Source organism: Antechinus flavipes, chromosome 1 (genome assembly GCF_016432865.1).
Source record: "Antechinus flavipes isolate AdamAnt ecotype Samford, QLD, Australia chromosome 1, AdamAnt_v2, whole genome shotgun sequence".
Lineage (NCBI taxonomy): Eukaryota > Metazoa > Chordata > Mammalia > Dasyuromorphia > Dasyuridae > Antechinus > Antechinus flavipes.
Genome location: NC_067398.1, coordinates 156,234,406 through 156,471,023, shown reverse-complemented (window position 1 = coordinate 156,471,023; position 236,618 = coordinate 156,234,406). Strand labels below are relative to the sequence as shown.

The window sequence follows — 236,618 nt, the reverse complement described above, 5'->3', positions numbered from 1 at the left end:
CTGCTTGGTCTTATGCTCCTATCACACCATTTCTATTGTGTCTACTTATTGGCATTTTGCATAATTAATATTGGGGGGCAAGTAGGGTAAGACAGGGTTGGGTCCACACACCTGTGTGAGGCAATCTCCACATTCTCTGATAGACTTTGTTTTTACAATTTGAAAAGCAGATTTATAATTACTCATTTCTTACAGTCCTCCAGTCTGGCTTTTTCATGTATTTCTACTAAGGAGACAATTACAATTTCTGAATTTCTCTTGTCAGGAGTGGCCATCAGATATTTGACAATAGCAAAATTCTTGGATTTCTAGAAGCTTTAACCTGAAGTCCTTAGCACCTGGCTTAATACTCCAAGGTAGAAAAATGAAAATACTGTGCTTATTCTTCTCCGTTTATTAGTGGAATTTGTTTCAATCCATCTTTACCTGGGAGAGATTTGAATATGTTCGTAGGTAGTAGGAAAAGAGCAAATGTTAAAGATGAGAGATGCTCAAGATGAGTCTCTGAGGATAAGAACGGTGTGAGTTCACATAGAGTGGTAATAAGTTACAAGAGCAAGTCTAGACAGGTAATATAATAGATTTTAAGGAGTGGAATGGAGAATACAACGAAACTCATGATGGATGACCCAGATTTTCTCATTAAGGGGGTGACAAGGTCCTTGACCAAGAGAAAGGATTGTAATTTTGGAGAGAGTAAAATGTAAGTTAGAATGGACAGGCTCCAGAAGTTAGACCGAGCGAGAATTCCCTTTGTCCTGTACACCACGTTTAACTGCTCTTTGCTTGATGATTTCCAGTGAAGAGGAACGCTGGTTGCTTCCAGCTTTAAATCTTTGAAAAATTGATTATTAGGAAGACTCAATTGGCCTATTTGCCATTTCCATCTCTTGCTCTACTTCTGCCCTCTAGTGTTAAAGATAACAAGTGAAAATGGTCTTTCATGAGCTAGCCTTTGAAGACATCTATATGTGGGCTCCAGATTAAAAAACAACCCCAGCTTCTTCAACTTTCCATCAATGACATGGATTCAAGACTCTTCACCATCCTAGTTGTCACCTCCATAAATGCTCCAGTTTACAATGTATTGCTTCAAATATGGCACCTAGAATTGAACACAATGCTTCAGATATAGTGTGATGTTGTGGAATTAGAATTGACATGACTTAACAACTGAATATGGAAGATGATGGGAAGGGAGAGTCAGGGCATTATTTTATTATCTTCCTAATCTGGTCTTCTGCTTCTAGATTTCTCTCTCCATTGATTCCTCCACAGTGTTGATAGTCCTAAAACATCTGACCACAAGTCATATCCTTCCCACCCCCTAAAATATATATATTTCCCAATAGGGGAAATGGGGACTGAGGTTTTTAACCTGGCATCTAGAATTCATGGGATTTGTGAACTTGGATGGAAAAAAAAATTACATCTTTATTTCCACTGACCTGTAACTCAAATTTTGTATTTTCTCCAATTATTCTCTGAGCCTATAAGAGGCTCAGAGGTTTCACTGGACTGTTCAAAGGAATGCATGACAAGAAAAGCACCCATGGAATCAGTGATTGTTTTGTTTGATTAAATCACCTGAACTTGACATGTTAGTGATGTCATTTATATAATCCCCTTCTTTAGTCATCTTTATACATATTATCTAATTTAAAATCATTGCATTTCTTTGGGGGTGGCAAATAGAGTTAATGACCACTTTGAGAGATAAGAATACTAGCCTAAGTGGCAAAGTCAACATTAGAAACTATGCTCTCTTAAAATCTCAAACTGACATTTATTTTGCAGGTTATTGACCCTAGAATTTCCCACGATTATATCAAAATTGGAAACCGAATTCATCTCCTCCAGCAAAGTGATTCCTCTTCCTAACAATCCATTTTTGGTCTTTTCTTTCATTCTATTTTTAGGATGGTTAGGTCATCTTTATCTCTTTTCTTCAGTCATCAGATCTTATCTGCTTCATAAACACGTCATGCTTTTCTTTCATTTTTGTCTGATGGTTCTAATCCAAGCCTGTGCTGTTTAGTTTGTTCTTAATCGTATCCAACTCTTCATCACTTCATCTGCGGTCATCTTTGCAAAGGTACTGGAATAGTTTGCCATTTTTTTCTCCAGCTCATTTTACAGATGAGGAAACTGAGGCAAACAGGGTGAAGTGACTTGTCTAAGATCATACAGCTATCTGAGTATCTGAGGCTGAATTTGACTCAGGAAGATGAAGCTTCCCGATTCCAAAACTGATACTCTGTCCGCTAAATCACTCAGCTGCTACCATTGTATTAGCCCCTTTTCATTTGTTGATCAGTTCAATAAATATGGAAGGAATTACTCTAGATCATGGAGATAAATCTTCAGCATTTCCTATGTTCATTATTAATTTAAAATATCAAAAAACTCATTAGGTACAATTCACTTAGTGCTTTGGGCAGGTATAAAGCTGAATAAGATATGCTCTGTTGCCCTTAAAAAGCTTAAAATCATATAGATAAACCTAAAACATTCCATGACTAATGGCTTTCCATCATCTCTTTTAGAATCTGTCAAGAAATTCTTCATCTCAACACTTTCCACCCTGCCTCCATTTTCCCACTTCTCTGGGGATTGGCAAATGATCAGTGCCTTTTTAACAGAAATATTCAAAGTACTTTATCTTTAGACTAAATTTCCAAAACTGCCCTGGTAAAGAGGAAGAGGAAGTTGTGAGGAAAAGAATTCTGCCTGTATCCTGAAAAAACTCTCCCTTCTCTTTATCTGAGCAGCAATTTCAGGATATAGGCAGAATGATTAAAATGATAGCAGCCTTTGGAATGAAGATACAGAAAATTATCTGGAGGTTTCACGACTTATTAAGAGCTGAAAGATGAACTGACTTTTTCATCAGGGATATATGATCCTAAGTGACAGCCACATAAGTAAATGAATTGGGTAGGTAGAATTGAAATAATAAATCAAGGAATCTGGATATATTTATAATATATCAAAAAATCTGGCTATGCTGGCTTAAAATGAAGGAGTATTTTTGAAATTGGCTATGAAGGGTTCTGCCACTGATTGTAGAATGATCATTGTGCTTTTTGAAAAACCTCAAAAAAATTGAGAAGCAGCAAACTGGCCCCACCTTTCTTCCTGCTTCCTAATCCTTCCAAACAGTGAATTATTTTGACTTAAGCAACAAACAAATGCTGGGTAAAATAAGGCCAAACAAGAGGGGTCTGTGTGTTCAGCTGCTACAATTAAGATCATTAATGTGAGTTGCAGGAGCATTGAAGATATTTGAGCAAAAACATTTTTGGAAGTTGTACACTTAAACATTTAATCCATTATGTAACATATGCATTTATATTCACATAAATTATTCATTTTAAAGCTGTTATCAATATAAAAGTATCAGTGTTTAGATAGTGATCCTTCATGATTTCAGAGAAGTCGGTGTCACTATGGGGCAGCTATATGGCAAAATGGACAGAGTGATGGGCTTGGTGTTGGGAAAACCCGAGTCTTAGACTCTAGCTGTGTGACCCTGGGCAAGTCACCTAATGAGTTTGCTTTAATTCACTGGAGAAGGAAATGGCAAACCAGTCCTGTATTTTTTTTTTCTGTCAAGGCAATTGGGGTTGGTACTTGGCCTAGGATCACACAACTAGCAAGTGTTAATTTCCAAGGCCGCATTTGAACTCAAGTCCTAACACCAGAGCTGATGCTCTGTCCACTGCAATATCTAGCTGCCCTCTCAGTTCAGCATCTTTGCCAAGAAAACCCCATGGTCTCTATGGGGATTCTGGGGTCACAGAACTGGCCATGACAGTAGAGGTAGGTACTTAAGATTCAGTGGCTGGTAGGATAAAGTATCTTTGATGTCCCTAGTCCTGATGTTTCCTGGCCATAGGCAGATTTTTTAATCTCATATTAACCTCATATCTGGCTTCTATCTGGAAAAATTGAGGCACTCATCTAGGGAACTGAACCACAAACTCTCCTTTTTATCTGAAGGATTCGGATAATGATTTGTGCAGCATTTCTGTTTGGTTTTAGCCATCTGGATAATTATCCCTAATTCTGCCAGATTGTTATTAGAAAGACAGAGATAAGAGGAAAGCTTATATAGCTATTGCCATGTGCCAGACTGACAGGCTGAGAAAAGGGGGCAGGAGAGAGGGTGGGAGAAGAGACACAGAGACAGACAGATTATGATATAAGGGAAAGTACTGAAACAGAAGTCAAGAGTCCTGGGTTCAAATTGTAATTTCTCCACTTAGTAGCTATATGGGCACCTGAATTTGAATCCTTGTCTGTAAAAATGGGGAAAACAATCCTTGCATAACTTCTCTCAGATGGTGGTTTTGTGATATCATACATGAAAAGTTTAAAAAAATTTTTATGAAGTGCCATGTATGGAGGTCTCAGGAGTCAAAATGCCAAAAGATAGCCCTGACTCCTGTAGACTTCAGGTCAGGACAAGGATTATGTTATAGTAATATGTGTGCTGTTCCATGGTACTCGACAAGCTGAGTCACAGTAATTACTAAGAGGGGAATTAGTGACAGCATTGCAAGTGTGGTAGAAATTTGTGGGTAACGGCTTCCTTAGGAAATGTGAACTACTATGTATGACTGACGTGGATATTTTGGAGTGAAGCAAAGTATCAGATTTCCCAATCATGGCGAGAGTTTATATGACACATGTATACACACACACATCCCTAGGCTGAGGCTGGGATCAGAAGGGGAACCAAGTTGTATAAGGGGCAGGTGGTAGGGGGTCTTCCCCTCTCCCAAAACAGGATAGATCAGAAATGGAGGTCAAAAACCTCCCTCTTGCCCCTGGAAACAAAAAACAAAAAATGCTTTTGTATTTATTACTGCAGCTTTACTTTCTGGATTAATCCTCTACCTAAATTTTCTATTTCCACCCCTATAATTATTAACTTTGAAACCCTCCTCAATGGATGCTTTAGTTTTTATCTTTAAATGAAAACATGTGGCACTCTCCGTAAATTGAACACTTGGCCCATTTAGAAATTTTTTTTCCCATCAAAAGCCCCATGAAGTTATCATAGAGAGATATGTAGCATACTCTCTTGATCACAAAAGTATCCATAGCAGTCAAATTAATATAATCAGGCACATTCAGAATAGGTTTATAAAGTCTAGTTTAATTAAAATCTTTTGAGGGTGGGGAAAAAAGGTAAATACATGTGCACAGGAACCTAGGCAATGCTAGAAAAACATGTTAGTTGAGAACACAATAGGAGTACCACAAATGATCACTGGCTCAAACTAAGTCCATCAGCACAGTTTTTTTTATTTCTGTTTGGCTCAAGTGGCTGTTACATAACCATATGGCTCTGAAGTTCACCTTCACCCTGCTTCCTCACAATACCTCAGGCCAACGGGTACTTTCACCACAATCTCAAAAGAAAACATAAGTCTTGCCTTCTATCCCTTTGGCCATACAGAATCATCATTCCTACATTTAAATGTGTGACTCCAGGTCTAAGATTTTTACACAATTCCACTCACTGTTATTAACACGCCTGTACTGAAGCAAGACTGGTGTGGCTAAGATGAGATGTGTGAAAACAGCCTCAAAGCAGTGGTCCCACATTGATGATAAGTGTAAAAAAAGCATATTCAGAAATAAGCTTCTCAGTGATTATATATATCTCTATATACTATATTTGCTACTAGAGATTAGCCTGACATAAAAGCAGCATGGCAGCTTCACATTTCAAATTAAAGGCTAGCAAAAAATTGGACCTGGGTTTTCAGGCTTAACTTTCCAAAAAAAAAAAAAAAAAGTCTAGTGATTTTATAGATTGAGATTAAACTCACACCAACAATCACATATCATTTTCTCTCTATGGTTTATATAGCACATTAGAATTGCCATAGGTTTATGAAGCCAAAGCCCACATTCTTAGCTCTCCTTTGCTTTGAACAGGATGATTCCCCCCTCCCCCCAACCCTTTTCCAACTTCTCTCCAGTTTTCAAAAAAAACATACTTTTTATTGCACATCTCTCACAGACTTGTGTGTGTGTGTATATATATTTTTAAATATGCTACACTTCAAAAGAAGGACTATGGCACTTTACTGAGAACATGTTTAACAAAAGATTATCAAACCACAGATTGAAAATGATTAAAAATATCCCCCCACCCCAAGTCAATATGTTATACTGATGAGCTAACACACAGGTTTAAAGAATCCACAGAACCAATAGCAAATATTTCAGGAGCCTTATAGTTCACTCAGCATCACGGTAATACCTTACAAATTTGCCTGATGTTGAGATTTAGGCTAAATAAATAGGACTCTTCCGGTGCAATAGTCTAAGCACCTTACATTTCAATATGAGATGGTCGGCTGAAATGTGTTATGAATATTGCAACTATCTTTTTAATTTTGTTATAACTGCTAGAAAAATGGAAGAGCTGAGAAATAAACAGTTAACATCTGCATTTTCTTCCCTGCATAGTCTCCATCTTGAGTGGTTTTAAAAGAGCTATTCAGAATAACCTGAGTCCAAGCCAAACAATTTTCGGGAAGCTTTTTGATGGAAGGAGATGCATGGTGGTGGATGGATGGATGCTGGTTTTTCTGTTCTTCAGTCTAGTAGAGCCGTCAAAGTCTGATGTCACCTTTACCCACCAAGTAGATTCCCTTCCCGTTATACAGTCAGTTTCAGCATGTGGGATGTTTTTCAGTGGTTTTGTTTTCTTGGTACTTTGTTAAAAAAAAAAAAATCCTGTAAAGTTCAACTAATGGAATGAAAATGTTTTGGAGGGCTCTGGACACAAATGTTTACAACTTATAATTGACGGGAAAAGAATAATTGTACAGATAGCAGCATTTTTACAGCCAAGGCAACAGTCACATAGATGGACTATGATGATGACATGATGTAAAGAGAGGAGACTTTTTGGTTCTTGAAGTTATTTAACTCTATAGAAATTAACTGGACTTTAAAGACATTGAGATTATCTTGGGAGTTGAAATGAAAGAGGAAAAAATGGGTGTGGGAACCTTTTGTTGATGAATAAAGAAAAGATCTTTGCCTAATGAATAAAACTGCAATACTTTGCCCTAAAAGCAATAACTGAATAATGAAGCTGGGTTATGTGCCTACATAGAAACTTTAAGGAAGAGCATCAATACAAGACTGGATCCCAGTTCCACTATGAATCTTTAACCCTAAGATTATATATGGTAACGGATACAGTCAACGATTCCAAGCTATTAGTGTAGACAACAAAAAATGAGAGGGAATCCTTTCTTCAAAAAAAAAAAAAGCTGAATCACCAAGTTTAACCCCACCTCTCCCTTTTTATCTGAGTCACAGGATTTATAATCAAGTTACTTTGGCCTTTGGTCAAAGTGGGAAATAGTGGTTAGAACAGAAGACCTGAATAATCTTCCTTTCTCAGCTTCAGAGCTGACTTCTGTCACGGTTAGCTCCCGGTGGCTCCTGGAGTTAAGTCAGGCTAACTTGCAGCCAAGCAGTAGCTGTTCCTGGCATTATGGCAAGTGTGCACTCACAAGTGATTGCAATCACTGGGTGAAAGGCAAGAAGAGCCCAGGAGTGATTAGACACCTTGTAAAATGGGCTGCTTAAGGAAACCTTAGAAAGCCTAAGTTTTGGAGCACTTCTAAAAGTTCAAAAGATTTAAATCTCCCAGTTGGTTGATTCAATGCTCTACCCCTCAGATGAGTCTGGAAACTTACTGAGAATAGGCTGGAAGAAGAGCAGAGAGTGAGATGAGTTACAGGAAATAGGATGAAACCTTCACAGAACTCATTCCCACCGGAGATTAGAATTAAGATGAAACTTGTGAATTTATCCTATTTCCTGTGAAGCCTGTGAAATCAGACAGAGGTTCTAAAGCTAAAGGCACAATGTTCCACAGTGTGGAAGACTCTTCCCTACCCCCAAAAGCCCTTCTCTGTTTTCAGAGTACTACATCAGCTTTTTGATGATTTTTGTACTTTACTTCAGTGATCTTTGCAGCGTCATCTTTTTAGATGATTAGAAAACAATTCCACTTGGAAATTTCAGTAATTTGGTTTGTTGTTTGAGGTGATCATCATTTTTCATTCGATTCACTATATACTGAGTCTCCTACCTGCCCTCTTTTCTAATCAATTATTTTGGGAGCTCTTGATTAAAATAATCATAGATCTAGAGCTGGAAAGGATCTTAAATACCATTTACTCTAATCTCCCCAATTTGCAAATGAGAAAACTGATGTCTACCATCAATTGGGTGTAAGTTGTCCAAGGTCACAAAGGTAGCTTGACTAAAGAGCCAATGCTCTTTTATTAATTTTATTTTATTTTTATTTACTATTTATTTTTTTTTTTTACTTTTTGCTGAGGCAATTGGGGTTAAGTGACTTGCCCTCCTGACTTCAGGGCTGGTGCTCTATCACCTGCCTGGCTGCCCCTCTATTATTCATTTTTAATGTTGGATGACTATAACCATAATTTGTCACTTATTGTCCACAGTCTTCTGGTGAAGTTTATCTTGGCAATTAGAAATGTTCAGACCATCATGGCACCTGTACTCAAAGCATTTTGTGTCTAATAGAATGGAAGATCTTTACAAGCAAAAAGTTTTCTTTTTTTTGACTTTGTGCATGGCACACAATAGCAGCTTAATGCTTAAAATAAGTTGAATTGATGCAATAAGTTAGAACTTCAAGAATCAAGGGTCACCTTCACAACATGAAGAGGAATTGGAGGAGGAATACCTGTCCCCCCAAAAAGTCATGAATTTTTCTAAAGATTCTTATACAAGATATCCAAAGAAACACATGTGAATTGGGTTTACTGAGCAGAATGGAAAACAATTCTGCTAAGCAGACTACTAGGGCTACAAAATTGTTTCCATCCAAGTCAATGCTTGCAACTGCAGTGTTGTGAGAAAGCAAAAATAAGAACATGTCCCTGTTGGTCTCTTTGAAGGTTTCCTTGGGATTTGGCAGTCAATTTGATTTCACTGATACATATTTTTAGCTACTTTCTGAAACGTTAGAAAAAGTAACAGTATCAATTAATTTCACAAAAATCCTTCCCCTCCTCCCCCAAACTTTGGCCAATTGATGAATATGAAGAGCATAAATGAAGACGTCATGCTTGCAAATTGAGTAGTTTTGCGAAGAAATATAATGAATATGGTTTAAAAGTTAAGAGTTCGGAATGGCAAAACAATAAAGTTGTCAACATAGATGTGCTTTCTGGTCCCCAAGGCACTTTCCAAGCTTGGCAGAAGTTTTCCAAATACAGGAAGGAATTTTCTTGAATTTGTCCATGTATCCTGCACATGGAGTGGATATGCAGAGGGTGATTTCGGATCCACTAATTTTAAAAAATTCTAACTTCTGGGGAAGAATTTCTCCATTGCAGTCATTCCATCTTCTTTAAGTCTGCCCTCTAGAGGAGTTCCTCTGCCTAGAAAAACTAAAATCACATGACTAGCTCTTTTTTCTTGATAAAAAAAATGTCAGTTGTGGTAACTGTATTGCTGTTGTTGCTGCTGGATTTGGAAATACAGCTGACGGCAACGTGGTGAACAAACAGTGGGAAAATATCTCCCCACAAATGCTGAGAATTTGGCAGGGCTTCTTCGTTAAGCATTTGAATGGGCCACAGCTGGCCCTAGGACATCATCTCTGGAATGAGGAAAGGGAATGAGTTTCCCTTTGGCAGTTGAACGACGCCAGGTCCTAACACTTGCAAAAAAACACATGATCTGTATTTGAACTGGAAACTGGGACAATCTCAGGACTTGCTAGCCCCACAGGCTAGCCTAGTTGACCATGTTCAGGAAAGAAAAGCGTTTATTTCCACTATTTAAAGGGAGCCACCACCTAACCCCTCCTCTGACACTTCTTCTAGACGTGGAGGTGACCCTGTATTCTTTCTCCATGAGTAAGCCATGGCAAGTCCTTTAATGGAACCCTGGTGACAGACTGGTCCATCACGGACCAGCCTAGCTAGTTCCAGAAAGTCTGGATGCTGAGGGCTAAGAGAAGTGGTCTTATTAATCACTAATATTGCAGACTGAAGTGTAAAGAAATGTCAGTGTCCGTGGGGCAAGGGGCTGACAGGAATGTAATTCGGAACCTTCATAGTGTTGAAAAGACCAAAGATAGTAACTTCATAACCACTGGATGATAAGACTTTAACCTTTATCTAGTTTTCTGTAATCCCAGACTGACTTTTTGTTCACCTAATCCAAGAAGGTGCTTCATCTTGAGTGATCTCCGTGTGGGGGAGTTTACAAAGGGCTGCACCCCCTAAGTCAGTATCCTTCCAGGCCCTCTGTATGGTACCCAAGGAGGGTGAGTGGCTTGACCCAGTAACAATATCCTGTTTCCCCTTTAACATTTGTTTTTCCACTGCAGGGACTGAGTATAGCTTCATTTTACCCAGCAAAGTGTTCAATACCAGGCAGTTAGCTGTATTTGAAGTCCCTCCACCCCACAAAACTCATTCTGATGGATGTTCTTTTTATAAAGGCCCTAAACTTGTGGTAGAAGACAGTCTCAAAACACAGAAGGGAGAAGCCTTTTGACATTCCCAATCTAGTTTCCTTTCTCATCCTGTCCAGAATAAAGATTGCTGGCTTTATTATCTCAGAACCCTTCAGGGGCTCCGGGGGAAGATGCAATCTAACAATGACAGCATTTGTCAGCTATTTAACATGGTTTATATGCTATTTACATGCTTCTAACCTCCCTCCCCCACCTTGCCCTGTTGGTGGCTTGTGTCCAGCTTCTCTGAAATGGACTGTTTCTTCCTGTTGGTTCCTCAGAGATCTGGGAGAATGAAGGATGGCTTCAGTAGAAACAGGCCTCTCATGACACACGGGTGGTCACCGTCAGTGAAAACAGGAAAGTGGGTCCTTTTCCAAAGTTAATCAGGAAAGAACAGGCTCCGATCTCTCTCTCTGTCTCTTTGTCAAATTAAAGGAGGCAGATCAGGTTTTTCCCTTCTTCAATTTCTTCTTGTACTTTGTCACTGGACGTGGCGATCTCGGCTTGTGCTGAGAAGACGGCACAAATGAATGTCAGGACAGTACCACCAATGGCCGTGTAGAAAGCCCAGCCTAAGGAGCATTCTCCTAGTTTATAGGCAGATGCATAATGTCCACAGTAGTTTATTGCCTTCTGGGAACCCCAACCAGCAGGGTAGAGTATCAATCCTAGAATAAGGAACAGACCTAAAGGAAGGAAAAAATAAACAAGAATACGATTAGGTGCTGACAGTGGAAGGGAAGGCTGTTCAGAGCTATCGAAACATGATTATTCAAGTGTTCCCACCAATGATGGTGGACAACCACAGAGGATCCTTACAACTGATGGTGGTATTTGTGCAGCAGACAGCTAGACTCAGACTTCTAACGGATTGTGGGTTTTGAGCAGCTCCCAGAGACCAGCCTGATGTGGTCTAGTTCGGTTCCCTCCCATTATGACTGGAAGGTTATTTGGCTACACTATTACCCTTTTCACCATTACCCATTCATTACTCGGGCCTGTGGACATCCTAACAGAGCAGATGGAAATTGCAGAGATTCTCTTGGGGACCTAAGTAGTCTCCTTCCAACGTTAGGGTACCCCGGGGGGTTCAGTTGAACAGCTTGCAGCACTTAACTGCTAGTTACCCAAACAAAAGAGAAAGGTGCAATGGCTCCCTTTTCTGTAGCACATCGAGTCATGAAGTCCCAGATTCAGAATTTGTTTTGGACATTTGTCTTAGGGGGGTTAAAAAGTTTATTCATTCGATAAACACTTAAGTACCTACTATATGCTAGGACTGTAATGAGAGCTTGGGGGATACAGAGATTCAAAAGACAGTTCCTGCCCTCAAGGAGCTTACAATCTAGTGAAGGAGACAATCTGTAAAACAAGTTATATGCAGAATAAATAGGAAATAATTAACAGGGAAGCACTGGAATTAAGAAGGCACTGGGGAAGGCTTCCTGTAGGAGGTGAAATTTTTACTGGAACTTAAAGGAAGCCAGGGAGGCCAGTAGTCAGAGACTTTATTGTATTTAGACCTACCAGAGATGTCAGAGACCACAGAATGCAACTAATTTTCCAGCTTACTCTGCTGAGGCACTGAAATGTTAATGTCTGCCCAAGATCACATAGCTAGTAATTATGTGAGGGAGGATTTGAATTCAGGTCTTTCTAACTCCAAGTCTAGCACTATTTACCATGCCATCCACTTATTCTGTATTGGATTATAAGGTTTCTAAAACCCCTTTTAGATCCTAATCATTGCACTCAAATTTACAAAGGATTCTGTTCACACCAGCCCTTCAAGGCTGGTAGTACAAATGTGGTTAACCCCATTTTATGGATGAGAAAAGCCTTAGAATTTCTCTGCTTCAAGTCAATAAGATGCTGCCTCTGTGGGACATTCATTAACAACTGCAAGCCAGTGTTCAGACAGATTTTTGCATCCTTTGCCTACACAATAAAAAAACAAACTGCAAATTCCGTGTGGTGGTGCTTCTCTGGGTGCCGAGGTTGAACAGAGCATAAAATATAGCTTCGTGTTATGAAGAGAAGAGAGAAACTTGTTTTCATCCTGCTGAGCACACCAGCCATGACAGCAGAATAAACACTCATCTCCCCTAGTCATCAATTTGAGTATTCATTGTACAAACCAAATCATTACTGAGGAACTATTTTTTTTCCCTGTAGGTTCAAAGAGACAGAACAAGTCCCAGTTTTTAGCTGAGAAGCTAATTTTTTTAAAATGGTGGAAAGGAAAGAAACATTTATATAGCACCTACTACATGCCAGACACTATTCTATGGACTGAAATTATTTTATTTTTCATTTATGGAATAAACAAGCATTTTTATAACATATTAATTAAAAGATGAAACTGAGAAAAGAAAAACACATGAAACTGCAAATCAATTATTTACAACTTGCTATTCTTTCCATGTAATTTTTTTTTCTTTTTTCCCTTCTTCCCCTCCCACCCTAGAGATACATATAAGGGTGTGTGTGTGTGTGTGTGTGTGTGTGTGTGTGTGTGTATATGTCCTGATCTATATCTGGCCACTAGACTCAGATGACTCTGGAAAAGAAAGTGAAAGAGGTGACCTTCCACAGCCCTCCCACACAATTCCTCATTTGCATGTCATGGAATCACCTCCCTGGTGTCACGGTTTTGTTCGTGAACCAAGTATGAATCACACATACAGACACGTGTATATATGCATAAACATATATATGTGCATATATAAAATAATATAAATTTGTATATTATGTACGTAAAATGATCACATATACAAACTTATTTTATACATTACATATATTTCTAATTCTTTTTCTGTATGCAGATAGCATCTTTCTTCAAATGTTCTTCATAATTAATTTGGATATTTATAAGTCAAAATGACTTAGTCACTCAAAGTTATTCTTCAAATAATATTACTGGTTCTGCATACAATGTGCTCTTTCTTCTGCTCATTTTGCTCTTCATTATTTCATGCAAGTCTTTGTTTTTCCTGAGATCACAGAGCACATCATTTCTTATAGGTAAGTACTTTTTACAAATATTAACTATGATTCTCACACCAACCTTGTAAGATAGGTGCTATTATTATCCCCAATTTATAGATGAGAAAACTGGGACAACCCAAGGGTAAGTCACACAGCTAGTAAGTGTCTGAAGCAAGGTTTGAACTTAGATCTGGATTCAGGGCCCAGTGTTTTATTCAATCTTGCCACCAACTGCCTTTTTTTTTTTTTTTTTTTTTAAAATCAAGATATACTAATGGGAAACAGAACTCAGTCTGCTATCTCTTATCTAACAAAACACTTATTGTAGAGTGGATACATTAAATTCTTACTATATAGAAAGTAAATTTGGTCAATGGAAGGGAATTGATCTAATCTTTGAAGAGGGACTTACTTGGGCATATTATGTTCTTGCAGAGTTTTCTCTTGGCAAGGGGGCATGAGTAAGGATCATGCCTTCTATATTTTTTTTCAGCCCAGAAGGGACTCAGGTTCTTTGGTCAAGTAAAGACAAAATAAGGCCTTTCCTCTACAAGCTATACTCAAGTATTCTTATTTCTCTTTTCATATTTCTAACCTGTAACAACATCCTGGAGTTAGAAATAAGCTCCTGCAGGAGAAATCTTGACATAAATTTTTTTCTGCTCCTATGTCTTTGTCAATTTTCTCACTTGGACTGAAAAGCTTTTGATTCATTTAGCACATACAGATTTGCAGTTTGTTATACAGAGGAAATGTGAATGTAAAGCATTTCATGGTAACTCCTATTCCATGGAGTTCTTAACTGAATTCACAATTGTATTGTGTTTGTAGCTGATGCTAGAACCCCACCCTAGCCCTCAGCTTTTCACTTATAATATTAAGCACTTATATAATACTTTATTAAGTACTATAAGTATATTAAGTATTACATAGTACTTTACATAGTATATTATTATGTAGCATAAGTATATAAGTATTATATAGTACCTTAGATAGGCAGGTAGTTTGCACAGTGATTAGAGTGCTAAGTATGAAGACAGGGAGATTTGAATTTAGATCCAGAGTCGTACACTTATATTAGCTGCATGATGCTGGGCAAGTCACTTTACCTCAGTTTCTTCATCTATAAAAGGGATAATTATAGCAATTATAGCAATCTCCCATGGTTGTCGTGAGAATCAAGTGAGATAATATTTGGGAAGCAGCTGGCGCATAATAGGAACTATATATATGTTTGCTTACTTTAAGATTTATTATATATGTTAACTTGTTTAATCCTCCCAACAGTCCTCTGAAGTAGGAACTATTATTAGCCCCATTTTATACAGTAAGGAAACTGAAACAGAGACTTTCCAAGATCTTATAGCTAAGCAAGTGCAGGATCTGAACTCAAGCCTTCCTAATTCCAAATCCAGCACTCTATCCACTGTGCCACCTAGATGCCTTGAGCTGGGAGAGATTGCTTGCTGCCTTCCTAGCTCCTAGGGCATTTGGGTGAGTTAATCTCTCAGCAGCATCATGCATCACAGTCAAGGTAATGGAAGTAGGTTACATTGAGTTCATTCTCCTAACTATATATGTTAATGGGATGGAGGGAAAAGACCGAGGATTTTTCAGCTCACGAACATGGGCTCTATTCCCACCTTAATTAGTACCTGTGTATTAGCTTACTTGGACAAGTCAGCCTTCTGAGGCTGCCTCATCTTAAAATGAGAGAGTTCTAGGTCCCTTCCCTCTAGGACTGACTCTAGGATGAGATCTGGAGTCAAGAGATCTGGATTTTTATGTATGATGTATGTATTTTCTCAGGTAATTGGGGTTAAATGACTTGCCTAAGGTCACACAGCTAGGAAGTGTTAAGTGTCTGAGATCAGATTGGATTCTCCTCCTGAATTTAGGGCTCGTGTTCCACCCACTGCACCACCTAGCTCCATGTTTGACAAAATATTTCATCAATTTGAGTTTAGGTTTTTGGGGCTTTTTTTGGGGGGAGGGGCGGTTATTTATTTATTTTGTCTGTGATATGAGACAGAGGCAGCTAGATGGTGAGGAACACAGTGCACAGAGTCCTGGGCCTGGAGTTAAGAAGATTCATCTTCCTGAGTTTAAATCTGACCTCAGACACTTCCCAGCTGGGTGGTTCTGGGCAAGTCACAGCCTCAGTTTCCTTATCTGTAAAATGAGCTAGAGAAAGAAATATCAAATTGCTCCAGTATCTTTGCCAAGAAAATCCAAATAGGGTCATGAGGAGTTAGATACAACTCGAAGCAATTGCTCAACAATGAGACAGTTGGATTAGTTGATCTTTAGTTTCTTGTAGTTCTTAAAGTCTACAAACTGGTACCTGCTACAGGATGGATCCATAAGACTTTCTAGGGTTATTTCAATTGATCAAAAGTCTAAAGCCTAAGGTTCTCTTATGCACAATCACAAATTATACCACCCCAAAAAGGGCTGTGATATAGAAATGAATTGTATCCAATTCTCTCTTAGAATGGAGCCCTATGAGTCATTTATGCTGAGGATTCAGGAAATGGATAAGGACAGTAAAGATGAACCAGGGAGGCATGAAAATGTGAGACATATGGCAGAGAAAGAATCGAGGTTATAGCATCAGACTGTTGGAAATGAAAGATTGTGGATTACTGTACAATTCCTAAGATTCACCTTGGAAAACCCCAAGGGTTGTTATTCATTCTCCAGCATTCTTGTCACTGCCAGTTGCCATGGCCTTCTGAATGGCTATCTTCCTCCTACCCAATGGATCAAGAGGACTTGGTTTGGTCTATGCAGAAAGTCAAAGCATCTCTCAGAAATGCACAGGATTCTGGGGTGTATCCCCAAAGTCAAGCCAAAGGACAGAGTCCACCACAGAAGTACTCATGTGTAAAATGAAATTCATCCCTAGGGTAAGCTGAGGCCAGACTGTAAAACATCAGAATGATGGAAATCTCATTAAACATTAATTTGTCAGACTGTTCTTCAGAAACCTAGCAGCCTGACATATGAACAAACCAGCTGTGTTCTCTTTTAATGTTTACATGTAAGCATATGAACCAAACGGCCTCTGTTCTTCCAAATTATATAGGTCCCTAAAATCCAACCTCTGCAATTTACAGATGTGGGAACTGAGTCCTAGAGAATTCAAATGATTTGCCCATGGACACATCAGACCCATTATTCCATTATTTTTGTGTTAAAGGCTTTGAAAAGCTGGTTGACTAATTTGGGAAAATAAGGATGCCTTTATTGGGGAAAATCACATAAACGACTTTGGGTGTTATTTTTAACAACTGGAAATTGGGGGCAGATCGAGGGAAAAGAGATTTTCTTTGTTGTTTTCATGAACCCATTTGGGTTTTTTGGGGGGCAAAGATACTTTTAGTAGTTTGCCATTTCCTTCTACAACTCGTTTTATAGATGGGAATCTGAGGCCACAGAGTAAAGTGACATGATTAGGGTCACCCAGCTAGTAACTGTCTGAGGCCAGATTTGAACTCATAAAGATGACTTCAAGTAGGCTTCATTCACTGTACCACCAGTTGCCCCATATGGTTTTCAGTGGGCTAAAAGACTAGAAACTTAGGGTTCTCACACACCAAATCACACATTCCACATTCCTGGGAGCAAAGGCTCAGAGATAGAAAATGAGGAAAATTTTTTCAGAATAGGAAATAATCATTTTACCAAAATCAGATTGTTTACTGTCTTGGGGAAGAGGGAAATAAGGAAGAAAGGGGGAAAAAAAAGGGAGAAAAATCATATCATCTCACAAAAATGAGTGTTGAAAAGCAATATTTTTTATGTATTTGGAAAAATAAAATATTATTGAAAAATTTTTTAAAAAAGGAAATAATCCAGTTTGTCTACAGTATAGAGTACAAGAAGGAAATCAACTTGAGTTTAGGCTAGAAATACACCTTTTAAATGGAAGGATGAGTAATTCTTTGTAGGAACCAAAATTAGTAACCAAGTGGCTTTTCTCAGCCAGTCTGGCCTAATATTTTACCCAATGCCCTCAAGCCCTACCAGAAGACTTGTACTTTCTAAAAATTGCATCAATTTTCAGCTCCAGGTACAGAACTGGGGGACAGTGAAGCTGGCTTTGAGGAAGAATTGTATCATAATAAGGCCTTCTGGCTTTCCCTAGGGATGCTCCGTCGCCCTGGGGCACCACATGTGCCCCATATCACCAATTGTAATATGAAAAGAGGAAGCAGGCCTTGTCTTTTCCCCTGAGATTCATGCATTCTGGGGAATGCTCTAAACCCAGAAATAGACACACAACCTTACTATGAATCCTTGACCTGGCCCAGGCCCCAATCCTTCAGAAAGACCAAATCCCACCATGTCTTTAAGTGTGAATTGTGGCTTTGATTAAAAATTAATTCTGCACTTAATTTGCCTCACATGGTTTAAACAAGCCCAGCAAAAAGATGGATGTGTTTTAATATTTGCCAGAAGCACAGGCATGGAGCTACAATCCTTGTGCCTGTTCCATGCTTAGGAGGGTGGCAATGTCAAGGGCCTTTAGGATTGGAGCACGGCTACCTAGTGACTTCTGGATATGGATTAGGCTAACAAGGAATTTGTCTCCCACCCTCCTCCCACTCCAAGAACTCTTTACTGACGGCTTACTCTGATGGGATGTACTGGACACTGCCAATTTCCTGGGAATGCTGTCTCCATCCTACTAAAGCAAAGTTTAAGGCAGCAGTGTTGTTGAATAATTTCAGTTGATTCTTAGTGACCCTTTTTGGAGTTTTTTGGGTAAAGATATTAGAATGATTTGCCATTTCCTCCTCCAGCCCATTTTACAGATGAGGAACTAAGGTGAGCATCATAAAGCGACTTGCCCAGGATCATACAGGTAATACATGTCTACGGGCAGATTTGAATTCAGGTCTTCCTGACTCCAGCCCCTGAGCTCTGTCTACTGCTGGTCTCAATTCATGATGAAAGAAGGCAGATTTCTTCTATATTATGATTTGGTGCCTCCAAGCCTATTTAAAGCCTCCTTCTAGATTTTTACAAGCCCATAAGAGAGTGCATATGAGAACGAAGGAAAAAAGACATAACCTAAAAACCAGCAAGGGAACATGTGCAGTTGTGAATGGAGAGTTAAGACGAAAGTATCCTGGGCAAACAGCCCAAGCAAACAGTATGAGTGCCTTGTCGGGGGCCTGCAGGGGCTGGGCTACTTTGGTTTTCACTGGTGACCACTGTCCACACTGGAACAATTCCTGTTTGTAGGAATCGTGGAGGGCCCCACAGACCAAGAAGGGTCATTCCTTTAAGGTCCTTGGCTGGAATTGTCAGCCAAGGTCAAGAAGAACTGGCAGGGTCCAAGATCCAATCCAAACACTTCATTTTGTAGAGGAGGAAATAGGCTTCCAGCACCAGTATCAAATGACTCCCCTCCCTACTGAGGGCAGGGACTGCCTTTTGTCTTTTCCATCTTTACCTCCAACCATCTTGATCTATCTCTGGCCACTGGACCCAGATGCTCTGGAGGGGAAAGTGAGGCAGGTGACCTTGCCCAACCTCCTTCATTTAAATCCAATTCCCTTGCATGTCACAGCATCTCCTCCCCAACATCATGGTCCTCTCAAGCACTAAGGACCAACAGCAACAATAACCAAGATTCCCAGGGCTTAGCACAGTGCTTGGGCCCAGAGACACTTAACAAATCCTACTGGCTGACAGACTGACCAAGGTTTCAAGTAAGTAAATAGTAGATCCAAACCAAGAAAACACCAAACTTCTGACTAGGAAGGCAAACACAATATTTAGCTTTTAGCAGACTTCAGAGAATTACAAGGAAACAATTTGCACCTTCCCACTGGAACATTTGGCTTTGCCTTCTCACTAAGTGTTTCCCTTTCTTTCCCAAGGCAAGCAAGGATTTACAGAAAGGTTCAGTGCCTCAGGTAACCTTCTCAGCAGGAAAACTGCTATGTAGGTGATTCAGAAACAGCTCTGATTTTCAATGAAATAAATGCCTGTAATTTCTAGTAGGCGGAACCCACATGTATTTTTCTTTCTTTTTAAAATTTCCTTTTAATTTATAGAATAAAACAAGCATAATACAGTACAATAAAATGATTGCACATGAAACTGCAAATCTACTATGTATAACTTGCTATTTCTTTCAAAAATACAACAAAATTACCTTGTACATTTTTCTTCCTTCTTTCCTTCCCTCACTATAAAGATGACTACTAGTAGGCACAAATATTTATATATATGCTATATATATGTTTGTATATATATACACATATATATATGCAAAATTATTCTGTATATAATTCTACTCAGTTTCTTTCTTTTTTTTTAGGTAATATTGTCATCTTTATTATATTTGCTCACCCAATCCAAGAGCATTTAATATTTTTCCAGTTGGTTAGATTAGACTTAATTTGTGTGGGAAGTATTTTGTAGTTTTGCTCATAAAGTTTCTGATTCATTAGTTTCTAGATTCTCTGGATGCGAATAGAATCTTCATATGTCCTTTCCAGTTATTTTATATAATATTATGATCATAGTTTATATAATTTATAATTATTGTTAATTTGGGTATTTATAATATTTAAAATAATAATCACTCAAAATTTTTTCTAAAAAAACCATTGCTGTTACTCTATATGATGTTCTTTGGTTCTGTTCATTTTGCTCTTTATTTCATGCAAGTCTTTCCATGTTTTTTTTCAAATCCTTGAGCTTATCATCGCTTTCTCTTTTTTGGAAGGAGGTGAGGCAATTAGGATTAAGTGACTTGCCCAGGAACACTCAGCTAGTAAGTATTGAGTATCTAAGGTCAGATTTGAACTCAGGTCTTCCTGATTTCAGGGTTGGTACTCTATCCACTTTATCATCCATCTGCCCTGAGCTTACCATTTCTTACAGCATAATAGTATTCCATTACAATCTTATACCAGAACTTGTTCAGTCATTCTCTAATTGACAGCCATCCCTGCAGTTTGCAGTTCTTTGCCAAGCTAAAAAAAAAAAAAAGCTGCTACAAACATATAGATTCTTTTCCTTTTTTCCTAAATGATCTTTGGAAATAGGCTAAGTAGTGATATTTTTCAGTGATAGAAAGAAGATCCATTGGTCTGATCTTGGAAACCAGTTCCCAATCCTCCCTGCACTGCTCTTGGTCAGAAGCAGCTACATGGCTCTGGAAGAACCTCAAATGGCATACCCAGTGTCACAAATATATTGTTCTATCACATCTGTCCCATGACATTGGGACAGATTCCTGACAGATCTCAAACAGACTTTAAATTACTGGTCAAATAGCAAGAAGGAAAATTTTCAGAAATACCACAAAATAAAGCAGAAAATTAGCTAAACACTTCCATAAAGCTGGCATAGTCCAGTAGTCTAATATCCTGTCATAATTTCTAGGTTCCAATTAGGGAAGAGGGAGCATAAAATAATGACTGTGATCTCATTTGGGCTTTTCTTGGCAAAGATTTTGGGGCAGTTTCCACTTTATTTTCCAGCTTATTTTACAGATGAAACAACTGAGGCAAGCAAGCTGGAGTGACTTGCCCAGAATCACACTAGTTGTGTCTTAGATAGGATTTGAATTCTCCAGGCCCTGAACTCTATCCAATGTACTAACTAGCTGCCCTTGTTTGTTTTTAAATTTCACCTAAATTTCTCCACATCCTCTTTTCCCAGAGAGCCTTGTAACAGATAATTTTTTATGTCATTGGGAAATGCAAATTCTTTGATGAGGTCAATCTCAAACTTTGAAAGTGTGGGAAGTAGTGGGAAGAGTGCTGAATTTGGAATTAGACCCTTTCCAACTCTTAACATCTTATGGTCCAATTTTAGGAAGAATCATCTATGTGGAAATAGAAAGGATTTAGATTTCACAACCAGTCTACATCGCCAATCAGTGTTACTCTATTTCTGGGCAGTTTTGTTGGTTTCAGCAACTTTTTTTGGCCTAAATGAGTAGTCTGGCTTCAGATGATTTTTTTATAGCACTGTTGAAAAACTTATGAAATTGATAATTCTGTACTAAGCCACCTTTCAATTGACAAAGGCATTTTCTTAGCTAGCTTTTACATGATGGAAGAATGAGAAGAGGCAAAGAGGAGACAGGTGCTCTTGAGAGGTTGGATTTTTGACCTTCTCCTCCAGCTTTGGACTTGGAATCTCCAGATCTGAGGAACAACTCCTGCCATCCAAACAATATTTTAAATTTATGTTTCTTATGGTAAATGTATTGTGCTAGGTCCTAGAATGTTTCCTGCACTCTTGGAAACAAAGAGGCAGTGAGTGTAGTGAACTAGAAAGCACCAGGCTAAGGGGCAAGAAAAAGATTCTAATCTACTTTAGTTCTCACCATGAACTTGGATGTGATCTTGGGCAAGATCCTGGAACTGCTCTTCAGCATCCTCATCTGTAAAATGAGGTGGTTTTGAATGATACTATATCTAAAGTTCTAAATTCAATGACTGGTAGTCTCAGATGATACTATATCTAAGATTCTAAATTCAATGGCTGATGGTTTTGGATGATACTCTAAGGTTCTAAATTTAATGACTGGTGGTTTTGGATGATACTATGTCTAAAGTTCTAAATTCAATGACTGGTGGTTTCGGATGAAATTATATCTAAAGTTCTAAATTCTATGCCAGTTCTAAAATTCTGTGACTTCATTTTTCAGTCATGTCTGACTCTTCACAGCCTCGCTTGGGTAATTCTCTGGAGTGGTTTGCCATTTCCTTTTCTAACTCATTTTCCAGAAGAGAAAATAGGTAAACAGGTTAAGTGATTTGTCCAGGGTTATACCAATGATAAATACCTGAGGTCAGATTTGAACTCATGAAAAAGTTTCCTGACTTCAGGCGTGGCACATATAAATACAGAATGCAATAGAAGAAAGGTTGAAAACACTTGTGTGATCCTAGGCAAGCCACTCTCTATGTCTCAGTTTCTTCATCTGTAAAATGGGGATAATAATATCATCTTCTTCCAGGATGGAGTAAGATAATGTCTGTAAAACACTTTGCAAAACTTAAATCGCTATATAAATTCTTGCTACTTTTTTATTCACAAAATTCTATGACTTTAGGAAAAGGAGCTCTTTTAGCTAGGGAGTTCAGGGAAGGCTTTTTAAGGGGGAATAGTATTTGAGTGGAGACTTACAAGATGAGTTCTATTTCCACCAAAGGATGCAGAGATGGAGGAAGGGGGTGGAGTCCAAATATAGTGAAAAGCAAAAGTGCAGAGATAGAAACTAAGGACTGTGGTCATGGGGTATCAGATAATCCAGTTTGTTAGAGCCTTCAGGATTCAGTCTGGAAATCTGGGTTAAAACAATATTACTGAGGACTTTCTGTGCTAGAATCTTAATAGTTAAGTGAGAAGTCATTAGCAATGGAGTAAATATGATAAAATCTGAAACTCAGAATGTTAAATTAGCTCACTGTGTGTAGGACAGATTGAAGCAGAAAGTGACCAAAGGTAGGGAGACTCGTTTAGAAATTATTACCATAGAGATGTGGAGCAATAAGGTGTCAGTGGGATGAAAAGGAAGGAATGAGAAAGGCAGCTTAGATCTTGATTAGTTTGTCTGTCAATAAACATCCATGAAATGCCTCCTATGTGCCAGGCACTTTGCTAAGCACTAAGGATACAAAAAGAGGGAAAAGACAGATCCTGCCCTCAAGGAGCTTATGATATAATAATGAGGGAGACAACAAACAAACAAATAACGTAAAACAAGATATCTATACCATATTTCTCTCTCTGTCTGTCTGTCTCTCTCTCTCTCCATACACACAGACACATATACATACAAGTGTATACTTGTGTGTGTGTGTGAGAATGAAAAATAGTAACTAACAGAAGGAAGGCACTAGAATTAAGAAAGATTGGGAAAGGCTTCCAAAAAAAGATGAGATTTAAGCTGGGACCTGAAATAAGCCAGGGAGGTCAGTAGATGGCACAAAGGAAAGAGAATATTCCAGCATGAGGGACAGCCAAAAAAAATACCCAGAGCCAAGAGATAAAATATTTTGTTTATGGAACAGCCAGGAAGCCAGTCTCACCAGACAAAAGAGTCCATGTCAGGGAGTAAGGTATAAGAAAACTGGAAAGCTAGGAGGGGGCTGATTAGGAAGGGCTTTGAATGTCAAACAGAGAATTTTGTACTTGATTTGGAGGTGATAGATGCCTGTGTAATTGTCTTAACCTGGAGTGTCTGACATTTATTGAGTGGGGAGAACACATGATCAGACCCTTGTTTTTGGTCAATCATTTTTGTGGCTGAATAGAGGGTAGATTTGGGGCAAGCAGACCCACTACCTGCAATATTGCAGGTGTGAGGTGATGAGTGCCTGCATCAGGATGGTGGCAGCATTAGGGGAGAGAAGTAATATTTGCAACGTGTTGCAAAGGTGAATTTCACAGACTTTGGCAACAGATTGGATGTGAATTTTAAGAGATAATAGTGAGGAAATGAATATGACATTTAGGTTGCAAATCTGCAGGGCTGAGAGGATGGTATTACCCTTGCAGGAATAGGGAAGTTAGTAGGGGGAAGGCTTACGGGGAAAGATAATGAGTTCAGTTTATGATGAGATTATGATGTTTACTGGACATTTAGTTCAAGATATCTGAAAGGTAAATGGAGATTCAAGATGGGTGGGAAGCAGAGGTCGGGGCAGAATAGGAAGATCTGAGAATCATTAGCACAGGGATAGTAATTAAATGCATAGGAACTGAATGAAATCACCAAATGAAATAGTATGGAGAGAGAAGAAAAGGAAGCTCATGGTTAGAGGTTTTCATCTGGATGAGGATCCAGCAAAAAAGAGAGAAGGAGCCGTCATTGAAGTAGGAAAAGAACCAAGAGAAAGTAATATCTCTACAATGATGAGAATATCAAGGAGAAGAGGATGATTAGGAGTGTCAAGGATTTCAGAGAGATCCAAAAGGATGATAAGTTTGTGAACATGGGTATCCAGAAATATTCAACAGAAATAGGTGTGGCAAGATTATATGATGATCAGTTCTGATGGAGGTGACTCTTTTCAACAGTGAGATGATTTAGTCTCGTTCCAACGGTCTTGTGATAGAGCCATCAGCATCCAGAGAAAGGGCTATGAGGACTGAGTGTGGATTGAAACATAGTATTTTCATCTTTGTTGTTGTTTGCTTACATTTTGTTTTTTTTTTTCATTTTTCCCTTTTTGACCTGATTTTTCTTGGGCAAACTGATAACTGTGGAAATAAATATAGAAGAACTGCACAGGTTTAACATATTGTTTCTAGGGCAGGGGTTGGGGGGAAAGGAGGGAGAAAAAATTTGGAATACAAAATTTTGCATGAGTGAATGTTTAAAATTATTTATGCATATTTTTATTAATATTTTATTTTATTTAATAATAACTTTATATTGACAGAATCCATGCCAGGGTAATTTTTTTTACAACATTATCCCTTGCACTCATTTCTGTTCCGATTTTTCCCCTCCCTCCGTCCACCCCCTCCCATAGATGGCAAGCAGTCCTATATATGTTAGATATGTTTATGCATATGTTTTGAAAATAAAAAGCTTTCATAAAAAAAAAAAAAGAGTGAACAGAGTACTAGTGCTGGAGTCAAGAGGACCTGCATTCAAATCCAGTCTCAGACACACTACCTGTGTGAGCTTAGGCAAATCACTCTATCTTGATTACCTCCAAAAAAGCAAGCAAGAGAGAGAATTTAGGGCTGAGGTAGCCTTAGTAAATTCCCTACTGAACACATTGAATCATATTAGAGGTAAAATTAAATCCAGGTCTGCTCCAAAGGCTGAGCCATAACTGACTTCGTCTCTTTACAAGCCATTAGGATATGAGTGATTCATGGCCAACTCAGGCCTCCTAGAGCTTCACCAGACCCAAATTACCTCTATCCCAGGTTTAATCCATCCTTCTGCAGCTGTCCTAGAATGAGATCTGACTCTTGCGCTTGGGGAAATGAATGCTCATTTGCTTTGCTACATCTTCATCAAAGAGTGACTTGTCAATGGGTGACCCATCACCCTGCACAGAAATATTTGGCTTCAAATTGGGAGAGGAAAGCAGGGAGTAACAGCAGCCAGCAACTGGAGTGAAGCCTCCCCACCATCATGGAGAAAAGCCACAAATGATTCCAGGGCTGCTCGTCTTTTATGCCGTTTGTTTTGGCGAAATGATTATGATGAGGAAAGTGTCGATTGTCAACCTGACATCATGGCTCTAGCTTCTATTTTTTTTTCCTTCCCTGAATCTGAATCATGTCCTACAGCTCATTTTTTCCCAACAGAAACAGCCTCTTGTCAGCACCCAGGAGATCTGTCTTTTAACAAAAGATTCACCCTTTTAAGTAGTCTCTGCCTTCGTTGAGAAATATAGGGGAAAAAAGAGGGAATTCCGAGCAAACTGGTTATGAACTTTAAATGCCAGACAATGGGGGTTACAGGCCAAAGATCAGACCTGCCAAGATGCACTGTGATAGATGCTACAGTGAGCTTGTTCCATTGGTGACCCTGCTGAGGGAAAAACCCTCCCTGTGTGGGTCAGCTCGACATGGAACACTGAAGTCATGATACCCTTCACCACTTCTTTTCTACTGAACCCTCTCCGCCGCTATGATGTCTCTTAAAGGACTCAGCCTTCTCAATCCTGATTTTGGCCCTTAATTAGGTTGCTGTGCAATGTATTCCATGGAATCCATTGGAGAAGAACAGATTCACAACTGCTCTTAGGGTTTCCCATCCCCAAGTGTCAGGATCCTTAACTAGGGGCTGCCATTCAGTCACTAGCAGATTCAGGAAGTACTCCTCTTCCTCTTCTTCTTTCTACTCCTCTTCCTCTTCCTCTTTCTCCTGAGATTCAATGGCCGCAGGCACTGAGCAAAGATCCAAGGACCATGACTCTATTCCAACTCTGCAGCCCAAAAAACTATGACCACTAAACTATCAGAAATTTTTTAGGTCCTATTTCTCCCTACTGTCCTAGAATCATATTAAGACAAATAAACATTTTAAATCCAAGGAGTGGGTAGGGAATTCATCAAAACCGTATAATGTTAGCACTGTATCAATCCTTCATTTATTCTTTTCTTGAACAATAATTTATCTAGTGTTTAAAAAAAGGCAATGTCTTTTCTTGGTACTGAAAGGAAAGGGAGAAAAACAAAAGATCTAGAATATGAAGGAAATAATGAAAAGAGGCAGGGATGAAGGGAGAAGGCACTTCTAGACCTCCAAATATATTAAAAAGCAGCACTTATAAAAACCATTTGATACTGGTTAAAAAATAAAGAAGCAGATTAATGGAGTAAATAGACATGGGAATACAAACCCAAATAAGATATTGGTCTCCAAATGCAAGAATTTGGAAAATACGAAGGATGAGTAGGAATGTATACAGGTAAATAGAGAACTAATTAGGACATGCTATGGGTACAAAAGCAGGAGCAGATCTGATCAGGGAAAGGTCACATGGTACAGTTTTTTTGTTTTTTTGCTGAGGCATTGGGATTAAGTGACTTGCCCAGGGTCACACAGCTAGGAAGTGTTAAGTGTCTGAGAACAGGTTTGAACTCAGGTCCTCCTGATTTCAGGGCTGGTGCTGTACCCACTGCATTACCTAGCTGCCTCCACATGGTGCAGTTCTTAACATTTTTGGTGTATCATGGATCTTTGGTAGTTTGGTGGACTCTATCACTCTTTCTCAGAATATTGTTTTTAAATGTATAAAATAAACATACCATTAAAAAAGAAACCTTTTACATTGAGATACAGTTATCAAAATATTATAATATAAATTCACGGATTATAGTTTAAGAACTGCTGACTGAAGGGAATGCAGAATTTACAGTGGAGTTTTTACCTGAACTTTTATCTTAAGTTGTCGTTCACTCATTCATCATGTTTGACTCTTTGTGACCCTATTTGGGATTATCTTGGTAAAGATATCGGACTGGTTTGCCATTTCATTCTCTAGCTCATTTTACAGATGAGGAAATTGAGGTAAACAGGATTAAATGATTTGCTTACATAGTGAGCCACTGAAAAATATTTACAAGATGGATAGGATGATGAGATAGTTTGAAAGAATGTAACACGAGATTTTTTTAAAGAACTTATGATGAAAAATGATTATCTACCTCCAGAGAGGGGAAAAAAACTAAGTTAAAATGTACATCAAACCATACTTTAAACTTTTTAAATTTTTTTCTTGAGGGTTTTGTTTTAATAACATGGCTAATAATATTTTTAAAGTGACTTGCCCAGGATCACACAGCTAGTAAATATCTGGGACTGGATCTAAACTCGTGAATATGAATATGAATTTTCCTCATTCCAAGCCCCACAAGCCCACTCTGTTCTCTGCTCTGACTAACTGCCTCTCACACTATACAGATGAGATGAAAAAAGAAAAAAAAAGATCCAAATTAGTTAAGGGATTTGTGGTCACATGGTTAATTCAAGGTGATTCTAGAGCCCAAACCTTTTGATCATCAGTCCCGGGGTCTTTCTAGCATAGCACATTTAAGTCCTTCCAAGTTCTACCAGCAGTTTTAGAGAATGGGCATTTAATAAAATTCCTTAGTATTAAACATTCTCTAAAGACAACTAACTTGGAGATAGGAGAATTCATCCATGTAAATTATAAGGAAGTTGGTTCAGTCTCTTAGTTAACTTAAGTAGACGAATACTACATACTCCTTGGTCTGCTGCCTACCAATGAGTCAATAAGCCACAGTTTTGTCTAAGTTAGATAAAATTCAGAGGATGTTTCATAACCCTCTTTGATGGGAAGGTGCTGGCCCTTGCTAAAGACACCATGCATTTGATTGCTAGCTCTCCCAAGTAGCCAGCTGCTGCTTTTGTCCTGTGTCAGTGCTGAAAGGCAACAGATAGCATTAGCAAGACCAGTGTAAAATCACTTTAAAAAGTATAAAAGGATTTGTTCTTTAATCAACTAGGAAATAGCCGACCAAGTTGTAATATATGATTGTGATGGAATATTACTGTACTATAAGAAATGATGAGCTCAGTGATTGTAGAAAAACATGGAAAGACTTCAAGGAAATAATGAACAGTGAAATGAACAGAACCAAGAGAAGATTGGAGGAAAAACAGCAATATTGTTTTAAGAATGACTCTGAGTGAATAAGTAATTTTGACAATTTATAATAGTTAATTGTATATAGTTAATAGTTAATATAATAGTTAATAAATTAACTATAAAGAATACATAAAGAAAGACACTGTCTCCAAAGAAAGAACTGATAAATAGAAGTTTGTACAAATTAATTTTATACACACACACACACACACACACACACACACACACACAACTTGTGTCTAATGGTAGACATCTCTAGGTGGGGGAGAGGAGGAAGGATAGTGAAACAAGGGAGAAAAAAAGAAATTTATAGGATAATTTTGTTGTATACTTGAAAGGAATAGTAAGTTGTGTATAGTAAATTTGCAGTTTCATGTGTGATCATCTTTTTATTGTACTATGTTATAAAAATGCTTGTTTTGTTCCATAAATATGTATTAAAATCATAAAATAAAAGGGAGGGAAGAGCAAGGTTGCATAGTTTGGTAGACTGGCTTGTAAAGCCCCATTCAACCAATTCTCTTTAAAGCAGAAGAATCCAGCAAGCCCCTGGACACTTATACTGGATAAGATGGATAAGCCTTTTGGTGGTCACCCATGGCTTGAACAGAAGCATCATTCAATTGTACAGGGCGGAGGCAGCTGTGTGTTGTCCTGGCTTACAGAATAATGAGCAAACAAGTCAAGTCTCTGGACATGTGGTTCCTTAATAGACATCTGCATAGTTCCTCCCTTTCCATCTCGTGGCATTATTCAATTAAATCTCAAACATTGACTACACATATTGTACTGACAGCAGTTTGCCAGTGAAACTTTCTGGAAAAGACAATCTAAAAATAATAATAGATCCATGTACATATATATTACTCTCATTTGATCTCAACAAAACCCCCCTGAAGAAGGTGCTTTTGCTACCTACATTTTACAGATGGATAAACTGAGATTCAGATCATTCAAATGATTTGCTAGGGTCTCACAGCCTGCAGGTAAGTACTAGGATTTTATTCTCATTTTAAAGAAGAATAAATTGACTCTCAGACTAACAGTGATTGCCTAAGATCAAGTAGCTAGTAGGTATTAGTGGTGAGATCTGACTTCATACCAATTCAGTATTCTATCCCCTATGCTGCCTTTTCCCCCAATGAACCCTCATTTGCTTCATTACGTGAAATGGAAGAACTCCATTGCTAGCCATCACAATAATTAGCTTTCTCATCAGCTTATGAGCATTCTGGCAAATATGAGATATAATATCACTGTAAAATAACTATGAGAAAGGGTCAAAGAATCTGAACAGGAAATTTTCAGAAGAAGAAATCAACGCTATCAAAGGCTGTAAAAAACACATTAATAATTAATATTATCAATTTTTATTATTAATTAATCATTAATAATTAGAGAAATGTTGCCCAAAAGTGTGGTTATAAGGAGATTAGGGAAGATATTGAATGGCTTAGTGAAACCCACCCCCGTTTCCAAAAAGCCTATTTAAAATCTATTCATTCTCCAATAAGTGAGTATGTGTTTGAAGTGGCATCTATATTTATGAAGGACACTCTCTTTTCATTAGGAAGTACTTTCACCCTATCAATGCATTGTTTCAGGACAGTATGAATAGAAGAAAGAGCAGGAAATAGCAACCTTTGATTCTTAGAAACATATAAGCTTCTTGAGGTCTGAGATACTTTTTCATATTATCTTTGAATTCTCAACACCTAGCATATTGCCTTGCCCATAGCAAGTCCTTCTTAAAACGTGAATTAAATGACTATTTGTCAGGTAGGCAGCTACAGGGTATAGTGGATAGAGCACTAGCCTTGAAGTCAGGAAGACCTGAGTTCAAATGTGACCCCAGACACTTACTAGCTGGGTGACCCTGTGAAAAATCACTTAACACTGATTACCTTCCTCCAATAAATAAAATAAATATAAGGTAAAAAAAAATAGGGATACGTGAAAGCTAACATCTGTGAAAGGTTTCACATAGAAAGTGAGCAGAATTTTAAAGAAAATGGAATTTTTTTATTTCAACAGCATTTTTTTTCCATTACATATAAAGATAGTTTTTGACATGGAAATGAGATTCTAAAAGGTAGAGATGAGGAGAAAGAAGGGAATCCCAGGCCATTTCAGGTCTGGGGAAACAGTCCATGCAGACTTACAATGACATGAACTATGGAGTATAGGAAAGTGCAAGAAGAGCATTTCACTCAAAAGTGAAAAGGGGAGATATATGCTAATTTATTGCAAATTATAAATTTACCAGAACAACTCAAATCTTACGTTTTTGTTTTGGTTCTTATTCAATATATATGGTAGAGTCCAGAGACTGGATGAAAAGCCTAGTCTTATGACTAACCTATATTGTAGAAAACCAGAAACTAGGTGAGAATTGGGGACAGGAATCAAATTTAAAGAATCCCTAGAAATGAAGATGGTGTTGATGTTAATGAACCACAGGTGATCGTGGAATCCTCTCCTTGAAGGTATCCAGATCTCAGGTACCAATGGCACTTTCAGCACAGTGCTTACTAATATCACCATCTGCAATAAATGAGCTCAGCCAAAATGATGTGGAGAGAGAACTGATGGATCTTTGAATGACTTATGGTCTGACAGGAAATTCAGAGAGCTCCTAAAAACAAACTAGGAGATATAAACTACTAGGCCAAGGAAAAAAGTTGCTCACATTTCTTTTTTGTTCTTTTTTTTGTTCATTTGGAACTGGGTTCATGTCTAGGAATAATGTAAAACATAAATCCACCCATGGGAATAGCACTGAAAATGAGTCCACTACTCCAAGTCATCAGATTTTCCACAGAGAAATAAATTTCTCTTTTCTAGGATAAGCCATCAATAAGCCCACTGGACAAAATCCAGCCTCCTAAGAATGATCTCTCAAACAGCACCCTATTTGTGGCATTACATCACCCCATAAGTTTGCCAAGGGACCTCCTTTCTTTCAATGAACTCAGAATTCTACCTCTTTCAGAAAGAATTAACTGAAGCAAAATCGTATGTCTCAACCAAATGAATAGTTTTTTTTTAAAAGTATCATCATCATCATCACACAAAAAAGGCACATTTACAAGAGTTTACAATTAATAAACTATTTTCCTCTCAAACAATACAAGTTTATGCTGTACTCTTTGCCATTCCAGAAGACTCCTGCTACTGCTTGAATCAAGCATGTGTATGTTACCTAAGAGGGCAATTAAGTGGTACAGGGAATAGAGTTAGAAATGTGTCAGGTGGAGGGAGGGAGGGGAAAAATTGGAACAGAAGTGAGTGCAAGGAATAATGCTGTAAAAAATTACCCTGGCATGGGTTCTGTCAATAAAAAGTTATTAAAAAAAAAAAGAAATATGTCAGAAAGGCTCATCTGCCTGAGTTCAAATTTGCCCATAGACACTTACTAGCTGGGTGACCCTGAGCAAGTCAGTTAACCACTGTTTGCCTTAGTTTCCCCATCTGTAAAATGGCAATAATAACAACACCTTCCTTCCAGAGTTGTTGTGAGAACTAAATGAGATATCATTTGTGAAAGCACTGCACTGGGAATATATATATATATATATATACATACACCTATATATATTTATAATATATATATAGCATATGTATTATAAATATATGTATACACACATATATTTTTTAATATATATATAAAAGAACAGCATTATATATACCATATAAACACTACAGAAATGCTTATTCCCATCTCTTCCCACATCAAAGTAATCAAAGATTCAGCTTGGGGGACAGATGGCAAAGATGGAGGGAGAGATTATCTAATATGTATTTGTCCATATCTATATAATTATTTCAGACTGCAAACTCCTTGAATAAAGAGACTATTTCTGTGAAACTGATTTTTTTCTTCCATTCATTCTGTTCTTTTGGTTAGAAGTCGTGTTGTGCTCTGTTCTGGACACTGCAATTGAGAAAGGAAATCAATAAGTTTGCCCAAAGGAAGACGGCCAGGTTGACGAGGAGATAGGAGACCACGTGATATGATAATCATTTGAAGATATCCGGTATATGTCTCTCAGAGAAGATATATAGTATGAGGGCATTTGGATAGTCAAAGTCAAGTATGAAAAAAAGCACAACATGCAGATGAAGTGCTAAGACTTATTCTGCTAGGCTCTGAGAGTTAAGACCAGGAACAATGAATGGAAGTTACCTAGAGAGGTAGATTTAGGTTCAACGTAAATAGAAGTTATTAGCAAGAAGAATGATGCTAATGGGAAATGAGCTATCTCAGAATCTAGTCACTAGAATTCTCAAGTGGAATGAATCGTAGAAGGGATTCTTTTTTCAGGTATAGGTTCGACTAGGTGTCCCTTCTATCCTGAGATCCTGTGCTTCGGCTTAAGTGTCATGTTTCCGCTTTAAAATAAAAGAGAATATTAGGAATCATGGGACTAAAGGGATCTTTTCTTAGGATGATAAGTAGGAGCTATTTAAAACCAAGAGCAAGGATTATCTTTAACAGGAAATAAACTAGAAGTCTTTCTAGCAAGATCAAGGATGAAGCAAGGATGACCATAATCATCATTACTATTCAATATTGTACTGGAGGTTCTAACTGTAGTAATGTCAAGAAAAAGACCTAGGCAAAGAGGAAACAAAAAAAAAAAACACCTTTTGAAGATGTGATAAGATGTTTTTAGTTTTCAACTCAAAAACTAGTCAGAACAATGAACAACTTTAGCAAAATTGAAGTATACAAAATGAATTCATACAAATCATCAATTAATTGTAATTAATAATGATTAATTATTATATATTACCCTCAAAATCTAGCAGGAATTCCATTTACAATAACTACATATAGTATAAAATACATAGGAATCTACCTGCCAAAAAACATACAGGAATTATGTGAACACAATTATAAAACACTCTTCACACAAATATAGAAAGGAAGGAAGGAAGAAAATTATTTATGGGACCCTATTATCTTACAATGAAAAGAACAATATGCGAGGCGGTGTCAGAGGACCCAGGTTCAAATCTTGTCTCTGATGTTTATTACAGGTGTGACTTTGGGCACATCAAGGAATTTGTATCTTAAATCCCTTTCAGTTCTAAATCTATGAAATTCTTGATTTATATGAAACCTAGGAAAATTACAAACCTATGTCCTACTTTATTAAGTGTGCAAGGATAAAATTATCCCTGAATCATAGATTTTGAGCAAGAAGAACTCTTACAAGGCACCGAGGCTAACTCTCCTAAATGAGGAAATGGAACTCAGAAGGTAAAGCAAGGTATTTCAGATCCCACACCAGGAGGATTCAAACCCAGAGTCTCTGGTTTCAGGCTTGAAAAGACAGCAATTCTATTGTGGCAATACCTTAAATATGAGGATAATTTAAGAGCAAGTGCTAATCTAAACTGAATGTAGCCTACAAAACTTATTAGGAAATATTTATTATTATTTTTTCCCAAATTTGGGCCATTCTGATATTCATTTCATAAAGGAGTGCTCTTGTCTGCTGAAGTGTTTGAATGTAGATAATGCCAAATAGTTCATGGTCCCAATCTAGTTCCAGTTTTTAAGATTTGGTCAGCATGTCTCTAGAGACCTTAACTCTATAGTGAACTAATGTAGACAAATCAGTATGAAATATCTTGGATGCAGAATTATTTCTTAGCTACAAAGTGAATTATTTAGATTCACATTTAGATTCACGGACACCTCCTCATACTGATTCATAAATTAGTTTTATATTGGTTTTATTTTCTTAATGTATGTCAAATACATTTCATTTCTAGAAGAATAGAACTGGCTGCCTTGGGAGGGACTGGGTATACTGGGAAGAGTATTGACCCCAGAGGAATGGAAGGATGAGAACAATTTGTTCCAATAGCCATGAAGGCCACTGATGCTAGCTCTGATGCTGGCAAGCATTTAGAGCTTGGTCAGACATTAAAGCCACCAAGATCATCCACTGCATCCTAAGCCATTGTTGATCCTCCTGATTTTTCTCTTGCCACTGGACTTTTGCAATTCTGCCTCACTTAAATCTCAGTTTATGCACAAGTTAAGATATTACCATGATGTCATTGGTCTTTTTCAAAACCTCAGACACTTCTTGCTTTTGAGACCTTGAATAAATCACTTAGTTTCTTCATCTGTAGAATGGCAGAGGCGGGGAAGGAGGGTATTGGACTAATTGTTTTCTGAGGTTCCTTCAAGTTACAAATCTATGACTCCATGCTCCAATAAGTGGGTTCCTCCTTATAAAAAATCTTCAAAAAAAGGGTTAAATGACAACATATGGGGGATGTTAGTGCTTGGGGGGATAGTTCTTGTTATAGAATAGGCTGAGCTAGAATGGGCTCTGAGATGCTCTCCAATTCTATGACTCTGCAGTGTATGCTCTAAATGATTACTTACAGTAGTCTCCCTGCAGAAATTTTGGTAAATAATCAAAATAGCCTTATAAGCAGAGCTGTGTTATTCCCCACACAGGCAGGTTTTTTAAAATATTGGTTTAAATGATATTCAGGCATCGACCACTGCTGCCTTAGGCTCTTCAAACAAAATATTCTGAAATGTTAGAGTAAATATTCACAGCCATGCTTGGGAGATTATTTGTTAATGGGATGTGTATATGGATCACCCATGGACCAGTGATAATTTGATGCCTGTAATTAGGTGGTTACCATGACAATCTACCCTTCATGAATTATTTGCATATCAATTGCCGTGTTTGAATTTTAAGATAGTATATAATTTACTTCTAGACCTTCCAAATGATTCTTCAAAAATAGATCCCATGCTCAAATTAATGCCTGCCTGATCCACTTGCTTTTAAGCAGTAATTAGTTATCTTATAATAAGGGTGGCTTTCTATGTTTCTCTGAAATAGATGATGAATTTTTATTTCTTAAGGGTGTAGCTTGCACAACGCAGATTCCCTATTATTAATGTACTAGAGCTGAGAAAGTCAAGAAATTACCATTCTAATAGTTTCTGGTATAATGCTCTATACATGGTTGATATTCAAAAATATATATAATTTAATTCTAGTCTTGCTCTTTTATAATTCTGAAATTTTCATCCAAGTCCCCTGTGAGTTACTGAAGGTTGGCATTTTGAATATTCTTGATTTCGTTCTGATTTACAATTGTTAATCTTCACTTCTAATGAATGAAGGTTATTGATTGTCAGCTTTAGCTAGCAGACAGTCTAGAAAATGAGGTCTCTCTTCAGTGACCTGTTAAAAATCCAAGAATAATGACCTCTGCTTTTACTCCTAAATTTTCTACAGTTAATATTTTTAGTTTCTTTAGCCTCAAATCTTCCACAAAATCCTGCTCTAATGATTTGCAGATATGCATGCAGATGCCCCTGAGGTTGCAAAGAATGAACTGGTGAAGTTCAAGTTCTCATAGATTCTACTGTGCTTGGATGGCATCTAGTTTAGCCCTGGCAAAAGACTGAGTATGCTCTCTGATGAATAATCTAGGTACAAAGGAACTCAAACACAAGTTGGCTGGTCCTTGGGTGGGGAGGATTTTGGCCATGGCAACCTATAAAACAAAGAAAAACAAAAAATGGTCCTTGGTCTCAGGCAACCCCTTTTCCTTCTGTGGTGACCCAAAAGGGGTATGGTAGTGGAAAAGAAGGCAAAGAAGAATAAAAATGATGTCATTTTAAAACCATGTATAAAGATTAACTTAATAGCATTAACTTAACTCTACATAAAGTTGTAAATTGAGACTGGGAGGGACCTAAGTAATCATCTGGTACAATCTCCTGATTTTACAGAGAAAGAAACTGAGGTCCAAAGTAATGTCTGTGAAAGAACTTTAATGGCCAAAGAATTAATCTCCAGTTTTGGAACTATAATTATTCTTATGATAAACGAAACCAAATAATCAAAGGAGATTGCACCTAAAAGGAGGGATGGCTCACATGTACAAAAGAAAACAAGAAGCATCATTTCATGAGATGTCTTGACTCAGGTCAGCTAGATGGAGCAATGAAAGGAGTGCTTGACTTGGAGCTTGAAGACCTGAGTTCAAATCCATCCTCAGACAATGACTAGCTCTATAACCCTGAGCAAGTCTTTTCATCTCAGTTTCCTCATCTATAAAATGAACTAGAAAAGAAAAGGGCAAATCATTCTAGTGTCTTTGCCAAGAAAAGTCCAAAAGATGTCACAAGAAGGACTGAACAATAAAAAGTCCCTTCTAGGTCTATATTTATGATACTAAGCCACCCTCTCTGAGCTTCCTCAAATGTAAATTGAAGGGGTTAGATTATATGGTCCCGAAGGTCTCTTCCAACTCTAAAATCACTTATCTACTCCAAGCTTCCTCATCTATAAAATGGGGATAATAATTCTCTAGACTGCCTCCCAAGGTTTTTGTGTCAGAAATATTTTGTAAACTGTCCCCTTTGTATCTGCTTCTCTTCCTGACTTCAGCTCCATTGGAACAAGATGCTTCTCTAGGACAAGTTCATCACTTCTAGTCTTATCACCATGCTAACTCAAACTTTCACTGACACTATCTCTCCTCTCAGTTTGGAACGCTGGAAGGGGAGTATCAAACTCCTCCCCGATGCCTTCTTTTATAGAAGGCCGAAACTGAACTTAGCTCACTCCATTTCTGCATCTTCTGCTCTTTCCGGTTTCTGTTTCCACAGAATAAGATGTGCCTTAGGGATACCCTTTGGTGTCCTCCTCCCACAACCCACCACTTTTCTGCTTCTTTTTATGAGCTATCTTCTTCCTATCCTTGCTCTATTAGGTTGTAAGAAGCTCTTTGAGGGCAGGGATGGTCTTTCTTTTTATGAATTGCATCCTCACTACTTAGCAAAGTGCCTGACACACAGTAGGTACTTAATAAATGTTTATAGGATTGAATAAGCCATAAAGTGCTTGGCAAAGTGAGCTGTTAATATTACTGTCCAGAAAATGGCCCTGGAGATCTCACACAAATCATTCAGATCTTGAAAAGGAAAGATTTTTGAAAGGCAGAGTGTTATGAACTACCTTATCTAACCAAATGTTATTTTAAAAATAGCAAATGTTTTTTTTTCTTTTTTATATTTTTCCCCTTTTGATCTGATTTTTCTTGTGCAGCATGATAAATATGGAAATATGTTTAGAAGAATTGCACATGTGTAACCTATATTGGATTACTTGCTATCTAGGGGAAGGGAAAGATGGGGTGGTAAGGAGAAAAACTGGAACATAAGGTTTTGCAAGAATGAATGTTGAAAACTAAAAATGCATGTTTCTTGAAAAAGTAAAAGCTACTTTTCAACAATGAGGTGATTCAAGGCAATTCCAATAGACTTGTGTTGGAGAGAGCAATCTGCAGCCAGAGAGAGGTCTCTGGGGATTGAAAATGAATCACAACATAGTATTTTCACATTTTTTGTTGTTGTTTGCTTGCTTGTTTTTTCTTTATCATTTTTTCTTCCTATTTCAATCTGATTTTTCTTGTGCATCATGTTTAGAAGAATTGCACATATTTAACCTATACTGGATTGCTTGCTGTCTAGGACAGGGGGAAAGAAGGGAGGGAGGGAGAGAGGAAGGAAAATATGGAACACAAGGTTTTACAGGGTTGAATGCTAAAAACTATCTTTGCATTATTTTGAAAATTAAAAATCTATTATTATTTTAAAAATAAAAAAGATAAAAAGCCATTGTTTTAAAAAAAAATAGGCTCACCTGCAAAAACAAACAAATAAATAAATAACGTTAATTCTAAGGATCCTTCCATGAGGAATGTGAGAAACTTGGGAAAATCAAAATGTCATCTGTAACCCAGCTTGCTCAGGAAAGTTTCTAGAATAATCTAAAGCTACTAGCTATTCTTTCAGCCATATATGTGGGTGGAGGGAGGGGGAGAACAACAGTTAAATGACTGCTCTTTAACTGGTTTTGATTGGGTGCACTCCCAAGTTTAGCTAAGACTTGCTGGACACCACTAATTTCTTAGTTATTTGCTTACTGTCTATTGAATACAAACTTTTTGAAGTCTAGAACTGTTTCACTTTTGTCTATTTCTATTGCCTAGCACAGTGTTTGGTACATAACAGGTGCTTAATCAATGCTTAATGTGCACTAAAAGACTACCATGTTTAGGCTTTCAAGACAAATGCTAGTGTCTGCGTTAATTTAGGAACTAAGAGCTTCATCTGTATTATTTTTACTGAGATATGTTTGAATTAGCCACACTTTAGGATTTCCCCAAGTTTCCTTTTGGGAAACGGATTCTTTCATAACCAATTTACTTCCTTTAACCAAGCATCAAGATGCTAGATAATGATTTCTATTAATATACTCGTGCCCAGCTTTTCTGGATGACAAAAATTATAGAGGCCTATTTATTATACAGGTCTATTGAATCATTAAATTTAATCATGAAACTCTTACTTAGTTATTAAAAAATTAACTCTTGTATGGTCTTGAAATATGAAAAAGCTTTTTTTTTAAAAGAAAAGGGAAAAAAAACAAAATTATCATGCTTGCCAAGCTAAGAATGAATAGTCTAGGTGTAGGGGTCCTCAAGCTACGGCCCGCGGGCCAGATGCGGCAGTTGAGGACGTTTATCCCCCTCACTCAGGGCTATGAAGTTTCTTTATTTAAAGGCCCACAAAACAAAGTTTTTGTTTTTACTATATAGTCTGGCCCTCCAACAGTCTGAGGGACAGTGAACTGGCCCCCTATTTAAAAAGTTTGAGGTTTCTGAAAGCTCCCTTGCTCTGGTAACAACCCTTTCACACACCAATTGTTTTCATGTCTTCCAGATCCAGGACTGACAAGGGGGGAAAACTCCAAAGAACACACGTCACAGCTGCACTAAGTCATCAGCTAAACTTGTGCTGCTGTTAACCAGATGCAGACCAGCCACACAGCTGGCAGAGGGGAAAGAACCAGCAAATGCACTGAAGAAGTAAGTCAGTGGTCAGAGGCAGCTGGCTTCAGACACCCATGGGCAGATTTCACAGCAACAGGGCCAGGAACCAGAGCCAAAAGCTTTACTTGAAACTGGGTGGATCTATCTGCATGTCAGAGATACAGAGAAAGCATCCAGGCCTCCCTGAAATCTTGTTTCCACAAGAAAAGTAGTTCCCTGATCAGTTAGTTCACTCTTTTATATACTCTCTCCTCCCAGAGGCACAACTGGGCTAGACAGACAGAACGGGGATAGATTTCTCTCCAACATTTCAGAGCCGAGATGAAGTGGTCCCAAGAGAGGTGCTCTGGCTGAACAGGAATCTCTGCCTCCCGCCAATTTTAAAATTTGAAATATTCTTTTGGGGAGGAGGGACTATTTAAGAAAGAAGAAAGACCAAAAAAAGGGAAATCTTTTAGGAAAGTTAGAATTTAGAACATAGTTTTCAGGTGGATAAGACCCTCAGGTAGCATGTCCCTCCCCTTTCACACCATACCCATCTGTCAAAGGCTGAAAAGATCTTAAAAAAAAAAAAAAGCCACATTCTTCCATTAGACTTCTCCCACCTGATCTTGCTCTTGGTGTTTTAAAACAATGCCCATGTAAGGAATGCTATAATTGGAAGTCTCATTCAACTAAAAAGGACTCAGTTGTGTGCTCTTAGAAGGAGCTGTCTGGACTGTCTGAATAAAGGACATCTTAAATACAGTTTGACAAGTTCCATAAAAATCCCTTACATACAGGGCAAATCCTGGAGAGTATAAAGATGAACCATAGACTAATACAAGTGGAAGGAACCACAGAAATCATCTAGTCTTGCAACTGAGGAAACTGAGACCAAGAAAGGGGAAGTGACTTTCATAAGCTGACACATAACATAAAGGGCAGAGTCAGGACATGAATCCAGATTTCTTCTCTCCCTGTCTGGCTCTTTTTCTGTTTCCTATAGTTTAGGAGATGGAGAAGAAGTGAAAAGAAATAAACACAAAGCTCAATTTTTAAAAAAGCTAACAGCTATCTTAGACTATAAAATCTCCTTGATGGCAAGGACATGTACTCCTCTTTGCAGACACTTAATAAATGAGTTTTAATGAAAAATTAATTTTTAGATTCCTAAATTCTTTTTTCCTCCCAGCAGATTGTGGAGAAGGAAAGATGGACAGTGTGAATAAAGTCTCAAATAAGGACTTCTTTCCAGTTCCAACTAAAATCTAACCTTTAGAAGGTTTTCTCAATCCATTTGCTTCTAATGTCTTTTGTCTGTTCATTATTCCTATTTACTATGTACATTGGGAATTATTTCCTATTTTCCCTATTTGTTTGTTATTGTCTCCTCCATTATATCGTGAGCTCCTTGAGGACAGGAATAGTCTTTTGTCCCAATGCTTAGGAAAGGGCCTGACATTCCTTAATGACTAACTGACGGGGCTGATCTCTGAGTCAAAGTGAAGTGATCATACCATCAGGTGAAAGGGTTATATAACTAAAGAAAGTTAGACTTTGAGATTCCTGGGGATTTTAACTCATCAAGCTACCTGACATTGAGAGGCTGGTTCTCTATCTTGAATAGCATCTACCCAAGAGTCCTGACTGTAAAAATGAACTCATGGAAGTGTTGGCCCAAATATAATCTCTCATTACAAATAGCCAGAGAACTAGAGGCTGGTGCATCTGAATCTTACCCATAAGAACTCCTAGGTATATAGATCAACTTGCCCACTTCCCCATCATACCTGGCAGATTGGTAATATTTATAATAGAGGGGAAGATCATTAAAAAATCTATGTAAGCATATCCTCCAGGGAAAAAGGTAAGTGGAGTATGCCTTCCTAATCTCAAGAGCTCTTTAATTGGGCAAAACAAGCCAGTCAAGGGGAAACTAGTGAAGATAATTTACTAAGACTTACTATGAAACCTTTGATAAGATTTAACATTAAGATCTGTTGTGTATGTTTTTTTTGGGGGGGGAGAGAAAGGGGAACACAAGTAACAGGAAACCTGTGCCTAGGAAATGTTTTTATTGTGGGTAGAAAACTAGTTTAAAAACATAAAACCAAGTAGGGATAAATGGATTTGTCTCTGGCCAGAAAAGTATGAGTAGAGGATTCCCCAGGAATGTTATTTAACATTTAATAAATTATTTGGCAAAGGGAGTACTAAGTGAAATCTTCTAGGTTGAAGATGATACTGCACATGTCCACATAATGGAATGCCAGGCTAAGCAGGATATATTTATAGGATGACCTCACAAAGGTGTAGAAGAACTAAGTTGAAAAGATCTTTCCAGACTCAGAATTTCAGAAAATACTTCTAGTATTTTCATTTTTATAAATGAGCAAATTGAGGTTAAAAAAGTCTAAGTTAGTAGCAAAAAACTAATTAAAATCTAGATCTTCCTGATTATCAATCCACTTTGTCACCCATTGTATCCTTTAAGGAAATATGTATTATAGAGAGTTGACTCTATCTGGGAGGACAGAGAATAGGGGCTGTAGACCCGGGGTATAAATTACTTTTGTACTGGGAGGGTGAATCAGTAGCTCCCTGCTTCTCCCCATTCCCCCCAAAACCTCTGGAAGAGTAAAAGAGAATTGTCCTTTTAACTATTATCTGAAAAGTTAGTTCTTTTGAGAACATTTCAAGTTTTGGCTGTTTGGAAAGCAGGAAAATTATGAACTTTCCACACTGATCACTGACAATGAAGTCTGGAAACTAAGAGGAGTAGACCAGAGTTTAGACATGGATTTCATTACTGATTGTCAGTAATTCTCTTTAGGACGTTAGGAAAGTCCCTCAGACTCTGAGGGACTTAAAGTTTCCTGTCCATGTCAAAATGAAGATGGTCATCTCTCACCTATCTATTTCCCAATGTAATGGTAGGGAATCTAAGGAAGGAATTCAATTAAATTCGATTCATTTATGTAGTACTTCCTGTGTACACAGAATGATGGCAGATAGAAGATGAAAGAGGAACAATAAAATGAGGAAATTAAGATATTAAAAAGTGAGATAATGAATTTGCAAATTTTTTTGGAAACAAGTTCTTAGTCTCTCTCCTATCAAGTAGCTATTTTGAAAATAGAAGATCATTCACTCTTCTTCAAGGAGAAGCATTAGCACAAGGAACCAGGATGCCAGTCACCTCATCTTTTGTGATTCAATTTCCTCAACTGTAAGATGTGAAAAACACATTACCTACTTCATGTGGAAGCAGGTTGTGACAAAAACACGTTGGAAACCATACACACTGATACACAAATATGAGTTCCTATTGTGATTTGTTGTGACTTTCTCATTGCAGAGCTTCATGGCTCTGGAAGGGGCCTTGCCTAACTTGAAATAGCGCAAGCTATAATGAACAATGGACCCATGGACCTTGACTTCTGCTCCTTGAAAACTGAGTGACGTAAATAGTTCAGGAAAGATCTCCAAGGTAAATTACAGTAAAGGTGGGGCTCCTTCGGACAGGGTTTATGGTCCATAACTGACTGAAATCCCAGTGGCTAGCAGGAAGCTGGAGGTGGTGGGCTGGTACACCTCAGCGATCAGGAGAGATGGCTATTGATTCCCTCAAGTCCATTGTGGTATCTGGGAAACAGGAATAGGCAAGTGCTACAGAAAATCATGTTCTCCAAATAGAAAGGAAAAAAGGGAATCTTTCCTTTCTCTAGAGCTGCTCCTTGATTTCTTTCAAGTCTTGGGCCCAGGGGCCAGTGGTGGTTGTCATGGTGGGGTTGGGGGCCAGGGCTTTAGAACCTCCTCTGCAAACTTGCTTTAGTATATCCTACTGGCACGGTGAATTACTAGGGGCTGCCTGCTCTTCCTTGAGGACTGTAGACAATACAGTTGATTATAACTTGGGAGACTGGAAAATATCTTGGATATAACTATTAAAAACATTCTTTGTACTTTTCTCAAAAGCCAGACAAAATCCCATTTTTAAGATCTACCTACATGAGATGTCTTAATGTTCAACTTTTTTTTTTCCTTAAAAAAGAAAAAGAGTGCTGCCAAGAAAACAGAATATTAGTTCTTCCAGTCCACAGGAGTCTGAGTGGACAGCTTGTCCTTCTTTGGAACTGAAATTCAAGTATTCTCAGACCCCAGATCCCCAGAGTGAAGTTTGGGAAAGTCTGGAAACAATGGGAGGTTTCTTACCCACTCCTGGCTTTCTCTCCTGTGATCATTACAATGCCCTCTAACTGTCCTTTTCTGCTCATTTCTAAAAAAACATCACAGTGAGAATTCTGGTGAAATTAGATGAGTTACCTTTCACTTTCTGTGTCTAATATTCTGTCAGGCTCCAGGAGGCTGACAATTTAAAACAGAATACAATTAATATAGAACAGCTGAGGCTAGTTCTTTCTTCCAGCTAAAATGATTTGGTGACTTGAAGAGAGAGTTTGAGGAGAGAGGGAGAACATGGGGAGGAGTAAAATGGTAAGAATGGACTTAGGGACTCTTAATGAACTCCAAGCACTTCAGGTTCTTATTTAGAATAAAATCCTGTGGCTGAGATCTGCTCTCACCATAATCCTTCTCCATAGGACAGGCTGCCATGGAGTGTATGCTTTCAATTTAATGGGAAAAGTAATAAAAAAGAAGTGGTAACTCAAACAGAAAGCTAACAATTTATAACTCCCTAGGACGGGCTAATGCCGGAGTTTGGCTAAAGCCAAAAAAGAACGAGAGGCTGCCTTTGTGTCGGCCGAAGATGACAGAAACAGGAAATACAGGAAACTTGGGCCAGCTCGGCTCGCCGGTTCACCTCCGTTGGACTTGTGCCCCTTAACTGAAAAGATAACTGAGCGAGGTCTAGAAAAGCTCAGAAGTTTGACAGGCTGACTTGAGAATGAATGAACGAGCTCCCCCTGCACACCTTTCCCTCAGCGGGTCCCATTCCCTTCTGGTTCCTTCGGCACCTACCTGCAATTCCTTGTAGCAGCCCACAGACATTAAAAATACTTTTCTTCATGATACTCTGCACACACATGGTGAAGACAGATATGAACGCCACGGTGCAGAGAATAAAGATCCCAACGGCCAGAAAGATAGCGGTGGCTTGCCAGAAGCCACTGGCGATCTCGTTGAAGTTCTCGGCGTAGGGACCGCAGAGGGTGTTGCGGTTGGAGTGATGGATGTGGGAGATGCGGATACAGCGCGTGTAGATGCCCAAGGTGGGGTGGTAAGGCTGCTGAGAGCCCCCGGTCCTGTTGTCCACGTCCACATTGCTGGAGGGCTTGGCAGTGCCAATCAGCCAGTCTGCACTCAGGAAAGCGATGAGCTCCGCGAAAGCCACCACGATGCTTAAAAGAGTCCACAGCATGGAGCGACAGGTGACAATGACATGACACATTTTGAGGTCCAAGGCAGTGGACAGTCAGAAATCCAAAGGGTAAACACACGGTGGGCGCTCACAGCCGCCCCAAGCCGCGGGAAGGAAGGCAGAAGGAGACCGCGGGGCTCCTTTCCAGGCAGCTTTGCAGTCACTGAGGTCCACGCAGTCCTGGGAAGAAGTTGGGTGATTCAGTCATTGACTTCCAGCATGCTCAGCCCCTCCTCTCTTTCCCCTCCCCTGACAGCTCCGGCTGCTCTGTTAGCATTCATACTGGCACATGATGACGGGCGGTTAGTCTTCTGGGGGGGAGCTCCCGAGCACTGCCTCCTGCTCTGACATCACACACCTATAGGAGAGAAAGGACGAGGGAGGGGTTAACGGTGAGCACTCCCCGCTCCTGCCCCACCCCCAGCTCTGCCGAAAGCAAAACTTCTCATCTTGCCCAACAGGCTCTTAAAAGCAACATGTGAGAATGTAAAACAGAGGCTCTCGAGTCCACAGTGCAGGAACATTCCCAGGCTGGAGAGTCAGATGGTGACTACTGGCGGCTGGCCCACAGAGCTCGGGGCCGTCCCCTCCCACCCAGGGAGCAGCTGTCAGAGCTTAGGAAAGGTACTTCTCCGCTAATGGACAAGTCCTGCGGATTATTTACGGCTGTCACGAGATAACCGGCTAGCGACTGTTCTGCTAGTCCCCAACTCACACAGGTAGTAAAGCTAAAACGCCTGCCGGGGCTGGGGAATTGAACCCAGTTTTCCTGTCACTGTCCCAACCTGTGTGAAATAGTCCTTTCTCGCAGCAATCCCAGTTTGTGTTTCCCTCACTCTCAGGAGCACATTAATAGCCAGCTAGTTCCCATGTGCAATCTGAAGAGTGGGGAGTCTAACAGGTAGCACGACCCGAGAGGGCTCAAATTGGGCGCCTCCCATAAAATTCAGAGGGCTTCCTCAATTTAACTTAGGATGACTTGGTTGAAACTATTAACCACAGCCAACGTTTCAAGTAAGAAAAACAAAGTAATAAGAGCCATGGCTCTAGGGCACTGGAATTTCTATCTGAGCATGGCTTGGAGGGAAAACAGTTTCAAAGAACTTCTGCATTTAACAGCCTTTCCCCCTTCCTCTTTCCCCATTCAAAGGCAATGAGATGATACATGGGATAAAACACTGAACCTGGAATCAGGGGAAGATTTGTGTTCAGATGTGATCTCAGAATCTTCCTAGCTGTATGACACTGGGCAAATTACACAACCTGTTTATCTCAGTTTCCCCATCTTAAAATGACCATAATAAGTACCTTCCTCTCAGGGTGGTTGTGAAGATAAAAGGAGATGATATTTACGATGCCCTGTAAACCTTAAAATGTTACATAAATATTAGCTATTATTGTTATTTTTATTATTTATAAGAATCTTTATGGACAGATTTGGTTTCAAAGAAAAAAAAGCAGCCTGGCAAAGCTTTAATATTCACTTTGCTAAAGGCAAGCAGCAGCCTCCAGCGACTGTTACTGAGGTCAACCATAAAAAGCACCATCTAATTAGTCAATTTTAATACCTTGGAAGAAGAATCACTAGGAATAAGCAGGTTACTCAGATACCAAGATGGGAAAGGGAAAATCAGAAAGTACAATTTGCTATGTTTGAGACTGAGTGTGAAAGGGAACAAACTATTCCATGAAGATGGACTGCATAATAGAAATAGGCTCGCTGGTGATTATTTAGTATTTACCATAGCACGCCCACAGCATGTTTTAGCCAAAAAATTAAGTCACACTGACTCACAGGTCTTATAAGAGCTAATGACTCATCCAGCTTTAGGAAAGGATTTGAAATAGAGGCATCCCTTTCTAAGGACCATTAATTAAAGATTGCTATCATGGAGTCAACTTGTTGACAACAGAAACTTGTTTAAGGACCACAGCAGAATGAAAGTCTTGAATTGTTCCAATTCATTGCCATGTGCAAATGGCCATTCCTCTGCTCAGAGGGCTTAGTTCACCACAGGTCGAGGGCTAAAAACTCCCATTGTTTCCATTTCACAGAGAACTTATTCTCTGACAACCCCCTCCCCCGAAATAGCTTCATTTCAAGAAGACTTTACTCTAACAACCAAAGCCTCCGATAGAGGTGACCTAGCTCTAAACAAGTACCAAGAACTCTGATTTTCATGCCCATTCTTTTCCTTAGTTGGGTTAGCAGTCCTTCTGCCTCCCAGGGTCAAGATAAATTGAGGATCTTGCATCTGACCTATCAACACAAGGACCTATTCTGAATGATCAGAGCTTGTCAACGGAGGTCATGTCAGCTCCATGGGAACCATAGAGAAACCCTGAGCATGTGCAGGGTCCTTGCTGTGGGGGAGGCAAGCAGGGAAGAATAAATGAATCAGAATATCTGAGTTGGAAAAATGCTTTTGTAAGCAACCCAACAAACAATCCAATCAGAATCAATTAAACGCTTGTCACTGGTTTCAAAGAGGAGTCTTAGAATATCAGACCTGGAAATGACCTCAAAGATCAACTGGTTCATTCTGTTTGTTTTTTAAAACTGGTTCCAACCCCTCATTTTACATCAGCTTGGTATAATGAGTAGTGTAAACTATTTAGACTTGGGTTGGAAATTCTGCTTCATACTTAATAGCCCTGGGCCCCCAAGCAAGTCATTCAATTGATTTTGTTCCAATAAAAATTGTGTTAATCATAATAACTACCAGGTTTCTGTGAATATCCATCAGACCTAGGTATGTAAAGTACTTTGCAAAGTTTAAAATATTTTATATATGTTGGTTATTAATTGTAGAAGACCGCAGATATTGGGCAACTCTGAGAAAAATAAACTTGAAGCAAAGATACTTATAACAGGGTGTTAACTCAGTGTGATTGATGAGATAATGGCTCTCTAGTTCACATATACTCAGTATGGTGATGTAATGGTTCTCTAGGTCACACATACTCAGTGTGCTGTAATGATGTAATCATACTGAAGTATTTAAGGGCTGAGAGGACTGGAGAGAGGCATTCCATCTTTGACCATCCTCCTGGTGGCTCTCCTGCCTCCTGCACTCCTCCACTAAGACCAAGGCTGGTCCCGAGATCCTCCAGAGAGCTAGCCTAGACATGACAATTAGTATTATACTTTCCCTCTACTAATTTTTTCCTATTGATCCAGTATTTAGCTTTCTTTGTATATATTTATTTGCATGCTGTCTTTCCTGTTAGGCTGCAAGCTCCTTGAGGTCAGAGATTTTTGTATCCCCAGCATTTAGTACACTGCTTGGCACATAGTAGGTATTTAATAAATGGTTACTGAATTGAATTAATATTATTGTTATAATTATTATAGAGTAGCAAAATGAGGCTTAGAGAAAGAACTGATGCCAAAAGGACATATGATCTTATCCACTTTTGGAGCTAGAAGAGATAATAGAGACCATCTTGTTTAACCTCTTTATTTTACAGATGAGTAAACTGAGGCCCGGAGAAATTAAGTGATTTGCCAAAAGTCACAAAGATAATAAGTGACAGTATGGAAGACCTAAGACTAAGCTAGAATCCTTAATGATAGTTCATGGCCTTTAAAAAAAATAATTCTATTCAATTAGCAATCATTTATTTTCTTTTCCTTTTGACTTCTTCCTAGTAAGAGCGGATGGGTGGGAATAAATAAATATATATTGTCAAGGGAAACAATTCTTATGTCAGTCACATCCCAAAATTCATGTCTCCCACTAATACCCTTTTTCCTATGACACAAGTCATGAGTTTAATATCCCCCTACATGCCCCTTATGGATCTCCATGCTGCAATTCATGATATATTCTTTTCCCAAGAAATGGGAGTACTTCTCAAATTCCTTCCCATTCATAGCTGCATGGGGCTGTGCTGGGCATTATGCAAAAGAGATCAAACATTCCATGGATTCTCAACCTGGACCACACAGACACCCATCTCAAGGATCCTTATGGGGAAAATCAAATTTTAAATTTCACTAACCTGTAATAAATTTAAGATTTTCTTCAATTATTTAAAAATATTATTCTAAGAAAGAAACTATTAGTCTGCCAATGTCTACCATGGGCCAGGCACTGTTAAGCACTTTTTACAAATATTCTCTCACTTGATTTTTACCACAACCCTGGGAGAGGTAAATGATATTATTATTCCATCTTACAGTTAAGGAAACTGAGGCAAAACAGAAGTTTGCCCAGACTCAAAAAGCTACTAAGTATCAGAAAATAAATATGAATTCTAGTTTTCCTGACTCTAGGCCCAACGCTCTTAACTCCTGTGCCAACAACTGTCTCCGGTGCCCCTCAAAAAATCTATGACATAGATAGAAAGTTAAGGACCCCTGCCTTACACCTTACACATTTTTTTTAAAGCTCAAATGGATGACCTTAGCACAAAGAACAGCTGGGCAACAGAGGACTAGTGATAACAAAAAGATAGAAATTAATTGAAAAGCAAAAGCTATTTGAGAACAGAGTAAGATGCTGTATGATATAATGTAAGAGATGATGTCGGGGTGATGAAGGTGTCCCTGTTTGGTGGTGGTAGAGGAATTTAATACATTTTAAATCACTACTACAATGCATGGCGCCTTCTTGGTCTCTGTAATTTCTCCTCCCTTCCAATAAAGGCACATAAAAAAGCTATTCCTGAAAGATCCATCAGTTAGCAGTGGGGGAGAAGTGTGTGAGGGCAAGGGGATAGGGAGTTAAATGGATAACGAAGACTCTGTTTGGAATAGCCACTTGAGAAAGGATAGGAGGGCTATGAAGATAATAGCAATTCCACAGCAAGCCTAGCGAGTGGGCTTTCTGATTTCATCTGTGTATTCTCTTGGGGGTATCACTTCTAAGTAGTCCTGCTATCATTTTCAAATATTAATATTTGGATTATCATTTGTCATCATTCTCGAATGACCCTGCTAAGGTAACATGGTAAGCCTGAAGGAATTGAACATTTACTAATTAATAGCTCAAAATCATGAAGGTAAAAGGAGACAGGGATAGGGAAGGCATTGATAGGCTAAAAAAAAAAAAAAAAATGCAAGGCACTTATACAGTTTTCCAATGAAGCTAAAACCAACTTAAGTCCTCTGTCCAGACCATTTCTAAGCTATCTCCTGGGATCTGATTCCTGTAAGTCTTTTTTCTAGAACTGAAAAGTGATCCCTCCATGCAAATAATTTAATCTCCTCCTTCTTTAATTTCTTCATCTATAAAATGGAAATAATAATAATGGCATGTAATTCCCGAGATTGTTGTCAGGCTGAAACATTTGTAAAGTGCTCTATAAGCCTTAAACTGCTACATAAATGTTAGCTATGATGGATCATGGTGATGATCTGATGATTCACTTTTCTAGACTTTTGACCCACCTCTACTGATTCAGCTGGGGCTTGTGTTCTAATATCAGACTAAAGTTGAGAAAACTTCTTTTCCAAAAGTCAGGAATGCAAATGAGTTGCAACATCTGAGTAGAAAGGATGAAGAAATCTTGGCAGGAAGGGTATTGTGGGGAAGAGATTACATTCATGCTTAGTGGCCATTGCCACCAATTTCCTCATCAGTAAAAAAGGGGATGATTAGATATGTAATAAATACTCCTTTTCTTAGAGCTGTGACAAGGCAAGTTCTTTGGCAACCTTAAAGTATGTCTGCCACGTAAATTATTAAGATTTACTGCAAAAGAATCAGCTCCAAATCCAACACAGAAGAGAAAATAAAATGCCCAAAGTTTCTAAAGTTTGCGAGAAAATGATTCCTTGTTTTGCTTTGTTTTCTCAATAGTGTTTTATTTTCCTAAACATATATAAAAATAGTTTTGCACATTCATTTTTGTAAGATTTTGTCTTCCAAATTTTTCTCCCTCCCTCTTTTATCTCACTCCTCCACAAGACAGCAAGTAATCTGATATAGATTAAACATGTGCAATTCTTTTAAACATATTTCCATATTTGTCATGTTGTCTTGCTTTCTTTTTTTGGCTGAATAACTCATGTATTCTCAATGCAATGATTTCCATCCATTTGTACACCAGTTGGGCCTGAGTAAGGATGAGATGCTTTTTCTCCTTTCCCTCTTTGGAAAGAGGAGAGCCAAGGTTCTCTGACAATTCTGTGTGCTAAAAGACATAGCAGCAGCCTCGAGTTCCTATAATCTTGGATACAAGGAAATCCAACCAGACCCTAACTGAAGCTGGATTCCAAGAAGTGTCCAAATGCAGGCAGGTGAGAAGAATCTGAAAACCTGCTGACAGTTTTCTACAGCAGTTCTGTATTCTATAAAATGTGCTGTATTGAGCCTGTGACCATATGAAAGGGAAGAAGGTACTTGCCGAGACAACATATGCATCAAAGGGGAAATAAATACTCCCTCATTAACCACAATGAGCGAAAACTGGTAGAGGAGGAACCTCTTAATACAGACATCTTCAGCTATTAACTGTAATTCCTGGTTACCAAAGCAGTTCATTCAATAAAGCTAACTATGCATTCCTGCTTCCCTTAAAAGCTTCCTTGCATTCTTCATGGGTAACTAAATAAATATTTCCCCCCCAGAACCCTTGACAGTACTTCTAACACTATCTGGAGGAAAATGACTAATTGAAAATATACTGTTCCTCTTTTCTTCTATTCCCTTCTACACATATCACTGCCACCTCTTCCATGAGGCTTTCCTGGTCCTCCCTGCTCTTAGGACTCCTCAGTTTTCTTGGTAATGGGGTATATTCATATTCAATTCTCCTTTCTTTTCCTCCTTGCCCAACCAATAGAGTTGTAAGCTTCTGGATAACTTTTGGCTTTGTATTATTAAAATCCACTTTGAACATACTTTGTTATTCTTCAGGCATTTCACTCGGGTCCAACTCTTCATGGAGCCATTTGCGTTTATTTGTTTCTTGGCAAAGATATTGGAATGATTTGCTGTTTCCTTTTCCAGCTCATTTTCCAGATGAGAAAACTGAGTGTCTTACCAAAGGTCACACAGCTAATATAGGTGTCTGAAGCTAGATTTGAATTCAGGAAGATGAAGCTTCCTGACTCCAGGCCCAGTACTTATCCACTGTGCTACCTGGCTGCCCTTGAATATATCAGGCACTTAGTAGATAGTGAATGTTTTCAGAGTATACCTTCAAGAGGGAGTGTGATGGATAGATAGGAAGTGGGTTTTGTTCTCAGTGAAATCAACGTTTGAATCACATTACATTTGTGACACATACAGATTGTGTGTGTATCCTTGGGCAAGTCACTCTCCCTCCCCTTTGTTACCCTACTCCTTAATCCCATAAGCTGCTTGCTAAGAATAAGAATACTAAGGCAGCTGCTGATCTGCATTGATTGAGAGAACACCTCACCAGGGACCTCCTTATATACATGAAATCTCAAAACAAACAAACAAACAAACAAACAAAAAACCCTACCAAAAAACTAAAAATTAAATTTTAATTAAATTAAACTACAAATAAAAACAAATGCTAAAACCAAATTAAGATGCATCCTCTCAAGGAACCCAAAATCTAGGGAGAACCTTTAACAACACAATGGTACTGTAAAGCTGATTTTCATATTTGGTTTACAGAAATCAGTCCTTTTGACTCATTCAATATCTATCAAATACCTACTATGTATTGGGTAGGCCCAGGGATAAAAAAGACAAAACCAGTCACTGGTACATTATAGTACAGTAAAACAGGTACAGTAATAAATAAATAGAAAATATATGTAAAGTAAATATAAAGTAATATATTTATTATATATTAATAATATATTAATTATTATTACTTTATATGAGAGAAAGGCCCCACCAAAAGAGGGAGATCAGATAGGGGTTCACTTAGGAGGTGGTACCTCCCAAGCCTGGAAATCAGATTCTAAGAGGTAGAAATGGGGAAAGAGCATATTTCCCAGGCAGAGTAATATGAATTTAAATATCATGTTGTTTTTGGTAGTGTTCATTTTCAGTTATGTACAGTCCTTTAGGGGGACCCCATTTGGGGTTTTCTTTGCAAGGGAATCATCCTTACAAGGATGATTCCTGAACTCACAGGAAGTGATGAAATACACTGAAAGGACACAGAGAAAGAGAGAAGAAGGTCTGAGAAGCCTTGGATATGCCCACAGACATAAAACAAGTCAAGAATGATAATCCATAAAAACAACTGAGAACTGACTGGGTAAATAAGAGGAGAACAGGGAAAAACAGAACCCCAAAGAAAAAGAAGGGAAGATCAACAGTGATAAATGCTAGAGGAACATTACAGAAGATGAAGACTAAGAAAGTCATATGATTTGGTAATTAACTGTTCATAGGTCACTATGATAAGAACAGTTTCAGTTACATGATAAAATCAAACTGTAAAGGGTGGATTAGTGAGGGGGAAAAAAGGAAGCAGAAGAAACTAGTACAGAAATATTTTTCTGTGAATTTGCCTTTGTTGGATGGTAGCAAAAAGTAAAAGTTAAGGATGGAAGAAGACCTAAACTAGTTGGTTTGATTGTTGTTCAGTCATGTCTAACTTTGGAGTGTTTGCCCATTTCTTTTACCAGCTCATTTCTCAGATGATGAAACCGAGTGCCTTGCCCTTCTTCCCATAGATAGTAAGTGTCTGAGGCCAGATTTGAACTCAGGAATATGAGCTTTCCTGACTCCAGAGTGGATACTCTAAACATGCACCACCTAGCTACCTTCCAGGTAGCAAACTCCTTAAGGAAGGAGCTGAGAAGAAAGATTGATTAAGGAGGAACCTCCTAGAGGTGATGGGCAGAAATAGGATTAAGGACTCAAGTAAAGAAGCGGAAGGAGCAGCCAGCTGGTACAATGGTTAGAGTAGAGGGTCTGGAGACAGGAAGATCTGAGTTCAAATGCAGCCTCAGATGCTTACTAGCTAGGGGACCAGACACTTAACTATTTGCCTCAGTTTCCTCATTTGTCAAATAAGCTGAAAAAGGAAATGGCAAAGCATTCCAGTATCTTAGCCAAAGAAAACCTCAAATATGGCCATGAAGAGTTGGATATGGCTGAAAAACAACTGAGCAGAAGTCACAAAGACACTGGACTTGACAAAGGGAAGGAGCCATCTCTTCACTTAGATACATTGCATTGCATTTGGAGTCAGTGGGTCTAAGTTCATATTCTTGCTCAGCTACTTATGTAGCCTGTGTGATCTTGGGCAAGTTTTTAAGATTCAATTTTCTCATTAGTAAAAAAATAAATGGGTTGAATTTTAATTCTTTAATAATCTTTCCATCTCATAATCCTATGATTTTGTGAATGTTCTGTATGGAGCCCAATGCTGAAAAGGAAATATGGAAACTCTTAGCAGGACTGAATCACCATTTGTATTGTAGATCAATAGGAAACATATGTTAAAATGATTATTTGGGTTTCATTAGGAGGGTATAAATGATAGCACCAAAACAGAACCATACTTTCAGGAACATAGGAACAAAGTTCATATTTATTCAGAAGGGAGGTGTTTTGACGACTAGCGATAATATATTTGACTTTATTCTAGATTATGAAATGGTCTCACAAGCATTAGTCATTTCATTTGATTCTCACAACAACTCTGTAAAATGAACAGGACAAATTTCATCGTTTTCATTTTCCAGATGATAAAAATGAAATTCACAGGGGTTAAATGGACAAATTGTAGAAGGCCTTAAACATCAGGATAAGGTGTTTGTCTTTTAAGCTATGGAAAGTTGTGAGTCACTGAAGGGAAACCTGGGAATAACAAAGCTTATTTTGGAAACTGAAGAATGGATCAGAAAAACCATCATATATATATATATATATGGAGAGAGAAAGAGAGAGAGAGACAGAGATAGAGGGAGAAAGAGAGACAGAGAGACAGAAAGAGAGAGACAGAGAGAGACAGAGACAGAGAGACAGAGAGAAAAAGAGAGACAGACAGACAGAGAGAGAGACAGAGATAGATAGATAGATAGATAGATACATAGAGAATATAGAGATAGACATAATAGATATAGAAAGTCCAAATAGATATTAGTATGATAATCTGGGCCAGAAGTAATGTAAGTGGTAAAGTAAGTATAGCAGAGGGGACAGATGAGAGGTCTAATCAACAGTGTTTGACAACTGCCTGGATATTCAAAGGAGGGAACCAGAAGAAAGAATAAAAAATGAAGAAGTGCCCAAAACAGAGCCTTGGGGGGTATTTATGCTTATGAGAAAGAGGAACGGAGATGAATTTGAGAAGTGGGAATAAGACCCAAAGGAGGAGAACCAGGAAAAAGCAGGGCCACAAAAGCCAAGAAAGGAAAGTATCCAAGAAGAAGGGGAGCTGAGTGTCCAATGCTGTAGAAAGGTTGGGGAGTGAGGAAAGACCCTTGGATTTGGTAAGGAAGGTTATGCCAGTTCTTTGGGAGAGCAAGGGAGTAGAGAGACAGAGATAGACATTCTTTTGACAGCTATTGAATGACAATTTAAGAGGGTTGAAAAATCAAGAAAAGGTTTTTTACAATAATAAGAAAAACAAATTATTACTGGATATGGGAAATCTGACCGTGTTCAAAGCCAATAAAGAAAGAGCATTTTCTTTTGTTATTTTAATGTGGGGAATGACCAATGAGAGCTCAGTCCTTAAAGAAAATTCAAATTTATTTTGGGAAAATCTAGGCTGCCCTCTTAGCTTATAGAACAAAAAAAGGGGATGCTCTGTTCTCATCCAACTTAAGTCTTGAATTGTTTCAAGTGATGAGATCTGGGACAACAAGTCTATAAGTGATGGGATGAAAGAGCAGATTTGAGGAGGGGTACTCCTCCACCAAAGAGGAATAATCTTCATTACCTAGTTGAGGCTCTTCTTAGCCAAAGATAGATTTCCCCTGATTATAGTCATTTATTTATTTCAGAAAGTGTAATATCAGCTAAAACAACCTTTCAGAATGCATTAACTTCTTCATTAACATGAAGGTGGTACATTTTGATTAGATAACATAACACATTTGTTAGTCGCCTATTTTATGCAATATGCTATGTTATAAAAATAAGAGATGGTTCCGCCCCCCCACCATTATCAAGTTTATAGTTTGATATTGTTGTTGAATTATTTTATCAATTATCAATTTATTAATTTGTGTACAACTTTCTATGACTCTCTATGGAGTTTTCTAGGCATTGATTTGCCATTTCCTTCTCTGATCCATTTTACAGATGAGGAAACTGAGGCAGAGAGGTTAAGTGACTTCTTCAGGGTCACACAGTTAATCTGTCTGAAGCCAGATTTGAACTCAGGTCCTCCTGATTCCAGGTCTGACACTCTATCTGCTGTTACACCTATAGCACAGTAGGAAGACTAACTTCATAAACGTTAATATTAAAATATTTTGATGTGATGATTGCATGAGTGCAAAATGCTGTATGTAGATAGACAGGCAGGCAGGCAGACAGACAGACAGACAGACAGATAGGTAGACAGATAGTTGTTTGCATATTATTTCCCCCATTAGAATGTTGGCTCCCTGAAGGCAGGATCTGTTTTGGCCTTTCCCTGTAGGGCTCCTAGATGCTTGTTGACTTGACTTGTGGACCATGAGATAAGATAAGCGAAAGATAGATTTAATCAGGCTTCCATGGAGAAGGTAGCATCTGAACAGGGCTTAGGAAGCTATATGAATGTATCAATGGAGATGGGAAAGGGACAGGCATTCTGAGGAAACAGAAATAATGTGGGCAATGGAAAGAAGGTGAGAAAAGTCAGAAATGAATTTGTGCGATAGCTTGGAAAAAATTACAGCTGGCCTTTTGTACCATAGACCTTGCAGATACTTCTAAGTAGAGGAATGTTGTAGACATAGGTCCAGGCACAGAGGGCTGATATTCTTTCTTTTCCCCCAGGGGCCAACAGGATATATTGATGCTCCACATTGAATGGCAAATTGTCTAAACAAAATTGTGCTTCGGGTCTTTAGTTAATCCAAAACTACAAATCTTAATCTGTCACAGCTGAAAGTTTGCATCAGTTCCTAATCCTATTCTATATGACATTATCATAAATAAACAGGAGGCTTTAACTATATAAGGTGCAGTTTGGCAGAAAGAGCAATGGTTTCAGATGTGAACAACTTGGCCCCTAATGTTGCCTCTGGCACCAATTGGCAGGGTGACAGGACTCTTAGCTCTCCTCTCTGCAAAATGAGGGGTTTAAGCTAGATTCTTCTGAAGCTCTGTCTTTTTCATTTCTCAAATTCAAGTCCTTCACTGTAAAATAGTAAAGAAGGTCTAAAATGGATCTTGTTTATTGTTATGGAACCTAATAGAAACTCTGTTCTTATATGGGGAGAGTTAAAAACAAGGAAGGCAGCTGAGAGGAAAAGGTTGAAAACAAAAATGCCATAAAGCAGCCTCTTCCACTGGCACATTCAGGTCTCTACAGATTCCTTTCTTATGAGTTCACAAATCTGAGATGTCAGGGGCTTTGACCAAACTGCCTCCTGTTCTGTTAACTCAACTCTGGGAATAAATAACCTTTAGAGAAGAGGCTTCTGGCTTAGTTAAGTGAACAGCTGAACAGAAGCTCCCAGAGGCTGAGGGAATACCCACTTTTCACAATGAAAGCAACTGCAAACATAAGAAAGACCCTATTTGAGCTCAGCTCTTGCTTTTACCCTTTCTCCTTCTGTAGCTGGCAAAAAGAAAACCAACTCTTAGTCACAAGACATTTGTTTTAAAGGGACATAGTCTTTTCTCCACAGTTTGAGAATTCCCTGAAGAAGGGAAATGGAAAAGGCTGCTTATTTTGATTATGAATAGCTCACGCAGAAAAAAAAAAAAAAAAAAGGAACCATACATATATTTGCAGGCTCCACAATCAACTAGAATAAAGAAGATATCCTTGTTTTATCCTTTGACCTCTGAGCACTGGGGTTTCTGTCTTCAAGGAGGTTACAAATCAAAGGTGAACAAAAGATAAAACACATACAAATAGGTAACAATACAAAACAGAATGCGTTAAAGACAACTAAGATACACAGAAGTGCTATAAGAAAAGAGAGATCATCCCACTTAAAAAAAAGCCCTTTTTAGAACTCTGTGTGAGACTCTCACCCCCATATGGCACTAAATACAAAGAAGGAAGTAGTCATATACTTCCTCTCTCCCCTCAAACCACAACATTCTCAAGAAAGAAACATGAAGGCAATGTTGGAGGATGTACTTAGTCACTGAAAGAAGGAAAATACAAATATACTCTTTCATTCCAATGATCAGAGAAATTCTGCCTGAGGAGGAACAAGATTGACCTCTATGACTTTATCAAGTTATTCTTGACCATTGACTTTGCTAGGAAGAAGCACCTCCTTGGTATTCATTGTGGGTATCAAGGCCAGTGAACAACAGATTAAGCAGTTAGTCAAGAAGCTTTTTAACATTTTGATGACTATTCAAGGTCAATATACTGATGGAGTCTGAGGAAAGATCTACATCTGACTTGTCTCAGACTATGATGCTATGAATGTTGACAGTAAAACTGGAATCGTCTGAACTACATCCAACTGGACAGCTCCATATACAGCAACATTTTCCAGGGTAGTGTGTTAAACAAACAAACAACAGCAACAACAAAAACAACAGAAAAAAGGGTAATACCTACATTAATATAACCCAAAAGAAAAATAAAACAAAATTGAATCCTATGTCAGTATAATGACCAATTTGGGTTCCAGAGAAGAAATAAGGAAATGCACCTCTCTCTTTTCTTTCCTATAAAATGTAACAAACTCTATTAGATATGAGCAATGTATTTAGTTTCCTTAATTTTTTTTCTTCTTCACTGTTATCAGGGAAGGTTGCTTGTATAGGGGAGGGGGAAGACATGACTATGATGCAAAAATGGGGACAACAATATTTAAGGTATAGACAAAATATCTGTCCTTTAGTTATGTTGTGAGTTTGAAATGATTCTTATATATCAGGCATTTTTGTAGTATACTTGGTGTTATCTACATGTTCAACAACCATGGATTTTCAGCAAATTTTAAAAATTGTAAGGACTTAAGACTTCCTTGTGGATGTAGAGGTAACCTTTTTTTTTTTTTTTTTTTTTTTTTGGCTGAGGCAAAAACTCAAACTCAAAACCCCCAAAACTTTGGGTTTAAGTGACTTGCCCAAGGTCATATAGCCAGGAAGTATTAAATGTCTGAGACCAGATTTAAACTCAGGTTCTTCCTGACTTCAGCGCTGGTGCTCTATCTACTACACCACCTAGCTGCCCCGAGGTAATTTTTGAAAACCAGCTTTTTTTGGGGGGGAAACCTGACTTTTGAAAATCAGCAGTGTGTGTATTTCTGATAGGTCTTACCAAGTGAAAAGTGCTTGGTTTGAATACAGTTCTAGCCTCATTTGAGGAGCACTTTAGCTATGGTGTGAGAGGTTCATTCCTATGTTGGGCTTCAGGATGAAGAAAAGAAATTCTCTGAGTTAGCTAACAAACGTAACTTGGAATAGTAAACTGAAATAAACCCAAGATGGCTAAAAAAAGGCAAAGACAATGGATATAGTTTTCTACCCTAACTTAATTTTATTTATTTATTTTTTTGTGGCATAATAAGCTTTATTATTTTTTTTTAAATAATTATAACTTTTTATTGACAGAACCCATGCCTGGGTAATTTTTTACAGCATTATCCCTTGCACTCACTTCTGTTCCGACTTTTCCCTTCCCTCCCTCCATCCCCTCCCCCAGATGGCAAGCAATCCTATATGTTAAATAGGTTACAGTATATCCTAGATACAATATATGCGTGCAAAACCGAACAGTTCTCTTATTGCACAGGAAGAATTGGATTCAGAATCTACCCTAACTTTATAGCATCTTCTACCTAGATCAGAAGCAAGGTTAGAGAGGGACAGGAAAGGAGTGGCTCATGTGTCATTAGCCAAAAGATGCAAAGCAAATGAATTACTGGTGATAGGAATGTGAATAGCAGTAAAACAAGTCTCTTCTGCTCCTAGAAAAATGACTCAGGGGACTGATGATTTACTTGGGCTGTTACAGGGGAACATGTAGCACCCATATTACTGAGTTACCCAAACTTCCATGAATAGCCAGGAAAAGTAGTTGTAGGAAAATATGAATTTTAACGTAAGCTCCTTATTAAAGTGTAAGGGTAGGTAGGTTTGAAACCACTCCAATGCACCTCCCGACTCTAACCCTAAATGCCTCCCGACTCTATTTTGGTTTGATATCTTAACTAGGTGAGAAAAAAGCATGTTTCAATTAATCCATAAAAAGGCCTTAGACTAATTATGAAGTTTCTGAAAGCCATTTGAAGAAATGAAATGATGCCATACAAGAGTTTTGTTCAATTGGCAGTGGAATTACCTTACACGCTCTTGGGGTCCTATTAAAAAAAAAGGCACTGAATTAGCTAGAATAGGAAGGCTTTTCCAGAAATTAGAATAGGTGCTTTTCTGGGACATTGGTAGGGAAGAATTACCTGGGGGTAGAGCAAGGAAGGAAATGTCTTAGTTTTTGTTAGGAGGGCCTTTTAGAGTAGAAAGGGCCCAGGGCAGGGATCTTGTGACTCCTTTTTACCAGAGAAATTTTTATATGACCCTGGGTATATAGGTATATAAAATAAGTATAGAAGTCAAACCTTTATCAATAATAATTCATAAGTGTGTGACCTTATATCTAGTTACAAGACCCCATTTGGGGTTGTGACCCACAATTTAAGAAGCGGGGGTCTAGAGGATGCTGGATCTCACGTTTTCTCATCAGTATTCCAGCTTAGGTAGCAACAGAGTCTTTATTATTGGGAACCGAGGAATTCGTGGCTATCAAGAGCCAAAAAAGAGATTATATTTTGCCTAAAGGAAAATTTTTGAAGACTCCACAGAAGGGAAAGAAAGTTCTAGCAATAAGGAACTGTGTTAACCTTAATTACATGTGCTTAAACCCACTTTTCCCTGGGCACTATATATTCTTAAGAAAGAATGTATCACAGATTTTTGGGAGACTGTTTTAAACCCATTGTTTCTATTATACCACATTAGTAAATATCCCTTTCTAAATACTGCTCAAGGCTCACTGACTGATTATCAACTCATAATCATCACAAGGGGAAACCCACTGGTGGCACTTCAAGCTAAAGGCATCAGGGATAACCCTAGGATCCTGAGATAAATATCTAGCTCTAGGAATCTATCTCATCTATGAGAATGGGAATTGAGATGAAGATTCTCATGTGACCTAAAAAAAAATACTTAAAGCACTATCTTTTGGCACTTGAGTCCATTCTAATTATACTGTATAGCAATAAGATACATAGGTACAGATAGTTACATGTTAAAGATTCTTGTTTCTATGGAAAATGACACAATATTCTTTCCCTCACTAAGCCATCAATAGAAAACCTAGCCATAGTTCTACAATACCATTTTATATCACCTTTTTAAAACTCTTACATTTTCAGTCAGTACTATTAAGGCTTGCTTCTGATTCAGATTCCAAATTCTGACTTATGATACTGCTCATTATATTGGGTGACAGAATTAAACCCTATTGAAATATTTAGTATACAAAGCACATGGCAAGTGTAATTAGGCTTTGTTGAAATTTCTGGCTGAAGACAGAACTCTAAGGAGAATTCTAAGATCCATCCTTGGCTTTTATATTTACCCAAAGTTATATTTCCTGAAAGAATGCAAATTAATCATAGATGCAAAGATAATAAATACCAAGTAACATTCTGAACTGGAACATATCAGGTGGATATACAGAAAACTGACTCATTTTAACAAGGAATCATTGCAGGCCAACATTTTTAAAAGTCAAGGAAAATCTAGGCAATTTGATAGAGGTTCTTTTGTTGTATCATAAGGTCATACTATCATGGATTTAGAACTTGAATGGAACTAGTAAGTCCCTTTCTCTCATTTTATTGATGCTAATGCTAAAGCACAGCAAGGTCTTAGGTCACACAGCAATTAAATTATTTGAGGTGTAGTGCCGGAGAAACTGAGGCAGGAGAGAGATTAGAGAATTTTTAATATTTTATTAATGGGAGAGTAAGATTGACTGGACAGGACTCTTGTCTCAAATTATCCAGTGCTGAATGGGAAAATATCTAACCTTTATGTACCTTTTGGAGACAAAGAAGAGGGAAAGCGCGGGAAAGCCCCTGTTAAGCTAGAAAAGGCCATAAACCAAAAAAACCAGAGACAGGATGTCTGAATACACAGAGATAAAGATGTCAGTGAAATATCTTGGAATATTTTAGAGGGATATAGTAAATTCTTGAGGACAGAAAAGAATCAGGAGGTTTTACTCTCTTGTTTATCTTGCTTGGGCTAACAATTTATAACCTTAGAGTAATTGGTCCTCAGCCTTAATGGACCAGAGGGAGATTTACAGCTTAGGGGAGTAATTAGGGAGACTGAGATAAGGGAAACTTGTGCAAGGAAACTGAGTCAGGACAGTTAAAGAGAACTGTGGCATAACATTGGCAGAATTTTAATCCAAGTTTTCCTAATTCCAAGTTCAGTGCTCTAGTTCTATTCATATGATCCATTGTTGCTCCACCATGCACTACATACTTCAGTGACTTAACAGGCAGGGATAAAATTGGCTTGATTTAAAAAAAAAAAAAAAAGATTTTCAGTAGTATAGGGAGTTCCCAGTAAGGAACTTTCTTTCCCAATGTCCTTCAGCACTTTTTCTTTAATTTGTTTTCTCAGAGAGTGACCTAGGGGCATTGAGAAATTAAATAACTTGCTAGAGATCACACAATCAGGGCATCAGAGTCAGGACTTGAGCCCAAGTCTTCCTCACTCCAAGATCATCTCTTTATCAACTGAATCAAGCTGCTTTTCTAAGGTAATCCATCCATGTTTTTAGACTTTCCCAGTTGGGCCTCCAGATTCTAAAATTAGAAATAGGTTTTCCTTTTTCTTTATAAATTAGAGGAATTTCCCAGGGCCATGATATTCAATCTGTGCTTTGGAAATATATTCCAGAGTACATTCAATTCCAAATTGCACTCAGCTTTCTGTGAGGAGAAAAGAACTGGAAGATGCATTTGGTTATCAGTTCCAGGGGAAATTTGCAAATTGCACCAACAGTCATCAGCCTGGGCCTTGGCCTTCGTTATAACCATAGTCTCACAATTCAGGAATGTACCAACTGGGAGCATGACGGATGAGTGCCGCTCCTGATCCTAGCTTGGGTGAAGTCACTTTAGTCTCCAGATTCAATGTTTCCATAGAAATCCTTCTGGGGTTCTTGTACCCTTGTATTTGAAAAGATGAGCCAACTAATGCTCTTTTCCTGATAGTGAACATCATACATTGGCTTGGTTTCTTATCACAATCAGCTGTGATAAATCTCTCAAAATCAAAGGGATGTTTGATTTTCCTTCTCTGGGAAGTCTTCCCATTCCCCACAGGGACCATGAGAAGGGCAGCTCCACATGGGTAGTGACTTGGAAGTGACAGAAGGCCAGGCTAGAGAGAAAAGGACCATAAACTCATCTCCCACAGGTTGAGAGCCAAAGCCTGGTATGGGGCCATTGAGCAGGATGCTGAGGAAATGGGCCCAGAAAAGTCAAAGAGGTAGAGGATGATAATGATGGCAGCTAACATTATGGAATAGTTTAAGAGCAAAGAACTTTGCAGATATGAGCTCACAGTTTAAGAACAAAACACTTCACTGATGTTATCTAATGACTAGGGGAAGGTCATCTGAAGAAGGCTATTCTGTCTAGTGAGTAGACTCATCAGCATCCTTGATGTTGCCCTTTAGAGTTCTCCAGTAAAGGAGAATGAGCTCCAATGAACTAATAGAAACATTAGCCATCTATTAATTGATTTGTTTGTTGAGAAATCCAAGCCTTGACTTTTCTGGGCAGCTGAATAAAGTAGAATTTAGCCTATCTCCAATATCTGGGTCATTGTTCCTAAAAGGTCAAGGCCCCAAATCAGTATCTTCTATGTCTCATTTTTCAGGATAGGAGTATTCAGCTTCTGAGATAAAAGCTGCAATTCAATCCTGCATTTGGAATAATCTGCTCTTACTTAAAAAGTGGCAACTTTCTTCCTTGAAATGTTCACTTTCTTTCCTGAATTGGAGAACATTTTAGTCTTCTAAGATGTGAGAGCATTTTGAGTGCCTTCTGCAGGATACTTGAAATCCTATATGTTGATTACGAATAAATGAATGATTTATGAGTTAAAGTCCATTTGCAGCAAGGGTTCTCCTGATCAATAGAAATTACTCATTTAGGCTTTCCAAACTGTAATTTAATTTTAATAATAATAGCTGGAATTTACATAGTGCTCTGAGACTTGCCAAGAAATTCACAAGTTATCTCAGTTGATCTTCCTAAAAACTATTATTATTCCCATTTTACATTGGGAAAACTAAGACTGAGTAATAACTGAGGTGAAGCAATTTATAAAGGTCACATAATGTTACCAAGGCAGGATTCTGACTCTAAATATAACACTCTCTCCATGGTGCCGCCTTCTTGCCCCATATTCCTGATCACATACAAAAAAATAATGCTCAAAAAAGCCTTAAATTCAATCCAAATGCCTATTTCAAGCAAGCTGGATGTTGTATTAATGTTGATTTTCCTATTTGGGAAACCAGATTTCTTTTGGAATGTGCTAAGAACATGGAAGAGTCAAAAGTTATATCCTTTTTTTTATGTCAAATATGAACCATATGACAGTGTCCCATGATGTTGTGGTCTGTTGCTGTTTATCTTTGATTTCTTAGTGAATCGTTAAAATTATGCTGAATAATTCTCTCACCAATTATATGACTTCAGGAGACTGACTTAAATATATTTCAGGGTCATTTATCTCTGATAACTGCTATTATTAATGATATAGTAAAATGCCTGTTTTTATTATGATCAACCAAACTAATCAAATGATATCATTCTTTTCCTCTCTCAAACCCTCCCACAACCAAAAAGCCCCCCCAAATAATTCATCAGCCTCAATGACAGAAGTTTATTGTCAGATACTAATTTACAGTGATTATCAATTTCACTTGGATATATATCAGCAAAATTGTGAGTGGCTCAACAATGATTAATTTTTTTTTGCTCCAGATTTATTATGTATGGCCAATTTCTTATTGAATGAAGTAAAGCTGGCTTGATTACAATGATAATTACAGGAGCAGAGTATAGGGGGTAAGGGATGATGGTAAGATAAAATGTTTGGCAGGCCACCACATGCATTTGAACTTGGCAAGCAAGTGATGGAAGGACAAATCTTTTCCAGCTTCTCACACACCCATCTGGTGAGGCACACTTGCCTTAAGCTCCATTCTCCCTCCCTCTTCTCTCCCCTGCCCTCTGTGATCCTAATTTCAATCTCCCCCTTCATTCACAAAACCAAATAGAGCCTTTGCAATGTGGATAAGAATCAGAAGGTGGCCCTTCTACCTTGTGGAAGCATGCAGTGGCTTCCTACGCGAAGCAGGGTCAGAATGAATGCAGCTCTCAAGGCACTTACAGTTGAGTTTACATGTATATCAATATTTCTGTTCCATCTGTTGTAAATACGGCATATATAGGGCTTTTTTGAGAGTAAATGAAGCAGTCACAAAGAAATTATTAATTCATCCAAATGGAAAAGTTTTATGGATTTGGAAAATAATGAACAATAAAAATTCTGGATCTTTTGTCATCACTGTTCCCTATATATGACCTTAAATGGTTTAATTTAAATATTTCTTTTAACTCTCTATGTTTTGTGAAATGGGTGAGTAGTCATGCATGGTGCTTTCATGGTTGTTTCAAACATAAGCAGGGCAGCTCTACCAGACATCTGATGTCAGACCAATCTCTGAACATAGGAATAAAGATAAAATGAAAATAAAGATTAAATTGGTCATGAGTTCTTGATATCATTCCTTTGAATTTGCTTTTATGAAATAGTATCATACATGAAGTTTGGGATTGTGGAAAGAGAACAAAACTCAATTTATCGTTAATGTACTTTAGCTGGGTAATATATATACAAATCTCAGTCTGACTCTATATCTAATTTTTTTTTTGAAAAAGAGGAACAATACTTTCTTATAGGGATGTTTGGAGGAAACTGCTTTGTAAATCATAAAATATTATATAAATATGTGCTTTTATTATGGTGATATTTATTATGTTTATCATCAATATCTATATAAATTATAATCAAAGAATCAATTCAACTCAATGTCTGTTATCAGTTTCTTTTGTTTATATGTTTCAAAATGCAAATCATGAAGCATTAGAATTATCTAAAAAAGTTTTAAGAGAGTTTTGGGAGATCGGAAATATCCAGCAGTTCTTTTAATCTTACTTTTTTCTATTGTATTTTTATTTTTTTAAATTTTACTTTCCTTCCTATTATCCCCTGTAGAGAACTGAAGTAAATTGAGTCAACAGCCACAATTATCAATTTGTTATTGTTTGTATGCTCCTTAGATACAAATTTGTTTTTTTTGGATTTTTTTTTTTTGGTTAAGTATAATATAAGCATAAGTTTCTGTTACAAAAGGCTCAGATAAAACATGTTTATTTTATAGAGCAGAAGAGAAAAGGCTCTTTGAAAGACAAAGGGTCATTATTTAGACTTAGCCCCTCTTATCCAATTGTAATTTGGTCCCTGTCAGCACCTATTGATCAGCCTGATCTTTTGTTTCGGCTAAGAATAAGATCTTGTCATATCAAAGTTGGGAAAGACATTTCCTTTACATCTTTGGTAAGTCATTTTTTGTCTCTGTGACTTCATTTCTTTATCTTCAGGATGATGAAGGCCATGCTTTATAGTTGATGGATATTCCTTCTCAGAAAGCCCAGAGAAAATTCTGGAGACCAGAAGGGAAATTTGATTTTATTTTTCCTATTGAGCCAATTGCCAGGGCATTCACTAGCATCCATTCTCATTCTCTCTCTCTCTCTCTCCCCACCTCCCTTCCTCTCTGTTTCTTTCTCTTCCACTCTATTTCTCAGTTTCCCTTTTCCTCTGTTTCTGTCTCCGTCTCTCTCTTTTCTCTTTCCATCTCTACACATGCCAGAAAAAGAATCTTTTGACACTGATCACATTCTTATTTTATAAAATAAAACAAAATACTTCTTTTTTTTTTTTTTAAAGAATGACACGTAAGCAAATGGGGCTGAATTGAGTCTCACTGAAGTCTGAAATAGACTTCAAAATGTTATGTATTATTTGTTTGTTCATTCTAGCTACTCAATAATCCTACCTCAAGACTTAAAGGTGGAGGGGGAGCAAAGAATATTGTGTCTGAGGAGTCATTACAATAAACAGGCTGCTTGCACAAGGTCAAGATAAGGGAGAATGGGAACAATAAAATATTGTAGATGTGACTGGGGGGCTGCAGGGAAGGAAATCAGTTGGACAATGCACAGATGTCTGTGTTCTCCCTGCCAGGAGCACAGACAAACAGGAAGGCTTCAAAGTTCTATAACAAGGGAAAACTAGGTTTTGCTTGATGAGCAGCTCTGAGACTAAGGGGCCAAGCACATGACTGGAATATAAAAACATAAGGTTGTGATTAGGGCTGTGAAAATATTCCATCCACAACCTATATCCCAGCCTGCCTTCCACTTGGCTTCTCTGGGAACCTGGATCTGAGCCACTCTTACTCTGTTCTAGGCTGCATCTTTTCTACTTGACTCTTGGGGATAGACCCTTCCATGCAGGTACCATTCTAGGAATAAGAGAGATTTGTACACTAGTTGGGTTCAAATAAACAGAAAGAGCCAGGTTCTAACTGGGGGAGGGGGGAGAATCTCAAGTCACATTCCCCTTCCCCCAAAAAAACCAACAAAAAACCCTGCTTTTTCTGCTTGCCAAGCTAAGTCAGAGGGCATGATTTCTGGGATTGTCCACATGGCACCCATTTATAATTATGCCACAAAAGATACTGAGGACTTAGGAAAACTTCTTTGAACGCTGCCAACTGTGGGGTTTCATGAACCCATTTCCCCTTGTAAATAGTTTGTGGTTTCTCCACCACCAACACTACTACCATTCCCATCTCTCCCCCACCCCCATTCCAGGTAATTTTGTAATTAATTTAAAGACTATGGAAACAAAGAGTTTTTTTTTTTTAAGTACTTTGTGGTAACATTGCTTTATAGAAACAATAAACAAAAACAAACTATCACTGTAAGAAGCCACATCTCACTCAAGCCTGTGAGCTATAAAAACACAGGGGGAGTAGGTTGGGACGGTCAATTCAACAGAAAATTCCCTGGGATGGAGTCAGGATCCTATGCTGAGACTAAATGGGCTTTGCAGAAGAATTAAACGAAACAGTCAATGCTGAAAGCAGAAAGCTCTCTATTTTGGTGCGTTCGAGGGGGAAGCCATGTGGCTCAACTGGAGACATTCAAGGGAGTGTCAGGGATAGTAAGACAATGGTTCTAGATCTACCTACTGACATGTCCTTTCAAGTCCAAAGTGCACACTCGACCTGGGGCTAATGAAGGGCAGGGCAGGGAGCAAAACCAGGACGGCACGAAGCTATAGAACTAGCCACGGATGTGTGAGAAGCTGTCCCTCCTAGAACATGGTACACAAGCTGTTGCTCTAAGCTCTTGCTGAGACTTCTGGGTCCAGGCTCATGTCCCTTCTGGATCAGAACAGCTCTGGAATCAGGCCTATCCAAAAATGAGAGCGTACTGAGACAGATTTGATTGGTTTCTTTATAATATCAGGCAAAAGAGATACTAGTTGGGGAGGAGTCTAGAACCCTCTTAAGAGTAGAACCGATTCAAAATAGGGAGGATGGGGAGAAGGGATTTTTGGGAGAAGGGATTTTCCTGAGAAGGGACATGGCAGAAAAAATATCAGGAAGTTCATGGAGTGGGTCACATGAGCCATGGGTTGGACTGATAAAAACTGGCCTGAAAAATGATGAATCATCCTTAGCTGTTGAGCTAGGCAAATTGTCTTTTATTCTCTTTAGAGATGCTTGGGAAAGAAAGTGGGTCTAGAGTCTTTGCTCTCCTAGGACATCCTTTTGTCCCTGCTAGACACTGTTTAGTCAAAAGGGCTCTACTCAGAACCACTTTCCACTAGAGGCTGAACCAGTGTACCAGTGGGGAATAGCAATAGCAGCAGCAATACCTGACATTTGTATAGTGTGATGTGCCAGGCACTGTACTAAACAATTTACAATGATGTTCTCATTCAATCCTTACAACAACCCCAAGAAGTAGGCGGTTATTATCTCCATTTCTATGATAAGAAAACAGAAAAATGTATGTATGTTTTTTTTTTTTAAGTGACTTGCCAAGGGTCACACAGTTAATATCTGACATTTCCTCAATCCAGGTTTGTTGGTCTAACCTGGACCAACTGAGTAAAACAATAAATATGAAAGACACTCTGCTTCTATGCCAAAGATTCTTAATGTGGGATCCATGGAACATCACTACTCTCCATACTTGCCCAAAATCTATGGATAGGTTTTGGGAGATGGAGTAGTCTGTGAATTTGGAGAAGAAATAAATCGTATTTTTATTTTCACTAACTTTTGGGTTTCTTTTTTAAAAATTCCATGCATTTATTCTGTGTATTTCATGACAGAAAAATTGGTTGAGAAATCCTGCCCTAAAATAGCCTATCTCCTTCATTGGGGTGGGAAAAGCCAGGTGACACATTCTTCCTTCTGAGGGCAAAAGCAGAGATGAGGAAGAGAAAAGAGAGTAAGGAAAGAATGAGAAATAGAACCATTTTAAAAAGTTTCTTTTAAAACAGTAGTTGTTTCAGTTGTGTTTGACTCTGTGACCCCACTTGGAATTTTCTTGGCAAAGACAGTGGATTGATTTGCTATTTCCTTCTCCAGATAATTTTACAGAGGAGGAAACTGAGGTAATCAGGGTTAAGTGACTTGCCCAGGATCAAACAGCTAGTAAGTATCTGAGGCCAAATTTGAACTCAGAAAGATAAATCTTCTTGACTCCAGGCCTGTGCCACTTATGAAAAAAAAAAGCTGCAGAATTCACCAAAAAAGACAAAACAATCCAAATTTATACTTCTAGGAGAAAGGACAACAACAAAATGGTTTGTGTCTTTGAATAGAACGACCTAGAGTTGCATTAAGAATCATTAGCATGGTGACCTACCAGAGAGAGAAATGGAAAGTCAATAGAGCCACACACAGTAATATTGGCCCAAAATTGAGAAAGGAGAAAGAGCAAGCATTGTGAACTACTTTCTAACAAAGGACTATACCAGAAGTTCTTTGGAGCAGTGCAGCTGAGCCTGCCCAAGGGGATATTAGAGAAAATAACACAAAGTACCCTCTCCCTGCAGGGCCAAATGAATGGCCTTCACAGCCCTGCTAGTTCCTGCTGGCCTCTGAGGTTAGAGATTATAGGCATCAAACCCGGATCTCTCCCACTGAGCTACTCCTTGGCTACTCCAGCCAGACCCAGATTTGACCCAGATTTGTGATATTTTACATTTCCCACTGGGAAATCCAACCATATGTGGAAACCTCCCTTTCAAGCTCTTTCTCTCCTCCTCCCCCAGGCCCCTATCAGGCCACCACACACAGTCCCAGCACTTCAGTTTTAGCTGCCTACCCAGTTTATGATTCACACATAGGCTGAGCTTTGGTCGAAAGGCTAGAATCCAAATGCTACTGGTCCATCAACTTACCAATATTCCTTGCTTTGGAAATAACTCTTTTCCCCAGCAGCTGGATCCTGAAACAAGGCTTTATAAAAATCCTCTTGGATTTTTCTTTTATTTATAACATGAAAATCTGAATTGGATACTTCTCCCAATTAATGGCTCCATCTCACAATCAAGTTGTGATAAGAAAATGCCTGGAAACACTTAATAACATCCTTCTCTTCCATTATCTAATGCTAATCTGCTATCCTGGATGTCACAATAGATACCAGGAAGACATCTTTCTGAGTTCAAATCTGGTCTCACACACCTAGAAGTTTTATGACTTCAGGCAAGTTAGCTTCAGTTTCCTCATCTGGGAAATGAGCTCCAGTGTCTTTATCAAGAAAATCCCAAATAGAGTCAAGAAGAGTCAGACATAACTGAAAAATGATTAAACAATAACAAAAATCTAATATTTAATATATGGACCAATGGGTCTCATTGATGTAGTCATTCCTTCCAGTGATATAGATAATAGCCTGTCCATAGCTGCTCACCTTGTATACCTCTCTCCATCATGTCTTCTCATGAGTTTAACAGAACAGGGGTGGGGAGGAGGTATTCTATGATAGATATATTAAAGCCTAATTATATTCACTCAGTTCTAGGAGAATTAAGTACAAAGAAGGTATACAGTAAAGGTGAAAGACTATGAGTATGGAATATTGAATACACTGTCTGGCTCAGCTGATAAGTTATTTAGTTTGGCTCAACTCTTTTCCTCTCTTTTATTCTTTGTTACAAGGGGTAGAGAGGAAGGCGATATAAAAATGAAAGATATTCATGTTTTAAAAAAGAATTGGGCACAGTGGGAGAAATACCCAATTCAAATTTTTATGTTGTAAATCAAAGAAAAACCTGAGAAGAATTTTTTTAAAGTCTTGTTTCAGGATCCAGCTACTGGGAAAAATTATTAAAAGCTGTGATTTCTAAAAATGAGAAAAGAAACTCATTTATATATGGTTTTAACAGTTATATAGCTCTTTTCTTCACTGCAGCTGTGTGAGATAAGTAGTACAAGTACAGTATTATTAGTCCATTTTGTGGATGGCAAAATAGAGAACTGTAACATGTCTAGTTAGTCAAAGTATTTATTCTAGAATGAGCCAGACACTGTGTTAAACTTCAAGCATACAAACAAAAAACAAATACTGTCCTTGTTCTCAAGGAGCTCACATTCTGAAAAATCATCAGATGTCTAAAAGGCAGCTTGATAGTATAGTACTGAAGCCCAGTAGAGAGATTTGGATTAGATATTTAGATTTGAGAGTGATTTATATATGAATAAAAACTGAACCCATGGGAGGTAATGGGGTTATTAAGATACTGGAATGGTTTGCCATTTCCTCCTCCAGCTCATTTTATAGATGAGAAAACTGAGACAAACAGGATGAAGTGACTTGCCCAGGGTCACATATCTAGTGTCTAAAGGTAGATTTAAACTCAGGAGGCTGGGTCTTTCTGACTCCATGTTTAGTATTCTATCTACTATACCATCTAGATGCCCCACAGTAAGAGTCCAGATGAGATTAAATAACAAAAAACCTTCAGTGGACCTAATCAACATGGTTGTGAGAATTTTTCTAGTTCCATTTTGTAGTACATAAATAAGTGCCAGGGAGGTAGATAGAGGAGGTAGGGATCCAGGTTAGGGATTTACTAAGGTATGATTGTTAAATGGATAAGGGGTCAGAAGATTCAAGGATAGAAGATAGTTTGGAGTTGAACTGGTTCACCAAGGAATTGAGACACAAAAGAGAGAATACGGCCAGTGTAGTCAATCACTCAGGAGTGAACAATATAGTAGAAGAATCAAAGGTCACTGTGATAAAAACCAGGGTTGGGGATTGTGAAGTACGAGAAAGATGATAAAAGATTATGGACTGGATAAAGATATTTCAGAGTTTATAAATATGTACATGAAATAATCATAGGCAGTAGCAAAATGAAGCAAAAAATATACACAAAATCTCTGTATATAGCTGAGTATAGCAAACTAGTAAGCCTTGAGAATTTAATAACTTGGGAAACTGAGAACTTTAGAGTAGGTGAGGGAGTATCAGTATATATGTTGCCTAATATGAGAATAAAAAATGGAAAAGGAGAGAAAAGTGGCAAGCCAAGTGTTGAACTCGTTGAGGAAAAGAGAAGGATATCCTGGAGGTGGGGAGGGAAGGTCCATACATTACATAACCAGAATCTGGATTGGAAAATAAAATTAAATAACATGAACCTCAAAGAAAGAGAAGCTACTGAGTGACACTAGTAGAGAAAGTATGGAAGTTTTCCAACTTTTTCATTGCAACCAATGAATTGACAGAATGAAAGAAAGTGCCCACTGAAAAAGGCGGCTTGGACATCAGTGTCATTGGGAAAGAGCCAGGTCTCAGTGAAAGACTAGGAGCAAAGTCTTGAACCTAGGTCTTTAATTTCAGGGAACTTTCAAATAAGTGTAAATAGCTTGGAATATTAATAGTGTTGTGTGAAATGATTAAAGTTGTAAACATCAAAACAAAAAGTGTGGAGATACACATTTAACACTTTGGTATTCACATCATTTCTACACAAAAGCCTCGTAGAGGCTCCCAATGACTTTTGACTCTGATAAGCTATTATACTCTTGTCAGTTGAATGAGCTCTAAGAACCAAATGGCAAAAATTAGAAACCCTTTCATTATTTCTGAAGGGAAAGCAACACAATGAACTCTATTTGACCCCAGCATTAACTCAAAGTAGTCAAAGAAGCCTGTTGGGATTCTTTTTAAGCTTTTGGCGTTTACATTCCAGGGTAATTTTTATGAGATTAAAAAAAATTTTTTTTAAACAGAAAAACACTAAAAATATGCAATTCAAATGTGTAGCCAAAGCAGAGAAAAAATAGAGGAGCAGAGTTAGAATTTAGAAAATAAGTAACAAATATAGATGAAGTCAATTCAAAGATCTCAAGCCAACTTTTAAAACATGATACAAAGCTTAACGTTGGACTCATCTTTGTCACATGATATTTGGATACTAAGTCCTGGTTGCTTGTAAATGAAATTCCCCAGCCAATGGGGAATACCCACAGTTTCTCTCATTTCTGCATTTCAACTGAACTACTGTTCCTCTACCTCTGAAATACAAGCCTTTGTGTAAGAGGATTAATGGGCAGCTCACTGGCAGAAACATTTGTCTGAGTTGCTGTGTTTTCCCTCAGTAGCCAGGTATTGCTGAGTGAGCCTCGAGAAAGCTCTTAATGCCGAAAAGCATCCTTTTGACAAGTTCAGATATTCCTGAGCTGAGAGGTGTGCACGCCATAAAATAGCCCTGTAAGTAGGGAGAGCTAAGCCAGGCAACATAAAATAATCTTTAGATGTGCAAATGTCAGCTCACTTTACTCCTTATGTGGCCTCTTTTTGTTCTGTGGCAAAAGCAATTTCAAATGGATGGGAGATTTGGAGACAATTCGAGTCCCCCACCCCCTCCTTTTTTTCATATAATATTTTTTTGGTCTACAGACTTGGCAATCACAGACTTTCTCTTTTCTTCTAACACCTCAGCATGGTTCATCAACTGGAAATGAAGTCTAGGTAATTTGTTTTGGAGCATTTCTCCTTCAAACAAAGCCAAAGACTAATGGATTAAAGGGAGGAGGAAGTAGCTGAAGGGAAAGGGAAATGTGAAAGTCAAGAAGGGAGGAAAGAGGGTAGCAATTCTGCCCTCTCCAAATGGCCAAAATCATAGTAATTCAACAATTTAATCCAAGGCTTCTTAAACTTGTTCCACTTACAATCCCTTTTCACATGAGAAATTTTTATGTGATCCCAGGTATACAGGTATATAAAATAGGTATGTAAATCAAACATTTACTGATAAAAATCGTAATTTTGTGAGCTCAATCCAGTTATGGACCCTACATAAATTGCAATCCATAGTATAAGAAGCTGGGACTCTCATCACATAAAGAATTGTAAAGATAGTTGTTTAATTAAAACAGTTGAGCTATCCCATCTAAGTTGACTTAAGCCAGCATGTTTAGGTTTGCATTTATGAAGTAGGTTTTTTTCTCTTAAAAATGCCTTTTCTACTTCTGAACCCCCAACTTGGAGGTTAACAATGGAAATATAGGAAAGATACTGTCTACATACAGAATGTCTCAGTTTTAGGCTATTAAAGCTTAAAACTACATGAAGACTTTTGGGATATTTTGCATTTTCTCCAATATTCCTTCCCTTTAAACCTCCTTTTCCAACTTTTCCCTTTTATCTTCTGAACTTGAGAACACATTAGCAATCTATAGTGAATTCTCCCATGTTCTGAAGAGAATACAGTTTAGGTTAATTGTGTTTGCAGAGAAAAAGAAAAAAATAGTACAATGATGAAAGGAAGACATTTCACGTAGGAGGTTAATCATACAACCATATCTGCAAATAGTGCCTTGTACATGAAAGGCATTTAATTAATTTAATTGTTGAATGACTGGTGGATAGGTTCATGAACACTGACTATTTTTGGAGACTTACAGATTTACTTCTCTCTGTTCTAGTTTTTACCAAAGATGCATACCTTGATATTTATATATACTCAATTTACTACATTAATATGAACTTGTCAAGTTACTGTTCTGTAAGGGTGCTTGACAGTTGTGTCATGTGTGTGTATATTCTGTCTCTAAAATTGATTGTGATGTAAATTTTTATTGTCCTTAGGACCCAGGAAAATACTTTGTATATACAAGGTGGTTAATAAATGTTGGTGACAGAAATACATTCATTTCGATTATTCTCTGTGTGTGTGTTTGTGTATTTAAAGTGGAGCCAACTAAAAATCAACGTAGAAACTTATGGAATTTTGCCACAGTAACTTCAAGAAAACATAAGCTTGTCATAATAATAGTCCTGATTTTATGTATTGCTTATCTTCCTGAAAACTGAAAATACTTTCTCTTTTTATCTCATTTCATTCTCACAACATCTCTGTGAAAAGCACAAGGAAAATCCACACAAAGTGTAACACTCATCACAGAAGGGAAAAATTACAAGTTGACGACAGAACATTTCATAGATGGTGTGGGAAGCAACAATATTCATCTTTTGGGTTGGGTATGTCGCTGGCTGGAGCCCCCAGAGGTTTACAAATAGAAGGCAGCATATAAGAAAGCAGATGAAAAGGATTGAGGAACAAACTCATCATCAGATTGCAGTTGCTGATGCTGGTACCCAAAATTTGAATTGGGGGAGGAGGGAAGAGAAGAATAGGGAAAGAAAATCATCTGACCGACTGAATCACCAGTTTGTGCAAGAATTTATATGGCAACAGGGCGTGAATCATATATATATGAAAATATTTTTAACGTTCTGACAAAATCACACCTAGTGATGTGGTAACTCGTCCAAAGGCAGTTCCCTTTCTGTTGTCGGCACTGACTCACGCTGAATATTTTCAGTAATGAGTAAAGAAATTCATAACATAATCTGGAGACTAATTTCTGAAAGCCAGGAAAAGAAAACAAAATTAATTCCAACACAGACACAAAAATTGCTCTACTGCTGCCTAGTTGGCACAAAAAACATAACAGAAAAGGGAAATGATCATCTTACTGGTTCTGATGAACAAACTACCAACTGGATTACTCTCTAGGGGAGGGGATGAGGGAGAGGAGGGGATGAAGAAGGGGAGGGGATGAGGGAAGGAAAGAAGAAAAAGTTGGAACACAAAGTTTTGCAAGGATGAATGTTGAAATCTATCTTTGCATTATTTTGATAATAAAAGGTATTATTTAAATTAAATAAACTACCAAATCTAAACTGCTATTTTATTTTTTTGGTTTAACTAGTCAAAGGCACACACGTGTACAACCAAGCATCCTTAAGCTGAACTGAGGCTATTTCCTTTACTTGTTCCCCACCTTCACTGTACCCCAATAATGCTATTTGGCTAAAATTAGGAAACCTTATGATCTCAGCAAAATTAAAATGGCAGGTGACTCAAAGATTGAAAACATGGTGGTTGCTAGCATTATATAGCACTTTCTTATTTCATTGTACCCTCAGAGCATTCCTGAGGGGTAGGTTCTATTGTTATTCACATATTATAGATGAGGAAACATACAGACAGAAGTTAAGTGACTTACCTAGCATCACACAGATAGTAAATGTCTGAGATAGAATTTTAATTGGGGTCTTCCTGACTCTAGGCCCAATACTCTATCCATTGTGCAACCTAGAACATGATTTCAGAAGTCCAGAGTTTCAAATCCTAGCTGCTTGATACTTTGTGTGACTTCAGATAAGTCATTTCTTTACTCTGACCTTTGGGTATATTAAAATGATAAGATGTGACAGAAATTTTATAAATGCTTGCTGAATCTGTCTACATATGGGGAAGGCGTGCAGTGCCACATTAGGGACAAAGTGAGTCACTAAAGTTGAATTAATTATATAATGACCCTTACTGATGGAAAATAAGAGGGACCAAATAAGAATTCAATAATAATGCAGTCAAGTTTATTTCATGTGTCCAGACAAGTATAGTCAGAATCTCCCTAAAATGACCAAATTTGGCAGCCCACATACATGGCTGGATCAGACACTGGCTCATTTTATCTTCTTATGAGGAAAAATCTGAGTTGTCAGTGGATCTCTGCCCTTGGAGAAAATGACCAGGACCATTTGACTACTATCATTTTGTAGCCAATTCTCTGCCACTCACTATATTCACAACTTGACTGCAGGTTCAACTTGCAAGCACTGGCCCTTTGCTGTGACATCCTCTGTCATCTGGGATTATTTGGGGGATCAAGTTTGTCATCAATTTGGGCCAAAATGATTTTTTCCATCTTTCACTTTGGATCTCCCGTGGCTAGTAAAATACCTTGCAAGGTTCATAGATTTAAAAGCTAGAAGAGAACCTTGGAAGTCATCTGGTCAAAACCCTTTATTTTGGAGATAATGAAATGAGATCAGCATGCTTGGGTGGCTCACACAGTTAGCAAATCTCAGAGCAGGGTTACAAACACTAATCTGCCACCCTGGGATCCAGTGTAGAACACTAGACTGTCTAGGTAGGGTCTTAACATGTTTGTTGAATTAAACTGAATTGGTGTGAACACTGTAATGCTCATGTAGTCTCTATACTGCAAATAATTTAACAGAAAGGTAGGAAATTTCCTTGCCACCATTAACAATGGGTAAGTAGATCAATTTAAAACTTTCCCTCAGGCCCCAGATTTCATATTAAGGGAAATTTCCTTCAGCGAATCCTTTTCTATAAGACTCAACTTAAGCCTTTTCTGATCCTCCCAAGAGCTAGAGCCTTCCATCCCAAACTCCTTGGCAATTACCTTATATCTTATTCTACGTGTATATATATTCTATATATATTTATATACATACTTGCATTAGAATGGAAACCTCTTTGAGAGTAGATATTTATATCCTCGAGCACTATAGACAGTAGGTGTTTAATAAATGCTTGTTAATTTAACCTGAAATTCTTAGTCAAAACTTAAAAGCCACCTTTGTGAAGAAATAGTAAATTTCCTTTCATCTTATTTTGCTTAACTTCCAGAAATTGAATCGAGGGTAATAGGGTGAGCAAGGAAGATATAAAGTTAGGAAAATAGGGAAAAGGGGAAAGGAGATTGTGAAGAAAAGGACTTGGATCAGCAATTTTTAAATTTAGTATAGGTGGGTGTGGGGTGAGTTGTCACATGCTTCTATATAACACACAGGGATACTCTAGTATCCTTCTTCTGGAGTCAAATACTACAAATTGTTGGCAATCAATGGACTTTAGGAATGGTTCTTTTTAATGTGAGAATAGTTGATTCTCACCACAGATCTCTCTTTGTCACTGCTTCCACTTGCAGCATTACAAAAGGAGATTGGGAGGATTAAGTTCCCATTTTTCTTTGCTCTATCAGGCCATCATCAAAGAAGGATACTGGGCTGGATCAAAAGTAAATTAAATCCAATGGAGAACAAGCCTTTGGGCAGTACAAAGGCAGAACTGGCTCTTCAAACAGCTAAGATTTTTTAGCAATTTCTCAACTGTTCTTCTTTCACATTTTTATTCTTTCAAAAGAAAAAAGTATAATAAAAATCTTACTGATTCATATTAACGGCCATGTAGAAAGCCAGTGTGGAGGGAAAGAGCCTAAATGACAAAAGATTTTATATAAATATGGTTTTATTACTTTCCATTATATAAAATAACTCAAGCCTGGCCAAGGAAACGAAGTCCTGAGAGAACTAGCTGTAAGGGTGAGATAAGAATGCTTTGTAATTACCATATCAATTGTTTGTACTTTTACTGTACACAGTGGGAAGAAGGAAAGGGAACAGATAGGGGAGAGTTCAAGGTTCTATAAGAACAAAGGATGAGAAGAAAAGGCTTCAAGAGAATAAGAAGGTGGAGTTTTTGAACCAGAATCTGGGATTGTAAGGTCAATGCTCCCTTTTCAGTCAGACAAATAAGGAGAGGAAGAGGAAGAAAAAGGAGGAGTAGGAAAGAAAGAAAGGGAGAGAGTGAGAGAAAGGAAGGAAGGAAAAAAGAAGATGAAGAAAGAAATTAAGAAAGAAAGAAAGAAAGAAAGAAAGGCAACTAATTTACATTTCTAGTTGTTTGTAGGGGTTGTTAGGTAAAGTGCCATGTGCCAAAAGCCTAAAATGCAGGATCAGTTCTGAAAAGAGGAAAAGGCCTTTGCCAAAGATTTATCAACACCTAAAATTGCTTCTCTACATTCTCTGCACTAAGGCAGTTTATTAAATATTTTAAACCCCTTGCCTGACTAAAACAGTCATTACTTGAATTTGGAGCCATCCTTGTAAAAACAAAAACTCTAGAGAAGGTATTAATATGTACAAAAGAGTGAAATCATCCTGAGTCTTTTCTTAGCAAAGCTAAGATGCTGCAACAACAGAAGCATATGCTTGCTGTGTGTATTTTGGCTGCTGAGTTAAGCCCAGTCCTACACATTTTCCCTTCTATAATCCAGGAAGTTTGAATTAGCAGGGAAGAACTCTACTGACCAGCAGAATTGGCAAGCAGATAAAAATCTCAGTAGGTTAAGAGCTACATGGTTATTGTGATATCAATTCTATAATGCTCGGAGAGTAGAGGTGAGGATGGGACAGGGTTTGGCCAATATAACAGACCAACCTCTCTTTCCCTCTTCCCAAGGATAGAACTGGATAGGTTCACCAGATGTCAGTGATCTTCAAGGATTGTCTAGTTCTCTGGATAAGAGTACCCACTGCTAGATGAATAACAGGAGTTCTCCTGGGATATGATGCGAGAGAACTCTAAGATGCTGGTGTCCTTGGGCAAAGGGGTTGCATGGACCAGGGGCTGAGATAGAGAGACAAAAGGCACTTCCTTTCCTAGGGAGAATTAAATTTTATCTTGGCAAACACTGTTCACTGGAAGAGGAGAAAAAAAGAATTAGTTGTTTTGGATCCAGCTAACTGGCCTTGTACAAGTCACTTTACTACTCTGTGTCTAGGTTCTCTCATATGCAAAATAAAATAAGGGATTGGAAAAAATGACCTCTAAGATCTCCCTTCTACTTCTGACATTCTGTAATTTTATAGATTCGTGCTTTGGTTACATAGAAAGCTCATTTATTCCCAATAAGAGTGATTATTAACTTCACTTTTCCTGACCATCCTTAGTTTCAAAAAAGAAAAATAAGTTATTTTATCACATCATTTATAGTCTTTCCAATGTTCTTGAGGCAACCTTAGATTTCAGGGGAAGCAACAGCCTAAATTTTGGCTTCCTCTCTGACACAGTTTGTTGTAAGAAGTACTTCCTTTACTAGCCTTTGTGCATCTCTGCACGGTCTCACAGCGAAATGACCAATGTTTCTTCTTTACAAGCAAGATTCCTTTGGAAAAGGTCCCAAGTAGGGTCATGAGACTACAAGAGCCTCACCTTCTAGTGACCTTCTCCCTCCTATCTAATAGTTGCTTTGGCAAACGTCCTTGATCCTGCCAACCTGTGAAAAAGAAGGCTGGAGCTTGGGAACAAGGCCAGGTATTTTGCAGGGTGCACCAGTGCCAGAATAACAGCTGCCTTGACTTAAGCTTTTTAATCTTAGATTATTATTTTTGCCTTCTACTATGAGCTAAATCATGGCAGAAAATAAAGAGTCTTAATAACACTTTTTTCAAGGCTAGTTAGTTTGCTAGGAAAAAAAAGAGCACAACCATTAATATGTTAGAAATAAGGATGAAACAAAGCAAGAATCGCTTTCCTTTGTATTATTTTCTTTAGTCCATAAAAGGAAAAGAGGATTTATTGTGTTCTGTTATCATTAAAATTTAAAGTTTAAATCCTAAAAGATCCCATCTCTAAATGCTCCTTATATAGTTACAAAGTCATATCCAGGTACAGGACAGAATAAAATTAAGGATCACCAGAAAGTTGTCCTAGACATAAAGAAATAATCTAGAGACAGTGAGGGTTTATTGAGTGAATCTCATTTACTAAGGTTAGAGAAGCAACAATTGTCTTACTGTGATCCCTTAAAAGCTGGCATTTGGCCAAAAAGAGGACGGTTCATCTGTTTGATAGAGCGGAGTGTGTGTACTTTAAATATTGAACATTTTGTGTTTCTGTGTATATTCATCCTTTTAGAACTATAGTTAGACTTTAAGTCTGCCATCTAGTGGCTACTTGGAAATTGGCATTAAAAACCAGCCCAATATATAAAAACCAGACACTAATCAACTAATCAATTAACAAGCATTTATTAAGCTACCATGTGCCAGACAATGTGCGAGGAACTGAGACTGAGTCCCGGCTTCTCAGGGAATTGAGCAAACACCAGCTATTGGAAGCTGGGAACCATGAAGAAATGATTCATCATGCTACAAAGAACAAAGGGAAGAGCAACCTTGAATAGAAAGAAGATTCGATTGAAGAAATTGGTAGGCTTTCATCCAAAAGAGGATAAAGGTTAAGAGACCAGAGGCAATGTCTGTTTGATAAATGTGGTACAGAGCTATGATAACCATGTAGTCGACTAATTTGACTTCATAGCTCATTTGAAAGAAGACATAGCAAAGAATATTAACAAGATTACAGTGCAATCTGGTTCACTACTCAGCTCATGGAGAAAACTTCAATTGAATGCATCATGAAGAACTGGGATTACAATATTAATGGGTATAGCTTGCGTTTCTCTCTCCCAATGGCACATCCCATCAGAAAGCGCCTTGACTAGATCAAAGCTTTGACAGCAGTCCCAAGTTCTCACCTGGATTCCCCCTAAAGTCCTTCTGTCTCCCTCTCTCTCTCTATATATATACACACATGCATGTATTTTATAACAATATATACATATGATATATATGTAATACATGCAAGATATAGATATAACTACAAAAAGCACTAATCACTTTCATTCTTCATTTTTTTAAAAAAAGTTATAAATAGGACTTTAACGCAAAAACTTATTTTCCTCATAATTTTCATCGAGTTTATCCCTTTTAGAAGGACAAGTACTTGACTTTGAATAATTGATACTTTATCACAGAGTACTAGATTAGTGTTATGCATAAAAGATATTTTGATTTGGCCACATTTATTTACATTTGAAATACAAATATGAACTATATGATTCTCCTTCCTTAGCCTAAGTTAAAGTTTTGCTACCAACATAGACTAGAAGCAGCTGTCAAAGCACTTGGTTTCTATATCGTGAGGAGACACAAAGACTTGTTATCTTGATTGGAAGGCTACTCTTGTCTGCTTTACATTTGTCTCTAAGTCTCAAAAATTTTTTATTATAGCTTTTTATTTACAAGATACATACATGGGTAATTTTTTTAGCATCGACAGTTGCAAAACCTTTTGTTCTAACTTTTCCCCTCCTTCCCCCCACCCCTTCCCCCAGATGGCAGGTAGACCAATACATGTTAAATATGTTAAAGTATAAGTTAAATACAATATATATATACATGTCCAAAAAGTTATTTTGCTGTACAAAAAGAATCAGTAAGTCTCAAAATTAATGAACTTAAAAGTAACACTAGCTTTTGCCGTGCATTACTAGTTGATCATACCAAGTCATCTACTCTGACGGAGGACCAAAAAGATGGGAAGTCACATGGGTTTCTTAAGACTGCCTTGCAATGCTATTTGTAGGAATATTTCCAGTCTAGTCTTGGAGGCCTTGGGTCATGGAACTTCCCTTGTTTTTTTAAGGAGATTTCCAATAGGGGAATACATTTGACTTCTCTTTTTGTTCTTTTATTTCCTCTTTCACAGGGAGAAAAACCAAACCAAACAACATTCAGTGAAATGAAATTCTTGGCCTCTATGCTTTGAGATCTGAGATCAGAAGATTTAACCATCCAGGGGTTCTTCAGTCTTCCGAAATGAGCAACCGGTTCCAAATACATAACAATTCCTTTTTATTTGAAACATTTCCACTCCTGTTCCCTGTGGATTTAACAAAGAAACAGGATCTAGTGGGAAAGAATTTTACATAGTTATCTGGAAGAACAATAGTCTTAATCTCATTTTAATTGAGATCTTTCATGACCTTGAACCCATCTACCTGAATATTTTGCCTTTATTCTTACAATTTTCCATTCTGAAACCAGAATGCCATGTTTTCCCTCCCAGTCTCTGAGTCTTTAATTATCCTTGACTGTCTTCCTGAAGCCCTGCTCTGCTTTGAGATTGTGGAGGATATCAATATTACAGATGATGTATCTTTCCAACATGCTGATAACTATGGAAAGAAAATGGGTATTTTGTTTCTCTTCTTTTGCTTGGAGAAAATGCTAGGACGAATAAGCATCTAACCAAAGCTACAGCAGGAGAACATATAAATTCATGAAAGGAACAAAAGAAGGGAAAATACTTCAGATAGCTTGGATTACCTTAAATCACATATTGGGAGAGTAAAATCAGAATAATAGATGAGCAATCATAACCCTAATGCTATACTCTTAGTCAATCTTATCCAGTGCTTTATTCACTTAGATCCTACTTTATCCAATATATGATAATGTTTAACAAATTGAGTAATTAGGATAATAAAAGAAATTGCTGGTGGATCTTTTATGTAAACATCACAGGATGTCAAAGATCATCTAGTTCAACACTTTCATTTTATGACTGAGAAAATTGAGATCCGGATCTGTTCATTTAATCAGTGACAGAAATTGGACTAGAATTCAGACCCACTAACTCACCCCTGCCCCCAAATTCGTTCCTAAAAAAGGTCAACTTGGGCCAGTCGATGGAAATAGCTTTTCTTATTCAGAGAGAAGCCAACATCACTCCAATTATTATTCTGCTAAATGCAAACTGCTAAAACTCCTCATCCTCCAAAACCCAAGGAGCTACCTCTGGACAGTATTTCACCCACCTAGCCACAGGCACTCACACACTGGGACACTCCTCCTTAGCTCCGATTGTGATGTCCTTTGGGGTTAAGTCTATCTGTTGTGGATGGTTAGGAATAATATATGTTAAACAGTGAAGAAAAGGATTTATTTTTAGACATTAGTAGCCTTGCTTCCCTGACCAGGCTTGGTTTCCCCTGTTTGACCAGCTAAGAAGAGCATGTTTCCCGTCTCAAGATTCTGGAAGCCACTGAACACATGCAAGGGATGGGGTGATATTCTTATGAAACAATTCTCAGTGAATGGAAACAAGATGATTCGGGAATGATTTCTTCTCAAAACAATTTCCTCAGCACCCACCCTTTCCTCCCACCATGGAACCCATCCTGAAGGGATGCCAAAAATGAAAATAACAAAAATATAAACACATGCAAAGAGCTTTATACCTTCAAAGGATTCTCAAAAGAACATGATGCCCATCAGTTAACTCTCCAGTACCCTATGATCTGAAGTGAACACTAAGACTCCTAGAATTCAGAAGTGCTTAATTCCCAACTTGCTTTCAAATCCAGATTGTTGGGAGGTGGAAGAAAGAGGGAGTGAGCACTGGGGCTATAAGAATAGCTCCCAGACTACTCATCATCTTCCTCTGTTTTCTTGGTGATCCTGCTCATTCCTGAATAGGATCCCCAACACCCCAACCTCTTACTCAGATCTTCCCATTGGTACCACAATGCAATACTTTTTTGGCTTCCAAAGCATCAAGTGAAGAAGAGAAAACATATATATGTACTGATCATTCTCTCTGTCTCTGTCTTTCTCTCTCCCTTTTAAAAGGCAGAACATCCATCAAGAACCAGCTCATGTCTATGAAGTGCTTCCTGACATCTTCTGGCCAAAGGGCTCTCTTTTCTCTTCTGAAATTCGATAACATTTAGGATCATAGATTAAAGCTGCAAGGTATCCAACATGCTGCACCCTTCCTCACAGTGTTGGTCAAATCAGTTTAAAAGATAACTGAGAAATGAATAAAAATACAATAGAACATCGATTTTATGTATGATTTTTTTTTAAAAGTCCACGTACATTGTGCAGATTCCTGTATATGATTTAATAGCCCCCATTTTTACTTGAGTTTGATATTATTGATCTAGTCTAACCCCTTTATTTTATGGACAAATTGAGGTTATAAGAATTAAAATGACTTGCCCAAAATCACACAGGTAATAAATAAGTGAGATTTGGACCCAGATTCCCAGACTCCAGATTTAGTATGACTCCTCTTAGCTGTAATATTCAGCTAGCACTGGTTATGGAATAGATGTCCTCAAACAGGAACTGTCCACTTTGCTCATTCAATTCTGCCTAGAAAGATCTACCTCATCTTTTATGCCTTGCTGCCTTTATGGAGTTATTCAAAGGTTTTCCCCAATGGCTCATTAAAAGAAGGCAACTGTGCAGGAAGGATATAGCCACAGTGAAAATCTAGATTTTTGACTCAGGGAAGCACGACAGACTTAAAGCTTTCGCTGCCACTCCCAAAACACTCTGAAAACAACTATGGCCAGAATATCCTAGTAAACAGCTGAGCAATTTGAGTACTCCTCAAATTTCACTGTGCCTCAATTTCCTCAATACCCTACAATATCCACCTTTGTTGTTGTGAGTGATTAACAAAGAGCCTGGCCCATAAAAAGTTGCTTATTTTCTGACTGCTGTGAAGATCAAATGACAGGATGATATAAAACATTCTCTAGGCCATAGGTACCAAACATGTCAGATTAAAATATAATTGGGAAATACTTAACAAAATAAATCTATAAACACACGGTTTTCTCAGTCAATATGTGTCTCACAAATTGACTGAGAAAACCTTTTAGTATCTAAATTTTATAGCATTTTTACTTATTAATCTATAAATACCATGGTTTTTTCAATCAATATATGGTTTATATATTGATTGAGAAAACCTTTTCTTATCTAAATTTCATAGTGTTTTAATTTATTTTGTTAAATATTTCCCAATTGCATTTTAATTTGGTTTTGGCCACTTTAAGAATACTGGGGGCCAGGTAGTTGGTGCAACAGATAGAGTATCAGCCCTGAAGTCAGGAGGATCTGAGTTCAAATCTGACCTCAGACACTTAACATTTCCTAGCTGTGTGACCCTGGGCAAGTCACTTAATCCTAATTGCCTCAGGGGAAAAAAAAGAATGTTGTGGGCCCTGATAGCCTGTGGACTATTATATTTGACAGCTATACTCTATATCATAAAACACAATTATCAGAAATGAAATAATAAAGGAGGCTCAACTATCTTTGCAGGGGTCTCTAGTGAATAGAATGCTAGGCTTGAAATCAAGAAGAGTCATCTTCCAGAATTCAAATCTGAAATCCTTCTGGCCCTAGATATTTACTAGTTATGTGATCCCGGGCAAATAATTTAACTGTACCTCAGTTTCCCTATCTGTAAAATGAGCTGGAGAAGAAAATAGAAATTTCCTTTGGTATCTTTGCTAAGAAAAGCCCAAATGGAGTCACACAGAGTTAGACACAACTGAAATGACTCAACAACAAAAATTATCTTTTCATGTGTGTACATCTTACTTCCCCAGTTTTAGAGATGCAGCAGGGCATGATGAGTAGAGAAGTGGATTTAGAATAAGGAAGAACTGAGTTTGGCAAGCAGTGTCCTGATTGATCAGGATTTAACATATTCAAAAACTGAAGTCATCATCTTCTACACAAAATCTATTTTATTCTTTTGATTTGTTTGTACGAGTCTCCCCTGCTAGAGGGTTCATATTACTTCATTTTTGTCTTTACATTTCCAGCACCTAGAGCTTAATAACTGCTTCTTGATAGATTGATGGCCCCACCATCCTTCCAATATATTAGGTGTAAAATTTTGCTTATCTTTGACTCTTTTCTCTCTCTCCCTCCAACATTCAATTTTACTAACAAGTTTTGTGTGGATTCTAATGGAAAATAATTCTCTGATAAATCTGAGAAAAAGCAGGATTTGTATAGCTGTCTTTTGTATCTATGTATCATCTCCTTATTCCCATTTCCATCTCTATCAACAAGATGATGTGATCAGGCATGGATTTTTATTTTGTTTGTGGCAGATCACCAGTTTTTTACTGAATAAAGCAAGAGCATGGTGAAAGCTTTGGATAATTAGCTTAATTATATCCTAGAAGAGGAGAAAGTGAAATGTGAGCAGGTAGAACCTGGCTATTTGGGAGTCCCCCAAAAGCAATGAGAGGGCAGCCAGGTGGGGCAGTGGCTAGAGCACCGGTCCTGGAGTCAGGAAATTTCATCTTTCTGAGTTCATAACTGGCTTCAAACACTTATCAGCTGTGTGATCCTGGGCAAGTCACTTCACCTTTTTTGCCTCAGTTTTCTTATCCATAAAATGAACTGGAGAAGGAAATGGAAAACCATTTCAGTATCTTTGCCAAGAAAACCCCAAATGGGATCACAAAGAATCAAACATGACTGAAAAGCAGTGGGGCGAACAATTGGACTTGTGGAAGTGAGGAAAGAGCACTCCTTTTCTATTTTGCTTTCAGTGTGCAGCACACAGGTCAGCATTGTTTGTCTTCTTCCTCATAGGTATATGAAGGTTTTATCTTTCCATCTAGAATGACAGCTCCTTGAGAACAGAAGCTATGTCTGTTTTTTTTTGGGGGGGGAGGAGGTTGGTTAGGGGCCTGTAAAGCACCTTGAATGGATCATGGGCACATAGTAGGTCCTTAAAAATGGTTGAACTGATTATCTTCTGGTAAGCAAAACATGCTAGATGCTTTTATCTTTGCTGGGCACTCACATTATAATACATATATCATAAAAAAATAGACATTTCTTTCCATATGCACATATAAACATGTTTTAAGTTAACTCGACTATGAAATGGAATGCTGCCAGATTGGGGGGAGTATTGTTTAAACATATACTGTATAAGAAATGAAAAGGGACTGAATTAGGTCACTGTCTGTTTATTTTCTTTTTAGAAAAGGACTGATGATTTCAGGGACTGATGTCTTTTATTTGCCAACTCTTCAAAATTCAGGGAAGAAGCATGAAATATCTTTCCAAAAACAACACTATCCAATAGAGCACATAATATAACTTTAAATTGTCCACAATCGTTCCTTTTAATTTCATAAGTCTAGGTCATCAATTTAGACCAACTACATACCTAAGTTAAAATGGCAAGTTCTTTGTCAAAACCCAATGTCTATAACATCTTATAATTTATAGTTTCCTCACAATTACCCTGTAAGGTAGAAGATGCGAATGTCATTACATCCTCAAGTTAACAGATGAGAAAACTGAAAAAGTTACATGACCTATTCGAGGTCCCTCATCAAGAGCCAGGATTTGTCTTTTGAATCCAGGTTTAATGTTTGTTACTGTGCTGTCTCTCATATATCCACTATGATTCCAAAGTTACCGGTTTAATTAAATAACATTTATTGTCTATTATACACATCAGCTTAATTTAACTGGAAGGGAAAAAAACCATTGGTGAACAACAGTTCAGCAAGAGTAGATTCTGGGTCAGCTTTTCTTGCTTGCTGGTGGTATTTGCCATAAATCTTGGCACCAGGACTCATTGGCATTTGTTCAATTGCTGTCTCTCTACAGTCAGCTTTGAATTCTAAGTGACAAATTAAAGTTGTTATAAAGCTCAGTGTTTTAACAGCAACCTGGACAACAGGTAACCATTATGTGGAGCAAACAATGGTGTTATTGAAGAGGCTTTCAGAGATCATTTGGAAAGCACTGGGCAGCACCTACGTGATTCTTATAATAAAGAAATACTCCAAAAAACTCCCTTTAAATATCCTGAAACAAGCACCATTTGTGTCTTTTTTTGGATCCTCAGTAAGATAACATTCATCTTTTGAAATGTTAAGTGAGATAGGGAAATAGAAGTGGGGGGAGAAAGGAAGAGACATAGAGACATACACACAGAGAAGCTTTATTATTATCACTTAAAAACAAAAGGGGTTAAAAATCCCTTACCACCCACTGAAGGAATCATTTTTCTTAAATCAAGAATTGGTCCTTAATCCTACTTCCCAACTCTTCACCATCCCCACTCCACTTAAGTCCCAGATCACCACAGACTTGTACTCTGCCAGTTACAAAATGAAAAGCTCATAATGGAAGAAGTTTGCCATTATCTCTCATCAGACTTTTAGTTAATGGGTGAGTGATTGAGTGATTGAAGATAGAAAGAGAATTTTTTAAGTATCTTCTGATTATCAAATATTAAGATATTAACTTGAATCAAATAATTGTAGCTAGCTCATTCAGATGGATTTGGATGTGGTTGTGACAGATTCCAGGAGTAGGAATGCTGCCTGGGAGGAGGTCACAGATTTGGATTTCAAAAGGAACTGCAGATTGTAAAAGCCATTTCAAATTTACTACTCTGTAAACCTGCCCCCTCCAAAAAATATGAGCAGATCATACACCAATGAATTCCACTTAAGGAGGGTTCATGGGTGAAGGGTTTCCTGAAAGTGCATATTGAAGACAAGGAGGATGGATAAAGTTGGGTCTGAGGTGTTACTTTCATGATTTGTTGTGAAGGGTATTACCTTTTTGGCATCTGATAAATCAGTTACTAAAGTGGACTTTGGGCTTTCTGGTTTCAGAGAAAAGTCATAGTAATATTCAAAATAGAACAAATTAAAAAACAAAAACAAATCCACAAAAAATTCAGGAGACTGCTGCAAAATTCAGACAAGATAACTTTTAGTTCAGACTTGCATTATAGGGAAAGAGTAATAATTAAAACACAGCTTAAATATTACTTAAATAAAAGCCAGTCATTGTTTTGTTTCGACCTGGACCTTAGGACACCAGAGTTAGTTACAGTTAACCAAAGAAAATGGAAGTTTTATGCTCTTGTAATCTATTCCCTTTATTAAAGAATTTTGGAAGAAATAAGGTCCTTCTACTATTTCCCAGGGATAAATCATGGAAAGGTTCATGATAGCTTTCATTTCTATAGGGCTTTACAATTTATAGAGTTCTTTCCTTGTAGCAAGATAGGTATGAGGGTGGCACATATAATTCTAGAATTCTTTGGTTACTGAAATTTAATAGCTTCATGACCTTTGAAATCCACTTTAAAAAGAAAACTGCTTGTCTATCTCTGACTCTCTTATAAATAAATAAAAATTAAATATGCTTACAAGCTATATGATTACTCAAAAATGGCTTTGTTTATGAATTGGATAAAAAAAATTGGGGCCTCATGAAATGATATATTATCTATGGCTTGTTTTATCTTCATATTTCCCTGGCCAGGCAAAAGCTTAAGAATTGGAAATATTGATTTGACAAAGATCACTGATGTAAAGAAAGGTCTTCGGAAGTTAGCTAAATCAACTGTTTCTTTTTACAGATGTTTGTTTATTGGATTTTTTTTTTTTTTTTTTTTACTATAAAAAGGTCATCCTTTACCTAAAATTTTACCTAGCCTTGATCACTGAATGGGCTATTTCCCCAATCAAACTGAGAATTGGAGAAGTGTTAAGGACCTTTGCTTACAAAAAGCCAAGGTTTTCTCCTGCATCCAAGGTCATCTCCAGTCTATAACAGATGAGGAAACAGGTCAAGTGGCTTGCTCAAAGACATACTGGTACTAAGTTGCAAAACCAGGAATTTCAGTGTAAGTCCTATTCTTACTTGTTTACTCTCATTGGGATGTTTAGCATCTCTGCTCCCCATATTATCTGCCTGTCTAAATGCACTTAGCAAAGATATTTGTAAGTAAAAATCAAGCCTATGGTTTCTAGAAATAATCTGATTTTATTCTTTCACAATGTGTAGCAGAAGGGGTTAGAAAGGAAAAGAGTCAAGAGATCTAAGTCTCAGAGTATATTGTTTCATCACCTGGTTATTTTACTTTGAGCAAGTCACTTCTATTCTCCAGATTTGTTTCCTTATTGATAAGGATTTGATAAGATTGAATGATAAGGTCCCTTCTAGCTCTCAAATCTGATTTCTATTTATCTAAGCTTCTCTTAGCATTACATAGGCATCTAGGGGGTTATTTTCTGTTTTCTTTCCTCCCTTCAACAACTCCATATTTTTTTCAGGTGCTTACAAAATTCTGGGGTCATTAACCAGAATTTTTGCCCTCTTCTCCTTCCTTCTCCATAATTAATTCTGCAGTGGACTTTGTTTTCTGTAGGTGAGAGGAACAAGTGAACTGCATAAGTCCCTTCCATCATTGTATTACTCAATTCTCTGTCTTTCTCTTTCTCTTCTCAATGAAAGAAAACAAATGCTATATCAACCAAATTTAGAGGCCATACTATTGGAGTGCACAAGTCACAGGTCAAGGCAAAGATGATTTAAAAAAACAACTTATGACCCCCATAATGGAGTTACCTGTAATAGGAGTCAGGAGTGGAGAACATGGTGAGATGTATACATGAGGACAAAATATCAGAAAGAGCTAGAAAAGGAGTAAATGTAATATTCCTAAGAGAAGTTTTCTCTTCTCCTGTCTGCATCTCATTCCTTCTCATTTAGAATGTATTCAATTTAATTCAACAAACATTAATTATATCTCTGCTTTATGTCAGGCACTATGTAAGGTAGTGCTGAGATACAAAGAAAAAAATAAACAAGCATTTATTAAGTACTTATTGTTTGCCATGCACGGTTCACAAAGATTAGGTAGAGGACAAATTTCAGTAGCAGGATGTGAGAAGGGGTTGGAGGAGGAAATAACAACAACTTGAGGAATCAGGAAAAGCTTCTTAGGAAAACAGTTCTGAACCAACTCTAAAGTGAAACCCAAGGAGGAGCCATGCCATGAGAATAAAGTTTGAATACAACTTTAGTGATTCCTCTCTGCTTGGAAGAATCAAGGTCTAAGAGAAGATTTGACAAGCTCAGAAGATTGTAACATGAATAATCTGAGATCAATGGTAATATGATTGTTTATATTGGAAAGATCACTGGGTTTGGGAGTTTGAAGAGATGGCTTGAAATCCCAATTCCATCATTTATCAGTGGTGTGAACTTGGGTAAATCACTCAGAGCCTCTCAAAAGAACATTGTGAAGAAAGTATTCTGTGGAGGTAAAATGAACTGATTATGATATCAGAACATGAGCCAAAATGTGCCTGGATCAGGATGAAGAGGACTTAATTAATTGCACAGCATCAGGAAAAAGGACTGGACTTGGGATTTCATTGATTCTGGGAACTTTCAGGTGAGAACCCCTCATTAACTTAGGAGATCTTTAAGAACAGGGATATCTTTTGCCTTTCTTTGTATCCCCAATGCTTAACACAATACAATTAAATATTTATACTGAAGAATTTTTTCCCCTACAATCACAGATTGGCATTTTCTCTGTAATAGAAAGTCTTAAGGAGTTGCTTGGGGCAATGTCAAATTAAGTGACTTGCCCAAGATCACTTGAACTCAAGCTTTCCTGGCTTCAGTGTCTGCTCTCTAACTACTATGTCATAGTGCCTTTCACTTATGACAGACTTCTTTCTTTTGGCACCTCTGGAGACACACTCATCTCTTGTGCTTCAGAAGTTCAGTGTACATTAGTAAAGGATATTGTGGCCACTATTGTGTTTTATTTGACATACTTTAAGGCTATACTTCTAGAACATAATGCACCAAATTATGCAAACAATTTATCATGCAGCTCAGTCTTGGATTAGTGTGAATAAAAAATTCTCAGATGTGGTTGAATTATTTGAATATGCACTGCAGGTTTCCATTGAGCTGATACCAGTTACCATTTTTACATAATTATAATTTCAAATAATGTGAATTCAAATACACGTTACCATTTAATGGGATTCATTATTTTACCAATTTGGAACCTAGCTGTACTTTGATTTTAGAAGGGAGAAAAATCCCCCAACTGAAACTGTGAGACTGTACATGGTTTCCCTTTTCAAATGTAATGGCAAAATTGGATAAGGAAAATCTCTTTATTATTTGGTAAGGCACATTTGTTTCTGAAAATATATAAGAAACTGATCTGTGAATATGTAGTCAGGATAACCACTGTTCTGCTGATTACACCTGTTTTAAACTAAGAGGCTTGAATAGCATTTATTTTGGGATAAAATTGTTGATTTTAGAAGGTCTGACCAATTTTCTAGTCTTGTTATTTCAACAGAACTCATGTCATTTTTCTGTACATACAAAAGAACTAAAGTTGGTAATAATTAAAGGAAATATGGCATCATGGAAAGACCTCTCTGCAGTGAGAAGGGCAAAAATTAGGAATCTGGGGGATAGAATGATGAGAGGAGAGAAAGGAAAACATTCCCTGATCTGAATATGGAATTCATTTGCATTATAATCCCAAGTGGAAAGTCCTCTCATTTCCTCTGGATCTGTGATTTGGTTCCTCCCATTTGCTCTTGTTTCTCATGAACAATGAATGGAAACACTCACATGTAAGAATTTCAACAACCCTCTTCGAGACAGATGTTTTGGAAACCACTAAAAAGATTCTTGTCATATTAAAGCACATAATGCATTTTTACAATCCATTCATCTCCAAAGCTTTACAATGAATTATTCTTCAAGCTAAATATTAGCTGTGAACTCAAATACTAGCTATTTAGCAGTCTTGTTTTATATGTTCTCTTCTAGCAAAATAATATTTCCTTTGAGAAAGGGTAGGTTAGTAAAAGCTAAACATATATGTCAGAGGAGTCTTTATCCAGAATAAAATGTAATGTCAAAAATGTCCTGCGCTTTGCGCCTAATGATGAACTTATACCATGTTCAGATTCTTTGCTGAATAAATTACTTTCAGGAAGTCAGTTAGACAGTTGGGGAAGAAAATGAAATCTTTTAAGCCCCAGGGCACCATTTAGTACATTGTTACTTTAGTTTACTAAATGGTACTCTGGTGACCTGAATTATTGCTTAATACATATTAAGCACCCACATGAATCTCTGCTCTTCTCATAGTGCCTTATTCCCCCAAAGCAATTTACTATAAACTTTGCTTTCATTTAAAAATGGGATGCTCAGCAGAACTACTGAGGTCATTAACGGATCCACCTGGATGAAGTGTTGAAAGGCCTGTCAAGAAGAATTTACAACTTTTTTTCCCTCCAAATACTCCAATTAAATGAATATATATATACACACATATTGAACTGAACCTTTAGGGACATCAGACCATAAAACATTGCTCCTGAAAGTATCCAAATGACCAGGGAGACACGTCATAAAAAACTCCACAAATTTGTTTAATATAGAGATCTGGTCAATTAGCAGGAATGAGTAGCATTCTACCATTTTACATGCATTAAAGGTCCCAGACTAGGACTGGAACAGATCCTTAGTTGATGTTTGGTTTCAGCCAGGGCTACAAGATGATCTGTATAATCACAAAGACAGAAGAATGTCTGGGTAAAAAATCAAGATTGACATAAATGCTATTTATATAAATATTACACACATCTTCTTTAATGAATCACCTATTAAAGTAGTTCCATAAGGGACCTGTTTTGCTTTCTCTAGCATAGATATTAAATTATCAGGGAGTAAAATGATATTTAGCAAAGAATGCTAAAAACAGAGTCCTCAGAGACTTGAGTTCAAATCCTGCCTGCAAAACTTATTTTCTGTGTAACCATAGGTAAGACATTAAAACTTGTTCAGCATCTGCAAAGTAGGATAAACATATCTGCAACAGCTATATCACAAGATTATAAGACTCCACAGAAATGAGATTTGCCAAATACCTCAAAGTCTTAAAACTATATAACTGTCAGGATTATTATTTAGGACTATATAGAACCATCTCCAAGAGTTTTTTTTTTTTTTTTTTGAGATACTCAATGTGTCTAGCTTTGCTGCACTCTATTCAAAGGATAATCCACTGTAAGTTTTTGCCCAGACTTTTCACAAAGACCACCAAAGGCTGGAGGAAAAAAACCAACTATGTGAAAATTCATAAAGGCAAGATCACAGACAGAAAGTATCCTGCGGACACTTCAAGGGATTCAATTGGTCATGTTACTTTTAACATTGATGCAACCTGGATTGTATCGAGCCAGGCAAGCTGATGCTTGTGAACCTGGGTTTTAAATGTATACTTTCAAAGCTGCACACATATCTTTAATAGTCTCGTTCTGTGAACACACTCAGTTAGTTCCAGTTTTTATCTCCTTCCTTTTTCCCCTTCTGAGGACCATTTACAGATCATTAAGTTCTAAGTTCATAAGAGCTATTTTTGTTTTTTTAGTGGATGGACACAGAGTAGCAGCAACGCTAAAAACAAACCCAAGAAAGACATTTTCTAAAACTCAATCTGATCATCTTTTCTCTTTCCTAAGAACAATTAAAATACATTGTCAAGAACTTTGGAAAATGGACAAAGAGCATTATAAAAGCTGTCTTGCATCTTTGGCTATAACACTTAAAAATTGCAAATTATTTTTTACAATCTTAGGCAAGTCATTTCAACTCTCCAGGCCTTCTTCATTCCCACATCTATAAAATGAGGGGGCTGGGCCAGACATCTCTAAGGTCTCTTTCAGTTCTAATAGTGTAAAAGTCCCTTTTAGTGAAAAGCATGACTTGGCTCATATACCTTGAAGTCACTTCTTTTTCCCACTGCATCGTAAGGATTCTTTTCTATCTGAGTTCATTGAGATTGCATGTTGGTGACATGGCAGTTACCAAAACATCTGTTCCTTTGGTGATTTCGTTTTCATTTCTCCCAAATGTCTGAATACTCTAAATAAACATCCCAAAACACTTGTGAAGTGCTTGATTAGCATTTCCTTCATTTACTTTTACTAGAAGTTATGATCACCCAAATCCAATGAACTAATAATGTTTTGATCTCTTTCCCACTCTATACTTTCAACTCAAAGTCTTAGTGGTCAACTCTAGCTCTTTCTTTCTGAGGATAAAAGGGAATATCAACAAAACTATCCTCTGCTTTAAAAAAGGTATGAATATTGTTGTGGTTTCTGCCCATACAAATACCCTTCTTTTCTTTCCTTTACTGACATTTGCTAAATGTAGGCTGGGCTACCAGCAAATCCCCTAATGAAATGCCTGAGACCACAAGTGTTTATGTAGTTATGCCAAAGAATTTGGATGATGCACAAGATTTCTATTACTGGTAATAAAGGAGTCATGTTCTATTTCACAGTATTTTATACCTATTATTCTATAATACCTCAACCCAGGTCCAAAACAACCAAGCAAAAAGGAGTTGCCAAAAATACTTCTAAATAGGTTCAAGTAAAATGGTGCACCTGTGTGAACAGAAACAGGCCTCCTATCCCATCCCTGAAAAGAAGCCATAGTATTAAATACAGTAAATGCAAAGCGTGTCAATCAAAAGAAAGCTACTAAGATTACTATATGATCCAGAAAATGACGAAGAAACTAGAGAAAAGCAATCAGTACAGAAGGTGCCAAGTGAACAGAGCCAACATTTTCATTGTTTAATTGCTTTGAAATGGAAGCATGACAAATGTTTAAGTGTGGGAACCCAAAAAGGTAGGAGGGGACTTATTCAGGGTGGTCTGAGGAAGAATAGCCAAGGAGTGTTGAGGAGGGATCAGCCAAACACAAATTTCTCCAGATTATCAGGAAAATATTTCCTCAACAGTAAAGCCTCCCATCTCCCAAGGGAACTGGTGGAAGACCCCTAGCCTGAGTCATTCAGAAAAAATACTGGACAAAGAACTTTGGAAAATAATATACCATGGGGAATAATCTTGCAATCTCGAGAGAAGAGCTTCCCTGACCTCATAGATTTTTTCCCAGTTCTTTTTCTTGTGTATTCCCAAGTTCTCTTGCTTCTTCATGACATAATTACTGAGAAGTGGGCTTCAGATTTAGGAAAGCACCAGGATGTCAGGGTCTTACGAGGAAGGCCTTCTGGCCAGGGTGTAACAATTGAAGTGGGCTCTGATTTGCTCTGGTGAACAGCCTTCCAGCTGTGCTGCATCAGATTGCAGCCTGGCTGACGTTCATGTAAACAGCTCCACCTGGCCTCAATGGACTGAGGAGAAAAACTGATGTCATTTCCAAGGCCCCAGTGCTCCCTGAGCCAGGCACCCATCAATCAGGGCTCAGCAAGCTCAGGCATAAGTCCTCTCACATTACCACTTCACACCGAGGGCTTGTTGAAAACGTTCCCCTTTAACATCTGCTAATCAGATTTCTTCCTAGGAGCCTGTAACAATTAAACCTGCTATACTGCAAGGAGCACCGTGGAAGGAGGATTTTTACACGTCCACAGCTGGGCAGTTAGCAGAACAGATGGGCCCTATCTGAGGCAATGGCTCTTGCTTAAATTTAATTATTAAGCCAGGAGGATGAGGTCTAAATGAAGATGACTGCCTCAACCATGAGAATAGCATTGGTCTAATCAGCACTTGCACTCACCAAGCAGTCTCTGGGAAGAGGCCGAAAGGCTGAGACCTCTCCAGACAGGCCGTTAAACAATTCTGAGGGATCACCAGACACTCAGTTAGCAGGCAGGACGCAGACAGGGTGACTCATTGGGAAGCTGGGTGCTGCCTTCTGCTATTGCTAATAATATTCAAAACTGTCTAATCGGTCTTCTTCATCTGAATATTGGCTCTGACTGCTGGAATATCCCTATTTGGATTGGAAAAGAGACCTCTCAGTTCTTAAAAGAAGTTCCAGATTGGACAAATATTTGACCGTTTTTCTGTGTTAATGTTTCCAAGTTTTTTCTACTCTACTAACTTGTTCTGTAATCTTTTTGTTGTTGTTGTTATTTTTTTTTTACTCAGCAATAATTTTTTTCTTTTTTTATTAAAGCTTTTTATTTTCAAAACATATGCACAGATAATTTTTCAACATTGAAACTTGCATAGCCTTGCGTTCCAAATTTTCCACTCCTTCCCCCATCCCTTCCCCTAGATGGCAAGTAATCCAATATATGTTATACATGTTAAAATATATCGACAATAATTTTTAACCACTCTGTCCAGTGAATGAATCTAGTTAATGACTAAGTCAAGTCTAGAAATCCAGATCTTCTGATGTCCAGTTAAGTGCTTCTTCCATTACACCAACTTGAAAAGGATCTGATGAAGAAACCATCTACAAACACCCACATGACTGTCCAGAAGGGAAAAGACAATCCTTTGCCAACATTTATTTGAGTAAAAATGGACCACAAAATGAGACATTATCCTTCCATTATGCTTTTTTGATTCCCTAAAAAGAATGAAGGTGGGGGAGAGCGGAAGACAGGGAGGGACAGTTTTAGAGCTGAATGCAAAGTTTTGGGATTTTATTTTTATTTTTTTACCAGCCCTAATAATTGATCACCAAGAATATAAGAATCCCTTCCCAGTATATTTAATATGAGGATGCATTCTAAGTTGTTATTAAAGCTTCTTAGCAATAGGAAGACATAGGTATAAGTATCATACCTGCTATTAAAGGAGCAAGGCAATTCATCTTTTTTGTCTCAGTTCCCTCATTTGAAAATGGATTGAAGAAGGAATGGCCAACTACTTCAGTATATTGCCAAGAAAATCCCAAATGAGGTCACAAAGAATTGAATATGACTGATCAATTAAAAAAAAGTAGAAAAAAATACATGTGTATGTTTACATACATATATAATTGTGAGAAAGTATGTTTAGTGAAAACAACTTGGGTTCAAATTCTACCTTTATCATTACATATATTATAAAATTATTACAGGGGATTCTAAGATTTATAAATGAATATAGAGAAGACAGATGATCTCCACCAAAAATACTTGGTCAAAACTATGTATACAGATAGGTGTATATATATATACATATATATGTATATATATATATTACATACAATATATCATTATGCACCCATCTATATACACATATATTTGTGTTTCTAGATCATATATGCACATGTATATATATCACACAGTTACAAATGAATTGACAGTTGCCCATATACGTTAGTAAAATGAGTTTCTACATTTCAAGTTCTCTAAGGAAATTATAGGTCCAAACTATATATGCTTGAAAATTAACTAAGCAGGAACATTCAATTTGTCGCTGTTTTTTCTCAACAACTCTCTCATGTGATAAATAGTAATTGTTTGCACTCATTCTTTGGTTCTGTGTTCAACTTTCTATTCCATTAAAAAACATTTTTACAAGATGTCTGCTGGGATGAAAATGGAACCAAAGCCTGTGATTTCTAAGTCATTGGGTTATGTGATGCTGGATCTGAAGAAGGGACCCCCAATGTTAGCTAATTTCCCCCTTCCCCTGGCCACTTTTACAGAGGAGGAATCTGAAAGTCAGAGGTGAGATTTGCCCCATTAATGAAGCTGGTTAATGACCCAGTCGAGTCTAGAAACTGATGTCCAGTTAGTTATTCTCTCCATTATAACACACTGGCCCTTTCATTTTAAAAACTGGAAGAAGATCTGATGCAGAAAACCACTTACAAACACCCACATCACTGCCCAGAAGGGAAAAGACAACATTCGCCAACATTTATTTGAGTAAAAATGGACCACAAAACAAGACATTATCTTTTCATTATGCTTTTTTGATTCTTCAAGATGAATGAAATGAGGGGGCTGACTAGGAGGGAGAAAGGATCTTTGTATAGGACATGGTTGGGAAAAGAGGCATGTGGGCAATGGGGCACATCTCATGCAACTACTGAAAATCCCAAAGAGACCCATCTACCCCAGCAAGTTCTAGAGATACTTGACTTTTTTGTACTGAAACAGATGCCTGAGAAATAACCAACAAGGTCCGATGACATCTAGAAAGAGTTTTGCCAAAGGTCCCATTAAATCTTTGGTCTCCTTCCTGCTTCCTCTTCCTCCTACCCTTTTCTCTCCCCTTCCCTACTCCAAGCTACAAGTTTCTGGAATGCTTACTCTAAAGCAGCATTTAAAAATTATTGATGTTTCTTTCCCCTTCTTTGCCCCCCCAATTTATTCTTCTCTTTGTCTTAGTTTTAATAAACTATTGGTATGTTTGCACTGTGATTCATAGGGAAGAATCACTTCATTATGAGAGTTGGAAAAAGAGACAAAATAAAAAATTAATGGGAAATATTCTCTTGTATTATATGATGCTGATAAATCACTTCAGCTGCAGCCATCATTCTTCATTACTGATAACAGTTGCTACCTTGGCAGTGGGCAACCCTGTTAGAGATGAATGTACAATGTGGCTGGCGTCCTAGGTGAAGAATGTCCTGTGAAATCCTGCCCTTTCCTGCCTTTCCTCTATTTGATTAGAGGATAATAATTCAGGAACTTGGGTTGAAGTAGATTCCCAGGCTCATTTCCAAGGGCCCTGAGCAAGGAGGAGGGAAAGAGACAGACAGATTGATCTTGCTTTCTTTATTTAATCTGAAAGAATCTGTACGCGAAGTCTGCCTTGTCTGAATGACCTGTTGCTTTCCAATGCTCAAGTTGAAAATAAACCCTGGAATTTATTGAGTTTTCAGAGAGAATTTTTCATTGCCCTAATGATTTTGGTATAGAATGCTGTGGTTATAGATTGACTCATTAATTTTCTTCTGTCACAAAAATTCTCTCTCCTTCCCTCATTCTGACAACAAACTAAAGAAAAACTTTTTTCACATTATTCTTTCTCCATCCCCTCCCCCACATAAAGTCAAATCCTGATTAATGCAAATAATGAATCCCTCCAAATGGTAGCATACAGTCAGATTCACACTATTCAAAGTAATATATGGTCATTTGTTCTGGTCCAATGAAAATATGCGGTGAGAATCTGAACAATGCAACCATTTATCAGCATCCTTTGTTTGCACCAATTGGGACTTGGCTGAATCTTTTATCCTCCTTTTTCCTTCACCACTCCCCAATTACTCAAAAAGTGTTTAATGGCAATCAGGCTTCCAGCCAAGGTATCCTGATGTTTTCTTTCCTGAAGGAACAGTGAGTTTGATATACTTATTTGGGGTAAAGCAAAAGCAGATATGATATTTACATGCCATTATACTTTGCCACCAATTCTCATGTAACTTTACTGAATGATGGTGAAGATCCTAAACAGTCATGAAGTTATTCAACAACTAGATGTTTACAAAATATTCTCCTCATTCCCTGTCCTCTTCTATCCTTACCCTAACCCACCCCAAAGTAACATTTGCTTTTAGAATTAAAATTACTAGAGCAAATATATCTACTCTCTTTCTCAGACCCAATTTGAACTTATTATCACCCAGGTTTTGCGGAATGACTATAGTGTTGAGGTTCCTGGAAGATGCAACAGATAGAGTGCTGAGCCAGGAATCAGGAAAACCCAAGTTCAAATATGATATCAGATACTTACTAGCTGTGTGATCCTGGCTAAATCACATAACCTCTGTTTGCCTCACTTTCCTTATCTACAAAATAAGAATACCTCCCAAGGTTGTTGTGAGAATTAAATGAGATTTTAATTGTAAAGCTCAGTCCCTGGCACATAGAAGGTGATATATGAATGTTAGTTATTATTGTCATCATCACTATCATTACTATTAACAGTATATTGTTTTTATATATTGTTATATTGTTTCTACATCTTATAATATAGGTTACATATATGTTATATTATATATAAATGTATAATATTTCCTGCCTTGCCTCTATTTAATTAGAGGATAATAATTTCATGTTATATATATTGCATATATTATAATATTTAATATATTATTATATATTATATCATTTCTTACTGCATGGCAGCTATGGTTATCAGGGAGTTGGAGAAGACAGGTTTTGTACTGATATTTCTGATTAGTCTCTTTATAATTCAGATCCTGAATTTGATTCTTCCTTGTGTGGCAGATAAATTATTTTCTCTTTCTCTTATGAACACACATATGCATATATCTGTTCCATTTAAGTCCTACTCAAGTTTTTTTCAGTATGATAAAGTATCCTAAAGACTAGGCCAGAAGAGTGAAAATTTTAACAATGATCTTTTTTTCCCCCTAAGCTGTTTAGGAAACTGTCCACAACATGCATGTCTGCATCAGAGAAGAGAGTATTTTCATGGAGTCAGAATCCAAGATTTATAAGAGATCATCTAGTGCAGTCCATACCCGACCCCACTTTTCTACAATATCTGCAACAAACACGTGAAAATGCCATCCCATAGCTCCTAGATCTCCTCCTTGGGGGCAAGGAAAATAGCTTTCATTCTTCTCCCACAGAACAATTCTTTCTCAAACTTGATAATGACTATTATGCTCTTTATAAGTTTTATAAGCTAACCCCCCTCCCCCCCGAAGTTCTAAATAATCTTCATGTTCTCCAGTCCTTATACCATTATGGTTGCCTTCTTTTGAACAAATTCAAGATTGTTTATGGATTTCCTGTAAAGGTTGGAACTCTGGAGAAATATACTTAAGGCTCAGTATGAGCTGAAGACAATGTTTCACCTATGGCCTGACCAGGGAATACAGACTTTAAAAATTGGGCTGTGTAGTGTATGTGTGTGTATGTATGGGACACATATGTATGTATACACATATAGACATATACACAACATATACATAGGGGACTAATGAACAGACCTATCATTTCCTTGGTACAAAGAATTCCTTCTCTCTCTCTCTATCAAAAATAGGTTGACACTTTCTCTTCTTATACATCTTAAGGAGTTCCCTCTTTGATAAGAGAAGTGACTTCCCCAGGAATATAAAGGGAGGATTTGAACCCAGCTATCCATAATTCCAAGATTGGCTCCACTATTACCACTCTGCACCTGTCTGCTTGCTTAGTTGATAATTCTCTTTTCCATCTGCTTGGTTCCCGTGCCCAGGATACCCATCCTAAGGTAAGCTGATCACATGAAATTTCATCACCACGCTGCTTGACTCAGCTTTTGATGCTCAATGCCTTTTCATCTCCCTTGGTTACCTTTTCCCTCTGATTGGAGGACAGAGCAATAAACTCTGGCTCAGAATTTCCAGACCTTTCCAGGTAACTCTCCATTTTCCATCATCAGCTCTGGTTGGTTTTGACTCCATGAAGCAATATTTCCCTACACCTGCCCCACTCCCTTCCCATAGTTTTTCTGCTTCCCTTTGCATTTTCCCTTATTAGACTATAAGCTCCTTGAGGGTAGGAACTATCAGACAGCATTAGCTCATTTTGCTTCTATGTTACATTGTTGATTTATATTCAACTTTTTCATAGGAATTGTTTCAGTTCTGTTCCATCTCTCCTAACTTATATTTCTGATACATGGATATTTTTTTCCAAGTGAAATAATTGGAACAAATGCATAACAGGGTGGAATGAATTTCTCAAGATGAAAAGTGTCACAGGAAATTCAGCATAAGGAAAAAGAACAGAGAAAGGAAACCAAGGATGTATGGCTCAGAAGAAAGGTCTGCTAACAGATTGGTTGCATCTTTTTTGCTTTCCCCAGGAATTCCCCAACTTTATAAAGACGGCTCTGCTTTGTGGGCCACAGATTTCCGTTAGAAATTGTTTTTCTTTCAGATCTGAATGCATGGAAAAAAATTTGATTTCCTTGTTGATGTTATGACTCTGCAGGCTGATTAGTTTTAAGAAAAAAATAAATCCTGCAAGAAGACATGCAAATGCAATTTCTCATGTTGCCAAAAAAAGTCATATACACAATTGGCAATATTTATTTTTAATAAAAAATCAAGAACCACCATCAGCACAGGTATATGGTTCCTGGAAAAGAAGATTTTAAATCTTCCCTATCTTCCTGAATCCCTTTATTTTTCACCTCAGAAAAGCTGACATTTGAACTCTTGTCACCTTTTAAATTCTCTGAAATGCCTGGCAATGTTTAAACTCATTCCCTTAGCAATATCTCTTTGTGCTTTAACGTGTTTCAAGCAGACAGATGAGGCAATTAGCTATACACTGTGAAAGGCAACCAGAAAGGCATAGTCTAGATTAATGGGAATCATGAATGAATTAAATTCATATGACATATTTCCACTGGTCTGGAACTAATTATCATATTTTATGTAATTTTAACTTTAAATAGTGCAAATTAGAACACGAGAACATATTCACACTGATCGGGACCTACCTGCAGTTTAATCAGCAGATACCTGAACTGGATCCTGTAGAAAGGCCCAAGATTTAGGTTTCCTAACTGATTACATTAAGTAAAATGCTGAAGAAGCTTTCATTGTCAGACTCAAAACCAATGTGACAATCTCAGGAAGAGACCAGAACTACGTCTAATCTCTAGGAAGGAAGAAATATGCTCAATGTGATATATCAAAAAATTCAGTGGTTTCAACTTATTTTATATATTTGTCTATATCTGTGTCTATTAATCTATCTATCTATAGCTATCTATATTTATATATAATATTTATTATATATCTATATCTATCTATGTATCTATATTTATATATAGATGTCTATATATTGATATAGGTAGATAGATAGATAGATAGATAGATAGATATAGAGAGACTTAATGCTTGGGAAAGTTGAAAGAAGCCCTTACCTGAAGACCTTTAGTGATCCACTATAAAACACTCCATTCTAATTAATTCTAATTAATAGATAATTCTAATTAATAGAAAGACATTTTTGTATAGGACATTCAGTACTTAAAACTGTACTAGGAAGTTTTTAAATCTTTTTTTCCCCCTCTAATATTCTCTGGTTATCCTCCTCTTACTACTCTCCAACTTATCAATATCTTCAAATGTATGAATAAATGAAAAAGCACTTCCTAAGTACTTACAATGTGCCATTCACCATGCTAAGTACTGGGTATACAAATGAAATTATGAGAAGCCTTAACTCAAAGTACTCATGCTTCAGGAGGGGGAAATTACATATAAAATAAAATTCAGCTGCAAAGCACTTGAAAAAGCCCAGAACTTCTAAATATTCAGAATTGATGTGGATGACAAAGCCCAGAAGTCTTTAGGTCGCATTAGTATATTTGATGTTAGTGACTATAGAGTTCTGAAGCCATGGAGATCCTTAGGAAGTAGTGACCAGGTAGATGGAAAGGTCTAGTTGTCCTTCATCTCACTAGAAGGAACAATAACTTCATTAATGAGACTCTCATCTCATTTAAGCTATTGACTTTTTCAACATGAGAATAAGACTTTATATTTATTTAATTTCTATTAAAATAATATTATAGATCCCATTCAAATATTCTTACTTTTGAGATTTTTTTTGGGGGGGGGAATCCTGATTCATCTATTATTCAAGTCATCGTTGACTTCACATGATCTATCATTTTGATGAGCATATAATCTATATTTATATCTGAAAAAGGAAATGGCAAAGTAGAGGAGATAGCACATCACTCCAGTATCTTTTCCAAGAAAATTCTAAATGGAGTTATGAAGAGTCAAACATGACTAAAAATGATTGAACAACACCACAACAATCTATAATGTCATTCAAATTAATGATTAAAAACAACAGGACTGAACACATATCCCTAAGATATAGAACTAAAGAACTCCTTTTACAATGACTTCAATTCATTAATGATTTTTTTGGATCTGGCTCTTCAATAATTTTTGAGTTATATATCTATATTATTTTCTAGTTCATAGTCATATTGCTTACTAGTTTTTTCTAGGACTCTATCAAATGCTTTGCTGAAATCTAGGTAGAATACATGAACTCTTAGATTCTACCCATCTAGTAACTTTGTCACCAGAAAGGGGGCAATTTACTAGTTTAATAATGCCTTCTAATTCTTGAGTTAGTACAACTATATTTCAATTTTTAAAAAATTCACTGTGTCCTCCACCCTCTCCAGTGATTCAAAATATTTTTATTTTGTTTATAATCATAACTTTTATAACACTGTCCTTATCAAAATAATTTTACAGTAACTTCATTAATAAATTATAGCCCACCCAACCTTTGTGAAAATATACCCTAATATTACTTAGCCAATCAGTTGAATTGCAAATTGTACCTAGGGAACTAACTGCCCTCTCTAACATTGTTTCACCTAACATTAAGTTTTCAGTGATCCATTTAATTCACATTAGGTAAAATATTCCCATAAGTTCTGAGAGTGAGTTGAAAAGCTAATAAAGTATGATCTACATAATAGCTACACCAAAAAAAGTAACAAGCCAAAAACATAAAGTAAAATTTCTAAGCTCTTAAAATAAATATGAGAGGTGTTCTCTAAGGGTTAGTTTTTATTTTCATTTTAGATACTATACAAAGTATGCCCTATTTTCAGCAAATCAGATAAATAAAATCAGGAATGATTATTTTCTTTACAAAAGAATTCATAACAGACTTCTCTGTCCACATGGATTTATTGTGAACATTGAAGCAACATGTAGTTTTATTATATTAAATAGGAAGCCATCAATGATAATCTTTTTTTCTTTTTTGGGGGGGAACAAAAGGTAGATTTATTTAGGGGAAGAGGTTATAGACAAAATAAGAAGTAAAACAGGCACCAAAAAGTAGCAAATATGGAATAGAGTTGGAGAGCAAGAGGGTTATCTTTATCAAGGAAAGGAGTTTGGAAGAAGCCATTAAAAAGAATATGCCATGAAGTCTGGGTATGCCATTGACTGGTAGGTTAGATCCACAGAAGAGTTTAGCAAACTAACCAAAGTTAGTTATAGTAAGGAAAAAGACACCATTAAAGCAAATGTACTTTGAGGGAGAGAGGGGTACCTCTTAATGGGCTTAGTCCTGAAAAGGACTTAGCCCAGTGATAAATTTTAAATAACCTTATGTAAAATCCAAAGTTTGTCCATTTTTCAGGAATAAGTCTTCCATAAAATACAATATACATATATATTTATAGGAAAGACCCAAAGGATCTTCCAATAAATGAGGCTAAATTATAAGGATTATAATTTGAAGAAGTATATACTAAGTCTCCTATGATTCAAACCAATGTCAAGCCTTCCATAATTTTGTTTTTATCATCACTGGTATTCCTCTTAGCATCATCTTGTAAGAGGTTAAAAAATATATATGAGAAGTATATAGTCTATTCATAACTCCTCTTGTGTGGAATATTTTTTCCTTAGTGATCCAGCCTAATTATTCTTGATTTTACCTCTTTGTTTTTTGTCATTTATACTAGTTAGAAATTATTTGTATTTGAAACTCATAGTCTGCAAAAAACAAATTATGCATCAGACAACTCTCTTTGTAACTGTTAATAAGACATTAGAAGTGTCTCTGATACTTTCCACATTTATTTGTCAACCCAAGGACTTCATTAAATTTAAAAACATGACAATATTTACAGACTTTTTTCATCTTAAAGTTTTTTGCATCATCATTGTTCACTGTGCTATTAATTACCTACCACGCAAAAACCAAACTTACAGGGAATAAAATAATTAAAATGTTTCTGTCCTTTCTCAAAATCATATGAATTGGAAAGAATATATATTAAAGGTCTACTATTCCAACACCATTTGATGCATGAATTCTATCTACAACATCTCTTTTAAGTACAAATATAGGCTCTAATTGGAGCATCACCAGCAGTGATGGAAAACTTACTAATCATTACTCACCTCATTCCATTTTCAGAGAGAAGTAATTATCAAGATCTCTTCTTATATTCAGTAAAACTAATTTCCTTATTTTTCATCCATTCTTCCTCATTCTGCTCTTTGTAGCTACACAAAAATCAATATAATACCTCTTTCACATGATAGCTCCTTAATATAAGAAAATAGTTACCATGACTCCCTTAACTCTCTACTTCTCCGGCTTCACATATTCAATTACTCTTTATACAATGTTGTTTCATGTCCTCTCACCCTCTTGGTCCTCTTCTTCAAACTAACAAAATAATCAAAGTATGATCTGACCACACAGAAAAGAGCAGAACTATCACCTAATATATACAGTGTGAGATGACATTTGCTTTTGTGGTAGCTGAAATATGCTATGCAGTATTTATTTACAATTTAGATCAATAGTTTAGCCACATCTCTGTGATCTTTGACTCCTACAACTGACTTTTTAAATAAAAAAATGCCCAACTTTACATTTATTTTCATTAAGTTTTATTTTATTAGTCATCTGATATCATTACAGTCTGTCTGTTTCTTTTTAAAAAAACTTAATTTAATTTTTTTGTTTGTATCTTCACCTAGCATGGTGCTTAGCATGCTAGTTATTAACTTTTAGTTCAATTGAATTGTTGGGTTATTGTCCTGATGTTATCATCCAAAACACTGACAACTCAATCCATCTGTAAATTTAATAAGTTTGTTTTAAAGTATCATATAATTAATTGATCAACAAATATTTATTAAGTTCCTGTTTTGTGTCAGACCCTGTAATGGAACTGAAAATGTAAATGTCTCGAGGGTAGCAATTGTTTTTTCTTTTTTGTATTCCCAAAGCCCAGCACTATGCTTGGCACAAAATAGACACTTAAGAAAAGATTATAGAATTGAAAAGGCTTTGGTTTGGTAAAACCATGGAACATAAGGGCTTAGGGCAGGTCCTGGTGGGCTATAATAAACAACTTTCAAAAGATTCATATTGATGCATTAATCAATGCTCCTTGGATTTAACCAGTGTTGTCATTTAGCCCACATTTCTTCATTTTGGATGTTGTTGTTGATTTTGCTGACTCATCTCCATGTCCAATTCTGCGTTGGGGTTTTCTTGGTTAAGATACTAAATTGGCTCTCCATCTCTTTCTCCAGTTCATTTTACAATTGAGGAAACTGAAGCAAATGGGGTTAAGTGACTGACTTGTCCCCTCTCAAATTTCCTATTACTATTAAGGACATCATCATCATCTTCCCAGTTACCCTGGTTCACAACCCAAATGTCATCCTCAACTCCTTACCCATTCATTCCACATATCCATCTAGTCTGTTGCCAAATACTGTTGAACAAGATGCCTCTGACTCCTGGTTATGAAGAACCTTGTCTCATCATACAGTGGAGAGTTACTCTCAGAGCAATTATTCTGAGATAAAGTCTTTGTGATGGAACCATGCTCTCCATGGAATGCTATACCAGAGCTATAACAAGGATGTGATAAAGCTGAAAGAAGCAGAAAAATATTTTTAAAAGGATGTTTACAAGCAGTATAAAATGTAAATTCATGTTTTTATAATGAATTCTCTTTTCATGTTGTATTTAGTTACAAGGAGTTGGCAACTGTTATTGAGATAATAACTTCAGACCACAGGCCATAGATTCCTATTTAAGACTGGCTTCTGATTGGTCTGTTCCTCTCCCAATCAAATTCTGAGGATCTAGTACAAATTAAGATACAACTTCAAGATAATAAGAAGTAAACTACTTAAAAATTGTTTTTTCACTAGTTAACAACAAGCAACAGACTAGATGGATATATGGAATGAGTGGGTAAAGGAGATGAGGATATCATTTGGATTGTGAACCAGGGTAACTGGGAAGATGATGATGTCCTTAACAGTAATAGGAAATTTGAGAGGGGAAAAGTCACTTAACCCCATTTACCTTAGTTTCCTCAATTGTAAAATGAACTGGAGAAAGATGGAGAGTGAATCTAGTATCTTAACCAAGAAAACCTCAATACAGAATGAAGGAAAAGAACCAGAATAGATAATTGGAATCTTATTCATCCCCAATCTTTAGTTATTTGTTTTAACTTCCACAACAAATTTCTTGCCTAACTATCAAGGAAGGAGAGCCTTCCTTTTAAGAGGAAGGATCTCAAATTCATCTACTTTGCCTTTAAGGAACACAGATAATCAAATCCAGTGTAATTGGGAATCAGACTCAGCATTTTATTATTTTTTAGCTCACAATCTGAATTTGTGGCTTTTTTTCCCCAGACATTCATCCTATGAGCCTAAAGAGCAAACTTGACTGACAAAGCATCTAAGAAAGGGAACTGAAAATGAGGAAATGGAAATTTCAAAGAGCAGAAATCTGGAAGTAAGAAATAGAGAAAAATTAACTGGCTCATTTCAGTCATTTATGTTGGATCTCTGAAGTACATTTTCAGTTATATTTTTCAAGTATTAGTCTTTATTACATAAATTTGATGATATAAGCAATGAGTTAATGACAGGAAATGTCCATTTCCTAACAAACACAAGTAGGCTATGTGTATAGAACTTTGATTAAAGTTAGTCACATTTTCCAAGACTATTTGAGCTCTCCAAGTCCCCCTTAACATTTTTCACAGTTTGTACTCAAAGACTTGAATGACCCAAAAAGAGGAAAATCCTTTTTGTGTTAACTTTCCAGTGCAGAGAAAAAGAAAATCATAGAAGCAATTCCTTATGTTGTTTAAATTCATCAAAAAAAAATTATGTTAAGTAAGTGTTCCTCACAAGGAGGCAAGCTTTAGTAAGGAAAATTCTTGCTACAATATTGCAGAGTAGGAAAGGTTTCCTTAAGATAAGGCTTCAGTATTTTCAGATGTATTCCCTGACAAAATAAAAATAGCATGGAATCTGAAGTCAGGAGCATTGGGACCACCTTCTAGACTTGTAGATTTTCCTGGCTGTTGACTGTGGAAATGTCCCAACTGCCAGGAGCCTTGGTTTCCTCATCTATAAAATGTGTATCTCCAAAATTAAGTGTATTTGTACTGCCTACCTTATGGAGCTGTTATAAGAAAATCTTCAAATGAAAATCTGAGTTATGAGTGTTATTTACTTTTTTTTTCAACATAAATACAAGTAATACCTTCTTCTCTTTATGGAGAAATTTGTCAAAATTGATAAAGCCAAAGAGTAATTTCTAGGTAAGCTTGAATTTATCAAGATAAAAGAGATCAAGAAAAGGTGGTGGGGGAAGAAGAGAATAAGCATTTAAATAGTGTCTACTTTACCATTGTCTACTGTTCAAATTTTTTTGTATTTTTTACAAATATTTTTACAATATTATTTAAATTTTAAAAATTACAAATATTATTTAATTTGATCCTTATGACAATAAGGAGGTAGATGTGTTACCATCCTTTTTTTTGTGCCTTATTTTAAGATGGAAGATAGAAGATAGTATGGTAATATAGTAATGGTAGATGGAAGTTAAATGCCTTGCCTAAAGTCACCTGGTTAATAAGTATTTGATGTTGGATATGAAGTGGTTCTCTATGCCAGGTCAAGTACACTATCCACTAGACCAAATATAGCTAGACTATCTCCTAGATTGACTATTTCCTCATGGTCTCAGAATAGAAAGAATACCAGAGGAATTAATGTTTAATTGTCAGAATCATTAAAATAGACACTTCTGCAGGCTTATAGTTCTCTCCTCCCATTTTTTGGTCTAAAAACTGTCAAATTTCAGATCATCAAAGTGGCAATTTTGAAACAAGAAGTATGCCCTCATCAGAATTCTGTTCCTGGACACAGCATCATGGCCTTACACCAAATTTAGCATAATATAGTGCCAAAAGCAATATTGGCAGGAGAACTTCCTTCATAGCTCACGACTTTCTTCCTTGGGGTAAAGTGATTATTACAAGAACTCATTTTCCCTCCCAAGGAAGTTATGTGAAGTCAGAGAAGTCATGGCACTGTCAGGTCCATGATCTTCAGAATGCTGTCCCATCTTTCTCAGTGACTTTGGTTCCTGACTCAGTTTAGTTTTTTATCCCATTGGATCTACAATAACTGTTCTGATCACAATTCCTTGAATGCTTTTACTTGTATAAACTCCATTTTCCTTTTCCTTTAGCTACCCACTAATATAGTCAGAATCTGGACCTTGCCATCTCTTGAAAGTATTTTTCATCCAAGACCTAAAACTCTGAAATCTCTACTATAACCATTACCCCCAGAGCCTCCCCTCTCCTTACTTTTCCCATATTTGCTCTTTCCCTTCCTTGGGACTTTTGATCTCTTAAATTCTTCTAAAAACCCTTTAACAGTTTGATTCCAGAAGCTACTTCTCTATACAAGGCAATTGCAAAGGAAAAAAATATCCACGCTTTCTTTAGTTAACACACCATTATAAGATTTGACACTGGAGCCTTATTTATACAGAAATATTGACACTGCTTGCACATTTTCTGGGAAAAGCCCACAAGACTAAATGTATCAGGAGTATTTAATTTCTTTGACTAATAATACATTTGTCTTTTGGCACTAAGTAGGTATAAGGATAACAAAATATTTATTGTCTTTATTACAGGACCCATCAGTTATTGTGAAAGGAGTTAAAACAAGACAAAGGCCTGAATGAAGATTTAAATGTCAGTATTTAAAATAAATATTAATTGCATTGCAACTTGACAGTATCTCATGGATGCAGCTTTTATAATGACTGGATTAAATACCTACACTGTAGTGTTACCACTGAAATATATCAATCATTTCTTGGCATTCTAACAAGAAGACTTCCTGAAAGAATTCCCTGATAAACTGTTGGTGATTAAATAGTTATTTTCCCTTGAATAAGAGTTTTTGAACTGATCTTGTATGATACAAATAAAATCTCATTCTGGTGACCAAGAGACATGTTGCAAGTAAGTGAAAGAACTAACAATTTCCAGAATTGATATTATATTATATATTTGAGGTTGAGCTCTTTAGGAGGAAAAAAGTATTGACTGAAAAGTTGTGCACAAACCTAAATCCCTCAAAATGAAGATAGAGTTGAGATAACTTTGTATATTTCAAATGAAAATTTAGGGAAGGTAAAGAAGGTGACAAATATTAATGATACAATCATAGGATTCATGAATTAATTTATAATTATATCATTAAATATACATATGAACACATATAATATATATACACACACTATATTTCTATAGTGCCTAGTTTAAGTTAAGGAAGTGTTAGGAACTGGACCTATGGTTTCACTGCCATAAGGAATGCTCACTATTGCTGCAAGTCAGCAACCAATCAGCAACTTAGAATCTTAAGATAACCATTCCTGGGTCTGTATCCCAAAGAAATCAAAGGAAGAGGAAAAGAACCTATTCCTACAAAAATGTCAGCTCTTTTTGTAGTAGCAAAAAATTAGAAATTGAGGTGATACTGAAAGGGGAAAGTAACTGAAAACATTGTAGTATATGATACCACTGTGCAATATGAAGTGACAAGCAGAATGTTTTCATTAAAATATAGAAAGATTTATATAAATGGATGCAATGTGAAGTGAGAAGAACCAAGAAAACATTGCACATAATAACAGCAATATTATATGATCAACCTTAATGACTTAGGTTTTCTTAGCAATACAATGATTCAATTCAATTCCAAAGGACTAATGATGAAAAATGTCATACATTTCTAGAGAAAGAACTGCTGGAGTCTGAATCTAGATCAAATAATACTTTAAAAATTTTACTTTATTTTTTCTTGTTTTTAGGGGTTTTCTATGTGTTTTCTTTTGCAATATGGCTAATATAGAAATAAGTTTTGCATGTCTTTATATGTATAATTTATAGCAAATTGCCTTTTTGAAGAGGAAAGGGAAGGAGAAAGAGAATATGAAACTAAAATTTTAAAGAAATATTGAAAATTATTTTTATATGTAATTGGAAAATATGTGTGTATATATAGGTATAGATATATATGTATATATGCAAATAAGCATATCCATGTGTGTATATATAGAGTCTGACAGACATTTAATAAACAGTTGCTTAGAACACTAAGAGGTTAGAATAAATGTCCCTCTGATCATTGGAGGCAGAAATAAAACCTTCATCATCCTGTTTTCAAGGCCATATCCTGAAATATTGTGCCATATTATCCCTCAGGTTTGGCAGGGAATATTTATTCTTTATACTTAAATATTTTTCTTTCCACTTTTGGATATTTAAGATTTCTTTACACATGTGTTAATTGATTAAACATGAACAACAGTTTTTGTTAGACTGTGACAAATTCTGAACCAAGAGGCTATGAACTCCATTTATCTTTGATTCTTCAAAGTACTTGCAAATAATATATTTCTGAATAATTCATAAATTATATATTTTCATTCAAAGTGATGCTTTATAAATAAGATTCATTCCTTATGAATTATTCTCTTTCCAATAATGGAAGTAAGGTTTGTTTCATCTGTGACTTGTTCAAGATCAGATATTATGCCAGAGATATAACAGAAAAGAAAGCAGTGTGACCATCATAAACCAGGAAGCAGCCTATTTAAGATCTGGAGTATGGGACAGCTAGGTAGTTCAGTGCATAAAGTATAGGGTGCAGTCAGGAAGACTTGAGTTCAAAATCTGGCCACAGACACTAGCTGTATGACCCTAGGACAATCACTTTATGCGGTTTGCCTCAGTTTCCTCATTTGTCAGAAGAGTTGGAGAAGGAAATGGTAAAGCCCAAATAGGATCACAAAGAGTTGGACACAACCAAAGAGTTGGACATGACTGAACAACAACAATAAATCTGGAGTAAGGAAGAAAGAGGTTCAAATCTTGTCTGAATTTTACTAGTGGGATTATAATAAACTTCTTAACTTCTCTCAGCTTCAGATTCTCTATTAAAACAGATAATAAAATCTGTAGTATCTATTGTACAGGGTTGTTTCAAAGAGCAAATGAGATATGTTTGTAAATCATTGTGTAGCCTTTAAATGTCTATATAAATATCAACTATAATTATTATTACCATACTGCTTTTCAATTTAAATGTGGTTAACTGGTGACCTTGTATAGGGAAAAAAAAAAGCTATTTTCACTGATCAGATATTATAAGTCTATACCAAGTTTTGCTAGAAAAAGTGTGAGCCAAAATTTAAATCGCCCATTAATTCAGATTTCAATTTTAACAAAACTAAAAATAACAAAAGTTTTTTTTAACCTCACCATTAAACATTTTTCTAGTGTGTAGTATAATTTCATTAATACCAGTTCTACTGATTTGAAATTTATTAAATACAGACTGAGCTAGAGTAATTCCTTTTTGCTTAGCAAAACCTTTCTTCATCAATGACACAAATTAATAAAGTAATTAAGGTTTCAGAAGAGTGGTTTGGATTTCTAGCATTATGAGATGTACTCATTTATATGATAATTAGAAACCATTCTTATTTATTCATTAAAAAAGTAGAAATCCTATAAGAGTTCACTTTTCTGTTTTGAGTTATAGCACATAATTGAATGTAGTAATATTACTTTGATTTATAAATACTATATAAATCATACTGTTTTTCCCTCTAGTCTGACTGAATTGAAGTTTAAATGACCTTCCATGGAATGGTTTCTTAGATAAGAAACACAGATCAGGTTGACATAAAAAGAAATTCCCAGATAGGAACCAATAGAACTGAGAAGTTGGAGCATTTAATTTTCCCTGTCTGTTTTAGACCTCATTATTTTGGCACTGAGCAAGCATGAAGATAACAAAATATTTGTTCTGCATATAACAAGATTGTCTTAAAGACCCATCAATTACTGTAAAAGGGTCAAAACAAGGGAAGTACAGAGAAAAGGGTAGAGGTCATGGGAGAATATAGTTCCAGTCCTGAAGTGTTTGAGGAAAATGGAGGAGGTCAATAGCATGTAGGATGATCCTTCACTCCAAATTATCTTCAGACTCAAATCTGTTGATGTAAGTACAAAAACAAAACTCCATAGTAACTTAATCTAAACCATTTAATGGGAACTATCAGAAGAACAAATTACTATTATCAATAGAACAATTTAATAATAAAGAATTTACACCCTCCCATTGTCCCAAGTCAAAACTTCTCTGTAATAAGCTAATTTGGTTCTATTCTGGACCTTATAATTCCTGCCTATATCTTCAACTTAGAGCTGGACTAAATTCTCCACAGAAACTTAACCTTCTCTCATTGCAAGACATTTTGTGGAATGGGACCTTTCCCATAAGTGATCCACACCCTGGCCAAAAGGGTGGAAAAATAACTTTTCTCAATCTTGATTTTCACAAATATATAAGGCGTAGACTAGTCAAGCCAACTGGCTTACCCCCAAATCCTGCATTGGTCAGCCATTTCAAATGATTGTCTACTTAATTCTTTGGAAAGAATTGTCATTGAGCAAAAGTAAGAAATGTAAATTTGCCCTTTCTATTTTTTCTTCCTTACTTTTACCATAGGGTAATTAAGGATGAGTAGTTAGAGGAGGTGCAATCAGGGAAGTGAATTGTCCAGGACTAGGGAGGTGACAGTACCAATGGACTCTGCCCTGGTCAGACTATATTTGTAAGACTTCTGAGTGCCATCACATATTGGGAAGAACATCGATAAGCTACAGAGCATTTCAAGGGAGGAAACCAGGGTGTGAGGTCCTTCCAAAACAAGAGGCAATGGCAGATTGCCCATACCTTTTCTGAGCCATGACTCTGATCTACCGCCATGTTCTATCCAGCTGAGAATTACGACAACACTTATCGTGGTGACTGTGACATGTGCACAGGAGACCCAAAGCAAGATGTAGCCCATGAGCCGAAGTGAGCAGCAGACCTACTGTGTGGTTGCAGAAGCTATCAAGAACTTTGTCCAGTATTTCTATAAAACTGTCTCCGACCTCATTGACCAAAAAGTTGATGAGCTACAGAAGGTCCATGAGATCCAGGACATCTCTGAGAAAAGCTGGACCAAGCTGACTGAAAGGTTCTTCAAGAACCCCCAGAAGCAGAGGCCGTTGCCCCCAAGTTGGGAACGATGCAGCCTTCCTGATTCTTTATGAGGAGCTGTATTTAGACACATCTAGGCCAAAGTTAGTGGCGGGCCTTCCTTGGCGCAGAGATTTGAATCCTAAATCAGGATATGATACAATTCAACCACTGCAACTCTTCAACCACATTCTCAATGCCGAGGGGCTTGAGCTGCCCGACCAGGGACTGGGGGGTATCATTGATGAATTCATCCACCAGCTTCGGTCATCCAGCCAATACTGGGGTAAGACAGCGAAGAAGTCAGAAGAGAAGATGGACTCTTTCCATTTGCGGAGGTGACCCGAGAACGTGGCTGGAATACGGCTGGCTCTCCTACAAGATGCTCAGCTTCTCCAACTTTGTGGGGCTGTTCCAGCTGTTCTCCCTTCTGGGGGATAACTTCCAAGCCATCAGAGTACTTCAGAACACTGAGTTCTACAAGGAGAGCAGGGGTCACCCCCGGGGGCTTTGCCTATTTGATGACATCCTACTCCACATCCGGAGAACCGAGAGCGTGTTCCAGAGCACAAGGTACAAGCACAAGCTAATCAACAAGCAGAATGAGCAGATACACACCCTGCTGGCCATTGCCCTGACCACGTGCCCCTGGAGTATCGATGAGAGCTGCAGCTGCAGGAGAAATGCTGCACATGCAGAAGTGTACGAGAAGTTCCTTTCCCCACAGGGAGCCCAGCTACGACAGTGTGCACCCAAGGAGCCCTTCCTGCAGCAGCTCAGGTGTTGCTGAGGTCCAGCCCTCCACCCCCTGCAGCTCCCTGGAGCTCTCCACTACCATGCAGTGGCCAAGCTGGCCGGCTTCCTGGACCTCACCAAGGCATTTCTGCACCTGGTTGTTGATCTTCAAGCCTGAAGAACCTGGTGGGATGAGCAGCATCTCGGCTCTGGCTGGGGAGTTCCAGCCAGCCTTGGCCGGTGGACTTCCACAGGGACAAGGACATGATCCACATTGCTAGTACCAAGGACTTCTGCATCTGACAGATCCATAAATTTGAGGAGCTCACCTCCTCAATCGAACCCTAATGAAGATGGGCCAGAGACCCTGAGAGTGCACCACGAGGTGCCACATTTATCCAGAATTCCTGTGGATGCTGATGTTCAAGAGGCGGAGCATGTTTTCCACCTTGAAATGGTCTGATCTTTTGATCCAGAGCAGCAGGACTTCTTTGCTGGGGTCAAACATTTAAATAAATCCTAGGAAGATTTTTTTTTAAAGAGGCAATGGAGCAGAACCAGGAGTTCATTAACCATGGCAACAAGATTACACAATGACCAATTGTGATAGACATGATTCAGACCAGTTCTAATTGTTCAGTGATGAAGAGAACCATCTGCACCCAGAGAGAGGACTGTGGGAATTGAGTGTGGACCACAACATGGCATTCTAGCTCTTTTTGTTGTTGTTTGCTTGCATTTTATTTTCTTTCTCATTTTTTCCTTTTTGATTTAATTTTTCTTGTGAAGCAAGATAACTATAAATATGTATATATACATATATTGGATTTAACATATATTTTTAATATGTTTGACATATATTGGATTATTGGCTATCTAGGGAAGAGGTGGGGGGAAGTAGGGGAAAATTGGAACACAAAGTTTTGCAAGGATCAATGTTGAAAATTTATCCATGCATATCTTTTGAAGATTAAAAACCTTTAATAAAAACAAATAAAACAAGAGACAATTATGGAGTACAGTGGAAGAAAGCAGTGTCTTTGGAGTCAGAAGGACTGTGTTCAAATGCTATCTCCATTACAGGCTGTGTGATCTTGGCAGATCATTTACCCTCACCAAACCCCAGTTTCTTCACCTGTCATATGAGAGGGTCAGACTAGAAATCCCAAGGTTCCTTCAAGCTGGGAATCTATGATCTAATATTAATGAATTGAAAGAACCATCTTCCGATGGTTAACCTAGAAAACAGAAGTCTTGAAAGTTGAGAAGAGATGTTTTCAAGTGTTTAAAGATCTGTCAGGAGGACAGGGAGGTGGCCCAGTGGATAGAAGTATAGGCCTGGAGTCAGAGATTCATTTTCCTAAGGTCAAATCTAGCCTCAGACACTTACTAGCTGTATGATCCTGGCCAAGTTACTGACCCCTGTTTGCCTCAGTTTCCTTATTTGTAAAATGAACTGGAGAAGGAAATGGCAAACCATTCTAGTATCTTTGCTAAGAAACTCCAATTAGGGTCATGAAAAGTTGGACAAACTGAAACAACTGGACAAGACCAACATGTAGAAGAGGGATTTGATTTGTTTTGTTTGGTCTTAGATGGCAAAATGAGAAGCAACAGGAGGAAATTAGAAAGGCATAGATTTTACAAGTTAAGGAAAAAAATCTAACAATAAGACCTCTCCCCAAATAGAATGGAAAACCTCAGGAAGTAGTGAGTTCTCCCATACTGGAAATCTTCAAGCCTTGGCACAATGGCCATTTGGGTTTTCTCTAGTGTGGTTGGATGTTGGATAGTGTTGGCCCCAACATCCCTATTAATTCAGATTCTGTGGTTTTGATGACTAAACAAGAAAACCTGTACCTAAAAAGTGGCTAAAAACAAAACAAAACAAACTTTTGAAACATCAAAATAGAATTTGGTAGAACCAAATACTAGTATGATGGAATGATTAAAGATTAAAGGCAGCACTGAATTTCATTTTGGCAGCAAAATATTTTTTCTTTCATCCTTATCAAAGACTCTTAACATTGATAATCCTAATTTTTAAAAAAAGATCAGTCTTTGGTCTGCAAGAGCCAGAAATTATGAAAGTTAGCATTTATATCTTCCATAAATTAAACCACTTCCCAAATGGAAACATTTTGCAAAGCATTAACAACAACTAAAGAAAACAGAATTTCATTGACTTACCTATTAATATTCCACAGAAATACCAAGAAGTCTGGGTGGACAGCTTCAGAAAAAAGTGATACCTGGAGAAACAAATTTTAAAAAGATATGAGAAATTTGTCTCAGATCTCCAACACTAACTGAACCATTGTTCCATCCAATTATAGCACCAAGAATTACAAGCTTTGGTTCTTGGGCTCCTCAAAGTTCTATACCTTCATTAACATAGAATTGTTCCTTCTCTGAAATACTGACCTACTTCCCTAGAGAGCCAAACCACTGATGGACTTGGAATAATAAAACAGGGTAAGGAAGGATGTGTAACCCATTAAACATGCACCAAATTATATATACTTTCTCTTGTCCTTCAAAACTAACTTCAAAATACAACTTTTGTCCTTGAGGTCACTTTGTGAATAGATGGAAAAGATTAAAATGGATGAAACAATACATTTAAAAATAAGGAATTAAATTGTGAATGATATAAAGCAAGAGAGCATTTGTTAAACACTGTGACAGATAGTAAAACAATAATCCTAACAAGTATCTTTTGTTATTCTTTTCATTAATAACATTTCTGATTTTTTCAAAAGTAAACTTAAAGAGAACATGGTAAGTCTGACTTATAAAAGCCAGAGGCAAAGGTTGCTAAAATGCTGAAAGGTAAGAATAAAACTCAAAAAATGCTGATTCATCTGAACAGAGGTCATAAACAAAGATCCTAGTCACTCTTTAGTGAATTTAGGTTACATTCAGAAAACTGTATGCTCAATTTATTTCCTTGCAAGAAGAGAAAAAAACATATTTGGAAAAATACTAACTATAAAACGGATTATTTGCAGGATAAACAGCACATTTTTATTTAAAGAAAGAAGGGCTAGTCTTAGTACTGCCCATTATGAAATTCCATCAACCTAGCTCTCTCTGTTTTCTAGGTAATCAAAGAGAAAGAACAGTGGAGCATTGGATTTCTCAACCAAGAGAAGACATCTTATTTAACAATCTCAGATCTCTCATTTGCAAAATGAGAGGATTCTCCTTCTTATGGTAATCAATGGCTCAAAATAGATGATCCTATGCACCTAAGTTTCTTAAGCCCAAACCAGATTAAAACAAATCAGTTCTTTGCATATATAAATGTATATTTCTTCATTTTAAGATTACTTCCTTTTGAGTCAAGACCATGTTGATTTGTTTAGATATATATCAGATGCATTAAGACATATCTCAGTCTTGTTGGCTATATATCAGATATTGAGATTTGTGGAACAAGAAATATTTAAGTTATAATGGAATGAAGAAATTTGGTTATCTCCTATAAACCAAAAGATCAACAGGTAAAAAAATAAATTTTTAGCAGACTGGATTTTATATTGTAGATCATTACAGTAAATGAGGAAAATCCTCGACTTACCCACTCTAATTTTTTTTAAAGCATGCTTTTAAATATGCTGTGGTACTTATAAGTGAAAGGCAATTTAATACCAATTAATTAATCTTAGCACTCAAAAGTTGTTCTTTATTTTGGTGTCTACAGAGTGAGTGTTAATCAGTAATACCCTGAATAGAAACATTGGTGTTTAACTCAATGACTCCCCAATCTTCTGAAATCAATTTAATTAGGTGCCAAACTAAAAGCTACTGAACAAGTCATTAGGGTTCTCTTCAGAAAAAATAAGAGCTCCAAAGGAGGTATTAAATTACAGAATTAATTCTCTGTATTATGTTAGTTTCAAGGAAGTTAATCTTTAAAAAAAAACAGTTTTCAAACCTAATTACTGGATAAAACTCATCATTGACTCCTATTAAATTGTAAGCTTCTAGATTACAGATTTTTCCCAATCTATCTTTCTATCTCTGGCACCTAGCTCTCCCCTACAAAAAGTAGTCATTTTAAATATTTAATGAGTTTAATTGTTCATTCTTTTGTTGTTGATATTAATGGGAAATTATTATCTGAAAAGTATCTTTGAAACAAGCCCCTAGGAAGATTGTAAATACTCATTGTGAAGAGAGTTCTTGATCTTTTTGGTCCCTATTTCCTGACCTTGAAAACCAAATGGTCACAAAATCATTTGAAATTCTGCAGTGTTAAAAAATGAAGATAAAATTTTTGCAGTCTTAAACACACATACACAGAGCCCTTGACTGATGAAATAATACCACACTCATTATAGCACTGGAGTTGTATTCAGCATCATTTCCAGTTTTGACCATTACTTGTTCCAATTTTCCTAAAATACAAATATCACCATCTCTGGAGCCCAGAAAATGACAACACTCAGGAACAAGTTCACACTATCATGTCTGAGTGTTCTGATGATAAAAATATCAATTCAATTCAATAAACATTTATTAAACACTTGGAATATTCCAGAGAGAACATTGCCCATGATCTACCATTATCCTTTTCCACAAGATTTTATAAATAAGCTTACATTCTAAAAGCAGTGCTTTTGGCTGCTCTATTATCTCTCTTGAGCAGAGGTCAAGTTTTTTGGTATCCTTGTTATGGAAATTACTTCACGTCTACTTTTTTCTCAGCAAAATTGTCATAATTGGTGTCAATATCATTTGACATCATTAAGTTGTTTAAATGTTTTTTGTTTGCATTGCTTAGATTGTTGTTGTTCAGTCATTTCAGTTATGACTGATACTTTGGGACTTTATTTGGGGTTTTCTTAACAAAGATAGTGGAGTGGTTTGTCACTTCCTTCTCCAGTTTATTTTACAAATGAGGAAACTGAGACAAATGAGGTTAAGTGACTTGCCCAGGGTCACACAGCTGGTAAATATTGGAGGCTGGATTTGAACTCAGGTCCTCCTGATTCCAAGCCCAGGGCTCTTTCTAATGTGTCTCTAGCTGCTCAATATGCTATTAGACCACTGTTCTAACAAGTGGTGCTATTCATTGCTAATTGCTAATGAAATAATTTCTATGCCACTAATAAGCTATTTTCTGAATGTGAAAATATAATAAATTTCAATTGTTTGGTAATATTATTTACCACTCATGACATCTAGAATATTCTAATTATTTTGAATAAAATATTAATGCATAGAAATATGAAGGTTCTTTGTAATCTACAAATATTTGCCCGCATAAATTCTGAACTCCTAAATCATATTTTCCAACTTTATTAAAAAAAAATCATCTTTACCTAGGGCATTTTCAGATTAAATTCACTGATTACCACAATATATGCTGATTTAATTGAGAGGGCCATATGTTCTTTGTAAAATGCCTTTTTTACTTCATCCTCTACAACAAATGTTAGTAAATAAGTTGCAATTATTTTCATAATGATGTCATTGTAATATTTATGAACATTGCCATATAACCAAATGTCCCATGAAATTGTTTCTTGTTGGCTTTGGATATGTAAATAAATTCAACTTGATCAATTCTTTTATTTATTTTTCCAAGGAGAACGTGACCTATTCTTTCATTTAGCTGTAACTTTCTTCTTCCTTTCAAAAATGTCAAGAGAGTTATGATTCAGAGTCTTCTGATGGTTATCTATTTATTGGTCATTGGACAAGGAACTCATATTTTAAATAACTAAAGCTAAATTAATGTTTTTAGGTGGTATAAAAAGTATATGATTCTTAGCATCTTGTACTCCATTTTTCAGCATGAGATGAAATTCCTATCTAGAAATGGATAGGGCCCCTGGAGGACAGAGAGCTATTTCATATTTTCCTTTGTTTTATATAAAGAATTAATTTGTGGTTGATATTTTTTAGTCATTTGAGTCATGTCTGACTCTGGGACCCCATTTGATGTTTTCTTGGAAAAGACCCTGAAAGGGTTTGCCATTTCCTTCTTCATTACATTTTCAGATGAGGAACTGAGGCAAACAGGGTTAAATGACTTGCCCAGAGTCACACTGAGCCATCTAGCTGCTCCAAAATATTCATTGAAATGGTCAACTTAACTTTTGATGAGCTTCTCTATTATGCTAACCCGGACTTCAGAAAACAAACAATAGATTATCTGAGGATAATCTAGATGTACAGAATGCATCTTTGATTAAGAAAAATTAGAAAAGAACAAGCAAACTTTTATAGCAACATTCTAAAGCTAAGACTTTACTCAAGGCTTTTCTATATCACAGAATCTACCAAAGCTTGATTTTTTACTGGCATAACCTTTGAGAATCCAGCATCACTCTGCAATGTATGCAATGCAACACTATACATGTGTTTAAATATGTCATTGTGCAGATATATACATTTGTGTACATTTGTACGCATGAAATCACTTGAATGTTAACGATTCCTAAAAGGATGTGTGTGTATTCAAACCTCTAACTTAATCAGTGTGGAATACAATTAGTTCCACAATCTAGCAGATACTTTAAATCAAATTTAAATCATTGAGATTTATTTTTAAGAGTTAAATTTTTTTCTCTTCATTTTCAAGTTAATTTGCTCTGCTTATGCATGTTTTTTTACTTATGCTAACTAACCCAAATCAATTAAAAAAAAATCCACACCATTTGTTAAGCTCCTGCTGTTTGCAACACTTTGCTGTATGAATAGGAAGAGAAAACTAAGAGTAAACATGAGAGTTTTCTTCGTATGTTTAGTGGAGATTTTTGCAGGTCCTGTCTAGTTCTAATTGATTACATTCTAACATCTAATTACTGTGTCCCAGGAAGTATGCAAGGCTCTGATGATACAGATACAAAAATGAAACAGTCTCTGCTGTAGAGGTGCTCACATTCTCTTGAGAGATTTATCCTCTAGTGCATCGGAAAATGGACTAAAACTAATGGGTGAAATTTACCAAGGGGAAAGTTTAGATTTAAATAATACATGGTTTTCTAATGTAACCATCATGAAATGGACAGCCTCTCAAAGCAGTAACTTCTGTTACTGCAAGTATTTAAGCAGAAGGTGGATGGTCATCATTTAGGCATATTGCAGAAATGATTCCTTACTGAGAGGAGAGAATAGGACAGAATTCTCTGACTAACACTATTGACATAGCTCACTGCTCTCCATCACTTTCTAGGTTCTGAGTGTCTTTGACCTGACTGTTGAACTAGCATCATCAAATGTTTGCTCCCAGAATCAAAGAACAGGTTTAGAAATGGTTGAGGTGATTTCTAACAATGTACTAAATAGAAGAAAATATCCTAAGAATTCTAAAGTTTTCAAAAATGTACCCTTTTCTCCAACTCCCCAATCCCAATGGTTACTTAATACTTTTAAGAGACTGAACACTTATGGCATTGTCTACACCAGAGTTGTCAGAACTAGATTAAAATGTAATTGGGAAATATTTTAACAAAATAAGTAAAAATGCAAAAGAGCACAGGTAATGTCAATATGAGGTTTTCTAAGTCAATATCCATCTATAGGAAGAACTTAGTCCCCTTTCTGTTTGAATTTGATATCATTGGTCTTTACTCAGCAGATTAACTACATAATTGTCCAATTCCTATTGAATTTTAAGCTAAATAATATGTGTTTCTGTGTAAAGACTATTAATTATTAGCCAAGGGAGCAAAAATAATAACACATCCTTTTCTTATGAGTTTAAATTAAAACTATACATTTACAGTATATTATGGACAGCTGTTTTATCTTTAAATATTTGAGGGGAAAAGCATGTGGGTATCAGATTTCGTAAAATTTTCTAACAAGCAGAAAAAACAATGGCAAGTTGTCCAAACCTGTTCATAATCTCTGTAAGAACTCATGTCGAGACTTTCCTTGAACATTCACCCTTGGATTTATGGGGAAGGGCAGTGCTAAACTCTGCTTACTATGGTCCTAAAGCAATCACCTTGTATTATTCATCTGAATAAAATTTACTAAAATAATTCCTAAATCAAAGAAAATATTTGATATATTGTGAAATTTTGAGTTACTCTTAGGAAAAGAAAATACTTTTTTTTTCAAACCCAAGCCACTTATAAAGAACCTATCAGAAATTTAAATTTATAGATTTATAACAACACATCTTGACCATGTAATATTTTGCCAGTGTCCTACAGTTAAATCAAATCTCTTACTACAATTGATATTGCAGAGTCTGAACCACCATGAGAAGAATGGCAGTTGTTCCTATCATGGCCTGTACTTGATTCATCTAGCAGTTCACAATTTCCCCTTCAATTTTGAAGCTACCTAAATAGGGCATTATAAAAAATTTATAAGATACTTTCCTGCATGAACAGCAGAGAATTCTGGGGAAATCAGAGAACATACTTTACAGCAATCAGAGTGGGGAATACCAGGAGGAAATCCTGAACAACAGCAAGCAGCCATTAAGGGGAAAAAAAGCAGCAGGCAAAAAGAAACATCCCAAGGAAGAGCCAGGACTCCAAGAATATGCAGAATTCAACAGAAGTAAAGAAGTCCAATAAGGAAAACTGGAGTGAGAAGTTTTCTGACATAATTATTGCATCTAAAAACATTTTTTCACTTTGTCAATAAAGATATGACCTCAATGCATGAATAACTATTACAAAATCTTTCTGAGCATCAACAATGTGTTTGCATTATACAAAGCTGTAGCAAATATGATCAAGGAATAGCTCCTCTAGGTTTGACAGACTAGTATATAATACCCAAGAGTTTTATGTGCTATGGAAAATATAGGTGGCAACAGTAAATAATACTCTTGATTGAAAGTGTTGACATACTTTCTTCTGATTTGACATCTATTAACTAGCAGTCTGCATTCCAAAACTGGACATAAACTTTAAGTAGTTACAGGCCTGTGTTCTGAAGCCAGATGCCGAGATAAAACTAGGAACAAAGGAAGTCTAATCAATAAAAAGATATTTCAAATGGGTAATGAAAATGTCTGGAACAAATTGTGTGAAGGAAATGGAAACTACTCCCTTTGCTGAGAAGATCTGTATACTTTCAGAGTACTCAAGATTTTAAGCCTCTAGGAGTCAGGGACCATGTTTGTTTAACTAGCTTTGTCTAATACTTCATGACATTTCTTGCGATAATAATAACTCTAGAGCAGGAGCTCTTAACATTTTTTGTATCATAGATAATTTTGGCAGTCTGTTGAAACCTCTAGACTCCTTTTTCTCAGAATGATGTTTTTATGTGAATAAAACAAAATGCATTGAATCAAGAAGCCAATTCTTTTTAAAATAAAAATCAGAATTTTTAAAAATTAAAGTCATAGAAACTGAGTGGATGCTCATCAGTTGGAGAATGGCTGAATGAGTTATTTCTTTCTTTCTTTTTTTTTAGATTGATAAAAGACGTTTATTATTAGGTGAAGATAGAGATAAGGAGGTCACTGGACAAAGGATCCAGTGGACAGAGGGTCCTCACATGGCTACCATGTTTGGAATCTCTGCCCAGCAGGATGATTTCAAAGAGATCTGGAGAGACTTACATGAACTGAAGCTAGGTGAAATGAATAGAACCAAGAGAACATTGTACACAGCAACAAAATTACATTATGATCAATTATAAAGGACTCAGCTTTTTAGCAGTAAGGTGATTCAAGTCAATTCCAATGGACTTGTGATAGAGAGAGCCATCTGCACCCAGAGAGGGCTGTCAGGACTGAATGTGGATCACAACATAGTATTTTCACTTTTTTCATTGTTGGTTGCTTGCTTTTTTCCTCCTTTTTTTTCTTTTTTGATCCGATTTTTCTTGTGCAGAATGATAATTATGGAAATATGTATAGAAGAATTGGACATGTTTAACATATATTGGATTATTTGCCATCTAAGGGAGGGAGAAAAAATTTGGAACACAAATTTTTGCAAGAATGAATGTTGAAAAGTATCTATGCATATATTTTGAAAATAAAAAGCTTTAAAAAACAAAGTTCACAGACCACAGGTTAAGAAGCTCAGCTCTAATTCTTGATAATTTTAAGAACACAATAATTTTACAATGATAATTTTGAGAAGACAATAATTTTACAAATCTAGTAAATTTTTGAATTCAAGATTCAACTAAGTGGAAAAAGCATAATGATATTATTTATGTAACATTAGTCTATTATGATAGTAATATCATCAGTCCAACCTGTCACTTATTAATTATATGACCATAGACAGTCATTTGATTTTTGTGATTCTGGTTTCTTCACTTATAAAATATGGATAATAATAACCTGTAGTTCATATCCAAAAGCCCTCTCCTGAAGCCTGATGGAGGTTAAGATAGGAGTTTTGGAAGACTGTCACCAGAACATAAACTCTGGAAGATTCTGTCATCTTAGAAAGAATTCAAGCAGAGTCATGGCAACAGGATGTGTCTGTTTACTAATCATTAGCTTTGCCAAATACAGAGGGACTCATCACTGTGGGGTTAGCCAATAGCAGATGAATTCTTTAACTATGGCAATAATTATAAAACCTTTGTCTTTCTATTTATGTGTCAAACTTACATGGTCCATCCTCTAAAAAAATACTGTATTTACTTCTTTTTTGTGTGATGCAAATGCATTGCTGGTACTCAGAAGATTTATTATAGTCACTTATTCACTTATTGACAAAAGAAAAAAATGTTTTTAGGTGCAAGTATTTCAAATAGGAAAAGCACTGAAAATTTTATCAATGGTAGAATCCCACGGTGAAGTTTAAGTTTTTATTTTGTTTTTGTAAAACCACTGACTTCACCAGAGAAATAACAGTATCCCCACTGGCATATTATGAAGTATTTACCACATCATCTCTTCCATCGTGGAATGGGCACTTGGAATGTTGGAGGGTTCACTCCAGAATAGTGTACCAAGAAAAGATTCAGCATTCATTGGGAAGGGAACCACAGATATTGCAAGGAAGCGGTATTTTTAAATAAAATTTGCTCCACAAAACCAGAAGGCATATTTATAAATCCTTCAAAAATGTGGATTCCACTAAAAATGAGAGTAAACAAGCCCACAAAACCAAAATCAAAATTATATGTGAAAATGGCCAAAACTTTACACAGACTTTAATAACAAGGTGATTTTTCCCTTTTCTAATATGCATAAAGATATCACTCAAAGTAAATGCTACAAAATTTAGAACCCAGCTTCTTAAACTGTGATTCACAACTCCATACAGGTTCTCATAATAGAATGTGGGGGTCATGAAATTATGATTTATTAGAAGATAAATATTTTATTTGTATACTTGTTTTATGCACCTGGGTTCATGTAAAAATTTCTCAGGCAAAAAAGGGTTGCCAGTAGAAAAACATAACATAACAAAAGAAAATCATAACATATAAGAGTTAGTCATTTCTTTCCCCCACTGCACTGTTATCTTTAGGAGTGAGGATAAAAATGTCTTCTTTTCATCAAGCTTTTAGTCATTTTTATCTAAGTGTTGGCTGACTGAAAACCAGCAATCTCTCTGTCCTGTGTGGCTCAACATAAAAAGGAATTTTTTATAAACATATTATAAGTGGTCGGGAAACCAGGCTAGAGACCAGGCTTGTTTTCTTTTAGTTTTCAAAAACTAGTTGTTACAACTACTATTATCATCAAGGATAAAGGACAAAAGGAAGGGAGAGATGGGCAGGAATGGGCACAGGATCCAACAAGAAGGATCTCTAAAATACCTCCTATAAAACTGTCTCTTTTTGATGCCTTTTTTTTTTTTTTTTTTTTTTGCGAGAGGGTAGCTAATGGATAGAGAGCCGTGGGCTTGGAGTCAGGAAAACCTGAAGTCAAATAAAACCTTAGTCACTAATTAACTGAATGAATGACTTAATTTGTTTGCCTCAGTTTCCCCAATAGTGAAATGGGGATAATAAAAGCACTTATCTCCCAGAGCTATTGTGAACTAGTACTAGGTGCTCTGTAAATGCTTCTTCCCTTCACCTCCCTAATACCTAATGAATTTTGGTTTGACTTTTATGCAAGACATGTACCTCTCCATTAAGAAGTAGTAATACCAGTATATTTTTGGAACTACCTTTTAGATCTCGGTGAGTGGATCATAAACAAGCTTGAAGATCAAGAATGAGTAATCTTTCAAATTGGTTCATTTTATCCTTATAGCACTGCTGGGTTTGAATCCCACACTAATACACATTAAGAATAATACAAAACCATGGAATTCCCTGGAAATTGGGGGGGGGGGAGGTTTGCTTATAGCAGAGAGACAAGTACTTTGTATGATTTACCTAACTAGGTTGTTATAAAGATCCATTGAGATAACACATGTTAAACACTCATAAAATTATAAGCCCTTTCATCTCTCTGGGTCTATTTTCTCACCTGCAAAGTTAAGGTAATTATGTTTACAGGACTGAGAATTAAATGTAATTATGACATAAAATGATTTTTAAAACCTAAATGTGAGCTACTCTTATTTTACTCATTCAAGATAATTTTTTTTTCTCAGTCAAAGATCTTAGTTGTAGGCCTTGCAATAATTTTCACTGATATGTAGAGATAATAATAATGATGATGAAAGCAATGATTTGTCACAATAATTACTAGATGCTGGAGTATAAAGTGTTGGACTTGGAATCAGAGAGACTCATCTTCCTGAGTTCAAATCCAGTTTCCAACACTTACTAGCTGTGTGACCCTGAGCAAATTATTTAAGTTTGTGTGCCTTCATTCTTCATCATGGCATTAGAGTACTTCTGCCAAGAAAACCCCAAATGAGGCTGTGAATAGTCTGAAACCACTCAACAACATGTGTCAGGGACTGACACATTATTATTATATTTCATTTGAGCATCACCAAATTCTTGAGAAATAGATGCTATTATCATTACCATTTTACAGATAAGGGAACTGAGGCAAACAAATTAAGTGACTTGCCCAATAAGTGTCTGAGATCAGATGAGAAGACAAGAAAAGCAGAAAGCAAAGAGCATAATCACACTGAATGGGTTTCATAATGACCAAATTTATTCTAAAGAGGTGCATAAGCATGAATGTCCCCCTTAGTGCTATTGGGGTTTTAAAATCCTGAATGGTCAGGAAAGAAAAAAAAAAAACTTTGTTACAAAATAAAGGCATCAGAGAAAGGAAAGTAGCATTTGAGTTAAATTTAGAAGAGATTGGAGTTAAATTTAAAGCTTTATTTTCAAGAGAGAAAATTACTGGTTGCCTTTTAAGTCTGCAATTAACTTTAGCTTAACTAAAAAGCTACCCAAAATAAATGAACTAAGGAAGACTGTTCCCTGACCTCCAGAAGCTAGAATTATGATTTTGGGAAAGTCCTTTGACCTCTCTGGGCCTCAGTTTACTCTTCTGTATAATGTAAAGTCTAAGGTACATGATTGCTATGGACTCTTGAGGATCAAAAATTCAATACTTTTAAAATTCTATAGGCGCCTAGACCCAGCACTCCATGCACATCTGTGTACACACACACACACACACACACACAGACACACACACACAGAGAGACACACACACATTTCTGAGGATCAAAGTGATAAAAGAAACATTCTTAGAGAATCTATTTTAATTTTGTAGAAAGATTATTTTCTATCATGCAGTAGTGAGTACTTAACAGCAATGAATCTTAAGGGAAAAAATCCTGATGCAGCTTTCTTTTACAATTTTGAATAGTGCACATATATTCTTACTTTAGACTCAGGACTGTCTGAGAATTTTTTTAGACTCTTTTTAATTTTTTCACAATGGAAGAGAAAAATATAAATAATCTTAATTGCTTTACTGGGTAAAAATGACAAATCTTCCTAAAACCTCCCACATTACTGCCCTTAAGATATAAGAGAAAACACTCCATGGTAAAGAACCAAAAGAAAATCTCCATGCTTAATTAATACCACAACTCTCTATTTACACAGCACCATTCTCCAAGGAAATCTGAGGCATTGGATTTATGTTATTCCTTCCCAAATAATTTTTGTAAGATCCTGTGTGGGATTCTTTTTCAGATGAGAATCAGGTGTTTCAATTTTACTGAATTTCAAAATAAGGTTTATTTGCATAACACAAACACTAAATCAGGAAAAATTACAATTGTAGGCAGGAAGGGACTTTAAAAGTGTGTATTTTTTTTTAATAGCCTCAGATTTCTCTCCTCATTCTTCTTAAACAAAAGAAAAGGGCACTATATGGGAGAACTATAGACACCATTTAAATTTCTGGTTTTAAAGCTAGTTTAGCTATTTTTTTTTAAATCAAAGAAACCCTAATTTTAATGAATACCACTGTGATTGTGAGAGACAGTATGGCATAATGGGTAGTCCTAGAAAACTGGGTTAGTCCAGCCTTTGCTCTGCATTGGCTATGGAACTCTGTGTTGTCACTTGGACTCCCATTAACAAAACACTTACTGATTGGCACAAAGTGAACTGGTCTGACAAAAATAGTAGTTAATACTGAATATTTACTGCTTGCCTCTTATTTATTAAAGTTAATCGATTCCAACTACAGATGACCTCTCCTTGCTATATAGTATATATTAGTACAATATATCTTAGCATACCAAAATTATATTACTAATTCATTATTAGTAAGACTTATGGTTTGTCCCTTCATATGGATATAACTGATCCCTTTACAGTCTTGGTAGGTATTTTCTCTTTAGAAAGTTCACTAACACCAGTGAAATCTCAGGTGCAATGGAATATTGGATTCAATGGAAATGATGAGTTTAATAATCTTAGAAAATTATGGATAGACTTACATGAAACAATATAGTATAAAATGAGTAAAACAAAGAAAAGACTATATAAAAAAAGCAATATTGTTTTTAAGAACAATTTTGAGCAACTAAATCATTTTTGATTATTACAAAATTAACTACAAAGGACATGAAGGAAACTATTTACATCCAGAGAAAGAATTGATAGAAATATGTTTGGAATATTTATATATCTGTGTGTGTGCTTATATGTATAATATATTACATATATATATATACACACACCAAGACACACACACACACACACACACACACACACACACACACACACATATATATATATATATATATATATATATACATACACACATAAACATACTATGTCTAACGAACAAAAGGGGATGCAAGGGAAGAAAAAGAAGAAATTTACATGATAACTTTATTGTATATTTTTAAAAGAACCAGTAAGTTGTATGTAATTTGCAGTTTCAATCATCTTATTATTCTATTCTATGGATTATACCTGTTTTATTCCATAAATTCAAAATAAAAAATAATGTTAAAAAAAGAAATCTCCAGTTAAATCTCTGTCTTATTCATCCTTTTCAATCCCATCTATAATCTTCACTTTTATCTCCTTCCCTGATCTCCTAAAACTTTCTACTCAAGTTTCTGTCATTTATTTCTGTATCTCTTCCAGTGTTCTCACTGCTCCACAAAATGCTTTGTACATAGTGGGTGCTTTAATGAGAATTTATTGAATGAATCACTCTCCTTATGACCAACAGCACACATTTTTGAGAGATGCCTGGGGTTAGAAGTGCAGTCTGTAGCAATGGACTACAGCAAAGTTCATATGGGGACTGAACCCATGACCCTAGTCTCATTAACACCATGCTCTAAACAACTGGGTTAAATGGCCACAGATTCTCCAACCATATACTACTTCAAACATATTTTTAAGTAGAAACAAAAGGACTGAATATAGTTTCCCTTACTAAGGGAATTTAAAAAATTTTATTAATAGCTAAAACATTTAGCAGCAAGTTCAATCGCACTCAGTGGAAAACAACCCACAGCTAGTTTGGTTGTTGGAGTTTGGTTTTTTGGGAGACTTTTTTTGTTTCCACCAAATTCTTCTGTTAGAAAGTATTGATGCCTCAATAAAATATCTGAAAAAAAGAAAATGTTTTCCTCAGAACCAATTCTGCCAATATATTCGTTTTGGTTTCTTTGCTTTTGTTCCCCATTACTGAAGCCTCCATGGAAATAAGATAAATCTTCCTTAGAAAGCTCTTATGTTCCCACACCACAATGCTAATTCAAATCCATTCATTCTATAACCATTTTACCTTGGTCAGTACTCCTACTTATCACTTCATCTGGAAATAAAGAACTAAGAGAAAATGAGTAAGAAATAAAACATTTTATTTCTTTCTATGCATCTTTTGTGCTTGGAACAAGGAAAAATAGTAAGGTATGAAAAAGTCAGGATAGCTACTGTTTTTCCCTCCAAAGAAAAGCTAAACAGAAGATGCAATAATATATTTCACGTTCTAGGTTACTAGAACATGACCTAGTGATCTAGGTTCCTTTTGATCTTATATGCAGTAAAGAGTTATCAACAGTTTGAATACATAAGTGAAACAAAGGAATTAAACAATCAGTATAAATTCCTATAAAGACAAACTAGCAGAAAAACAGGGCATTTAACGACCCCCCTCAAAACCAGTAAGATAATTTTTACACATCCTTAGCAAAAAAAAAAAAAAAAAAAGAAAGAAAGAAAAAGGCCTTACAATGACCTCATACATCCCTGTCTCTTGGTACCTCCCACAGCTTGCAAGAGTTCCCATCTCTAAGCCTATTTGCTCTTCTTACAGGTGCTTACAAGCCCATAAAGTAGTGTCTCTTTGAGGTCAGCTGGAGGAAGGGAAACCGGTTTGCCACTATGTGGTAGGAGTTAAAAGTTGGATCTGATTTTGCAGATGGAGTAGCTTGCCCCAGGGACACTGGGAATTCAACAGCCACTGAGAAATATGTTAACTGTGGTTTTGCTCACCACAAAGAACCTTTTCTTTGGTTTTTTAATTTTTGTCATACTAGGCTCACATTGGAGCCAGACTATTTTAAATCCTGCTGCAGACAACCTTTTTGAATATTTCGGAGTTAACAATTTCCCTCAGCATTGCAACCAACAATGTCTTTGCATTTTGCAGAGCATTTAATGTCAGCAACTTCAGCATTAATAATGTATTATTTCTTGTCAAGTACAATTCTTTGGGAATTATTTTTTTTAATACATTCAGTCACCTCCACATTATCCAAGTGTTGCCTGTTTTTTTTTGGGGGGGGGGAGGGAGGAAGGATAGTTAGAGAGGCCCAATTTCACAATTCCTAAATGAGGAACTTCTTACTCATCCCACAGTTTTGCAGGCAACACTATTTAGATGATACAACTGAGAAATACATTCTCCTCTAAAAGTTGAGGACATATTAGAAAATTAAAGGACAGCAAAAAACCCCTGAAGACCAAGTCTCCATTATAATGTCAGCTTTGAGGGATGAACATTTTCTTCACTTTTTTATGTCTCCCATGATAGCACAGTTCTCGGCATATAATTGGTGTTTAAAAAATAAATGCTTGTTGCTTGCTTGAATCTAATGTTTGGGAGTATCATGTCTTGAATTTGTACTTTTTTCAAAGCAAAAAAAAATCTTTCTTTCTTATTTCCTTCCTCTTTCTTTATTCTCTTTCAAAATGTCTGTAGAACTTTATGCCACGAAGGGAGTCTTCAAGAGATTGCCCATGGCCTCCTGGAATTTTTCAATGAAACTTGAAGGGGATGTTTACCTGACCCCAAATGTTATCCTAATGGAAACTCTGTTTTTAATTCTTTGAAATCTTCTCTTTCCCTTTTCTTGTCATGCCCGCTGGGAAAAAAAGCAAAGTACAGCTGTTGGCTTAACCTCAAATGGCAAACACCAAGATAATCGAGGTCTAATAGTTTCTCAAGAACGCAGACAAAACCATAGGCGTATTCTTTCCCCTCTGGTAATGGTTCGCTGGATTGATGAAGAAGAAAAAAAAAGGCAACTAATTTTGTTGGTAACATAAAGGGAAAAAATGTGAACAATTGAAAAAAGAAATGGATAATATACATATATTATTGAAAAAAATAGGGAACTATAAGGTCTGTTAAGTAGAGGTGTTGTAAGATATGTGTTGTAAGGAGGGATGAAATACTTAGGGCATTTACTGCTGTTTGAAGATTCCAGGTAAGAATGTCATATATGGCACAGAATAGCTTAGAAGCTGGTTTTTATAGCCTGAGAAAACTAGGCACAGGTGGCTGCCAACATGTTTTTATTAAGTGATGGCTTAATAAAAGAAGCATTCTAGCACCAAGTTTCTGGCAGCTTCTCCGATGGTTCTTTCTCTAAAGTTACTTTGGACAGGCTGCCCAAACATATTTAAAACCTGGGCAATCTCATCTGGACAGGCTGCCCGAGCATATTTAAAACCTGGGCAATCTCATCCTAGGGATAGGTGGGGACAGGAGCTACAAATTCGCTTTTCTACCTTGGCATTGTATCACAGGATGCTGGGGCTGCAGGAGATCTTAGCGGTCAATTAGCCCAACACCTTCATTTTCTGAATGAGGAAGCTGATGAGAGTTTACATGATTTGATCAGTCAGTTGGTCTCCTATCAACACTTTCTGTTCTAGAAAAATGTTCTCAAGGATCATTAAGGAACAATCTTATTCTCCTATCCCTTAGGTGGATATGGCCAAGAATATTATTTCCCCACGTTACCCCTGTACCGCATCTCTAAAGTATATTCATAAGTTTCCAATTCTTTCCCTCACAAGATTATAATCACTATTTATTCAATCAACAAGCCTTTATACTGCTTGGGATGTGTCAGACACTTTGTTAAGGGAGATGGGAAGATTATGAGTGAGGGAAAGAAAGCAGGGAATGAAGGAAAAATGGAAGGGAGGGAGGAGGAAAGAAAGAGAAGAGAAGGGAATGGAAGGAAGGCTAAAAGAATAGAAAGAGTAAAGAAAGAAAATAATGAGGGCAGGAGGGAAAGAAGGGAAGGAGAGAAGGAGATGAAGTATGAAGAAAAGGAAGGAAATAAATAAAGGAAAGGAAGGAGGGAAGGAAAAAAGGAGGGAAAGCAAGAAGGGAGGAAGGAAAGAGGGAGGAAGGGAAGAAGGGAAGAGGAGAAAAGAGAAGGAAAGGAAAGGAAAAAGAAAAGAAGAGGGAGGGAGAAAGCAACAAGGGCAAGAAGGAAGGAAGAAAAAAAGGAAGAAAGGAAAGAAGGAAAAGAGAAAACATTTATTAAGTATCTACTATATATTAAGTGCTTTACAAATATCTTATTTGAATAGAAAGGAAAAAAACCAATTGTGTGCTATAGTTCACTCATTCATTTCTTCAACAAATCTTTATTGAACATCTATCACATACAAAGCACTTTGCCCAGTTCTGTAGGGAGTACAAATGTGTATAAGATGGAGCGCCTATATTCCAAAAGAATATAGTGTGCCTACAGGAAACACAAGCAATAAGTGAAAAAAAAATTCCAAAAACCCTATGACACAATAAATAATAGGAGATGGGAGTTTTAGAGACAAAACTGTTCAAGGTTATAGTTATACATCAGTTCACAGTATACATTTGGGAAGGAAGTCAGTAATAACGACAGGGAAGATAAACTGACTTTGACAGAGAAAGATGCAGAAACTTGCTAAGACAAAATAAAAAAAGATCTCTTTTGTCTCAAGGTAGATGGTTTGGACACAGATTAGATCTCATTTATTCCTCTGACACCATTAGCCAGACTACTCAGATAACTGGTGTCTCAGTCTAAAATCTTCATGGATTCCAGGAACAAAAGGAATGCGAATAAATCACATGTAGCAGTGATTGTCCTAAGTGCTCAATACATATTTGTTGACTGATTGATTTCTGGAAGACTTGCCAAATGCTATTTGGAATCCAGTTATGATGCTTCTGAAGAAATGTATTACATATAATTTTTATTCAATATAGAAATCTTATATGCTTGTCATTTCCCTCAGACAGAATTTGGGAAGGAGAAAAATAATGATATAAATCAGAAATACATCACAAAGCCAATGAAATTGGCCCATGAATTAAGTTCTTCAGTCCATGGGGGTTTATCAGAATCAAGATGGCAGAAGTTAGGTCCATACATATCCACATCCTTAATAGAAGCCATGAAGTGGAAGAGTTCACATCTGCCTTTAACAAATCCTTTTAATAATCACACAACAAATTATGGCTGCATTCTTTCTTTTTGGATCACTCAGTAAACCCAAGTGGGAAAGAATTCAAAATGAGGTGCTTCTTTTTTGTTTTTTCTTCTTCCGAGTTTAATTTATAGATTTAGCAGGCAGGTTTTTGGCTTTGTGGTTGTTGAGGCAATTGGAGTTAAATGACTTGCCCAGGGTCACACAGCCAGGAAGTGTTAAATGTCTGAAGCCAGATTTGAACTTGGGTCCTCCTGACTTCAGGGTTGGTGCTCTATCCAATACACCACCTAGCTGCCCCTTGGCTTGGTTTTTAAAAAAAAAACATTTTTTCCTTGGGGGAAAAACACAAATGACCCCAAATTTTCCCTCTTAATATGTTAAATAACTCAGTTGCACCTCAAATAGCTCTCTGAAAAGATTCTTTCAGAAAACATGGATGGAAATCATACAGGATGAGGTATTGTAGAATGGTCCTAACTCTTACTGTAGAAGGTAGTCTCTAGAATTATAGTACCACAGATTCCATAAAAACGCCAATCTAGAACAATTGGTCAAAAAGAGTCCCAATACTTTATAGAACAGTTCATTAGGCAGGAGTATTGAAACCAAGAATTTAAGAGGAAAGGAACAGCTACTTGAATTAAGGAAGTAAACAGTTATAGAATTGTGTGGAAATTAATAACAATAATTGCTAGCATTCATATAACTATAGTTTACAAATTGTTTTTACAAATATTATCTCACAACAACCTAAGGAGATAGAAGCTATTACAAACCCCCTTCCCATTTTACAGATGAAGAACCTGAATCAGAGGTTAATTTATTATTCAGGATCACACAATGAACAGGTATTTGAGGTTGCATTTGAATGCAGCTCTGTCTGAATTGAGGTACATCATTCTATACAATGAGGCACCTAGGTCTCTCTGAAAGAAGGTTCAAACTAACAATATGAAGAATTAGATTTCCTTATTATTATTTGCAATAATAATGACATTTTAGTTCCATAATGGTTTGCTCAGAAAAACCCTGTGAGTAGGAAGTGTGAGATTTATGATCCCATTTTACTGATAGGGAAACTGAGATATAACAACTTGCTTCTGGTCACCTCCATGGCAAGTGACTAAATTGCCAAACTCACTGAATCTAGGTCCTGCACCATGCTAACTTACAATTTCTACATCAAGTTAGTTTTGCTGGACCTTCTTCCTTTGCAGTTAAACAAATACACAAGCTTTAGGGTTCTGATGGAGAAATAGCATGAGACAAGGAGAAATATGAGTGAAACACCTGAAACTCCTTGGAGTTAATTAGCATTGATGTAGCATCTTATATATGTTAACATAACAACACTTCAAGGTCAAGGTTATTAGTCTCCCCATTATACAGAGGAGGACATTGAGATAGAGTGAGATCAAGTTATTTGCTCAGGATCACACAGCTAATAAGTATTTAAAGCCAATTTGAATTCTATCCACTGTGCTACCTAGCTGGGATTAAAAGCGCTCCATGGAGGGATACTAAATTTAATTTTACAAATAATTAAATTAAATTAAAAACAGAATATGAGAGAACATGCTGAGAAAGTAAATACCATGAACAGTTTAGGGCCTTTAGAAGAAATTTTGGCATCCTACATCCTCAGCCCAGGTGCCTCTGCAACTTGACAGGGGTGGGGGAAATCTCAGCAATGGACTTCAGATGGTGAGAGTGGGGGGTTTACAGAAGAAATGATGATGTGAGGGATTCAGAGGATGTTTTCCCAAGAGACTCAGCCCTGTCAGGACACAGTGGGCGTTCTTTTATTTTACAAGGATAAAGAGTGGATGTTGATCCCTGGGAAACAGCACCTGTGAGTTCAAGTCTCAAGACCTTTAACAGCATCAAGAATGGGTGGAAATAAAATATACTTTATCTATGTCTTCAGGCATGTGATCTTACAGTGTGGAGGCGAAAGAACAGATAATAAGAATGTTTATGCTGCTTTTAATATTCCATGGCATTTTTTTTTAATATTTGTGGTTGTTCAGTTTCTGACTCTTTGTGACCCCATTTGGGGTTTTCTTGGCAAAACTACTGGGTGTTTTGCCATTTCCTTCTCCAATTCATTGCATATATAAAAAAATGGAGGCAGACAGGGTTAAGTGACTTGACCAGGATCACACTACTAGTATCTGAGGTCATATTTGAACTCCAGTCTTCCCAATTCCAGACCCAGCCTCCCAGCTATCCCATTTTTTATATATATTGAATCTTTTTTTAAATAAAACTTTTTATTTGCAAAACATATGCATAGAATGTTTTCAACATTCAACCTTGCAAAACCATATGTTCCAAATTTTTTTCTCCCCTCCCCAACTTCTCCCCAGTTAGCAAATAACCCAGTATATGTTAAACATATACAATAACTCTTACAACAATACACTATTAAGACAGTTTTCCATTTTACAGATGAGGAAACTGAAGTGTTTTTTTTTCTTGGCTAAGATACTGACATAGCTTGTCATTTCCTTCTCTAGCTCATTTTCCAGATGAAGAAACTGAGGAAAATAGAGTTAAATGACTTGCCCACACAACTCGTACTTCTTGTCTGAATCTGGTGAACTTAATCTCTGTGATTCTAAGCCCAGCACTCTACTCACTGATCCATCTAGCTGTCCTCTGTTCTTCCCATCCAGCATACCATCTCCTCAATCCTTTGAACTAGCTGCTCTCTCCCTTCTCATTTCTGCCTTAGTTTCTCTAGATTTCTCCAAGATAGCTCAAATCCCACTTTCTGTAAGAGTCTTTTCCTGGTCCTCCTTATTCCTATTGCCTTCTCTCTTGAGATTACCTTCTGTCTGCTCTGAGGAACATCTCTACATCTAGAAATTCTGTATGAAACTAGTTAATTTTATGTTGTATCTCCTACTGGAATAGGTACTCCTGGAGAGCAAAAACTGTTCTCTGTATCCCTAGCACTCTGCACAGGGCCCTGAATCTAGCAAATGCTTAATAAAAGCTTGGTGACTGACATTTCTGATACTCCTTCATCATTTAATGCCCAAGCCACACTGATTGCTAAGAGTAAAGACTGAAATCTATAAAGCTGGGTTCACTTAAACTTTTGCTGGCAACTTTCAGTTGAAATGTCTGTTGCTCAGCCAATTCAAGGTGGTCACAGGGACTCACATTTTCCATAATTCCATAGCTCTCTCCATGCTTGCTGGCAAAAGGAAGAGAAGCCAGGGATAGTTCTATTCTTGAATGGCCAAAGGATGACAGTGTTAGACACTGCAAACTAACTGTTACAGAAGAATGTTTACCACTTTTAAGTGAAGCCAAGAAGAAAAGATAGGACTAGAAAAGACTACCAGAAGATGCTTGCACAGCAAATCACAGTTTCTGCCTCTGCATCCCACACCTCTTGGACACAGGGACCCGGGCCCGAGTCCTAAATACTCTGTGTCCACATGTAAGCCATTATGGGTAACTTTGTTTGAAATTTAATTCCACATCTGCTGTTCTTCAGTCTTTGGAAATCTTATGAATTTCTCTGACAATTGTTTGCAAAAGCTATAATCACCAGCATCTGTAACAAGATCCCCAGCTACAGGGCAAAACATCACATGATTCTGAGAAGACTTTTGCCCAATGCTATTTGGTTTCTTGGTTTCTTCTTTTTTTTTGCTCCATTTCTCTCTCTATCTCTCTCCCATTCCCTTCCCCTCTCTCCTTCTCTCTCTCTCTCTCTCTCTCTCTCTCTCTCTCTCTCTCTCTCTCTCTCTCTCTCTCTCTCTCTCTCTCTCTCTCTCTCTCCTTAACTGAGTTCTTAACATCTCAATTTCCTCACTTACAAAATCCAATCTGTGCTCTACAGATAGTGAATGGAACAAAATATCCATAAAAGTACTTTTGAAAAATATACAGAACATTGAAGTAATACTGTCATCCTCACTCTCATTCGATCCCTTTATGCTTTAGATATTCTGCTTCCTAGTGGCATTTGAGATAAGTGCTTTACATGGTACAAGACTTACAAGACTCTCTCTGGGGAAAGAGGGGGTCATTCTGCTTAATGGAATAAGCTGGGCAATTACAGCAAATAGCTAAAAAAAAGCCTTTCCTCCCCCCACCATTTCCTTAACCTCACTCTTAAATCCTTGAAACATCTACATGGTAACAAGGACATGACTTTATCACCTAGGAAGCTTAGTTTATATAGACTGTGGTTTCAATGACATTTAGTCTATAAAATAGCTGCCATTCTGTTTATTTTAACTTAAAAGTCATTCAAATAGCAATATCTCCAGTGTCCATGAAAAAGAAGTGCTCTGTTCTCAGTGTTGGTTTGTTCTACAATCCATAAGAGCATGGAATCTAGCTCTAGAAACAGAACATAGTGCTAGATCTAGAACCAGAGAAGCCTCATGAGGTTATCTTGCCCAACCCCTTTCTTTATAGATGAAAAGACTGAGACCCAAGGAGATGAAGGCATTTGTCCCAGGTCACACAATCAGTAAGTGAAGGAGCCAGCATTCAAACTCAAGTCTTACCATGGGTCAAGGTCAATGAATTTTCCATTACACCATATGGCCTTGTGATTAAAAAGCATCCTGGAATTTCCTTGGACAGAATTTAAATGTCACTGATATGTGCCAATTCAGAATAGCGAGGTCTTGTAGACGACAGTTTGGGATAGTGGAAACTTGGAAACTTGCTGGGCTAGGAATAAGGAGGAGCTTAACATGAGCTAGCTGATTTGACCATGGACAACTTCTCTAGGCTTTGAATTCTTCACCTATGAATTGAAATTGCTTAGTAGATATAGCCTTTGTACTTTGAATATTTCTGTATGAATACACTTTAAAAAGAACATTTCAAAAGTTTAATATGTTTGGCTTAATCATCTACAATGGAGAAAAGCAGGTAAAATGCATATTGTTCAGACAATTAAGATATATTCAGACAATTGTGATATGAATAAGTGAAAAAAGCACTTATCATAGGCCAAGAATTATGGATACAAATGCAAAAGTGAGAAACTCTCTAACCTCAAATAATTTACATTGTGAAGGAGAGTTAAGACACAGATATATATATATATATATATATATATATATATGGAGAGAGAGAGAGAGAGAGAGAGAGAGAGAGAGAGAGAGAGAGAGAGATGGACGGACAGGTGGATAGATAGCTATGAATGGATAGATACAGACAAATATGATAGATGGATAGAAATGACACATTATTAGCAGTGGATAGATAGATATTATAGGGATATAGCTGAGTGGCTTTCAATGATCACAAATTATTCAATTTCTTTTCTTTTATAATAGTATTAGTTTCCAGCTAAAGGCTCAATTATAAAATACAATAAGTGAAATCTAAAGTAAAAAAATTGATATCCTCATGAAACTCAATTATATGCTCTCTGATATAAGATACTGATAAACATGTTTAACTTACTATTGCTTGCTATCTTGAGGAGTGAGGAGGAAGAAGAATTAGGGAGAAAATTTTGCAACTTCTAGGCTTTGCAAAGATGAATGTTGAGAGCTATCTTCGCATGTATTTGGAAAAATAGAAATACTACTAATTTTTTTAAAAAGAAATTTAAAAATAAGAGTGATAAAGAAAAGAGGCATATGAAAATCTTTAAAAGAAGAGTTAATTTTTCATTATATTTTACTTTGGAAAAATTAAGAGTAACATTTTATTAATAAGACACAACTAGTAATAGGAAAATATGAGCAATGATTTTAGATACATATTTCAATGGAAGATTCCCTTTGAATCAATATATTTATTCACATTTCACAAGTGTCTGACAGGAAATCAGGAACAAATTATAGATTAAGGATTCTTGTTTCTAACTACAAACATACATTTAATAATTTGGGGCTGTATCCTGTAAAGTGATGATTAATTATTTTTATACTCATTTTAATAAGATTTTCCATATTTATATACTATTGGCAATAGACTATTTTAAAGGGTATAAATTTATGTTACACTCAGTATCTTTAAAACTCCTAGACATAGAAACTTCTGCATTCACTAAAGTGTTCATCAAATTATTTAGAAAAACAGTCATCGAACCTCTGGTGGATTGAGTCAAGGTAGATTAAAAGATTTATCCAGCGCCATAGTAATGTAAAATGAGCTTTTTCTCTTCTTGGGACTCTTTGATCTTTCAAATTGTTCTTATGATCAAAAAAAATCTATCACAAGAAATCTAAACGTCTCCTACATCCACTGGAACCCCCTTGAAATCCTACCTGAGTATATCTGACATCTTTGAGAACAATCAGATTGGTTGCTTTTTGTGCCTATCCAGGTATTTATTTCCTTGCTTTCACCTCTTACTGCATTTAATGGGCTGGCAGAGCAGGAGGTAAAAGAAACCTGATATGCCCTTTTACAAAATCACCACCCACAGAGCCATTGCCCACACAGTCAGACAGTCCATTGATTTATAAGCATTCATGTATTTTAAAAGGAAAAAATATATATATCCCATAAACCACTGATCATGGGAATGTATAGTCCAAAGCTCAAATGAATGCAGAGAAATGAGTGACTAACTTGACCTTCACATTTTTCCCCCTACTGCTTTTGGAATAGTTTACATTTTCTTTATCTTTATTAGGACATTTTCATAGTCACATTAATGATTCATTAAGCAAAAGGCTTACCAAAAAGTTTACATTTGGAAGTAAACTTCAGTTTCTAAAGCTCTAACAATAAAGGCGAGCCATAATTCACCACTGCTCCTCACTGAATATTTCAAGGGAAATTACAGCAGCAAAGTTGGAAAATCTTTGTAGAAATGGTAGAATGAAGATGGAACCTCCAGATTCATTCCAAGAGATCAGCTCAATAAAAATGTGACTTTATCTTTCTCTTGCTTTATTGCCCCGTAATCTTTAAAACTATCTCCCTACAACTCCACCCCTTATGGCTTAGAACTCATATCTTTAAAACTATGTTTTTTTGTGCCAAACATTTTGTTAATACAAAGTATTCTGGTGTATAAGTGATCCAAGGAGAAATCAGCAGAGACTTTGCACAAGTACCACACAGAATAAGGAGGAGATGGGCAGAGCTGTTAGCCGAGGCAAGAAAGGAGCAAGATGTGCAGGTTTAAGATGTGGATGGAAAATAAAAGGTAGCATAACTGCATCTCATACCTTTTCACCAAACACGAACAGTCAGCATGAATTGATGCTTGATAGAAGATGCTCCTTTTCTTGGTTAAGGACGGTTTCCTTATCTGAAAAATGAAAGGGTTTTATTAGATGATTTCTAAGATTTCTTAAAGGCAACTAAGTGGTTCAGTGGATAGATAAAAGTGTTTTGGAGCTGGAATCAGGAAGACCTGAGTATAAATCCAGCCTCGGACACTTACTAGTTGTGTGATCCTGGGTTAGTCCCTTAACCTAACCTTATTTGACTTACTACATTGGAGAAGAAAATGGCAAATTGCTCCAGTATCTTTGCCAAGAAAATCATGTGCTGTTGGTTATGTCAAACCATGGCTAAGAAACAAAAGATTTCTTATTTCTTTAAATTTCTTATTGTTTCTTATATTTTTAAATTAGGATCCTATGCATGTCTCACTTTGAGATTCAGAGAAGCTTGGCTGAATCCCTGTAGGCCTCAAGATGAGGGAAAGCAGTTGTCTCCTTCCCATCATTTGTTCTTGGTGATCCAGGCACAGCCTTGGACAAGGGTTAGGAATACACACTTTGGATTTAGTAAGATACAGAATATTCATTCCAATGGATGGCTCAGACTTTCAGTAATCTGATGAGGGCAGGGAAATTCAGGCAGAGATTTGAGAAGAACTGAGGTGGATTCAGATTGGGTAAAATTCTGTTACAGTTACTCCAGAAGAGCAACAGAAAACTCCTCGCACAAAGGAACACGGAGATTAATGGCTCAGACTGAGGAAAGGAAGCTTAGAGCAAATCCGTAGCAAAATTTGTTCAAGAAATACTCATCTTTATAAAGCCACACTTGGTAATAACACAAAGTCAGTAAGATCTTGGTTTTCATTTGCTGTTTGATTTATGTTTCTCAAGTTCAACTTTATATTCTGCTACCCCTTGAGGTAGAAGGTCTTCCTTTCTTCCTCCCTCCCATTCCATTCCCGTTCCTCACTAAAAGTATTTCAAAATTATGTGCTGTTATGGCTTGATTATTTTGGACATTTTCCCTTTTATTCAATCACATTCTCATCTGCACCAAGTAATAAATTATTATTCTTTAGACTTATAAAAACCCACATAAACCGACACACATTCTCCTGGATTATTACTATCATTATTTTTTTTAATGCTTTATTGATGCCTTTTGTCTTTACATTACACTCTCCTGTAGTCCTCAGGCATCCAAGTTGTTCTTCTGGCCATTCTAAAACTCCAATGCTTCACAATAAAAGTTCCCTCATAATGGACTACATCCCAAGTCACAAATGCACCATAAGAGCTAAGTCACCATGCAATTTATACTCCTGGATTTTGGCAGTCATCGGCTTTGCACATAATCATTGACACTGTTTTCAGTTAGGCACAGGTTTTCAATAATAAAGCTATGTTCTTGCCAATTCCTGACATTAATATGGGAAATAAGACTGAGAAACCCAATGAGGCAAGTTTGTCTATAATTTCTTTTCCTCTAGTATTTATATCCAGGCCTGAAGGAGCACTTCCTTTGAGGAAAGGAGATGACAAGCTAATCATTCCTTTCTGACACAGAAATGAGCTTTATGTACTTTGGAACCTACTGAAGGAAGGGTCAGGGTGGAATGAAGAAGACTACTGCAGAAACCATGTTCTGGAAAGACAAAAGGAACACAACAAAGGCCTTATGGACTTGAGGGCTCTGGAAGAGTCCTCCTAAATCTCTCTGATGATAGCTGTCTTATCTGTCTTATGTCAGCCTGAGAAGAAGCTCAAGATCTAGGAGGCAGAAAGTTCCACCAGCCAACTCTACTCACATCTCTTTACATTTTCCCTCTTTATATGATCATGTTTATTGCCAAAACACATTTTTAAGGGTCTAAGGCATTGCTACATAGGTCCAGGTTCCTACTCCTAGGAGTCTAACAATTTAAGAAAGAAATGTCAAACACAAGGTTTGTGGGCTTACAACACTTCCAAGTGTGGCCCAAATCAGATTCAAATGTACCTGGGAAATATTCAATAAAATCAATAAAGATGTAATCAAATAGATAATATTACATTTTAAAACTAAGTCAATATGAAGCCCCAAAGGATCTTCCATTTTCTATTTGAGTTCATCGCCACTGATCTAAGACACAATGAAGTGCATATATAAGCACTGAACAAAGGGATGGCAGAATAATGATGGTATGATTATGTGGTAAGCTAGTTACAATATACAAAGTACAAGTTAAAAGTGAATGCATTGTAGGGGTGATGTGCCCAAATAAAGTCATGGAAGGTGCATGACCTACTTTGGGTCTGACCATGGAGCCCTTCAAATCAAATCAGCGTACCCTCATTTTGGCTCACAGCCTGGTGATCAATAAATTCTCAAAGCTCTTTTGTGATCTAGTGGAAAGGTCATTAGACTAAGACTGAGAAGTTTACAATTCAGGCCTAAGTGGTTGTTAACATAAGCACATGAACTCTGGCAAGCAACCTTCTACCTCCAAGCTTACAGTCCTCATCTGTAAAATGAAAATATAGGAGGGTGATCTCTAAAGCATCTTCCAGCTTCAGTTTTCTAAGAATCCACATTCTCCCACTTCTCAAGTTCAAGAACACTTACCATTCCATTCAGAATAAAATAAGGAGGTAAATAGAAGGCGATTAGTGGAGTGATGATGAAATCACTTTCACTCATTAATATTTTCATTTGTTCAACAACCATAGGCAAAACACTATGTACTGGGTGAACATATATGAATATAATTAAAACATTTCTTCCTTTTCTCATGGAGCTTTCAGCCCAGGAAGGAATATATACATAAACACATACAAAAGTATATATAAACATATGTATATGTTATTTTATATATTAAGATATATAAAGTAGGTATGTATTTATATATGAAAATATATACATACATATATATGCAATAAGTAGGTAGTGGGGCCTAGAAGTTAGAGGAAATGCTTTTAGTAGTCAGGACAGAAAATATGCTAGAATGCATTGTTAGGAGTTTCTCACCTGGAAGCTTCCTATAACAGGTTCAGACTAAAAAATATGAAGCACTGTAACATACAACAAAGAATGATATGAGAAACGGGGACAAAGTATTTAATATGAGATGTTATAAATCACTTCTGACTGGAGGGGACTATGGAAAACATGAATTGGAGGTAACTTTTAGACCTTGAAGGATGGTAGGATTTCAACAGGCAGAGATACCAGAGGAACACTGCAGCTTTTCATAGGTATTCCTATTTACATTGGCATTTAAGTGCCAAGATATAGAAAGGAATGAATTCATTCATCAAAGACTTATTTCATTTAAGACTTCAGTGATAAAGAGAAAGCCTGCAAAAGAATATAGGATATATGATGTACTCATCATTGATTCTTGAAAATCAAACAATTAATGATTGCTGAAGTGCAGATATTATAGCTTCTTTGGAAGAATCTGTTTGGTTATTTGAATTCACACATGGACATTATTTTGGGCAGTTAGGTGGTACTGGGCCTGAAGTTGGGAAGACTCAGTTTCCTCAGTTTAAAATGACCTCCGACTTACTTACTGTGTCACCCAGGGAAAGTCACTTATCCCTGTTTGCCTCAATTTCCTCCTCTATAAAATGAGCTAGAGAAGGAAATGGTAAATCATTCCAGTATCTCTGCCAAGAAAACCCCAAATGGCATCACAAAAAGTTGGAAATGATTGAATAAAAACAACAAATTATACATAGATCTATTGGAGAGATTCCAAAACCCAAAGAAAGATTTTGAAATGCATGTTTCACTTTATAACTTTCAAGGAAAAGCATATGACTTAACTAATCTAAAAATGCTGAGGCATTGGTGGGGTTTTCTTTGGGGGATGGTGTGGATGGTAAAGAGAGCCAACTGGCCCACCCAACTTCTCAGCAAACTACTACCTCTGTGGAGATTTCATAACCAGAATGCTTCAGTTATATTAGATTAAATAAGAAGAATCTATGTGGCCTTTAAATTATACTGACTCATATGTATTTTTCAAGACTTCTTCAAACTGGGTTCCAAGCCCCTGTACTAGAATTCTCTTTTTTGAAAACTAAAGTATATTTTCAAAGCCGACTTTTTCATTTTTCTTTCAGAGCACTTCAAATATCAGAGAGCAAACTAAACATCTGAAATAATGAGTCATTTTAGGCTGGAAATTGAAGCACCAGGTCAAATACAGTTTAAGCCACTTTTATGCCAAAAGACTCAGACAATCCAATACGATGGACAGACGGTCCTGTGACATTAGTTCACCTTCTGATTCCATTGTAGTAGATGTTTTAAACATATGGTTGGCCCTTACACCGAGTTAGCACATATTAATAAAGGAAGACTACATGGTCACTCTCTAGTAATTCAGGAAATCCACAGCAGCAAGTCTCTTCTCTCAAATCTTCTCCTCTAGGGACATTTCACTATCCCTGAACGTTTAAATGGAAGGGAAAATAGGAAGTAGAATTAGGGAATAAAAGTTTTGATGTCTGATGAAGAGAAGAGTTGTCTCATTGCTCTTTATTTACTGACCTTTGATCCAGTGACTAGACCTTATTTCTGACAGATAAACAAGGTAAGCTGTCTCCCTTCTAGGAGCCACTTAGAACATGGTATCTTTAGAACAATGGCAAATGGTTTAAAATATTTTAAAAATATTTTATCAAGGAATCTTTTGTTAATCAATAGCTTCTCATTTGGGTGCTATGTTGACTTTAGACTCCATTCCTAGTTTACATGGCTGCATTGTACATTTTCTTGCTACCAAAGTGAACTTTTGGTTGATCTGTACTGGTACAATTTAGTTTTAGATGCATCTATGTAAGAAAAGTTGACTTGTGAATAATCTTGGAAATAAACTGGAGATGGAACCCTGAGCCAGTCAGAAGCCCAACTGCTTGTGGAAAGCCTGAGGAAACATCTCACAATTGCCTCACCTGAGTTTACTGGTTTATATTCTGAGGAACTTGCCAATCCAAATGTTACATGTTTATATTCAGTGATTTAATTTTCTTCTCTTTCACAAGAACCGTAGCTCTCTGCAGCCCTTGGCATACAAGTAACTGTAAATAAAGCTATCCAGACACAGTGTGTGTAAACTTTTTAAGCTATAGATTCTTGAATTGGGGTTTGCAATAGAAAATTTTCTAAAATATATTTTATACATCCTTGCCTATTTTAGTAAAGTAAATGTCAATATATGTCAAGGATTCATGACTTTACAGTGTGAGAACTGTCACAGATTACAATCCATCTACAAATTAGTAGTAAATCTTAGTTGCCTAAGGCTCAGACAGGACACATTTTTAGTCATAAAGCTATTAAATGTCAAAGGCAGAATTTTAACCTATTTTTTCCTGAATTCAAAGCTAACAAATAGTCTACTTTTTCCCCTACTGAGACATATTGGTATAGAGAGTGTCCAGAAAGGTAAAACTCATGCAGGTTAGTGACTGTTTAGCAATTTAGAGCTGAGTGGCCTAGGACTCTGTGAGGTCAATAATTCGTCCAGGGTCTGAATGTGTCAGAGATAAGACTTGAACTGGACAGGGAGGTATTGTACTGGATAGAGTGCTAGATGTATCGTGAGTAAGACTTCAAATCCAGTCTCAGACACTTCTTACTATGTGACCTTGGGCAAGTTGCATCACCCTGTTTGCTTCCATTTTTTCCTATATAAAATGAACTGGAGAGAGAAATGGCAAACCATACCAGTACCCTTGCCCTTGGCAAGTTGTGACAGATGGGAACTGATAAAGGGTGTTTTCTCATTGAGAACTCCTAATTCCAGTAAAATCAGAGAGTCTGTATGGGTATTCAGATAGTGTATCAATGACCCTATTTTAATATTTCCTTGATGATTTAGAATCAGCACCATGAACATCAAAATAATGTACTAAGATCCAGGCAGTGAAACAGTGGATATTATACTGGCTCTGGAGTCAGGAAGAGCTGAATTCAATTCTGGCCTCTAGCAGTGTGGTTCTGGGCAAGTTACTTAACCTAATTTTCCTCAGTTTTCTCATCTGTAAAATGAGCTAGAGAAGGAAATGGCAAACCACTCTAATATCTTTGCCAAGAAAACCTCAAATGGGGTCGCAAAGAGTTGTATACTGACATGATTCAACCACCACTTCCTCCACCACAACAACTGAATAGCTAACTAACGGAGCAAATATAGATAATATGAGAGGCAGATAATGTAGGGAATTTCAGAGGTCTTTGGTTTGAATGCTTGCTCTCCTGTTTAATAGAAATGGCCTCTGAAAAGTTAATCTCATTGAACTTTGATTTCCACTGATGTCCATATGTAAATAAATGCTTCAGAATAAATACAGACTACTCCTATTTACCTATAAGATAGTAAACCTTTAATAACTTGTTAAATGCTAAATATATATGCTAATATGTAACAATAAATGCTAATATATAAAATGCTATCTATATATGTCAGTTGCTGCTGGGCAGAGTTGGGGAGCAGGGAGGAGAAGAGATTAAGTTTTATTTGGGGGAATACTGGAAGCTTGCTTCCTTTGAATACTTTAGGAGATGAATTCCCTGGTTCTAGCTCTAAATCTATAATTTTATGAATTATGTATGCCTTTGAGGCCAGGATGTAGCCAGGCAGAGGCCTGAGCCTTCCCTAAATTCATGCCTGGCTGCCTAACTAGCTCTTGAGGAAGTAGCTTTAGGGCATTCCTGGTAGTTGAGTGAGTATAGCTTGAGGCTGGTCTAGTACCCAGGAGATCCAAACTTACATCTAGATCAGGTGAAAGAGCAGCCTTGGGGCATTCAGGGTCCGTGGGCACCAGTGGCCACAGCCAAAATGAAAGCTTCCTATGACATTTAAATTACCCTTAGTTTCGGAATTTAGATCATATACTTCTTCAGGCTCCAATATTTTCTGTTTCTAAAATCAAGGTCTATAATCCAAAACTGGATTAAGAAAATATAAAGATACAAGACTGCTTATCAGTTTAAATACAAGGAGAAAAAAATTTAAAAATAAAAATAAATAAATCAAGGAGGTAGAGCATCAGAGATGGAATAAACAGAATATAATAATTTTAGCTTCTGTTTGAAAAGGCTAGACTTTGAGGAGCCATGAATCCTGCCTTCATCACTCAAGAGATAAGAGGGGAGACAATTCTCAGAGATTTTGACCTGAAGCTTCAACGATCTATATATACTTTTTGTCTTGAGTAGAACCTTGCCTGCTCCTCTCTCCATATTGCTCTGGCCTGCCTACTCCAAAACAGGCCCGGGGTGATTGTGATGAATTAATAACCTTTCAAGCTGCAGTGTGATAGTCCTCAGGAAGGCCCCGACTGTCGGACAAACTCATCACATTCATCGTTATCACTCTCTTCCAGTAACTCATCTCAGCTTGCTTCTGCCGCTGCTTGTTCTAAAGTAACCCTTCTTCACTCCCTTCCCTCTACCCCAATCCCTGTCACTATCCTGGCTCCAGGTGGCTTAAATCCTGGGCCTTTTGTAAGTCTTCAAAAAGGACAGATTACTAAATATCTTCAGTTCTAATCCGTTCCAAGAGCCCACACTTCGATAAGCACCAGCACAAGCATTCTACTAGACGCCAGACACTGAGTAAAGCGCTGTAGGGTCTCAAAAACAAAAAAATAAAACAATTCTAATGTTCTGTGTTCAACATGTATAAGAAGAATAAATACAAAATGCAGATAAGTAGGTAAAGACAAGAGAGTTAATAAAAATATTGGTTATATGTTTACTATGTCAGGAAATTGTGGGTAAGGGATAATGAGTTTTATTTGGGGTATGTTAGAAGCCTCCATGTTTCCTTCCCACACTTGGGGGAGAGTGGGGAAGCAAGTTCCCTTCTCTTATGAAAAATTATGGTGCTATTAGATAACTGTATAAATATGTATACATATATTGAATTTAACATGTATTTTAACATATTTAACATGTATTGGACTACCTGTCATCTAGGGGAGGGGGCGAGGGGAAAGAGGGGGTAAATTAGAACAGAAGATTTCGCAAGGGTCGGTGTTGAAAAATTACTCATGCATATGTTTTGTAAATAAAAAAGCTTTAATAAAAAAAGAAAAATTATGGTGTTATTTAAATGCAAGCATAAGACCATCCCTGTCCTCAAGGTGTTTATAATACAGTGGAGGGGCAGTTGTGTGGCTCAGTGGATAGAGCACCAGTCCTGAAATCAGGAGGACCTGAGTTCAAATCTGACCTCAGACACTTAACACTGCCTAGCTGTGTGACCGTGGACAAGTCACTTAACCCCAATTGTCTCAGCAAAAATAATAATAATAATAATAATACAGTGGAGAATTAGGAGATGGGGATGAATTAGAAAAAGGATGAAAGGAGAATTAGAAAATGGGGATGGGAAGATAAACATGTCAATATAATTTGGAAATGGCCAGAAAGTCACGTGGAGGTCCTAGGTTCAAGCTACATAAGGCTATCAGTGTTCAGTGTCCTAGGAAAAGAGTATAGGTTCTGCTTAGAGGAATGCCAGAGTGGAGGAAGGGTGGGAACAGTATTATTAAGTAGAGCAACAAGAAAAGCTTTGTATATAAGGTAAAGTTTGAGCTAAGTCTTGGTGGAAGTTAGGAATTTTGTGAAGTGGAAGTGAGGAAAGATTACATTCCAGGTTCAGGGGCTAGTCTATAAAAAGGATATGGAAAAGAGAGATGAAGGATTTTATAAAAAAGCCAATTTGGCTTTTTTTTTTTTTTTTGCAGGAAAGGACATATTGCAAATTGAGGCAAGAAAGAAAGGTTGAAACCAAGTGATGGAGAAGTTTAAAAGCCAAAGAGAGAAGATTGATTCTCCAGAAAATGGATAACTACATTAGAGTTCCCTGAGTAGGGGATTGACAAGGTCTGACTTGGTCTTTAAGGAAAATCACTGTAGCTCTGAATGGAGGATAGATTGGAGTTGGGAAATTTGGAAGTAGTGAAGATAATTATTGCAAGTCCAAGTGAGAGATGATGAGGATCTCAGTCAGGGTAGTAGCTGTTACTGGAGAGGAAGGGTTGATTTTTGAGATAAGTTGTCGAAACAGAAATGATAATATTTGGCAACTGATGGGTTTATGGAGGGTGAGGAAGAATGAAAAAATTAAGGATAAGACTGAGTTTACTAACTTGGAAGACTACAAGAATGGTAATTTTTCTACAAAAATTGGGATTCTTAATTGAAAGAAAAGTCTGAGAGGAAAAGAGAATGAGTTTATTTTGGGCATGTTAGCAGCCCCCTTTTAAACCTTAGAAGAGGCAAAACCCCTGCTTGTATGAAAAAAAAAAACTACTGAGTTATTTAAATCAACTCCTCTGTTCAAGTTGTGATGCTTCATCATTGTATAGGGTATATAATACTGGGTTCTCCAAGATCATATATGATGATAAAGCCTACAAGGCTATAAATTTTTCAAAAATCAAGAAAGAAAACCCATTTTGGCCAGATTACAGAGAGCAAGAAGGGAAAAATACATAATAAGGTTAGAAAGATAAGTTGGGGCTAGGTTGTGAAGCACTTTAAAGCCAAAAAAAGTACTTTTATTCAATATTGTGCTAGAAATGTTAGCATTAGCAATAAGAGAAGAAAAATAAATCAAAGGAATTAAAATGGGCACCAAGGAAACAAAACTATCATTCTTTTCAGATGATATGATGGTATACTTAGAGAACCTGGGAGAATCAACTAAAAAACTACCTGAAATAATATCTTTAGCAAAGTTTCAGGACATAAGATAAACCCATATAAATCATCAGCATTTCTTAACATGATCAACAAAGCCCAGTAATGTGAGATAGAAAGAGAAACTCCATTTAAAATAACTGTAAACAATATAAAATACTTGGGAGAATTTCTGCCAAGATAAACCTAGAAACTATATTAACACAATTATAAAACATTTTTCATACAAATAAATTCAAATCTAAATAATTGGAAAAATATCACTTGCTCACATGTAAACTGAGCCAAATTAATAAAAATGACAATTCTACCTAAGTTAATTTACTTCTTTAGTGTCACACTAATCCAAATACAAAAGCATTATTTTATAGAGCTAGGAAAATTGCAACAAAATTCATCTGGAAGAAAAAAAGTTTTATAAAGTAATAATCACCAAAACTATCTGGTCCTGGCTAAGGAGTAGAGTGGTAGGTCAGTGGAAAATATTTGATTAGGAACACAATACACAGTAGTAAGTACCTATAATAACCAAATGTTTTTTAAACCCAAAGATCTTAGTAAGATTTCACTATTTGACAAAAATTGCTGAGAAAATTAGAAAATAACAGGGTATCAATTAAGTATAAACCAACATCTCACATTATATACCAAGGTAAGGTCAAAATAGGTCCAGGATTTAGATGTAAAGGGTGATACCATAAGCAAATTAGAAGAATAAGGAATAATAGTCTACCTGTCAGGTCTATGAAGAAGGGAAGAATTTATGATATAAGATAAAGAATATGATGAATGCAAAATGGACAATTTTGATTATATTAAATTTTGCACAAACAATATCAGTGTAACTAGATGAGAAGGAAAGCAGAAAGCTGAAAAACAATTTTACAGCAAGTCTCCATTATAGACTTCATTTCTCAAATATATAGAGAACAGAGTCAAATTTATAAGAATACAAGCCATTTTCCCCTACTGATAAATAGTCAAAAGTTAATAACAGAGTTTTTAGATGAAGAAATTAAAGCTATCTATAGGCATATGAAGAAAATTTTGATTGGAGAAATGTGAATTAAAACAACTCTGAGGTTTTATTTTATACCTATCAGATTGACTAATGTGACAAAAAGGGAAAATAATAAATGTTGCAGAGGATGTGGGAAAATAAGGACAGTTGGAATGATGAACAGATCCAACCATTCTGAAGAACAATTTGGAACTAAGCCCAAAGGGCTCTGTATATCCCAGAAATACTACTACTAAATCTGTATCCCAAAAAAGGTCATAAAAAAGTCTTATATGTGTAAAAAAATTGAAGTAGTCCTTTTGGTGGCAAAATATTGGAAACTGAGGGGATGTCCATCAGTTTGGGAATAGCTGAACAATCTGTGATATATTGATGTAATGGAATATAATTATGAAATAAAAAATGATGAACAGGTAGGTTTCAGAAAACCTGGAAAAACTTGTACAAAAGAATGCAAAGTAAAATGAGAAGAAGCAGGAAAATATGGTATGCAGTATCTGAGACTATTGTATGTTGATCAACTATGAATGATTCAGCTTTTCTCAGCAACACAGTAAGCCAAAACAAGTATAAAGGGCTCAAAAGGAAAATGCTATCCACATCTAGAGAAAGAACTGATGAACTCTGAATGCAGATTGAAGCATACTTTTTTTTTACTCATTTTATTCTTTTTGTGTTTTTTCTTTTGATCTGTTTCTTCTTTCACAATGTGATTAATATGGAAATGTTTTACATGATAGTAGATGTATAACTATATCAAATTGACTACCATGTTAAGGAGATGGGAGGAGAGAAAAGAGAGGGAAAAATTTGGAACTCAAAATCTTGTAAAATGAATGCTAAAAATTGTCAACATGAAATTAGTGGAAAATAAAATACCATTAAATTAAAAATCATAGATTTAAATGGCTATAAATATTTTCAAAATAAAGAACATAGCCTTGGTTATGCAATATATATAATCTTTTGGACCAGATTCAGGAAAACAATGTGGGGCCAAGGAAAAAGATCATCCTTAGGATCATCACACTGACCTCATCATTGATACACTATGGGTCAGTTTCATGTGGATTCAAAAAAAGGGTGACAGTAAATTCAAGACCATGCAGTACAACTCTGGAGACTATATGTCAAGTTTCCATAATTTTTCAATCATTTTATGACTGACAAGATTTCTCTATGTCCTTTTTTCTCCCAACGTTATCCCTTATAACAAAGAATTAAAAAGAAAAAAAGAGGAAAAAGATCTAGCATAAGTGATTGAAAAAGCACTGAAAAAAGAAATCTAACATTACATGCAATGCTATAGATACAGATCATTGTATCTATAGACTTCTTTTCCTCTACTCCAAGAGAAGTAGAATAGGTCTCATATGTGACCTCTGGAGTTGAGATTGTTTCTTATAATTTTGCAAAATTCATTTTTTTATATTTCATGGGCCCTTAAGAACAATGGATTTCAAGATTTACATGAACTGATGCTGTGAAATGGGCAGAATCAGGAGAACATCGTACATAGTAACAACAACACTGCACAATGATTAACTATAGATCACTTAGTTCTTCTTAGCAATACAATAATTTAAGCAATTCCAAAAGACTCATGATGGAAAATACTATCCACATTCAGAGAAAGAATTATGGAATCTGAATCAAAGTATACTATTTTCACTCTTTTCTCTCATTGTTTTTCCTTTTTATTCTGATTTTTCTGTCATGATATGACTAATGTAGAAATATGTGTAACATGATTGTACAAGTATAACTGATATCAAAGCTTGCTGTCTTGACAAGGGGGAAGGAGAGAAAAAACTGGAACTCAAAATCTTATAAAAATGAATGTTGAAAACTATCTTTATATGTAATTGGAAAAAATAAAATAGTACTAAGTGTGGAAAAAACTTACGGATTACAAATGATATATAAACTATTATTGCTAAACAGCAGAGTCCCAAGGGGAGAGAAACTATATATTTGTTTGAGTCTGCTTAATAAGGAGATCAGATTTCCTACAACCTCAGTCACCCAACACACAGCCAAGAACCTAGAAATAAATTAAATAAAGGTTTATGAGCAGTGAAATATCCTTCAAAAAACCCAAGCAGGAAATCCCTGTAGATAGACAGACAGACACATAAGCACACACACAGGAATAATTTACTACTGCTCATACAACATTTTAAGAGTGGTTGCCCAGTTTCTCAAGCCACAGAAGAGTTAGAAGCAAATTAAATGGTAGAGGAGAGGAGGAATAGGACAGGTCACTGCTGTGAGAAGCAAATAGAATGTTAATAGTAAAAAATGGCAACATACTGGTATAGGATACTTAGTGATGGCATAAAAAGTGGATAAAAAATCCCTGAGAGCAATATGATATTCAGATTTATATTTATAATGATGAATCCAAGTTGGTATTCAATTGTGTTCAATATAGACTTTTTGGATGGAGGGGGTAGGCAATTGGGGTTAAATAACTTACCCAGAGTCACACAACTAGTAACTCTCAAGTATCTGAGATTGAATTTGAACTCATGTCTTCCTGACTCCAGGCTCGGGGCTCTATCCACTGTGTTACCCAGCCATCCCTCAATAAAGACTTTTTTTTTTAAATCTTGTTTAGGAGAACTTCCATCAAAATAAAAATCTTTCATAATCAAAAAGGAAATTTCAGTTTCTTGGAAAACTTACAAAGAGTAATATATTTCCTTATTCCTCAGAGGGATATCAATTCAATTCAATATCACCAGCATTTTAAAATTGAATTTAATTAGTTTGGGAATATTTTTCCTCCTTTTGTTTTCTCATTGTTCTGACAGTTAAAGACTTATATGACAGAGATCCCAGAAAAGAAAATTAACTGTCCCCCTTTTTAAATAATGCTTTATGTTTTCTTCTTTTCACCACTTTTTAAACTGCTTGTCATAAACTGGCAAATATGAAATAAGTTTAGCAGCTTACAGCTCTATTTGAAAAACTAAAAAAAATTTTAAATTAATGGAAATTTACAAGCAATTGTAGAAAATAAAATATCATTTAAAATTTTAAATTTTAAATTTAATATTAAATTTAATATGAGAATTTACTAAAACTTTCATACACTTTAATTCAGTGATCCCACTCCTAGCCTTGTACCTATCTTGTCAGAAAGATTGCATATATATATATTATATACACATAATATATATAATTTTATATTTATATATAAATTTAATATAATTTAATATAAATTTAATAGGATAGTGTTGTGAATGAAGAACTTAAGAGAAGCAATGGAAGACATAAAAACTAATACAGAGTGAAGAAGTGCATAGAGTACCTGTCCTGGAATCAGGAAAACTCATCTTCCTGAGTTTCTATCTAGCCTCAGGTTCCAACCTTGGAATCTGGTGATGAGAAACTTGTCCTGTCTCTCACTAGGGAGATAGGATACAGGTTCAGAATGTTGTATACACTCTCAATCTATCAAATGTTGTTTAAGCTAACACATAGTTTGGTGGTTGTTATCAACTGATTGTGATTCATTGTTTTCCTTAGTGGACAAGGAAGGTTTTTGGGGAAAGAGGAGAAGGATAAAAATTATAATGGTATTTAAAAAAAGTTTTCATAATATTTTGAAAAAAGAAATTCAATCTGCAAATTAGTATTTTCTAAAATTTAATATAACATAATTTTATGAATATGACTACATATGTATAATCTATACTAAATTATCTACCTTCTCAATAAAGGGGGAGGATAGGGAAGAGAGAGAATTTAAAAGTCAAATTTTTTTAAAATGAATGTTAAAATTCATTTTTATGTGTAACTGGGGAAAAACAAAATAATTAAAAATAAATGTGATCTATTATTCTCAACAAAAATTAATCATTTTATGACTAAAGTAAATTATAGAAAATGCTATATGTTCTTTGTGACTTGTAAAATGCATTACAAGAAATAGGTGTTTTAAGTATTTCCATCTATCCTCCCCAAAGAAGTTCCTCTCAAATCTATTTCCCTTATAGCTTAAGATTCTCTAGAAACCTTATCTTTCTGGGGCTAGGAGAGAGGATGAGCATTGTCAAAAGTTGGGGAGAAATGTACATGGCATATTCTTGGGACGATAAGAAAAGGAACTTATGAACTGGATAATTTATACAAGAATCTAGGAATGATAGGTTTAGAAAAATAGTTAGGGACAGACAGATTATGAACTGGATGCTTGAAAGTTTATCAAAGCTAGAAAATTTTATTAGGCTAAATCATTTTTTTTGGGGGGGAGAGAGAATAGGAAGAAGGGATAGGAACTATGGGCAAGGATGAAAGGAGGTGAGATAAGACACTGTATAAACCCATTCAATGGTATTTATTGAACAGCCAAATCACATGGCTCTGAATTACTGAGATGAGGAGGGAATAGAAAATAGTTGGAGGTCTGATACATTATCAATTTCCTTCTCTAACCAGACTACTAAATTATTAGATAGATACAATGTAGCACACATAATACCTTGTACTTATCTAGTGCTTTCAGTTTTGCAAAGCATTTTCCTATAATGACTCTGTGTGGTATAATCATATATATTTTACACATAAGGAAATAGAGGCACAAATGGGTTAAATGACTTGTCAGAGATGGGACTAAACTTCTGATGAATGATTCCAAAAAGCTGTTGTTCTTCAGTCAGTTCACTTAAGTTTGACTCTTTGTGACCCTTCTTGGAGTTTCTTGGCAAAGACAATGGACTGGTTTGTCATTTCTTTCTCCAATTCATTTGACAGATGAGGAAACTGAGGCACACAGAATTAAGTGACTTGCCATAAATCTTCCTGATTTAGCATTCTGCACTACCACTTAACAATCAACAAGTATTATTAAGTGTTTACTGTGGGCTGAGCACTGGGGATACAAAGAAAAAGGGAAAAAAATTCTCAGCCTAAAACATTTCAGGAAGACATCTGATGAAGTTTTCCACAATATCCTCACAAAAAGATGGAGCAAAGAGGAGAGAACAATAATGGAATAGGAATTCACTGCACTCCTAAAAATCTAAAGTGTTGATTAATGGATCTGTATCAATCTGGAAGTGTGAGTGCCAAATGTTTCTGTCCTTGGTCCTGTAGTTTTTTGACATTTTTAGCAGTGACTTAGATGAATGGCATAGCTAGTATGGTTACAAAATTGTGAATAAGAAATTCACAGTTAGGCGATACCAATATATGAATTTATTTTGCTTGTCTATATTTTTTGTTCAAGAGAGAGTAATTTTTTGTGGAAGGAAAAACTGTGGGGGATTAGTATTAGTGAAGACAAAAAACAAAAATATGAGAAAAGAAAGAAAAATAATCAGTGAAACATTTTAAACAGAAAAAAAAAAACAAATAAAAAGGTGGAAGAAGATTCATAAGGGAACACAGACAAGCAGGGCAGTGTATATACTATTATTTAATTGAATTTATACTTTTATTTTTAAAATTATTTTTATTCTATATGCATACTATTTGTTTTATACTTTATACTTTACATATATTATAAATTTAAAATACGCTCTAAAAAGCTGCAAATGGTAGAGGTTCAAAGTGTCATATACAATCTATTTAGCTTCCTCTTTGCATAGACAAAGATTAATTTTATTGTATATCAAGTTTCAAAATGAAAAAGCAAATTTATGAATGATATTAAGATAAGAGAGATAGTTCTCTCACACTGAATTACAGAAGCTCAATTTAAAAAGAGCTAGAATGATAGATTCATGGCTATATATTAGTTTACTTAAAAAATGTTTCTTGACTTAACCTGGGGGTAGACTACAACTTCATGGGTGTGATATGGCAACTTGCTCCCCCTCTCCCCAGTGAATGTGGCCTTTGATTATAATAGAATAGATAATAGAAATAGTGCCCCAAATCCAAAAGTTATATTTCCATTGCATTCTGCCTTTGTTAGTCCATAATCAGAAAAAATATTTTCTTTAAATTTGAGAAATACAATTTAGGAAGGATGTTGAAAAGTTGGAGAGTACTCACAAGAGGAAACCCAAAATGATGAGAGATAACCACACCAGAAAAGGATTAGGTGAAGGAATTGGGTCTATTAGCTTAGAGTCAAGAAGATGAAGACAGGATCCAATCACTGGCTTCAAAAACTAGAAATTTTCATGTTGATAAAAGAATCAGACTTGTTTAGGATCACTCTGGAGGATAAAACTAAAGAACATTTTTTTAAAAAATTAAAGTGAATTTTAATGCATTTTGTTTTGAGATTTTCATTAGGCCTTTTAAGATAACCCTCTGAAATGATGTAATATTAAAGTCAAGAATCACTGTACCATTGATTCAAATCTTTCCTATTTCCCTTAATAAGACCTTGATGAGGATCTCAGCAAATCGATAAATGGCAGCTAATACAGTTTCACTGGCACTAAGATGACCAAACAGGCAATAAACGGACTAGTTTTCTTTGGAATTTTTATCTCATAAATGCCATTTTCTATAATTAAGAAAGGAAATCACAGGAAACATTACTCACTCATATAGTTTGCTATTGTCAAAAACCCAGTTTTAACAAGGGCAATAGTGAACCTAGTTTGAGACTTTGTTTTGTATGTATAGTATTGCTTTAATCAATAATGAACCAAACTCTTCAAATTGGTTCTCAAACTGCCTGCTTATTTCCTGGAGGACTCCTTATTATGAAACCAAAAAAGCCATTAATTTTCATTGATTTCCCAAATGCACAAGAAATTTTTAAATAATCAAGTAAACCTTTTTTTTTTTATTCCTTGGTCAATACATAAAGCAATTAACCTCCCACTGGGCTAAATAATGAGGTTATAATACATTACTTCAAAAGAATTACTTCTATAAGCAGGAAATAAAAAAGGGTGCTCTTCCCTTTATATTATCTTAAAGGTCCAATTGACCATCTCTAAATTCTATTAACATCTCTGAAAATTTTAGGACTTGTATTCATGCTTTCACTTTAAGGAGAACAAGCTTATAGCCTCTGTTGCACAATAAAAATCTGTTCTTTGTTAGGCTTGGCAAAAAACAGACCTTAAGTCTCACTGACGCCCTGCAGTTTCATACAATTCCCTCAATGTCTAATACCACCAGACTTTCAAGAAAAGGCACATATCCTTTATAAGGCTTTCAATTTAGGGGTCAGGGTTAGTAAGGAAAGAGGAAGTTAAATTTAAATCCCTAGGTCAAGAGAGAAAATTATCCTAACTTCCTGGAGTTTTAAAGAACAACTCCACACAACATTCTGTAGGACAATGATGAATAGCAAGCTAACAGGATACACTTATGACCTTAGGGATGCATCACACAACCAAATGCTAAATAACATTAAGGTAGATTGTGTTTAGAGTGGAAAGCCTATGCTTTGGCTGTTAAAAACATTATTATAACAAAATATAACAGCATAACACTTTTCCTTTTAACTTAACAAAAATTTTTGTTTTGTTGTTTTATAGCAAATACTAGAATCCAAGAGATCCACATTTGAATCTCCCTGGTACCTGATGAGTTTCTTTGCTGTTTGCTCGTATCACACCCTAGGAGTTCTTCTCCATAAGGATGAAAAAGCATTAAGACGTTTGGTATGAGCTTGTGAGATCAAATAACAGTCAAAACTTAAACACCTCTGAGGAAAAACTGTGAAAATGCAATTTAGAAGAATGACTCCAGCCATTTGGTTCTGTGATGAAAGGAGGGATGAGGTGTCATGGAGAATGATAAATATTTGTACTACTGACTTCTTTAAGAGTAACAGAACAAATGTATTTTGGAGGGGGTGGTGAATGTGTTTGCTTTGAGAAGATTTACTAAACTAGGATGTTTCTGCTATATTCAGAAACCTGTCCCCTGAGAATTCTGGCCCCAAAGCAAGGCAAGCCAAGAATTTAAAGTCATACATCATTCACAAAATTCTTTTGGCCTTTAGAAAACTCTGCTCACTCACATTATAAAGTATTATAAGGTTTAAACATGATTTTACATCAATTGGACAGTTATGAAAATGACATGCAATGGAGAAAGGAATATGTAGAGAATAAAGAATAAGTTAGGAATTAAACTAAAATACTCTTATTTAACATAGCTTGTAACACCAATAGGTTACTATAGCCAAAGAATTTATTACCTAGGGACCAACCCAATGGTAGAAGGATGAATGGCATTGCCTTAGAAGAGATCAAATGACAAAGAAAAAAAAAAACACCTCAGACTTTTAAAAGGGCACTTCAAAGGTCATTGAATATTCTTATTCTGTTTCATCTCTAGAATCTTTATGAAAATGACCCTTACAGTATGGTGGATTCTTGATGAAAACATAATAGTTTTTTGTGAATAATGATAGAAAGCAGACAAGATTTCACAGACTCAAAATTAACTGGTAATCACACAATTAACAGGGCAGTTAAGGAGTGCTGCAGATAGAGCCCTGGGCCTGGAGTCAGGAAGAATTCAGTTAAAATCTGACCTGAGAAATGTAATAGCTGTGTAACCCTGGCCTGTTTGTCTCATTTTCTCATCTGTAAAGTGAGCTGGAGAAGGAAATGGCAAACCACTCAGTATCTTTATCAAGAAAACCCCAAATGAGGTCACAAAGAGTCAGATAACTGAATCCACTGAACAAGAACATTTACAAATAGGCAAGAAAAGATTCTGGTGTGCTTAATTTGAACACTGATTCTGAAAAAATATCTTAGTGGAGCAAATTGTAATTGCTTAGATGGAAGGAGTACATTTATTGATGAAACCACAGATACTTTGAAATGTTGCACTAATTTAGCAGACTTTTTAAGGGTATGTTTAAATAACACCATTAGTGGAGCAATTTGCTGAATGAATCCTTTGGTCAAACAGAATCTGTCAAACAATTGATCCAAACAGATATGTTTAAGAAGGAAACATACTCTTGGTTTAGTTTAATGACAGTGGGATTTTCATGGCCCAACAGTTGCCACAAGAAAAAGTTTTTTAGTCTCATTATAGATTTTGATTTTAGTCCTAGAAATCATGATATTCTTTAGGAAGCTTCCATTTTCTGAAAATTGTATCATCGGGAATTAGCTTAATTAGTGAAAGTTTGCTTTTATTACAAACATAGCAATTGGGCTTTCATTAGAGCCTGAAATCAGGCATTTTATAGAATTGTCCAGATAATCAATATGTCAAAAAGTAGTAGGCCATGTAAGAAAGAAAAATATTTGACCCACTATCTAGGCATTCTAATGGACAAAAGTTGTCTTGAATAATACATGAAGCTGCCAGTACATATCCACTATCAGGATAATTTAGTCTTATGTGTCACTTACTATTTATAAAAGGTTGTCAATCATTTTATTAGCTAATCTTGAACATATTCTCGAGGATTTTAAAAAAGTTTTATGCTATCATCTCCCTATCAGTGTTTGAATTGGAATTCAGATAGATCATTTTTCTGTATGTTTTGTTTCTAGCATGAACAAGAGCACAAAACAGATTCATATTCCAACTCTGCAATGTAAAAATTTTTTCTCTTTTCTGTTTTACTTTTTCAATATTTTACCTTTTAATAAAGTTAGTGCAGAAACCCAGGAGTGCTTGTGTATCTCTTTAGGACTTGGGGTCATAAGGTTATAAGGTATATAGATCCTTGAGAAGAGAGGTCCCTGGAGAGAAAGAGATTAGGCTAATTTTATATATTGACACAGGTTAATGCATGTATATGTTATTATAATGACCTTCAATTTTGGTTTGACAGTGGACAGATTGCTGGATCCAGAATTAGGAAGCCCCAAGTTCAAATCTAGCTTCAAACAGATATCACCCAGGATAAGACACATGGCCTGCCAGCCTCAGTTTCCTCACCTGTAAAGTGGGGATGATAACAGCATCTACCTTGCAAGGTTGTTGTGAAGATCAAATGAGGTATTTGTAAAGCACTTCTCACAGTGCCTGGTACATGGTAGGCACTACATAACTGGTTATTCCTTTCCCTTCTCTTATGCCTGCTGCATCCTCTCTCCAGAATATATCTATAATTCTTAATTTAATAATAATTTTCTTAATATATGTTGTAGTTATTTCATTCCTCCCCATAAAATAATTGTGTGTGTGTGTACGTCTTTTTCAGTTATGTTTGACTCTATATCCCTATTTGAGATTTTCTTGACAAATATCCTACAATATCATTTCCTTCTTCAGCTTATTTGACAGATGAGGAAACTGAGGCAAATAGAGTTAAATGACTTGCCCAGGATCACACAGCTAAGGAAGCATTTGAAGCTAGGTTTGAACGCATGCAGTTAAGTCTTCCTGACTCCATCCCAAAGCTCCTCTCACTGTACCACCTAGCTGCCCTGTGAATATATAAAAGTTCCTTTAAGTTAGGGACTATTCTATTTTAGTTTTGTAAGAGCAAAGCTTACCACAAAACTCTGAATAGTTAGACTAAAGGGGATCATCCTAATGGGTTTTAAAGTACTTTCCTGCTTTGAGTTATATGAAATTAATAGATATGAAAACAGATCCAGATATGAAACTAAAATTTCTTTTGCAAAGTTTCTGTCCAAAAATATCTAAGAATTGAATCTGAATCAGACACTTTCACATCAATTCCTAATGCTTTCTCTCCCTAAACTGCCTTTTATTTATTCTATATTTATATACTTTTAAGGCAATTAGGTGATACAGTGGATTAAAGTATTGGTTCAAATCCAGCCTCAGAACTTCTTAGCTAAGTGACCCTGGGCAAGATACTTAACCCTGTTTGCCTCATTTCTCCCCTCTGTAATCATTCCAGTATTTTTGCCAAGAAAACCCCAAATGGGTTACAGAGGGTCAAAACACAACTGAAACAACTGAAGAACAAAAACTTCTATGTAGACACATTGCCTTACTGAGTAAATCAAAAGTTCATTCTTATCTCTGTCTATGAGTATCTATCAAAGTAGTTGGCACAAAGAAAGTGTTTAATAAATATTTTTTTTAAAAATCGACAGGATTGCTGTTCATTGAGAAAATAACAATGTTTGTTTTTTTCATTTTTGTGCTCTTTAGGGCACGAAAGGTCCTATGGTTGGGCTAAATGACTGCTTAATTGAGAATATGAGATTCTACAATTAGGATACTCTGTAGATTAAATATTCATATTAAACTTCCAAATTAAACAAAATCAAGACTTATTCACCCAGTGTCTAAATTGGCAGTTGTCAACAAAGATGCTCCGGTAAGATGTATTAACTCTTCTAGACCACTAGGGGACTATTGAGTATATTACTGCTTCATCGCCATTTAATGCACTGAGACAGTCATTTATTGAATGGTAATGAAGGAGTAATTTACTAAATGGTCCCTTAGTGACCTAAAAGTCACTAATTAAGTACCACTTACTCCACTATGGTACTAATTTATTAAATGGTAGTGAAGCAGTAATTTACTAAATGGTACCCTCGTGACCTGAGTCACTTCATACAGCTTTTAAAGGTGCTCCGCTTACAAACAGGGAGGAACTTGGTGATTTCCAAATTTCTTGTGCTTTGACTACATGTTCCATCCTAAATAGGATATGACCTTCAACTATCCTTCAGTAATTATGTACGGGTAGGCAACTGATTAAGTTACTACTGTCATCAGATTAAAGGCTGGAAAGGACCTTCATGGTCATCTAGTACAATTCTTTTATATGGCTCCAAATCCAGTGCTCTTTCCACTGGATCATACTGCATAGAGACCTCTTTTCTTTCAATATGCCCCCTAATTCCCTCCCTTACACTTCAGCATTTTGTAGACCCCCTATAATATTGTGTAGTCCAAGTAGCTAAAGGATCAAGATCATACCTTAGCATCATCTTTTTCACAAAGTCTTTTATGAATCCCTCAACTTCTACTGATCTCTTCTCCCTTAAATCTTTTTAGGCAATTATCTAAACTCTCTAGTCAATCATATTCTAACATGTAAATGCGCTCTCTCTCTCTCTCTCTCTCTCTCCTCTCTCTCTCTCTCTCTCTCCTTCCCTACCATTCTCCACTCCCCTTAAATATATAAGTATATATATATATATATCCCTTCTTCCACTAAATTATAAGCCTCTTACAGGAAAGAATTGAGATGTTTTTCTTCTTTAATCATAGCCATTTAATGTATATTTGTTAAACTGATTATTGGCTGTTGATGACATCATTAAGGAAATAGTAAAAGACATCTCCTTTATCCTAATGAAAGAAAGCTTTTATCAACCCTGATGAAAGCTGAGATTTAACCTATTTGATAGTTTAAATCTTGTTCTAGTTTCACATAGTTGGGTGGTCTTTTAAAAAAAACTCTATTACCAAACAATGATGACTAAGCTTACTACAGTAAGCTAATAGGGGTCTTAGTGGATAAAGGCTTGAATTTGGAATCAAGAAGACTAAAGTCAAATCTGAACTTTTATATTTACTAGCCATGTGATCTTGAGTAAGTCACTTAATGGGAATAGTGCACATTACCTTTTAGGGTTGTTGTGAGGATCAAATTGACATAATATTTTAAAATCTATTTTCAAACCCTATCCAACAACCTAAATGTTATATTAAGTTGTAAGTAGTTGTTGTAGTTGTAAATACCACAAGGCTTTCTTCTAGGACTTCCTTTGTTCTCATCAATTTAACTTTCTCCTTCACTTTCTTGATCCTTGTCTATCATTCCTATCTCCATGCATTCTTCCAGATCATTTCACATTCCTGGAAATCAATCCTCTTTTAACTAAAAGTCCATTAAAATAACATTTGTATAACCTCCCTCACAATATTTTTGTGAAGAAAATTATGTAAATCTCTATATACATAAGCTATTGTTTTTAATTACCTGCCCAATGGATGTTGGAAAGGGGACAATGGGCCTGAATTGGCTTTAATATATTATTAACTTCAAATTTCTAAGAAATGGATAATACTGGGGTGTTATGCTCTCAAATGAACAATAATCTTGAATTGCCTAAGAGATATCATTAGAGAGCATATAACTGTGGGGAATGAAGGATGAATAATAAAAAGTTCATTATTTTGGTAGCTATTATAATACCAAGAGACCCAGAACAAGGATGACAATATAGGTAGGAGGGCATGATCAAGAATTTCATAGGAGAGACTCTCAATGGGTTGGAATCTTAAGATTACTGAATAATGTAGAAAGGTGCCTATCAAGTTTCATGAGGATCAAATAAGATGATAAAAGTCATGGGCTCTGTGACCACAAAAAATATGTTATTCTATTTTATATAATAAGTCATTTTCCTAGAATGAAATACAAAATATCTTTATTCTATTTTTTTTAACTGACATTCAGAATTAGTCACAGTTTCTTTAATTAGATGTAAAAGCTTTCATTTCTAAATGCAACTATGTCTTACTTTGTTTATCTAACTCAATTCACAAACATTTTAAAACAATTATTCTGGGGATGGCACTATTCTTTTTACCAGTAAAAAAAAGAAATAGGTAAAAAAAATTTAAATAAAATCATTTTTAGGACAAGAAGAGAGCACACCTAAAAGAAACCATTACAAAATGAAAACTTTATATTTTTATAAATCTTTTTATCTTTATATAAAGATTTTATATTTTAAATTAATATAAGTTTTTTAAAAGGAGGTACATCTAATATAGAGGGTACTACTGTAGGATTCATGTATGCTTTGTACTTGGGTGGCAACATTAAGGATGGATTTATCTAGGAGCAGGATACTCCAAGGCCTGGAAGAGGAATGTGGTTCACTGTGAGGAGGTTCACCTCATGCACCACTGTGTAACTTCTGTTGCTATGTCCCCGTGAGAAGGAACCTACGCTCACCAAGATTTTTTTCTTTTCCTAAGGGAAGATGGGGCATCTGGTCTAGGACAAGTAGTCTGGATATTTTTGTTCCCTCAATATCCTTCTTGGATTGCTGGGGTTAAGCTAGTAGTAGCTCCTGCTAAATCAGAGCTTTATAAAAATTTACCATTTGAACAAATAAAACTGAACATCTCAATCCTGTTCAATATTATCCTAAATACTACTACTATCAGCTGATAGTGGTGATAAGGACTTTAGTCAGTGACTCTTCTAAGCTATCTTGTCCATTAAATGTGCAGTGGACAGATAGGAAAATTGAGATTGATAGAAGCTTAATTACTATCTCAAGGTCACACAGCATCTTAGTGGCCAAAATAAGATAGATTATGTGATGCAGTAGAGTGCCAGACCTGAGTTCACATATGACATTTATTTAATAGCTGGGAAACCTAAGCAACTCTCATTGCCTCAGTTTCCTTATCTTTAAAATGAGGAAATTAATAACACCTACTATGAGTAGCTTAGTACCTAGCATATAATTTTTATATTATTTTTATGTATCAAACATCCCATGATGCAAACAACCTAAGAAATGGTATGGGTATAGATATGCACAAGTGAATAAGCAATCCTACTAGATCAATAATAATAGTTAAATTAGAATATTTCAGTTTGGTTGAGGGAGAAAATTTCTCTCAACAGTCTTGCAAGAGATAGGCAGACAATGCTGTAAAGTAATTGTGGATTCGATCCTTATATACCTCAACAACAATACTGTTTGAGGATGTATTCTGATGGAAGTGGATCTCTTCGATAAAGAAAGCTAATTTAGTTTCAATTGATCAAGGATGGACAGAAGCAGCTACACCCAAAGAAAGAACACTGGGAAATGAATATAAACTGCTTGCATTTTTGTTTTTCTTCCCAGGTTATTTATACCTTCTGAATCCAATTCTTCCTGTGCAACAAGAAAACTGTTCGGTTCTGCAAACATATATTGTATCTAGGATACACTGTAACCTATTTAACATGTAAAGGACTGCTTGCCATCTGGGGGAGGGGATGGAGGGAGGGAGGGGATAGAAGGAGGGAGGGGAAAAATCGGAACAGAAGTGAGTGCAAGGGATAATGTTGTAAAAAAAAAAAAAAAAAAAACAAACAAACAAACAAACAAACAAAACCCTGGCATGGGTTCTGTCAATAAAAAGGTATTAAAAAAAAAAAAAAAGAAAAGGAATTAAGTGTGCTGTGAATCACAAATCATAAAAAAAAAAAAGTAATTGTGGATTCATTCTATCATTGGGAGATGTATGTAACCCTACAAGTGTTAGGTGCCCAGAAACTGTAATTCCGTGAAGTTGTATGTAAAATCTACCACAAAAGAAGCACAATAGTACAATGTGAGGGTGTATGTATACATCACCATGGAAAAATACAAAGCTGTGAGCTTATGGAAAGACACTACCAGAGAAAAATGCAACTCTCTAAAATAGAAGGCACATTCTATCATGGAGCCCCATGAGACTCTATGCTCATTTGGCTACAAAAGGATACAAAATGGTGATCTCATAGATAGATTGTAACAAAAACACAAATCCATAGGGTTGTAGATTCATTCAACCATGAAGAAATACAACTTGTGGAAGAACACAAACAGGGTGAGGCAGAAGTCATGGCCCAGTTGAACAACACAACGTGCTCTGTTTGTGTCTGCAGTTTAAAAGAAATTGCTTATTTCATGCTTCATGTTTCAGCTTCTTTTAGATTAACAAAAGTGCTTGACTGTATAATGACTTTTGCCTCACCCTGTACATCTGGAGAACTAAGATTCAAAAGAGGAATAAAAAACGGACTAAAATAGATTGGAGAATTGGAGTGCAAAGGGAAAAACACAAAAGGGAATTCAAGCTATGATTGACAGAGATGGTAGGGTCAACAAATCATATCTAAATGAAATGTTATTCTACAACCTAAGCAGCCAATGGTGTAGAGAGGCAGGGATGGAGCTTTCTTAAGGCTGGGACTAGCCTGCTGAGAGAGGAGGGACTTCCAGCTGATCCATTCGCCAGGATTATTCATGTAAACAATGACAACACAGCAAGGGATTTGGGGGGGAGGGTGCTGTCCCAGTAGCAGCAACAGTGACTCATGACGCTAAGCTCTCAGAGCTGGCTCTCTTTCTCTATGGAGGTTAAAAAAGCAAGGAAACAGGACTTATAAAAATGTAACCTAAAAAAAAGAGGATAGAGAGGAGGATAAAGAGAAAAAGCAATCAATCAGTCTTTATTAAGCACCTACTATGTGCCAGGGCTGCTAGTTCAGAAATAAGTCAGAAATGAGTCGGAATTTCTGAGTCAACACGACTTCTTGGATTAAAATATTTGGTTCTTTTTGGACCCCCAGCCCTCTTTTTCCAGCCTCTTCTTCCATCCCCTCAACTCTTAATTATTCTCACTAATACTATTTTCTTAAGAAAGCCATGCTGTTACACTTGTATAAGAAGCCATAGATATTTTAGGGCTGGAAGAAAGACTAGACACGATTTTCCTCTTAGCTTAGGCATCTTCTACATTTTATCGGAAGGAAAACTGAGACTGATGGAAGTATAATGACAGTCCTAAGACCATGTAGCAACTTAGTGGCCAAAACAAGACTAGAAACCAATTTTTCAGAATACCCCCCCAATCCCCATTTCAATGCTCTGTGCCTCACCTTTACCATATTAAAAGCTATAGAAGCAAATGATAGTTTAGCAAATGATAGTTTAGTTTAACTTTGTTAAATGTTATAAACTACCATTATAATGCAGGAGTGACTTGAGGGCCTAGGGGGGAAAAAGAACATATGGGAATGGAGAGCAATTGCTCAATGTGAATGTCCCAACCAATGGAGCTGTAGAGATATCTGTCAACAGCTGCAAATATGTTGATTTCGTTTTTGTGTGTCTCTAGGGTCTAAAATAGTGTCTGACATAAAACAGGTGTTTGATAAGTTTCTCAGAATCTCCTTACTGAATTGGCAGAATCAGAGAATAAGATAATAGGTACTCCTAGCCATTTCTGTGTCAGGATTCCCACTTGGGAGTCTGGTAAAGTCTCTGGACTACATCTCAGAATAATGTTTCTAAATGTATAAAATATAAAACATAAGATTAAAAGAAAACCAATTCTATAGAAAGTTACTAAAATACATATATACATTGTGTATGTGAATATGTATATATGTATGCATATACACTCAACACTCAAAAAAATTTCACAGGACCCAGATAAAAAATCTCTGCAACAAAAGTTTCTGCATTTGTTGGATAAATGATCAAAAATAGATTTAAAGACTTTATTTATAATATCTTTCACTTTATTGATAATGTGGAACATATGGTTGCAATTTTTTTAAAACTGTCTCAGCAGTTATAATTATTAACTGAAGGTCTATTGTGGAATCTCAAAATACATTTCATAAAGTTCAACCTGACTTGAGACTACAAAGGTTTGGGGGAGTTATTTTCATAACTCTAAAATGTTTCCACATGTGGTTGCCAGGAGCTCTGAAATACATACATTTATAACATTTGCATCCTCTCCTGTGGAGCTACTCGGGATATTCTGAGTACCATGTTTTAGAAAGGGCATTCACAAGTTGAAAGTTACCAAGCAGAGGAGGGTACTTTCTTAAGCAGAACTGTATGATGGAACTCAGAATGTTTAATCTGGGAAAAAAAAAGGCTATCTTGAAAGTATTTTAGGAGTGATTATATGGGGAAAGGATTAGGATTGATTCATTTTACTTAGAGGGCAGAACCAAGGAATCACAAATTTGGATCTGGGAGGGACCTTAAGAGTCTTTTCTCCCTCATTTGACTGATGGGGAAATGGGGCTCAAAGAGAAGAAATTATTTGATCAAGAACAAACAAGGAATAGGTGACTGCACTAAAATTCAAACCCCAGGCCTTTGGCTCCAAATCCAGAACTCATTCCACCATGACAAATTGACCAGAAGCTGTAGAAAGGCAGATTTTAATCCATAAGAACAAAAAGTTTCTCAATAAGTTGAGCTATCCAAAATACAGTGCTGTCTTCTAAAAAACAAATCTTGTTCTCCTCAAGATTCCCTTTTAAATTAAAAAGGTGAAAAAAAATTAACACAGGCAATTTTTTAAAATCATAGGATTATGTATCTAGAGTTAACAAGGACCTCTGAGAGGCCATCTAATCCAACCTTCCCAAATCTAGTTCTTTAGAAAAATCTAGTTTTCTTTCCACTGTGCCTCTCATGTCTTTTGTAATAATAATATGCATTTTCTGAAGCCATTAAATATTACTGTGCCTTGATATTATTCAATACCTGCTTTTATGCAATTGGGAATATTTTACAGACATCCTCACAACATCCCTACAAAGTCAATAGGGTTCATTATAAAAGTGAATACAACGTGAAAACTTGGCTTGATTATTCAAAAGTTCAATCCTAAAGTAGTTATTAAAATGAATTTTTAACTATAATACAAATGGTTTGGATGGTGAAGTGCCTTAATAAGCAGTCTACTGCCTACCTGTGACACATTTACTCTACTCAAAGGCTATCTTTCCCACTCTCAGGAGCAAGTTAGTTTTCTCATCTGTAAAATGACGAGGAAGAACAGAGTGGTCACAAAGATCCCTTCCAACTCTAAGATCTCTTAGCATAATAATGCCAGGAACTGTCAACTGCTAAAAAAATAATAATTCTTGTTCTTTTTAGATCAGCATTAAGAGCTACATTTAAAATGCTCTTTAAAGACCAGCTCTCTTCACCACAAGTGAACTGAAGAGATGGCAATTTTCCAATGGAGTCAAAGGTAAGTACAAAACCACTCTGAATAATTCAGGTTTTAAAAAAATCCATTAATGGCTTTGGAACAGAATTGGCTTGATTCCTTCCTTGTACTTTGAATGGGCTCCACCATGTAGCATGGCCTGGTAGAAGTTAGTCCTCCTTAGATAAGGACAGGGACATAAGGCTATATATGTCTGGAAAGGTCCAGGTAAAGAAGAGGTGTGGAAGGCAATGGGCAGGAGCTGGGTACAGTGAAAGAGTGATAGATTTATAGAACTTGGGTTAGAATTCTAGCTTTTCCCACATGCCCAAGTAACCTTCTTCTTACCCTGGAAATTTAGTATGTCCTCTAAACCAATTAACCTTTTTAGCCTGAAAGTTCATTATATCCCTGTAGCCCCTAATTAATCTGTTCTTTCTAGCAGTTTCCCAGGTTGATCATGTCCTCGTATACTTTATTACCCACATCTGCCCAGATTTTCATTCATCTTTTAAGTGTTTTCTTCTTCCCTACTTAAAATGTAAGGTCCCTGAAAGCAGGTCTCTTTTTCCTCTCATTGGTATTTGTATTCTCAGTATGAACAGAATACCTTAGTACCTATTATATATTTAACAAACTCTCTCGTTTGTTGACTTTTGAAAATTTAAGACTACTCATTAAACGATTCTTCCTCTGCCTTCCATTTCCTCATTTCATATGACTTTGAGGTCTTTTCCCACTTTTTCTCTACTTACTCCAGTCTCGGATGATGAGGTAGCCCATTTTCTTTCCAAGATGAATCCTTCTGCATATACCCTTAGGTTCCGTCTTCTTGATGATCATCTTGAGTGATTTTTTTCCCACGATCATTATAATCTTCTCTCTAATTTTCAAGCCCTCCTTTCTACCATTTCCCTCTTTGGTGCCTAAAAATATGTTCAACTATCCTCCATTCCTAGAAAAGTCTCACTTCATTCTACCAGCCACCTACATGAAGTGCTTCCACTCCTCCTCTCAATTTATTTATTCTAAATTCTTTCCAGTTTGGCTTCCAATTTCTTAATTCAACTGGAAATGTTCCCTTCAAAATGTAAAAGACTTTTCCCAATTCTTGTCATTCCTTATCTCTCTACAATACTTGACAAAGTTCCTGTTTTCCTCCAAGATACTCTAAGCTTCCATCAACTACTCTTCTATTTATCTTACCACCTTTCAATCACCTTTGCTAGATCTTCATCCATGGAATACTTTTGAATCATGAAAGTCCAATCCTGAGAATCTTTCTGTCTCACTACTCTCATTTTGTCTCACTATTTGATGATTTTATCAAATCCCAAAATCCAATGAGCCTCTCAGTACAAATGATTCCCAGATCTAAATACTGTATCTCTCTAACTTCTTTCCAGAGTTCCACATCACTAAATGTCTTTTGGACATTTGGAACTGAATATTCCTGAGGCATCTTATGCTTAAAGTGTTCAAAACTGAATTTATTACCTTTCCCTCCAAATTCTCTTCTCTTACTCAACTTCCTCATCACTATCAAAGATCCTTTCATTTTCCCAGTCACAAAGGCTCACAACATTTAGGGTTATCCTTGATTCCTTGCCCTCCATTTTACATGTACAATCTGTTACCAAATCTTATCATTTAACCCCCAAACATCTCTAATATAAGTCCCCTTTTCTTCATTCCTACAACAAACCCTCTATTTCACATCATCATCAACTGAATTAAGACAAAAGTCTTTTAACTGTTCTTCTTGCCCCAAGATTCTCCCCCACTACACTCCATCCTCTACCCAGCTGTCAAAGCAATCTCCTTAAAAGAGACCTTCCAACTTTCCACACAAATAAAGTAACCAATTGGAAAAATATTAAATGCTCTTGGATAGGGCGGGCAAATACAATAAAAGATGAAAATACTACCTAAACTAATCTATTTATTTAGTGTTATACCAGACTCCCCCAAAACTATTTTAATGACCTAGAAAAAATAACAACAGAGTTCCTATGGAAAAATAAAAGGTCAAGAATTTCATGGGAATTAATGAAAAAAAATCAAATGAAGGTGGCCTAGCTGTACCAAATCTAAAATTATATTATAAAGCAGCAGTTACCAAAACCATTTGGTACTGGCTAAGAAATAGACTAGTTGATCAGTGGAATAGGTTAGGTTCAAAGGACAAAACAGTCAAAAACTTTAATAATCTAGTGTTTGACAAATCCAAAGACCCCAGCTTTTGGGATAAGAACTCACTGTTTCACAAAAAATGCTGGGAAAATTGGAAATTAGTATGGCAGAAATTAGGCATGGACCCACACTTAACATCATATACCAAGATAAGGTCAAAATGGATTCATGACCTAGGCATAAAGAATGAGATTATAAATAAATTAGAAGAACATAGGATAGTATACTTTTCAGACCTGTGGAAGAGGAAGGAATTTATGACCATGGATGAATTAGAGATCATTATTGATCACAAAACAGAAAATTTTGATTATATCAAATTGAAAAGTTTTTGTACAAACAAAACTAATGCAGACAAGATTAGAAGGGAAACAATAAACTGGAAAAACATTTTTACAGTCAAAGGTTCTGATAAAGGCCTCATTTCCAAAATATATAGAGAACTGACTCTAATTTATAAGAAATCAAGCCATTCTCCAATTGATAAATGGTCAAAGGATATGAACAGACAATTCTCAGATGAAGAAATTGGAACTATTTTTAGCCATGTGAAAAGATGTTCCAAGCCATCATTAATCAGAGAAATGCAAATTAAGACAACTCTGAGATACCACTACACACCTGTCAAATTGGCTAGAATGACAAGGAAAGATAATGTAGAATGTTGGAGGGGATGTGGGAAAACTGAGACATAAAAGGACCTTCCACCTCCAACTCAATAAATGCCAGCAACTCCACATTACTTCTAGGATCAAATATAAATTCCTAGCTCTTTCAACTTTTCTAATCTTATGACATTTTAATCCTATGGATTCTATGATTTGGTTATATTGGCTTCCTTGCTGTTCCTAGCACAGAACACTCTGACTCCTGATTCTGCCTTTAGATTGTTCTCTACTCCTGGAACTCTCCCTTCTCACCTCCTGCCTTTTAGTCTCCCTGACATCCTAGTCTAAATTTCATTTTGTGCAAGAGACCATTGCCAATCTCTTCAAAAGTTGGTGCTTTACCTTCTGAAATTATTTCCAAATATTCTGTATCTATCTTGTTTACACACAGTATCTACATGTTATCTCCTTCATTCAAATGTGAGCTCCTTAAGAATAAGGATTGTTTTTGCCTTTTTTTTGCATCCACATAGTTCAGCACAGCACTTGGCACATGGAAAATGCTTAATAAATGTTTGTTGGATGATTTGTTTGACTTATGGCAAGATATTTCATTTTTCTGGGTATCAGTTTCCTAATCTATAAAATGAAAGGAGCTAAATGACATGCTTATAAAGTCCCTTTTTTGTTGTTCAGTCATATTAGTTATATCTAACTAGATAGGTTTATCATTTCCTTTTCTAGCACATTTTATAGATAAGGAAACTGAGGCAAACAGAGTTAAGTGACTTACCCAGAATTACACAGCTAGTAAGTACCTAAAGACAGATTTGAACTCAGAGGATGAGCCTTCCCAACTTCAGGCCCTGTCTTTAAGGTCCTTTTCATCTCTATACTTATTAGATATATATACTTGAATTACTACTCCCCTTAGCCTTCTTTTATTCTCCTCTCAAGATGTAAACACAGATTCTACTAGCTTACAATAATCAGTTCTTAATTTTATCACTCCTCTCAGTTATAGGGTTTTCATTGGTACATTTGCCATCTCTATAAAATGGGCAGAGCTGTACCCTACAGCTCTTCATGGAGATCTGAATCAATAAGGCCTGCCAGGGAAGAAGGAGGTGGGGGAGGGAGACGAGAGAATAATATCATAGGAAGAAGGCATGCTTGATTTCATCCCATTTCCTGCAATCAAACACTGCATTGTTAAACTGATAATTAAACCAAAAACAAACTCGATTTTAAAAACAATGTAAGGCTCAGTTGCTAATGGAGAACTATTTTCTGAAAACAAACCCATATATGGTAGACATTTTTCATTTGTTATTATGAAAACACCAAGCATAAGACTCCAAAGCAACTTGTGGCTTGCAAGATAAAGCAAGAGGCATTTTCCTTCCCATGAGGGCATCATAAGGACACATTACCTCTTGTACTGCCTCATCTAGAAAGAATGGCTTTTAAAACATAGGAATATGAGTTGGGGGCCAAGCGTTTGGTGGAGGAGGGGAGGGAGGAATCTACATTCTGACGCACCAGAATTATCAGTGCTTGGCAATAGAAGAACTGATAACCTTCAAGAGGACTAGGTAAAGGTTGTACACAAGAAAAAGCTTAAGACTACATTCTACTATCTGTCCTCTCTTCCTATATACTTGGTATCCAACCACATAAGAAAAGAAATTCTCAGAATAACACCAGAACATATCTTCATATACAGTGATTTCTTAAAATTTGATTTAAAAAAATAATTTATGGAATAAAACAAACATTTCCATAACATAGTATAAAAAAGAAATGATTGCACATAAAACTACACATCTATTACATACAACTTGCTATTTCTTTAATATGTATAACATTATTGTGTAAATTTCTTTTTAATTTTCTTCCTTCCCTTCTCTCCCCCAATCCCTTCTTCTCCGTCACTCCCTCCAGACCCTAGAGATGATGTGTGTGTGTGTGTGTGTGTGTGTGTGTATGTAAAATCATTCTGTAAATACTTCCATTTATCAATTCTTTCTCTGGATACAGATAGTATCTTTCTTTATAGGTCCTTTGTGGTTAATTTGTATATTTATTGTGTTTATCTTCAGTGAACAGTCTTATGAACCATGGTGGAGGGGCTGGCACAGTTGATCTATGACATTGACTTGCCAAACAGACCTGTCATTACTGTATTCTTCCGACCTTCTTCTACCCACTGCCTTCCTCACATTCATTCCCTTCTATTTCTTTCCTTTGTTCCTCAGTCTCATTTTTCTATTTCAACACATGTTTTCTCCTAGTCCCTTTCTTCATCCTCTCATTTATTAAACAAATATTTATAAATGTACATAAAGAGGTATCCTGGGGGTGGAATATATGATAATTTATTCTCTAAAGGTATAAATACTGAGGCAAACACATGTTACTTACCATGTTAAAGCAGTGGCATGAAATTTAAATAGGAAGAGATCCATATTCATTTAGAAAACCACAAATTAACATTATTTAAATTGTATTATATTTTAATCTAGTGAAACTAGATAACATCTCTTAGGACTCCAATAGTTCTACAGATATTTTTGTATTTCTTTTGAGAATGATGTAGTGTAATAAACAATCTAATTTTTTTTAAATGTCAAAAAAAAATAAATTGTATTATATTTTTATTTATTTTGTTGAACATTTTCCAACCATGTTTTAATCTAGTTCTGGCAGCACTCTGTATTTTGGGGATCTGGAAGCCCAAGTTTCACTTTTCTACATTAGAAAATTGAAATGATACATTAGAAAATTATATTAAAATAGAGATATCAGGAACAGCTTTACACACACACACACACACACACACACACACACACACACACACAGAGAGAGAGAGAGAGAGAGAGAGAGAGAGAGAGAGAGAAAACAGAAGAGAAATTATCCTGTGTTGGAGGTGATAAAAAGGACAAAGGCTAAGAGAGATCCTTATAGTACACCTAAATAAATCCCATTTTGCATTCTTGATCCCTTTCTGCCTCTCAGTTAAGATTTTGTAGTCTCTCCTTAAAGTGATTCTTGCCATTCTGAAGCTAACCCTTCTCACAGACCAACATCTGCATATAAAAATCCAAGAATATAACAATGTTTAAAGTGCTTTTCACACATAAAAATGATAGAAATGTTAGCTAATAATGACAATAATAATAATAATAATGACAGTACCTATAAATACAAATGTGAGTCCTTGACTTATATCCATATATAGATATGAATTGCTACCTAAGAATGATCTGCATATACAGTTTATCACAAGAACTATGAGAAAGAAAGAATATGAGTATTATTAAGCACCTACTATGTGCGAGGCACTGTGTTTAAGTGCTTTACAAATATTATCAAATTTCATCCTCACAACAACCCTGGGAGGCAAGTGCAATTATTATCTCTATTTTGTAATTAGTTAAAAAAACTTTAGGTTACAGTTGAAAGAATTGAAGCAGAGAGAAGGTTAAGTGACATGCCTAGAATCATGTAACTATAAGTGCCTAAGGTTGGATTTTAACTCATCTGCCAGTTAGGAGTTCCTTCCTTATCTAGCTATTATTGCTTTGGCCTTCAATTCAATACAACAAATATTGAACTTTCCCTATAAAATTATAACAAACATTTACTAAGTACTTACCATGTGCAAGGCACTATGCTAGGCACTTACAGAAACACACAAGAAAACATTCCTACTTCTCAAAGAGCTCATATTACACAAGGGAGGAGAAGGAGATATAATATGTACAAAAGACATACAAATACAACGTATTTTCAAAGTTTTTTTAAAGAAAGCATTAACTTAACAACTGGGAGATCAAGAAAGGTCTTAAGTCAGTGGCAACTAAGAAGGAAGCTAATGATTCTCCCAGGGGAAGAGGAAGGAGTGCATTTTGGAGAGGGAGGATCACAAATACAGAGGTGTGGGAGTAGGAGATGCAATGGGGAAACAGTAAGCCAGTCTGACTGAAATGGAGAGGATGAGAAGAAGCCTGTGATATAATGATGAAAAATAAAATTTCAGAGGTAAGGTCAAAAGAAACACCTCTAGAATTCTATTCAATCAACTCAATAAAGAATTACTAAATGCTTACTAATATGGATAGATCACTGCATTAGTCTAAGGACAAACCAGAGTTCAGGCAAGACTCAGGTCCCTCTTCTGAGAAAGCTTACCATCTAAGAGATAGATAAGCTATAACCCTGAATAATGGGCATAAGATTTAACTTGACTTAATAGGCAATAAGGAGAAAACTGGTATAACCAGGTTTAGACTTAGCAGGCAACATCCCTAATTTTCCTCCATTAGTTCTCAGTCTCTGCCCCTCCCCCTTCCTTTCCTGTGATTCAATTTAGGGAGAGGAAGAAAGACTATCTCTTCATATGGATTATATGGCTGTTCCTTTAAGCAGGTTGGGCAGCTAATTGGTGCAGTAGGTAGAGCACCAACCCTGAAGGCAGGGGGACCCGAGTTCAAATCTGGCCTCAGACATTTTACACTTCCTGGCTGTGTGACCCTGGACTAGTCATTTAACCCCAATTGCCTGAAGGAGAAAAAGTGAGGTAGGTGACCTTGCACAGCCCTCCTTCCTTCAAATCCAATGTACTTGCAAGTCATATCATCAGTCATATCATCGCCTGCCTGATGTCATGGTCATCTTGGAAAATGAAGGACAAATAGTAATACTAGACAAAGTCAAAAGCATACAGAGACTATAATGGTGTCTCTCAGATTTCAGAAAAAGCAAAAGAAGACTCTTCTACAGTAGAAAGGCAGTAGCTTGTACTGGATCTGGTGTAATGAAGACTCGAGCTCAAATCCAGCCTCACATAGTTGCTAGCTGTATCATCCTAGGCATGATATTTAATATCTATTTGTCTCAATTTCCTTAACGGTAAATGGTGATCACAAGAGCACCTACCTCCCAGAGAGGATCAGAAAAGATAATAATTGTAAAGTACTAGCACAGTACTTGGCACACAGTAGGTACTTAATAAGTGCTCATTTCCTTCCTTCCTCCTTTCCCATTGTCTGGCAGATACGGGACTGAGGAGGGAAACGGTTGCCAACTCCAATCCCACCACCGAGCCAGGAAAGGGAAAAGGAGGAACAGAGAGAATTGTGTACCAGGAATTCCAAAGTCCTGGTAAAAAAAAAAGTGGCAGCCTAGGATTCTCTACGTTAAGGGACCCTAACAAAGGTAGATAGGAAGGATGCTAATGTTCACTTTATTCAGGGTGTAGTATGGTCAAGCAGAAAGAGAGGTAGTTTTAAGGGGATCAGAGGACTCTGGTTCAAACTTAGCAGCTAGACTGGGAAAATCACTTGGGCTCTCTGTATCAGTTTCTTTATCTGTGGCAACCTCTTAGATCCTCTTCATTCTAAATCTATAATGCTACTATATATCCCTTCTTGTTAATATATGTGTGTATGTGGGGGGGTATTAACAATGCTTAGGATGACCATGGATTTCAAGTTGGGATTCTGAATGTATTTTTAAATAGAAACATCGATATCACAGCTTCAATAGGACTATAAACAGTACAACACTAATTCAACCAACAAAATATTGCACACAGCCCAAGAAGATTACATGATGATCAACTCTGATGGACTTTGCTCTTTTTAACACCCTCCCTGTTCTAATAGACTTGTCAAAGAGAGAACCATCAGCATCCAGGGATAGGACTATGAGCACTGAATGTGATCACAACATAGCATTTTCACTCTTTGTGTTGTGCCTCAGTTCTCTTTTATTGTCCTGACTCAGTTTCCCTAATTGTCCTGACTCAGTTTCCCTGAATTGTTCCGCTCAATCTTACAAAACCAGAATGCTTCTCCCCATCCCAGTCTATTAGAATATCAGATACTGTTTTATTAGATTCCTCTCCCCATCTCTGGGGTTCCTCCCCCCCATTATGTCATCCCCATCTCCGGTGCCTCCCCCCACCTTGTAAGAGTCCAGTTCCCGCTCTTAGCACCCTGACTCCATCCCTGCCTCAATCTATCCCCTGAGTCTGAGCCACATGTATATATGTCATTGAGAACTCACATTGTTTGCTGGATTCTTGGAGACGAGGGTCTTATTCAGCCGTGGGACCAAACCATGAGTCCATTTGACCCCAGTAAATCTCTCCCTTTCAAATAAAATATTAAATATTCTAATTTCTATCTTGCATTACATTTCTCCAGCATTACATTTGTTGTTGTTTGCTTGTTTTTTTTGTTTTCTTTCTCATTTTTTCCCTTTTTGATCTGATTTTTCTTGCACAGTATCATAAGTGTGGAAATAGGTATAGAAGAATTGCATGTGTTTAACATATATGAGATTACTTGCTATCTAGGGGAAGGTGTAGGGGAAAGGGAGGGAGAAAAATTTGAAACACAAGGTTTTGCAAGGGTGGATTTTGAAAACTATCTGCATATATTTTGAAAATAAAAACTATTATTAAAAAAACAATACTAGTTCAAAAGGCTTTTGGGGGCTGGCTTAGGAGCCTAGCTATTTCATATCACAGTGTAATAAAAAATATATCCTGACTGATTTCAGGAAAGCCTGGAAAGACTTCATGAACTGATTCTAAGTGAAGGGAGCATAATAAAGAGAACAATGTACACAGAAAGAACTAGATTATGTAATGATCAACTGTGATAGACTTGGCTCTTTTCATCAGCATTGAGTTGATTCAAAGTAATTTCAGTAGAATTATGATGGAAAGTGACATCTGCATCCAGAAAGAGAACTATGGAGACTGAATATTTATCAAAGCATAGTATTTTTATCTTTGTTATTCTTGTTGTTTGCTTGCTTATTTTTTTCCTTTTTTATGTTTTTTCCCTTTTGATCTGATTTTTCTTGCACAGCGTGATGAATATAGAAATATATTTAGAAGGATTACACATGTTTAATCTATATCAGATTTCTTGCTGTCTTGGGGAAGGAAAAGGGGAGAGGAAAGGGAGGAAAAATATGGAACACAAGGTTTTACAAAAATGAATGTTGAAAACTATCTTTGAATGTATTTGGAAAAATAAAATGCTATTAAAAACTTTTTAAAATGTCCTGTGTTTCAGTAAAATATTTAAACTGGAAAGTAATCTGCTATTATATTTAGGAATTCTTTGCTCACTTCTCTGTACATATATTAATAAACATTTAATGGGCTCCTATTCTGAAAATGGTCTAGGGTCATTTGGGGACAGAGTAACACAGCAGGACCTGGTTCATATCCTGCTTTGGATATTCTTGATCAACTGAGCAAAGACAAAGGGTCTCACTTTCCTTACTTAAAAAATGAAGAAATTGGACTGGACAGCTTTTCTTCAGTTTCAGATCTGTGATCCTATAGTGTCTAGTTATGAATTTTTTGGTTGTTATTCAGTTGTTTCAGTCAGTTCCAACTCTACAAGACCCCATTTAGAGTTTTATTTGCAGAAATATTGGAATGGTTTGTCATTTCCTTTTCCAGCTCATTTTATAGATGAAAAACTGAAGCAGACAAGATTAAGTGACTAACCCAGGATTGTGATCCTGGAATTGTCTGAGACTTGAAGTCAAGAAGATGAGTCTTTTTGAATCTAAACCTGGTACTCTACCCACTGCATCACCTGGCTCCCCTATGCTTTAGGTCAGGGGTCCTCAAACTTTTTAAATAGGGGGCCAGTTCACTGTCCCTCAGACTGTGGGAGGGCTGGACTATAGTAAAAACAAAAACTTTGTTTTGAGGGCCTTTAAATAAAGAAACTTCATAGCCCTGGGTGAGGGGGATAAACATCCTCAGCTGTTGCATCTGGCCCGCGAGCCATAGTTTGAGGACCCCTGATTCTAGAGGATGCTGCCTGGCAAAATGATTTCGACTTCTTCTGCCTTCTACTTCAGAGACAAAGGCTCAGTATTTCACAAGTATCTTTTCATGGGATTCATTTTTCTGTTTCTTCTCTTTATTAGAACACCAACAATTTCAGTTTCTCATGCAGTTCTGTGATTACTCCAATGACACAGTTTTGAAATAGCCAATTTGGCCAAATTGATAATGGGGCTGATCAGCCTGTAAAACTCATAGTTCTGCCTGTAAATAGCAATGAAAATAAGGGTATATGTGTATTCAAACATATACTTTTAAAAACCTACATTTTTTATTTTTCTTCCCACTCAATGTATAAGCTAACTTATAAACTACTGCTAATTACCATGTAAGTCATTCCTAGTCTGTGCCTTTTTTTTTAATTAATAAGAGTGCTTTTAAATATACAGTAATTGTTTAAGGGAAGAAAGAGTGAATTATAAAGCTTTAAAACCGAAGGTATCATTGGAATGATTAACTCCTATCTTTTCTCACTCAACTACCATTTTAGGGAGTCAGATTAAGTTTAGCTTGACCAGCTATATAATGAAGTTTCCTTCAAAAAGGAGACAGAATCTAGTCTTCAGCTGCTCCCATTCAACCTGACCTTTTATTTCTTTAAGAGTGAATCAAAGCATCTTTATGCATGAGTGTGCAAGCAGAGTAAGAGTTGCAAATTAACCCCTGCTCTTTCAGAATGGCCCAGTCCATCTGTCATTTCACAGCAGGAGAACAATAGCAGCAATGACACAGACACAACCCCAATATAGCCGGGTTACTGCCGTCTACTGCCAGCTGCTACTAAGACAACACAGATGTTGTATTTCACAATGGAATTACTTTCCACTTTGCAGCAATTTCCCTTATCTACTTGGTGCAGTAATTACTTGCTCTTATAATGAGTCCTTAAAAACAAAAGCAGGTGTAGGAGTCAGAAAAGATCAGAATTTTGTAGCAAATGAATATCCCAAGATATAGTTTTACACTGAATTGGGAGTCAATGGTCGAACAACCATATCTGCAAACTACTACTTTCATTTTTGGGGATCCTCTTGAAGAGACCATTTTTAAAAATCTCTTTAACCGCTATTTGTAATTCTGCTTTCCTCTCCAGAGTATTAGTGGAAAGAGGCACAATTGGGGAGATCTGAGGACAAAGTCTGACTTTTCTCTTTAACCTTTCTGGGCACCCCAGGATCTTTGTATGAAAAATGAGGATAATACTAGCACTCCAGACCTTAGCAAGCCATTGTGAGCCAAGTGGTTCTGTAAACTTTAGAGCTTTACACCACTGGCAGCTATTATTCTGAGGAAGCAGCATAGCACCATAGAAAGAGCATTAGTCTTAGAAATTCATGGAAAGTCATTGAAAAAAGTTATCAAACTGTGTATACCCTTTGATCCAGCAGTGTTTCTACTGGGCTTATACCCCAAAGAGATACTAAAGAAGGGAAAGGGACCTGTATGTGCCAAAATGTTTGTGCAGCCCTGTTTGTAGTGGCTAGAAGCTGGAAAATGAATGGATGCCCATCAATTGGAGAATGGTTGAGTAAATTGTGGTATATGAACATTATGGAATATTATTGTTCTGTAAGGAACGACCAGCAGGATGAATACAGAGAGGACTAGTGAGACTTATCTGAACTGGTGCTAAGTGAAATGAGCAGAACCAGGAGATCATTATATACCTCAACAACAATACTGTATGAGGATGTATTCTGATGGAAGTGGATCTCTTCGATAAAGAGAGCTAATTCAGTTTCAATAGATCAAAGATGGACAGAAGCAGCTACACCCAAAGAAAGAACACTGGGAGATGAATATAAACTGCTTGCATTTTTGTTTTTCTTCCCAGGTTATTTATACCTTCTGAATCCAATTCTCCCTGTGCAACAAGAGAACTGTTTGGTTCTGCACACATATATTGTATCTAGGATATACTGCAATCTATTTAACATGTAAAGGATTGCTTGCCATCTGGGGGAGGGGGTGGAGGGAGGGAGAGGAAAAATCGGAACAGAAGTGAGTGCAAGGGATAATGCTGTAAAATATTACCCTGGCATGGGTTCTGTCAATAAAAAGTTATTAAAAAAATAAAATAAAAATAAAAATAAACTAAAAAAAAAAGTTATTGAAAGAACCTCAGCCGGATGTTCTGGGTTCAAATTCTACCTTTAAAGCAAACAATTTGTGTGACCTTGGGTAATTCATTTAACCTTTTAATTAAAGGAAGGAGATAGACTAAATGGCCTTTAAGCTCTCCTCAAGCTATAATCCTCTTAAAACTGAGGTTTCAATGGTACCAATGAATGGCAAAATCACAGTTCTTTTAGTGAAAAAAGTTACATTTCTAGGTTGATGAAAATAATATAGAATTTGTTCAACTTGTTGGACATATTAGTTAAGGAATATAATTTTTAAAATTGAATTATTTCCTCCTCTCTCTTTGATTCCCCAAATCAGAAATGATTGTTTCTATTTGGAACTTTAGTTAGACTTTTTAAAATCTCTCTTGACTTTTAAGACTCTTATTTTGGATCATATTTTTTGCAATTTATTTCTAGAGATACATAGAAATAATTTTAAAATATAAATTTTTTGATTTTGCTCGTTCTTTACTGAGCAGGATTATGCTCTGGAGGGCATTTTAGCTCCTGACCTTCCAAGAAGGCACTTTTAACACAAAGGATATCTTCCCTATTTGGGTGGAGTTTCCTCTAGTAAAATAAGTGTTTTCTAATAAGCTGCACCACAGGGTTAAATTTAATTTTTAAGTGCCTATTAATTTTAAATCATGTCAAAATACAAGCTCTGGAACGCCTTTGATCCTGAAAGTGAAGGAAATCTCATGGAAATGCCAGTTTATGGAATCAGCATGTGATGAAGAGAAAAGAATAAGCATTGGATACAAGAGTACCAGGAAATTCAGTCATTAAAAAGTTTTGAATCAACTCATAGTGGTGCCTCAGGGTGCTTAAGACTCCTCTTAGGGGATGATGCCATGGGTTTGAAAATGTTAAATCGGACTGTACACACTTTTCTGCTCCTCTGGAGATAAAACTCAAGAAGCTCAGCCATACTGGGAAATGATGAGATCCCACTAGACAACCTGCATTTTAGTGAAGGTCCTTTGGAAAAACCCTAAAAACTCCTGTCAGTAGCTTATAGTCCCTAATGGGAAAAAAAAAAACAAACCAGAAATGATGGTTACCTAATAATTCTCTCAAAATAGCCAATAAATGTCTCTCTACTGCTTCTTAATTAGTGAAATATTTAAACAGACTGCAGAACCATTGGATAGAATTCAGTTGCTTTTGTTTAATCATTAACATTTGCAGGCAACAAAAAACAACAAATGTCTTAAATTCATAACTAGCTAGTGCTGTTTATGATTAGACCATTCTGAGGTAGTATCTTGCCAATGAAAAGTTTATAGGGTAATGGATGGTGGCACTTAGGACCTGGCATATAAATAGGGTCATGTAGTGGCAGCTGGTATGAACCAGGAAGGAGATAAGTGGCCTTTTTGATAGAATCAAAAAGAATTTACATCTAAGGCCAGTGGCTCCCTACCTTTTTTGGGTCATGGGCCCCTTTGCTAATCTGATAGAGTCTGTGAGACTTCTCAGAACAATGTTTTAAGTGTATAAATAAATACAAAAGATTACAAAGGAAATAAGTTATGTTGAGATACATTTGTCAAGTTAATTTTTAAAAATGCAAATTTGTGATCCTTAGGTTAAGAACCTTTGGTCTAGGTACTGAAAATACTTGTTAAATAAGCAGAAGCATTGAGATGACCAAAGTTTTTAGTCATACAACAGGAAAATAAAAAGAAAAAATAAATATATAAGAATTTGGAGATATCTAGTGAAAGATTACTTTGAATGCCTTGTGCATGAGAGAGAAATGCCCTTCTCCCCTTTATTTATTTTTTATGATTCTCACACAGAATCACCTTAATATTGTCAATGAAAGTGACTTATCTTTGGAATAATCCTTTCTGAATAAAGAAATCACTGGTGCAAACCAGCCTCCTTTAATCTCAAGAGATTGACTTCAACTACCATTTATCAATTCTCTACTCAATAAAGAGTTCTATGGCTAGGGCTAGGCACACGGTGCAAAATACAATACATGGTATCTACCCTCACAGAACTTACAATCTAGTAATAAAAGTATGCTGAATTAAATTGCATTGAACTAAATTAAGAAATAAGGCATATACATATATAATCCATTACACAAAATAAGAATCTGAAAAGTATCCTGGAGAGGTACAAATGTTTAATCAAGGTCTCAAGAGAAAACAATTATTCCTGACTGGGGAGATCCAAAAGAAAGGAGAAGGCATTCTCGACTGGATCTTGAAAAATAGGTAAACTTTCAACAGGTAGGAATATCAGAAGATTCAAGGGGAAGTCAAAATCAAAGGAATCATATGTGTAAGGATAAAGCAGGAGTGTACCACGCATGTACATAAAAGCGATGTTAAGTCATTTAGTTTGGTTGGCACATTGTTGACTGGAAAGGTAAAGTGATCATATTATAAAGGACTTCAAAAACCAGGTTAAGGAATTAAGATGTTATTGAACAGGCTTTAGGGAGTTGGCAAAAGCTCTTGTAGAGAGGGGTGAAATGGACAGATCTGTGTGTAAGATAAATTATCTTGGCAGCAATGTAAAAGATAGATGGATAGAGAAAACTATAAATTCAGGAAGACCTAATGGTCTTTCAGGCAGGTAATTGAGGACAATTGCTGGGGACTTGGGTGTGGGCAGTGAGCAGGAGTGACAATAAGAATCAGAAGTAGTGGGATGGTGACATACTGGGAAGGTAGAATCGACAGATTCTGTTCAAGTTTAACAATGGCTTTAGAGTGATAAATGACTCCAAGTCCATGGAGACAGGATAGCTTCACATTTCAACATTTTCAAGTTCAATTCTTTTCAAAAGAAAATTCTTTTGGAATTTCCATTAGCTTTCTTGCCACCATCACTGAAGCTATAGATTCTCCTCCCATATCAGCCTCCAAAGGAAAAAAAGAATGAAAGATAGTTGTTGGGTTAGAAATCCTTCATTTATAACAAAAGAACTCAACAAAGAAGATGTATCTTTCCTACAGCTGATGCATTTCTGTAAACATGTTTGGGAGGTTCTGAAGAAAATTACAGGAGGGAAAAAGTATTAAATTGATTACTAAACTGAAGGACTATAGAGCCATTGGGCTGATCTTATTATTGTATGCCTATGATACCCGGACAGTATACCTGCACCATGCTAGGAAATGGAATCACTTCCATTTGAATTGTCTCAGGAAGATTTTGAAGATTTCCTGGCAAGATAAGGTATCAGACACTAAAGTTCTTTCTCAAGCTGAATTGCAAAGCATTCTGATAAGCTGGCCACGTTGTTCAAATGTCAAATGTAAGCTTGCCCGAAAGACTATTTTTTTGGAGAGCTCACATAAGGCAAATGCTCAAGAGGAGATCAGAAGTGATACAAGGTCACTCTCAAGATCTCTTTAAATAACTTTGTAATTGATTGTGAGACATGAAAGATAATTGATACAGGTTCACAATGTGATATGGCTGCACTGAAAAAGATGTGCTCTATAAGCAAAGCAGAATTGCAATAGCTCAAAAGAAATATGAAATGTGCAAATTCAGAAACATCTCCACTCCAAATGTTTATATGGAATATTTGTGCCTGACTTGTGGTAGAAACTTCAGAGCTCATGTTGGTCTGATTGGCCATAATGGGACATACTATATCCCTACAGAATAATGTCATTTTGGTCCTCTTCAAGAATGAAGAACAACAACTATCTGAATATAATAAAATAATGTTGTCCCATCAAGAAATGACAAAGATGTGGAATTTTAGAAAATAATATGGACAGATTTATATGAATTGGTATAGTATAAAGTAAGTCAGTACAGGAAAATATAAACTAAAGCTACAATAATGTAAACAGAGAGAACAATAAAATGAAATTGAACATGGGGCAAGAATGATGAACAAGCTTAGATCCAGAGAAGAGATTAAAAAAAATGCACACATTCCCCTCATGGAAGAGATAGGGGTCCATGGATGTGGAATGTTGCGTGTGTTGTCAAACTTGATAAATATGTTGATTGGGTCTAGTGAAATTTTTTTTTCATTTTATCTTCATTATAAATGAAGATTTGCTAGGTAGAGGACAGAATAAGGTTCAGAAATGAATATGATACAAAAGCAAAAGGCATCAATAAGCTTTTTTAAAGTGTCAGTCCATAATTAAATATTATAACTCTCCCCTGTCAAACTAATGTGTGATTTAATGAATACTGAAAGAATAATTAAACTTTTTTTCCAAAAAGAAGTCTTGACTAGCTTGACAATTTAGATAACAAATTTTTCCAAATAAGATATTTTAATAAATATATTTGAATACCAACATTATTGAATATTTTGTTGCTGATTTTCATGATTTTTATACAAAGACTATATTGAGTTCTAAAATAACCAGAAAATGAAAGTAAAGAACTGATTTATGTATCAATTTTTTGTCTGTTCTGTTTTGTTTTGAAATCACTACTAGGATTAGCTCAGATTTTTGAAAAATGGTTATGATTCTTTATTTTATCAGTATAGATCTGGATTGAGCCTACTCCCAGGCATTTGAAAGTCTGCCAAATTTAGATCAATAAGCTATATGATCTTTAATGCACAACACAAGTCAATAACTCAGGATGCGCAGCTTTCTCCTTCTGTAGTAATAAATCAGGGCAAGGCTCGAGGCTATCTTATGATCCAGTAGGAGATTTAAAATTGGCTACATGCTTCCTGATGGGTGGGTGAAGCAGAGATGGAGTGGTGTGAAGGCTTTAGAGGTGGGGAGAGAGAAAGAGACTGGAGAAATACAAAGAGGCCTCAAAGTTTTGATTGCTTTTCTAATAAACAGAATCAGAAGAAGTCAAGCAAGTTAGTGACAAGTGAAGCTCAAACTAAAAGGAAAGCATCAGAGGATCAGCGACTATGGCAGCGACTATGAGATGAAGCAGGCTCCAGAAAGCACTAATAAGAATTCCAGCGGGAGCATATACTCTCCCAGACACAAAGACTACATGTGGTGTCTCCAAAGGGTCAATTTAAAACACACAGACACATACACAGAGTTCCACCCTCCTTCCTAGAATGGTTAGGATGATCAGTCAAGAGCTGGAAAGAAAGTTACATAGCAACAGACAATGAAGTCTCAGCATGTCACCTCTTGGAGAATGACACAAAGATTGTTGCCTCCCAAGTTCCTTCAGTCTCCAATTGTCTGTATTATCAGAGTTAATCTTCCTGCAGTCATATTACCATATCTGAAAAGTATTCTCCTGTGTGATCATTTTGTGTCATGTGTGAGATAAGCCAGAAAGAGAAATCTGAACATGCACTAAAATACCAACTTAAAATAATTGCATTTAAAAAAAATTATACAGAGCACTGTGAGATTTAGAGAAACAGGGTGGTTTAGCACCATGGTTTTAAAAACATAGGAAGAAAGGAAGGAAGGAAGGAAGGAAGGAAGGAAGGAAGGAAGGAAGGAAGGAAGGAAGGAAGGAAGGAAAGAAGGAGAGGAAAGTAAAGGAAAAAGGAGGAAGGAGTGAAAGGAGGAAAGGAGGAAGAAAGAAAGGAAGAGGGGAAGAAGGAAGGAAAAGAGAGAGGGAAGAAAGGAAAGAGAATGGAAAGAAAGAAAAGCATTTATTAAGTGCCTATGTTCCAGGCACTATGCTAATTGCTTTACAAATATCTCATTTGATTATTACAACAAAAACCCTATAAAAGTGCTATTATTGGAGCAGCTAAGTGGTATGATGAAGTCAGGAGGACTTCAAATCTGGTCTCAGACACTTAAACCTTCCCAGCTATGTGACCCTGAGTAAGTCATTTAACCCCAATTGCCTCAGAAAAAAAAAATTGCTATTATTATTCCCATTTTACAAACAGACAAGCAAAGGTTGGTCACTTACCTAGGATCACACAGCTAGTAAGTGTCAAAGGCTGGATCTGAATCCAATTCCTGATGACTCCAGATCCAGTACACTCTCCTCTGTGACATCTTGCTACCTAAACTACATTTAACTCCTTAAAAGCCTCCTATGTACATAGGTACTATATTAAAACTGTGAAAACAAAGACAAAAATGAAATATTCCCTGCCTTTAAGGAGCTTACATTCTATCAAGAAAGACAAAATGTATCCATATAAGTATATACAAAATAAATAAAAAGTTACTGAAAGAAGGAAAGGGATCACCAGTAGCTGAAAAATCAGGAAAGCCTCTGTGGTAGATGGCTCTTGAGCAGATGTCTGGCCTAGAAAATGACATTGGCAGCTAGTTGCAGAATGAACTAGAGAGGGCACAAGGTTGGGACATGGAGACTTCCTGGCATGCATCCCGTGTCTATTTATTTTTTCTTTATCCAGTCATCTCCTTTTTGATATTCTGCTTCAACTTACTAGACATGGCTCTATGGAAAAGCTTATAGGAGGAGATGTCATCCAGCCAACTCACAGCAAGTGACCCAAACAATACAATTCTTGTAACTATGGCTTTTTAATGCTCAGTCATTTGTGAGTTGTGTCCAACTCTTCATGACCCCATTTAGAGTTTTCTCAGTAAAGATCCTGGAGGGACTTGCATTTCCTTCTCTAGTTTATTTCACAGATGAGAAAATGGAATTTTCTGGCCCAGAGCTGGAATGATTGGCTCAGAGTCACACAGCTAGAAAGAACTCAGTTCTTTCTAATTCCGAGTCTGATGTTCTATCCACTACACCACTTAGGTGCTGCTACTCTGGTTATGAGATGGGAAGGAAGGCACTGATTGAGCACATCCAACTATATCTCTTTGCTAACTTGTCAGAAATAGCATTTCAGTGGAACAAAATGTTGAAGGGGATCAAGATTTTACAGACTTAGAAGTCCTAGAGACAGTGGCCACAGAGTCAGAAGATTTGAGTTCAACTTATTATTTGTGCAATTTACATCTTAAGTTTCAGCTTTCTTATTTGTAAAATGGGTATGATGGAACTTCAACCACTTGGATCCCAGGGTTATAATGAGGATTGAATGAGTATGTAAAATCTATGTAATTATAAGCTATAAGCAAGCTATGCTTACTTCTACAACAACAGTTATAAAACATATAGTTATAAAATTATAAAAGTTGTAAACTTATAAAGTTATATAAATTCAAAAAGTTAAAAAACAACAACAACAACCTTCTGGAAAAATGAGATAAGAGATGTGAAAGTTCTCTTATAATCTCTAAAAATAAAAATAATGATAATTAACATTTACATATATATGCTAGATGGCACAGCAGATAGAACCATAAAGACCTGAGTTCAAATCCAGCCTCAGGCACTTACTAGCTATGTGATCCTGGGCAAATCACTTAACCCTATCTGCCTCAGTTTCCACATCTGTGAAATGAACTGAAGAAGCAAATGGCAACCCACTCTTTGCCAAGGAAACCCCAAATGGAATCACAGAGAGTTGAATACAACAACATTATAGCACCTTAAGTTTGTAAACTACTTTGTAAATATTAACACATTTTATCTCACCTCTATGCTATGGGTAAGCCCTAGATTTTTACAGATTTTGCAGATACGGAAAGTGAGGTTGACAATGTGAATTCACATGTTTAAGGCCACATGATCCAATAGTATCTGAGACCACCATTGTTCTAGGATCTTTCTGATTTCAAGCCCATAGCCACTTAAACTATAACATAATATAAATGTAAAGGTTAAATGAACATTGACTTAATAGCGTATTTGCAAGTTTCAAAAGTCTTATTGGGGGAATCACTGTATTTGTTGTGTATGTCTTTCGTATTTACTTATCTATGTATTTTTTGTTCTTTATGTATCCGTTCATTAGAACATAAGTTCCTTGAGAAACATTTGGTTTTGTCTCTGTATCCCCAAGTACCTAGAATTGTCTAGGACATGATGGGCACTTAATAAATGCTGGTTAAATTTAAATGAAGCTTTAACTGACCCTAAAATAGTTAACAAGAATGTGTCAGAGATTAGAGAGAATGAAACTGGAGAAATGAGGCCATTTGTGGGGCATGAGATTATTAGGGCCTGAACCAGGGCTGTTATGCCTCTGGGAAAGGGGCACAGGAAAGGGAATTCAGAAATCAGCCTGTTAACAAGCTTCGGAGTTATTTATATGTTTGGATTTCTGCACTTTCTGATGAACGTACAGGCACTTCTCAGATTAATGAACACCCAACTTGTGAAAGTCCAATGTATAAAATCATTTACTACATCCCTTTCTCCTAAACAATCCAGAAATCAGTGTGCTAAGGCAGCTAGGTGCACATATGGAGGGCTGTCTGGGCTTGGATTCAAGAAGATCTCAAGGTCAAATTGTGCTGCAGACCCTTAGGCGATTGTCCCTGAGCATGTTACAGCTCCCTCATTCTCATCTGTGAAATGAAGGAGTTGGACCCAATGGTCTTTATAAGTTCCTTCCGTCTCCACAGCCATGATCCTACTCTCCATCCCTTATGAACAAATGCCAAGCTATATTGGGTGGGGGTTGAAAATTCATGGCCCATGCAAGGTTCCAGTCTGTCCCCCATACACTCATTTTTTCCTACTTACAGCCATTATTTACTACTTCTCTCTTCCAACCATATTCCCTTGACCAGATTCTCCCAGATCTCAAATTGAATATCTCTTGTAATTCTTCTTCATACATAATACTGAGTTTTGCATACAGACAACATCTAATCGAGACCCATTTAAAAAACCAAAGTCGCCCACAGCATCCAAGGCCATCTCCAGTCCTCCTCTATATCTGGCCACTGGACCCAGACGGTTCTGGAGGGGAAAGTGAAGTGACCTTGCATAGCCCTCCCTCACTTAAATCCAATTCACTTGCATGTCACAGCATGACTCCATAATATCATGGTTCTCTTTCAGAACCAGAGACAAACAACATTAAAAATAATAATTTGGAATACTTGGCCTTAAGTTAAGTACAAAACTGACAAGTCTTCTATAAAGACTTGGGCTCTTTTCTCTTATTTTGAGTTCTTGTGATTATAGGCTGAAATATCATTTTAATAGTTCCTAGTATTAGGACTCACAGATCATTAAAGAATTTTTTAATAAAAATCTGAACTGCTGATGCAGATTGGCTCCTTGTGTGTAACATCTAGTCCAAAAGACTTGCCTACAGCAGAAAGAGGATATTAGCTGTCCAGGGTCATATAGCAGGGATGCCATTAGAGCCAGAATTTGAACTATCCCAAGTCTACTTGCCACCAAAAAAGCTGGCTCTCTATTCATTATGCCATATTGTCCCTCAGGGAAATCTTAAAACTTTAGAATTTTAAGGGACCTTACAGATCTTGCAATATAGTCTTCACATTTCCAGATTTTTAAAAAGTCCCCAAACCAATCAAACAAACAAACAAAAAACTCCAAGGCTCAGAGGTTTGCCTAAGGTCATGAAGCTAAGCAATAGCTGAGCCAAAACCTCATCTCCCAGTTAGAGATCTGATATTTGTTCTTCCAACTAATGAACATTAAGCAGCTTCATTATATACTTAACAATCAAAGTGTATGTCGGAGAAAGGGAGACATAGTTCAGTAACTAAGGTAACTATATCTCTTCTTAGTCTTGCAGCCTCTAGTTATCGTTGCACAAGCATCCTGAAATGTAAGGAGAGTCAGTGGAAAACTGACAACTTCAAAAATGCAATTCTTAGGTAATAATGAATAATATCCTTCCCTTGCTTCTTTGCATAGAGGAGAGACCACAGGGATGGAATACTACCTATGTGAGACTTTTTCCATATGTTGGCTAATGTTATTGAACTTAATTTTTTTGTTTTATATTCACTGTTTCTAAAGGATTGCTCTTTGGGAGGAGGAGAGGGATGTTTATATTGGAAAAGTTAGATGATGTCAAAACAAAAGATATCAATAAAAATATATCAATTTTTGAAAAGTTAATGTGGGGGGCAGCTAAGTGGTGTAGTGGTTAGAGCACCAGCCCTGAAGTCAGAAGGATCTGAGTTCAAATCTGCTCTCAGACACTTAACATTGCCTAGCTGTGTGATTCTGGGCAAGTCAATTAACCCTAATTGCCTCAGCAAAAAAATAAAAAATAAAAAAAAATAAAAAAAAATAATGTGGCCTCCAAGTAGGCTTACTTCTAGAGCTTTTCATAAGATAAAATAATTTCTAGATATGTTCCTGTTTCTCCCTAAATTTAAATGTTGCCTTTGATATTTTTCTCACTTTAATCTCATCCTCAGTTTTCTTATCTATAAAATATTCTTATTTCTCAGGGTGGTTGTGAGGTTCAAATTAAGGGAACTTGGTAAGAGAAAAAACTTTGCCTTATACTTAAATATGAAGAAATAGATCAAACCTTCAGGTAGTCTTGTGCCCCCAAAATGCTAGTTCATTTTGGATGGAGCTTAATGAATTAAACAAAATTATTCTCTTTGCATTTTATTCTTTAGAAGTGACCATTAAGTTGTTCAATTTTCTCTACTTTAGGGAATGGTTTCTTATTTCACTTTCACCTCCTCTCTATTTTATACTGATATGAGAATAAAGATCCATATGCCAATGGACTTCATAACGGAAGGATTCTTCCTTGATGACTTGTTTTCCAGACTGAGTTTCTTTCCATGGAGTTCACAATCAGTTCAATCTTCATGCTTCAGGAACATCTCCTTTGAACCAGATCAAATGCTTCCCCACCCTTGCCTGATGCTCTGCTCAAAAGGGGCACTAGTCCCTTCTTTTAAATCTTCAAAGCAAGAGCATCAAGTCTCTTCTTTCCAGTCCACAAAGGGCCAGAGACAGAGACAAAGACAGAGAGACAGAGACAGAGAGAAAGGGAGGCGGGGCAGGGATCAACATAGTTAATTGTCCACTGGGCTAAAACACAGACTCACACAAATCAGGAGGACCTAGGGAGGCTGGTCACTCCCATAAAATGCTAAGTGCTCTTTGAACCCAAGCATAAAGAGAATTAGAACTATTTTCCTGGCCTGCTGGGCAGCAACTGGAGCCCCTTTTGTTTGTTTTCTTTTTCCAATTGTGGCCATAAAGGGAAATAGTCCTACCTTTCAGCCACCCCAGGCAGGCAGATAGAATTTAAGCCAGGGAATCCTAGGCTGCTTTGCTAATCAGGAAACAAAATAGAGAAAGATACAGATCAATGGAAAAGGGAAGGGGGGAAAATGTTCTAATAGGAACTTTAAACAGAGCCTCAGGATGCATCTTAAAATTTGTTTGAGAATCCAGAATTAAGTAATCACCTCAAAGTGCCTGGTATCAAAACTTGTTTTAGAGGAAATTAGTGCTGCATTTTTTTAAAAGTCCAGAATTCCTTCTAGGAGAAGTAGAAGGGGAAGAATACAGAGGGAGACCTAGGCAAAACAAATGATAACAGTAAAATAATCTTTAAAAAAAAAAATCACAGTATTAATTATTGCTAACATCACTCAAGGACTGAGGAAAAAAGTATTTCCAATTCTCCACCCCACTTTGTTAACTTGGAAAAATATGGTTTTATCAGCTCCTCCTTCAAAAAATCTTCAACTACTTCATTTCCTAAGAGCCTGCTCTGATCTGGCTCACAGCTCTTATAAACTGCAAGATAAAGTAAAATAGATAAAAAATCTTATGCCTGACAAAATGGAAAGGCCAAGCCTTGGGGTTATCTCCCAGTGATACCAAAGTAAAATCTTAGAGCATTCCATTTGGGACCAACTAACTCTCCCACCTAAGAAGCACCTGCTGGATGAGGTCCTTGGATGATAAAAAGTTAAGCTTAAAAGACAAACCCAGAAAAACTAATGAAAACAAAGAAAATAAACAAAATGTGACACTTCCAATAGACTTGAATGGAAAATGCCATCTACATCATATGGAGAATAAATATGGATCAAAGCATAGTATTTTCACCCTTTTGTTGTTGTTTGTTTACTTGTTTTTCCCCCTTCTTGTGATTTTTTTCCCTTTTGATGATAGAAAGTTAAGATTAAAAAAAGACCCAGAAAAACCAATGAAAACAAAGAAAATAAATAAACAAAATGTGACACTTCCAATAGACTTGGGATGGAAAATGCCATCCACATACAGAAAGTAAATGTGTATCAAAGTATTTTCACCTTTTTGTTGTTGTTTTTTATTTGATTTTTCCCCCTTCTCATGATTTTTTCCCTTTTGATTTGATTTTTCTTGCACAACATTTTACAAAATTTTACAAAAATGAATGTTGAAAATTATCTTTATATTTGGGAAAATAAAATACTACTGAAAAAATAAATAAAATGTTGTGGAAAATGACCTTATTAAGTTGAGTATGTTTGTTGCATTACACAATTTCAGTTTCTGAATTGTGAAAGAGCAAGCTATAAAGAATACTAGTAGATTTTAAATCCAATGGGGTTAAAATGAAGCTTGAAAGACTTGTCTTTCAGAAACAAAGAACTGATGATAAGAAAATCACTTTAGCAACATCAAAGGAGGCTAAAGGTTATTTTAATTTTTTTTTTTTTTGGTAGCCAGCTGTTATTCAACCCACACAAAGAAGTAGGAAATATTTGAGATATAAAGTAAATCATCAATAGTTGTTCAGAGCACAGAGCTAATGAGGTCAAGAATTTGATTCCCCAGTGGACCAGCAAACTTTGTTCTGGTCTGTTCCCAAATTCCATCCTTCTCCTTGGCTTAAAAGCTTACAGAATCACAAAATTCTAGAGGTCCTATTCAAAGCCTAAGAGACCATTTGGTTCCACCCCCATAATTTAAAGATGAAAAAAGGAAACTCATAAAGGTGAAAGGACCAAATTGTTTCTAGGATTCTTTTCAGCCCTGAATCCTATGGCTTGCTTGCTAGTCACAAAGTTCGCAGGTCAGCACCAATGTCTATCCTTGGTCACAAGGAAATTAGGTTAGCTAGACTGCAACTATTCCCATGGAAAAGCAGTATTCACATTCTGGGCCAAGCAGTAGAGTTCAGGAAACATGAGGATAATAGTAGAGCTGTATGAAAAATTTCACATATCTAGTCACAAGGCTCATATAAATCAATACTGAGCACATTTTAAAGCTGGTTTTATTTTTACTGTATTGTTTCTTTTTTGAAATTGACTGGACTTTCAGATTATAAAGGGCCAAGAAGAAACAATTTTTCTAGAAGAAAATTTGAGGATAGACAGGATTCTATATCCCATGTTCCTGATAATCAGCTGCTTGCATGAGTAGGAAAAACACATGGAAATAATCTCATCTGTCACCAAGTCATCTCTCCTTGTGGTGACATGTCATTATAATCATTAGAGATGCACAGAGACCTGGAGTTCTACAGTAGAAACTAAGAAAAAACACCTTAAACTTTAAGAAAACACCCAAAATTGTTATCATTTAATCATTTTGCATTAGATCCAGATGACTCTTCATGACTTCATTTGGGGGTTTTCTTGACAAAGATACTAGAGTGTTTTTCCATTTCCTTCCTCAGATCATTTTACAGATGGGGAAACTGAGGCAAACAGGATGAAGAGACTTGCTCAGGCTCACATGACTCACAGGTGTCTGAGGCCAGACTTGAATTTTCCTGACTCCGGGTCCAGCTCTCTATCCACTGCCCTACCACACAGAGAGTTGGCTTAATAAATAATTGTTGCTTTGCCTCGATACCTCCAGCCTCACGCAAACCATGCTTTGCCTCCCTATCCCCATCCAAAGTTCCTCCCCTCTTAATGTCAAAGCCCACGATGCTCAGTGGCCCTCACAGTCCCTGCAGGGCCTGCAATGTTCTTCACTCACTACCAGGCAGCCCTTTAGACTCAGAGGAAAACTGAGTCTGCGTTTTTTATTCAGCCCATTAATTTGAAAGGTTTGTTGCTTCCAAGATACTGCTTTTCTCTAAAGACCTCTATGACTCCAACTCAGGGCCATTCAGGTCTGCCAACCACTGAGCTAATGGGGCATGGTCTATTCCTCCCTGGGAATACCTGAGGCCGGGTTTCTGGGACTGCCTAATGGCACTTCTTTTATGGGTCATTAGTAGAGCTTTCTATGGAGGTGAATTAATAATTTCTAGCCACGAGGCTACCATTTAGTACATTACTGGCTTCAGTGACTTTGTATACCAGAGCCCTAAAAATGTTAATGCCTTTCAACAAACATTGCTGACTGACTACCAAAGACAGAGACTTAGGCATTAGGATAAAAAAAAATAACAAAGACTACACGTTTATAGAACATATAAAAAGGCTGCCAAATGCTTTCCTTACAAACTTGTGAGGTGGGTAGTACCTGTGGTTTTTTAATTATTACATTTTATTTTAATTATGGAATAAAACAAGTATATGCTTTTCTACTTCTTTCTTCATCTGTAGAATGTTAGATACAATTCCCTCTAAAGTTCTTTCGAGATCTAAAGCTAATAGATCCTATGGCTCTAAAAGGTGAAAAAATTGAAGCTCTGGGAAGCTCATAATATCATGGATTTAGACCTAGAAAGGACCTTACAGGCCATGAAGTCAGACCCCAGCAAGGACACGGAGGTTCAGAGAGATTAAGGGATTTGCCCAGAGTTCACCCAACTGGAGTATGTCAAAAGGCAGCGTGTCAACCTACATTTTTCTGACTCAGTATTCTAGGAACTACATTGTGTTATCTGTCTGGGAAGTGCTTACTCTGACTGCACAAGAAGCATCTGAAGTGGGGACTAAGCCCACTACTCTGTCCCTACTCTGGGTTTAGTTATGTTTTCATTACATCAGACTGCCTCTTAGAAATTATCACTCGCTTTCTGGGAAACCTTGATGGGTTTGAATGGGTGGGAAGAGTAGTAGGATTCAAAAACCTGTCTGTATATTGGCACTAAAGTCAAACCTCAAATATCATCCCAGAAAATGCAGGTTTCTTGAAGACAAGGCCTTTTTTTATTCATTTTTATTGTTTTGATTCATTTTTGCCACCAAACACAAGGCGTGGGCACAAAGCTTACTAGATGACTGTTAAATGATTATCCCTGGTAATTGTATTATATAAGAATTTTTTTTTTAATTCCTTAGACAAGTATCCCAAGAGTTTTGTTGTTTTTATTGTTGTTTAATCATGTAAAACTCTACATGACCTCGCTTGGGGATTTCTTGACAAAGACACTGGAGTGGTTTGTCATTTTCTTCTCTAACTTATTTTACAGATGAGGAAAATTGATGTAAAGAGGTAAAGTGACTTGCTCAGGGTGACACAGCTAGTGAAAGTCTGAAGTCACATTTGAACTTAGGTCTTCTATCTACTGCATTGCCTCACTCTCCCTCAAAAGTCTTAGTATGGTTTTCATCTTTCATAGTTTTTCCAAACTATAAAATATTTAAATATAAATATTAAATATAAAATTAAATATAAATAAAAATTATAAATATAAATATAAAATATTTAAATATAAATATTAAATATAAATATTAAAAATAAATATAAATAAATAAAAATTAAAAATTTGAAATATAAGCCTAAACATTATTGAGTTTAAAAGACTTTGAATCATACTGAGACTGTTGGGATACCATGTATTGCCATTCAAAACACACTGATTAACGAACTATTTTGTATAAGAGATTATGAATCAGACAAAGTCACTGATACAGCTCCTAACCTCAAGTGGCTTACATTCCATTAAGAAAATGAGACACATACATGTGCATAAAAGAATGACAAATGGCAGACTATATAAAAGGACAAAGAAAGATAAAGAAAAAAATATTAAAAAATCATAGTAAGGAAGACATTACTTTCAGGTAGGAAGATAAGGGATTTGGAATCACAATTCTGGAATATACTACAATATTTAAATATTAACATTTATATATATTATACATATAATGATGATAATATTATATATTATATTTATTTTTATATATTTGTTATATAAATACATTTATAATTATAAATGTATTTATAATATTTATATTATTATTATAAATAATATGTAATATATATCATATATATAAATTAAAATAGTCTTCTGCTAATATTAAAATGATTTTTCTTTACTTCAACACATGCCACATGCAGCCCCCAGCTTTGTTTACTAACTCAGAATTAAGAATTTTTTTTACTATGTAATTGTAAAATATAGTTGATTCTTTTGCTTTTCTTAGGGATTATATAACATACTTTTATTTTACAATATCATGGAAAAATAGATTAAGAGCTAGGAATTCCAACGTGTAATCAGTAAATAGGAAGTAGACGTGGGATAAATTTCTTACCTGAATATACAGAAATCTCCAAATTGAAGAAATTAAAACTGCAGAATTCAATTTTACTTGAGGACTCTACCTCCTGTTACCTGTAAAACCAATAGGAAATGGTCATTTCTGTAAACTTAAAATAAAGTTTGAGCTTACATTGAATACATCCTTATTAAGTATAAGGCATAGTGTAAAGTGCTGGTCCTTCAGAGACAAATGCAACAGATTACCCTACCATTTAATAGTAGAGGGTCCATGGGGAAGAATGAAGAGATGGCATGTAAAGGAGAAGAGGAGAAGAGCTTTGAGAAATCTGAGGATAGGGATCTCACTTTCAGCTAGGGTCAGAGAAAATTTCAAGGATGAAGTGTGTCATAAAAGAGGGAAAAACTTCAATAGGTGGAGATGACTGGGACAGAGTCCATGTAAGCCATGGAGTCAACATGAACAAAGACACAGAAGTCAAACTTTAGCTAAGCCAGTCATTGTCCTGGGAAATTTAAACTGGTTCCCTTGCTCCTCTGTCCCATGCTGGTCTTTATGCTCTATCAAGTCCCCTAATCTACTTATCATCTATCAGATAAATCTTGTTTTTCCTTCATTCTCCAAGAGAACCATGACATCAGGTATATGATGCCATGACATGCAAGGGAATTGGATTTATGTGAGGGAGGACTCTGCAAAGGTCTCCTACCTCACTTTCTCCTCCAGAGCCATCTGGGTCCAATGTCCAGATATAGATCAATACTACTGGAGATGGCCCTGGATCCAGTGGGAGACTTTGGCCTTTTTAAGCTAAGGTCTTTAACAGTTTTCAGTCAGACTGAGGCAATACCCATTCAGTGTTTAAGGTTAAATAAAAAAGAAGTGAGACAAAGAATGTCCTTTTTAACTTAGTAAAAAAGAAAACCAGACAAATGGTAACACACTGACTTAAGAGAAAAGGCCAGTATCCAAGACTGAGAACTAGAGAGGCTCTTCAGATCCAATTGCCTTAGCAAAGCTCATGCATAACTAATAAGTATTTAAAGTAGGAGTCAAACTGAAGTCTTTCTGCCACATGTCTGATCTATCCTCTACTTTAGGACACCTCTGCACTAGTCATGCTAAGGAAGCCACATGAATAGATAGGGCTAATATAATAAAAATGGCAATTTAACCTAAACTAATTTATACATTCAATGTCATCCCAATTAAATTACCAACAATTATTTTACTGAATTAGAAAAATAATAAAATTTATTTGGAAGAAAAAGATACTATCTGCATCAAGAGAAAGAAGTGATAAACAAAAGTTTATATAGAATGATTATGCGTATATACATACATAAGTATGTATATTAACTTTATTATATAGTTTAAAAAGAAATACTTAAATAAAAGAAAATGTGCACAATAGATTTTCAGTTTTATGTGCAATCATCTCTTTTTATTCTACTATGTTATGAAAATGCTTGCTTTATTTCATAATTTTTTTAAAAAAGCATCACAGAGTCTGTATAGAATTATTTAACCCTTTTCTCTTCCTAGTTATCTAGAAAGTAGTGAGAAGAATCTGGCTTCTTTGCGATAGCTCATAATTGGGAGAACTTCAGCAGTAAATTCAATTATGATTATTACTGTGGTACCTGTGATAGGGGATGCAAAGAAAAAAAATGAAACTGCCTTCAGGGGGCTTATGATCTAGATTAATCATAAGTAGATAGTAGTGTGTCCAAAAAAAAAAAAGATATGGACTGTTTTAGTATCATATGATTTAGCAGAAGGATATAGCAACCAAAAAAGCTAACATGACTTTAGGATTCATTGAGAATTATAAGGAATAAGGAGGTGATAGTTTCTCTATATTCAGACCACTCTACAGGAGTAGGAGGACATGGAGAACTAGAGAACATCCCTAGAAGATCAACAACTTCCTTCTCTTCCTTTTTTATATCTTTTTCCCTTCTTTCTTGCTTCCTTCCTTCCTTTTTCCTTCTTTTCTTCCTTCCTTTTTCCTGACTTGTTAGAAGTTCAGTAACAACTACAAGTTACAACTTATGTACTTCTTTGGGCTCATTGGATGCTCGTTCTTCCTTCTTTTAAGAAATTTTCTTGCATAATACTACATGTGCCTATGAATGGAAAGCTGTTCTTAAAATAGTGAGGGGGATGCATTAATTTTGACAGGTTTCATAAGAAAAATTCAAGGGAAAGGAAAGGTCTCTGACTAATCTACTATGCATCATTAATATTTCTGGGCCTTTTGAGAGCCCATCCTTGATGATCCATGTTAGTATTCATCTTTTGCACCAGTAGTCACTAAGTCAGTTAAACACCAGGTTTAGCTATGGATCCACAGCTGCCATAGTGAATCTTGTACTGTTGTACCAGGGGTATAATGGCAGATATAAAAACAACTTCCCAAATTGTTTTAAGGACTGATATGCTGGCATGAAAGCAGAGGCACAAAAGAATTATTGGTAATACTACTGAATTGGGAGGAGGGCATGATTAGAAAAGTCCCTGCTGACTGCTATAGAATCCTTGGATGGGTGGATGCCTGGGTAAAACATTCAGGAGGATGGATAATAAGATCATTGCCCTGTAGGACTTTTCTAAGGCTTCCAAGTTAATAGAGAAGATGAGACAACACCTTATTTCTTGACTGCTAACTCAAGATGTTTTACTATATCATAACACTGTCCAATGGAAGATATCCTTGGTTTAGACCCATAGAACCTGGTTTTAAATTCTGGCTCTTACCTGAGTGACTTTGGACAATCATAACCTCCATTGACTTCAATTTCACCATCTAGATCACTACTAAGGTCTCTTCTGGCTCTGGATATATTATCCTATGGATATTCTAAAAACTGGATTATTATGTAGCAATTCTTCTATAATTACTGTTTCAGATTTGTGTGCTAGCTCTTCCTACAGAAATGAGTGCCGCTAGCCCAGCAGACAGAGAGATGTGAGCAAAACTATAAAGGCACATAATCTGTGTTTCTTGTGCCCCGTTTCAATGTAAAATAGTCTATAGAGTCTAGGCATTCCTCCACCATGATCTGGGTGATCAGGATCACAGTACCATGGTCTGGGTTGAGAAAACTACCAGTAAGGTTGCTAAATGGTTTAGAGAATCTCAGGGCTGAAAACACCAAGGTTAAAATCTTCTGAGAGATGATCTTTGTCTTCAAGGAGCTTAAGAGTATTAAAGACTTTTAAAAATTGACTTTCAGAAGAATGCCCATCAGCTGAAGAGCTGCTGAAAAAATTATCATAAATGAATCTAATGGACTACCATTTGTTATTAAGAAATGAAAAGTTGATTTCAAAGAAACCTAGGAAGACTTGTGTGAACAGATACAGAGCAAAGTGACCAGGACCAGGAAGGTAATTTATACTATAACATCAACACTGCAAAAGGGAATAGTTCTAAAAGACTAAAGAATCAAAGCAATGATCAACCATGATTCCAAAGGATTAATGATAAAGAATGCTAACCATGCCATGATAGACAGGATGGTGATGGACAACCATGCAAAACAAAACACATATTTTGGATATGGTAAATATGGAGATTTGTTTTCCTTGACTGCCCTTATGTTCTAGAAGGGTTTTGTTTTTCTTTTTTTCTTTTTCAGGGAAGGGATGGGGAGAAGTGGAAAGGAGGGGGAGAAAAAAAAAGCTTGACAACTGAAAAAAAATCTTCAGAAAAAATTCATTTCCACACACACAAAAATCCAAGAAGCCTTTGGTAACTTTCTCAGACCTGCAAGATATATTCATCTGGTGAACATTGGTATACTGGCATTGTTTTACTTATTCAAGAATGAGATTCTGTCAGAAAGAAAGAAGCATTAGCCCTTTAAGTCAGCTTTTCTCCTCTGAACTGGAAGGGGCCCGACTACTTTAGGGCAGAAGCATAGTCCCACAGTCCTGGAAAGCATTACACAGTTTCAGCAAAGAGCCAAGTTTCTTTTTGGAATATGGAACAAATCCTGTGGCTACACAGCCACCGAGTCCTAGATGCCATGAAGTAATTTGGTACTGAGGACAGCCCTATTTAGCAGTCGGTCTCTTTCTTTGAATATCTATATCTCTGTTCCTTTTTCAAAGAAAACAGTCTCCCCATCAAAACAACATATATTTATGTGCACATCAGACAAATTCTCAAACCGTGGTTTATGTTCTTAAATCTCTTGTTTGCCTTTGAGAGAAAGAAAGAAAGGGTCTAAAGTACAAAACTAGTGCAAGGATAAAGACAGCTTACCCAGTAAGAAGATACAACATTTGTCAGAACCGCAGTCTAATTTCAAGGTTAGCTTTCTCTTTCCACAGCCACTTCAATACTCTGGGTGAGACTCTGGGACCAAGTAACATGTAGTGCCAGAGTCCTGAAGCCTACCTTCTCTCAAATGCATTTCAGATAGTGCTGTGGTAAGCCTGACTCACGCCCTCCTTTCCCACCAAAGGAAAGCAACCTATTATTACTCTTCTATGGCTGCATTTTAAATGGATATTCTCATTTCTCTCTCTCTCTCTCTTTCTCTTTCTCTCTCTCTCTCTCTCTCTCTCTCTCTCTCTCTTTCTTCCTTTCTTTCTGTCTCTATCTCTGTCTCTATTTCACCCCCTCTCTCTTTTTCTCTTCCTTTCCCCCTCTTTCCCTCTCCTCTCTTCCTCCTCTCTCAACTTGAAAGTTCTCCTCAAGGATGAAAGACACTTCATGGGGTTCTCTCAGAAGCTGAGAGCTTAGCATTCAAATTAAATATCCAAGATGTCACTTCCTTAAAGTAGGTAACATGTAGCAAATGTTTACCAAGATCCAATCTTAGAAGTATAATATAACAATTTTATTAAAATAGCTTACATTTACAATTGACAGAGTATGCACACATGTATGTTATTGTTATTCAGTAAATTCAATCGTGTCTGACTCTTCAGGACCCTATATGGTTTTGTTTTTTTTTTTTTTTGGAGATACTGGAGTAGTTTGCCATTCCCTTCTCCAGCACATTTTATTGGGGAGGTAAATGGGGTTAAGTGACTTGTCCAGGGTCATACAATTAAATGTCTGAGAATGATTTGAACTAGTTCTTCTTGACTCCAGAGCCAGTATTCTACCCAGTACACCATGAAGCTGCCCTTATATACATTATCTTATTAAATTCTCCTTATCTCTCTCTGTATCCCAAGGGCTTAGAATGTTGCTTGGCCCACAGCAAGCAATTAGTAGAGACTGCAGAGTATTATACCTGGAGTCAGAAAACTTGAGTTGAAATATGTCTTTAGACATTGACTGTGTGACCTTAGGCATGCCTCTGTCTCCCTCAGTTTCCTCATCTGTAAAGTAGAAAAAATAATAGTGCCTATGTTCCAGAATGGTTGTAAAGATCAAAGAGAATAATAGGCATAAAGTGCTTTGTAAACTTTAAAGTGCTATATAAATGGTAGCTAAATTCTTGTTGACTCACAACAACCATAAAATATGGAATACAAATCTTATTGTGGAAACTGATGCTAAAAGAGATTAAAATGACCTTTAAGAATACTTCTAGTTTGCAGACTATAAACCCATGATTTGCCCTTTGTAGAACAAATGCCAAATTGCTTTTAATCTTAGGTCCAGTGTTCAGCCAACCATCTGAAACCAACTTATTTCTTCACCCCATGCAATCAGTCCCTAGTGGTTCAGGCACAGGCTTCCTTCATACCACTTCTTAGATGTATGTCCCTTTTCCCCCCTTATTTACACCTCATCCTTCACCCACAAAGTAGAGCTAGACAGTTCTGCCTTCGTATCCCTATTCTGCAAGAGGAACTGGATTCTTTTTGCTCAGCTCCCAAGCCAGATTGTTTTGCCTAATCAAACAGTCCCCTCCCCTTCATTTTTTCACAAGGCTATTGTCTCCTGTTTTATAACCCCCACCCAGACCAGTCTATCCTTTTTCTGGACAGTGTCCCTAGCTCCAAATTTATCCTTACCTCCTCCCTCATCAAAAGTCTCATTTCCCGAGTGCCCTGATCTCAGCTAATTGATTCAGGAAAGCACCTAAAAATACCTAATACAATAAATTATAAATGATTGATAGTTTAATGTATAAAACTCTCAAAGGATTATTTGCTTTTTTAAAAAAATGGACTTACAGATGGGTAAAATGAATGAATGGATAAATTAGAATCTGGGATAAGCATTATTTTAATTACTAATAACAAAGTTTTAAGTACTAAATAGTTGGAAAAAAATAAGGGGTAAGTGGTCTGCTATGCATATAAGATCTTAGAGACTACTGCCTATTTCATTTATATGTAAGGCTGGCCCTGCCTCTGTTCTTCCAACTGAGACTTTCATTTGCAGAGCAGTGGGAAGCATGAATACATCATCATGTTGAGTGCTCCTCCTTCCTCACCCATTATTCTTCCTAGATTCTTAAGATAATAATATATAGCATTTAAATATAGCATTATATGGTTTGCAAAGTGCTTTCCAGATGTTATCTCTCAAAGAGTGTCCAGCCATCCAATTTCTGAGTATATACATACTATTTACCTGTCAACGTTCCTAGTGACTATAATAAATGAAAGATATGACTTGAAATGTCATCTCCAGACAGTAGACACTCCCACCAATCAGAATAGCTGGGTCCAAAGAAAGCCTTCCAAAGCTAAGGGAATTAACTCCCCAGGAAAATCTTTCTCATTCTTTGGTCTGCCTTTTAGAGCACCAGTAATTTCAAGGAAAGCAGAGAACATTTGTTCATCAGTGTCTCTTTGATTTAACTTAAAGCATTTCTGATCTGATGATGAGCTCTTCGCATAGCCTTCTAATTCTAGACATGAACTTTTCTTGCTAGAGAATTGTAATCTACTTTACTGTGGCCAAATTCTCCCCATTTGAATGAGCACTTCTGGATAAAGCACAGAAAAAATTACACCAACCCTGGTGAAAATTGCCCTTTGGGGAAATTAATTCATCGAAATGCTGTGACTGGTGAGCAAGCACAATCCCTATATACTCACACCCTCAACTACACTATATTTTTCAATCCACCCTTCTTCTAAAATGCAACCCTTTACCTTCATATTCCTCCTTCTGCTCGGAATTCAGTAATTATATCATATTATCATAGTGCTGTTACTGAAAAGGACATACCAATTGACTACACTATGGAGAAAACTCACTATTCCTATGACTTTCTAAATATCCCCTTCTCTGGCCACAATTCCCATGTATATGTGTTGCTTCCCCCATTAGAATGTAACTTTCTTTGTGAATTAATTCATCTGTTCCAGAAAGCAACTGGAAAGTATGCAAAGAAAGTAAGAAGTCCATTCATATATTCAATAAATATTTATTAAGCACCAACTATGTGCCAAGTACTGTGCAAAGTCCTGGGGATACAAAAATAGGCAAGAGACAGTTCCTGTTTTCAAAGATCTTACAATCTGATGAGGGAGACAATACACAAACAAATATATAAAAAACAAGCTACATAGAAGATAAATAGAAAATAATTAACAGAAAGAAGGCACTGGAATTATGAGGAGTTAGGGAAAGCTTCCTATAAGAGATGGAATTTTAAAATATCAATATCAATAATCAAGCAATAATAATTATATTGATAGGCATATACCTTAAAGAGTTCACTCATAAGAATAAAACTGCAGGCATACCAAAATATTTCTATCAGCATTTTTTGTGGTAGCAAAGACCTAAAAGCAAAGTAGATCCCTATCAATTGGTAAATAACTAAACAAATTGTAGTGAATCAATAATCAATATAATATAAACAATAATCTCTGTGCCAAGAGAAATGACATGTACGATGAATACAGAGAAGCATGAAAAGATAAAAAGATAAAAACTGAAGCAAGCAAAGTCAAGAAAAGAAAATAAACAATAGCTATAACAATTTAAATGATAGAACAATCACAAAATAATCTAAAATGAATACAATACAATAATACAATTATAATATTGCAAAGAAGTTGGCTTCTTGGAGAAATGAGAAGATATCCCCTATGCATTTCTTTACACAGGTGTGAAACATTGCATATACAATGGAGAAGTGGGGAGAGAGAGGAAAAGAGGGGATGGCTCAACATATTGAACAGTTTCACTTTTTTTTTCATTAAAAAAAATTCTTTTGCACAAGTTTAACCCATATTGGATTGCTTGCTGTCTAGAGGGTGAAAGGAGAAAAATATGGAAAGCCAGGTTTTGCAAAAATGAATGTTGAAAACTATTTTGCAAGTATTTAGAAAAATAAAAAGCTATTATAAAAAAAAACTTTTAACATAAGAGCTTGATTCTTTGGAAAGGAAAAGAAGGAGAATTCTGGGGAAAATTTAGACAATATGAAAAGAAAATACAGGGCACTCTGGGTGGCGCAGTGGATAGAACACTTTACCTGGAGTAAGGAAGACTCATTTTCCTGAATTCAAATTTGGTCTCACTTACTAGGTATGTAACTCTGGGAAAGTCATTTAATTTTGTTTACCTCAGTTTCCTCATCTGTAAAATGAGCTGGAAAAGAAAATGGCTATTCATTTCAGTATCTTTGCCAAGAAAACTTTAATAACATTTATTTAAAAAAAAATCATAAATCTTGTGAGGGAAGGAAATACTTCACTTTTTTATTTGAATCTCCAAACTTTAGCACCAGACTTGGCAAGTAGTGAGCCCTTAATAAATTATTTTTCATCATTCATTCATTCATGCTAGTAATAGACTCTAGATAAGGTGCTGGGCTTGGATTCAGAAAGACTGAAATATAAATCCTGCCCAAACACTCTAAAGTCTTTTGACCTGGACAAGTGACTTAACCACTCACTTTCAGCCTCTATTTCTCATCAATAATTGATGAGGTTGTACTCAACAAACTCTAGTGCCTCCTCTAGCTTTTAATCTATGATTCTATAATTCTTTGATATGGTCCAATCTGTTAACCCGGAATTTAAAACCTCATCTAAGATCAAATACATCCTAAATTGAGGCAGTTAGTTGGTGTAATGGATAGAGCACCAGCCCTGAAGTCAGGAAGACCTGAGTTCAAATCTGACCTCAGACATTTAATACTTCCTGGCTGTGTGACCCTGGGCAAGTCACTTAGCCTCAATTGCCTCAGTAAATCAAGTAAATAAATAAATAAAGTCCTAAATTAAGTTAAAGGTGGAAGGAAAGAAACTAGACAGATGACAATCCCTGACCTCTAAAGACCTATTTTCTTAAGGAGTAGAGAAATGATGCAGATGAGACAGACAAAACAAAATCTAAAGATCGTATGTTAAGAGATGAAGCATCTCTAAGTAAGACTCATGCTCTCAAATAATTTAGTATAACTGAAATGTATATGATTTGTTGATGATACCAACTGGCAGAAAACAGATTTTTCATTTCTGGGTACTTAATGAATATAATGATGAAAAGCATTTCCATTTTACATTATGATAACAGACATCTGGGGATTCCCTTTTCACATTTTTGGGGATCCATTTAATAGTCTCTCTGATCTAGAGCCAAAAAAGAGCCTTATAATGATCTAGTTCAATCTCTTAATTTTAAGGTGGAGAAACTGAGGCTCAGAGAAGTTAAAATCACTGACCAAGTTAGGATTTTTACCTCAGTTCTCAGATACCAATTTTCTTATCATTTGCCCTAGTAACAAGCACTGAAAGAATGATGAAAATTCAAATTTAAAGTGTAAAATGATAATAATATAGTCCTTTCCTCACTGGGTTATTATAAGGAAAGTGCAATGTAATTGTCTGTTGTTATTATTAGGTAAGGGAAGAGAAAAATGACCTTTAAAAGCTATTTTTGTTCCATTACCTTTATATATTGGCAGCAGTAAACTGGCCATTGATTTCCATGTTCCGAGTAATAAACTATCCTCCCTCAAGCTCAAGCTCTTCCTTCACTTTTCAGGTCTAGTTTGACTTGGGGCAATGCCAGTGGTAACTGGCACCTGGCCCAGCAGCCTTCTTTTCAGTAAAGGAAAGAGCAGAAATGAAGATCACTCATCTCCCTTGAACCTCATCTAACTCCCTGCTAACAAAGGAAATAATTTGCCCAGAGGAAAGGAATACAGAACCCTACAATCATAAACCCTTGGGGACTACCAAAGAAGCAAAACAAATATTGAAACAATGTAAACAAGACTATGGAATATCAGGTAACTTTGTTACAACACAGAGCTGATAAGGCCAAGGTCGCTCATTCATCGGTTTGATTAACTTCCTCTGTACCTTAGTTACAGACCTCACCCCTACCCTGGCTAGAACTCTGGCAAATACCCTCTCTTGGCTAGGAGGGATGAACAAACAGGTTAGAGGGACACTCCCTTTCCATTGCTGGAAAAAATGACTCAAAGAACATACCTTGACTGGGATCAGAGAACTTCACAGGTGAAAAAGATCTTATGAATCACTTGGTCAACACCCCTTCATTTTTACAGATGAAGAAATTGTGGACTAGGGATATTGATTATATTGCTAAAAGTCACAAAGATAGTTAGAGATACTGTAGCTTGAACCCAGCCAGATCTACTGAATGCCAAATTCAGTGCTCTCTCCCATATACCATACTTGCCTTCCTGGCACTAGGGACCATCATCTTCATTTATGCATTAATTTGTATTGTGTTTATTCCTGGCCTAAATTGTACTGAATCCCAAGTTTCTTAGTCTTTCCCTGCACTATGCTTGTCTACCTGAAGATACAGAATTGCCAATTTCATTCATATTTATTCATATTGTAATATTCCTGACCCAGATTTGTTCCATTACCTGGACGGAGTCAGATTTTCAAGGCTGAAAGTTTGCTTGAGTAGCATCTATTCCAATGTTCAGCTTAGATGTAATGGGCTGAAAGCTTTGGAAGCTCCCGTTGCACTGAGGTCCCAAGCACTTGAGGCTGATTAGCAATTGGACAATACTCTATTAGTATATGCTTGGAGAAAGAATGGCCCCGCCCACTCTCTGTGCAAATTGGATGTGTTGTAGAGATTGCAGAGACTATTTGGTGGGAGAGACCTGGGACCAGATCTGAGAGTTTATGGGAATAATGAAGGAGAAAACTTCCTCTACTATGCAGGTTGGCAACTTCTCCACAACTTCTAGTCTTGGATGCCTAGAGTAGGTTAAACCAAGTCACATAAAATCATCAAGGATTTAAGAGCCTGCTATGTGCCAGGGACTATGCTAAGCAAAGGCAAAAAAGATAGTCCCTGCCTTTAAGGGGCAACACTCAAATGTGGGGAGACAACATGCAAATAATTATGTACAAACAAAATATACACAGATTAAAGTGCAGATAATCTCAGAGGGCAGAACTGGGAAGAGTTTCTTGTAGAATACAGGATTTTAAAAGAAAGCAGGGAAACCAGTAGGTAAAGATGAAGAGGGAGGGAATTTTAGGTTTGGGAGACAATTGATGAAAATGCCCGGTGTTGGGAGACAGAGGATAACAAGGAGATCAGTCTCATTTGACCTAGAGTATAAGGATAGAGGTTAGAGGGAAGAGGATTGGAAAGGTAAGAAAGGATCAGATCACAGTGAATTTTAGAAGTGAAACAAGATTTTATATTTGGTCATAAAAATGAGAGGACAATCTGGGGTTTTATTACGTGTGTGTGTGTGTGTGTGTGTGTGTGTGTGTGTGTGTGTATGTGATGGTCAGACCTTCATCAATTTGACAGCTAAATGGAGGATGGACTGGAGTGGACTGTGGCTTGAGGCAGGGAAATTAACCAGAAAACTATTGCAATTGTTCATTCATGAGATGATGAGGGCTTTGTCAGTGTAATGGCAGTGTCACAGAAGAGAAGGGGGCCTACACATTTCTTACTTAAAAGGTAGAAAGACAGGATCTGGCAACTGATTGGCTATGGGGAGAGGGTGGTGAGAGAAATGAAGAGTTGGGGATGATACCTAGCTTTAAGCCTGATTGATCAGGAGGACAATGAGGTGATTCAGGTCAATTCCAATAGACTTGTGATAGAGAGGGCCAGCAGCATCCAGAAAGAGGACTATGGGAAGTGAGTGTGGATCACAATATAGTATTTTCACCATTTTTGTTGTTGCTTGCTTGCTTTTTTCTTTTTCTCATTTTTTTCCCTTTTTGATCTGATTTCTCTTGTGCAATATATTAAATGTGGAAATATGTATAGAAGAATTGCACATTTAACATATATTTGATTACTTGCTGTCTAGGGAAGGGGGAATGGAGAAAAGGGAGGGAGAAAATATTTGGAACACAAGGTTTTGCAAGGGTGATTGTTAGAAACTATCTTTGCATGTATTTTGAAAATAAAAAACTATTATTAAAATTTGAAATAAAGAGAGAATTTCATAGAATTTCACAGTCAGTATATGAGAGGCAAAGCTCAAACCTAGTCAAGGCCAACTCTCTACCCATTGTGCCAAGCTACCTCTCTATCAATTAGGGTAGCCCTTCATCACTGTGTTTAATTTTTAATTACTTAGCATTTTAATATTAATTACTGTTAGTAAAAATTACGAAGCATTTCCAATTCCCCAACCTTGGTATTTCCCCATATATTCTCTACTCATTAGAAAGGAAAGTCTTTGTATGCGGGCCCTGCTTGTCTGAAAAGGGGAATGTCTGAGGGTACTCAAATGACAAAATAATTATATGTAGTACCTGGCCTTTAGATGGTGTCATATAAATGGCTATTATTTCCACCCCTTCTCTTTCCTATTACATCTTTCAGGCAGCTGTCAATGGGCAGTGTCATGAACTTTTTCTCTTTACTTTAGTAATTACTTCCCCAATTTAAAGTATATACTGATGGCAAGGCCTTATTCCTCCCTCCCTAAAAAAAATACTAGAAATACCCACCGGATGTCTTCTCCAGACAATTTACACCCTCAGAATGGTCAATTAGAGTTCATATTTCCATGCGTTTTCCAGATTTCTACAACAAATCTGCAAATTAGTTTGGTCATTATCCCCATTTTACAGATGAGAAATGAAAATGAATTGTCCATGGGCATACAACCAGAAAGTGAGTCTCTCTGTCCCTTTCTGTCACTGGTTTTTATTTGCTTCAATCATGTCTGACTCTTTGTGACTCCATTCAGGGTTTTCTTAGCAAAAGTATAGAATGGTTTGCCAGTTCCTTCCTCAGTTCATTTTATAGATGTGGGGAAACTGAGGTGAATAGAATTAAGTGACTTGCCCAGGGTCAGAGCTAATGGTTTTCTGAGGATGAATATGTACTCAGGTAGACGAATCTTCCCAACTGCAGGTCCTGTGTCTTAATCACTGCACTTACCACTTGCCTTTTTGATTCCTGTGTTCCCCAAAAAAGATTTCTCCCAAATGTCACTTTTTATTCCTCTCCACACTGTCATATAGAAAAGCAATGAACTAGTGTCAAAGTCACCAATGGTCTTTTACTGCTGAAAGGAGTGAAAAAGATGTCAGCTTCAAGTCAGAAATTAAGGAGGTAATATCTTTATCATCTTTTGCAACATGTATACAGATTGCAATCAGTTATCCCAGGATATCTGTGAACATTGGGGTATATTGGGTGAAAAATGGAATCTATAACACTTTCAGAGACATTTCAAGCATACAAACATATTTCCTAAAAATTTTGTTCCTGAAAAAACATCTACCTCATAGCTCTTATTCTGGGCTAGGACATCATCCTCTTCCAATCTGTCCTATGCTACATCCTCTATATCAAGATTTCTTAAATTTTTTCTACTCACAACCCCTTACTAACTGAAAAATTTTTACATGACACTGATATAAAAATAGATATATAACTTAAACATTTACTGATAATAAATCATAATTTCTCACCTTCCATTATTGTTACATGATCCCATATGTTTAGTTTTACTTTATATTAACCTTCAGAAATGATAATTCTTCATATTATGTCAATAAAATCACGAATGAAAACAGAGCTAAAGAGGGACTTCTACTTATACATTGGTGTTTTGCTCAATTGTTTTCAATTATACCTGGCTCTTTGTGACTTCCATTTGGGATTTTCTTGGCAAAGATATTGGGGTAGTTTGCCATTTCCTTTGCCAGCTCATTCTATATATAAGGAAAATGGTTTACTCAAGGTCACATTGCTAGTAAGTGTCTGAAGTCACATTTGAACTCAAGCCTTCCTAACATCACCAAATCTATTGCACCACCTAGTTGTTCCTGCTTTCAAATTAGATTCCAGAATTGTAAAAGTACCCTTTGGTATTCCTAAATATTCTCGCCTTAAATACTGTAACTACACATCATTTTCAGGAACTGTTGTTTCAGGAACTCAGTGAAGACCTTTAAATATTGATCTAGTTGCCACACCTTTCTAAATGTCACCTTCAAAGTCCTAGCATGAATGAATATGTTATTTAAAAGTTTAACTTAAATGCTTTTCCAAATATTGCTTATAAGACTTCTTAGAAGACTCAATCAATAATAATAAACTATACCAAACAATAAGAGGACATGTCAATGTAAAAAGATTAAATACACTGAGTTTCTTCTTCACTTATTTACCAAGGTCCAAGTACAAGGTTATAAAGGGATGTGACTAATACATGAGATAAACTGGAGTGTTTTTTAACTTTCCAAAATAAAATGAATAAACAGATTTTTTTTTAAATTCTAAAATTTCAATGAATGAAATATGAGTGCACAGGTAATTGCTCTAGAGTAAGGCACCTTTATCTAGTGCTGTCCTGGTGGGCTTTTCTACCTAAATTCATTTTTAAGGTCCCAAATTTGTAAAGTGTGAATTTTTTTTTTTTGATAAAAATCTTTCTAAAAATATACTGCTGGGGCAGCTAGGTGGCACAGTAGATAGAGCACTGAAGTCAGGAGGACCTGAGTTCAAATCTGACGTCATATATTTAACACTTCCTAGCTGTGTGACCCTGGCCAAGTCACTTAACTTCAATTGCCTTAGCAAAAAAATAAAAAATAAAAATATGCCGCTTATTGTATTGTCTTTTAAAACAGAAGATACCAGATATTTATATTGTTTTCAAGATGACTCAGCATTATCTTTAGGTGACTTAATTGTATACCATGTTGTAATACAATGTAGAAATGTCCACCAGATTGTTGTATTTTTTCAGTTCTTGTGCTTGCACTGAATAAATTTCCTTTTTGCTTTTCTTGCTACCATCAGCTGTTACCTCTTCCTTCCATTAATGGATCTTCCTCAAGTAGTTGCTCTCTCCTCACTTTCTAATTTGGTTTTTATAGATTTCTATGAACTAGGAAATTGAATAAATAAGCTTGTTTGAATTATATCTAAACTAAGAGTAAATCGGCTCCGAATGAGAATCTGCTAAGCCTTCTCAGAAACAAAGTGCACAAAATTTCATTAGTGGTAGAAATCTTGTGAGATCTATTTTTAGCTGTTTGGAGGCCTGTTTTGCCTGATTTTTTTTTAACAGCTTAAAATTATATTAAGATTTTTGGGATACACTATATACTATGAAATAGAATTTGCCAAAGGAGGGCAATAATGTTGAGTTATCTGTTACTCTATAAGGAAATTATGTAGAATTTCCAAGGCAAATAGAGTATTTTGTAGTTTATAACTGAAGGTATATCAGCCAATCTAAACTTCTTCATACATTCTGCAGCCATTTGGGATATATCTAGATATCTCCTAAATCTCTTTCTTTGCCTCATTTCCCTTCTATTCATCTATAAGATGGGAATAAAAAGACTTACCTCACAGTGTGGTTAGGAGGACTCTGTGAGATAAAATTTGTGGAGTTTAAATGTTTGTAGAAACTTTATTATTAAATGTTAATTTGCTTGCACAGTAGAATCATTTGGATATGCTTATAACAGTAGCAATAAACACTGCTAGATGAATCTGAATCTCAGAGAAATCAAAGCCTAGCCCATGGTCATATTCTTAGTCACTATCAAAAAAGGCAGAATCCAGATAAAACCTTGACTGATTCCATACCTAAATGTAATATATAATACAGTGAATTATCCTCTCTGTGCTGAAGGGGGAATAAGGCATGGTGAAATAAAAGACTTGTGATAGAGAGAGCCATCTGCAGCCAGCGAGAGGACTATGGGGACCGAATATAGATCACAAGATAGTATTTTCACCTTTTTTTTTATTGTTGTTTGCTTGCTTTTTTTTCTTTTTCATTTTCCCCTTTGATATGATTTTTCTTGTGCAGCATGATAAATGTGGAAAAATGTTTAGAGGAACTGCACATGTTTATTCTATATTGGATTACTTGCTGTCTAGGGGAGAGAGAAGATGGGGAGAGGAGAAAAATTTGGAACATAAAGTTTTACAATGGTGAATGCTGAAAACTATCTTTGCATGTATTTTGAAAATAAAAAGCTGTTACTTTTTTAAAAAGCAAAAAAACACAGAGTACAACTATTGTAAATAGTTTTTCACCCATGAAGACTATATTTTTCCTAACTTTCAGTGAAATCAAAAGATAGAAAAGTTTTGTTGGAAACTATCTCCATTAAAAATTTACTAAAAAAAATTTTAAATAGCATATTGAGGAATACGATATAAAAATCTATTCTCAGCATAAAGATCCTAAATGGAGAATTACTATAATAATTGGGCATTAGGTACAATATTGGATTATTATTGTTGTATTTCGTTTGTGTCTCAAATACATCCTTGCATTGTGCAGAGACAACTACATAGTTCAGTAAAATTCAGCCTCAGACACTTAGTAACTTCATGAGCCTGGTAATTCACTTGACTTCCTTCAGCCTAATTTCTTCATCTGCAAATGGACATGATGATAAAATAACACCTGTTTCTCAGAGTTGTTGTGAAAGTAGAGGTTTTTGTAAACTACTTTGCAAACCTTAAAGTACCATGTAAATATTTGGTATTTATTATTATCATCATATTTACTCACATTTACTAAGTGTCCATTTAATGGAGAGTAAAAGACAAAAAGAATACAAAATGTAGTTCCTACTTTGGAGAAATTTACCATCTGCTCAAGATAAGAGGACAAAGCAAATTTAAAAAGTGAGAACTAAGCAATATTCCAAAACAATCTACTTAACAACTAAATCTAGTGACAACTGAATAACTATTAAAGAGATTTTTGAGCTCCTAACTGGGTTTGCAGAGCCACATGTTGACTAAATGAAGGAGTAAAAACTTTAAAAATATCTTCAAGTATCCACTTTCAACCCTGGTTCTGCTCCCAGCTCTAAACCTGTTATATACCTCATCCTCATTCACTTTCCATCTCTCTTTGAACTAAGTCATATTCATAGGTCCTTTCTTAATTCTGTCCTAACACTGACTTCTAGATAACTGCTTAGGATTCACTTTCCTGCTATATCCCTCATTCACTCTTGTCAGACACAATCCTAAAGACTTCTGATATGGAGGACATTTAGATGATGTCTCCTTCGAGCCAAAGAATGATATCAAATATGAGGATTATGGAAAATCATATGCAATAAGCCCAGACCTACTTGGGTTGTTGTTGTAGGGGCAAGTAGGTTGTACAGTAGCTAGAGAATACCAGCCTGAAACCAGGATGACCTGAATTCAAATGTGAGCTCAGTTACTAGCTGTGTGACACTGCCTAAGTCACTTTATCTTATTTGCCTCAGTTTCCCCATCTGTAAAATGAGCTAGAGAAGGGAATGGCAAATTTCTCCAGTATCTCAGCCAAGCAAACTCCAAATGGGATCATGAGGAATCAGACATGAAATGATAAAACAACACTTGGTTTGTGTGGCTTAAAAGCTAACAGGGTCTAGTCACTCACTTTTTCTTTCACTTTATCAGCCACATTTTCTAAGATAACAGGAAAGAGATTCAAGTACCAGTAAGACCAATCTCATCTCTTTTGTGGACTGATGCCATTGGGTTATAAGTGAGCTTCCTGAATTTATTATTATCTATTATTCTATATTTCTCTTTAGTAGCTGATCTGCTTCCTTGCCATTCCCCATACTCAACATTCTCCTTTGGATCATAGATCTATAGGGCTGGAGAAGTCTTCAAAGTTTAATCCTTTCATCTTATAGGTATAGAAACTAAGATGAGGAAGCTAAGTATCTCTCTTGCCTGAAATGCACAAACTCTTACTTCTGCTTAGTATTAGCCCCAATTCACCTTAAGTGCTATCTCCTCCAGGAAACTCATGGTGATTGAGTTGCCAAGACTTTTGTCTTCCTGACCCCAGCACTAACCCGACTCCAAAGTTATCCTGTATTATTTGATAAATCTTTGGTATTTAATTTTTGATGCAGATATTGTTTTCCCTCTAGTAAAAACACTGCCATCCCCTCACACACACACTTACTTTGTATTTCCAAACCTCAGACAGTGGTTAAGGATTTAAGTAAATGTTTGTGGAATGCATGAATGGTGCTTCGGCTTTATACCTTCAGCTTTCAATGACTGCATGTTGATGAACTCCCCCCCCCCCATTTTAGTTAGGCATAAATATAAATGAATGCATATCTATGTGTGTATGTGTGTGTGTGTGTGTGTATACATATACACACACACATAGCTAAACATTATTAATCACTTACCATATGCCAAACACTGTATTAACTACTGATTTAAATAAATCAAAGTCATTACTCTCAGAGACTTATATTTTAACAGCAGAAGACAAAATGGAAAAAGTATAGGGTGGAAAGGGCAGGTGAAGTGGCAGCCTGCTTTAGGGCAATATAAGAAGGCTCACCTATCAGAACTCAGAGTTGGAGGAGGGGTTCTCAGGGTCCAAGGAACTAGCAATGCTTAATAAATGCTTGTTAGCTGACCAATTAACCAGGCTAAAAATATTTACTGAATAGCTGTTCTGTGCAACCACCCTTGGGTCTTTCTAGAATGGAATAGAGATTTCTGGTTAACTTAATATTTTAATAAACGAAGAATTGCTAAATGCATGTACATATATGTAGATATATTTTTACTATATATTGATTACTAATTTTCAAAGAACTAGCATGCAAAAATATATTGAATAAAAGTTCATGTTTATAGAATATTTTATAGAAAGGCATTATCTCACTTGATTCCTACAATAATTATGATAAAGAGAATATGGTTTAAAGGTTTTTGTTATTGAGTCATTTCAGCAACGTGTTTTTTTTTAATTAAAGCTTTTTATTTTCAAAACATATGCATATACCATTTTCTAACATTCACCCCTAAAAAATCTTATGTTCCAAATTTTTTCTCCCTCCCTTCCCCACTTCCTAGATGGCAAATAATTCGATATATGTTAAATATGTGCAATTCTTCGATACATATTTCCACATTTTTCATGCTGCAAAAGAAAAATCAGATCAAAAAGGAAAAAAATGAGAAAGAGAACAAAAAGCAAGCAAACAACAACAAAAAAATGAAAATGCTCAGTCCCCACAATCCTCTCTCTGGGTGCAGATGGCTCTCTTCATCACAAGTCCTTGTGGAACTGGCCTGAATCAGCTCATTGTTGAAAAGAACCACGACCATCAGAATTGGTCATCACATACACATGTTGCTATGTACCTTTTCCTGTCATACCAACTTGAGAGGTGTGTAGTGATACCTCAGAGTTGTCTTAATTTGTATTTCTCTGATCAATAGTAATTTAGAGCTTTTTTTCATGACTAGAAATCGTTTTTAATTTCTTGATCTGAAAATTGTCTGTTTATATCCTTTGACCATTTATCAACTGGAGAATGGCTTGTATTCTTATAAATTTGAGTCAATTCTCTATGTATTTTCAAAATGTGGCCTTTATCAGAACCCTTGGATGTAAAAAAATCTTCCCAGTTTACTTCAGTTTTGTCTAATTCTTTTATGACGCTATTTAAGGTTTTCTTGGCAAAGATACTACAATGATTTGCCATTTCCTTCTCTAGCTCATTTTATAGATGAGGAAACTGAGGCAAACAGAGTGAAGGGGATCACATTATTACTAAGTATCTGAGACTTATTTTAATTCAGGAAGATGAGTCTTCCTGACTACAGGCCTGGCACTTTTATTCAGTGTATTATCTTATTATCCTAGGTCTTTTTCACTTCAACAAGATTACACTGGAATATCTAATCTCTCTACTGAACAATGCAGGCTGCAGATTGAAAGCCCCACATGCCTTTGTTGCCAGTCTCCATGAGCCCAAAATTCACCACCTGGTAGGTGACTTAGTGATAAGCCTCACTACTCTTGGCCAAGGTCATCCTCAGACAATGGGCACACAGTCCAGTGCTGCCCTTGAACATTTTCCAACTTGAAAGGCCCTTCATCTGTTTCACTGAAATGACCTTTGAGCAGTCAGGTTCATCTCAATGAAGTAAACAAGCTTTTATTTAATGCCTAGAAATGAGCTAAGTGCTGGGATACAAACACGAGAGACCTTATCCTCAAGGACTTTCCATCCTTCTGGAGGTATATGAGATATTTACAAAAGAGTTTGTTGTTCAGCTGTTTTTCACTCATGTCCAACTCTTTGTGATTCCTTTTTAAGGTTTTCTTAGCAAAGATGGGTTTACTATTTCTTTCGGCTCATTTGATAGATAAGGAAACTGAAGCATATTGGGTTAAGTGATTTGCTCAGGGTCACATGGCCAGTTAGTATCTAGGGCCAGATTTGAACTCAGGAAGAAAAATCTTCCCTTCTCCAGGTCCAGTGCTCTGTGCATTATGGCACCACCTAGTGTCCCACAAAAGAGCACATGCAGAAAATATAGAAAATAAATATACAGTGTTGAGGTTAAGAGTAATAACTGAGGGAGACTGAGGGAAAGACATCTTGAAGGGAGTATTACTTGCAGTAAGCCTTGATGGGAACCAAGATTCCAAGAAGTAGAAATTATGTGGGAGAATATTTCAGCATAGGTATGAAAGAATATACTTGTAAAGAACATTTAAGGAGGCTAGTCAAGCTAGGAGACAAAGACTGTGAAGGAGAATAATATGTAATTAGTCCAAGTAAAAGAAAAAAAAAGCCTAGAGTCAGAATATATAAGACTTTAAAAGCCAAACAAAAAAGTTTTTATTTTCTCCTGAGGGTAAAGGAACTGAGGTTTCTTGAACTGGAGACGAACATGATCAAATTTATCCATTTAAGAATATCAGTTTGGCCATTTTCTAGAGAATAGATTAGAGAGGAAAGAGACTCTTGGATAAAGGGAACCTATATATTTTACAATGCTGTACAGGTGACAGGTGAGACTGAATGTGGTTGTGATAGTGGATATGAGGGATGTCAAGGAAGTGGAACCTTTAAGACATAACTGACTGGAGCAGAGGAAGAGGGAATGGGATAAGTGAAAGATCAAGGGACCTTGGTGACAAGAAAAATGTGCCTTAGACAGAAATAGGGAAATTAGAGGAAAGGGAAAGAGAAAGACTTGTGACTTGAAGATGAGGAATTGTATCTATCCATGGAACGTTCTGGAGAAACTGTCAAGCAAGAGCTAGAGCTCAGGAGAGAAATGAAGGCTGAATATGTAGATCTGGAAGTCATCTATATCAGGGGGAAGGAAGGAAACAGAGATTTTTAAATACCTATAGTGTGCCAGGTATTCTACTAAACACTCCACAAACCCCATTTCATCCTCACAACAATTTACAAGAGAGGAAACTGAGGCAGACAGAGGTCTGGTCAGTTGATAGCTCAGAGTCATGGTTAGTATCTGAAGGCTGGCTTTGAATTCAGGTGTTCCTGACTCCAGGACTAGTGCTCTGTATCCACAGTGCCACTTACTTGCCTCTAATCACTAAGAGAGAAGAGAGGAGACAGCCCAGAACATAGCCCAGGGGTAAACCTGACCACACAGGGAAGGGGAAGGATGATGAATCTGCACAAGAGACTGACAGGTAGCAGACAACCACAATAGAGCCTGAGCAAGCAAGCAGAGCATGTGAGAAAGAAGGGGTGGGTGAGATGCCTGTCATAGTGGACAGTCAGGTTAACATGGGTTAGGACAACCTTGGTTCAAGTCTCAACTCTGATACATAGCAGCTGCATGACCCTGGGAAAGCAATTTAACCTCTAAATGCTCTCAAGCTATTTATCCAGGCAACTTTCTAAATGGGGGAGAGGTACATTAGGTACATTAGGCAATGGAGCTTTCTCATTACAAGCTGCCTGCACACTGACAAAATCACAGGTTTGGAGAATAAACTTGGTAAATAATGCCACAAAGATTTATTAAGTCCCTGTAATGTGCTTGGTACTCAAAGTCATAGGATTGTAGCTCTAAAATTGGGAGGGGATTCTGATAAAGGCTTCATTTCTAAAATATATAGAGAATAGATTCAGATTTATAAAGAATATAAGCCATTCTCCAATTGATAAATGATCAAAAGATATGAACAGATTCTTCTTAAGAAATTAAAACCATTTCTAGTCATATGAAAGAATACTCTAAATCACTATTGATCAGAGAAATGTATATAATTCTGAAGTACCACTACCCATTTTTCAAGATTGGCTAAGATGACAGGAAAAGATAATGGTAATGTTGGAGGAGACTGAGGAAAACTGGGACACTGATACATTGTAGGTGGACTGTGAACCAATGCAGCCATTCTGGAGAGCAATTTGGAACTATGCCCAAAGGGCTATCAAACTCTGCATATTTTTTTAATCCAAAAGTGTCTCTACTGGGCTTGTATCCCAAAGAGATCATAGAAAAGGGAAAGAGATCCACATGGGCAAAAATGTTTGTAGCAACCCTTTTTTAATGGCATGAAACTGGAAACTGAGTGGCTGCCCATCAGAGAATGGCTAAATAAGTTATGATATATGAATGTTATAGAATATTATTGTTCTATAAAAAATGACCAGCAGGATGATTTCAGAAAGGCCTGGAAGAGGCTTGCATGAACTGATGCTGAGTGAAATGAGCAGGACCAGGAGATCATTATACACTTTAACAACAATACTTATTATATAACGATCAATTCTGATGGACATGGCCCTCTTCAACAATGAGATGAATCAAAATCAGTTCCATTTGTTCAATAATGAAGAGAACCAGCTACACTCGGAGAAGAAACTATGGGAAGTGAGTATGAACCACAACATAACATTTCTACTCCCTCTGTTTTTGTCCACTTGCATTTTTGATTTCCTTCTCAGGTTATTTTTACCTTATTTCTAAGCCCGAGTTTTTTTGTGCAGCAAAATAACTGCATAGATATGTATACATATACTATATTTAACTTATACTTTCAACATACTTAACATGTATTGGTCTACCTGCCATCTAGGGGAGTGGGTGGGGGGTAAGGAGGGGAAAAGTTGGAACAGAAGGTTTTGCAAGGGTCAATGCTGAAAAATTACCCATGGATAGATTGTATAAATAAAAAGCTATAAAAAAGAAAGGCCTGGAGAGACACAAACTAATACTGAGTGAAGTGAATAGAACCAAGAGAACATCATACACAGCAACAAGATTATATGAAGATCAACTATGATGGACTTGGCTCTTTTCAACAATGAGGTGATTCAGGCCAATTCCAATAGACTTGTGATGGGGAGAGCCATCTGTACCCAGAAAGAGGACAGGAACTGAGTGGGGATCACAACATAGCATTTCACTCTTTTTGTTATGATTTGCTTGAATTTTGTTTTTTTCTCACTTTTTTTCCTTTTTGATCTGATTTTTCTTATATAGCATAATAATTGTGGAACTATGTATAGAAGAATTGTACATGTTTAACATATATTTGATTAGTTGCTGTCTAAGAGAGGGTGGGGGAAGGAGTGAGAAAAATTTGGAACACAAGGTTTTGCAAGGATGAATGTTGAAAACTATCTTTGCATATATTTTGAAAATTAAAAGCTAAAAAAAAAATTTTAAGGTACCTTAACTGCCATCTCTTTTTTTTACAGACTTCTTTTTACAGATGAGAAATTAAGAGTTGACATTCAAAGTTATACAGAAATAGTATCAGAGATGGGTCAAAGATGAAAAAAATGAGCTAGTCTTTTTTCCTCAAAGTTTGAAATATAATGGGGGTGGGATACAAGACACATACACAAATAAATAATGCAACATAAGAAAAAAAGACATCAATGCAAACAGCAAATCTGATTGGGAAAAGACCACTTTCAACAGGGGTAGAGGGGAAAAAATCTCATGAAGGAATGGTAGGTAGCCTGAGACCTGAAGCAGAAGTGAGGAAGGAGTTTCTTCTAAGTAGAGAGGTTTGTGCTAATGCACAAAGTTTAGAAGTTATAGGGTAAAGAAAACACTACTAATGGATACACTTTTCCATATTACTTTAACAATAAACTCATAATTTATTCATTATGGCAAAATACTACGCAGTAAAACTCTTAATTCATCACTCCAAACTTTTTCTCAGGAGACTATCACTAATTCAGAACCCATCAGCATAGATGAGCAGTGTAAATTACTGTTTTCAGCATGCATTACTTTGCACTTATCCACAAAGGATTGCATCTACTATCCAGTAGTTTGAGATCAGTTGTGTCTCATAATTCCCATCATCTTCCAAGTAGACCCTTTTTAGAAAGCTCATTACTACTGCTATTTGGTTCTGCTCTGGGAAAAAGTGGATTTTTACAGCTTCCAGACTCTATCTTGCCCACAAGTCTTTAATTAGTTAGCCTTAATGTTTATTTCCCCTCCCCACATAAAACATTCATTATATTTTTGCAACAAAAATCCTTTTTGTTCAATATCTAAATGATCACTTTAGCATAAAGTATTATCACTGTTTTATTTAGTAGTAATTCAATTCCATCAAATTTTATCCACTTTAGAATCAAATTTCTGCCAGGTAAACAATTTCAAGAATATCACAAGCACTATGATTTTCCTTAATGACAGTTCAAATAAATGAGATAATCTCACATTTCATTTCTCTTCCCCTTAACTATTTGCATTTCTCACTAGATATATTTTTAGCCCTCCCTTTCCCCCCACTGGGGAGGGCAGAGGTAAATGGGAGGTAATGAACAGATACACCAGTAAAATAACACTATAAGAGGAAATAGCTAGTATCCATTCCCTTTTGAAAACTAGCCATGGAATGGATGGAAATCCCTGATTAGTGCACAAGTCAGAAAGCAATAGGCTCCTGATAAATTCGAGCCTCAAACTGGGGCTCTGGAGGTTTACTCTCCCCTCTCCTAGAGCTGTTGCCTTTTCTCTGGTTGGTGTTGTTTTGAAAGTTACACATTTTCTAGCAAGGCACTAATGGTAAATTGTAGACACAATCACAGTGGAGAAAACGAGAAATACAGGAAATGGTTCTGGGATGGGGGTAGTGGGAGTGGAGGAAAAGTCTTTACTTTAACCCATGTCCGCACTTTCTCCCGCCCCCCTTCCCCTTGGAAAGCTATCATCTCCAATTGTTAAAAATCTCGATCCTCCTGAAATAACCCTATACGTTTAGGTTGGGGGAAAATTATGAGAATATTTTAGTATTTCCAAGTTCAAAGAACCCTGGACCGCTAAATGGAAAAAAAGCAAGCAAGCAAGCATGTGCTTAAATAAATCCAGAAACACACACACACATTCGCCTTTCAGTCCTTTACCCAGGCTGAACCCACAGAGACAATCAGCCCAGATGTGGTCTGCCCCACCTCCACGCCCATCTTTTTCCATCCCGCAACTCCTCCAAACCTACCCCCATCCCACCGCTTCCCACAAAAATGCAGCCGGGGCGTTTGTAGCAGGCGCGACTGAAACCCCCACACAATACTGTAGGAAAAGGAGCTGGCACCCAACCTCAGCTGGGTGTTCGGAGCGCCCAGAATGGACCAACGCGGCCATCGGAGATGAGCGCAAGGAGCACCAGCCCACTAGAAGCACGCACCCAACCGCAACCTCCAGAGCCCGAGAGGAAAGCGGGCGGGCCGGACTGATCTGCCTCCCTCCAGCATCCCCGGGGAAAGCGGTTCCAGGAACCTTTTTTTTTTTTTTTTTTTTTTTTTTTCTTTTGCAGGCAGTAGCAGCCGTAGCCAAGGACAGAAGAAGCTGCTTCCTTCCCATTCTCACTAACCCTCCGGCCCCTACTCCAGGCCAAAGGGAGCTCACTGAGGTTTCAGCAGAGGGATTCCCCCCCTCCCCCCTACTCTTCCTCCACTTTTCTCTCAACCCAGGTTCCCGAGTAGGAGGGAAGCAGCTTTGAGAGAGTGAAACTCCGGAGAAAGCCCGCCCGCAATAAAGGACTCAGCAGCCGCTATCCTGCATCACCACTTTTTGCTAGATTTGGGCCCGCCACCGGCTGTTCTCCGGCACCGCCGCCTCTCCTCCAGACAGCTTCTCTTGCCAAGCCCCCCATATTAAATCAGAGAAATAAATCGCTTTCGGGGGGGAGAGCGCAAGGAGGAGGAACAGAAAAGTGTCCCCTGCCCGGCCAAAGAAGCCTAAGGCTCTCTACCCATGCCCCCTCCTCTCCCGGACTGGCCGGTGAATGAATGGAGTTGACCCCCCAATTCCTTTTCTCCACTTACCCGCCCGCCCAGAGCAGAATGAGAGCTGCCGCTCTCCTTGCTGGGAACTTGGCCGCCAACTGAGCCCACAGGGCTCGGACCCTAGGCCGGGAAGTGGCCCGGGACTTCGCCAACAAGCCTTTTCTTCCCGTTACGCCTCTTTCCCACCTCGCTCTTGGCCGGGTTGGCCGCTAGTCTCGGGACTGTAAAGTGGAGGAGGGACGAGGGAAAGGAGGAGGAGGAGGCAACAGGATTGGGGAGGGGAAAGGGGGGTCGACAGAGTTTGGGGGAGGAGAGGAACCGGGGGTTAATGCTAAAAGAGCTCTAACCTACACCACCACGGAGGCCCAGAGAGACAGAGAGCAACCGAGTCTCAATGTCCAGGATTGGCCAGAGTTTGATTCTCCATTCACCAGGGTCTTGCCTCCCAGCTCCTTGGCTCCAGCCCTGCAGACAGTCCCCTAGAAACCCGGGGGGGCGTGGTGTCCCGGTGGGAGGGGCGGAGAGAGCTGAAGGGGGTTCTCCTCTGGGGGCGGGGCACTTGGGAGGAACAGAAAGGAGGGGCCAACGGGGGCTCGGAGGGAGATGTACAGGGGAAAGGGGGGCGGAGAATCAAAGATCTGGGCAGGGGGAAGGGATAGAGTGGAGAAAAGAGAGGTCCTGGCTGGCGGGAAGGGACCGAGGGGATGTCCTAGGGGAGGATGGGGGCAGGGGAGAGAGGTGTGTCTTGCAGAGAAGGGGAGTGTGTAGCAGAAAGGGGATCCCGAAGAGGAGGGGCAAAAGAACCCAATGGAGTGCAGATTAGCGCGGGACTGGAAAGCCTGGGAGCGCTCTCTGGGAGGGCATCTGTGGGTCAGGCAGCAGGGTGGTAAGAAGGAGGAACGGAGCTGGTTGGTGTGTGAAGTGGTCATCACTCCCAGGTGCCCCTGGGCTCAAGAACTAGAGGTTGGGCAACTTAGGGGTTTAAAAGCTGGCCCACTAACTTCAGGAGTCCCGGGAAGGATTACGCCTGGGCCAGACCCGACTGGGGGAATCCCCCGGGAACGCAGAAGTAGTTTCAGACCAACTCTCTCACGAGAGCAAGAGCGAACTCCAAGCTGCAGAATAGCCAAGCCGAGTTCCGGCCCTTGGCGCCGGCTAGGGAGGGACAGAGGGCGGAGTCCTGGGGCACCTCCCCAATGCCCGAACGGTGCAGGCAAGGGGGACAAAAAGCCCAGAGCTGGACAAGAAGATGAGCCAGCTGAGATCCTTGAGCCAGAGGGTGACATCTGGGAAGTAGCAGAGTCCACCGACAGTAGAGAGGAAATGGGATGGGGGTGTGTGGCAAAAAGCCTTCCCCTCTCCAGCTGTGAACTCTGAGACCGATTTAGAGAAGGAAGGAAGAAGGGAAATAGAGAAGGGGGAAAAAAAGGATAACAGACCGTCACAATTTGGTCAGGCCTCGGTCCTGTCTACACAATGTACATACTGCTGTACTGGATTTTTTCCTATAGAAAAGAGGCACTAAGCTGAAATGGGCCGATATAAAACAAATGATTTCTTGTCTCAAGATCTCTTTTCATGAAACAACTTATTTCCACCATGAATTCTTATTAACAAAAAACCCCAAATTACTAAAAACAAAATAATCTATAGGAAAAGCAATAGCCACAAACCTTACCTGTAGCCAAGCCATCAAAACTTAATAATTCAGAAGTTAAAAGATGACTGTAGGAATTGGAAAGCTAAGTTCCAGTTGCAGAGGTTGGTGGTTTGAGGAGCTGGTTTAAACAAGGAGACTGGGTCTAATGAATCTGCTTCTCTCCAGGTTTATCTATCTAGCTAACTTTTCTAGATTTTATTCTAATGACTTCACCTTTCTTAGAATTTCATCTAAGAATTGTACAGTATACCAGTTCTTTAAGCGTACAGTAATATCAGGGGATTTCCAACCTCTGAAGCTCCTGGATCTCTTTTCAAGGGCTTAAATTGGATACTTTTGAAGGTTTTTTTCTATATACTCCTTCCTGTCACATTCTAATCTTCAACAATCCTCCAGTGCTAGTACATACTAATTTATATAGTCCCCAACATTGATTCTCCTAGGAACTTCAGATGCACACCTCAAATTACAGGATACCTCCACCTGTATGTACTATATTTTAACATGGCCAAAAAGGAGCCATAATCATAGGAACAATTTGATATAGGTAGAAGAGTGTTCGATTTGGAATTATGGATGATCTTTGTTCAAGTCCTTCTGCTTAAGTAGTTGAGCTCTGGCAAATTATTTGAGAACTTTCTGGATCTCAGTATCCATATCTAAAAATGAGAAGATTGGCATAGGTACCTATCTCTTTGCAACTTATGACACCATGAGTGTTTTCCCCAAAGGAGAGCCTTTTACAAATTTTTGTTTCTGCTATTATATGATCAGGTTCAAAATCTTGGTGTCATATCTGAGTTTTCCGTTTCCCTCACATTCTGTTGCCAATCACTTTCCAAGTCCTGTTCAGTAGTACCTTCACAATATGTCTTACAGCTATTCTTTCTCCTTTCTCCTTTAGAAGAAACTAGGTGTCAATTGCCATTTCACAAAACATACAACAATGAACTTCATATGGCTACTAGATTCAAATATTAAAGATCATATCATAGAAAAATTACAGTTGACTGTTTAATAAATGCTTATTGACTGTGGTATATGATTATAATGGAATACTATTGTGCTATAAAAAATGACAAGCAAGATCTTTTCAGAAAAACCTGGAAAGACTTAAATGAATTGATATGAAATAAAGTGAGAAAAAGTAGGAGAGCATTGTACATAGTAACAGTAATATACTATGATGAACAACTGTAAATGACAGATATTCTCAGCAATACATAATTCAAGATAATCCCAAAGTATTCATGATGAAAAATGCTATCTGCCACCATAGAAAAAAACAATTGATGGTGTCTGCATACAGATTGAAGCATATTATTTTTCACTTTTCCTCTTCCTTCCTTCCTTTTTTTTTTGGTTCATATTTTCTTGAACAAAATGACCAACATGGAAATGTCTTTTACATGATTGTACATGAATAATTTATATCAGATCCTATTATCTCAGGGAGAGGAAGAAATGGAAAGAAGGAAGGGAAGAAAGAAGGAAGGGAGAGATAGAATTAGAAACTCAAATTGTAAGAAAAATCAATGGATGTTTAAAATCGTTTCTACATGTAATTGGAGGGAAATATTTTTTAAAATGCTTATATCACTTATAGCTAGATCTATAGGGGAAGGGAGAAATCTTAACCAAATTAGGGATAGAGATGATCATGAAAGATAGGATAAAGTTGAATAATTTTTCCATAAGCAACATCAACATGATTACAATAAGGAAATAAAGTCAATTGGGAAAAATATTTGCATTAAATATTTCTGATAGAAGTCAAGGTATAAGGGGCTAAGTTTTATTATATAGCACTTCACAAATTGATTTACAAATAGTCTCTCATTTTTATCCTCATAGACCTGGGAGATAACTGCTATTATTATCCTCATTTTTCAAATGACAAAACTGAGGCAGATAGAGAATAGGTAACTTTTCCAGAATTACCCAACTATATAGGATTTGAGGCTAGATTTGAATCCCAATCTTCCTAACTCCAGGTCCTTCTAGAGTTTCATCTGATGAGATCCTGAGTAATTAAGTAGGGTTGGCAGAGAAACACTGAAGTATTGATGGAATTACTCCCTGAGCCAAGCAAGGAAGGGCACTGATGGTGATCAATTTAATTTTATAGTCCCATCTTGCTATATCCAGCCAGAAATTCAAGTTATGTCAAACTCCTGAGGTTAAATTTCCCCTATAAATCTGTTCATGGCTCAAGCCATCTTTGCCAAATCCCTTTTGGAGTTATAGCCTGCCACAGGCACTCTGGCTCACAGTGTCATTGCCTTCCCTCCTCCTCTGTGTATCATGATGTCTTCTGCATCCCTCCCACCATGCTTCATGGTGTCTTTCTAAGACACTCATGGTGTGTTCCTTTTCTCCTGATTATTTGTGAGTTCCAGAGAACTTGCCTTTTTCATTGTTGATTGGTAAAACCTCTTCCTTGCTAAATATATGCTCTCCCAACTCTATTTCATATATACCACTCTTATTGCCTTCATTTTGTCTGTAACCTCTTCTCCTAAATAAACCTACCTTTTGCTAAAAAGAATGGCTATTGTGGGGTCTTCACATGACCCCAACATTTGGTGCCTATATCAATCTCATCATTTGGTGCTGACCCTCAAATACACCATTTGGAATTAGAAATTGCTTTCACATCATTTGGTGCTGAAATTTCACCTCCTACGCCACATCACATCCATTGTATTTCCTGGTCATTTATATAAATATATAGGGAATTGAAACAAAATACATGAGTAGGAGCCATTTCCCCATCTTTCAATACTCAATAGATATAAACAAGAGTTTTCAAAAGAGGGGGAAAAAAGATCAACCACATATATTAAAATAGCTCATACCTCATCAAGTTAGCAAAAATGATTCAAAGGCCAAATATTCAATTTGGGGAGGACTATGAGAAGTAAACTAGACTGATTTGCTTTTGATAGAATTGTGAATTGATTTAAGTGTTCTGTACAACAATTGGTAATTTTGCAAGAAAAATCAATAAACTATTCACACCTTTTTACCTAGTTATCTCTCTACTGCATAGCTTTTTAAACTGTGGATTGTTACTCCATATAGGATCATGTAATTGAATGTAGGGGTTGTGAAATTATAATTTATTATCAATCAATATTTGATTTATATACCTATATAGCTGAGGTCAAATAAAAATTTCCAAGGTGAAAAGAGGTAGAGAATGAAAAAAAAGTTTAAGAAAAGAAAGATCCTACATAGAATAAATCATTCATAGTAGCAATCTTTGTGGTTTCAAAACAAAATGAGATACAATGTTTAAGTTTATCAATTTAGTAATAATGGGACAATTTGTGGTGTATAAATGTAATGTAATGTGGTATCACAAGAAAAAATGAATATGAGGAATTCAGACAAGATTTGTATGAACTGATGCAGAGTGAAGGAAGCAGAACCAGAAGAACAATACACACAATGAGTATAAACAAAAATAACTGGAAAAGGCAATTGAACTTAGATTAACTGCAATTAAAAAAAAAAAAAAAAACTTAACTCTGGAAAGCAGATGATACATGCTGTAAGTAGAAAGGTGGGTGACTAAGATTTCTGAATGTTTGACTTCCTCTTTGTTATAGGGCAGACATGTCAAACATGAAGCCCCAACTACATTAGCCTCCTCAACCTTCCCAAGAACCAGATTAAAATACAATTGGGAAATATTTAGCAAAATAAATAAGAAATATGATGGAGCACAAGATTATTTGTGATTTTGTAACTCAATACATAGAGATCCTTATATATGGTTTAGAAGTCCTAGGTTTCTATTTGAATTTGACAATCTATTAGAGAACCACATCACTATTCAAATCTTCCAAAGACAACAAAGACAGAAAGGACCCATTCATATAACAATATTGACAGCAGCACTTTTTGGGAATTTTTCCCCCCTAATTCCAAAAAACTAGAAACAAAGCGGGTACATAGCAGTTGAGGGATAGCTGAAGGAATTAATGATATTTTATGTAATGGAATAGTATTAAACCATAAGAAATAGTGAAAGGGATAGAGTTAGAGAAGTCCTGGAAGATTTGTTTGAATTGAACCATTGTGAAATGAGCATTAAAAGAATAATTTTTACAATTATAACATTGTAAAGGAAAATGAATTTTTAAGATTTAATTCTAATAAATTCAATGACCAGTCAAAACTCCAAAAGACTAATGATGAAACATGCATCTGTTTGAGATAAACTGAGTGAAGACTTCTCATGGGAATATGGCTTTGAACCATGCCCTAATTGTGATTTGAAACTTTTCATTAACAAGTTGAGCTATAGTTGAAAAGCTCCAAGTATTGCATTGTCTTGGATGAACATTCTATCCCTCTCCTCTCCCCTCTCCCCTTACCCACCACCTCTTAATTAGCATTTAAGTACTTCTTTTAAAGATGTTGATGGTTTGGGGAATTCAGGTAACAGAATTCTCTCATCCAAGAATATCTGCTTGTATAGCAGTTCTCTAGGGAAATTTAAATTAAGAGTTTGTTATTTACTAATATTCTTTTGTTTCTTAGATAGACTTCCATGTTTAGAATGTAAGCCTGGACTCCCCCAGACAATGGGAGAAAAGGCCAGGGATGGGGTTGGGGGCTTCTGCATTTGTGTTTTGCAGTTTGTGCACTCCTGTACTGACTTCTTGTCTATGGGAGTTGCCCTTTCTTTAAAGATCATAATAAATCCCTTTTGGCCTTTTTTTTAACCTCTAGAGTCTCTAATTTTAATTTGGGTAAGGGTCACTGTCCCACACAAGTCTCATCTCTTGGCAAAAAAAAAAAAAAAAAAAAAAGCGATGCAGGTTCAGGTCATACATTTTCAGAAAGACAAAGGAAAAGATTTGTTTTGCTTGAATTTTTTTTGTTATGGGTTGGGGGGAGGGCTTTTTTGGGGGGAAAGAGTTGGGGAGGGAGTAGTAGTAGAAATGCAAAAGAAAAAAGTAAGAAAGCATTCAGAAGGGGTAAAGATAAGAATATTCAGAAGTTCAGAAAGGGTCACAAATAAGCAGGATTACTGGGTTAAATATATGTGCTTTTAAAAGAAATAATTTATATGTAATAAAGATAAGTGATTTCAGAAACAATTCTTTTTTTCAACCTGTTCTTCCTTGCATATGGAAATTTTCATGTTTGTTGATATTTAGGGTAAAAAAAAAATTTAAAGACAATCTGGGAGTCTAAGAGAATTCCATGACAGAACTTTGGGAAATTAGGAGCAAGATATGGATAATAGCACATCAGAGGAAAATTCCAAGTTATTTCTCTGAATGGGATATATAACAGGTGTAGCAGAATGCAGTGATGATACTTTAAGAAGCCAGAAAGACTGGTAAGTGCAAAACACAGAGACATTGAAACCCTTCAGATGCAAAATAGACATTTCAAATGTTTGTAGGCTTGAACAGCTGAAATGCATTATAAAAGATCAGCAAAGACGATAAATTTGACTCCAGGGAATCAATTGGGATTTGCAACTTTCTTCCAAGTCCTACCTCTACCTCAAACTCCATTAAGAGACTGGGAAGTGTAATTGACTGGACTAAGACCTGTAAACCCAAAAGCCAACCAAGACTTTCTATTTGAAGAAACTAACTCAAAAGAAGGAAGGATCTTTGAACAGGAGAGGATAATTCTTTTTTTACTTTTTTGCCTGGAGGTGACAAACTTGATTGTAGAGGCTGTAAGGGAACCAAACAGGAGAGTTTTCTGCCAATTCCTAGGTTAAAGGGAATGGTTGTTGTTAAACATCCATTTCAATTATGTCTGATTCTTCAGGATCCCTCCTGGGGTTTTCTTGGCAAAGGTATTGAA

The 236,618-nt window shown here is 36.6% G+C and overlaps 1 protein-coding gene and 1 pseudogene across 1 annotated transcript; one reads left to right on the top strand and one right to left on the bottom strand.

Moving 5' to 3' along the window:
• Positions 1-5,144: 5,144 nt before the first annotated feature.
• Positions 5,145-144,524, bottom strand: LHFPL2 (LHFPL tetraspan subfamily member 2). Its single transcript, XM_051991819.1, has 4 exons — positions 144,443-144,524; positions 119,436-119,497; positions 44,527-45,284; positions 5,145-11,235 (listed from the first exon to the last, which is right to left on the bottom strand). Exons 3-4 carry the CDS (start codon positions 44,954-44,956, stop codon positions 10,979-10,981), a joined length of 687 nt encoding a protein of 228 aa, XP_051847779.1. The 5' UTR covers positions 44,957-45,284; positions 119,436-119,497; positions 144,443-144,524; the 3' UTR covers positions 5,145-10,978.
• On the top strand, positions 116,026-118,570 carry LOC127558563 (eukaryotic translation initiation factor 3 subunit L-like; annotated as a pseudogene).
• Positions 144,525-236,618: the final 92,094 nt, after the last annotated feature.

Coding starts and splice junctions, on each gene's coding strand:
- LHFPL2 (XM_051991819.1), bottom strand. CDS start 44,956: ATGTGTCATGTCATTGTCACCTGTCGCTCCATGCTGTGGACTCTTTTA. Junction 11,236..44,526: donor GCTGCTACAAGGAATTGCAG/GTAGGTGCCGAA, acceptor TCCTTCCTTTAG/GTCTGTTCCTTATTCTAGGA.